General features: G+C 44.8%; 4 protein-coding genes and 1 long non-coding RNA gene across 11 annotated transcripts; 3 read left to right on the top strand and 2 right to left on the bottom strand.

Moving 5' to 3' along the window:
• The first annotated feature begins 22,278 nt into the window (after window positions 1–22,278).
• On the top strand, window positions 22,279–48,521 carry FIGNL2 (fidgetin like 2). The gene is made up of 2 exons (XM_032348259.1): window positions 22,279–22,548; window positions 46,439–48,521. The coding sequence occupies exon 2, from the start codon at window positions 46,450–46,452 to the stop codon at window positions 48,424–48,426; it is 1,977 nt and encodes a 658-aa protein (XP_032204150.1). The 5' UTR covers window positions 22,279–22,548; window positions 46,439–46,449; the 3' UTR covers window positions 48,427–48,521.
• LOC116593782 lies at window positions 31,289–47,271 on the bottom strand. Its single transcript, XR_004286957.1, has 6 exons — window positions 47,211–47,271; window positions 42,374–42,496; window positions 36,682–36,779; window positions 33,966–34,488; window positions 33,473–33,581; window positions 31,289–32,119 (listed from the first exon to the last, which is right to left on the bottom strand). It is a non-coding gene; the product is annotated as an uncharacterized LOC116593782 (long non-coding RNA).
• Window positions 48,522–53,702: 5,181 nt separating the features above from the next.
• LOC116593556 (transmembrane and death domain protein 1-like) lies at window positions 53,703–54,719 on the top strand. The gene is made up of 2 exons (XM_032347850.1): window positions 53,703–54,243; window positions 54,325–54,719. Exons 1-2 carry the CDS (start codon window positions 53,703–53,705, stop codon window positions 54,717–54,719), a joined length of 936 nt encoding a protein of 311 aa, XP_032203741.1.
• A 2,625-nt stretch (window positions 54,720–57,344) lies between these two features.
• On the bottom strand, window positions 57,345–235,054 carry SCN8A (sodium voltage-gated channel alpha subunit 8). Of its 7 annotated transcripts, none has more exons than XM_032348255.1 (27): window positions 234,326–234,430; window positions 176,952–177,281; window positions 151,143–151,261; window positions 148,803–148,892; window positions 148,048–148,176; window positions 146,411–146,502; window positions 136,196–136,417; window positions 135,055–135,118; window positions 132,433–132,574; window positions 130,708–130,914; window positions 129,572–129,865; window positions 119,502–119,864; window positions 107,376–107,508; window positions 101,469–101,707; window positions 94,790–94,963; window positions 92,399–92,755; window positions 88,538–89,008; window positions 87,901–88,018; window positions 87,210–87,364; window positions 83,754–83,927; window positions 78,382–78,504; window positions 72,233–72,517; window positions 70,285–70,338; window positions 69,640–69,777; window positions 68,523–68,627; window positions 65,854–66,124; window positions 57,365–62,208 (listed from the first exon to the last, which is right to left on the bottom strand). In XM_032348255.1, exons 2-27 carry the CDS (start codon window positions 177,225–177,227, stop codon window positions 61,061–61,063), a joined length of 5,943 nt encoding a protein of 1,980 aa, XP_032204146.1. In that variant the 5' UTR covers window positions 177,228–177,281; window positions 234,326–234,430; the 3' UTR covers window positions 57,365–61,060. The 7 variants fall into 7 exon arrangements, with proteins under 7 accessions (XP_032204149.1, XP_032204146.1, XP_032204143.1 ...); XM_032348252.1 differs by lacking the exon at window positions 146,411–146,502 and adding an exon at window positions 146,161–146,252; XM_032348254.1 differs by lacking the exons at window positions 146,411–146,502; window positions 234,326–234,430 and adding exons at window positions 146,161–146,252; window positions 234,989–235,054 and having other exon boundaries at window positions 61,061–62,208.
• On the top strand, window positions 233,550–234,871 carry LOC116593555 (translation initiation factor IF-2-like). Its single transcript, XM_032347849.1, has 2 exons — window positions 233,550–233,566; window positions 233,683–234,871. The coding sequence occupies exon 2, from the start codon at window positions 233,870–233,872 to the stop codon at window positions 234,869–234,871; it is 1,002 nt and encodes a 333-aa protein (XP_032203740.1). The 5' UTR covers window positions 233,550–233,566; window positions 233,683–233,869.
• Window positions 235,055–255,768: the final 20,714 nt, after the last annotated feature.

Raw genomic sequence — 255,768 nt, 5'->3', positions numbered from 1 at the left:
TGGACCTGCCAGGGCTCCTCCTATCTGCACTAGAGGCCCAATAGAAAGGTGGGCCAAGCCTTACCACTGTCTTTTACAGATGAAGAAACTGAGGCTCAGAGGCGGAGGGAGTCTCGAGTCTCTTCTTCATTCTCTCCATCTTTCACTCATGCATTTATTTTCCCTCTCTTACCCTTCCCCTGGCCTTTCCCTCACTCAGGCATTCACCCAACAAACACCCATTGAGTACAAACTCCTAGCCAGCCCACATACAGAGAACAACTGGTAGACCTGGTCCACCCTGAAGGGGCACACAGCAGGGGACTGACTCAGAGGAGTATGGCTCTATGCCCAGCTTCTCAGGCCAGCAGCCAGCACCCTTTCCCTACTCCCTTCCTTCAGCAGCCTGGTGCAGCTGATGAATCGTTTTCATGAGCATTTTAAAATTTAATCCCAGTGACAGCACAGGCAGCAAGGTGTTATATAAGCCTTCCCAAGCATTCTGCTACTGTGGCCCCAAGCGGGCAAGTGGTTGCCCAAGATCACCCCCTGGAGGGTGGCAGAATACTGGACTCAGGCCCTCACTTCTGCACCACCGCTGCACCCGTGCCGGCCATGGGGATCCAGGGCAGGAGCACGTGCTGTGGTCCTACACTTCTTCTTCAACCCACTTGCCCAAACTAGCCCTTTGTCCCCCTTCCCCACCTCCCATGCTAATCTTCCCTAATGTTCTGTCATGATCTGGGCCACCTTCCCGCAATGGGCTCACCTCTATACTTACTCAGTTCACCCATCTGTTGTCCATTGATAATCAACTCAGTGCTTATGATGCCTGCAATTGTTTGCTGAATGACCACACATTCTTGTGTGTTTCCTCGTATGTCTCTGCTTATAAACTGAAGATATTAGGACCTATTTCATTGTACAAATTAAATCAGTTAAGCCAAGTAAAGCTCTCAGAGTACCGCCTGGCACGTGGTACATGCTCAGTTTAGTCTTGGCTGCTAAGTTTATGGATACTGGAAACCACAGGCCTGCCCATACATGAGACATTTGGGTGAAACACAGGTGAATACAGGGGTTTGCAGCTGGCTTCTCCCAGAAAATGGCCCCCTTAAAAGTGATCACATAGACAAGTAGCAAATTTACTCCCCAGGGACTCCCACATTCCTTAACTGCATGAGGTATGTTGAGCACCTCCTAGGTCTGTGCCAGGCATTGTGCTAGCAGAGAACAAGAGAGACACCGGCATTCATCAAGCTGGCATCCTGGGAAGTGAAACAGACCATAAACTAAAGTGAATAAAGATGATAATTACAGAAAGCCTTTAAGTCCTGAAGAAATAGACATGGTTAAGTGACACAGTAGATAGGCAATTGGGTGTGAGGCTGTTGTAGTATTGGGGTTAGGATTGATGGGGAGGTGACATCCCTAGGAAGGATCCAGGCAGAGTGTTCTAGGCAAAGGGAAACGGCAAGACCAAAACCGGAGGTGGGAAAAACTTGACAAGTTCAAGGAACAGAAAGGCAGCCAGTGGGAGTGGCATCTGGACAGAAGGGAGAATGATCTAGGAGAGGTCAGCACAGGCAGGGGCCAGGGTAAGAAAGCGGGGCCTTCCTCCAGGAGAAGCCATGCAAAGTTTTAAGTTTTAAACAGGGACTGACATGTTCTCATTTTGGTGTTTTTTTTGTTTTGTTTTTGTTCTTTTTTTTTTTTCCCCCTGATTGGTATTTTTAATAGTCCCCATGGATGCTGTGTGAATTGATTATCCAGGAGCCAGGAGAGCAAACAGGAACCTTTGCAGTTGTACAAGGACGGAAGAGGGGCTTGGACGCTGGAGGGGTTTGGGGAACAGGGGCTGATCCAAGATATCTTAGAGACAGAAGGGAGAAACTTTGCTAGTGGATTGGACAACAGGATCAGGATGGGAGAAGATTTCAGGAAAAAGGAACCCGGGAAGCTCAATTAGTAGAACTGTCTCTGTCCTGAGCCATAAGAGTCCTCCTGCTCACTCTGGCCGTGCCCCTGAGGTACAGAAGCCAATTTTAGCCATTTGCTCTCCTGGATCTACTCAGCCTTCAATCAGGGGCAGTCCAGACTTGCTCATTCGGGCTCTTTGTGGGAAAAGGTGCTCCTTGCTTTCCCTCCAGAAAAAACAGCCCCTGCCAAAGCACAAGACTTGGACTTCAGATCCCTTGTAACCCCTTCACCCAGCCCTTGTTTAGGTCGCAACCTGCACAACCGGACAACTCCGCTCTCCCCAGCCTGGACCACCCGCCCAACCTGAAAATCCTCGAAGCTCTGAGACAGGCAGGCGCTGGGCTTGTTGGGACACGGGCCTGAAAACACTCCGGGGTCCGGAACGGGAAGGTGGAGCTTCGCCTTTCCTGCGGGAATCTCCCAGCCCTGTTCCCGGGGGAAGGAAGTCCCCTCCCGGGCCGGCGCCCCCGCCCCGCCTCTGCCCGCTAGCTGGCCGCGGCCGCCGCCCCTCCCACCCGGGAAAGCGCACGCAGCGGGTCTTCCGGCCTCGGGCTACGGGCGGGGGAGGGTCCGAGCCGTAATTGCTGCCATCTGCTCCCTCCCCTTTCCCTTCCCCCCACATGGGGGAGGGGCCGAGGCGCGACGCGCGCACCCGGATCCGGGGGTGGGAGGTCCGAGTACCCCGCGAGCACCCCACGACGTGGGGATGAGTGCTGGGGGTTCCGAGAGCGCGCCCACCGCCTCTCTTTGGCAGGGGCTGAGGGGCCCCACGCAGGAGGCACACCGCTTAGGTAGACCCCGAATCCCAGCGTTCGGGTTCTGCCCTCGCCGGGTAGGGACTCCCGAAGCTTCCTGGGCGCCCGCGACGTTCGCACCGGTCGGTGGTTAACTCCGGCGTTGGGACATTGACGCATCGATCTTTGTCTGACCAGGACGGCTGTGACCGTGGGCGGGAAGCGGGGGGACCCAAGGCCGGAGCCCAGAACCCCGCGGGCCGAGGCGGGGCGCCAGGGCCCAGAACGTAGCCCTCAGACACAAGGGTCCGGGCTGAAATTCCTTCCAGTTACTACTCACTCGGGGGATCTCTGGTATGTTCCTTCGAGCCTGACAGTCCTCAGAGTTTACTTCCTTGTCCGTAAAAACAGGATCCCCAGGCCTTACATCTCAGGTGATTCCACTGAGGGCCAGTTGCTAGTCCTGGGGAGATTGGCCCTGGGCAGGGGCACTGGGCCTGGCCTGGTGGAGCCCCTGGGGCAGGGGGAGTGGGCTCTGTGGAAGGTGTTGTGGCAGCTGGGAACCCGGAAAAGGCAGGAAGGAGGGTGAGGAGGGACAGGGACAGGAGGCCAGGGAACAGATGAGGGAGCGGCCCCACTGATTTCAAGTCCATCTCCCAGGGTCTCTGCAACTTCAGCCTCTGGAAGTGAAGATGGTGTGTGTTTGATCTCTACCCAACACTGATGGCAGCTTTGGGGGTACTGGGGGTACTCACAGGGCTGAGGAGAGTAGTACCCCACTGCCTGGGTGCCCTTGCCCACTTACCTGAACACTTACACATCTTCACTCAAACACACACACACACAAGGGTCTAAACAATCCCCCAAGTGCAGAAACATATGTATCCCGAGTGACGTGAGTGATGTGAGGCCTCCTTCCTGCCAGGGCCACAAGACCTCACCTAATGTCCCCAAATGCCTGCTGCCTTCCCCTCCTCCAGCCTTGCCAACTCTAACAAACTTGTGTTAGCCACCAAGGCCAGCTCCAGAGGGGCTGAGATGCAACTCCTCCAACCGACAGCCATTCCCACTACCAACATGATGGCCCATTCCTCATCCAGGAGAGACCCAGGGATGCCCAGCACCTCACTTCCAGCCACGGTGAGGCTCTCCCTCCAGGGTTGGGATGCGGCATGAGACATTTTGGAATCACTGGAACCACCAGGCAACCTTTGGGAGGGGTCAGGACGAAGCTACAGAGTCAGTGGCTTCTGGGGTGGGGCTTGAAGGAGCAACAGAGGTTCACCAGGGATGGAAGAGATGCCGTATTCTGGGCCAAAGGGAGACCATGTGCAGAGACTTGGGATGTGAGGGGAGCCTGGGTGGCTCAGTGGGTTAAGCCGCTGCCTTTGGCTCAGGTCATGATCTCAGGGTCTTGGGATCAAGCCTAGCTTTGGGCTTTCTGCTCGGCGGGGAGCCTGCTTCCCCCTCTCTCTCTGCCTGCCTTTCTACCTCTTTGTGATCTCACTCTTTCTCTCTGTCAAATAAAGAAATAAAATCTTTAAAAATTAAAAAAAAAAAAAAAGACTTGGTGTGTGAACGTCTGGGATGTGTCTAGGGAAGAGTGAGAAGTTTGGCGGGCTTGGACCAAGAGTACACTGTCATTGGACCAACGGCGGGAGGAGTTGACTGGGATAGGAGGGACGGGGTGTGTAGGGTGGCTGAAATGACACAGACCCTAGGCCAAGGGATTTAGACCTGGGTTGGTTGTAGCAAGTTGAAGTATTTGCACCTAGAGAGACAGACAGGAACATAAATGGCTAGAAGGAGTGAAGCTGAGAGGAAATGAGGTAAAAGGGTCAGTGCCAGTCCCGTGATAAAAAGGCCATTCACTCATCCAGTGGGGGGACTAAGTGCACATGGAAGCCCCAGAGACCCCCTCTGAAGGCCGAAGGGGTTACTGTCATGCTGCCAAGTGAGCTTCGTGTTGTCAGATATTTTCAAGAAAAATTAGAAATGTCGATTTTTATGTGCTGCCTCTAGGTTTTTAAATGTTGACAATTAAAACAACAACTCTAAAACGGGGTGCCTGTCTGGCTCAGTGGGTAGAACATGTGACTCTTGGTCTCGGGGTTGTAAGTTCAAACCCCACATTGGGTGTAGAGATTGCTAAAAACTCTAAAACGGTGTGTGTGTCCAAAATACACATAATGAATATCTGGGCAACTGCTGCAGAGTTGCTGGAAAGCTACTGGAAGTTTCCTCAGGAGGGTAATGATCCAAATCCTAGGCGGGGGTGTTCTCATGCCCACTCAGGGGGGCAGTATGGAGGAATGGACTGGTAAATGGGACAGTTGCAAGTGTCTGGACCAAAGGGGCTGAGGCCTGAACACAGGTGGCTGACCCGGAGAGGAGGAAGGCTCCCAGACACAGTGTAGGGGTCTTTGGGAATTAGCCCTTCCTTGGGTGGGGGGGGGAACGACAGGGTTAAGGGCTTAAATCTCCTATCCTGCTGTCCCCTTTAAGAGATTGCAAAACAGGGGCGCCTGGGTGGCTCAATGGGTTAAAGCCTCTGCCTTCTTTCAGGTCATTATCTCAGGGTCCCGGGATCTAGCCCCCACATCGGGGCTCTCTGCTCAGCAGGGAGCCTGCTTCCCCCTTCCCTCTCTGCCTGCCTCTCTGCCTACTTGTGATCTCTGTCAAATAAATAAATCTTAAAAAAAAAAAAGAGAGAGATTGCAGAAACATCATCTAGTGGGTGGGAAGGTCTATTTGGAGTGGGATGCACTCCCACTCCCCAAGGTTGTGGGCCACCCCAAGGTCTAGGTAAGACATTCCAAACAGCCTGAAGAGGGAGGAGCCAAGTTGGGGGAGGGGCTCAGGAATCTGCCTGGCCTTCAGGAAGACCCCAGCCAGCCCTAATGGGAACCACACGTGGGGTGAGCTGGAATCCTGGATTGCCTGTGACGTTTGGCTTTGGAATTGGACACTTGGCTCAGGTCACTTCTGACCGCTGAAGTCTGAGGCCCCCCAGCCCAGCTCCCCTCCTAATTGCTGCCAGACACAATCTGCCCTGTACCCAGCTCTGGGGCCAGCCTGGGTCCCCCATCTCTTGCTAGGAGAGCATCTCAGCTCTGAAAGAGTAGGGCTTTTCAGACAAGAATTCTATAACACTTGACACTCTCAGTTCAGACCAAAAAATCCCTTCCAGTGGGGCTCAGTGTGTTAAAGCCTCTCCCTTCAGCTCGGGTCGTGATCTCGGGGGTCCTAGGATCAAGCCCCGCATCCGGCTCTCTGCTTAGTGGGGAGCCTGCTTCTCTCTCACTCTCTGCCTGCCTCTCTGCCTACTTGTGATCTCTGTCTGTCAAATAAATAAATAAAATATTTAAAAAAAGAAAAGAAATCCCTTCCAGTATCTCCCTAGACATGACCCCCTGAAATTCACACTGCTCCTAGAGCCCTGAGCTGCTTCTGGCTTTGCAGAATCTGGCACCCTAGGCCTCTGTCCTTCCAGGGCAATATCTGTAAGGTGCTCTGTGGCTTTGACAGTCTGAGCCTCCTCCATACCCTGTGGGTTAATTTCCGGCAGCCCCTCAGGCACCAGGAGCAGGGAGCAGATCAGAGGGCAAGGGAAGAGTCCCAGGAACAGGTGGTTTGCTCCTGAAGATTTGCTGTAAAAACAGGAGGGGAACAGGTCTCTCCTAACATATTTCCTGGTGTCTCCCTTCCTTTAAACAGCCCCAGCTCAGGGGCGGAGCTGTGTTACAGGATGTCTCAATACAATTTGGAGGGTCCAGTCCTCATCTGAGTGTCTTGCTCCAGTCTCCAGGACATGGCTGTCTTCACACCTGCCAAACCCTCTTCATATGATCTGGCAGCTATAGTGTGTATTAAGGCGGGGTGGGGGTGGGGGGTGGGGGGGTTGTGTTTTTCCTGCTTAAGTACCAGACACTGTCAGTGGCCTCCTCCAGGCCCTCAAGCCCAGCCCCCTCCTCCTGGGTACCCTTCTTGAGAACTTCCAGGCAGCCTGCTCAGCATCAGGCCAGGGGCCCAGCAGCTTGGACAGACTGCATTCCTGGGGGAAGGGGAGAGGAGAAGAGGGCTGTGCAGAATCCCCCTCCTCCCTCCCAGCACAGACCCCACGCTGCCCAGCCTGAAACTCTCTCAAACCAGCTGAAGATTACCAGTGTAATGCCAGCAAAGCCCCTGGCAAAGACCAGGCCAGGGACCTAGGGGCCTCTCTTGGGGATGAAACCATCTCTGCCTTGGAGCTCTTCCACTCCAGCATCGATTAGCAGCCCACGTGGGTCGCTGGTAAGAGGTCTGTGGAGCCAGGCCACCAGGCGCGAAGGGGATGCAGGCCAGAGGACTAGGGCAGCCCTGGTCATAATTTAGCACCATAGGCCTGCAGGGCAGCTCAATCTCCCTAGAGACGGCTCAGGGACTTCCAGAGAGAAATCAGGCCCAACAGAATGGAAATCAGGCAGCAGTTGCTGGAGTGTCGAGGAAGAGCCAAGGGCGAGGGTGCTCCGCTGAAGCTGGGGGTTCAGGTAGTCCCTCCAACCCGATCCACCTCCATCCCCCAGTCGGGTTTCGGGAAGCTCTCCCAATGAATATTTAATAGCTCAGCGCTAGGCCTGATTGAATTTTAATGCGGGCGACCCGAGCCCGGAGCCCGAGTCCAGGCAATTAGTCGGGAGCCATTAACGCTGACGGAGCTGATTTATGGGCGGGACCAGGCCCTGTGCGGGGGAGCCCAGGCCTCCGGCGGCACCGGATTGGGCGGCCGGAGTTTCCCGCGTCAGCCAATCCCTATGGCTGTCTCGGCCTGTTTTGCATCTTTTTTGCATAGCACTCCCGGCGGGGAAACAAGGGCGGCGGCCCTTGAAGAAAACCGGCTGGGAGGGGGCCCGGCTGAGACCTGCGTCTGCGCTTGGCCCTCCTCTGGGCCTGACCGGGCGTTTATGGCTAGGAAAATCTACGTTTTGCCCATGGGATTCCAACTGGCATTCCAGCTATTCAAAGGACATTCTCCCAAATCCTTGTAGAGCCCAGTTCCAAAGGTGGAGGAGAGGACGAGAGGCTAGGGCCGACCTGGGAACTCTGGGCAAAGTTGCTGGGTCCCAGGACCTAGCAAGGGGTTCTACCTCGGCGGTTAATCCAGACGGGAGCCTTACTGAGCCCTTACTGGGTGCGGGGCGCGGGGGATTGCATGCAAACCACGGCTCCACACCCCCCACCTCCCCACTTGGCCTCTCAGAGGGGTTTCTGGACTGATGGGGATGGGGGTTGCAGGTTTCAGGGTGCTGCCTTATGCCTCCGAGGGCTGGGAACGACTCCAAGGAGCTCTTGGAGGACATGGCCCCCCTCCCCTCCCTGCCCCTCATTCCCCTGACCTGTGTGAATGAGCTGGGACTCAGCCTGGAGTGCTCTATTGAACTATGCCCGACCCCTTAAATCGTAGGTCAAGGATTTAGCTGGCCTGTCTGCTGCCTCTCTGGCAGGTGGCCGCCTCCTCACCAGCCCCCACCGCTTTCACAGCGCTCGTCCACTAGAGATGTGGTGGAGAGCTGGCATCCTTCCCTTACTGGGCAAGCATCCCCAAGGGTCTAGGCCTTATCTGAGCTGGAGTGGTCTTTATTGAGGGATGGGCAAAGGAAGGGAGTGACTAGAGCTCTGGGCTAAGAGGCAGCCCCTACAGGGAGGCTCCTGGAAGGGTTGGCGGGGAAAGGGGAGGCATTAGTCAAGGAAGGCTTCCTGGAAGAGGGAGGTCAGTAGGGACTGGAAGGAAGGGAGGGACAGGGTCAAAGAAAAGAAGAGGAAATCCCTGCTGGGGAACGCCCTGTTGGAGGCAGGAGAAAGTGAAGTGTGTGCTCAAAACTCTCCATACACTTCAGCTATGGTTAGTACTGTAGTATTTCAGCCTGAGCTGCCTGCCTGGGCATGGTGAAAATTATTAGCACTACTTAATGGACACCTACTATATGCCAGCATTTGCTAAGCTCATTAAATATATTGTTTCATTTAATCTTTATAGCAACCTAATGAGATAAGTATTCCCAGACTTCCCATTTCACAGATGAGAACACTGAGGCTCAGAGAGAGGCAGTAACTTGCCCAAGATCACACAGCTAGTTGGTGGCAGACCCCTGTGTTCTGGTCCACCACTCCATGCTGCTCACAGACACCTGAGACTCAGCTTACACTCTTCTTTTCGCTCTCCAGATCTCCCCCTCCTCCCATGTTCTTATCTCTCTTTACCAGCATCTTCCTGGCATTAAGAATACAGTCTGCTCATAATCTCTGCCAAACACCCAGGCCTGAGTCCTTGGTGTCATCAATCATTTACAGTCTCAAGATCTGTTTCCTAAAGGTGTCTGAATTCTGGTCCTTCCTCTTCCCAGACCTGTGCTTGGTTCAGACCAGGTGAGGTAAGATAGGAACCTTACCGAGCCCTCGCTATATGCCTGGCACTCTGCTCTGAGCTTTCCTGAGTGTTCCTTAATTAATCCTCACCAGAAGCCTGAGAGTTGCTAGGGTGCTCATTTTAACAAATTGGGGTAGGGAAGTCAAGGAAGGTGGGGAGAAACCCTCAGCTGTACAGGGCTATCATCATAGTGGGGCAGGGAGCAAACCCCACCAGATCAAGCTGAGCTTCAATGCCTCATGCTCTTTTCTGCTGTTCCTTGAAGCCCACAGTTTCCCCGGGCTGGATCTGTGCCCTGACCTCTGTGTGCCTTTCCCTGCTTTTAATGAGAGGGACTGGACTTCAAGTTATAGAAGACCCGACTTTAAAATGCCCTTGGGGCACCTGGGTGGCTCAGTGGGTTGAGCCTCTGCCTTTGGCTCAGGTCATGATCTCAGGATCCTGGGATCGAGCCCCTCATCGGGCTGTGCTCAGTGGAAAGCCTGCTTCCCCGCTTCCTCTGCCTACCTTTCTGCCTATTTGTGATCTCTCTCTGTGTCAAATAAATAATAAAATAATAATAATAATAATAATAATAATAAAAGAATTCTCTAAAATGCCCTAAACAGTAAGGACAATTGTTTATTACATTGCCAAACAAGAAGTCCCAAGGTGAGGCTGTTGATAATTCAGTAACTCAACAGTGTTATCAAAGACCTAGGTTCCTTCCTTCCTGTTCGTTTTTTCTTCCTTTCTTTCCTTCTTTTATCAATTTTATTGAAATACAATTTCCATGTGGTAGAATGCACATTTTTTTTAAACATTTTTATTTATTTATTTGACAGAGAGAGATCACAAGTAGGTAGAGAGGCAGGCAGAGAGAGAGGGGAAAGCAGGCTCCCCGCTGAGCAGAGAGCCCGATGTGGGGCTCGAACCCAGGACCTTGGGACCATGACCTGAGCCGAAGGCAGAGGCTTTAACCCACTGAGCCACCCAGGCATCCCAGAATGCACATATTTTAAAGGTACAGTTTGATGAGTTTTGATGAACAAATACCTGGTAGCCACCATTCCAGTCAAGATAGAGAACACTGGCTTCATGCCAGAAAGTTCTCTAGTGTCTGTATATGGTCAATCCCTTCATTGCCTCTTACCCCTGCCAAAGGTATATCCACTCTTCTGATTTCTGCCTCCATAGATCAGTTTTGCCTGTTTGGACCTTCCTGTGTATGGAATTGTATTGTAAGTACTCTTCTGTGTATGGCTTCTTTGCTTCAGACAATGTTTTTGAAATTCACCCATTTCGTTGTCTATATCAATAGTTGATTTATGTTGCAGAAGTAGAATTCCACTCTGTGAGTATTCCACTATATTGCTTTCTCTTTTCTCTGACATCCTTATCATGTTGATTTTTGTCCTTGTACCCTGACTTCTCTTAAAGTCACAAGATGGCTGCTGCAGTTCCAGATGTCACATGCAGTCAGCAGCATTCAGTGGCCAGGAAAAACTTTTTTCTTCTTCAGCCTCTGAAAAATCATTCCAGAAGTCTCCCCACAAAAATCCCCTCGTGTGGCATAGGTCAGAATCGTATCACATGTCCATCCTTAAACCAAATACTGGCAGAGGGAATGAATTGCCACAAGTGTCTAAGACTAATCAAGATTTGCCCCTGGGGGCGCCTGGGTGGCTCAGCGTGTTAAAGCCTCTGCCTTCAGCCCAGGTCATGATCCCAGGGTCCTGGGATCGAACCCCGCATCGGGCTCTCTACTCAGTGCAGAGCCTGCTTCTCTCTCTCTCTCTCTCTCTCTCTTTCTGCCTGCCTCTCTGCCTACTTGTGTTCTCTGTCAAATAAATAAATAAAATCTTAAAAAAAAAAAAAAAGATTTGCCCCTGGGGTTGGGGAGGGGCTCAGCTTCCCCTGATGACCAGGGCAGTCTGGTCCCTGAGCAAAATCAGGATTCTGTTAGCAAGAAAGGAGGGCAATAGTTCTTGGTAAATAACTAATACTTGCAGTTCCATGTGCTTCTTTCTTGTTAACAGAATTTGGATTTTCTTCAGGATCCACCTCTCAAGGAATATAGCCATGTGCCTACCCCAGAAGCAAATCCTACATCAATGTACACTAATCCTAGTAATCCTGTCCCCACTGACCAGGAGTTGGTTTAAGCATGAAGACTGGAAGACTCTGACTGTGGCCGCCTTACATCATTCTCCTCTCTTCTTCCGTAGTAATAAAGAGTCGAATCTTATTTAGGATGACAAAGTACCTGGCTAAAAAATGTTTTTAGCTTTTCATGCAGCTAAATGTGGCCATGTGACCAACTTCTGACCAATAAGATGTGAATAGAAATGTTCTGTGGAACATCTGAGAAGGTTGCCTAAAGGAGCTGGTGCTGCTGAGGAACAAACTTTCATTCTTCTGCTGTTGTCCCTTCTGGTCTACAATATAGATCTGATGGCTGGAACTCCAGCAGCCCTTTTGGAACATGAGGCAAATCTGAGAATAAAATCTCACGAGATGGGTGGCGCCTGAGTTCTTGGTGACACTGAAACTATGGAGCCAGCACAATAGCACTGCCAGTCTTCAGACTTGATATATGAGAAAGAATAAACGTAAACCTTGGGGTTTTTAAAAATATGTATGTATGTATTTAAAAGAGAGAGAGAGAAGAGGGAAGGGCAGAGGGAGAGAAAGAATCTCAAGTAGACTCCTTGCTGAGCATGGATCCTCATGTGGAGCTCAATCTCATGACCATCAGATCATGACCTGAGCCAAAATCAAGAGTTGGACACTTAACCAACTGAGCCACCCCAACTTCGATCTTACTTAAATTGCTCTGAGTTTTGGTAACATCTGCAACTGAACCTAGTCCTGACTATCACGGGTAGTAATGATTTCAGGTCAATGAGACAAGAGAGGAGATCATCTGGATGTCTCTGCGAAAGGTTCCTTTGTTCTTAAAAGGAGACACCGGAGAGAAATAGTTGGGCCCACATGTTTTGATTGGAATTGTATCAGCCATTTTGTGGTTTGAAGGGAACCATCCCAGGACACAATATATGCTGAAGGTGTTAGATGTGAAGATGGAAGGAACGTGGGTCCCTGAAGAAGGTGTTGAGTCTCGGAATTAATTACCTCCAGAGCCCCATTTCTCATTATTATGTAAAATAACATATGAGCAATTCTAAGATGCACATTTGGTCACATTTTAATATTTCTTTTTTTTTTTAAAGATTTTATTTATTTATTTGACACAGAAAGAGAGATCACAAGCAGGCAGAGAGGCAGGCAGAGAGAGAGGAGGAAGCAGGCTCCCCAAGGAGCAGAGAGCCCGATGTGGGGCTAGATCCCAGGACCCTGAGATCATGACCTGAGCTGAAGGCAGAGGCTTAACCCACTGAGCCACCCAGGTGCCCACATTTTAATATTTCTAAAGTCATTGTACATCTTACAATCAATAGCATTTTCATCTGTTTTCAGTCAGACAGCAGTTGCTCTTAGCTACCCTTCCTGAGCAGGTGCAAATTGTGGTGACTTTCTTGGTGTCCTGACAGGACAGTGACAACCCTATGATGTTTTAGTTCATGCCCCTGAATACTGCGTGATACCTAGAAACTTTCATCGGCTATCTGACAAGATCATCCACCAGCAACAAATACTTCCAGAAGGGACGCCAGTGGTTAAGGAGGAAATCCCAGAGGTCAGTAGTAGATGTGGTAGTCAACCTCCAAAATGGCGCCCAAGGGTCCTCACCTCACTCTAGTCGTACTCTTGTGTAGTCTCTCCCCACTGTTGTTCTGGGTGGGTCTTTATGAACAGTAGCAAAGGGCAGAAATCATGCCATGTCTCTTCTGAGATTAGGTTATAAAAAGACTGTGACTTCTGTCTTGAATGTTTGATTGTGCTCTCTTGGATCTTCTGTTGTCAGGGAGGCCCGCTGCCCTGTCATGACAGGCGGCCTATGGAGAGGCTGATGTGGTGAAGAACTGAGGTATCCAGCCAACACTCAGGTAGGAACCGAGATCTGCCAATAGCCAGGTGAGTGAGACTGGAGGTGGATCCTCTACCCTCAAGTGGCTGCAGTTCCTCCAGATCCCACACAGCTTGAGAGCTCTCTCAGGAGAGACCCTGAGCCAGAGTGTCCTGGCCGAACCATTCCCGGATTCCTAACCCACAGACACCATAAGATGATAAATGTTGGGATGCCTGGGTGGCTCAGTCAGTTAAGCTGCTGCCTTCGGCTCAGGTCATGATCCCAGCATCCTGTGATCAAGTCCCTTATTGGGCTCCTTGCTCGGCAGGGAGCCTGCTTTTCCCTCTGCCTCTGCCTGCCTGGGAGCACACACACTCTCTCTCTCTCTGATAAATAAATAATTAAAAAAAAAAAAAAGATAAATGTTTGTGGCTTTAAGCTGCTAAGATTTGGGGGTAATTTTCTTTTCTTTTCTTTTTCTTTGTTTCTTTCTTTTTTTTTTTTTTTTAACACAGCAAGAGGTAGAGCAGTTTTAAAGAAATGTTGTATCACTAATGCTTGTGATGGCCCAGAAGATGAGTCTATGTGGAAAAACACAAACACCGAGAGCTCAATGACAAAAAGTAAGTCTGAGAATCAGTCTCTGAGTGTGATAAAGTGTAAAGAAAACCTAACCAACTTATTTCACCCATGTTTTCCTTGTTATGTATGTGCAAGAGTAATTTATTAAAAAAAAAAAAGTCTGCTTCGGGGGCACATGTGTGGCTCCTTTGTTAAGCATCTGTCTTCAGCTCAGAACATGATCTCAGGGTCCTGGGATCCAGCCCCACATCGGTCTCTCTGCTCAGCGAGGAGCCTGTTTCTTCCTTTCCCTCTCCCCTCCCCCGCTCATGTTTCTTTTGCCCTCTCTCTCTCTCAAATACATAAATAAACAAAATCTTAAAAAAATATATACTTCGATGGAAGTCTAAAAGAGCTTTCTAGGGGGCGCCTGGGTGGCTCAGTGGTTAAAGCCTCTGCCTTCGGCTCAGGTCATGATCTCAGGGTCCTGGGATCAAGCCCTGCATGGGCTTTCTGCTCAGCAGGGAACCTGCTTCCCTCTCTCTACCTGCTTCTCTGCCTACTTGTGATCTCTGTCTGTCAAATAAATAAATAAAATCTTTAAAAGAGCTTTCTATGTAAATATAAAATAAAATTTCAAAGTGATAAGAACTCCTGTGTTTAATTGGCAGTTTTTTCTTTCTAACCATATATAAAGTAACAGCACTTGTTAACATCAGTGTCCTCTAAACCGGATGAAATAGGATCATGCATTTTCCTTATTGTATGAGCCATCCGGAGGTGAGTTTTCTGGTACTTGTAGCAGAGGATTTGGATTCAGCACAGCGTAGGACTAGGGTTGAGGAGGGAGCGGGGGAGGTGAAAACAAGCCCATGAGCGACAGCCAGAGGAGGCTGAGCCAGGGTTTGGGGCAAACAGCTCAAAAGCACATACAGGAAACCCGTATTGTTTACTGTTTAAGTGTGTTAGTCCTAAAGCTCCAGTGGGTGAGGAAGAGCCTGGAATCCAGTGTCACCGGGCACTTAGCACTTGCAGGCGACACTGGAAATGCCCACATTTCCCAAACAAATATGAAGAAATATGATCTGACACGGGGGTTTTCCTGTATTTTACATTTGATTTGCCCCCAGAAGTCTTTACAGTTTTGCAGCTTTGGGGCTCCTATTGGGGGAAGTGGAAATAGGCAAGAGGGATACTTCCTTCTGGAAACAGTTGGACTCCTCGTCTTCCAGAAGCGTGGCCAATTGTTGGGCAAATGTCCAGGGGTCAAAATCAGACTGGACATGAGATTTAGACTGGGTTGGGGATCCATCTGGCATTAGAATGCAGCCTGAGTCATGATTCCTACACCTGAACAAATCAGCCGCTTGTCTCATGAGCCTCTTCTCATCCTTCCTCAAGACAGCACCATGAGGGAGTGGGCATCCATCATAGACCCTCTTTACAGACAGGAAAGCTGAGGCGGGATGTTCAGTTCACAGGGTAAAAAAACGGATCTGAATTTGAACTCAGGCAATCTGGCTTCAAGGCTGGTGCTCGTCTTAGCCACTGCATTATGGCATTTTAGATCTGTGGGGAATCTGGCAACCATGGAAGTCCAAGCCCCTGATTTTACAGCTGAGGAAACGGGCCTACAGAGAGAGCGGGACATGCCCAAGAGCCACAGGGAAGGGGTGGTGGGGCAAGCCTCAGCCTGTTTGTGGATCCCAGTTGGTAAAAGGAGGGGGTGGGGCTGTAGGCATAGAAGTACTGCCCTCCCACCCCGCCCCCAATACAAAGTGCCCCTTCTTTCCATTTTGGGAACGGGTACAACTTGTTGGGGGGGCTGGAAGGGAGGATTCGGAAAACCACCGGCCTTCTTCATTCTCGAGATTCCCGAGGCAGCCATTGTCTGAGGAAGGAATGTATGTCCAGGAGCCCAGAGGGGGGGCGGGGCCCCTTTCCGGACCCCAGACAAGCCTGCTTTGTGCTCTCCACCCAGGGCCCCTCCGGGGGCCCATCACCAGCCAGGCCTTCTGAGCATTTTTCAGGGCTTCCAGGCCAGGTCACTAAGGAACTAAGCTACTGGAAAAGGTGTGGGCCTTGTGAGATGCACTTTCGCCAGTCTGGGAGGGCTGCCTGGAGGAGGTGTGAGAGCACCACCCAGAGGCCTGGGCTAGTGGCTCCTCAAAGTTAAAAAAATATGCATTCCCAGCCTCCCATTACTAGGAATTATCCCAACCAGACGTGCACAAAGGTGGATGTTCCAAGTTGGTTCATCAAGCTTTTATTGATGAAAAAAAAATTCTGACAACAAAAGAAACTTGTTAAATTAATTCTTGCATGTTCACATGATGGAATATTAAGGAGTCATTAAAAATTATATAGTATGGGGGTGCCCCGGGTGGCTCAGTGGATTAATCCTCTGCCTTGGGCTCAGGTCATGATCTCAGGGTCCTCGGATCCAGCCCGGCATGGGGCTCTCTGCTCAGCAGGGAGCCCAGTTCCCCCTCTCTCTGCCTGCCTCTGTCTACTTGTGATCTCTCTGTCAAATAGATAAATAAAATCTTTAAAAAGTAAGTAAGTAAGTAAATAAATAAATAAATAATTATATGGTATGGGGGCACCCGGCTGGCTCAGTCAGTGGAATGCACCTCTGGGGATTGTAAGGTTGAGCTCCACATTGTGTGGAGAGATTACTTAAAATAAAATCTAAGGGACACCTGGGTGGCTCAGTTGGTTAAGCCTCTACTAGGGTCCTGGGATCCAGCCCTCCATTGGACTTCCTGCTCAGTGGGGAGTTTGCTTCTCCCTCTCTCTCTTCCTGCTGCTTCCCCTGCTTGTACTCTCTCTGTCAGATAAATTTGTAAAATCTTAAAAAATAATAAAAAAGTAAAAAAAAACTTTAAAAATTATGCAGAATAAATGCATTTATAGATGGGAACAGATATTCAAAATATTTGTAAATTGAGAAAAGCAGATTACAAAATGTGTAGAGATCTCTATATATTGATATCTAGGATAATATATAGATAATATCTATATATCGATATCTAGGATATATCGATATCTAGGATAATAATAAAATGTGGGTTGTGGGATTAAGGGTATTTGATTTAAAAAAAATTTTTTTTGGTTTGTGCTTATCCATATGTTTTTGTTTTTTGTAAAAAGGTGTTTTACTTGCATAACAAAAGAGAGAGTGTGTGTGTGTACCTTGACTGCCCCCTGCTCTGGGCTGGGGGTTCTCCACCAGAGAGGTTTCTCCAACATGGCCCCGCCCCAGGAGTGGAGGCAGAGACAGCTGTTGACACTTCAGACTGAGCCTTGGGCACCAGACAGGCCACGTGTGAGCCTAATGATAACAGCGACTGCTCACTTGGCATGGCACAAAGTGCTTCCCCACACACTATTTTCTATGAATCCTCCCATAGCCCTCTCAGGTCACACCTGATGTTACCCCCACACGCAGGTGAGGAGACAGTCTCCAGAAGGTTCTGTGGCCTCCCTAGGGGCAGCCGCAGGGAAGTGGGGACTCAGACCAAAGTCTCTGATCTTCCATCACTTCACCCCCACCCCCACCCCCTCCCACTCCTGCCCATCACAGCACCCTGCATTTGTTTGTCCACCTGTCCTTCTCCCCCACTGACTGTCAGTTTGTCTAGGAGGCAAGGTGGGGGGGCTGTCATGCGAGTCTCTATTCCCAGAACTTAGCCTACTGAGGCATCGGTCCCCGCTGTTGAATGAATGGATCATGGACTTCCAAACCCGCAGCGCCGCTGAAGCAGGTCATCCGCAGTCCCGTCCTTGGCAACCGGTGTCTATTCATACTTGCGTTCTCTATATTTATTTCCCTTTGGTTCTCGGATATTAGCAAAGCCTTTTGGAAAATGGCTGACAGCAAGAGCGGTCGTGGGAACAGCTCTCCGTCTGGATCTGAACCAAAACTTGAAAAAGGCAGAAACACTCCCACTCCCCGAGGCAAAGACCAGGAACGAGGCAGCCAGGCTGCAGGCCAGCCATACAGAGGAGCGGCCCTTGGTTAGCTCTTCTCCCTGCACGGGGACAGGAGGAGCAGTTTCTATCCAGGACCAATGCTTGGAAAGGATGGGGTTCCACACACAGAACCATGTTAAGCACACACCATCCCACAACCCAGACCCGTAGAAGAAGAGGGTTCAAGTGTGGGCTGTGGGCCAATCAGGGAAGGCATCCTGGAGGAGAGAATAGGGAGGCTGGTTTAGGAAGGGGAGGAGGCCAGGGCAGAGGGGAGAAAAGCAGGGGACATGCCTGGGCAGTTGGGCGCTGGATGATTTAAGTACAACCAGATGTGCTAGGAGTCTCCTGTCAGGCCCAGCCCCAGTGAGGGCAGAGTGGGGGTGGGGAGACCTCTGAGCCACTTGGAGTTCCACTTCTCCTTTCTGCCCTGGGTGTGTGAGCTTTAGGGAAAGGAGAAGCCCAGTGGGATTCCAGGGGAGCTGGCATCTGAAAAGTGAGGTGGTCAGGCTTGGATGTAGTCTTCTGCCTCTTCACAGGGTATAGGAAGGGAAGGATTCCTCTAGGGAACAGGGTATTGGACTCTAACACCTGGAACCTAGGAAAAAGGATTAGGAGAGCTCTGGGATAGGAGCTCTCAGCTCTGCTGGGAGTGGGGGATAGCTAGGGAAGGCTTTACAGAAGGCCCATCTGAGTTGGGTTCTGAAGGATGAATAGGAGCTTCCAGAGAGATGAGGGGGAAAAGATACTCTACGGAGAAAGGCTTGGGTATTAAACTGGTATGGATGCTTTGTGAGAGGTTCTGTGGTGCTGTATTATAAAGATACATGGGGAAGATGACAGTTCATTTTGGGGGGCTGGCCCAAAGGCTGTGCTCCAGGGTGGGGTCTGGTGGATGTGTTTCTGCTCACAGACCAAACGGTAGAGCCAGATAGTAGAGCCAGAAGGTAGGCACCAGGGTCCCCAAGACTTGGGCCCCTAAGAGGAGGGAGGGGACTGATGGCCAGCCCCAGCCCCTCCTGCCAAATCGTGTGGTCTGGCACAGAGTCACATCTGCCCCGAAGGACACTTTTTCTAGTTCTCACAGAGGCCCTTCCCTAAGAGCTGCTGGCCTGGGGCACCTGGCTGGCTCAGTCCATACAGCATGTGAATCTTAATCTCAGGGTCATGGATTCAAGCCCCACATTGGGTGTAGAGATTACTAAAGAAAGAAAAAAGGGCTGCTGGTTGGGGTGGGGGTGGAGAGAATTGGCCCCAGACAGCCTGCAGCTCACTAGGAAGGCAAAGGTGGTGTGAGCGCACAGTCAGAGAGTTGGGGGGCGGTGGGCTTGAGCAGGGTTGGGGAGGCACTGGGAGCTGGGCCTTACGGGCCAAAGAACCAGCAGGAGAAGAGCGAGGGCCCCCATTTGTGGGGGGAGAAGCCTGAGCCCAGGCGAGCAGGCAGTGCAGCAGGAGCCCCGAGCTGGGTGTGGTGTCTCTAGGGGCACCCCAATCCCTCAGCCCCGGGAGGCGCGTTTCCTTCCTTTCCTGCTTCTTAATGACTCCTGAGTGGCTGATCCAGAGGACCACAAAGAGAGCTCTCCCCGCCCTTTCCTCTTCCTCTCTTCCTTTTTTTCCTCCCTTCCTCCCTCCCACCCCCATCCTTCCCCCATCCTTCCCCCATCCTTCCCCGGGGCCCTTTTCTTTCCTTCCTCCTCACCCCACCTGCTCCTCCTTCCCTCCCTCCCAGCCGTCCACATCTTCCCTCTGACTCTCCTCTCTCTCTCTCTCTCTGAAACTCTTCATGCTGGTTCTCCCGGGGCCAGCTGGGTGAGTTGGGCCCGGGAGAACCAACCCGGGAGAAAAGAAAAAAACTCTTGGGTGAGTTTTCTTCTTTTCAGAAAGGCCTTATTGCAAGTCTCTGGATCAGGAAGATTGCACAGGTACCCAGGCCCCTGCGCCCACAGGCGCCGCCCTCACACAGGCCCAAAACGCAGCACCTGCCTTCCCTGAGAGTAGGATCGGGGGTGGGAGTCGCCACCTTGGACGCCAGATGAGCTGAAGGACTGGGAAAGAATGGAGGGCCCTCTGCAGAAGCCAAGCATTACTGCCATCATCCCCACTGTTATTATCCCATCCACCACTGGGCACTTGACCTACCCTTGGGCGGATCACAAGACTAGTCTGACTCCAGGGCACTCTCAAGGTCCAGATCCCTTGACTAGAGCCAGCCAGGAGAGGGGTGAGCAGGGAGTCCTCAGAGAACAGATCCGTAGCGCCCTGCCCGGGAGGGCAGAGGGAGAGACAGGAGAAGGGTCATTTGCTAGGATTGAGTATTTGTCAGCCCAGGAGGCTGGATGATACATTAAGAGGACTTTAATGAGCTCAGGAGGGGCGTCACACTTCATTGCCTGAGCACTGGCTCGGGATGGGGGGCAGCAGGGTGAAGAGGCCAGCCGCACCCCACCTGCTTACTAAACCCCTTCATGGGACCCATGCTAGTTTGTCCATCAGAAATAACTCAGCATGGGGTGCCTGGGTGGCTCAGTGGGTTAAAGCCTCTGCCTTCAGTTTCAGGTCATGATCCCAGGGTCCTGGGATTGAGCCCCGCATTGGGCTCTCTGCTCAGCGGGGAGCCTGCTTCCTCCTCTCTCTGCCTGCCTCTCTGCCTATTTGTGATCTGTCTGTCAAATAAATAAAATCTTAAAAAAAAAAAAAAAAAAGAAATAACTTAGCGCCTCCAAGATGCAGAGCCTTCTCTCTTGCTCCTGGAGGCCAGCAAAGGCCTTCTCATCATGCTGGCCTGTCCTACTGTCTTACTGGGAAGGCCTTCCTGAGGTCTAACCTTGTCCTTCTACCAGCACGGGAGGGGCCTCGGGGTTGAGGGAGAACTGGACCCTTGCTCCATGGGAGTACATTATCAGTTCCTTCCTCCAGCCTCACTCCTGTCATTCACCTCCACCCTGGAGCCTGGGAGAATGGCCTCCAGTGACACCCAGCCACCATGCCCTGGCAATGCCAGGCTTGGCCTTCTGGAGCCAGTCCTGTTGGTTGAGGTCACTGAGTTCCTGTGGACATTGGCATCTCTCTTAACTCTTGCCTCTGACCCTTGGGGAGCAGGACAGGTGGGGTGGAAAGAGTACAGTGGCTTCTAGATCCAGTTTGGCTATGTGACTCCAAGGATGTCACTTCTCTAGGCCTCAGATACCCCATCAGTAAAGAAATACCCAACGAGTTCCCTCTACCTCTGTTATCCGGAGAGGGTCCCTTCAGCAAGGAGTATCAGCCCTCCGATGGTAGTCGCTGTGGCTCTACCAGCTAGTGGTCCCTAGCATAGTGAGCCTGGACATATCTGTCCTCTCTGCCAGGATGTGGCCTTGGGGGTGTGAAGTGCAGAGGAAGAGAGGATGGGGGGGGGCAGGGTGGTGGAGAAGATCTTACTCTTGCTGAGTTTCAGAGCCTGCTCGGGTGCTAGTCTTGCCTCCACAGGTGGGACAATCTGGGTACTCAACGTCCCCTCCAGGAAATGTGCCTGGACCCCTCCCCGAAGCCCCATCTCCTACAACCTCTTTGGGCAAAGCGGGTTCTGCCATGGGTTGCTGGCCCCGAGGGCTTCCTTTCGCACCTGGATCATTGTGGAATCCCGGAGCCTGGGTGTCTGATAGGATTCTGTCTACCCTTGGGCTGGGAGCTCCCCTGGGACAGGGATGTGCCTTTGAGACTCTCTCAGGTGTCTCCAGCGTCTACTCCAAAGCTCGGTGCGGGTTGACACTCAATATGTTTGGATTGAATGGGCCAATCAATGAACCTTTGGATGCCTTTGGATGCCTCTCAGTCTACCATGGGTCTGGAATTCATTTCTCCATCCTCGCCTTCCACCATTCATCCTGTTTTGCCCGATGTGAATATCTCCTTCTTGGGGAAGCCCTCCAGCAAAGCCCCCCCTTTTAGAACTGGCACCCCACCCTCCGCTGTCCAAGTCCAGGGCTTCACTAGGGCCACAGGACTCTTGGAGTGGCATTGGTGGAGAGGTGGACTTGCTCTGCTATGTGTGTCCCACTCTGTATCCAGGGCTGCCCGCAATCCAGTCTCTTAACGTGGTAGGAGCTCAGCGCACCTGGGTGTGGGGCGGGAGGATGAGGCCATGAGCAACAAGGCTTTATTTAGTAAAGCCTAGGCTGCACTGGGCGAATGGGTCTAGGGCGGCAAGCAGACGGGACGCACCGGGCAGGGCCCACTACTTTCCCCTTTGCCCTTCGACCCAGGAAGCCTCTCATACCCAGCGGACACGCTCGGACGCCCCCGTCAGTCCCGGCCTCCCCCCTGGGCAGAGCGCTCCCCCACCCTTACCCGCTTGCCGGGCCTCCACCCCCACCCCAACTTCCCGCTCGACGGCCCGGGAGAGGCCCCGGCGCTCCGGAGAGTGGCGCAAGGACACCATCCACACCAAGGGTCATTTGCTCTTTTCTCCCCCTCTGTGGCTAATTTATTTTAGAGCTAGGGGAGGGAGGGGGCGGGGCCAAGCCGGGAGGGTTGAGAGGAGGGGACCCGCGAGCCCAGGGGAGGTGGGGGCGGGGCGGGGGCGAGGTGGGGGAGGGCGGGGAAGGAGCCCGGGGTGGAGAGGGCCAGAGAAGGGGCGGGAGTTGGGGGGAAGGGAGGGGCAGTAGGGGAGGAGCAGGGAAAGGGGAGGGGAGCAAAGGCCTGCGAGGGAGGGCGCTGGGGGCGGGCGAGGGGAGGCGGGGGTGGGGGTGGGGGTCCTGCCTGCGGGGGGAGCCGGGGCGGCCCCTTGTCCGGCCACCCCCACTGCCCAGTCCCGCTCCCGGCCGCGGCGGCCGCAGCAGCCGCAGCAGTAGCGGCTCCAGGATGGTGAGCGCCGCTGGCCCCCAACTCTGGCCTGTCGCCCCCGGCCCGCGCCCGGGTCCCGGGGCCGGACGCCCCCACAGGCCGCGCACACTCACCTAGGACCCGGCCGGGATGCGGAGGTACGGGGCCGCGGGCCCGGGCGGGGGCAGGCACGGGAGCGCGCGGGCGGGCCGGGGTCAGGGGGTGGTGACCGTTCGGTCGGGGTGTCCGGAGCTTTGTCCGCGGGCGCGGGGCAGTGCGAGGGCCGGAGAGGGCGGGGGCTGCGGGGCGCGGGGTTCAACTAGGCGGGGGTCGAAGGGCAAGGCCAGCCGGAGACCCGGGCGGGTGCGTGGGAGCCGAGGGTCACTTCCCGGGGGGAGGGGGACGGCGGACAAGGAGATCTCGTCTCCGCCGCCGACGGGCACCCTCTTCTACGCCCGCTTTGGTGCGCAGGTTGCAGCAATAGCTAGCGGCCGACTCTGGGGGGAGCCTGCGGGATTGGGGGGTGGGGAGCTGGGATCTGCGGGTTCGGGTCCCCGAAGGATCCAGTGTCCGGAGCCCGAGGGCCGGCCCGCAGGCCCCTCCCACTCCGTCAGGTCTTTGTCCAGCGGCCCCTGTGTGTGTGGGAGGGGGTGGGGGCTGGGTTCCTGGCCCGGAGATTCCCCAGCATCGTGACGGGGCAGTGACAGGAGACCGAGGCCACTTCGGGCCCAGCGCCCCTAACGCCCACCCCCTTCCTTTCTTCTCTTCTCGCCCGGGAGAGCGTAGCCCCACCTCAGAGTCAGGGCGTTGCAAGAAGCTGCACTTACCTTCGCCCGTGGGCCACAGGCTACAAGGGAGACCCTCGGAGCTCTCCGCTCTCTAGAGAGCTCCCCTTAAACTTGCCCACTCCCAGAGCCCTCTCGGTCTACGCAGAGATTCCCTTGGTAGGAACCCGCTCTGTCGAGGGTCCTCCGCTGAAGGGTGGGCGCACAGTAGGAGTTTAGCAAAGGTGGGCCCCCTTCCCCGGCGCCTGCGGTCCCCGAGCCGCTCCTGGGCAGAGGAGGCCTGGGAAGGGTCTGCGCGGGGAGAGCGCGAGCGGCCTGGAGCCTGCGACCAGCGGCGGCCCGGAGCGCAGGGGTGGGTGGACGGGTGGGTGGGCTGTTAAAGGGACGGTCACTAAATCAGGATTAGGCCGTGGGGCTGTCAGGCTGCCTGGCCCTGTCTCCATGGATACCTAATTTGGAGGAGAATAGAGGACGGAAGAATGTTTGTGTTGTGGTCCGCACGGGCTGCCGCGGCTGAGCGGGCTCTTGCCCCGGGCCAGGCAGCGGGGAGCCGGGTTCAGGTTCCAGGCCCACTCTGGGCGTCTGCCGGGGGGGGGGGTGGGGTGGGGGTGTACTTCTCCGTTCTCGGGGTCCAGAGCCTTCCCCGTGCAGTCTTTGGAGTGGGCCGGATGGTGCCACCGTCCAAAGACCCCTGACCTGCCCTGGGAGCCCCTGCCTGAACCTCCTGTGCACCCTCCTGGAAACGGCCGCGCTGAGGTTCCTTAGAGCCCCCCATCCCCGGACCTCCTGGCCGGGAGCAGCTGCCGTTCTCCGCCGAGCCTTGGCTTCGGAGCACCCACTCCCTGGGCAGCTAGCGGCTGCAGCGCGGCCGGGACCCAGCAGCGGTGCGCAGACCCCGCGGCGGCGGAGCGGCGGACAGGGGGCGGGGCACGACTTCCTGGGGTGGGCGAGAAAGGGGCGGGGCTTGCCGGCAGGCTGCGCTGGACGCGGTGACAGGCCTCGTAAATCCCCCTTTCCCATATTTAACACCATTTCATTTATTTCCACTCGAATCTGTTGGTGTCCGCAGCAGCAACTCCAGCGAGGAGGGACCCTCGCCCTGGCTGTAATGCCTTCTGGGGGGAAGTCCTCTTGGGCCAAAGGGAATTTAGCTGTGTAGGGCGGTGGACTTGTTTCATGTGAGTCCCAGATAACCCGAATTCCTCAAGGGGACCTCCGTCTCCCCAGGAGAAGAAGTGGGGGCTGAGAGGCACAGGGCCTCTGAGGCCCTGCGGAATTCTCTGGCCGTGGTCTAAGAGTGGTCTGGGCTGAGGATCACGGGGATGGACAATTCCAGTACACAGACTGGTGGTGGGTTAGGGAGAGGGACCGGACCAGACCGGAATGTGTTGTTCCAAGAGCCCTCTCCTGCCTTCCTCCTGGTCATCCATGGCCACAGCTCTTTTAGGGAGCAAGGCTCCCTTCCCCTCGCTGCCTGGGCTGTAGCTTTGTTGCTGAGATCTCCGACTCCACGCAATTTCACGCCTCTCTGCCTTTGCTCTTGCTGTCCCCTCAGCCAAATGCCTTCCCCATTGTCCCTGTCTTTCCACCACCTCATTCTTCAAGGCCCAGCTCGGATGCCATACTTCCTCCGTGTGGCCTCCCCAGAGCCCCCGGCTCCTGCACTTGCTGCTCCCGCCATGTTCTCCTAGTCCTGCACCTGTGCCTCCTTCGGCCTTTGTGGCTGAGTCCACGCTAGGCTTTTCCTCCGGGAGGACAGGGATGGAGCCTATCCTTCCCTACACCCTGCCCACCCTGGGCCCGGGACGGAGCATGGCACCTTCTGGGTGCCCCAGGAATATTTGTTGGCTGAATGTGAGGGGGTCGGTCAGGACTGCCAGCAAAGCATGGAATTCGGCCTCTTTCAGGCAGGTAGCTGCTGCACTCCTGGGTGGGTGGAGACCCCTGGGCGGGTCTCCTCCTCCTCATTACTGACCCTCCCCCACCCCCACCCCCCCAAGTTGGGAAGGACTTTGCCCCTTCCTTTCCCCACAGACCAGCATTCTTTCCCGGCCATTATCATCCTGTTAAACAGAGAGGCCAGTCAGGATCCATATGGATCACATTAACAATTGCTTATTATCTGGGCCTGGACTGCCCCCCTCTCCACCCCCAGCTCCTACTGCTGTGGTTGTTGGACCCTTAGGAGCCCAGCCTCCCCGCCTCTCCCTCCCTCTTTCACTGGTTGTCCTGGGAGGGCAGGGGACAGGCTGGTCTCTCGCACCCTTCCTGTGCCTTTTAGTAGAACTTAGCTTCTTCTTGGCTTGGCTGGCAGTTAACCACTCCTTTCTCCAATTTAATGAAAACCAGGTTCCCCGCAGACGTGTGGCTCAGGGAGGTTCGAGAGCTGCAGCAGGGAGAGGTGGACCTAAGATCTGGGCGCACCTGTGGTCCACAGCACTGACGCCCCCACCTTCCAGTGGACCGACGCTGTGTGCAGGGGCGAGCCACACTAGGCTGACCACTGGGTGTTCTGGGGTCTTTGGCCATCTGAGCCTTGGGCTGGCCCTGCTCCCAGGAGAGACCTTGCAAGGCACAAATTGCAAAGAATCGAGAAAGCTGAGAGTTTCCTGGAGCAGCAGCTGGGGAGGCCTTGAAGGATGGGGAGTGGGTTTCTGTTTAAACATATATAGCCCAAAAGCATTAGGGATGGAAGGGGGCTTCCAGATTGCCCATAACTTCTGATTTACAGGCTCCGCAGAGGGGCTGATGAAAGCCTTTCCCCGAACGATGCCTTCCATCAATTGACCCCAGCCTTTGCACTCTGCCTTTGAGGGTTCTTGGGCCCCCTGAAGCCCACTGGGACCCTGCATCCAGAAGCCCTTGTCCCAGTCCAGGTCCCTTCTCATGCGCAAAGGGCTGAGGCGGGGGCTGGGAGCCCTGGACTCCGGACTCCACCCTCAACGCCATCTCCGTGGCCTTATTCCTGGAAGGGGGATAGCCCAGCCTGAGCCAGGGGACCTGGGGTGGCCATTGAGGTGCTGGGCCAGTCTTCAACTGGGAGGGGTTCACACTGCCTGGGTTGGGGTGAGGGCTGGTCTTCTCATTTCTGAGTGCGTTGCTTGGGGAGAAGATGTTCAGGGATTTTGTTTTGTTTTAGAGGCTACTTGTCCCCAGGAACAAGGTTGAGTGGCAAGGAAGTGTAGCTCTTTTCTGAGCATTTTCATAAGTATCTTGAATCCTGGAGAATACTTAAGTAGCACGTATTAAACACTGTATATCTCACTGGGGAGGTGGGACTAAGAATGGTGCCCAAGTATGTGTGATCGTGGTCATTAAATGAAGCAATAGCTCGGGGCTGGGAGCCCCAAGTTCCAGGCTGGAATGACTGACTCTGTGCTGTGAGGACTGGTCAGAAATGCGGGTGACAAGGCTCCAGGCTGTGATCGCTGTTGAAGCTGGCATTTCACCACTTGTCCCACCAAAGAGAGGGGAATGCATGGGAGCTACCCAGGGGCCTTGCTCTCTTTTCCTTTCCTACTGAGGCGTGGGCAGTGTCAGACTTTGCAGTCCATCTTGGGCCCTGAAGGTGGGGTGGAGGGTTCTCAGGGAATGGGAGAACTGGGCTGTAGGCATGGGCCAGCCTCCATAGCTCCATAGGGCTGTGATCCGAAACCCATTTTATTTTATTAGTTTTTAATTAAAGCATTTTTTGAAGATTTTTTTAATTGGAGAGAGAGAGATAGCAGGAGTGGGGGGGGGGACAGAGGTCAGAGGGAGCAGCAGAACCCCCGCAGAGCGGGGATCCCGATGTGGGGCTCCATCCCAGGACCCCAAGATCGTGATCTGAGCTGAAATCAGATGTTTAACCCACTGAGCCACACAGGTGCCCCAGTTTTTAATTAAAAAAAATTTTTTTAAGTCAGCTCTATGCCCAACGTGGGTCTGAAACTCACGACCCGAGGATTGAGAGAGTCACATGCTCTACTGACTGAGCCGACCCCTTTTAATAATGACCAGCCCTGGCCCCACCCTAGGGGCCAAGCCCTGGGCTGCAATGAACACACACTAATTAGGTATAATTGCCTTGGACAAGTCACTCTGTTTGGGTCTCAGTTTCTCATCTGTAAGATGGGGATAAGAACTAGAGAGTTTGTAGGAGACAGAGGTCCTGGTCTGAAATAGCGTGTCTCTTTGTCTCTGAAGTACATGCCTGCCTATGGTGACCGTCTCAGTAACTCAGAACCCGGGGACTCTGGAGAACCACCTCCCATGTGGGAGCAAGAAGAAGAAAAGGGCAAATGTGTGAGAAAGTTCTGGGCCATTTCTGAAGCTCCTTCCAAAGCAGAGTCAGGGCAGAGAGCAGGGCTCAGGAGGTAGGCAAGAGGAGAGCCAGTCTGGTGACCTCAGGAATCTGGGAGGTGGAAGCCTGAACAACCCTTAGATTCCCATGTGGCCAGGGAGGCCCAGAGCACGCAGCACCTCGCACGGAGTGTGGCGTGTGCACGGCACACTTGGCAAGGCCCTGCGCCGGGCCCTGGGGGTGCCCTCCGGGTAGCTGTCCATCCAGCAGGCACGATTTTCTGACTGGGGCTGACCTTCCATGAGCTAATGAGACCGCTGGGCACCAGAGATGAGGCAGAAGGGGACACTGGATGCTCTCAGAACTGCTTTCCTTGTACTCTGTGTAGATGGGGGCCTGTAACAGCGGAGCGACCTGCTCAGGGCTGGAGACACGGGACTCGGGGACAGCAGGGCCCTGGCATCACTGGTGGGGTCTCAAGGGGACTGTGTTCTCCTAGGGGAGGCTGTTCAGAGATGACCAGAGACCCCGGTTCAGTGGGAATTAGGAGGAAGCTGGGCAAGTCACCCCCCTGCTGCTGACTGGCCTGTTGGGCTCTTGGATGCTCAAGAGTCTGCAGTGACTGGTTCTTCTTTCTAGGTCAGTGGGGAAAGAAAACTGGGGGGATTCAGGTTACGCTGAAGAAAGACACTGGGGGAGAGGGGGGAGAAAGGTGGCTGATCAATACTGTATCCCCCACCCCCACTCCCTGCCGCATACATCATGTGGTTCCACCTCTCCCCAGTCTGCCTGTTTCTTTTGGGGCAAAGGGGCTCCCTGGAAACACTGACCGTGGAAGGAAGTCACCCCTTCCACCCAGCTCAGCAAGCAGCATTCCTTAGCGGCCTGACCCTCATTCTTCCTTTCTCATATGGACGTGTCCCATGTGTGGTGGCCATTTCTAGGTCACATCTTCCATCCTGGAGCCCTCTTCAGGCTGGAGTTTTATCTATCTATCTATCTATCTATCTAAAGATTTTATTTATTTCTTTGAGAGAGAGAGAATGTGCACGCGTGAGCATGAATTGCGGGGAGGGGGGAGAGAGGGAGAGGTAGGCTTCCCGCTGAGCAGGGAGCCTGATGCGGGACTTGATCCGGGGACCCTGAGATCATGACCCGAGCTGAAGGCAGACGCTTAATGGACCGAGCCACCCAGGAGCCCCCAGGCTGGAGTTTTAGGATGTGGGCCCCTTGTTGGAAATGATGGAGGCACCTCAGTGGGATGGGGAAGGCAGCTGGAGGATGGGGGTGGGGTGACCAGGAGTTCCATTGGGTTTGCAGTGCCAATTAGACACGCACATGGGGATGATCCAGAAAACCTGCAGAGAGGAGGGAGGAGCCCCTCAGCTTGCCGGGAGTGCCCCTCTCAGGAGATACAGCGTCTCATGCTGATCGTCTCTACTGATGGGGAGCTCATCACTTCCAGAGACAACCCACACGTTCAGACAGCTGCTGACATGCAGCCAAACATTCTTCATGGAGGGGTCACCTCTTTTGAGGAGGATGGTGAGGCAGAGCTGCACAGCATGCCCCCTGACATTCAGATATTTGGAGATAGGGGTTCTCAAAAGTCTTTCCTGCGTGAACGCTCCCCCTGCCCCTCCCCGGCTGCCCTGCTCCTCCTCTCTGATCACTCAGCGGGCTTGGCTGCTGGGGGACCGTAGGCAGGGGAGTCGGGCCTGCAAGGATGCCTTTGGTCCTGTGAGAATCACTTTGGAATGTGCTAACTCTGGGGTCTATGGCTGAGTTGGGGGGCATTGAAGGAAGAGGGCTAAAGGGAACGGAAGGTTGATGAGGATGGTAGGTATCAACAAACACCTCCATTTTCTTAGTTGTTAAATGGGAACAATAACATTTGCTTCTGACCTGAGGGGCCCAAGAGCAGCTGGAACCAGAAAGCCCTGGTGGGTGTCATCGTGCACTAGCTCCGTGACTGGTATCCTCTTCTAGAACATGGGAATAACAGATGTACCCACTTCTTAGGGTTGTTGTGGGGCTTCACTGAACTAATGTGTGGAAACCCCTGAGAAAGGTGCTTGGCGCTTGTGCTGGGATCCCATCCAGGAGCAGAGAGACAGAAGGAATTGTCATGGTAGTTTGGTGTTTGCCTAGCTCCCTCTGCCCAGTCTCTCTTTCTCTCTCTGTTCCTGTGGCCCTACAGGTGTGGGGGGCCACCCCCTTGAGGACGGCCCTGCCCACTCACGCCCAGGTAGACCGGCCAGGCTGCATAGTTGGAGTTACTCAGCTCAGCACCCCCAGGGCTGGGAAGAGCGTAGGTGGGGGCAGGGGCGGCCACAGGGGAAGCCTGGGTGGGCTGCCTGAGCCTGCTTCCCCCAGCCTCTGTCTCCCACCCGCCCACCCCCATGCACAGGGAGGAGGGCATATTTGGGGCCAAGAAACATGGGATCACCCAGTCTTTAAAGCTTAAACTTTTTGAAGGTCACATGTCTCCCAAACTGACCCAAGTCAACCTTAGATCTTACACCTGGCTGTGGGGAGGGGTGGTTGGGCTGGAGAGGAGGTTCTGTCTAGTCTTTTGGGCTGAGGCCTGTGGTCCATGACCCCTGAGGGGTTGATGGTGAAGCTGTATTCCAGTGTTCTTAATTTATTTTGTAGCCTCATATATTTTTTTAAATTTCATTTTCGCCTCCAGCTTTATTGAAGTATGATTGACAAGTAAGTAGTTCCATATATTTTTATCTTAGGCACTGAAAGAGTAGTTTTGAACAGACCACAGGTTTACTAGACTATAAAAGGGGCCTACAACTGGGGCGCCTGGCTGGCTCAGCCAGTAGAGCTTGCAACACTTGATCTTGGGGTCATGATTTCAAGCCCCATGTTGGGCATAGAGCTTACTTAATAAAAATCCTTTTTAAAGGGGCCTGTGATTGAATACTGCTCAAGAGCCCTGACCTCATCCTCTATCCCACACCCACACAGGGCCCAATTCCCAGGGGGGAGGAGCCCCAGATACAGCCCCATAGGGATACAGGTTCTGGGAGGGTCTCATCCAGCCCAGGCGCCACGGCCTCCTCCACAGAGCACAGGCTTGATGCGTCAGAGTGTCCACACATCGAGGCCCCCAAGCCTTGTGCGTGCATCGCTGACACTGTCTCCATACTGTGGGGATAAGCCGGGTGCCTCAGAGAGGGCTTGACTCTGGCTAGGGGAAAGTGCAGGGTTCAATTGCAAATTGTTGTGCTTAAGCAAATAATCTTTATTTTTTAAATCTTACTTCATTTTTAAAAATATTTTTTTTATTTATTTGACAGAGAGAGAGACTGCCAGAGAGAGAGAGAGAGAACACAAGCAAGGGGAGTGGCAGAGGGAGAAGCAGGCTTCCCCTGAGCAGGGAGCGGATGCAGAGCTGGATCCTAGAACCCTGGGACCACAACCCAATCCAAAGACAGACGCTTAACAACTGAGCCACCCAGGTGCCCCAAAGCAAATAATCTTTAAAAGGAAGAATTATTTAGGGGCACCTGGATGGCTTAATTGGTTAAGCATCTGCCTTTGGCTCAGGTCACCATCTCTGGGTCTTGGGGTTGAGCCCCACTTCGGTTCCCTGCTCAGTGGGGAGCCTGCTTCTCCCTCTCCTTCTGCCCTTCCCCCCTGCTCATGCTATCTCTCCCAAATAGATAAAGTCTTTTATTTAGTTTTAATTTATTTTTTAAAAATATTTTATTTATTTATTTGAGAGAAAGAGAGAGCGTGAACAAGCCCGATGAGGGCTCAATCCTGGGACTCCAGGATCATGACCTGAGCCAAAGGCAGATGCTTAACTGACCGAGCCACCCTGGAGCCCCTAGATAAAATCTTTTAAAAAAAGAAAAGAAATAGAGTTATCTGAAACAGGTACTTAACTATAGAAACTTCAAAGGCCCTACTCTTCCCACTGCCATTGTACCAGAGAAGGTTTTCTGGGTAGAGGCCTTTGGGAGGGAGAGGACAGGGTAGGCAGGGAGCAGATAGGCTGCTGGAACTGTCCTGCAAAGACCCAGGGGCAGGGGTTTCTGAGCAGGGAGGGAGGGAGTGAGAAGCCCGGTTTAACGGGTGGTATCAACTCTAAATAAGGTCTTTGAGTGACAGGATGGAGGTGCAGAGGACTTGCTAGAGGAACCCAGCAAGGAGCCAGCAACAGCAGCAGAGTGATTTAAGAGTGTGGGAGCACCCCAGCTGCAGAACTGGGGGAGAGGGTGTTCTGGAGCCAGAAGGAAGAAAGGCCTGAAAGTGTGAAGGTGTATTGCCCAGAGAATGGACTGGTAAGGTCGGAGGGGCGAGAGGGGGCTGGAAGGGCAGGGCCTGGGGCTGGGAGGAAGGACAAACGGGTCCATGTCTGGTGCTAGGCTGGGGGTTTGGCGTGCACTCTGAAGTCAGTAGAGGGTTGAGTCTGTTTCAGATGGAAGGAACCCCCTGGGCAGCCATGCAGAAGGAAGTTTAGAAGGAGAGGGCAGGGAGTCCAAACGTGGGGGCCAGCCGTGGTGGAGTCCAAACGTGGGGGCCAGCCAGCCGTGTGTCATTTCAAACAGGGTCCGGGGGACTCCGTTGCCAGATAGATGGGAGGCGACTGTGAGGGGCAGAGCGGTATGGGAACCCCAGGGTTTCCAGCTGGATGAATGGATTCTGGAGGGAGAAGGCAGAGATGTTTTCTCTTGGTGTGTCAAGTCTGAGGTCTTGGTGGGTATCTATGAGGCCCTAAGGAATCTCACCCAGATTCTTCAATCTCCCCCTAAGAGACTTAGGGGTCATGAAAAGTGTGGCTCAGGTTGAAGTTGTGTCTGGTGTAGGGGGCTCTCAGGAGGGACCTGAAGAGCCAGGTGACCTTGCCTGGGGCAGTTTCTAAGTGGTGGCTGTGGGGTAGGGGTAGGGGGTAGGGGGTAGGGGGCAGGGCCCTGGGGTTCCTCCCTCTATGGGCCAAAGCTGCCCCAGGACACAGGTCAGAGGGGCCCAGGTCAGGCTTGGATGGCGTGGGAAGCTGTGGTGGTTTCAGTGATGGTGAGCTCAGTTCCCCAGAGCTGCTGCAGACCCCCTGGAAGGTCAGGCAGGGCCAGGACGACGGGGTGCTCTCCACTCTGGGCACAGCTGGCAGCTCAGGACTTGCACTGCTGTCCTCGGACTCCCTTAAGCTCACTGGGTTGTTTTGGGTCCCAGAGAGCATCTCTCCCTCACCCCACTCTTCCCAGCCTGAAGCGTCTAGCCAGCCCTCTTAAGAGCCAAGTCAGAGCATGCCCTAGGGTCCTGCCCCAGCCCCTTGCCCCCTTCTAGCAAGTCTTAAAAGTCCCACCTCAGGCCAGCCCAGTGAGGGAGATGCTGGGTGGGCTCCCCCAAACCCCCCATGCCACTTTCACACCAGAGGGACAATGATGGACCCTTGTCCCACATCACAGAGAGGGACTCCCTCCTGCACCATGGGAGCCACAGGGGGAGGCGGGACTGTGACCTCCAGACGGCAAACCTCCTGGGCTTGCTAGGGTGGGTGCAGAGTCCCTGCCCCAGGTCAATCTCTCAGGCTGGCTTTCAGACACCTGCCCCACTCAAGGTGCTCGTGGGTCCAGGCTGCATCCCAGGGTCCCTGGGAGCAGCCATGAAGGTGAGGGAGGGTGAGGAAGAGAAGGAGTGTGTCCTGGTTGTGGAGCCCACTGGTGGGGCCGAAGAACGTCATGGAGACCTAGCCCTGGCCGGGTGTGCAGTGACCTCTGGGAGATAGCCTGACCTTCAGAAGCCCCTGGAAAGTGGGGGATAGGGCGACCCCTCCCTCCCTTTCTCCAGTCCACTGTGCCCAGGAGTTGAAGTCCATACCTAATGACTCCAAGGTGGCTCGAATTGTGAGAAGAGGGCAAGGCAGAGTGGGCTGCCCTGCCCTCACCTTGATCCCCTGCCCTAAAGCCTCGCCCCGAAATGTGTGGAACACGTGTACCTCCCCAGCACAGCTCATCTCAGTCACGCAGGAGGCGGGAGCCAGTCAACCTTGCTCACCTTCCCAAGGGGTGAGTGGCTGATGGCCTGGCAACTTCCAGAGGCGCGTGGTTTAAAAGAGGACATCTGTGAACCAGAATGGTCTTCGGGTGCTGAAATTCCAGGCAGCCTTAACGAAGTGAAGCGAACACAGTTTAGGGAGGTGAAGACAAATTGTGTTTCTTTCTGGGGAAGAGGCAAAGGGTAGCCATAGGCTAGTTCTCTCTACTTGATGTCCCCAGGGAGATGGGTTACCCCCCTCCCCACCCCCATGCTGTGTTCCCAGCCTAGGAGAGGGGAGGGAGGAGGTGGTGGTAGGAAGGGCTCCCAGCCTGCCCCAGGGGCTACAGACAGCATCAAGAAGTAGGGCCAAGAGGAAACATGGAGGGGCTGCTGGAAAGAAGGGGGTGGGGAGGAGAGCCTCAGAGCTGGAAAAGTGATTAGCAGCTCTGAGGAAACCGGAGCCAGCCCTGGCAGCCCCGAGGGCAGCACAGGAGAAGAAGCTGTTACTCACAGAGGGCAGACCAAGATGGCCGTCTGACCAGCCACCTCCCCCAAAGGCCGCCAGATCACAGCAAGGACAGGCAGGTCCGCAGGCCCAGGAGATGGATGCCCCCCTCGAGGAGATTGGGACTGAAGCTCCAGGCTCCCCAGGACCTTCTGCAAGAGTGGGGGCAGCCCAGCAGCACCCCCCCCCAACCTCCTGGGGTAGTAGATGCGCTGTTTGATCAGTGAGTGTGTAAATTGGGATTTTATGGATCGCTTATTCACTGCTGGAGCTGGGGCCCCCAAATTCCTCTGTGCCCCAGAATGCTTAATCTACTCCTGAGCTTTCCCCTGGGAGGGGAGGGAGGTAAGCTCCCCACAGGCCCCCATCCCTCCTGCTGTGTCTCCTCCCAAGGCCCCAGGCTTTGTCATTGCGGGCTGAGCGGTTCAAATGTGCTAATACACTCCCTGGGGGCCCCTGGCCAGTGGGACTTACCCTTCGGTGCTGTGATTGGTCAGAGAGACCATGCGAGGGGGGGTCATGGCAGCAGCTGGGGGAGAGAGAGAGAGAGAGAGAGAGAGAGTGTGTGTGTGTGTGTGTACGTATGTGTACACGCGCGCGCTCGCACGCCTGTTTGAGGGGAGAGGGCTGGTGGGGGGGTGTCCATCCTGCTCAGACCACTGGGCAGAGACAAAGGATCTTCATCTAGCCTGGGCAGAGGATTAAGTCCAGAACAAGCTACCTGTCAGGCTAGTTGGGGAGCCCACCTGTCCATCTTTACATCCTCTTATTACTTCTTGACATGGTGGGGACTTACTCCGCGTGTTCTGAATGGCTGGATGGATGAGTGACCACATGAATGACTGCATTTTTAACTGGGGCCACGCCTGCTGGAATAATCCAGCACCTACAGACTCCTGAACCTCCCCCTAAGATTCCTGAGTATCCTCCCCCTTCCCTGAAATTTGCTCTAGGCCTGGCCTGGCAGACACAGGCCGGACATGAGGGACTGGCCAGGCCTCGGGGGACACAGCTGTGACCCCCAGATTCTGTTGCCATTTGAGAGTGCTTTCACTGTGGTCACGTTTCCTGCAGCCGGCCCCCATCTGTCCTTGGGATTTGGTGAGGATGAGGATGGTGGGGGTGGGGGAGGGGTGTTGAGCAGCTGAGCGGGGGTTGGGGGGTGGGAAGGAAGTGCAGCCCCGCAGGGCCAGATGACAGACTGTCCTGTCCTACCATCCTCTTCTTTTCAGCCTGCCCCTCCTCTCCTGCCTTGAGGTTGAGGGCTGTGGGCCAGGCTGGGCTGGTGGGGAGGGGGTGGTCCAACTAGTCTACAGAAGCTGGAGCCCTGCCTGGCGAGAAAACTTCCTAGGAGCCCTAAGGAAAGGACTCTTGAGTCCCAGCAAAGTTTACCTGGAGACCCTTCTAGCTGCAGTGGGAGGCACCCTGGCAGAATGGAGCCCTGGCTGGGGTTAGAGCAGCTCTGTCCAATAGAACTTTCTGTGATGTTGGGAATGTTCCATGTCTGCGCTGTTCCAAACCGCAGCCACCACCACATGGGTCTGTGGGGCACTTAAAGGGTGGCAGGTGCCCTGGAGAAACCGAACTTTTAATCTAACTTTCATAATACATTTTTATTTTTAGTAATTGGGAAATAATAATAAATGATTTACATTTTAAAATCATTTGTACATTTTAATGAACTTGAATTTGAATAGCCACCTGTGGCTAGCGGCTATGATGTGGACAGCCCTGGACTCCAGGCTCTGTTCAGGCCCTGAAGCCAAGCTCTTGGGTGCAGATCCCTTTGTGGCTGAGTGAGCCTTGGGGAGGGCTCCTTCGGGCATGAGAGGCTCTCTCTCCCCAACCTGCCAGGCCTCCACAGTCCCAGAGTGGATATCGTGCAGTTAGGGAATCGTCTGCTCCTATGCATGGACCTTAAGAGGTCCTGGGACACGAGGGGGCCAAATCAACAGACCGCCCGACAGATCAGCAGCCCAGGATGGGAAAGGAGTGGCTGTATAGAGCTCTATACTTTGAGGCATCTTCAGAACTTCCTTGGGGGTGTCAGTCCTAGAAGGCTTCCTGAAAGAGGAAGCTGTGGGGCAATCTTGAGCTGGCCCTGAGCAATGAGCCAGGAATGGATGGAAAGGCTGTGCCTGGAAGCCCCATGTTTGGTGCCCAGGCACCTTGGCCAAAGCTGGGGTACGAAGGGTCGGCAGGATGGGCTGAAGAGTCCCAGTTTCCCCTCTTACTAGCTGTTATAAACTTGAGAGAATCACTCCCCCTCTCTGAGCCTCCATTTTATCTTCTGTAAAATGGGGAGAATATGCTTGTCTGGCAGGGAAGATGTGAGGGTGAAACCAAATGATAGCCCGTGGAAGTTCTCTGCAAACACGAGAAGGCTGGGAGAAAGGCATGGGTTATATCTTCAAGGGTGCTGGGCCCCTGGACTGGCCTCTCCAGAAGACAACAGATGGTCACAGCTTGTCTGTGGCCCTGACCGCGGACATAGGCAGGGATTTCTGCACTCTCCCCTCCCCCCAGTGCGTGTGCACACACACACACACACACACACACACACACAGCCCAGATGGGGGCTGCTTAGCCAGCCCTCCCCACCCCCCCAGGCTGACCTCCTCCTGTTTGGCATTTGACATATGAGGAGTCCTGGGGCCAGAGCATGCCCCCCACACACCTCCCACCCCAGAGAGGGGCCAGACTGGCGGGGAGGCCTCACTACCTCCAGGAAGCAGGATCCCAAGGGTCCTAATCTCTTTGCCATGTGTCCGGTGGCCTTTGATGGGAATTCCAGCGCCCCTTTTGTCCTCTCCCAGAGGCCTAACAAGGGGAAGAAAGAAGTAGGGGGATTAAAAAAAAAAAAAAAAAAGGCCAGGTGGGGGTCCCTGGGGGCTGGGCTGGGTGCCCTTCAAGTCCAGCCAGATCAAGGCTCGATGGTTTCTGCTGGTGTTCACAAACACAAACTGCCCCTCCAGACACCCTTCCCCATGCACTCCTGAGGGAACCCCCGGCTCTGCCTCTTGCCACCCCCACTATCTCATGTGGGCTCACATTTAGTCACCCTTTTTTTATTTGGACACAGAGGCAATTTCCAGCCTCTTGGCCCCTCTGTCGGCCCAAACATCCATCCATCTGTTCTATAGTCTATTAGAAGTTTACTGTGTGCCAGGCACTGTCCTAGGTGCTTGGAATAGGACGGGGAGCAAAACCAGAGGATGGAAGAGGAGGAAACAGGCAACTTTTAAACCTTTGTTTCCCGGACCTCATGGAACTTTCTAGAGTTGGTACTAGACAGTAAAGCAACCCGTACACAGATGATGGTGAGTGCTCCAGAGAGCTACAGGTGGAGGGGCCAGTGCGTGGTGAAGTGCCAAGTGCCGTGTGAACAGAGCCCTGAGGCTGTGAGTGTGGACTGGTGGGGCAAAGTGTGTGGCCACTGTGGGGAGGGAGCCCACCTGCTATGCTAGAGTAAGAGGCCCCTGTGGCCTGAGGGGGGGATGCAGGCAAAAATAAGTGTTTAATAGACTGTAGAATGGCAAGAGAGCTATGGGGAAGCAGATCATTAGGACCTGGTGTGCCACTGTGAGGATGCTGGCTTTTTTTTTTTTAAATGTATTTATTTGTATTTATTTATTTAAGTCATCTCTATACCCAGCGTGGGGCTCAAACTTACCACCCCGAGACTTACCACCCCAAGATCAAGAATCTCATGCTCCACTGACTGAGCCAGCCAGGCTCCTGGGATCTTGGCTTTATTTTATTTTATTTTTTTTTAAGATTTTATTTATTTTATGAGAGAGAGAGAGAGCGAGTGAGCACATGTGTACGAGAGGGGGTATGGTCAGCAGGAGAGGAAGAGGGAGAACCTCAAGCAGACTCTGCTGATCCTTGGATCCTTGGATACTGGGATCACAGGGCTGGATCCCAGTACCCTGAGATTATGACCTGAGCCAAAATCAAGAGTTGGTTGCCTGACCGGCTGAGCCAATCCAGGTGCCCCAGGACATTGGCTTTTACTCTGAGAACAGAGAGTGGGAGACAAGGGTGGAAATGGGAGGTGGGACAGGAGGCTGCTGTAAGCATCCAGCTAAGAGACAGTTGCATTCTGGATAGATTTTGAAGTCAGGGCCAGCCTGATTTGCTGGCAAGAGGTATGAGGTTCCAAGAGTTTCTGGCCTGAGCAACAAGGAAGAATGAAGCTGCCATTTCCTGAGATGCAGAAGATGGGGGTGGGGGGCGGGGGGTGGATCAGGATTGAGTGAGGAAGTCAGAGGTTTGATTTTGGGGCATGTCATTATACCAATTAAATATTCCGGTGGAGGGGCGCCTTGGTGGCTCAGTCTTTGGGCGTCTGCCTTCTGCTCAGGTCATGATCCCAGGGTCCTGGGATCGAGCCCTGCATCAGGCTCCCTGCTCGGTGGGAAGCCTGCTTCTCCTCCCTCTCCCACTCCCCCCCCCGCTTGTGTTCCCTCTCTTGCTGTGTCTCTCTTTGTCGAATAAATAAATGAAATCTTTAAAATAAGTAAGCATATATATATATATATATATATATATATATATTTGGATGGAGATGTTGGGAAGAGGTTGAATGTGCCAGTGGGAAGTGCAGGGGAGACTTCCAGGCTGGAGAATCATGTTTAGGAGTCCTCAGTGTTACGGACGGTCGCCAGTCAAGGGTGCAAGACTGGATGGAATTAATGTGGAGAGAAGGCTCCGCCGGCTCTCCAAGTTGGGGAGGGTTGGTGGTAAAGGGAGCTGTACTGGAGCTTTACTCTCCAGTAAAGGGAGCTGAGGAGGAGGGGGCAGTGGGCTGCCCACTAAAGAAGTTTCAGGGAGTGTGATGGGCTGAGGCACTGACCACCGGTTTAATGAGGAGACCGCGCACGCAGGCACCTGCATTTCTGGGTGTGAGAGCCTGGTGGGAGGTGGTGCAAGAGAGGGCTGACGGGGGAAAACTAGAAATAGGAGCACAGGCAACTTTACACCTGCTTCGGTTTTGTTCTGGCAATAGGAAGCAGAGAGCTATGGGATGTAGCTGGAGGGGGATCAAGAGATTAGTGTGAGCTTTTGGCCCCCCCTGGAATGGGAGAAATATCAGCACGTTTGTGTGGTGAGAAGGATCACCAGCAGGAGAACGGGCCATGCAGAAAAGGGGAGAGTGAAGGGAACCCTGGCCTGGAGCATTGAAAGGGGATGGAGTCAGCAGTGAGGAGGAGGAAAGTCCTCCGTACTTGCTGCCAAGATGGACCTTGTCCAGTTCACCCAAGAGAGCAAAGGGTTCTCAGGACTGGAGTGGCCAGGGAGGTGGCATGGACGAGGCAGGCCCCGCATGGCCCTGAAGGATGGGAGAGGGCTGGTTGGCAGAGGGAAGGCATTTCTGATGGGCGGAACTGTGCGAGCAACCCTCTGGAGGCCAGAGTGAGCAGAGCTGGGGTTTTTTTTTTCTCCTAGATTTCTTCAGGCCCTGTGGATGGAGAGGAAATCCGGCTTGCACTAAGGGGTCGGAGGGATCAGGGAAGTCTGTGATGTTTGCAGATAGTAAACAGAGAGGACAAGCAACTTGCCCTGAGACACGAAGGGAATCGCCCCAACAGGAACACCCGTCTGTCCTGACCATTGCCACTCCTCCAGCCCATGGCATGCACCCCAGTCCTTAACTTCTCTTTCTTTTCTTTCCTTTTCTAGTAGGCTCCACGCCCAGTGTGGGGGCAGTGCAGGGCTTCAGCCCACGACCCTGAGATCAAGACCTGAGCCCAGATCAAGAGTCAGACGCTCAACTGACTGAGCCATCCAGCTGCCCCCAGTCCTCCTCTTTTCCATGGCCCTTCCCTCACTCTTGCCAGCTACAAGTTCCTTACCACTCTCCAGTCTAGGATTGAGTCTGGGGACAGGGAGGGAGAGTTCAGATCTTAAGAGCTGTTCCCAGCTCCCCAGTTTACATCGTTGTCTGACCACAGCCTGTGGAGGCAGGAAAAGCACCTGCCAGAGGGAGGAGGCCCCTTTGCATCCTGAATCTCCTCCCTCAGACTTAGTGCTGTGGTCTGTAAATCTACTTACGTGGGAGCTTGTGGGCAGTGAGGAGGGCTGAGCTGGATATGCCAGTGCTCCCTGCTCAGCTTGGGTCCTCCTCACTCCTCCTCACTGGCCTCAAGGCTCCGGGCCCTCCAGCCTCGGACACGCATTTTAGGTGCTGCGGTGATCCCCCCGCCCAGATGCAACCTCCCCTGACTCTGAATTGCCAGAATTCCTTCTTTCCTTTTCTCTTTTCCTCCCTCCCTCCTGCTTGTACCTTCTGTCTCCTGTTTGAGGATAGAACCCCCAAGGATGGGTCTCAGTCTGATCCAGTTCCGTGTCACTAACCGCAGTCAGGCACATCAGTGTCCTGAGAGGGTCTGCTGGCTGCTGGGCAACAAGACAGCGCCCCCGCAGAGAATGGCATCTCGCCACAGGAAATCTTGCAGCCACCCCTCTGGCCTCCGGCTCATTCCCTAAACATTTATTGAGCCCTGCTCATGCTAAGCTCTGTGCCAGGTCCCAGGGGGTCCCCCTGGCAGGGTTCTGGGGGTCCAGCCGTGTTGGGGTCTGCTCTCTGGCCTACGCTAGGACAGAGCCTGCTGTGTGGTGGATGCAAGGCTATAGCAGGGGACTAGTCCTCAGCTCCTCTCCACACCCCTCCCTCTCCTCTCCTCTCCCAGTAACGGGTTGGCACGAGGGGGCAGGGCCCACTCTACGGGGTTGGTGGGGTGGGGGGGAGTGGACAGCCCTGTTCGAGTTCTGCCAGGCGGCCAGAGACCCTCAGGGCACCAGTTGTGAGCAGCAGACAAAAAGCCTGGGACAAAAGGGCTGTGGGAGCGGTGGTGAATAGATTAATGAGATTTCCATAGGCGGCCGACAATGGGATTCTCCACTCTGGCCCCTTTGTCCCTGGCTGAGATAAAGGAGCTTGCCCAGGAGGGCGGCCTTGCCCCTTCTCCACTCAGGTCTGCAGCCACCATGCAGTTGCCCCTCCCCTGTGCTGCCCCCAGCCCTGGGCGTGGGTAATGGCATTCAGAATCTGAGAATTTCTGTAAGAAGGAGTATTCGGGACCTCCTTAAGGAGTTGGAGGCTGGTGCTGGCCCTGCATGCTTGGGATCCCCTCCCTCTGCATCTTGTATAAAATTGATTGTAAAGGGTCCCTAGAGAGAGAAGTTGGCTGTCCACCACCTGAATCCACTGACCTTTGACTCCTGAAGAAACTGAGGCTTGGACAGGTTAGGTGTCTTGCTTGCAGTCAGTGTGACTGCAGAGGGGGACTCTGGAGCAGGGATGGAGGAAGAGTGTCTACAGGCCTGTGTGAGGGGAAAACATCCTCCCCACCTGCTTTCCCCCATCCTCACACTCCACGGCCACATGCCCCACTTCTGACAGCACATGTGGGGGTTTCCACAGGTCAACCAGCTCTGTCCTACCAATCTGGGGTCCAGCTGGGAGTCCTACCAATCGAACTCAGTATCTGCCCGCAGGTAGCATCAGATCCCACAGGGTAAGGGCTCAGTCCCACAAAACTGCCCCAGTGCACATGCTGATCAACGGTCCAGACTGTCTCGCCTGTGCTTCTGATTGATGGCTAAAACCCCATCACCCCGTCCCTGGGTTTGATTAATTTGTCAGAGGGGCTCACAGAGCTCAAGAAACCAGTTTACTTACTAGATCACCAGGTTATTCTAAAAGGGTGCAACTCGGGAATGGCCAGATGGAAAAGATGCACACGGCAAGGTGTGTGGAGCTTCTGGGCCCTTCAGCATGTCCACGTGTTCGCCAACCCCAGAGTTCTCCAAACCCTGTCCTTTTGGGGTTTTATGGAGGCTTCATTACATAACTATGATTGATTAAGTCACTGGGTATTGGTGATTGAGTTCAACCTCTACCCCTCTCCCTTGGGTGTGGAGGGGTGTGGGGTATGACCGAAAATTCCAACCCTTTAGTCAAGGCTGGCTCCTCTGGCAACCAGCCTCCATCCTTAGATTATAGGGGTTTTTCCAAAAATCACCACATTATCATAAGCTCAGGTGCAGTGGAAAGGGCTTGTTGTAAATAACCCACCCACTTCACCTTTGTGGTTGCAAAGCAATTTCAGGAACTGAGGACAAGAGACCATAGGGAAAGATGCCCCCATTGCTCTTGACATTTTAAGGGTTTGGGGAGCTGTGAGCCAGGAAGAGCGAACAAAGACTAAATGTGTTTCTTACAAATCACACTCTCCTAGCCTGTGTCAGGCCCAGTGCACCGAGTGTCCTGGGCACTGCCGACAGGGACGGAAACAGGTGCGCCGAGTGTTTTGGGCATTTGTGAAGACAGATCACTTCTGTCATCCATCCTGGAAGACTTCCTAAAAACAAGGGGCGGAGTGTTGTTTAAGGGATCCTTTACTCACCCTTCCATCCAGTAACTTGCCATTACTATTCATCACCTGTGAGCTCGAAGGCTGTGCTCTATGCATGGAGTCAAGTGGAGTTCCAGCCTCCTACACGTGGGAGGGCCCTTGGCTTTCATGGGTCTGCAGAGAAAGAGCTTCATCAGGACCCTGACTTTGCTTCCCAAACAGTGCAGCTGCAGAGAATTGTTTTTCCTCCAGGGTCCTCCCCAGACCCAGGGAAAGTCGCAGGCTTAAGTAAAGACCAGTCTGGGGGCCTTGCCTCGCCCTCCTTAGCTGATGCGGGCACTGGAGTGTGGCCTATAAAGTGGGGAGGAGGCCCCCTCCGGGTGCAGGAGGCTGAATGGCAGGAGCTTGTGGGCCATAAGTGACTTGGGGATGTGGGCAGGGAGACAGCATGGTTTTCCCCTGTCCTCGCCTGCCCTAGATCTGCATGTCTGAAAGGGAGAGAAGGCAAGGCCGTGGTGGGCATGGGTGTGTCAAGAGGCACCCAGCTGAGGCAGCACCGCAAGCTTGAGACGAGCGTGTATATGTTCATGCACACGCACACATGCATGCATGTGGCCTGCAGCTGCGCACATCTGCACAGTGCGTGTTCCCAGCAGTGGGGGCTTGCGGCAGCTGTGTCCTCAGGTTCATGTAGGCCCACATCCTCAGCCTATGTGCAGGTCAGGCAACCTCTCCTGCAAACTTCTGTCCTCTCCTTTTCCTTGGGTTGGTTGCTTGAGCCTCCTCCTGTGGCAGCTTGGTTGTGGCCAGACCTTTGTTCTTTCCCTTGGAAGGGGTGAGAGGAAGTCTCCAGATGCGGTCTATGTGACAAGTTCAGTAGAACTTGCTGACCTGGTCCCCCGCTCCCCAGTGAATGGTCTAAAGGACCTCTAGCAGAAGCCATGGGAAGAAGGTGCAGAGAGATGGGCTCATAGCTAGTGGGGGGGACTAGGAGGGTCTAGCAGGTCTTTTCGGAGGTGGGAAAGAATTGAGCTTGCTGTGGGGAGGGAAGTGGGACATAATAGGGGGTTGGAATAGTTAATGGATGGGGCAAGGTTCCAGCCTGGACTGGACTGGGGTCAAGGGCTTGGGTGGATGGCCCCTCAGGTGTACTGGGCTGCAAAGGAGATACAGATAAGGGTGAAAACTGAAGGCCAGAAGTGAGGGAGCTGTGCCCCTGGCTAAAATGGACAGCGAATAACCTGGAATGGAAGGGCCAGTATCTGAGGGATGGAGGGGAGACCGAGTGGGCAGCATGAGCTTCCAAGGACAGGGTCCCTCGAGGGAGTGGCTGGGAGCTGCCTGAAAGGGGCTAATCCTGGAGTAGTAGAGCAGGCCTGAGGTTGGGCTGTGTGTTTGGAGAGAGCCCGGTGGCCATAGCAGGAGCTGAGTGCTAGGATCAGGGAGGATACCACGTGACAGAGATGAGGGGGAGCAGAGGGTCTGGCAGGGGCTGAGGAAGTATGTGGGTAAGTCCAGATCCAGAGCTTTCTTTGTGTCCTTCTGGGAGGGGTCATGCTTTTTTCCCCAGCGCGCTAGGGGGGGGAAGTATGATCAAGGTCAAATCTCTCTTCTCCATATTAAGGAGCCAAAGCACAGATAATAGTAAATAGAAAAAAACAAAACAGGTTTGGGGTCCATGCCACAACACAGTATTTGCATTTGTAGAACTTTTTTTTTTTAGATTTATTTGCGAGAGAGAGAATGAGTACCAGGTGGGGGAGAGGGAGAGCGAATCTCAAGCCGACTGCCATTGAGTGTAGAGAGCAACGTGGGGCCTAGTCTCAGGACCCTGAGATCATGACCCAAGCCGAAATCAAGAATCAGGTGCTCCGCATCTGTAGAACTCTGATGTTACCTCACAGAACCCGGCAAACTAGGACCACTTGTGGTTTCCGAAGTCCTGGGAAATTAACCCCCAGTGACTCTAGGTAATGCCTTTGTTCTTTGGAGACCCCCCTCACCATGAGCTGGAGAGCTGCATACCCGCCCTCCACAGACCTCACACTCGGTCTCTTGTCTCTGCTCTGAACCTCTTGCCCCTGCTGGCCAGGATTACCTCTCAGATGGAGATAAAACCTCAAAGAACCCTACTTCCCTTTTTAGCTTTAGTGTCTATGTGGCTCATGCCCTCCTTAGGGCAGTGGGGATGAGAATACAGTTTTATATTCAAAGAGTATCCCCTCCTACTGGCAGCAGGTCACAGCCATAGGAGGTGTGAGGTCAACAGAGGTGGTGCTGTCAACAAGCTGCTGCAAGTGAGGACAACTGTGGAGAACGCCAGAAGCCACTTGATCTGCCTCTTCTGCCACTCCCCCATACACACCCACTTCCAAGGCTCCAGTGACCCAGCATTTCTTAGCACTCCCGCGAGGCTCGCAATGTATGGTCATGCAGGTTGCACACTGAACATGAGCCCTTCTAAAGGGGGACAATTTACCCCACGGATGCGATAGATTTGAAGATTTATTATGACAGTTTTCCAGAAGGTGGCAGTAAAGGGTCTTGAAGGAATAGAGAGGGCGTGGGAGCTAGCACAGCCCTGGCTTTCTGAATGGCCTGCGTGGGAACCTGCTGGCTGGCCCCCGCCCAACTTGGCCCCTCACCTTTCAAGGTCTGGTAAAGACACCACCTCCCTGCTGAGTTCTTCTCTAGCAGATGGGGCACATTTCCCTGAGCTCCAGAGCCTCTGGCACACCCTTCTATGTTACCACCTCACAAACGATGTTGTCTGCCTGTCCCTTCCACCTGTCTAAACCATCGTATTGCCTTTCAGTCTTACTATTCGCTTAATAAAATTTGAAGAAAGAATATTAATCCTGTGAGTTTAACGTATCTTACCAAAAGCTTAGGTTTGAGAAATAATCATTTGCAAAAACCCTCTCTGGCATGCCATGGGCCCATTTAGTCTTTGAGATTTAATCCTCAGAGCGGGCCAGCCCATCCATGTGCCTGCAAAAGTGTTGTTCCCCAAAACCTGAATCCCTTTTACCAGCGTTTGGCACATGCCTTGGCTGGTGCTCAAGGCTAGTGTAAGAAACTTCTGTGGAATATTTCTGCCATGTTTCTGGCATGGCTGTCTTAAGAGGTCATGGTTCATTACATCTCACAGGCCTGCTTTCCGAAGTCTATAGAAAAAAGTTCCAAGATTTCTACGCCAGGAACATTTTGCTTCTTTTGAGTAGGGTGGTGTTTTTTATTCTGGGAAGTGAGTTATGTGGTTACTGGGAAGCTCACAAACAAATCTGTGACCCACTTTCTACTCACTTTTCCCCATCTTCTCCGGAATAGGATTTGTCTCTTCTAAATCGCGGTTCTGTATTGTGGTGAAACACATCTGGGGCACACAGCCAGCATGTGCAGATGGGGGTCTGGAACCCAGGTACTCTGACTTCACCAGGCAGAGACTGAAAGGAACTAGGTGGACCGAAGTGAATGCTTCTGGGTCAGTCCCTGGAGTTTCCCAGGGACCACCAGGCACTGCCCCCACACACTGGAGTCTCTGACTTGAGGCCTAAAGGAGCCCCTGGAATCTTGGGGAGGGCTGCAGGGAATAGTTCAGGTAGGACTACCAAACTCCAGGGCCATTTATCTTTCTGCAAACCTAGTATCTCTAATGCCTAGCACAGGGTGGATGTGTAGCAAACAAGTCTTACTGAAGGAGCTCCACCTGCGTTTGACTATTTCTGGGGGCAGGGTGCCTCACTCATCGTGGACCCCTTAACTACATTAGGTCTGAAAGCAGGGACCAGGTATTGTAGAGGGCAGGGCTTGTGTGGCTGGGACAAAATCATCACTGAATTGCCTCTTGAGGTGAAGTCAGGGTCAAACATATCGTTTCCAGACTTTTCTAAGGAAAGTATTTTCACACAGTTTTAATCCTGGATGTGCCCTCCAAGGCAAGTACTGTGTTAGTGGTGCCTGCAGAGGGGAGGCCCTGGAGGGTGGCACGGGGTGGTGGATGGTGGAAACCGGCGTGGGTCAAGCTGCCATCTAAGCTGCCTGGGGCTGGCGGCTGGTGGGCTCTGAAAGGCCCTGCACGACCCCTCTAGCCGCTTCTCCCCGTCTCGCCCACAGCTCTGTTGAAGATGCACTGGACACCGGAACACGCCCAGCCCCTCAACCAGTGGCCAGAGCAGCACCTGGATGTCTCCTCCACTACCCCGTCGCCAGCCCACAAGTTGGAGCTGCCCCCGGGAGGTCGCCAGCGCTGCCACTATGCTTGGGCACACGACGACATCTCTGCCCTCACAGCCTCCAACCTCCTCAAGCGCTATGCAGAGAAGTACTCAGGGGTCCTGGACTCACCCTACGAGCGCCCCGCGCTGGGCGGCTATGGCGACGCCGCCTTCCTCAACGGCGCCAAGGGGGACCCCGAGCCCTGGCCAGGGCCGGAACCACCCTACCCCTTGGCCTCCCTCCACGAGGGCCTCCCGGGAACCAAGTCCGGTAGCGGGGGCGGCTCCGGGGGCCTCGGGGGCTCCCCGGTTTTAGCCGGGAACCTGCCTGAACCCCTCTACGCCGGCAACGCGTGCGGAGGCCCGTCGGTGGCGCCCGAGTACGGGGCGGGCTACGGCGGGGGGTACCTGGCCCCTGGCTACTGCGCGCAGACCGGCACCGCGCTGCCCCCGCCGCCCCCCGCTGCGCTCCTGCAGCCTCCGCCTCCGCCGGGCTACGGCCCCTCGGGGCCTCTGTACAACTACCCCGCGGGGGGCTACGCGGCGCAGCCAGGCTACGGGGCCCTCCCGCCGCCGCCTGCCCCGCCGTCGGCCCCCTACCTGACCTCCGGCCTGGCGGCGCCCACGCCCCTGCCCGCGCCCGCGCCCGCACCGCCCCGGCCAGCGCCCACCTCCTACGGCTTCCAGGCTGCCGAGGCCGGGGTGTCGCTGAAGCGCAAGGCGGCCGACGAGGGCGCGGAGGGCCGCTACCGCAAGTACATCTACGAGCCCGCCAAGGCCCCGGCGGCCGACGGCGCCTCCTACCCCAACACGGACAACGGCGAGTGTCGGGGCAACGGGTTCCGGCCGAAGCCTCCGGGGGCCGCGGAGGAGGCCTCGGGCAAGTACGGTGGCGGCGTCCCCCTGAAGGTCCTGGGTTCCCCCGTCTACGGCCCGCAACTCGAGCCCTTTGAAAAGTTCCCGGAGCGCGCCCCGGCGCCGGCTCCCCGCGGGGGCTTCGCGGTGCCGTCGGGAGAGCCCCCTAAAGGCTTGGACCCGGGGGCCCTGGAGCTGGTGACGAGCAAGATGCTAGACTGCGGGCCCCCGGTGCAGTGGGCAGACGTGGCGGGCCAGGGCACGCTCAAGGCAGCGCTGGAGGAGGAGTTGGTGTGGCCCCTCCTCAGGCCGCCCGCCTACCCCGGCAGCCCGCGCCCGCCGCGGACCGTGCTGCTCTTCGGGCCGCGGGGTGCCGGCAAGGCGCTGCTGGGCCGCTGTCTAGCCACACAGTTGGGTGCCACGCTCTTGCGCCTGCGCGGAACTACGCTGGCCGCGCCGGGCGCCGCCGAGGGCGCGCACCTCCTCCAGGCCGCCTTCGCGGCTGCGCGCTGCCGCCCGCCCTCTGTGCTTCTCATCAGCGAGCTGGAGGCGCTGCTCCAGGCTCGCGACGACGGCGTCGCTGCTGCTGCAGGCGCGCTGCAGGCGCCGCTCCTGGCTTGTCTGGACGGCGGCTGCGGCGCAGGGGCCGACGGCGTGCTGGTCGTGGGCACCACCTCGCGGCCCGCGGCTCTGGACGAGGCCACCCGGCGGCGCTTCGCTCTCCGCTTCTACGTGGCGCTGCCCGACGGGCCTGCCCGCGGGCAGATCCTGCAGCGGGCGCTGGTCCAGCATGGCTGCGCGCTGAACGAGCGGGAGCTCGCGGCCCTGGTGCAGGGCACCCAGGGCTTCTCCGGGGGCGAGCTGGGGCAGCTGTGCCAGCAGGCAGCGGCCGGGGCGGGCCTCCCCGGGCTGCAGCGGCCCCTCTCCTACAAGGACTTGGAGGCAGCGCTCGCCAAGGTGGGCCCTAGGGCCTCCCCCAAGGACCTGGACTCGTACGTGGAATGGGACAAAATGTACGGCTCCGGACACTGACGGCGCGCCCGGAGGCCGCGGGAGCAACCGCCCCTCTCTCCCCGCCCCTCCGGTCGGGAGCTTGTCTTTAGCCAAACCGGGCTGGGAGGGGGCCGGAGTGATGAAAGTGGGCTGGGGGATGGGAGGGGCTGCTGGTGGATTTTTTTTTTTTTTTTCCGTGGGAAGGAAAATGATTCTGCTAGGCAGATAGATGCCATATGCGCTGTGTACTCAGGTTTTTCCTATTTATTGTGGACGGGAAACTCGCCATCTCCGCCCAGCCGACGGGCAGACCCGGGATGGGCTGGCACCCGGGGCCTAAGGAACTCCTGCGCCCTCGCCACAATCCTTTTGTCTCCTCGCTCTCTTAGTGGCTCCCTCCTTCCCCATCTTTCTCTGCATTAGCGTAGTTTTCTCTCTCCGTGGTTTTGTCACTGACCTCCGCATATGCTGGCCCTGTTTCTCTTTTACTCCTCCTTCCCCTGTCTCTCCATCTATCACCCTCTGTGCTTCTGTCCCTCCCTTGTTTTCCAGCCTCTGTTTCTCTTGGTCCCTCTCATTCAAAAGAAAGTAGTGTTCCTTTGCAGGAGATCTGGAAGTCCAGGGGCTGAGGTGGAGAGGGTACGGAGTTCCCTCCCACCCCAATATCACTCACCCAGCTGTATCCTTGGGTCTTAGGGGGTAGGGCAAGCAAAAGAAAAAAGAAAAAAAAAACACCCAAAGAAGGGTTTTTGTTTGTTTTTGAGGGGGAAATCCCAGAAATGTAGCTTGTTTAATATTTTAGGCCTCTTATTTTTGTAAGATGTGTAGAATTTGCTGTTTGTTGTTTTGTTTTGACAACTCAGGAAGAAACTGACCTCAGAAAGAATGTTAGACTTTGGCTGCTCTCCTGTGTGTTCCCTGCCCCCCGACCCCTCCCCAGGGAGCAAATTCTCCCAGGAGACTCAGAAAGTGAGGTGGGGAAGAGGAGAGGAAGACTCAGAGCCACACTGAAACCCCTGCTCTTCCTGGGACAGAAGCGGAATGTATTTCTAGGGCTTCCTCCCCAGGTCCAAGGTTGTAGCCAGAGGTGTTGGGGAGTGGGTTGTGGGAGTTGAGAAGAGGTAGGTCCTGCTGCTCTCCCCCCTGAGCCTCATCCCCCAGCTTAGTGTTAGCTGTTTAGTGTTATCCAGAGGGATGCCCCTTGCCCCCTTTCCTGCCCCAGGAAAGAGAGGGCCCAGATGGGAGGGTGACCTAGGCAGGAAGTCCCCAGAGAGCTTCTCTCACCTGGACTTTCACAGGGAGAGGTCGTCTATAACTTACATTAGGAGGATTCCCTTGGGAGAGAAGACAGTGTGGCCACAAGTCTGGCGGGGCACAAAACTGACTACAGGCTCCGCTTCCCCGTGTGTTGGGAGGCTCCAAGGAGGAGTGAGCACGGTTTAGAAGAAGGTGCCTCTCCCATTATCCTAGGGTCCTAGGTTGGGAGCTTCAGGGGCTGTGAGAGTATGAAGGAGATGGGTAGACTGTTTTTCCCTGAAGTGGGGGATTTATTTTCAGTCCCACCCAAACTTTCCACTGGAAGCCAGGCTTGGGGACCCTTCCTTGTGAGAATAATACTCCTCTCCTTCCCAGCAACTTTCCCTTGACAGGGCTTTGGTTTGTCTTCCTCCCCCTCAGGGAGCCCATTTCACAGCTCTGACCTTTGCTCCAAAGTAGGATGCAAGCCCTCACCTTACCTCTTCTCTCTCTCCCCCAGGACCCCCTCCCCCATTCCCTTATGGCTCCTACAGTCTCTGTACCATTTCCCACTCCCAGCTGGAAGGGTGTCCATGGGGGACATTTCAGGTGCCAAGATGCTGAGGGCCTGTGCTGCGCTAGGAGTGCTAACAGGAAAGCTGCTCTGTTTTTCCCTCCTTTTCATCCTTTGTCTTTTGGGGCCTCCTCTCCTCCGAGCTGGCTGGCTGCAGGGCTTTGGTGCCTCTACACTGCTGTGAAGGGCCATTTGGAGGGAGCAGGGCATGAGGAAGTTCTCTCAGGTGTGTGTACGTTTATGGGGGGTGGTGGAGGGCATGGGGAAGTGGGGTTGGGATCCCAGCCTTCCCTTCAAGAGGCAGGCAGCTGGGGGCCAAGGGAGGAGCTCCCTGAGACCCAGGGCCCCCACTGCCGCCTCTACTGGCCTTGGGGAACTTTGCACAAGGAGACGGCCCCCAGTCTACTAGCACCTACCTCATGGGCACTGGGGTGGGTTTGGGGGGGAGGGGGGTAAGGGCAGGTCCAGCTCTGGCAATGTTGAGGGGGCATACCAAAGAATCCAGGGGCAGGCATTGGGGGAGGGTGGGCGGACTTGGCAAGCTGGCCCTCCTTATCCTCTACCCACACTGGGGTTGGGGTCCTCTCCCCCAGCTGTAACCATTTCTACCTCATTTTGCTGCGTGTTGTACATGGACGTATTTATCTCCTGTCTGACGATGCTCTGCAGTTGTGGTCTGTCTACCTCAGAAGAGACTGTATTTTAAAAGAAAGTATTACACAGTATTAAAGCGATGACATGTGGCTTCCAGAGGATTTCTTGGGGGCAGCAGGATGTGGGGAGCCCTCTGGGGAAATGTCTGGGCGTCCAGCTGTGCCATGGGTGTGGCCCTGTGGGTGTTTCTAGTCCTTTGGCAGAACAGCACTGCGGGACCCCTGGTACTCATTCTGGCTCAGCCAGGACCTACCAGGGATTGGGCACAGAAGCTACCAGGTGAGAAGCACCAGAGTAGGGGAGGCCCTCCTACAAGCTCCCAGAGGCTCAGACTTCTATCTCCAGAGTCCCCAAGTAAAGGGGAAAGAAGGGCTCACATGTTTGTTGAATGAGTGAATGGATGAGGAAATGAATGCTTGGAGAAAAGGGGGCCTGAAGAGGATGGTGCACTCAGAGTGTGGACAGCAGCCCTTGCTGGCTAGAGCTAAGATTAGACTTAGAGTCCTGGAGGGAGGGAGGGAGGGGGGCAAAGCACAGGGCATGGAGATAGCTAAGCTCCAGTCTTCAGGGGTGCGTGGGATATTTTGTCCATCACCATCTGCCTATTCCCAAACTATCATTGCCAGTGCATCATAAACCAAGAGTCTAAGAACTAAGAAGGAAGAGCTTGTTGAAAAAGCTGTATGTAGGGGCTCCTGGGTGGCTCAGTGGGTTAAGCCTCTGCCTTCAGCTCGTGTCCTGATCTCGGGGTCCAGGGATCAAGCTCTGCTCAGCAGGGAGCCTGCTTCCCCTTCTCTCTCTGCCTGCTGCTCTGCCTGCTTGTGATCTCTGTTTAGAAAAGAAAAGAAAGAAAGCTGTATGGAGATAGCTGTGAGAGGTGTGGATCCACAACCTCCTGAGGTCTTTGAATGCTCTAAGCAAAATTACCCAGGACCAGCATGCTTGGAGAGCAGCGCTTGTGCAGGCAGGCTCAGGGCTGAGGCATGCCCTGGGCTTTCAGGAGGCAAAGAAAGCCCAAGCGGGGAGAGCCTGCAAAGCAGACAGTTCCCCTGTGGCAGAAAGAATTGTGTGCCTGCACATGGGGGCCCCCAGGCATTGCCTGGGACTCAGCACCGACAGCCCTCTTGGCCATTGGAGGTCTAGACCTCCCTCACACTCTAGTTGGTTTATTCTGCATCTATTCTTTGCAGACTCTGTGTAGCACTGAAGATTTGGCAATGGTTAAGCACAGCCACTGTTCAAGGGGAGAAGAGCTCAAAAATGGATCATTCTAAAATAAGTGGATGAAGCAGCTTGGGGAGGGGCCCTATAAAAATTTTATATTCTCACGTCCAGTATAGGATTTGGTACATGGAAGACACTAAAATACTAGATAAGTCCTTCAATTAATCAATTTCCAGAGAAATGTCCCAATGGAGTATGCACAGGCTGTTTTGTAACAGAAAACCAAAACAGGCTATCACAAGGATGCCCAGAAGAGCCCCTGCCTCCTAGTGGCGGAGGGGGTGGTGTATCAGAAAAACTTCCTGGGGGGCGCCTGGGTGGTTCAGTGGGTTAAGCCTCTGCCTTCGGCTCAGGTCATGATCTCAGGGTCCTGGGATTGAGCCCCACATCAGGATCTCTGCTCAGCAGGGAGCCTGCTTCCCCCTCTCTCTCTGCCTGCCTCTCTGCCTACTTGTGATATCTCTCTGTCAAATAAATAAAGAAAATCTTAAAAAAAAAAAAAAAGAAAAAAAGAAAAGAAAAACTTTCTGGGCAGGAAGCCAGGGGGTGTGGGGGACGGGGAGCAGCCAAACAGAGCTCCAGAGGTTGGAAAGCACCATGGGTGATTTGTTACAGGAGCATAAAGTGAGGGTGGGAGGAAGTGAGGCTGGAGGAGTCACTGGGACTTCATCATGGCACCCTGAGGACAACCCCCGCGCCCCCCGCAGTGAGGATCTGAGACTCTGAAAGTCATGTGTGTGTTGGGAGGAAAGGAGGTCAGTAGCCTGTGGACAGGGACTGATTTGCAAGTTAAGAATGCACACATGGATCCAACAAATCTTTACTGAACACCTACTTTGCACTAGTTGCTACAGGGACAGCAAGCAGATGGACCTGACAGTCAAATGGAGGAGACAGCAAAAAGGCAGAGCTGCACTGTAATGTAGGAGTAGATAAAGGGGATACCTCATGGTGAGGCGGGAAGGGTGTGTATTGTAGTCTAGTAGGGCTTCCCAGCAGGGACTTGTCAGCTGAGGAGTGACCAAGGCCAAGATCCACCGGAGAGCCAGAAGGGATCTTGCTGAGGGAAGGAAACAAGGTTAGGGAGTGGGGACTTGAGGAGTCTCCCTAATCCAGACAAGAGAAGGTGAAGGTTTGGAGGCACGGTGGGAGGATGGGAATAGATGATTCTAGAAATATTTGGTATTTAGTAGATATCCAGAGAATTTGGGATTGGGTATCGGATGATGGTGAGCTGGAGGCTGAGGGGCGGTGAATGGATTAGTAGAGATGGGGGAGACCGGTAACTTGAGGCATTAGTGGGCTTGCCAGGCCACAGGCCTAGGGCAGGCGTTCTAACGCAAGGGCTCAAGATCCCAGCCTCGTGGGGGACTGGGTGTGCCCCACCACTGGGTGTTAGGAAACTCTCACTCCTAATTCCCTTCAGTTCCCAGTTTCCGGGTGCTGGGAGATCCCATGTGTGGGTCGCCCCCCTCGCCCCCAGTCCCAGCCTGTGGAAGCCGCCCTCTCCCCAAGCCCCGTCCTCCTCCGCCCCTGCCTCGGGTACGAGGCACCCCTCCCCCACCCGTGGGCGTTCGGAGCTCCTCCCACCATAGTGGGTGCTGCGCGGTCACAGCCCGCGACGGTGATGGCGATGGCGGCGCGGGCTCAGGCCCGGGCCCTGGCGCTGGTGCTCTGGGGCTGGGCCCTGGCCCCGGCGGGAGCCCTGGACGCCATGGGCCCCCACGAGGCCGTCCGTCTGGCCGAGCTGCTGACCCCGGAGGAGTGCGACCATTTCCAGTCGCTCCTGAAGGCGCCGGAGCCGGACGTCGAGGGCGAACTGGCCCGGCTCTCTGAGGACCGGCTGGCCCGCCCTGAGACGCCGGCGTCCACGTCCGCGCCGCGCGGCCGGCTCTGGCGGCAGCGGCGGGCTGCGGCCGAGCCCGCGGAGGTGTCGGACGGCTGCCGGGAGGGGCTGGCGGCCTGGCTGGCGGCCAAGGCCACCACCCTGTCTTGGGACCGCGTGGCCCGGGCTCTGCGGCGCAGCGGCCGCCCGGACGTGGCCCGGGAGCTGGGCAAGAATCTCCACCAGCAGGCGACGCTGCAGCTGCGCAAGTTCGGCCAGCGCTACGTGCGGCTGCCCGCCGTCCCCGGTCTCGGCCCCGGCCTCGGCCCCGGCCCCGGCCCCGGCCCCGGCCCCCGCCCCCGCCCCGGCCCCCGCCCCGGCCCCGGCCCCCGCCCCGGCCCCCGCCCCGCCGCTGCGCCCCCAGCCCCGCGCCCCCGCCGCGCCTCGTTCCCCGAACCCGACTGGGACGGGCTGCAGCTGATCTTGGAGCGTCTGCCGCAGGCGCCCTACGAGCGCAGCCCCGCCGGCTGGGTCGGGCCGCTGGCGCTCGGCCTCCTCACCGGCTTCGTGGGGGCGCTGGGCACCGGGGTGCTGCTCATCTTGCTCACGCTGTGGCTCACGGGCGGCGACGGCCCCGGCCCCGGCCCCGGCCCCGGCCCGCAGTCGGGCCCCCGTCCTCCCCGGCGCAGGCCCGCCCAGGCGCTTGGCTCGGCGGAATCGAGGCCGCTCCTGTCTGCCGAGCGGCTCCAGCCACCGCCGACGAGGGCCTGGGCCGCGCGCCGGCCGGGTCCCCCCTCGCCTCAGTGTCCCCGGCTGTGAGACGGGAGCGCTGCCCTGGCAGAGAGCCGCCTTCGCCCTGTTATAAACATTACCAAATCCGCAAAGGAGGGAGCAAGCGTTGGTTTGTTGGAAATAGCCGCATCGTCAGCGGGGCTGCCCGGGGAGAGGAGGGTCTCGGTGCCCGTGTCCCCCCGGTGTGGGAGGCGGGCCGTCCCGTTTGCCAGCTGTACTGCCTTCTTCTCTCACGGGGATTCTTGCACCGACAGCTACCACTTAGTGAGAGCTGACCGTCCGCCAGGCCCCGTGCGAAGCAGTTACCTACATGATTTGACACACTTCAGAACCCAAGAAAAGCAGGTGTGCTCCCTGTGACACGTAAAGAAAACGGGCCACAGCTAGTTAGTGGCATATCAGGGTTTTGAATCCAGAGCGGCCTGAGGCTAAAGTTGAACTCCAAAGGGTATGATCTGTGACCTAAGGGAGCCGGACAAGATGTGGAGTTTCTGCTTACTGGGATGCCCGGCTGGAGTTGCATGTGTCCCCCACTTTTAGGGGCTGCCGCCTCCAAGCTGCTCTCCCTACTCAGACAAGACCTCCTAAATGGAGGAGACAGTAAGACCTACCATACCTGGAGGCCCAAACGTTTCCCACCCTCCTGAGTGGCTGGGGCTCTGCCAGCCCATATGAGGAACTGAGGATGGGTGAGTCCTCAGACTCCGTCCCCTGTCTCAGGGGAAGGCAAAGAGGATAGCTGTGGGGTCTTGCTGGGTGGGAGAGCCTGACTCCCCCCGTCCACCCCCAGCCGAGGGTCTTTGGTGTGAGAACAATGACAGAATGACAGGCCAGTCCAAGAGGAGAGTTGAAAACAAGATTGACGTAACCCTTTATTGCAAATTCTAAAGTAAAAAGATGTACAGTACAAAGTAAAATTGAAATTTCAGACTATAAACTTCCAATCCACTTATGCATTCTCATTTCTCAAGCATTTCTGCCATTTCCGCGTAAACGGAACAGGGAACAAGTCGAGGGGGTGAGGGAAGGAGGAGATACAGCAAGGGAACAAAATTGTCTAGAATAATCACAAACCCCAGAAGCAAGTGAAAGGAAAGACATTTTCTCGACCTGCTGTCCTGGTGATGAGAAGCGGGGGTGGTTGGAGCAGTGCAGTTTAAAATGGCTCTCAGAATAGCAGCATTTATGGTACCATTTCATCTTTCTTAAGTCCAAATAATACTTTGCCCTTCCCTAGTGCCTTTGCCTCTGTATCTCAAAACACTTTACAAAACATTTAGTTAAAGCCTCACAACACCCCTGTGAGGTAGGTCAGTATTATTATCCCCATTTTACAGATGAGGAAACTGAGGCACAGAGAGGTTAAGTGACTTGCCCAAGGCCACACAGCGAGCCAGTGGTTGAGCTGGGGATGGAACACAGGAGTTCTGTCCCTTTTCTGGAACCACTGGACCACGCTCCCCTTTACCTATATACATTCTTCACACACACACACCACACGTGCACACCCGCCCACCCCACCCCACTTAGCCTCTATGTACAGCAAACAGCAGTGGGGGGCAGGGGCAGGGGGTGCCTCAGGAGCATTTTCATGGAGGAAATCTTGGTAATCTTGGAAAGGAACTCCAAGAAAGCACAGAGCTGAGCCACAGTGCAGACTTCTGTGCACACCTTGGGCCCCTCCCGACCCAGACTTCCTCTTCTCTCCTGATGTCCCCCTGGCTGGCTAGTTGCAGCCGATTCTTTAGGGGGTGGGGGTACCTGAAAATGAACGAAGCTTTTTGCAAAACTTTGGGCAACATCTGAGAAAAGAAAGGGGCATCATTACAGAAGATGCCCAGGACTCAAGTCACAAAGTCATAACCCATGGCAATCTCACCTCCACAGCAGGCCTGGAGGCTGGGGCCGAGGGGAGGAGGATGGGGACTGACCTACCAGCCATCTCTCTCCAGAGTGGAGCTACTGGAGCGGACTAGAGTGGGCACTTCAAAATCCTCCTGAGAGTGTTCCTGGACGGGGAGACATGGCCTAGAGTGGGATGTCCCCAAAGCAGGGCAGGGTGAGGGAGGGGAGCGGTACTCCTCTTCCCTGCACAAATGTGAACGAGACCAGCCGTAGTCTGCTGGTGTATGTGTTGGGGTGATGGAGGGCAGGGCCCAGCATTAGCTAGCAGAGTGGAGACTACTGGGCATCATGCTTGCCCAAGCTTTGGGGCATTAGGATAGGGTTTTTTTGTTGTTGTTTTTTGTTTTTTTATTTTAACATACTGGTGAAAAAGGCAGAAGTGAGGCCAGTACGGCTGGGTTGGCTGACGTCATCTCTGGGGGCTCTGCCAGGTGGACTGGTGAAGAAGGGGTTTCGTGGGCCTGGAAGCACTGGCCCGGGAGGGGGAAGAACGCTACATGCAATGGGTAAGTGCTGGGTGGGGAGAATCTGCAAAGGCGGGAGGGGGTGGGTGGGACCTTGCTCTTCTCTCCAATCTTTACTTCTCAGCCAGAACTTTTCTCCCTTCTGTTCCCCTCCTTTCCCCAAATGTGCTAAGGTCCCGATTCCCAGACCCCTCCCAGGACTCAAGAATTGGGATAGTCAAGCAACAAACGGACACCAAGACAGGCTTCCCTTGTACAGCAAAAAGGGTCATTTTTATTTTGTTTCCTTTTGGCTTATAGTAGTGATGTACTTTTTTTTTTTTTTTTTTTTTTTTTTTTAAATCATGTCTCATTTAGAGCAGTGTTGGCCTCCATGCATTCACTAATACACTAATCTTCACTAGTGGTCTTTTACAAGTTTACACTGGTTGCGGCGGAAAAGAAAAGAACTTTGGGCACTGTCATTCTGGGGGCTGTGACTGGGCGCGACTGCTTATTTCTCCCCAGTCAACTTCTGACGCCAAAAGTGGTTCATTTAGAGAAGTGGGAGTAGGTCATGTTGACTCAGGACGTTTTCGCTGCTCTCACCCTCTGCTTTAAACTATGGAGTCTCCTCAGCCTACAGCAACAAGGAGGTTAAGGGAAGAAGAGGGGAAAGTGTTTTTCACACACAAACCAGCAACGGTGTCAGCTGCTGCTCAGTGGCTTTGGCTCTGCATTTTAAGTTAACAGCCTCGCACATGTCTTTTTGCTTTTTGTCCTTTTTTTAAAGGTGGATTGTGGAGTATAAATACTGCACCAAGGACCTGGCTACAAAAAATAAATATTTATATTATATTTATATATCTATATATATATATGTGCAGTGATACTGTGGCTGCGGCTGCTTTTGATTGGCTTCGTTAATATTTGGCAAAGCGTTGCCACTTACCCACTCAGTGAAGGCGCACGGAAACGTCACCGACTCAGTTCAGTGCCTGTTAACTGCGGGTGTAAACTGCTGGTGATGGTGTCATTTACTACCAAAGAAGTGTGGAGCAGGGCGGGTGAGTGAGAGAGTAAGCGAGCGAGTGGGTGGAGGGGCGGTGGGTGAGGAAAAAGAAGGTAGGAAAAGTTAAAAAAAAAAAAAAGTTGAAACATCAGATAGAGTGGGGGGGGCTTCTTCCCTACGAAGCTGGCTGATGGGTGTCAGATACCAAGGCCCATTTGTGTGTTACTGAGGAGATAGCTGCTGAGGGTCTGGGGGGAGGGAAAAGGTCAGATCTTAGAAAAAATCTCATTAATATGCTCTAGTAGCTTAATGACATCACTAGCATGAGCGCTTGGGGGGTACCGAGCGGGATCTTATAGCTCTGTTGCCCATCCCAAGACCTAAGAACAATTATGAAGTTTAGCCAAATCTTGCATAGAAGTGGTTAGAATTTATTGCACATTGGAACAAAAATATATATATTTTTTGTTGTTTTGGAAAAGACCATTAGCAATAAAAAATTTTTTGTCTGTCTGTCTGGTTTGGGGATGTACATTGGCTGACAGCATCTAAGATCTAAGAAGAAAGAAAAGTATAAAAAATAAAAATAAACATGACAATGGCATAAGCCAGAAGCCATTTCCTATTTGATAAGTTAATAATTTGTATTTACAAAAAGGCATGCCAATAAAATAAAATGATATATTACAGTATTTATAATTCTCTTAAAAAGAAGAGCCACACATGTCAGCTTCTGTTTTGTGCTGTTTACGATGTAGCCTGTACATATTACCATACATTCGTCCTAGCAGTTAGCAGGGTCACTGAGAGAAATGCTTTTCCAGCCTGGTGTCGGGGGATAGTACAAAAGTCCTACGGAGGAGGCCGCAGAAGCAGGCTGACGAGAGTCAGGCAGAGTTTCTAACGGTCCGACAAGAGAGAAAGCTCTGCTTTGGCTTGCTGTGGTTTGTTCTATGCAAAACTAGTCAAGTGGTTGGTACAATCACACCAGAGTGCTTCTACAGCAAGGCAGATGGACGTGTCTGATTACAGGATGCTTTCAGTCCCCCTCGGTTTTATGGTTCGGGAAGAATTGGTTTTGATTTGGTTCGCTTGCTCAAGTCTCCTCGTTCTCTGTGAGGACTTCCTGACATTCAAGTGCAGCCTCGTGGCTGTGAGTGCTAGTCATCAGAGGAGAGACCCCTGGACTAAAAACTGTCTTCCCTAAAGCGGGAGATGGAACGGAAGACACTGTGTTCCCCGCAAAGCCACCCTCCAAGGACAATGGGCAGGTCGCTAAGCAGATGGCACAACTGTGGAGAGGGAACTGTGCGGGGGCCGGCGTGAGAGGGTTGGGGGAAAGCTGGGACGTCTAAAGAATTCACATTAAATCGCTGTCTCATGAGAATCAGTGCAATAAAGAAACCAAGTGGGCTTGGTTCAGAGGCGGCTCCATCTCTCCCTCAGGTCCCACCAGTGACTATTCTATAATGCACGGAAGAAACCACCGCCACAGCCCCCAGGGCTGCTGCCCTCACCCAGCTCTGTAGGTAAGGAAAGCCCCGCTTGGTGCAAAAATGAGATGGAGGCAAGAGGAACCATGCAGTGTGTGAGCTCGCGACAAGCCCTCTGTAGAGTGGGGAGGCCCGTCGGGAAGATCTGCACGCCTCTCCAGCGGGACCCGAGCCCGGAGAAAGCCACAGTGCAGAAGGACAGGACACTGAATGAAGTGAGCACCCCAACCCCCATGAAAGTTTTTCAGTTCCCCAAATTGCCCCCTAGAGATAAGGTGCCACTTTGAGTAGCAATTTTATCTCTGCCCCAAGTAAGTGTCAGTTCTCCAGTATGAAGGCTAAACAATCATCATAAATATTGCAATACAAATGAACTTTTTTTTTTTGGATTTTTTTGTTTTTAGCCCTAGGATTTGGTTTTACAGTGACATTATTAATACAAGCCATTCGAGATCAAAGTTTCCCCATGGAGGGACACAGAGCAGCATTTAAATAGTTCATCTTTCAAAATGTGCAACAATGGCTGTATGTTAGAGACGTCTGTTAAACATACACACACAACGGATCCGTCTGCTTGTTGGACTGGGTTATTTTTTTGGTGGTTGTGGTCAATTGGTCGCTTATGTTTCCCTACCCAGAAGGTGTATGAAAGACTTCTAAGAATTCATAAGGATTTGCAGCGGGTATGGAACTCTTACCATTTTTTTTTTTTCCTCCAAATACAGTGAACGGTGCAGGGCTGGGTCCCGTCTGAAGGCTGACCCAGTGCAGGGGACAGGATTAGTAGTGTCCTGTGGTGTATGGTTCTCATGCATGACTTCTGATCACGGCATGCCATCATGCAAATCATTTCTACGCATTGAACGAGCACAATGTTTGGAATTGGCCTGAGCAAGTCCTCCTCAGCCTGAAGAAACCTGATTGTTTCCCCCACCCATCTCCAAACCACGTGAAGCCCATGTGGAGAAGATGCGGTTTATGTCAAAGAAACTGACAGTTGAATGCCATGGGCTAGATGTGAGTGTGCGTGTGTGTGTCTGTGTGTCTGTGTGTGTGTTTTCTTTTTGCTGCTTAGCTTAACTAATGTAAGAATGCAAATACAGTTTGCATGAACAAACAAACTTTTAAAGTGATGCTTTCTGCTTCTGAGAATCACCAAAATGAAAAAATAAAATCCCTTTGGCTGCAACGGAAATCTGCTGGTCCCGGCAGCCTCTCCTCTGGTTTTTGTATCCTGTTGGTTTTGTCCTAAGTTGCATTGACTGATGTGGAACATGCAGTAATCACCTGCCCAAGCGTTAGAAAATCTGTGAGTCCGGGGAGCAGGGTCCTTGGCCCTTGGCAGGTCACTGCTCAAGATGCAACCGTGTTACATGGTAAGCAGACTACGTTTGGTATAGATCTTCAGTTCAAGTGTCTCCACAGCTGTTCTGCATTGAAAAGATTCAGGAAGTTTGTAAACAATCTTTCACTTGCAAGTTTTACATCTGTACAATATTTAATTTTTGCTTTCCTCTAACACTTGGATTCTCTGACCTCTTTTTGTCTTCTGGCCCTTTCCCTTCTCCCTTCCTCCGCCCGTTGCTGTTTTTCCTTCTCAGGTTTAGTTACGCTGTCGTAGGACGGGAGGGAGGCTGTGGATGGGGTGCTCTCCTTTTTCTCCCGGTGTGTGCCTCCATTCTCCAGCTTATTGGAAGTGGTCTTTTTGCAAATGAAACCCCGCCTTGCTAAATGTCCCCGGTAGGCGCGCTGCAGGACCACGGCCGACACCTCCTCCTGCTTGCGTCTCAGTGTGGTCGTGATGGGCTCGTAAGACACTTTGGAAGGATTGGACGCCACGAACCGCTCCTCCATCTGCTGCCGGAGGATGTCCAACTCCCCGCTATCTCCCAGGACCCGCTTGGTGAAGGCAAAAAGGATGTCCAAGCAGTGGATGCGGTCCCCGCTGACCATGGGCAGGTCCATGGCAATGAGCTCGATGGTGTTGGGCTTGGGCACTCGGAGAGGGTGCTCCAAGGCATCTGCAAAGTCTGCCAGCTTACAGTACTCGATGAACTGGGTGGCATCGGGGTCAAACTTCTCCCAGATCTCGTAGAAGGTCTCAAAGTCATCCTCACTCAGAGGGTCGGCACTTTCCTCTGTGGCTACACTGAAGTTCTCCAAGATGATGGCAATATACATGTTCACAACAATCAGGAAGGAGATGATGATGTAGCTTACAAAGAAGAAGATGCCCACGGAGGGGTTCCCGCAGTCACCCTTGAAGCCACTCCCTGGGTGTTCCTTATCCAAACTGCAGTCAGGGGGGCGGTTCAGAATGGGCAGCAGCAGGCCGTCCCAGCCAGCCGAGGTTGTAATCTGAAACAGGCAGATCATGCTATTGCCAAAGGTCTCAAAGTTGAACATGTCATCGATGCCAGCCTCGTGCTTTACATACGCGAAATTGGACATCCCAAAGATGGAAAAGATGAACATGACCAGGAAGAGCAGAAGGCCAATGTTGAACAGAGCAGGCAAGGACATCATTAAGGCAAAGAGCAGGGTCCGAATCCCTTTGGCACCTTTGATCAGACGCAAGATGCGCCCGATACGGGCCAATCGGATGACTCGGAATAGGGTTGGGGAAACAAAGTATTTCTCAATTATATCAGCCAGGAACATTCCTAAGAAGAGGACAGAAGAAGAAATGTTACTGAGACTGGAGACCCCTTTCTCTTAGGTCACCTGGCCCTGGAGCCCTTGTGTCCAAAGGGCTTCACAGAATGAGCGCCTTACCATTCAATTGGGACTCTCATGATGAAAAAAGAAAATCACCTGTTTCAAATGTATGCAAAAGCAGAGGAAACAATAACATAGACATCTATGCACTTCACATCCAGATTGAATAGACGCAAGTAATTTTACCAAATTTGCTTCCTCTCTTCAACCACGGTCCTGCAGATGGTGGAGTATCATGCCACTTTCTTCACAATTTCACTACAGAAGAATCCACGCTATCATAGTTAGATCGATAGCATCCTAGTATCCTACTATGTTGAAAGAATTGTACTGTATCTTTTTAGAACTTTCTAGAAGGCAAGGTATTTCGATCTCTAACTTAATTTCAGGACTTTGCATTATGCTTGTGAGATTGATCTCTGGTATTACACTAATTCTGGATTATTCATTTTTATGGTTGAACAGTATTCCATCTCATGAACATGTCCTCATTTATCTGTTTTCCTACTCAGGAACAATTAGTTTTTTTCTCAGTTTTGTGCATGTGTGATTTTCTGAGGTGTTACTGATTCCCCTCCGAAATGCTAACAGATTTCCACATCCGCACACAGTGAATGGGAGGGCTTGGCACCACCCAGGACCTCATGCCCCTAGGCTGTGGTGTCTTGGTTATTCTGCTATGCCACGAATTTTCAAAATATCTTCTTCCCGGCTCTGAAAAGACATTTTTTGTTTCTTATTGTCCCGTGTCCCTACCCTGCCAAAGCAGCCAAGAAAACTAGAGGGGATCTCTCAGGAATGGCTTTTCACTCAGAGCTTCTAGATTTTGTGTTTAAAGCCATAAATCAGAAACAGCATCAGCAGAGAAAAACGTCAAGGCATAGTAAGTAGGATATAAAAGGGGAGGGTGACTATGTAAACCCAGAGGGCCTTTTTCTGTTTACACTTATCTGGGGGTCCACCTCAGCCAGACCACTTGCCTTGAACACTGCGGAGCAATCATGGGAGCCCAGTGAAGGGCCACGGAAGGGAGAGGGTATGCCAAGGTTGCAACTGAAGGGAAGGCAATGACGTGCCCTCTTCCTTCAGCGCCTGCTCCTGCTGCTGAGGCCCCGATGAGACAACACGAGCTTCTACGGACAGGAAGGATTTACTCTGAATAAGGAAATATCTTTCAACCCTAAGGGTTCACAAATACTGGGATAATGAACTGCAGAATACTGGGCAAACCCCTTATTTGAGTTCCTCCCCACCTTTTCTTTTCTTAAAAAGATTTATTTAGTTTAGAAAGAGAGAGACTCTCAAGCAGACTCCCCACTGAGCATGGAGCCTGCTGCAGGGCTTGACTCGGGGCTCCATCCCACAAACCAGAGATGGTGACCTGAGTCGAGATCAAGAGTTAGATGCTTAGCTGACTGAGCCACCCAGGCGCCCCACTGAGCTTTTGAAGCTAGGATAAACATCTTCTGTTTTCTGTTTGTTTGTTTCCCTCCTCCTCTAAGTCTCAAACAGGTGTCTAACTGGAGACATATCAGAGTAACGGGCGCCACTTTGGACTTACACTCCCCCATGCATTCCTTCATAAAGGTGCCTTTGTGATTAGTCAAACTCTTTATGCGTGATTCTTTTTCAACACAGGACAAAAATCTTAACTTTAGCAAGGGACAAGATGCAGTAAGTTCAGAGAGGAGGCCGGACAGCCTCTTGGAGCATCTTCTAGAGTTAGAATTCCATGGAGTAATTGAGCTCTCAAGAAAATGTCTACCTCAGCCAGCACCCAAGATGAATTCTCAGCTCTCTTCTTTTTGCATCTCAAGTCAGTCATAACCAGTGACTGTAAGAAGTCAGGATGTATCTGGACTACTGCATTCTGGTAGGCAAGTAAGGCTTCAGGGAGAAGGTGCTAGAGTAAGGTTCTGTCTGATGAACAGGTGCTTGTCTCCAGAGAAAAGGGGAGAAAGATGGGGAGACAGCACTCCAGGGAGCAGAAACACCATTTAAGGGGTCCTCTAGGAGGTCCCAGGGCTAGTTACCCTAACTTCCCTTAATTTAAAAGGATGACTTCTATACTTTTGTTTCTGAACAAATGAATGCTATTTAATAAAAACCCTAATCACCAAAAGTAAAATTATTCTTCCCTTTGTTTTTCAGTACCATCTGAGAATAGGGGACATGGTTTGGTTTGTGGGTTTTCCTACTCAAAGACGGGTGGGCAGGAAACATTGAAGAACAGTGGACAGGGCAACATTGTCCAAAGTGTGTTTTGTGGGAGCTCAGGAGTGTGGATTTGAGGCCAGGGCTGGACTTGAACCCTCACTCACTCGCTCACAAGCCTCATGTCTTGGTCACTGCTCTGTGCCTCAGTTTCTTGTACTTAGAAGGTTGTTGTGAGGACTATAGGAATTATAACAAGCAAAGCACTTAGAACGGTGACCAGCACATAGTATGTTTCATTAAAACATGAGATACCATTAGTATTATTTGAAAAAAGGGTGCTGTGATCAAAATAAAGGTAGGATGGTATATTCAACCATTCTTTACTGTAGGATTTCCAAGACCCTTCTATAGGCCACTGTGCTCTGGGAGTCTCCAAAGGGAGATTCCATGTGTAGTGCTGCCCAGAGTAATTTAATCGTGGAGTTCTTTTCTTGGGGGGAGATGTATGAGAATAGTGCTCCATGTATCAGCACACTTTTTGATGTGCTACTCCAGCAGAAAGAACAAGAAAACCAGAAACTAGCACAGGCCAAGGGGAAGGCCAGCTGCTTTCAGTCGCCCCTGGTCACCCCCTTGCTCAGCCAGCCTGGCCACCAGCTCTGGGGCTGGTTCCCTCGGGCCTCAGGCATTCTTCCTCTGCCAGCCTACGTCAGTTAAACCTACCTGGAACTGAGCCAGTGTTTTACCATTGAGATGCCTTTTAGGAAGTCCAGGAAATAAGTTTTGGGAGGCCAATCAATAGGTCAGCATTTTGTCTGCCTGCCAGAGTATCAACCCTCCCATGCCTCTAGGTTGAAGCAAAATGTTACACAGTTGCTGTTAAGATCCAACCCGAGTTCCGCCTCTGCCACCTCCCAGCTGGGTGACCTTGGACACACAGAAGATTAAAAAACAGCCTGCTTCCTGGGCTGTCATAAGCATCAAATGAGATCATGCCAGTGAAGAACCATGCCGGTGCACAGTAAAACGAGCCCTGCTGTCCCCACCAGAATGTTCTCAGACTACTTTCATTAGTATCCAAACCAACAATCTCTTACCATTCCTTTTTCCACATTACATTGCAACTTCAGCCAGGGTTCTTTTAACTTTCCCTGTTAACTTTAAACACCTCGAAAGCAAGAGCCAAATCTCTATCATTTTCCCCCTTTAACCAGGGAATTTCTAATCCAAGACAACTATGAACACTCACTAGAAACCCACTGACCACGTGACCTACTGGGCGGGTCCATGAGATGACTTAGAGATGCACGTGGGCCTCTGCCATGAGAGGCCCGGGCCTGCACTTGACACCCATGGAACCGGCCGCTCACCCAGGAGTCCCGTGCTCGAGGCCAGGCAGGCGCCCTGCGTCTTCCCCTGCTGGTCCCACTTACCCACAATGGAGAGGATGACTACCACGAAGTCAAAGATGTTCCAGCCAATGGTGAAGTAGTAGTGCCTCAAGGCAAACATTTTGAGCACACACTCACAGGTGAAGAAGATGACAAAGACCAGGTTAATCCAGTAGAGAATGTTTTCCATCTGCTTGCTCTGCGTATCTGTCTCCACCATCATGGTCACCATGTTAAGGCAGATGAGCATCATGATAACGATATCAAAGGCTTGTTGAGTGACAAAGTCAAAGATGATGCCTTGGATTTTGTTCTAGGGGCGGGAGGGGAAGGAAAGACATGAGAACATTTATGAGAGCCTCCCACAATGGACCATGGAAGCTGCCCTCACCTGTCTTTTCTGCACCCCTGGCCAGCTCTTTGCTGCTGCTCTGGCAGGGTGTCAGGAGCAGGGGCAGACCCCGATAATACCCAGTATTCTCTTCCCAAGCCTTTCTAACGCTGCCCCTATTCTCTTTTGTGTCTATGCCATCACACGCTTCTGGAGGGCTTCCCGCCTTGCCAACTGCCCCTGTTCAGCCTCATTTGCTGGCCATGTCTGCCCTGACCTTGTCTCTTTTCTCTCTACACTGTCTCCCCAGAAGAGCTCACCTATTCCTACTGTGTACATGGTGTCTGTGTCCTTCAGTTTCTTAAGTTCTTTCCTCTGAATTGCTATGTTGCTTTCTCAGCAAGCATCTCTTCCTTGTTGACTCACAAGCATCTCCAACCTGACAAATCGTCCTCCTGCCTCTCACCCAACCCGCTCGTCTCCCATCTCTATCACCCACCCAGTCTCCAAACCAGACCCTTAAGGGTCACCCTTGTCACTTTCCTCTCCCTCGTCCCCCCCACCGCATACACTGCAGGTCCGACAGATTTTTCTGAATTCATCCACTTCATCCCGCTTCTGTTGGCCCCACACTAGCCCAAGCACCACCATCTTCTATCTGGACTTCTGGGAGAGTCTCCCAGCTGGTGTCCTGCCACCTCTCTCGCCTGCCTCCAGTCTCCAGAGAAGCAAGTGTGATTATTTAAAGACATAAATGGATCCTATCTTGCTTCTACTTAAAACCTTTCAACAGTTTCTCATTGGGCTTGCAACAAAGTTCATATTGCTAGCCTGATTTAGAGATGCCTCGCACAGTTCTAATCTGGCTCACCTCATGTCCCTTCCTCTAGCCGGTCACCACCTGGCTACACGGATGCTTTCTGCTCTTACAGCCAGCACTCCTGGCTCCTTCTCATCTACCCAAGGAGACTCTTCCTAGTGGGGCTTTCTCGGACTACTTTACGGAAGTGGATCCCCTATCCCAAGCTCCCTGTTCTCTGTCAGGCCTGCCGGTTGTTTTTTCTCACAACACTACAGGTTGTATAGTGGGGGTTTGATTGTTTATTACCTAAATCTCCCCTGTATTAAAAACAACCTTGACAACAGGGTCTGAATTGTGTCCGTCACTTTGGGCCTAGTGCCTGGAACTTAGTAGGAGACATCTAACTATTTGTTGAATGAGTGCTGATCACTCTTTATTAATGTCTCCTGCCATAGGACATTTTTATTTTTTAGAGCTGAAGAAAATACAGAAAATACATGTAGGTTCCTGAATGCAAAGGACTGAAGAGAGCTTCAGAAATGTTAACATTCTCCATTCTCAGTCTCATTTCCATCACAAAATGGAAGCTCTAACATCAAAGAAATACCAAAAACATTCTCTTTCTTAAGATCTCTGAATTTTTTTTTTTTTTTTTTCTTTAAAAACCTAGGAACTCAAGCTGGTGCTTACTTTGAGGATCACTTTCACTTACTGGTTTCCCAACTGTTCGGCGGGGCCTGAGGGCTTCCTTCCCCTCAGAAGTTGCGGGGGTGGGGGGCGCCGGTATGCCAGGCCCAGAGGGTGGCACTAAGTATGGAAAATGCTTAGGGACTCCCACCCTTGGTTCAAAGTAGCTCTACTTTTATTTCTACAAATTAGACTGCCAGGTGAGCTTTGAAGAGTTGTGCTGTTTTTAAATAAAAAGGTACTTTAAATGAAAGTTACAGAAGATGGAACTTCGAGCCTGGGGGTGGTGTCCCACTCTGCTGGGTACGTGGCTTCAGAAGCAGAGCATGTCCTCTGCCGTTAGAGGGCAGGCACCAACCAATGGGCAAAGCAAGATCCTAGTACCCAAATCTGTTTGACAAAAGGTTCAGTTCAAGACTGAAAATCAGGACATTACACTCCTAGTTTCACCCTCTTCTTCTCCCACAAATAGTCAGGGTACTATCTTGTCTCGCAAAGACTTACTTGCTGGGCAGAGAGCTGAGAAGATAGTGGTCACATCCTATCTTGCAGTGGGAGAAAGAGACCAGCTTTCATTTTCACTTTCCTTTGTCAATTTTTAGCAGTCTTTTAAAACAACTTTTTTCCATTGCCAGAGCCTATGTGATTATAACAGGCTGATTCTCTGCTGCAACCCAGGGAAGTCTCAGAGGAAAGGTCAAGCACAAATATAAAAGCCATCCCCTACCGTAGTCCCTGTTCTGCTGTCTTCCCCAGATCCTCTGAATGGGGTGGCTGGGAGAGGATCAGAGGACACAGGCAGCCCGTCATTTACCCCTTTCTTTACTTGGCAATAATCCTACCAGTGTATTTGCCATTTGGGGTCTCACTCTGCCTTCAGCCTGCACTCACCAGGGGGCGGGGAATGGGTTTCTGCGGTTTCTTTGAGCCCAGCTTTTTCATGGCATTATAGTACTTCTTCTGTTCTTCTGTCATGAAGATGTCCTGACCTCCAAAGTAAAGGAAGAAAGAAGAGAACAAGCAATTACAATAGGCTCTCACGCACTGTGGTTTGGACCTAAGATTCAACCTTAAGAGCTGAGGGGGGCCTGACCCTCTGACCTTTCCAGAGGTCAGTTAAGTTAATAGTTGGCCCATAATGAGGTAAGACCTAGGACAACTATTCTAATTCAAAGAAACACCAGCCTTCATCCTCAGCTTGAAATTCCTGAGGTCCACCAGCGGCTAGGCACGAAGGAAATGGACTGCCCCACTGTGGACCCTCAGGGAAGGGCACACTTGAGAGCTGTGATGCTGAAGATAGTTGAATCTTCCTGGTTCACACATTTTTTGGGGACCTGCTTTCCATAACAGAAGTCTAAAGAAGAACATTTTAAAACGAAAGGATTTTCAGGTCCTAGTTATAGGCCCATTTATTTCCAACATTAAAAATTCAGAAATCCTGGTATAAGAAAACAACACGGGGAGGTCCTTGACACAGATATGACTTCTACAATGGATGACGAGAGTGAGTGCTTCAGTTTGTTTAGGAAAAATTGTTAACCACCTGGAACAAGGCAGGAAGTGAACTTTCCAAGGATGGTCTCTCAAATCCCAGTTTGCTAGTGGTGCCCAGAGATTCCCATCAGTCATGAAACTTTCTACTTCTTGCTACAGTTATTCAGATGCTGCTGTCCTTTTCACCCCTATCACTAGGCCCTCTCTGATCTGCCTCCCCCCGGCGGGAAGCCACACCCAGCAAAGACCTCAAGAACTGCTAGTACATTAGGTATTAGGACATTGTTAGTTTGGCCTAGGAAACGTGGTAAAGCACACTCTGTGCAATCCAGGCCCCACCCCCCCGCCCCTGAAAGAGTTGATGGCACTAATGTATAGTGGGGCCACGGCCACAGGGAGGTGATAATAAGGATTTTAGAGAAAGAAAGGCATTTTCTTTCTAGAGATAGGGACAGAGTGTCTCTCATCTGCGTTGAGCTCTGGCCGCTGGCAGTGAGGGGAGGAAACCTATCTTTTTCTTTTGTTGATTGAAGTTATCAATGATGACACCAATGAACAGGTTCAGGGTGAAGAAGGAGCCGAAGATGATGAAGATGACAAAGTAGATGTACATGTAGATGTTGTCCTCATACTTAGGCTGCTCGTCGGGCTGTCAAAAAGGATCGGAGAGGAAAGAAGAGAATCAGCTCCTGGGAGGTGAGGGTGGGGGTGGGATGAGGTGGGCGATCTGACATGCCCTTACCACCAGCCATAACCACCCACTGGAGCTGTTGCACAAGCTGGGCAGAGGGAGCGCTACTTTCTGTCTGTTCGGGTCATCCTCCAGGCCAGCAGGCCCCGCCCTGCCGCGACTATGCAAACGGAGAGTAGAGACTTTGGTGGAGACTATGCAAATGACGAGGCCAGGGGGAGGGGACATAGGGCAGCTAGGAGCCACTCTTGGGTCAGCAGGAAGAAGAGATGGCTCCTCTGGGGCCAGGTCAAAACCAACAGCCTGATCATCCCGAGCTGGTGTAAAAACATGATGACTGAGAGAAGGAAACTGACCTATAATCAATCAAACCAGCAATACGCGTCCTAACCCGTTCTTTCGCTGCCATGCTGCTTGCTTTCTAGCCTTCTCTCAAAGTTGTGGTTTTGCCAGGTGTATCCTTACCTTTCGGGAATCTACAGCTGCATACATGATGTCCATCCAGCCTTTGAAGGTTGCCTGGCAAACAGAGTCAGTCATTAGACTGTGCCTATTGGGGGCAGGGGGTGGGAGTCTAGGCAGGGGTCACAGAGGCCAGGCTCAGGTTGGTTGTGAACACAGGACTGAGTTTGGGTGTGGTCTCATTTGGACCTAGAATTTTCTGTTAGTTAACACAGGTCCCAAGGGGGCTTTGTCTAAGTCCCTGGAAATAACATCAAAGTTTGGCAGAGAAACATGTTGACAATGGTAGCTGGATCAATACTTTCATAAAAGATCTTTAAAACGGGCCCGAGAAGATTGCCCAATGCTCGGGCGAACTTGTATTTATGAACGAGTGCCAGGAATCTACTGAGGCTACCGAGAACATAACCAACCACCCACGAGTCATTTTTTACCATGGTGTTAAATAAGCTATGGGGGTCTGAAAATTTCTAAGTTGCAGTTAAAAAAAAAAAAACAAAAAAAACCAAAACCAAAAACACAAGGCCACAAGGCCACAAAGCCAGAACTTTCCCCATCCTAGGATTGCCTACAGTAATGGCAATCCTGCCTTCATCCCAGACAGCCCTTCCTAACTGCACTGTCTTTCCATCTACTAAACCTCTGATTTTGGAAACAAATAGTGGTTAGCAATTCAGTGTTCTCCGTTTTCTTTTTGTCCCATTTGTTTTATTTATTCAACCAGATTCAAAGTTTTTTTAGGGCACGGGTGGTTCTTTATATGTCAGGTGGCCCTAGTAGTGCCAACACACAGCACCTTGTGTGAGGTGGGGACTCTGTGAATACAGTGTCTAACTGGCTGATTGACGTGTATTGGTCTCCTGGAGGTGCTCCAAATCAGATTTAATTTGCGGGTCCCGTTTCTCCAACTGGGATAAAACAACAAAAGACTCTGGAGTAGGATAAAACTCATTCTATCAACTTTGTCATCTACTAGCTAACAGTGCTAGCTAACAGTAAGTGCTTCCTATCTGTAAGGTCAAGTTGAGAGCTTCACCTACATTATGGCATTCAGTCCTCCCAAGGACTATATGATGCAGGCACGGTTGTATTAGTAACAAAAATACATATAGCAAAATACCATTAATCAAGCACTGCTGTGTGCCAGGCATTGTTCTAAGAAATTTTAAAAAATTATTAGGGCTCCTCTTAGCAACAGTGCAAAGTATTATCACCAACATTTAACAGATGAAGAAACAGACGTGGGGAAGTTGAGTCATTTGTCCAAGGTTACATATGCAATAAACATCGCAGTACGGCTCAAACCTACATCTGACTCCAAAGCCTAAGAGCTTTCATTGCATCCTACTGTCTTGTCAAACATTCCAAAAAATTGGTGAGAGTCAAAGATAAAACTAGACATGATGGTATGCTACATAATTAAAATAAATCCTTTCTTAATGTGACAAGTTAATTTGAGAACTTTCTCTGGGTTGGGCTGACATGAGTGGCAGCATCCTAGCACTGCCATATTGTTCTCTTTAGTTAACTTAGTGTGGTTGTTATATAGGATTATTCTGCTAAATCAGAATTCCCATTCTGTTGGTGTGGTTGGTGTCTATGCACTTACCTTCTTCTCCCCACCCCCGTTCTCTTTAAATACATACTTTGCCCTGGAGAGAGACGGTGATCTCTCTGCAACTTTTTTACACTGCAGGAATCAATTTGTTGCTGAGCAGAACTCTGTCCTGAGCATTGGGAGAGATTCCCCCCGACCCCCCTTGAGTGAGGTCTTGGAGAATTCAGGAATTCTCAGGAAAGGTGTCTCCCTGGAACTGGATTGGGAAAGGACATTGTTCTCTGTGGCCCATAAGGAGTAACCCTGATTCTGGAGATAGGAATGAGAAGGAACCAAACGTGATTCCGCCAGCTGTCGGAATTCCCCAGGACTGGCAAAAACGGCAACACTTACCACTTGAAGAAGTGCCAGGTAGCCCGCACCGACGTTGTCAAAGTTGATCTTCACATTCTTCCACCTGATTTCTGTGTTGTTCCCCTCCATGAGCTTTTCGCACTCAGTTTTATTGTTGACATCTTCAATTTCAAATCGGATTTCAGAGGTCTCATTAAAGCAGTAGTGGTACTTCCCCGCAAACAGGTTAACTCCCATGATGCTGAAAATCAGCCAGAAGATGAGACACACCAGCAGCACATTCATGATGGAGGGGATGGCGCCCACCAAGGCATTCACCACCACCTGCATTGGAAGGGGGAGGTTGCTGAGTGTTGGGAGGAAGTACGGGCAAGCATAGTCTTTTGATTTCCAGGAGGGGAATGATACTGCGTGGCTTGTTTTGACTATAAAAACGTTATGCCCCCTTTGGAATTACAGTAGCTGGATGGATCCACAAGTAGGACCAGCATTTTCTAAATCTCTAAAGAATATTTTGAGGAATACTAGTAAATTCCTTAATATTTATTTCATCTAACACGAATTTCCCTGCCCCAGTTGACCTAGGTCTTCTCCCCGCCAGGCTCCAACCTGGGACTGAAAAAATTATTTAGTCTTGTCTCCCTCCTTGCCAGCTCATAAAACATAACCCCCGTGGGGGAAATCTGATTTCAAGCTCACCAGTTGCCTATCAACAGACATTCCCCCCTCTGCAAAACAAGGTAGGATTGTTCAAAATCACAGAGAACTACCCTTTGGGGTTAGCAGGGAATCAGTCAATGGTACACAAAGTCTCTTTTATGCAAGGCCAGTTATCTTATTTCAGGCAATAGCTGAGCATGCATATTTTGCAGGCTCAAGAGAAAAAAAAAAAAAAAAAGCTATATTCCCTCTACCAAACAGAATAAAATAAAATTTGAACAGACGTATTTTTCACTCAAGGTTCATTATTCTTCTTCAGCCTTTTTTTTTTTTCCCCCTCTCTTCTGACTTTGTAGGCTTCTGAATGTAAGAGTTGTCCCCGTTTGGCTAATGCTGACTGATGTCAATCCAGGGCTGGACTCTACTCTTCACAATGTATTAGGAATAGGAATGCCTTATGTTTTCTGGAAAGTTCTGGGTTATATCACTGGTCTTGAAACCCCCAAACCGGCATATTGTTAAAAATCACTGACTGTAGGTAAGCTTGGGAATGGGAAAAAAAAAAAGCAAAGGGAAAAATTCAGGAATCAAACTTTCTGGGTTGTTTTTAATTTCAATTTTGATTCACACTATAGGTGAGAGTAGCTAGATAACACTTCTACTGTGACGGCGATTTTCCGTAGAGGAGTTCAAAGGGCTTACAAAAATAGCATTTGGGGACGCGGTGGCAGGATTGGCACAGAAAATGAGGCTGGTGTTCATTCTGCCCTGATCCTCACTTGCTGTTGTCTTAAGTGGGACTGCTAAGGCCCAGAAAGGTAACCCTATAACGTGGGAAGACTGTGTCTTCCTTTCTCTAATATCCTAGGAAAATTAACATGGAGTTAAAAATAAAAACCATGGGTATAAATGCAGCTTTCTAATGTTTTGTTAGAGGAGGTGAGAAGTATCACCATGCTGCGGCATCAGTTTTTCAGTGTGGAGAAGAGGCAGGACACACACACACTGCCAATATGCATAGCGTCAAAAGGGCCCACAGGGCTGTGCTGTGGGAGGAACGCCAGGGGGCGGCTCTGGGCTCTGTTTGAGCCCGACTTGGGCTCGCGTTTTCCTTATCTTCTGTTCTGGCCTTACACTGCAATATCACTGGCGGGAAAACGGGGTTGAGAAGAGCTGTTCTGTCCTATATAGAGAAGGCAATGATATTCTGCGAAGGAGTCATTCTTTAGATTAAAATATTAGTTTTGTGTTTCCCCAATTTATATATGAAGGCCTTTAGATTGAGAGGTAGTTATTTCTTAATTCTTAGACCAAGAAATCTCTTCTAGATTTAATAGCTGTCTTTGGTGTAAATGATTATCCTTCAACTGTTCATTACTTTGATGGAGGAAAGCCGGAATACCTGAAATCTGGAAAATCCTCCATGTTATTTTGGAGAATGGTTAATTGATTGATTGATTGATTGACTGATGTTACCAAATGTGTCCAGTGATCAGATTTGAATTTTACCTCCTCATTCTACAGTTGCTCACCCTTTGGTGGAGCACCAGAAAGCAATGAAATGTGCAAAAGAACAGGCAAAAGGAGGATGATCCACAAATGGAATAATCATTTCTCTGACAATAAGAGAGTAGATTACCAAGATTCAAAAGATCAAGTCTATGTGACAGTATTTTGCAGCAGAGCTTAGGGGAGAGATCATGACCTTCTATTAGACCATCTAAGTGTGCAATGGGGAAGCAGGCCCCAAAAGATCTGAAACCTAGAAATGTTTCTTTTTATCTCAGTTCAGTTCCTCCTCTGGGAACTCTTCTGATTATTTTAGTCCAGTATAACCTGTCCTGGATAGGGTTACATGTTACAGTTGAATATGGGGTAATATTTATAGCAGGGAAGAATAATTAGCTAATTAACTAAGTGACCTCTTCCTACTTTTATACGTGTAGAGCTGATCGAAAGAATCAATACATGAAAGTATTCACGGGCCTTGTTCTCTGATATGTAGAACATGAAAATCCAATGTCCTTATATGATGTAAATGCACTTCTGATTAATTATAATCAAAGAAAAACTTCTTAGCCTAGCTTTATGAACAGAACAGTAAACAGCTCATGAAATTTACTAATAATTCTTCCTGGCTATAGATACTAGTTAATAATGTGAAAATTGTGAAACAGTGAAAATTGTTTAATTGTGCTCCATATATAATCATCATTGGGCTGACATTCTCAGCAACCAAAGGGCAAAAAACCGTGCTTTCTTGAACTCTCACACCATAGGTAGTGCAAATGGTAATTCAAGTTTCCACAGGCAATCAGTTCATGAATTGGTCCCTAATAACTCTCAAGTTATTCTACATTGCTTTTAGTTATGATAAAATTCATTGTTCAAAATTAGGTATAGAAATATTACTCAAAGCTTGGGTCTAGCAATCTACAAAATTATTTTTTTCAATGGACATTTATACTTAATGATTGCTTCAAATCACTTAGCTGATGGAAAAATTCCAATGGATATGAATTCTTAGAGCATTGTCTTCTCATAAGGTCTAGAACACTACTGTTCATTAAATGCTATAAAATCTGTCAAATAGCTTTTAATATCTGGCAGAGGGAACATGGCTTTAATGGACAACTATGTACTGACAATCAACAAAAAGGCATGCATGTTTCATAGCATTATATACCCTCAAAAATTTAAAAGCACAGCGAAATCTTTAAATGAAGATTACTATGGAGGAGAGAAAAGCAAAGAACTACATTAAGTGTTCCTTTGCCAATAATTGCATGAGTGCTTCAATTTTCCAGTGTTTGGTTTGAGGAAGGAGAGGAAGAACGGAAGTCAGTGTCCCAGGACAGGCTAGGGCTGGATGTTCCCTCCCAAACGGAGGTCTGAGCCTACCACTGGAGCAGCACAGTGACAGTCGAGCCTGCCTGCATTGATGGTCTTCAGTTTGTGAAGGGTTCCTAGCTAGTGTTTTTCTAAGGGTAAGCGCTGGGTGTTGGTGTACATAAGAATCCAAACCACAAAATGGAAAACATATGGGCCCGGAGAAAAGTAACCTTGAAATAAAATGTATGTACCTAATGCTGTTTATCGCCGGGAAGCTGACTGTTAGCTCAGGCGGATTCAATCTTTCCTTCCAGCAGCTACGCTTTCAGGGAGGGGCTGGGAAGCAGCTGCACAGGGTCCTTAGCCCTCTCCTCTGCCCAGCCAGGAGCGGTCAGTGCTGTCAGCTGACCAGAGACAACCAAACCAAGGGCCACTCCTCTACCAGACCTTCCCTTCCTGAACACTCATTGTTCCAAATCCTGGCTTTTGGTTCAAACTGGTTTTCCCTTATGTTATTTTTGTTGGAAAAAACCTCGATGTAGAGGTTTCACTTCCTCATGCTTTTTCAAGGAAAAGTTTATGCCTCTCTGCTCTGATCACCTCTTCTGGGCCTCTGGGTCCCTGAGCTACTTGCAGGTTGGCAACCAGAAGTTTTGGGGAATGGAATTGGTGAGCCCAAGGGAAGGTGGGGAAAGGGGGTAGGGCTGGAGGGAAGAGGTGTGGCCACCCTAAGGGCCCCTGAGTCCAGGGGAGGCAAATAACCCCGGCATGAACAAATCAGCCCCGGCTGGTTACCAAGGACGACTTCCGCCAAGGGCAGGGACTGGCAGGAACAAGACTCCCGGTGGAGAAATGTAGAGCAAGTGTCAGCTGGGCGTTTTTTCTTGGGCTTTCTTCAGGTACTACCAGTCTGGCTTTAGGAGGTTTGGGATCACCCCCGAGGGGTGGGGAGGAGCACAGGCTATGGAGGTGGCTACAGTGTGCCCAGTACTGTCTCCACCAGCCTTCTTCTACTCCTCAGCTTCAGTCACCAACATAGGTGATCAATGCTCTAAACAGAACTGATAGGATTTAGGAAAAAAGTTTCACTACCCCTTTCTGAAAAAGGGAGAGCACGGTAATCCCATGCCTAATGACTGAGAGCGCAGAGTCGTCTGTGGGATACTCTCTCTCCTTCAGTCTAGCTTGTGCCTTACAGTGACCTCCCTGCACTTATTCCAACATCTCTCTGATCTCTGGGAGAAAGAGTTAGACTCCCAAGTTTTTCTTTGTTTTTTTAAATTGAAAGCAGTCTGTGCTGCCGTGGACCTGACTTTCCTGCAGATGGTTTCACGCGGGTTGCAGAAAGCTGATATGCAGTAAACCGAACCGTGACTGTGCTACAGCAGAGATGCAACTGGTGGCGAAAAGCATTTGTCTCAAGAAACTAACAAAACACAATTCCCGAGGTGCAGTGAAGTTTTCACCTTCCTGTCCAACTGGGGGTTGTTTGTGGAACAGTGCCCAGGGACCACAGATGAGGAATGGATGAAGCAGCACTGTCCTGGTACCTAGTTCCTCCACTCAGTCTTGCTTCCTGGGGGCCACTGTAACCATTTAATTTTCATTCCTACATTCTGATGTTTGCACATTTAAAAACATATCCTCGGTTTGCTCTCCTGCATGTATTCAACATCTGAATGGAAATGAGTTTTCTTGGTCTCGTTAAGTATAACAGACCTCTCTGTTACCACGGGACAACTATTACCACTAAAAGACAGTTGCCCACTTGATTTTAGGAAATTGACTTTTTAGCATGTGTGTGTGTGCACATGCACATGCACACACATGCACTTTTTTTTTTTTTTAACCAACAGAGACAGCAAAAGGGCACCAAAAGAGGGAGCCTTGTGTTTCTAAGTTGGCAGGGTGACAGCACCTTGCCCTGTTTGGATCTGGGTGGAGTATCACCAAAGCAGGAATAGCAGGTGTCAGGAAATTTCAGAACTAGTGGAGAAGTCATCTGGCGTCATACCTGATTGTTATTTTGCGGTGTCAGGATAGGGGACCATATAGCGTGGGCAGAGGGGTAGGGGGTGAGGAGGAAAGCTTTGCTATCAGACAGAGGCTGCCAGTCCTTATGGGACTGGGCTGAGAACAACAAGGTGCAATAAGAGGAATCAGAATAGAAAGAAAAGCATTTCTTTTCCCAGGGCCATGCCAAATTCTGCTCCGTTCCCAATTCCAGGCCTGCCGTCATGTCTTCTAGCCCCTTCTCTGCTGCGTTCTCAGTGACGGCACGGCCACAGCCCCCACCTGGCCGATACCCTACCCGGCACTAGCCCTGCCTGCGGTCTCTGCTTTTCAGTGGGGCCGCGGGTTACAATTCCCCTTCTTTGCACCTGGTGATTCTCCCTATTAAATCAACAGCCCAGAAAGCCGCCCCGAGTGCTACAGGTAAGCCAGGCCAAATGAGAATAGCCAGCGTTAACATGTTCTGCGATGGCACGCTGTTGGGGCGGGGCCCATATTAATGTGATGAGGCAGCTTGATGCGATCCCCTCGCACGGGGCAGGTGCGGGGAGAGAGTGGAGGATCAAATCAGCAGCTGCATCACAGATCGTGTCTGAATGATCTTCCCACCATGTGATCAGTTCTAGCATGCGTAAACAGTTTCCATCGGCATGCAGAAGGATCAGCTGCTCTTAGTATCTTACCCTCATCCCTTCAAATCGTGATAAGGCTCTTAAGGGTCTCAAAGCTCTTAGGGTCCTAAGGGACTTTATGGCACCTAGTTCCGAGTAGCCCAGGGCATTAGCTATAAGGCTGACTAAAGAGACCTACACGGAAACAGAAGAGAAAAACAAAAACAAAAAAGGAAACAAAACAAAACAAAGAAAAACAAGAAAAGAGGTTCCAGAGTGTTAGAATAAAGCCCCTAGCACTGATTACACAGATTGGGCCCCCCAGGGAGAGAGAGAGTGGGTAACACCAGCTGCCTACTTCAACTTGGACTCAAACGACCTGAAAGGAAAGGAGGTTGAGAGGCAGAAGAAAAAACACAAGGGGGAGGAGAAAATCGAGAGGAGGCGGTAGAACATACATAAGGTTGGCAAAGGGAAGAGGCTGAAGGGAGAGGGGGAATGAGGACGTTCCAGTGGAAGGAGAGGAGCCTGAACAGATGACAAAAACCTTACCCTCGCCCTTTACAGCCTCTGCAGCTCCCAGAAGTTGCCATTAAATTAAGCCAGACAAATTTAATGGTACCTATGGAAAAGAATACAGATAAATACACACACTCCACACAAGCCGCCCCCTCCTCAGCTCATTCACCATGGATTTCCAACAGGGACAAGCTCTCTTGCTCCTGGTTGACAAGAAACCATTTGCCGGAGAACGCGATGAGTTACTACGTCAACAAAGGAAATGTATCCAGTAAGCGCCACAGCTGGCTTTGCCGTTCCCAAGAAGGCAAGAACCAAAGGAAGCAATTTCTAGACAGTTTTGGCTCCACGAGAACCCCCTTAAGCAAGTCTTCCGTCTCTCACTTTCAACTATAATAATCCTTCCGTCTCTGAACTACAACCAGACGCCTTCATAAGAACTTGGGTGGGCCTGAAAACTGAACCTGTACTTCTCCTTATCAACCCCATTCTTTCTCTCCAGAAACAGCTCAGAATGAACTGGCCTCAGGTCTGTTCTTTCCTGGACCACCTACTCTCATCGTTAGAAAAACAGCTGGAAGGATAAACTTAGAGCAATTTTAAAAATTGTACTCACAGATAAGGACACTGAGCCCCCTACACAAGACTCTGCCGGGTGTCACACTGGCAGTTCTGGAGCCAGAAATAGAGACCCTGGAAACTCCTGGTTTCCAGGCCAGAGCTCCTTATTCCACAGAGAGGTCACATCCCCGACTGGCAGGTAAAACGACAATATCCCAAGAGACGGTTATCGGTATCAGAACAATCCGGAGTTGACTGTATCACCCTGCTGGGGAGAAGCCTGAAGGTCTCCAGGCCTGGAGTCATGATGGTTAAATGCCTTCCTGCTCTTCCAGAGCCAAACTCACTTTGTCCTACCAGAGCTCTCAGAGCAGTTCCCATGTGGTCCCTTAACACCGGATGCCAACTATATCTGGGGCTGCCTGGGCCCGACCTGAGAGGCCTGACCGGAGTTCCCACCAAGGGAACTACCTTTAGCCAATCGAATCCTGGTAGTCTGGGCTCTGGGTTTCTTGGAGCAGTCTTTGCCGTGTACTGCACCACAAATTCTGGGATAGGTTAGGATATTCCCATAGGTCATTCTTAAGTTCCCTCTACTAGAAAGTGATGGTTACAGATCTGCTTGGCCTACATTGATATTTTAAAGCAAATTTAGAGGAGAAAAATGGAAACAATCTACAACTCAGTTTCACTTGCTGTTTTTTATCTCTAGCTGAGGGCTTTAATTCTTTGAGTCTGTGTCTCAGAACTGTACGAAACATTTTAAAAAATAAGTTCTTTTCTTTTTATAATGAAGCAGGAGGACTGGCAGGAGGCAGAAGTGGAATGTCTGTGACCTAGTGAGAGAAAGGGATGAGCATGCTCAAGGATTTCAATTTTTTTTCAAGGATTTCAATTTTTAAAAGGGGTGCATGGACTCAAAATCCATCAGTGAAGATATCTTCCCTAGAGTCCTAGGCAGTCTTCCTAGATCTGGAATTAAAGCCTGCCCGATTTACTCCTGTTCTTTGAGGGGTACATGCTTCAGAGTTCATTTTTTGTCTAAAACAAGGGTCTCAAAAGCTTTCTGTGGAAACAGTAGCACCAACCAATCATTTCCCCTCCCTTTATCATTCTCAGTTAAGACTCTAGATGGAGGTGTGTTTTGCCTATGATTGCCAAGTACAGTCAACTCTTAACCCCAAATAATCTACAATTGCCAGATTCTTGGTGAGACCTTAATAGGCATATCTGAAGGTGAGCTTTCCCATCTTCACCAAGTGCCTGAGATCAAATACCCCTGAGTCAACCTTACCCTGAGAAACTATGCCAAGTAAAGACGGCCAAACACTAAGCTTTGAGGGGCGATGGCATGCACAATAGGCCCCGCACGTGGCAGGGACACTCCAGCTCTTCAGGGCAGTGGGTTAGTCTGATTACAAAGAGGCCTGGGGTGGGAAGAAGGATGAAGGTGCAGATGCTGCTCCCTGGCTTGGCTCTAAATGGTGCTGAGATACCATGCTGCTCAGCTGATCAATCTAGCCAAGATCTCCCAAGACAGGGTCAGCAAGGAGCCTATGTGGGCTAGTGCTTAGCAGCTGAGGGTGCTCTGATAATCCTGAGTCCCCATGCTAAACCTTCACCGGAGGTAACCAGCTCATTGCTGAAAGTATACTTCAAGGAAAGAATCAAACCTGGAAAAAAGAAAGGAGTTGAGGGGAAGTAAAAATTCAGGGTATCAATGGCTACAGGAATAGAGAAAAAAGGGAGACACTAGGTGACTTTTTCCAAATGATGTGAACATTTTCAAATGGAGAATGTTTGTCATAGTCTGAATTCAGGATGTGTGGTCTCTGAAAGTTCCCGTCCCTGGAACTGATATGCTGGTTAACCTCTTGATATAAGGGGATAAATTTCCCTGGGGGAAAGTTGACAAAACTCTTCTACAGGACAATGTCTCCACTGCAGCCAAGGACCTGAGCAAAATGAAACATTGTCTCTGTTTGGGAATTACATGGCTTGTAACCAAAGAGAATTAACCTTGGAGGTTGTCGGGATTATCCACTTGATTGTTAAAAAATCTTCTTAGCAGCTTTAAGGGATAACACAGAGGAAGGAGAATCCATTAGGGAAACAAACATGGTGACGAATAACAGATTCAGACATCTAGTCACTGGGGAATGAGATAGAAAGAAGAGCTTCTCTCAGAGGTGGAGCTAGAGTGGGACCTAAAATTTACACCCACTGGATGTCCCAGAATGCCAAGGGCACATGACAGCAAAAAACTCGGATGGTTCCAGCTGTGCAGGTGCATGTGAGCCTTCTTCCCCATTCACAACTCAGGAGTGGCTGGCGGTGCAGCCAAGGGACAGACTGGGGCCTCTTACCCCTTAGCGCATGCTGCTTTATACGGCGATTGTTTGCATACATGTCTCAGCCTTGCAGGCCCTTAGAGAGAAGTGTCCACGTCTTCTACTCTCTGTATCCCTCACAACTCCTGGCGGGAGCTTGGGTGCTCAGTAAACATCTGATACTAAATGCACTGTTGTGTCCAAGAGAAGCCAGTGAATGGGAGGGTCCCAGGAGAGCCCTGTTCCCAGAATGCTGGAGCCAGGCCCAGCAAGGGTGGAGCCAACCCCGAGGAGTCCTGCAAACTGGTGTGAGTGCCTAAGGAGCTGGGGTCATACCTGCATGCCCCTCATGGCTCACTGCAGCTTCGGGGATAGCTCTACACACAGAATGGTGTTTGACTTCTATTTGTTGACTAATAACCGGTACTGAGGAGTTCTGAGGAACCACTGTCAGGACTCATGGCAATGTAAGAATCCAGCAATGCCCTCAAGCTGAGGAGGTTATGGATAAATGCTTGCTCTGTGTCTGTCTCATATTTTCTGTTTCTCTGCCACCTAGTATAAAAGGGAATGAAAATGTTTGCTAAATAAATGCTAATGTGCACAACCCTCAATGCTTTTATCAGCTTATTTGGGTACCAGGGGGTCCTCTTCTGTGAAAGAGAGTGGGCTCAGTGTCCCTTTATTCTCTGGGCCATACCCCAAGCCCACTCCTTCATTCTTAGAGCTCGAGCCTTCCATCTGTGGGAGGTGGAGCCCTTCCATCAGAAGGCACTAGTGGCGGCTGCTGACAGGAGTGCTGAAATCTGCCAGGACGGCCTCCGGTTGCCGCCTTCTGGGGCAGTACCTGTTTGGCTCACTTTAAGGGCAGGGGATGACTTCCTCACCTCATCTGGGCATCTCCCTAAAGGCCGGGTTTCTGAAAAGGGAATGCAAATAGGAGCAGAGTGACATCCCCTGGAAGGAGTCATCATTAACCATGGAAGTCAGAAGTCACAGACATTTACAGGAACAGGAATGTGTTCTAGAGCAGAGATCACTGGTGCGGAGTGCTGGGCTCCCATTATCTGACAGAGGCGTCCATGCTGTTCCATTCCGGATCCTAGAGGCATGCTCTAGATGGTTTACTATACGGCTGAGGAAACCTGCATTCTATATGTACCCAACCAGCCTCCAAACACTCCGCTTGCTTGGCACTTAGCGCTCAGCTCAGCAGGAAGTGAATTCTCCACTGGCCCTGGTCCTGAAATTCCCATTCACCCTTTCTTTCGAATGCTGATTTGGCTAGAAGAAAAGAGCTTTAGTGATTACACAGAATAAGAAGCATTCATCACAGTTAGAAAAGCCAACAAGGAACAAGGGCTTGTGGGGTGAGAAACGATCAGAGAAGATGCAGCTTCCACCCTGAAAAATAAGACAGTAGGTGATGGCCGGCAAGCCTTGGAAATGGTCTTGGTACCTGGAGGAGAAAAGGATTCTCGTGTGATCACCACTGTGGAAATGGCAGTGTGTGGGAAGGGGTGTGGATTTCAGTGTGAACACCACTGCTTCTGGACAGGCGGACTCGTTCGGAGGAGTCTGGTGCGAAGCCTTGAGATGATGGAAGTATCCATAGGAATGGTCAGCAGAGAGAGCTTTACCGAGATCCCCCCCACACCTGTACCCCTCCTCATCCTCACCCCTCCCCTGGCACCAGAAAGAGGGCACCCTGCTGGCACAGGGCAAGAACTGTTTGTTCCCAGCCTAATAACAAGGGGTGTTGGCACCAACGATTCCACTTCCCGCTCCTAATCTCTGACTCTTCCAAGCCAAACCACCAGAGCCCAGAGCTGGTTGGTTAACCCTGGGGGGACTTCAGAGTTCCCTCGCCTAAAGTTAAGCTCTGAGTGCTCTGACAGGAGCTTTCCCCCAAACTACACCTAGATCTTGTCCGACATCCTGGGTGCCCAGGCAACTCTGGCCATTAGAGGAAGGAACATCCCTGCTTTTGTTTCCCTAAGAGAAGGGGTGGGAAGTAGAAAGCAGGACACGTACAGCCACAATGAGGAAGTCCAGCCAGCACCAGGCATTGGTGAAGAACTTGACGAAGCCGTAGGCTGTCCACTTGAGCAACATCTCCAGGATGAAGATATAGGTGAAGACTTTGTCGGCGTATTCCAGGATGGTACGGATGGTCTTTCTCTGCTCGATGTAAATGTCCTCGAAGGCCTGGAAGAGAAGCAGTGGCTGCCCAAGGTGCCTGAAGGGAGGCAAGCAGCTTGGGAAGGCCCCCACCCCTCGGCAGCTCCTCCCCCTGCGGCTGGCCTATGCTGGGCTTCCTGCCTCTCTCATCCCCCCACCCCCCGCCACAAGTGACTTCTTAAAAAATGTTTTACTGAGATACAATCCACAGCATATGATGCCGCTATTTCAAGTGTACAGTTCGAAAGCTTTCAGTACATTCGGACTTGTATATCCATCACACAATCAAGTTTAGAGTGTCTCCATCCACCCCCAAAAGAAACCCCACACCTTCTAGCTGCCACCCTCTGGCCTCCTTGCATCCCATGAGTTCCAGGCAACCACTATGCTATTTCCTCTCTTCCAATCTGCCCATTCTGGATATTTCATATAAAGGCAATCAGACGATACGTGGTCCCTGGTGACTGGCTTCTCTCCCTGAGCACAGAGGTTTCCAAGTTCATCCATGCTGCAGCCCGCATCAGTGTTGTGTTTCTCTTGACCGATGAAGAAGACTCCAATGTGGTTGCTGTATGGCAGTCTGTCTACCTTCCTCACTGACGGACAACTTTCTGGCTATTGTGAATGGCGCTGCTACGGACATTCGTGCATCTGTTTTATGTGGACATGTCTTCCTTTCTCTGGGGTATAATGTCTAGGAGGGGACCGGCCAGCTCACGTGGTGACTGTAGGATTCAGTTTTTGAGGCCCCGTCAACCAGCGCTCCAGCGTGGTGGCACCGTTCTACATGTCCTCTGGCAGAGTCTGAGGGTTCTAGCTTCTCCGTGTCCTTGCTGACACTCTATATGCTTATATGATAAAATCTTTTCTCCCTGCAGCCCCTGATGCTACAGATATGGGGGAGGGTCACAGGACTGGGAGACACTCAGGTGAAGAAAATCTTAGTCCAACTTTCTCTCTCTGGAATTCCTGAATGAAGTGACTTCCTAACACGAAGGTAGAACATTCCCATGACTCGGGTGGAGGGCTGTGGAGGGAGAGCAGGGAGTCCTGCAACGTGAGAGAAAACTACAGGGGGATCAAAAGTCCTGTGTCCTACAATGGGAGGTCCTGCTCTGGACTGTTCCAGAAGGAAGGACAGAATCGGGCTGCTGCAGATACACTTCCAACAAGGAGGCACATCACATACTCCAGTTCCATCACTGGGCAGCTGGGAGAGGTCATGGTCCATCGTTCTTCTCAGGGGTCTTTTGTACAAATAACCCCCCCTCTGCTCAGTGAACTACTCAACAGCTTCCATGTCAAGTTTCCCCTTACCTCTCTTTGCAGAGATTCATTCTGTCACCCAATACGTGTGAGATGCCCGACTGAGCTTCCGGTAACTGGCAGCTCTATCCACCACTCCCACCCAAAGTCCCTTCATATCCCCACTCTCTGCTTCTCTCAGACATTTTAGCTGTGGCTTCACTTCGCTTTTTTTTTTTTTTTTTTGAAAGAGAGAGCGTGAGCTGGGAGAGGGGGTGAGGGGCAGAAGGAGAGAGAGAGAATCTCAGGCAGACTCCTGCTGAGTCCAAAGCGGGGCTTGATCCCACAACACTGAGATTATGACCTGAGCTGAAATCAAGAGTCGGGCGCTTAACTGACTGAGCCAGCCAGGCACCCCTTCACTTTGCTCTTCTTGGGTCTCATGCCTCCTAACTGCACAGGGTCTTCAAGTACCGAGCCAAGTGCCCCATTTTATTCATCTACAATAAAGAGAAACTATCAAAGGTGAGCAGCAAAGAAGGTTCAGAACTTCTGTTTCACTGCTGCTTTTCTGCTTTTCTTTTTTTCTGGCAATGAGAAAGAGAAGAGTCAGAAGATGAGGTGTGTTCCTTAATTCTGGGTTTCTGTTTACAAGATTGGAGGAAGAGTGATGATAACAGTCACAAAATACCTTTCTCCTGGCTCTGGCCTGAGTCTGGCCCTCCCTTTTCCCGTGGGCAGAGATCGTCCTGTTATACGGGGACCTGCACAGCCCCTCAGCCAGCACTGAGGGAGGCCTATGGAGGCAGTAAAGGCCCAGGACAGGCAGGACAGTGTGACTAACCCCTCTCCTCACCCAGATCCAGGCTGCCAAGCCATCTGGCCTCCTGCATTTGTCCTGCCACATGCCTGCATAATCCCCCCACCTCTGGCCCCCCACTCCCCACGGGCTCTTCTTTGCCACCTACTGCCTCCATTTTAGCTTCTCTTCTCTTCTTCTCCTACGGGATCTTTTTTTTTCTTTTTTAAAGATTTTATTTATTTACTTGACAGAGAGAGATCACAGGTAGGCAGAGAGGCAGACAGAGAGGGGGAAGCAGGCTTGCTGCTGAGCAGAGAGCCCGATGCAGGGCTCGATCCCAGGACCTTGAGATCATGACCTGAGCAGGAGGCAGAGGCTTAACACACTGAGCCACCCAGGCGCCCTTCCTACAGGATCTTTAACACTAAATTTAACATTCTCTTGCTATTTTCTGCACCCAAATTAGGCTTTGCTTCTATCCCTACATGAATGTGCCTGCCTTTTTTGAAAGCATTTCAAAATTCTGCATTCTTCAGCTTTCCCTTAACTCAAGCAAGGAGAATATGCCATGTCTCTAAGTGCCTACTATCCTCAAATCTATCCAACTGGGGAACAACTCCCTCACTCCTGACCCTGTCCAGGTCTCCTCAGTTATAAGCCAGCTAAAATAAAAGCAAAAGCCCAGATAATGAACTCCCACAGGGGAGGAGCCTGCATGTCCAGTGCCCCCTGAGCCTCACCGATCAATGAGAAGCACTTCCAACTCTGTGAATATGAACAGCCTTTACACCAGAGACCTGGCTCTTTAAGTATCTGCTAATGCCATGAGTTCTCCCAACCAGTCAGAGTGTGAGGGGAGATGGGGTAGGGGAAGCCAACCTCTCTCCCATCTGGGGCAAGTGAAAAGTAAAGAACAAGATATTTGGGATACTAGGTGAAGAAGGGAAGATCATTTGAGGAAGTTGCTTAGAACGGGGTAAACTAAGCAGTGAAGATAATTTGTGCTCTCATCCTGATAGAAAGGGGGTCTTAGATGTGAGAGGTGTCATACTGAGTGTAAAGAAGATCAGTATGTGGATAAGTGGATTCTAATCCTAAAAGCTCAAAACATCAGGCCAAAGCACTCTGGCAGATCATCATGCTTGGGGCCACAGCCATCGGTGCTCTCAGAGGCACTGGGCTTGCGCCCCACCTGGACCCTCCCCCAGCTCCTACAAAGCCTTTCCCAGCCCATCCCTCCCCGTCCTCTCCCTGGGACTCACCAGGGCACCACTGCTGAGCAGAATCATGAAAATGATGAAGGTCTCAAACCAGTTGTGCTCCACAATGAGGAAACAGGTCTTCCTCAGGATCCACCAAGACTTGCCAAGCCCTTCTTCGATGTTGACCTGGCAGCACTTGAATCGCTGGACACAACCTGGCACCAGCAGGAGAGGCAGGTCAAAGCAGGAGCGGGCCCCACCCAGACATGACCCCTCCTCGGCCTCCTGACCCCAGCAGCCGCTGTCCCACCACACAGCCAGGAGCACAGGGGCTGAATCAGAAGGCCTGCCTCAGCCACGGAGGGTGCCAGGGCTAGGGCTACACTGCAACACTACTGGGACAGGGCCCTCTGGAATTGGGAAGATGTCCTCCAAAGAAGCAGTGAGAGGGAGGAGAAAAGGGGAGTAGGAGGCAGACACAGCCACAGCAAGCCACAATAGGCCTTGCTATCGGAAGTTTTGGGCTGATGCCAAGAGAAAACAGACAAAGAAATGTTTGCAAATAGAAACTCGCTCTAGGTAGGAACCAAACATGCGAAACAATATCAACTGGCTTCTAGAGGAGGAGGTGGGGAACAGAGCTCTTAAGGACGGCCACGGAGCCCCCACGCGGAGCCAACGACTGGCCCCGGCAGAAATCTGCAAGCAGTGCCAGGGCCATGGCCCCTCCCCTGTCTTTGCCCCTTTGCACCTTCTGTGAAGCAGGCATCTGGGTCCAAGTACTCCTCGGGCTGCTCCACTGGGACTTCTTCTACTTCGGGTTTGATATCGATGGTGCTTCCTTCAGAGGAGCTAGTGTCATCCAGTTTCTAGAGTGGCAAAGAAAAGGGAGTTTAACCAGCTCTGCGTGACACTTCCCCTCCACGCTCTACCTTGGACACTGATGAAGGACCAGACAGGACTCTCTGCAATTCTTACTACCAGCTCATCACCATCCGCTTGCAGAGGGGCAAACAATTACCAGAGGGCCCTCAAAACTTCTGTCGGGACTGCTCACAGATGAGGGGTCCACCTGAAACGGAAGGTGGCTATTGGTGGGTCTCAGCGCTGCGGCTCAGACAGATTACTGGCAGGGAAGTACTGGAGGGTTTGCTCCAGCCTCTGACTGAGATGAGCCGGCAGTGACGGAGACAGATCTAGGAACATCTCAGGAAACTAGGTCACCCAGAGGAGGTCTAGAATGACAATGGGTCTTAGGGTTGGATCTCAAACCTGGCTGGCTATTCCCCAAGCTCCCTACCCAGCCCACAGCTGAACCAGTCCCGGGAACTGCCAGGGCCACTTGTTCCCACACAGAATCAGGGCTGGGTTCTAGACTGGGACCTTACATCTTTGCTGCCTTCAGGATCCGACTCGCTGCTAACATCCTCTGTGTTGAGGTTCTCAAAATCAGACTCGCCTACAGCAATGGGCACCCGCACGGTCAAGTTGGGATTGTTGATGAAGGACATGTGGTCCTCGTCGATGATATACTTCTCCACGCTGCTGCCAATGCCACTGGTCGTGCCGTTGCCGTTCTTCTGGAAGTCACCGTTCCGGTGGATGTCTGCACCGGTGTGGTTGGCAATGCAGTTGGCCTTCTTTTCATAGAGCTCATCCAGCGGCTTCACTTCATCGGCCTCACGCTGCTTAAAGTGGGCCTGCATGAAGGCGTGCACTTTCAGTTTGGCCCAGGCCACCCCCTTCTTGATCCGGATGACCGAGATTTGTAGGTTGTTCATTTCTCCATCGTCGTCCGTGGCTGCCAGATTGTCTGCACTGAAGGAGCTCAGAAGCAAGGCCAGAAACAGGTTCAGCACCTGTACCAGTGGCATTAGGAGAAAGGACAGTGAATGTAGACAGTATGACGTGAAGTCAGCCATTAAACTAGGATTAAAACTGGAAGCCCACAGATTCATGTGACAGGCACAAGAGTTTCTATCGTGTTTGGTTTGACAGTGCTCATGTCACTAAGTGGGCATTAAAAAAATTTTTTTTATTGAAGTATAATTAACATATAATGTTATATTAACTTCAGGTGTACAATACTCAATAATTTTACACATTGCTCAGTTCTCATCACAATAAGCATTCTCTTAATCCTCTTTATCTCTTCCACCCATCCTCCCCCTCTCCTCTGGTACACATCAGTTTGTTCTCCGTATTTAAGAGTCTGGGTTGTTGTTGTTTTGGGGTTTTTTTGGTCTCTTTTTTTCTTTGCTCATTTGTTTGTTTCTTATAGTCCACATGAGTGGAAACATGCTATTTGCTTTCTCTGACTTATTTCACTTAGCATTATACCCCCTAGGTCCAGCCATGTTGTTGCCAATGGCAAGATTTCATTCTTTTTTATGGCTGAGTAATATTCCACTGTATACAGATACACCCATCTCTTTATCCATTTATCTATGGATGGATACTTGGTGTGGTTCCATATCCTGGCTAGTATAAACAATGTTGCAATAAACATAGGGGTGCGTATGTCTTTCCTAATCAGTGTTTTTGTTTTCTTTGGGTAAACACCTGGTAACGAAATTACTGGATCATATAGTAGTTCTATTTTTAATTTTTTGGGGAACTTCCATATTGTTTTCTACCAAGTGGGAACTTTGTTTGGTTTTGGTTGTAATATACGGTTAATATGTCTTTTCTTGGTTCTCTTATAGTTTTACAAACATATATAGGTACCCACAAATATATTGCTTTTCTTACAATCAGAAAAAGCAAAAACTGTATCCATTTTGGGAAAAAAAATCTTCCCAAACAGAAAATAAAGATGGACACAGCTTATTGGGAGGATTTAAGAAGAAACAGATGCCATGTATTCACGGGCAGGGGAAGTGTTGGAAATCCACATGAAAAAAACAACTGGGCTTGGAGAGCCATGCTTTCCTACAACAAATCAAGAAAGTAGAACTGAAATACAGTTCATGTCATCTTAAGAATTAATTTCCTTTGTTTTCCTAACATTTATAAAATAAAGTAGTTTAACAAGACAGTGATTGTGACTGTTGTGTCCTGTTGTATATCTAAATGTCCAGCCAAGCTTTATTTAAATAAAGCCAGGCTTTATTTATTTATGTTTTAATAGTCTATTTTACCACATTGGACATTAAGATTAATTAATTTATTTTTATTAAGACTTACTTTACAAATTGGGAGAGGTGTTCACTTCTTGATTTACACATGGCCCTTACTTTGTCACACTTCTGAAGAAGAGCAAGCAATACATTTTAGGTGGAGATCATAGTATGGGTAGAGTGGGGGAAATGGAAACAATAAATGCTCTATATGTATGCAAATTATTTGGGCCATTTGTAGAATTATAAAGGAGTATGGTTGGTAAAATGAGGGTGAGTTGGAAGGGGCTTTGAAGGCCAGGCTGAGGAATTTGAATTTTATTTAACTGGATTCACTACTGGTCTTTGAGTAGAGGAGTAACAGATGATAGAGATTTGAGAAAATCATTCCTACCAGCTACATACAGTTAGAGCTGTCGCTTGCACGAGTTAATAAGGGTCTGGACTAGGCTACTGTAATCTCAAACCTTAGCATGCCTGAAAATCTGGGGAGAGGTTGCATGAAAAAAATACGTATTGCCTTGGCCTCACCTTTAAGGTTCTGATTCAGAAGATCTGGTATAGGGCCTGGGACCGCCTGTTTTAATGAGTGAAAATTGGGTGGCTGTGATTTTCAGACCACATTTACAGAAATACTGGATAGGTTACAGGCATGGAAAGGATGGGGAAGATCTTAGAAATACTATTAATTAAGGTGTATGAAAGGCATCAGACTGTTTACTGGGAAGGGAGAGAAGAGAGTCAGAAGAGACTTCTAGTCACAGATTCCTAAAGACTAGGTGGGCAGAAGGACTGAGCAAAGGGGAGCCTGGAAAGGTGTTACCAGAAGCAGAAGTAATGTCATGTGCTCAGGTATCTGTAGAGTAACGGGGAGAGGACGCAGAGACAAGTGAGAAGAGGAGGATGGAGAACGGATGGGAAGGCCAGGGCTGGGAAATGTGGATGCCACTATGTACCAGGAGGCAGAGCTGCATTCACTGAAGAAGTGGGAAGTCTAGCGGGAGTAGGACAAGGGAAGGGTGATCAGAAATGGAGAAAGGAAGGGATTACAGAAACATCACAGTGTCCATTTTTACAGATCATAGGAAAGAATAGGGTGGCACGGCTGGTCCAGAGGCTGGTGAGCAGGAACCCCCTCCTGGCATGCTTCTCTGGCACAAAAAGGAGGAGAACTTCTCTGGATGAGCTGACAGGGGGTCCTCTGGGTTTGCCTTCTTCCAGCCCCCCTTGCTCTAGACTGGCAAGTTGGATTGGGCCTGATCTGAAAGATAAGTACTTCTTAAACTTTAGTGTGCATGTCAATCACCGGGGGTCCAGTTAAAAATGCAGATTCTGATTTAGTAGTTCTGGGGGGAGGCCTAAGGTTCTAACATACTCTAAAGTGATCTCATTGCTGCTAGTCCTCTGACCACATTTTGAGAAACATGACGTCAAAATCTCTGTTGGTGAATATTCTACATACAGAGGCAGAAGACAGCAGGCAGACAGGTCAGAGTACAGCAAAAAAGTGATTTACCATTTATACAAGTTAGATAAAACCCTCCATCGGTTTTGATCAGTGGTTCTCAATGGAGGGCAATTTTGCCTCCTAGGGGACAGTTGGCAATGCCTGGAGACATTTCTGTTATCACAACTTAGGGAAGGTGGGGGGTGGTTACTGGCCAGTAAAAGGTAGAGGTCAGGAAAGCTGCTAAACATCCTACAACACATTTGTAGGACATTTCTACAACAAAAAATTATCTAACCCAAAGTGCCAACAGTGTCGAAGTTGAGAAGTTCTGAATTTAAATGAATTTTTCTGTAGTAAAAAGAGCATAGATTTTGTAGTACAGGATCTAATACAAGCCCTGACATTTATTAGTTGCCTGACTTCAGGAAGGTCACTTAACTTTGCTGAGGTTTGTTTCCATAGCTATGAAAAAGGGGTGACAGATTGTGGGGCTTATGACTCAGCAGGCCTCTGTAAAGAGCAGTTTCCTTTCCTTCATTTGTACCTTAGGGTTCTTGAGCCAAGAAAGAATAAAAACTAGCACAGGCATGAACACTAGTAGGACCAGGACCATTGGGCTTCTGGGTCAAGGGTATGATGTTTTGGGCAAAGAATGAGAAGTTGTACAAGTTAGTACTAACCACCAAGTTGCCAATAACCATGACCATCATGAAGACGATGAGGCACATGGCCTGGCCTGCCACTTCCATGCAGTCCCACATGGTCTCGATCCACTCCCCGCACAATACTCGAAAGACAATGAGGAAGGAATGAAAAAAGTCATTCATGTGCCAGCGAGGGAGTTCACAGTCCTGGTTGATCTTGCAGACACACTCTTTGTAGCTCTTTCCAAAGAGTTGCATCCCCACCACAGCAAAGATGAAGACAATAATGGCCAGCACCAGGGTCAGGTTGCCCAGGGCACCCACTGAATTTCCAATAATCTTGATCAGCATGTTCAGGGTGGGCCAGGATTTGGCCAATTTGAAGACTCGGAGCTAAGGGGGAAAAAATTGAAACAAAAATCAAATGATACTCAATCCATTATCTTCCGCATGGCTAAAATAAAAACATACAAAATTAGTGAGATGAGCTTAAATTTACTGAGCGACCTTGGGAAATTCCCAGGACTTTCTAACTATCTTAGACTAAAATGGGAGAATGTAAGGCACAGACAGGCAAAATGGATTAATTTCACAGTACATGAAAAACTTAAACTAGGAACCAAGATTATTGCCTCTAGCCCCCTGTATTAGTCTGAGTCAAACTGCTTTTTATGTTTTATTTTTAAATTTTAATTTTTTTTTAAGTAGGCTCCATGCCTAGTGCAAAGCCCAGCAGGGGGTTTGAACTCACGCCCCTGAGATCAAGACCTGACTGAGATCAATAGTTGGACGCTTAACCAACTAAGCCACACTGGCATCCCTCAATCCACTTTTTAAGAACCCATACATGAATATATCCTTTTGCTATTGATTTTTCCTTGACATCTCAAAGAACATATGAAGGAAAATGTTGAGTTGTAATGAAGCAAAAGATCAGGATGGCAAGGAAAGTGAAAAATAAATCATCTGTCTCTTTAAAAAAATCATGTAAAAATTCTAAGTATCTCTCTTTTTGCTTGCCAGTAAATAATCAATAGCTGATATGAAACTGTGGAATATGCTTGGTATAATTTGGAGGAAAAGCACAAAGCCCTAGTAGGTGCAGTTCCATGTATATCAAACATCTTACGAGGAGGGCCTATAGTGATATTAATTCAGAGGACAAACTTGAGTTATGAGATTTCTATATTCTGTAATAAATGATTTATAAGGTCTCAGCAAATAGTCTAGAATTATAATGCATATAATTCATTATCTAGAAATAATAATGATGAGGTCATCTTCAGATCTTATAAGTTAATGACTAACACAGGACATAATAGGAATTTTGGTAGAAGGCAACAGCACAGAGTGGAACATTTTTTTCCTATTAAAAGCTTGAGTCTTATCTGAGAGTTTAAGATTTACCAGGTGTTTCTCTGTATGAATATCTGGATCATTCATATTTTTTCCCTTCCTGACCGGTTCTTAAAATTATTAGGAATACTAGTGCTCAGGCTTCCATCTCTTACTCCTTCATCCCATCTTCCAGATAGTAAGAACGATTTTCAAAAAGTCTACTGTGGCCTGGATCCTAAGACTAGTAAAGATCCCAAGACTAGTAAACAGAGGTTCCAGAAACTTGCCAGATGGACTGAGACTGAGTGAGACCTCTGCTTTACAAATAATTCAATTTTATTCCAATTCTCTTTTTTCAACATGCTGAATATCCTGATGAAAAAAACCAAAATCCTTTCAGTTATAAGTGCTAAGGTATTTTTCCCGATGAGGAGAGAAAAACCTAAGCCAGTTCTGATGCTTTGAGTGGGATATCCCCAAAGTAACTCAAGCTTCTCAAGGGACTTAATCAGGACAGAGCTTATGCCTGTGTTTATGGGAAGCTATTTTGAGGGTATCATTAACTGTTTCAAAGTCATTTTAATAATTTTAACATTAGTTTTCTCAGGCACATTATAAAATCCTTCTCAGCTAATGTTATGGGGAAAAAAAGCCAATGTTTAACAGTTAATTTCAATATCATTTTAAAAAATACTGTTTTGTTCCTGTTTTCTGGAAGGGGTCATCATGATGGAAGAAATGAGAGACCTCTTTGAACAAGGAGAAAATCCACTTTAGCTTTACTAGCAAATTCATTAGACCTCAAAATAGCCCTTAGGAATTCTTTTTCATCTTTTAGATTAACCATTATTTTCTGAGGAACTTCCTAAAATTGACCTCTGTTGACTAACATTAAAAACTAACTTCTATATTGGGCATTTAGCAGAAAATTTTTTTCAAGATTTTAGTATCTAAGCCAATAAATTGCCAACAGAAATTGTGAGTAGAATATAGTTAAGGATTTTTTAAATCATCAAATTAACTTATGCAAAACTTTTTAGTAGCTGCAAGATAGGAAATGTAAAAAGAAATTGGAGAAATATGGAATACCAATCGGAAAGATCGCAGCACCGAAAGCCCCTCCACGTCTGCTAGACCCAGTTCCATTAAACTGAGGGAGACAATAAATCCGTCAAAAATGTTCCAACCTTCTTGGAAATAATAGTAGGGATCCATGGCTATGAGCTTCAGGAACATTTCTGCTGTGAAAATTCCAGTGAAAACCTAAAGAGGGGAAGGCAGGGGGTAAGAAAAAGAAATAAGAGAAAGAGAATGCCTTTATCATTATCTTTGGATAGAATATGTCCAAGAAGCCACAAGAGCTAGCCTTCTTAAACTGTGCATCTGAGGACATCAGCACTTAGATGTCCCATGACTACTCCACATGGGGCAGGAGAGCCTTGTTGCCTCTTGATTCAAGTACTCAGTCCCAATGTTCTCATCTTTGTTGCCAGAAACACCTAATTCACATTGCTCAAGAATGCATTTAACAAGCTATTTTAAGCAATAGGAAGACCACACAGGGACAGACTCCTTCTAAAGGGTCAGCAGCCATTTTGAATGTTTATGTTTGGGGTGTTTGCCTAAAAAAAACCAAAACCAAAAACCAAAAACACCCTCCATTCAACTGTAATTCTCTTTAAAAAATACAGCATTATTCCTGATTTGATATTATGTGTCTTTTTTTTTAGATTTTATTTATTTATTCAATAGAGACAGCAAGAAAGGGAATATACAAGCAGAGGGAGTGGGAGAGGGAGAAGTAGACTCCCCACTGAGCAGGGAGCCCAATGTGGGGCTCGATCCCAGGACCCTGGGATCATGACCTGAGCCAAAGGCAGACGCTTAACAACTGAGCCACCCAGGCCTCCCAATGTTATGTGTCTTATCGAAGGCTGACATACGCTGTCGTGTTTCTTATTTTGAGTTGTAAAAGCAACAGAACACTGCTAAAAGTGTGCAAAATACAGGAAAAAAGTATAGTCTCATCATCTCATACAACTATCATTTTTTCTATATTCCCTTTCTGGTTTTTTTCAAATGCATATATATTTTGACAGAGTTGTAAAATCATAGAGTACATAATATCTTGGGTCTTTTTACTTATCATAACTCAATCCATGTTTCTGCATAGTCTTCTGAATTCCCATTTGTATTGCTTGTATAAAATTCTACTGAGTATGTCAAGAACTTTCTTTTCTTTTTATTAAAAATATATTTATTTTAGAGAAAGAGAGAGTGTGAGCTGCGGGAGGGAGATAAAGAGAGAGAGAGAATTTCAAACAGATTCCCCACTGAGTGAGGAGTCCATCTGGGTAAGAGAATGACTTCTCCCCAGTGTCATAAGACTCCTAACTTTTCTACCTTTCAGAGCACCCCATGTCTCCCAATGCCTCCTGTATCCCACAGGACTTGGTAACATAATGTACTATAAGAAAGTAAAATCCCACAAATGCCAGGTTTGACAAGACCCTCATCCTAAGCGAACCACATAACATCAGACTCTTACTGAGTAACATCAGATTCTTACTAAATATTATGATTTTAGAGGAAGGCTTCATATGTAACGGGTTTTAAACTCATAATAAAATTATAGCTTGCAACTACCTGGTTACCAAGTTTACAAAGGAAGCAGTTTAAAGAAAACTTTGAAGATATGGTCTGAGGACAGAACTGGAAGTAGTCAAAAATATTTAGATTACAGATGCTGTTGGGAAAGAGACCCAGTTAATGTATAGGAATGATAAAACAGAACGGTGTGACAGAAATAAAAATGGATATAAGGGCTGAAAGGTTTTGTGTCTGCGTACTTTTTCACAGCCCCCCATTTTCCTAAACTGAAGATGCAGTATTCTAGAACTGAAAGAAAATAATCCCTAGAGAGATCCAATTAAGCAAAATCAAAGTTCACAGTGCCTGCTACGCATCTACACACGGAACATCACTGTGAGGGCAGCTAAGCAAATCCTGATAGCCATTTTCCCTCAGCATAAACCCAGGGAACGTTTCTCTCTACAGAAATGTCAGCCTGCTTGCTGCACACTAAGTAAAGACTGGATTTGCTGTCCCACTGGTTCTGATGGACACACAGGAAATGCTCAGTCATAAGCACTGGCTAACTGACCATGGAATATTTACACTGTGGGAACTCTGGTTCCTAAAAGAAAATCAACGATGGCAGAGTTACTGTTGCTTTTCAGTGGGATGCATGGCACCCAGATGCCGGGTAGAAATGCCTGTGACAGAGGTCAGCAACCATGTTCTTTCATCATACAGTGATTGCCATCTTTGGGGTTTGCTGGTATGAAAGAACACTTTTTTTACAAATGGAAAAGTGTAGGTTTAAGGCTATCCCTATGATGCCATTCTAATTTGCGCTGTGGTAATTTGCCTCTTGAGGAGGAGAAAAAATAAGAATGATAAGAATTATAATTATAATCACAGAATTATAAACAGCATATCAACCAACAGCTGTACATAAAAGTCAACTTGCGAGTGTCCTCAAATATTCACCTAGGAATTTATGCTCTCATGTAGCATTTCTCAAAGAAACTGGGACTGGGGTGTCAGGGCCTGAGAAGTGTGGGGAGAGGGTCCACAGGGAGGACACTGGTGTGGATGCTGGGGGTCTAGCATAGGAAGCCAGAGCCTGAAAAGGGTGAGGAGGACAATCACCCAGCAAGAGGTAACAGTGCTTTTTTTTTTTTCTTTTTTTAAAAGATTTTATTTATTTATTTGACAAGCAGAGATTACAGTAGGCAGAGAGGCAGGCAGAGAGAGAGAGGAGGAAGCAGGCTCCCTGCTGAGCAGAGAGCCCGATGCAGGGCTCGATCCCAGGACCCTGAGATCATGACCTGAGCCGAAGGCAGGGCTTAACTCACTGAGCCACCCAGGTGCCCCGTAACAGTGCTTTTTGATCAAATAAATAAACTAGAAATAGAGGCAACCAGGTTTCTTCGTCATAGGAGTTACAACTATAGAAACGGAGATACCAGAATGAACCCGGTAATGTTGGACTAGGATAAACAGCCAGCTTCATACTGAGAGGGCCCAGTCATTAACATTGCTCCAATAGATCTTGACTTCTAATTATTATTTCCACTACAACAACGAGGGCTCCTTAAGAAATGGCTGGTCCAGGCCTGAGATGGGAAAAATACAAAATTAGGCTGGACTATTCTATGATACTGGATAAAAGGTAATGAGGATATGTTGACAGGACCCAGAAACCAGCTTGAAGGAACGCCCAGTGGCCAAATCAGGAATGGTTTAAACATTTAGATGATAATGGATTATAACCCACCAGATAAAACTAAAAGCCATGAGTCTACATTGACATAAATAAATGAATAAATCCAAAGTTTAATGAAGAGAAGTAAATTAAGATAATTTCAAAACATCTTCACAAATACTTACTAATTAAAATGGAATTATAAATGGAAAAGAGTAACTTTACAGGAGAGAAGCCTGGCAGACACCTCCTTCATCAACTGACCGAGTCCCATCAATTTGGGACAAATGGAAACCATGCCATCTGGTAGGTGCAAGGAGAAGTCAGCCTCACTTTTGTGACATTCCCACCAAATGTGTAAGCTGAGTCTAGTCAGGAGGAAGCATCAGACAAACTGAACTTGAGGGAATTCTATAAAATAACTGGCCTGCAGTCTCCCCTAGTCTCAAGGTCAAGAAATTGATGTAAGACTGAGAAAGTCCGCCACGCTGAAGAAGACTGAAAAGACAGGACAACCGAATGCCACAGGAGACTGGAACAGCATCCTTTTGCTACAGAGGACATGACTGGGATTTCTGGCAGAACCTGAAGGGGCCCGAGAACGCAGTGGTTGTGAGGTGCATGGGAATTTCCTGAGTGTGGTGGCCGTACTGCGGTTTTGCATGAGAACGTACTTGTTCATTAAGCACACGTGCAGAAGGCTCAGAGGCTGTGTCAGCAGCTTACTCTCCAGAACACCATCTTAGACCGTACCTGAAACCTTTCTCCAAGATTGAGATTGCTTAAAACAAAACAAAACACCTTTTAAACTCACTATTGTGTTCAAATGGTTGCAAAAAAAGGCAAGAAAAGAATCCTTACATTTATCTCCTGAATAACACAAAAGGTGTAGAAGTCACATAGCCAAACTGGGCTTCCATTTCCTTTATGGAACATGAGGGATGGATAAAATTATCTTTAAGGTTCTTCCTCGTATTAACGTTTTTCCTTGTGGGAGGACTGAGGAGGCAGCAAACTTTACAGCAAACTATTCTCCTCTCCCACCAGAAACCTCCATCTATATATCTATGGACAAACACAGCTCAGGTCACCGTCCCAGCTGTGGGAAGTCCTTAGGTTTCCAGCTGTGAGACAGGCTGTTCCCTATTTCACAAGCTGGTCAATCTCACTCTTTTCCATCTTTTTCTCAGATTCATTCAAAGACTCGCTCTAGATGTCCAAGCCTTTGGGAGCTCTTCTCTGCTTGTTAGATGGGTTGCTGCCTGGTTCATGAATCATTTAATAAAGCCCGTTAGATTTTTTTTAAAAAATGTCCAAGTTACTGAATTACACTAATACGGTTCCTATGATTTGTAGAGTGCTTTTTACTATTCCAAAAACTTCTCTATAGGTTCTCATTTTGTCCTCCCAAATACTGATGACATGGTATTACCCTTGTTTTATAGATGCAAACATTTGTGGTTAGAAATGAGTAGCATATTTTAAGTTAGTATGTTCAAAACAGAACTCTTGATTTTGAACCTCAAACCTATTCCTTCTTTAGTCATCCTTTTTCCCTCTTAGCTACCAAACTTCCAAATCTAGGTACCATTCTTCATTTCTTTCCCTTCATGCTCACCTCGAATCTACTGGCCAGTCCAAAGTGTCCTGAAACATTCACTGTTTTCCATCCCCACTACTAATTGCATGCTTTCTTTATAATCACTTGAAAATTCTTGCCCCCAGAGTGTTTTCCCATTTTAGAACTCGGTTTTGGTTGACTTGCTTCAAAAAGTCCCTGAATATTATTAGTTGCTGACCTTCCCTTCTCTCCTCTTTCTTCTTGATGATTCTGAGCAAAGTCTTCTGAATGTTCAGAACTCTAATTTAGCTGTGACCCTAAGTCTCTACAGATTTTTAAGAAAGGGAAAAATGGTGTTATCTGCTGGTCTGGTCTGAGGGCAATTCTGCTGGTGGTAGGTGAAAAGACCTCTCAAATTCCCTTCAAAATCAAGGACTGGCTTTGCAAAAAGCAAGTAAAAGTAAAGACTTTGAGAAAAACAAAACATCTCAGGGAAAATACCACCACCTCCACCATGAACAACAACAAAATTATCAAGCTATATTTTTCATTACTTAAGTCTTGGCTAATAAGATAAAGCTCATATCTGTATCATCTTGTTGATTCTTTCAAAATGTTGCGCGGTGGCCAAGTTTCTGGTCTGCGAGTGACACAGCCCACTATCAGGTACCCTTCAGAGTCAGCAGATTTCCTGGACAGCCTACAAGAGTGTCCCATTTCAAGATGACCCATATTTTCATCAGGTGGCACACGAGCATTTATAACAAAGCAGTGAGCCTGAAGCATGTCACTAACTCCGACGTGCAGAGTAGAAAGACCACAGAATTATCTCGGATGTGTACCAGGGAACGTGATAGGCTACAAGAACTAACCAGATAAATGATCTCTCCTTTGCCATGTGTGTTTTCATAATCAAAACTCAAAATGATATTATAACACTCTAATAGTATGTTAGGGCTTAATGTAAATACTCTTTGCGTCAGACACACGTGTGTGTGTGTGTGTGTGTGTGTGTGTGTGTGTGTGTGTATACAGAGAGAGGGAGGGAGGGAGAAGGAGAACATCAGGCAGGGATCATACTCAAAAGGTAACAAACCACTAGATTTGACTTGCTCATGGTGAAACTCCCAAGGAATAACGAAGCACAGATGACCCAGAAGATTCTTTCCAACTAGATCTTTCCCATCTACCAAAATTCAATCAACTCCTGATTTTTGGACTAAAGAAATAAAACAGATCACAAATCACAACTATTTGACTTCAGAATACACTGTGCCACCTATTAAAAACAAAACAAAGCACCTCATTCTTATCTTCTAAATAATATAATAAGTTAAATATATGACTTCAGCTAACATTAAAATAAATTTGGCACAGATCAACTAACGGTAGAAACTGGATGAGAGCCCAGAAGTTGGATGGGAGGGGGAAGCCAGCCTAGAATTAAGTTTCCCACAGATAGGCCCCATATGGATAATTAAGATATGACAGTGCAGGCAAATTTATAGTTCTGTTTAATGCACTAAAAGAGCTCCCCTATTTTGTGGTGGTTGTTACTGAAGGTGAAAGGGGAAGTGATGCTGGAGTAATGCAGGAATCAATGTGAGAAACAGAATGAGAAAGAAAATCCAGAAGTCCTTGGCTCAGGTTGCTGAAAGCAACCCACTGCACCATGCCTCCCATTCTGTCACCATGGCTGGTTTTCTGCCAATAGCTCCTAAATGACGTCTTCAAAGTTCTGCAGAAAGAGGGAACAGCCAAGGGATCACAACAGTGAGCAGAAGCGGCTGGGGCTACGCCATATGTGGAAGCATTTGTCTTCCAATTAACTCTTACTTTCTTTGCAACTAAACTCCAGCTTCCAGTATCGGAAAAAAGATGTCCTACAGGCAAAACATGTTCGGATCATAAAATCCGGAGACAGTGTTCCATCTTACCAGATTTCCTACAGCCAAGACGTGCTCAAACTGTGGTGTCATGGGATGGTGCTCCATGGCCATAAATAGGGTATTCAGGACAATGCAGATGGTGATGGCCAAGTCCACAAAAGGGTCCATAACAATCAAATTCACAATCTCTTTCAGTTTTATCCAGTAGGGGTGACACTCCCAGATGAGGAAAGTATTGGCAAATTTATACCAGCACGGCGGGCACTTTCTTTGAGACTCTTCCAGCTCTGTAGTGAGTAAAGAACAAACACGGTGAGAAAACAAAGGGGGCTGCTCTTCACCCTCTGCTGGGTCATTATCACTTCCATTCAGCACAAGAAGAAAGGTGGTCCGAGTGCTGACCTTCCTGAGTGTGTAGTCACCGCCCCCCACCCTGTTTTCTTTCTCACGAAGGGAAAGAGGAAGCAGGGGCAGTCGCAGGTCAGTTCCCTGTTAACAATGATCTGGTTAGGGCGCCTGGGTGGCTCAGGGGGTTAAAGCCTCTGCTTTCGGCTCAGGTCATGATCTCAGGGTCCTGGGATCGAGGCCCGCATCGGGCTCTCTGCTCAGCAGGGAGCCTGCTTTCTCCTCTCTCTGCCTGCCTCTCTGCCTACTTGTGATCTCTGTCTGTCAAATAAATAAATAAAAATCTTAAAAAACAAACAAACAAACAAAAAAAACAATGATCTGGTTATAAACTGGGGTTTGATATGTCTGTTTTGGGAGCCCAGTGTCATGGTTAGGAGCTTGGCCTCTGGAGTCTGACTTCCCGGTCTGACTGGGTTCAGCACTCAAAACTGTGTGATCTCAGGCAAGTTGCTGGGTCCTCTATGCTTCTTTGCGTCATCTGAAATGACACTTCCTTTATAGGCTGGAGGGCTAAACGAGTCCTGTAATCCTCATGCACTGACTGAGGAGTTAGCGAGGTGGTGAAGCAGCCCAGACAGCGCCTGACACGCGGCAGGTCCTTGGTAAACGGTAAGTCTTAGATTATACATCGTATCCCTAAATCATTATCAGAGAAGCAGCTGCAAGCACAGACTCTGAAGCCAGATGTACCTGGCCGCTCAGACATTGCTGGGCAGGGGAACCCGGGCACCGTTCTTCAGTCAGAGAGAACTGAATGCGCTAAGACAGAAAGCACCTCAGAGCACCCTGGCCTACAGTAAAGGTCACAGAAGCGTCTGCTCTTAGCATTCATTCTCTGGGCAGCCCAGGCAGCGTGGGTGGCCGGCTACCCTGTGCAGGGCGTCTCTTCCGGTCCCAAAGAAGTGCAAGTCAGTGAGCTCACAACTCACAGCTGAGGTGGGCACGGGACTCCCACTCCTCTCCCTACCCCTCCTCTTTCTCATCTCCCCTCTCTTCCCTTCTTGAGACATTTTCGTCCTCCTTCCTCCCTTCCCTCCCTTGGTCTTTCTCTTCTTTCCTTTTTCTTATCTTCTTTCAGTCTGGCTCTCTCGCTTTTAGAAACAGAACTGGTTAGTTTCCAACAAGATCTTACGTGATCCCCAACACACTAAACAGATAAGCCAGGAACTGCTATAGTAGAGGCAGGAAGAGGAGCCCCAGTCTGGCGGACTTCCTTTTTCCCTGAGGCACTTCCCTAGAATCCTGGACATAGACTGAATATCACTGGACCAAGATGATCTCAGGGTCACTCACAAAACAAAGATGAAAAAGGACCCTTAGACACTAAAGCCAGAGAACCATTTAGCGGGCAAACATAACAGCCCAGGCACTAGACCACAGGCAACAAAGCCCTTCTCAAGTAAAGTATGAGTTATAATAGCCTGAATTACAAAAGTCCAAGGTCCTTGATCTCCAAGGATGTTCTTTAAGAGATGGAGATTTGAAAACCTGTCAGCATGATAATCCTTAGAGGAAAGGTCTTGGTTCCATGGGGTTGAATATAACTGCATCTATCCCACACCCCAACCCAATTCTGCTGACAAAATCAAATCATTCAAGGAATTAGAAAAAAGTTTCCCAGCGTTTCACCAAGAACAAGATGGCTGCCTTAAATTAGTCTACTTTCCCTTTTTCCAACCAGCTGGATGGTGCCCATGGTGATGGCTTTAATTTAGATGGGGTGCTTTGGTTGGGCTTTTGATTGGCTCCCTGGTTGCTAAGAAAATGGTTGCCTTGGTTTTTCAGATTTAAGGGCCACAGTAAGCGCCACGTGGGAGTCTGCGTGGGAAAGGAAGTCTGTGAAGAAAATTTGCTTTGGCTTCTTCCTCATAGAACTCCCTCCCTTCCCAAGGTAAATTTAGTTTTCTAACCAAAAAAAGAAAATGAAAAGGTTCTCTTATTTCCATAAATTCTTACAGTACATATTTGGAAATTTGGTTCCGTTCCTTTTTTTAATCTCCTCCCTTCTCCAAATGTCTATTCACTGGCACGTGGAGGTTAAAGCAGCGACTGTTCACGTCTCTGACAGTAGACACAATTGCAGTGTTGTATGGTGCACTAGGTTCTAAGTCTCTGCCAGATATTGAAGAGGGGTTTCCCTACCCTATGGGTCACCAAGAAGGTTCCTACAGGGATACTGGGGATCTTACCCACATTTTCTCAGGTAAGATCTCAGGATAATCTTTCGGGTTCCACAAACAATAAGACAACATGGAGCTTTAGGAGCTAGAAAGGATCAGTTAGGTGACAACAGATATTTATAAGGTGACTCACAACTTGATATAAACTGTTATTGACCCCACATGCCTGAAGCAGCTAAGAATTTTGTCTGAGGAAAAATATTTCCAAAGAAATATCCAAAGGTTAATGGGGTTCCCCTTACTTTGCTCCTGGACATTCTCAGAGAGGTTACTGTAGTCTCAATCTCAGGGGTGCTGGGGATTCTTTTCAGAGAGGGCCTCACAGTTCCGCCAAGATGGTGGTGTTAGTTAGACCATGAGGTTCTGAAGGCAGGGCTTCTCTCAGTTCAATTCAACTGCTTTGAAACAACTACAGTGTGAGAGGTCCTGGAAACATGCTGATGAACAAAGTCCCCACCCTCACAGAGCTTACAGCCACACCACAAGAGATACACAGCAGGTAAGTAATAGTGCTGACTGACACTTGGGGCTGGTCAGTTGAACACAAGAGTGAGTCAACAAATTGTGGCAGCCAACAGCTCTGGCCAGTCATCTCTCTGAGGCAGTTTTTGAACCTGTTTTACTTGAGAACCATCACTTCTTCATTCTTACTTTACCAACTCCCTCCTCTTCTCCCATAGCTTCACTGCTCAGAGAAGTGAGACTATAGTAGTCTGCTTACACTCTACCCCCAGTCCTCTGAACTAGCCCCAAGCTGATGGCTCTGCTGACTGAATTCTGCTGAGTTCATTGGATCCAGGTGATCATGTCTGCAATGGGATGGGGGGGGGGACACACTACGGGCAGTATTTTCTCCTTATTTACACGCTTCTGGAATTCTCCACTGTGCTCTCTAAGAGATCAGGTAAGTAGAAGCCTGCTTCTTTGGTTTGGTAATCCAAAGATTAAAATTATGTCAGAGTTTCCTAACAGAAGGTCTGAGAAGCAGGAACAATTATTTATTCAATGCTGGCTTTTCATGTTGTAGCAATCACTGAATACAGGGACCAGCAGTTAAATAGGAAAGGATCTTTCTTAATGTCCTTTAATTCCCTCTCACATTATTCAGCTCCAGCCATTCATTGTTCTTTGCTTACAGCAGTTCTGTCTCATCAGCTTTAACAAAGGGAGTGGAATACTAGGGGAGGGGATAGGGGAATGTCTGCGCAGTGAAAGGCTATGTGAACATTAGGACTTAGAAAAGGGAGAAAAAAGAGGAATGGCTTCCTACTCAGGAACACAACTATGACTGTCTCTCTCTCCCCTGAGCTGCCCCTATGTCTGTTTTTTTTATCATATATGCGCTGGTGGGTGGAGGGTAGAGAATGAGGAGGGCAGAACAGAAGAGAAAGAAGGGCACAGGGAAAAGAGGAAGGGAGAAGAAAAAGACCAAGCTACCCCTCCATTGGTTTCTACCAGCTCAGTAGAGGAATGGAAGCACCAAGGCCTTCAAAGGGAAGCCCGCAGCATGGACGCCCCCACCATTCCAAGCACGGCAAGGGTCAGTCTAACAAACATTTCTGGTGCATTTACTTTTACTATACCCTGTGCTGGGCCCCTTGAGTAATCAACTGAGTTAACTGTGGTCTTGCGTCAACAGTTCATCCATTCTGATGTCGGTGCCAGTCATAAAATATGCCTGTTGGAGGTGCAACTTTCTCTTTCTTTTGTCTTTCTCAACTTCCACAGATATCCAGAGAAATCCTGTTCTTGTCTCCAAGTGAAGAATAAAATTAGCCAAGGTTCTTAAGCTAGTGCTTCTTAGCTTGAAATTCTTATGCTCTGCAGTTATCTCAAAGTATAAACTACAAAGCTTAGAGATATTTTCTCAGACGATGACCTCGATGAAAATTAGAGGAAAACAGGAATAAATGTTCAGGCAGCTGAAACAGTTAACTCAAATTCTTCCTACTTGATACATTCTTAAGATTAGTCTAGGTATAGTTTAAAACACTGCTCACAGGTGGTAATGTAAATGTGATCTAGGGGACTCCTTTCTGAGGATTCTCCCTTTATCACAGACAACCCCACTGAATGAATGAACACACACTCTCTCTCACCTTCTCTCTCTCTCAGAGTAGAAGTGGTATTGGGCTCAAATGACTTAAAAAATAACTTGTCCCAAGGACATCAGGATAGTTTTGAATCTCCTTAGCTCAGGAACTTATTGCTGGGTTAGCCCGGGGCCTCTGAACTCTGAAGAAAAGCAATCCAAGGTCTTGAGAATATTCTGGGACAGCCTGGCTAAACCAGTGTGAATCAAAACAAGGAGATTCATGCAGAATCAAACAGCACCTCATGAGAGAAAGCCCAGTCACTGAATCTACCTCAAGAGACAGCAAGAGGAGCCTGCGGTACAGACCACAGGTGGACAGACAGCTGATACTCGCTGGGGGACTGTGGTTTCGTGGAAAACCCTGATGCTGCACAGCGTGCCAGGCTGTGTCGTGCAGGGGGGTACCCAACACCAAGCACCAGCATCGATAGCAACACTGGTGCAGGTGCACTGTGATTGCACAGTGGCTGTTCTCCCGTGGCACAGAGCGCTGAAATAAGAGGGGCTTCGGCTTACCTCTCACACATCAAACGTATTTATGGATATGTGGGGGTGTTTGATGAGAGGCAGAACTAGGTGCCTTCTAAATGCACAGTACATTAGTCCTTCAGGGAAAACCAAGAGGGTCCCAGGTAGCTAACCAGGAAAAGAGGAAGGTGTGTTGTTGGGCAGAGGGCATGGAGGGATGCCATCATTTCTTTTTCTTTTATTTTTTTTAAAAGATTTTATTTATTTATTTGACAGAGAGAGATCACAAGTAGGCAGAGAGGCAGGCAGAGAGGCAGGCAGAGAGAGAGAGAGGAGGAAGCAGGCTCCCCACTGAGCAGAGAACCCCATGCAGGGCTCGATCCCAGGATCCCGAGATCATGACCCGAGCCGAAGGCAAAGGCTTCAATCCACTGAGCCACCCAGGCGCCCCGATACCATCATTTCTTATCTTCACAGCTCCTCAGTCTATAGCCTTTATGCCTCCCCTCACCCCACTGGCTCCTCATGACCATTATGGTGTTCTTGAGATCTTCTAGCTTACTCCTGACCGTCATTTCCTTCGTAATTCTTACTTATCTGTGTATAATGCTGGTAGAAGCTCTGAAGTCCTTATTTGATTATCTGCATGCAGATTTGGGATGTTTGTTCCTAAAGCCCGTAGACTCTATTCCTAAGGTTCAGAGTTAATTTTTGCAAAACTCAGGCCAATGGACAGGGATTATATTTATCACACACACTACATTTGAGATTTTGGTGGCTTAAACCGACATCAAGGGCACATACCTTCTACTAGTGTATTTGTAACGACACTCAGTATACTGTTGATTCTGTCCTTCCGCCCATAGGAGGCCAGTTGGTCCATGGAAACTAAGAGAGATCCAGGGCCTTTCTTCTTAATTTCCACCTCAGTTGTAGCCTGGAAAAAAATAGTGAATCGGGTGAGTAAAGTCTTACAAACATTAAAGCTGGGCCTTACTGGACAGATGGTCCAGAGTGTGAGCAGAAACAGATGCTCTTCCTGATACCTTTTACTCTGCTCCTACACTCCTATTCACCTCAAAAAGTAGGAGAAAACATGACTATGGATCATCCTAGCTCTAAAAATGACAAGACCAGGTGAAGTCTGTACAAATCTACAATGAACCAAAGAATCTGGCTAGGACCCAAGCACCTCATCTGGTTAATTCATAGCATGGAACAGAAAGACAGATCTCCAGGGCCAACAACATCCAAAGCAGAACCTGAATTCTCCTGTCTCAGTCTCGTATCCATAGCATCTGGCTAGAATTGGACTACACAGTAAAATAAGTAGAATTTACCTCCATTCGACATTTCATTAAGGGCCAAGTCCCTGATCACACTGAGACACCATTGCTCTCTCAAACTGTTGCTTCCAAATATCAGACCTGGGCCCAACTGAATGTTAGCAAGCTGAAGTTCTACCCTAATTCTCCTCCAAGGCACTATAAAGAAGTATGGTAAGGGTCTCACTATTTTATATCTATGTTTATTTTGTCCTGATAAAACTTTACTTTATAAGTTAACCTGAGATATTCAAATTCCCACACAAAAAGGGCAGAAAACACCATCAGACTGTTACACAAAATATTTGTTACATGCTCTACCGTGGGAGATTACAGCACAGTGTTTCTTACTGACCCTTGCTTGTGCTCTTTGTGCCAACCTGAATATACTACGTTAGATTAACCTTCAGGCAGTGGCTTAAAAGCTAGCTTTCCAGTTACCACACCAATCACTGTAACATGTCATCCACGTAATGCTGGCTGTCCCTTCCACTGTGAAGATAAGAGGGCAGAGACAGTCACCATCTCTCAGAGCACAGGGAAGATACATGCCTGTAGGAAGCTAGAGAAGTAGGTCTGATCAGTACCAGAATGACTCTAGCTGTTTTGAAAAGTCTCTAGAGAGCTCCATCAGAAAGGCTTTCTGCCCTTAGGTATGACTAGATTTTAAGAACTTTACAGAAGAAAGTTTCTGGCGGATTATAATTTATCTTATTACAGTGTTTCATCAAACTGTTTCACTGATTCAGACATTTGGTTTACCTTAGGGTTTGGTTTTGTTTTGTCTGGCAGAGCTACAGAAGAAATGGAAAAGAAAAAGAACTGATTTCCTTGGGAATTCTTGGTTGTATTACTATACAAACACCTGAATATGTAACAATGATGAAATGACCTGTTCCTCAAGTCCAATAAGATCTATTTCTTTGATATCAAAGCCACTTTTTGGTGCAATTGCCAGCCTGGTATTCATAACACCTAATAAATCAGATTAGACGACTCCATTTTAACAATGAAAATCATCTAAAAATGAAGGCAGAAAGGTTTCACAGAGTAGATACTCTTGTTTCTGGCATTTATTCCTTCTAGATTTTTACTGAGCTGCTCTTTGTAGTACATGGTAGATAATTTTCATAATGCTGACTCCCAGGTACTGTAAGATCTGATGGACTGGTTGATTCATCAAGAAAAGATGAAACTGCATTTAAAACTGCTTTGGATCTAAGTATATCTTATCGTTTTCTGGACTTGCTGGATGTGACAAGATGTGAATTCTTCAGACTTCAATAACATTAACCTTAAAGTTAATAAAAATGTTGTCTCAAGGACATAGTCAAATCATTAGATTAATATTTAGTGGTATCTATATGAGAGCTATAATAATTTTTAGGTTGGATTTAAAAACTCCACATAAAGAAAAGTTTATTTCCAAACTTAATATTAAGATGGAAGAATTATTACTTATATCTTTCTATATAAAATTAAAATAAACTGTAGCAGGGATATGTGGAGACAACTTCTATAATGTTAAAATTGTTCCAGAGTAAGGCATGTTACAGAACATACCTTCAGTTTCAGAAAATAAAGAAATGAAAGAAGACACCAAGAAAAAGAAATTTCAAAGACCATACTTAAGGAACTTCAGAGGGTAAAAAGAGAAAGTCATTATGTCACCTTTTTACATAGGCAAGAGCATTTACCACAGATCCAAATAACTGATTCCACTGAAAAATCTTATGGTAATAATAAGATACTCAGAAAAATTCCCTTAAATTTGTAAATTAAACAAGAGACTTCTAAAAATCCATGGATCAAAAATGAAATCACAACGGAAATTAGAAAATACTTTGGGGATAATGGAAACAATACTTTACAATTTATGGGATCCAGCTAACACAGTGGTTTGAGAAAATTTTACAGTGCTAAATGCTTATATTAGAATATAAAAAGATATTCAATCAGTGCTCTGAGCTTTCACCTTGAGAAATTAGAGAAAGATCAACTTAAAGTGCAGTTAAGTAGATGAAAGGAAATAATAAAAATAAGAATGGAGATTAATTAGTAAGTGCACAAACCACAGACAATCAAAAAGGGCAAATGTTTTTTAAAAACAGATTATTTAAATTGATACTTCCCTAGCAAGACTGATCAAGAAAAAAAGAGAGAAAACGTAAATGATAATTTTCAGGAAAAGGAATGGGAACATTATTACAAATCCTGCAGGCATTATTAGGATAATAAGAATATACTGTAATTTTAAGTCGAACCATTGTAAGATGGAAATCTTCTGTGCAATATTTATATCAAAGTATAAGATAAATATGATAATAAATAAACCCCCAAATCTAAGTGGTTTAAACTAAAAAAAAAAAAAAAACCCAACTTCATGTCATTTCACCTTGTATGAAATGTACAAACTTACCAAAACACAACTTATCAAAACTGATAGAAGAAATAGAAAATCTAAATAGCTCACATTAGAAACTGCAATTGAAAAAACCTTACAATAAAGAGAAATATAGGGCCACCAGGGTAGCTCAATGGGTTAAGCCTCTGCCTCTAGCTCAGGTCATGATCTTGGGGTCCTGGGACTGAGCCCCGCATCAGGCTCTCTGCTCAGCAGGGAGCCTGCTTCCCCCCCCCCTCTCTCTGCCTTCCTCTCTGCCTACTTGTGATTTCTCTCTTTGTCAAATAAATAAATAAAATCTTTAAAAAAAAAAAAGAGAGAGAGAGAGAGAGAAATATAGGTGCAGATGGCTCTACCAGTGAATTCTATCAAGCATATACAGAAGAAATAATACCAACACCAATATTAACATCAATTCCTTCAGAAAATAGAGGAGATGGCCTACTTTTCAACCTGTTTTATAAAGTTAACACGACCTGATATTAAACCTGCCAAAAACACCACATGAAAAGACAATTAGTGGCCCATATCCCTCATGAACAATGATGTGAAATCCTTAAGAAAACATAAGCAAATATTTACAAAGATAATACATCATGACCAACAGAGTTTATATCAGGAAAGATAGTTGCACATTAGGAAAAAAGTCAATATCATTCATCTCTTTAACAGAATAAAGGAAAAAAGTGATCTGATTTTCTCACAGATGCAGAAAAAGAACATTTAATAAAATTAAACACCTCTGCATAATAAAATTTTTTAGTAAGCCAGGAATAGAATGCAGCAGCTTCAATCTGATAAAGAATATCTATGAAAATCTAAAGCTAACATTATTCTTCTTGATGAAACATTAAATCTTATTCCTCTAATAATGGAAACAAGAAAGTATGTCTGCTTTTATCATTTCTATGCAATTTTCTATCTCAAGTGCTAGCTAGTACAATAAAGCAAGAAAAATAAATAAAAGGCATAAAGGTGCAGTTGCTGTTATACACAGAAAGTATTATTGTACATGTAGAAAACCTTATGGAATCAGAAAAAAAAGACATAATAGAATCAATATGTTAATTCATCAGGATAATGAGATACAAAAAAATCTGATTCACAAAAATCAACTGCATTCCTATATTCTGGCAACAAAAAATAGTTGAAAATAAAAAATTGTAAAATTATACCTTTTTAGAACAGTATCAAAAAACACAAATACCAAGGAATAAAACTAATGAAAGATGGGTAAGATGTTCACTACAAAGTATACAACTTCGCTGAGAGAAACTTGAGAAGACTTTAATAAATGAGAACTATACCACATTCACAGATTGAAAGACTCAATATAATTAAGATGTCCATTATCTCCAAGCTGACCCATAGATTCAGTGCAATCACTATAAGAATTCTAGGCTTTTCTGAAAAAAAATGACAGAAAATGCTTCTAAAATTCATAAGGACACACAAAGGATCTAGAATAGGTAAATAATCTTTTCAAAAACATTTGATAGCAAATTAATCTCTTAAGAAATTATTTGATAATCTTTAAAATATTTTTTTGTTTGGAGGACTTACGCTATCTCATTTCAAGACTATAAAGTTACAGTAATTAAACAAGTGTAGTATTGGTATAAGCACAAAGAGACCAAAGGAACAGAAGAGAATCCAGAAACAGACCCACACATGAACATCAATTGACTTTTGACCAAGGTGCCAAGTCAATTTAATGGAGAGAGGAAAGTCTTTTTAACAAACGATACTGAAAAACTAGATATTCATCCAAGTCAACTCCTATCTAATTTCATACACACAAATTGAGTTGAATCAGAGATCTGAATATAAAACCCAGAACTGTAAAATTTACAAAAGGAAAATAACTTCACAATTTTGGGTACTGACAAAGATTACTTGGACAGGATGCAAAAAACAACAAAAAAGGAAAAATTTGATACACTGGATTTCATCAAAATTAAAAATTTATGTTTCTGATAAGGAACTTATAACATATAAAAAATAAATCAATAATGGGCAAAAGATTTAATTAAGCGACTAATAAAAGATCTGTGAAAAGCCAATAAACACACAAAAAGATGCTTATCATCATTAATCAGCAGGGAAATGCAAATTCAAAGCACAGTAAGATACAGTTAATGCCCACTAAGATGCTAAAACCAGACTAACATCACCAAATGTTGCCTAGGATGTGGAGCAACTGGAACTTTAATACACTGTTGCTTGGAGTATTAAAATAAATGGTATATGTACTTTGGAGAGCTATGTGGCAGTTTCTTATAAAGTTGAACATACCTTTACCGTATGACCCAGGAATTTCTTTCTGAGATAACTACCCAATATTGGGAAGAACCTGAATGTTCCTCAGTAGGAAAGTAGACTAACATATGAGAGTGTATTTATGCAATGAAGTACTCATCAATACTCATCAATAACAAGGAATGAACTATTGAAAGAACATCTCAAACGTGTATCAGATGTGTACACATCTCAGATGTGTATCTCAAACACATCTTGTTGAGTGAAAGAAGCCGCATAAGAAATATATATTGTATGAGTGCTTGAAAATGAAGGAAAACAAATCTATGGTGTTACATGTCAGAAGAGGTTGCTCAGAGAGGTGAGGGTATTGAGTAGGAAAGGGTATTTTCTGGGAGTCTTGTTGTACAAAGGGGTGTCGGAGACAATTCTCGGCAGGTGGGACGGCTCGTGCTCCACCGTCCTTGTACCCACATCTTTGGTAACTCTTTGGTGATGGTTACCTAAGGTTTTACTGCAATATTGATTATGCAGAATTCCTTTGAAACAGAATATGGAATACAGAGTGTGTATATAATACAAAAAAGATGTTATCTGTGGTATGGAAATAAATGAAGATCTGTCAAATGGGAAAAGCAATTTATTCTGAGCTGGATGTACAGAGTTAGACACCATCACGTGTACTTTGCCAGAGACTCAAAGGCAGGCAGAGTGGGAAAGCTTTAGAATGGAATAAGGGAGACTTCAGGTGTGCCTTGATTTCAAGCTGGCTTGCACAGGGAAGCTGTAGGTGGGCATCCTAGGTGATTGATTAGGGATGCCTATTTGGCTTTCTCTGGTGGTCCTAAGTTGAAAGCAGAAACAAAGCTTTAGAAGTCTCTTAGCAAACAAGTCCTGACCGTTTGGGGCTGACTGTTAAAGAAGTTACTGTTTAACTTACTGGACTGTCGCTAGAGACAGCAATCTGGCTTCCTGCAAGCGTGACTGATAGCTGGCTGGCTGCCTGGCTTGTTTATCATTGATAAGGGGGTTGGTTTCTTGGGCAGGTTGTGGGGGAAAGTCCTGTTTTCATATACGGTCTGCTCATTGTCAGTATTCATCAGATCTGAGCAATTCATGGAGAGACAGGGAGCAAACATACATTCCTCACTGTTAACCGCCTAGGATGATATAAACTAAAATTGCCTATGAAGAACATTACTTAAAAGTGCTAAGCACTAACTGAGGACTAAGATAGCAGTATCCAGAGAAAAATAAATCTGTCCTTAAAAAGTCTAGTCTGTTAAAACCAGGGTGTACAGGAATCCAAGACGGATGTAGTTCCTGAAATCTTTCTTTCGTAGGTGAAGTTGTGGAAGCTGGCTCTGAAAGCCCAGGCTATTGTTTCTTTCTTTTCAATTTTTACAACACTGAGATGAAATGCACATAACATTTAAAATTCCCATTTCAAAGTGTGCAATTCAGTGGCTTGTAGTATATTTACAGCATATTCCAGGATATTTCCATCATACCAAAGAAAAACACAGTACCGGTTAGCAGCCCATCCTTACTCCCACCTCTACCCAGCCCCTTGCAACCAACAATCTGTTTTCTGTCTTTACAGATTTCCCTCTCTATGTGTTTCATAGAAATGGAATCAGATATTATGTGGCCTTTTGTGCCTGGCTTCTCTTGCTGGGCATCACGCTTTCAAGATTTATTCATGCTGTAGCACATAGCAATACCTCATTCCCTTTTATGGCTGAATAATATTACATAAGAGGGATGTGTCACATTTTATTTATCCATCCCTCAGTTGATGGGCATTTGGGTTGTTTCCATTTCTTGGCTCTCATGAATAATGATCGTATGAATATTCATGTACAAGTTTTTATGTGAACACCTGTTTTCAGTTCTACCTAGGAGTAGAATTGCTGGATCATATGGTAACTCTGTGTTTAATTTTTTGAGCAACTGCTACTGTTCTCCAAAGTGGCTGTCCCTTTTTGCATTCCCCTTCCGGGTGGTTGGTTGTTGCTTTTTTACCATGGATTCTAGCTAACTGGAGGGAAGGAATGCTGGAGTAAACTCTCCCATGTCCAGCAGCTGCAGAGGCGGATTTCCAGAATCCGCTTGGGAGGTGTGTCTCTGCTCTTGGCTCAGCTACTTACCACCTGGGAGGGAGGGACGCTGAGACCCAAGAGCCAGAGGGAAGCTCACATCCTCTTTCCCTTCCCTCTTCAGGTCATTTTTTAATTCCTGTAAGTGGAGGTGTTTATTTCTTTTGTTTGTTTTGTTTTACTTTGTTGGCGAGGAAAGAGAAGAATTAACAACGTTTTAAAGGCAGGAGTTTCTGCCTTTTTAGAATTCCGGCCCTAAGGAGATTTCATGTAAAACTATCAGTAACAGGGGAAGCCACAGAGAACCTTAATTGCACTCTTTTAAAGTTAAACTCAGTGCAAATTTGTTCCGTTTCTCTCAACCCAAATGCAAAGTTTATTAGGACATTTAGCCCTTGACTTCCAGCTTCCTGAATTGTAGCTGTCCTTCTCAGAGAGGTGTCCTACGACACCTGTAGATGGAAGATTTTGCCCACATTTCTATAGATCTGCCCACGGAAGGCAACTAAATTGCTTTCCAATGGAGATGCATGAATGGAAATTTATCAGGCAGGCACCTTTCTTGGAACTAAAATGAGAGCATTTTAGAAGTAGCTTTAGAACCTAGCCATTTATCTCCTGTTTAAGCCTTCCTCAAATTTTTGTAGTAATCTGCTTTAAAACAATTGCCCAATAATTGCTTCTTCTCAAAGGTTCTTTAGGATTTTAGAGGAATGCAACCCTTGTCAAGTCAAGCAATTCAGGAGAAATCCTAATGTCTACTTCTCAGGGCTAAGAAGGCCAAAAAAGTATAGGGAAATAAATGGAAACTGGCCTTCTGAACACCAAGAGTGGGCCAAATAACATGCTCCACAGTTTATAAATGTTATTACATTTCATCTTTGCAACAGCCCTATAGCACAGGTCCTTTTGTTTCTTTTTTGCAGATAAGGAAATGGGCTTAGAGTGGTGATGTTAATTTCTCAGGATCACATCAGTAAATAAACCTGGGCTTCAGAGTTGGTGTGGGGCACTGGTTACTGGCCAGGGCTCTGGAGTCAGACTGCCTGGGTTCAAGCCCTGAGCCTACCACATATTGTGTGATGTTGGACAAGTCATTTTATTTCTCTAAGCCTTGGTTTCCTCCTCAGTGAAATGCACACAAGAGTAGGCTCTATCGGCTGTGAGCATTAGATGAGATAGTGCATGTGTATTTGCAAGCTAGCACAACATGATTTCTGAGTTACTTGGGATTTCTGGATTTGTCAGCAGCACCTGCTTTCTCTATGAGTTATGAGATTCTCACCTGCTTTTCCAGCTTAGGGATGAAGAGATGGGAATGTCCCCTCACCCTCTGCTTCAGCAAAAAGCAAAAGTGAAAATTCCCAAACTACTGAAAAATAATCACCAATCATAACTGAATAATTAATAAACAGGTGAAATCGTTTCTGATGAAACTCTAATGAGTGATACCCAGATATCTTTTTTTCCCACAGAGAATATTATATATATTTTTTCTTTCTTTTTTTTTAAGATTCATTTATTTGAGAGAGAGAGAGCATGTGTGCACAAGCAGAGAGAGGGGCAGAGGGAGTGGGAGAGAAGCAGAGTCCCTGCTGAGCGTGGAGCCCAATGTGGGTCTCGATCTCAGGACCCTTCAATCATGACCTGAACCGAAATCAAGAGTCAGATGCTTAATCGACTGAGCCACTCAGGCGCCCTGAGAATATTACATTCCTTGAGTGTGAGGAAAAAATACGGATGTGGCATAGCCTAAGCATCAGTCCTGAGTGAGACCAGCTTGAGGGCCTCAGCAGCTCCTATGCAACCCCACAAAGCATGAGCATACCATGGAAGCACTCTAGTGGTTCAGGTAAAGGCAAGTTAATCCACTAGGGACTCATCCCAAATGTCTGGACAGTGAGAACCGCTCCATCCTGACCTATAGTGGTATTCGCCGCTCCTCTGGCCTGGGCTGCATATAACAGGAATCTATTGCCTCCCTCTAAGATAAATGATACAAATTTTTCCCATTTCCCAAAGAAGCTAATATTCAAGCAGTCAGGAAGTTCTCTTTGACAGTGGGAAGACCTTGGTTCAAGCTCCATTTCCACAAGTCACTAAGGCTCTGAACCTTACCTGTTAATAGGATAAAACCACCTACTGAACACAACGGTTATAAGAAATTAAATGCATATAAAGTGCTGAGCGTAACTATAGCAAGAACCCAATATATGGTGGCTATAATTATTATGCCCATTGTAGAAAATTGAAAACAGAAAAGTGTGAGGAAGAGAAAAAGTCACCTATAATGTCCCCTCCCAAAGGCAACTACTGTCAACTTCAAGTCAGTCATCCTTTCTCTGTAGGCGGTCTTTCCATAGATCTGATATCATACCAAACCCTATACACAAGCTCTATGCAGTCTTCTTTGTTTTGTTTTGTCTTTTTGGCCTATTACTATAACTTAGGTAGATTGTCACACCATTAGTACCTAAGAAGTGCTTCTTTATGGCTTCTAATGAAATAGCTTTTCCTAGTTATGCATGCTTTGGGAATGAAACAGTCCTGCCTACCTCATTTCCTGCCACTCTGGGATCTGCTCTCCTGGCCTTGGGAATCCTCAAATCTGTCACCATCATCGCTTGGGACCACTGGAATGAATCCCCTACGTCTTTATAGGGTGTCGAGTGTGCAGGCCCCCCAAAACCCAAAGACAGCACTCCGCAGGCTACAATGTGAGGCGGTGCAGACAGCCATCTGCTCAACTGCCTCGCAAATTTTCCCCCCACACATTATAACAGAAGCTGCAAAAAAACCCAAAACAAAACCAATGAGCAAACGTGCTCATCTGCCTTTAGCTGAAGTTCAATCTCTTCCTTTCTGGATACCTTTTCTAATACCTTCTTTTCAAAGAAAAAGCAAGATGTATTATTTGGCCAAAGTATTTAAAAAGCCGGCCAGAATATCAAATTTTAATTTGGTTCTTAATATTTGAGTTGCCCAAACTGTACTGTCCATGCTGACCCATCCCTCATTCTCTACTGAAAATTTCTTGCTTTTTCAGAGAATATTAACTAATTATGGAGCCTAAAAATTTACCTCTAGATATAGAATTAGGGACTATCCAGAATTATATTTAAAGAAAAGATAATCATCTGTAACATCTATTTTGGTCAACTATCTGGTTTTGGGGGGGATTCTGGAACTACTGTTTGTTGTTATTATTATTGTTCCTATTATATTAAAGAAACAGTTTTCCAGAAGAAAAATGGCCACATGACTAAACAAAGAAGGCATTAAAATTCACTGAAAAAGAGAAGACTGATTTTTCCCTAAGACTCTGGCTCTATCAACAATGAGCTGTGGGGGCCTCAAGGAGCCCAACTCCTCTGAGCCCTACTTCCCCATCTAGAAACAGGAATAATGCCCTCCACTTGGTCAGCCTTACAGAAAATTTTGATTCAGAGCAAATTAAATAACGAACGTAGAAGTAATTTGTAGCTTGTAAAGAGCTAAACAAACGTGTGTGTGTGAGGGGGGGTATTTTGCTATTAAATAAAAAGGCAGGAGAGAAAAGACCATGTCAAACACATCCTAAGTGCCTTTGAGTTTGTATCTGTCAACAACTGTCCTGAAATGTTACAAACAGATCACTGGGAGTAATTCCAGCCTTGACTGTCCAGTTCTCCTCCACGCATGCATCATGCTAATTAGAGGATAGGCTGTCTCCGTGCTGTGTTAGAGGAAACTGAAGTGTTAGAACAAAACGGACTGGCATGCTGTCTCAAGGAGCTTATGCCAGCTAAGGAAGGACTGAAGGAAGTTAGGGAGTTAGAGGTACGGAGGATTAGGATCACTGAGGTTATAAGAATTTGAAATTAGAAAAAAAAGGTATAAACAGCTTAGAATTTAAAGAAATGTGAAGAGATGGCTTTTCCCAAAGAGGGGAGCCATTAGCCAACCCCCTAGACAAGTGATTTTATGAAGCTATTATATGCAGCTCCTCCAGAGCCTGACATTTGATTACATTTAAAATTCATCTTTCGCTTCCCTTTTCCTTCCTCCCCCATACACCATGTGTTCTTGCCCCAACCTCCCACTTTTCCCTCCTTTGATTTATTTCCATTTCAATCCCTTTTGAACGTCTAGCTCCAGTTCTGCACTGGCTTCCCTAACCTCTCCTTCCCTGGCTTTCCTTGATGCACACCTCCCGCTCGCCACACCAGGCATCCACCTTCCTCTTTGGAAAAATCACACCTCCTTCTTACAGAGGAGACTCGGAAAATTATTCTGAGCTATATTGTTGTTGTTGTTTTTTAACAGAAAGATCAGAGCTTTAAATTCCAGGCTGTTTCCCTATGGGGACAGGAGGTGGGAGGGAGAGAAGCAATGGTAGTTCCAAACCGGCTCAGACTTGTCATTGGTGGTGGCAATTCTCATTCCATCATGGCAGGATCCGCTGGCCAGAGGCATTCAGTGAGAGCAGGTGAGGAGAGGGAAACAGTAGGCTGCTAAAGACTTGCAAAGATGGGGAGAAAGAAAAGGAGGTAAAAGAAAGCAAGGAGCTGATGGGGTAGGGCAATAGAAACGAGGGAGAAGGAGGCGCGGGTGGACAGAGCAGGGATTAAAGTGAATGGGAAAAGGAGGGGCGGAAGAGAGAAACAGAAACAGAGCAGGAGGGAGAGGACAGAAGCGGGCGGCGCTGGTGGGGACAGAGACTTGAGAGTGGGGGAGGGAGCGTGGGAGCCAGAGGCCGGCCGGAGAGAAGAGAGGAGGGCGCGGGAGAGACTGCCATGCCTAGCCTCGGTCTATGCGTTTACTTCCTTACACTGTCGTCGGTAGCTGCCTTATCTATTTTCACCTCTGGCAGGAGCCGCCCGCCGATGTGCGAGCCGGGGCCGCCGATGAGGGACACCACGCCGTTGCAGTCGACCGTGCTGTTGCGCTTGACGCTGCGCCGCAGGCTGGGGAAGATGCGCGACGAGCGGCTGCCCTGGCTGTAGCCGCTGTAACCGCTGTAGCTGCTGCGGCGCTCGCGGGCCCGGATCGGGATGAAGAGCGAGTCCCGGCGGCCTTCGCTCTCCTCCACCGTGCTGTGCTCGTCGTCCGCGAACTCGTTCTCCGAGCCCGGGTCGCGGAAGCGCCCGGGCCCCCTGAAGCTGAAGATGCTGCTTTTGCTGTTGTGCCGGGAGAGGAACGGGGAGCCCGGGATGCTGAGCAGGGACTGCAGGGCAGGGAGACAGAAAAAAACACAGAGACAGGCGTGAGACGGGAAGCGCACCCCGCACAGGCTGAGCCGAGGCTGTTGGCCTCCCCAACCTGCCTTAGCCTTGCATTCCTGCTATCAGAACACAAGTGTTCCCAGAAAGCACTTCTGGATGTTGCGTTCCTAGTACGACTCAACACCCGTAAGCGCTCGCTTCTTGCCCCATCGCCTTGTGATGCGTAGGTCTTCCAACAGCTAACCATACAAAATTTCTACTCACTGTTCACCCATGCATTGCAACGATGCTTTTATCTCGAGCTCCATGTAGAGTCTAATGCACCAGGAAACACATGCTGTGTCTACTTCCCATTACTATGAGCTCGTTTACTCAAGAGAGCCTCCATGCCACACTTGGCAAAAAGGAGAGAATGTGAAAGTGCTCAGTCGCTCACTATTCTCTCAATGAGTACATGCCCTGACCGTAAGTCCTAGGCCAACGGAGGCCTTGGAGTATTTTTTTGTTCAGTTGACTATTATGTATGTTCCCTCTGACTCCATTTTAAAGTCAACATTTTTTTCATCAAAAGTTAATTAAAAAAAAAAAACTTTGAGAGAGAGAGAGTGCAGAGCAAGAGAGAGAGAGAGGGAGCATGATGGAAGGGGGGTTGAAGGAGAGGGTAAAGCAGACTCCCCAGTGAGCAGGGAGCCCAGTGTGGGCTCCATCCCAGGACCTGGGATAATGACCTGAGCCAAAGGCTGATGCTTAATGGACAAAGCCACCCAGGTGCCCCCATCAAAAGTTTAATTATTTTTAAATTATAAAATTCCCAGCACTATTTATTTATGTACATTTCACAAGCAGTGTGGAGCCCAACTCGGGGCTTGAACTCACAACCCTGAGATCAAGACGTGAGCTGAGATCAAGAGTCGGTGCTTAATCAACTGAGACACCCAGGTTCTCCCTACACTGACATTTTATTTATTTTTTAATTATTATTATTATAAGAGAGAGGGTGAGAGAGCACAAGCAGGATGAGAAGAGAACACGGAGCCTGATGTGGGGCTTGATCTCAATCCCTGGACTCCAGGATCATGACTTGAACAGAAGGTAGATGCTCAACTGACCGAGCCACCCAGGGGCCCCTGCACTGACATTTTAAAATAAAACTTTTATTTATCACTCACAAATTTCTCCTCATTTCTTTTTCTCTTTCAACCCATACTTCCAATTCCACATTCCCTAGAGAATTGTATGCTAATGTACATTTTTATGCTTTACTATATTTTATTGATCACCTTTGATCAACAATTTTCTTCAACAAAAAATTATAAATAAACAGTACTTAAAATTTAAAAAAAATTTTCTGTGACCATGAGTCTCTTAGAATTTAAAAAAAAATTCTCTCAGATTTATTTTTTAATTATAATTCTTATTAATAAAATTGATCAAGATATATATAGATGTTATACATTTTATAAGTAATTACTAAGCTTAAAAGAAAATTTTATTAAAATGTGTCTCTTAATGAGTTCTTTTCCAATTGGTGTTTTTGGTGATGAAATATTTGTAGACAGTATTATTATTAGAATCAAAAATGGCTCAACATCAGTTCTCCCTTCTCTATCTAATATAGATTTTAAGTGCTGAGAAACTCTATTCACATAAATAGTATCTTGGAACAGAAGAATTTGGTTATAGTAATGTCACTCAATTCTTCAATCTCCTTTCAAATGATATACCAGATTCACATAATAAGCTATCAGCAAAATTTATCCTAATGATCTACTGGCTGACAATCATATTGGGTAGTCTTTCAACTTTATTGAAAGCAAAGAACTGCAAACCACCCAATCTGCCAAATGATTTGTTACCTATTTGTTAGAAGTATTCCATTTCTTGATTTCTGAGGATGCCAAAAAGTCTTCATTTTTATTTACTAAAAAAATATGGGTTAGTCTTAAAGAGGTTATTCTTTTACTTAGAGGAACCTTATTTAACCCAAAAGAAATGGTTGGAATAATCAAAATATCATTCATTTTAATACATCACTGCCACTGTAAATTTTTTTCCAACATTAATTTTTTAATAAAATAATTTTATCTTACTACATGCTTTAAAGATATTTTCACCAAAACCTTAAAGCTAAAGATTTGGCTCATTTTATTTACAAAAATGTCTACCATATGATACAGGTTAGCAAAGCCAGTTCTCATTGTCAAAGCAATTGGCCAAATCAGACTTCTTTTAATTGAGAAATTATGAACTTATTTTTCTTTTTTAATAAATATACTAATACGTATCCAAGTGACATCTACCCCACTCCTGATTTTAAAATCCCCAAAGGCCCTAATTATAAGAGAGGTAAATTTGGAAAGCCTTACAATGGATTTAAATTTCCTGGGTTTAAGAAAACTTAAAGACACTAATGTTTTCTTTTTTTTTTTTTAAGATTTTATTTATTTATTTGACAGAGAGAGAGAGATCACAAGTAGGCAGAAAGACAGGCAGAGGGAGAGGGGGAAGTAGGCTCCCTGCTGAGCAGAGAGCCCGATATGGGGCTCGATCCCAGCACCCTGAGATCATGACCTGAGCTAAAGGCAGAGGCTTAACCCACTGAGCAACCCAGGTGCCCCGACACTAATGTTTCCAATTGTCCCTTGACTGGCATCCCCTAAATTTTTATACCTCAGGGCAATGTGCTATGCCAAAGGCAAAACCCTGCTATTGTACCTATTTTGTTCTAATGAGAAATGGTAAGGTGATCGACAAAGAGACAGCTACCTTTGGAAGAGTTTATTACTTACAGCTCTCAAAAGAAGGTGGCATGCCATGCCATGCCAAGCAGGGCCTCATGGGGAGGTACTAGGGATAGGAGGCAAAAGGAGCAGGGAAAAAGCATGGTTCAGAGCCTGCATGATGGTTTCCTCAGAAGGAATGGCTGAGGCAGAGTAGGCATATCTGACAAGTTTAGGATCAGGTGGTTTGAGTAATTTCAGCAGGCTCTGGTCTATAGAAGTGGTCCTAGCTGTCCAATACCTGACCCTCAGAGTGACTGAGGGCAGAGGAAACACTGGTTTTGTGTGTCTTTTTTTGTGTGTATGTGACAACTTAATAAATAAATAAATTAATTAATTTTAAAAAAGATTTTATTTATGTATTTGACAGACAGAGATCACAAATAGACAGAGAGGCAGGCAGAGAGAGAGAGGAAGGGAAGCAGACTCCCTGCTGAGCAGAGAGCCCAATGTGGGGCTCGATCCCAGGACCCTGAGACCATGACCTGAGCCGAAGGCAGAGGCTTAACCCACTGAGCCACCCAGGTGCCCCATGGTTTTGCGTGTCTTGATGTGTGAGCATTAGATAAAGCTGGGGCTGAGGGCTTGGATTGGTTGATTTGTATATGAAAGGAACACTTTCAGACAAGTTGTTCACTGTCTAGGAATTAAGTTTGCACTGGGAGGAGCAGTCTCTCCCTAGTTAGCAAGGCTCCTAAAATGTCAAAGCATCATAATACACAGAAAATTAAAACAATGATTAAGACAATAAGATCCCTTGGGGCACCTGGGTGGCTCAGGTCATGATCTCCAGGTCCTGTGACTGAGCCCCAAGTCAGGCTCCCAGCTCAGCGAGGAGTCTGCTTCTCCCTCTCCCTCTGCCTCTACCCCATTCGTGCTCTTTCTGTCTCTCTCTCTTACAAATGAATAAATAAAATCTTTAAAAAAAAATACAGTAAGATCCCAAGATTGGATGGCGGGGTAGGGGGATAGGAAATATCTTTGAGCTTCTACCCATGTGTTCAGTTCAGTGTAAGGTTCTGAGGTTCTGTGTTAGATGTTAGTAACAGTGCCTTGGGCTTTTGTATCTCCCTTGCAGGGCTCACTAGGGAGAAATATGGTCAGGACAAGACAAGACTCAGGAACTCTTGGGTGCCTTTGCTAAATCCCATGAGCACACTTAATATCATCAATCATTGTCCTAAAAATGTCCTTCAAGATCCTCCCAGCTTTGACTGTAACTAACTTCTTCCATTTTATCTTTCACTCTTTCCCTACAGAGACCCAATCACCGAGCCACACTGCCTGCGGGTCTGTATGCTCTGCACTTCCCACTGTGGAACTCCTCACCACTGTCCATGGTCCAGCTCTTCAGCTTCTTCCTCTGTAAACCTCCTCTACCCTTCCACAGCCCCAGCCTCTATTTCAGAGTCCCTGCACTCTACTTTTAACTACAGTTCTTTATATACCTGCTTTTAGCTCCCCTTTTAAACCAACTACAGGCTCTTTAAGGACACACTGTCTGATTCATCTTTTTATCTCCTGGAGGGCTTTGTATATCGTAGGTGCAGTGTTCAATTTCATGAACATGTATTTAGATTATATGCTGTAAACTGGCCACCCACACCTGGGCATTACTCCACACCTGCACTAGGTCATTGCCTCACTTTTCATAGTTCACTTCCCTGGATTTTGCATTAAGCCAATGCTGGCTGCTGACACTACACAGTACATTAGGTCTCCACATTAGGAAAGAGGTTTCATTTACTTGACAAATGATCATTAAATACCTAGTGTGTACTAAGTGATGTAGACACGGTCATAAAGAAGACATACAGCACGGTTCCCGCCTTCTTGCATCTTGCAGCCTAGTCAGAAATATATACTATATGAGATCTATTCCTAACTGATAGGAAAGTGATAAGTAAGATAATGATCAATTCAGTGACCTACAAATGCATAGAAATCAGGATCCTGAGACAATAATGCTAAAAGAAAATAATCTATTATTCTTTAATCCCCTGTTCCATTCTTGGCGAAAGGGTTGCCTGTGATAAGTGTGGGCGGGGAAAAAAGAATTTGTTGCACCTCTCCTTGGACCCAGCATTCAATCCTGCTCTAGTCTATTCTCCAAGGAAATACATCCTGAAGATAGCCACCCCAGCCTCTCCTCAGTCTCACCATGCCTGGGCTGGAGGGTTTCAGTGATGACTCAGGACCCTGGGCTCTACTAGCTCCTGGGATCCAGGCTATAAATGCATGGACCTTAGCCATTCACCCATCAGGAGCTTCTGGTCCTTTTCTTTTTTTTTTTTTTTTTAAGATTTTTATTTATTTATTTATTTTATTATTTTTTCAAAGATTTTATTTGTTTATTTGACAGACAGAGATTACAAGTAGACAGAGAGGCAGGCAGAGAGAGAGAGAGAGAGGGAAGCAGGCTCCCTGCTGAGCAGAGAGCCCGATGCGGGACTCGATCCCAGGACCCTGGGATCATGACCTGAGCCGAAGGCAGCGGCTTAACCCACTGAGCCACCCAGGTGCCCCAGCTTCTGGTCCTTTTCAAGCAGGCACATCACAGCTCACTAGATATACTACCCAAGGTCCAGGCATTTGCTTAGGAGAATAGCTTGGGGGTGTTCTTGATTTGAGGAGGTGGCCCTCCTATTTTCCCACTGAAAAACTAACTGAGGATTTTAGGGCACCCATGTCAGCCATCTGTTGGGACAAGGCTTAACAGTGACGGGATGACTAGGATGCAATAAATTAGTGATTTAAATGTTCCCTGTCATGTCATATTTCACTTTTTCTTCACTTCACTTTTTCTTCCCCAAACAGCAGTTATTCTCTAAGTGTGGTCTAGGGACTCCTGGGGGTCCTGTGATCCTTTTAAGGGGGCTCAAAAGGTCAAAACTATTTCACAATAATACTAAAATGATATCTGCCTTTCTCACTTTAATTTTCTCATAAGTATAGAGTGGACTCTGAGAGCCTGACAGTTTCACAGTATTTAGACTTTTCTGATGAGCTGGTCATGATAATAATTTATGCAATTTTTTAATACTGTGTGTCAGTACTTGGAAGATCTGTGTAACTCAGTGAACCAGTATTTCCCAGATGATCAATGCAGGATACTACAAATCATTCATGAGTTAAAGATCTATGGTGCTAACACAGCAAAGGATTTTTATTTATTTATTTTTAAAAGATTGACTCCTTTTAGAGAGAGTGAACAAGCAAGAAAATATAAGGGGAAGGCAGAGAGGGGGAGCGAGCAAGAGAGAGAGTCTTGAGTAGACTTCGTGCTGAACTGGACACAGGGCTCGAGCCCATGACCCTGAGATCACAACCTGAGGTGAAACCAAACTTTGGACGGTCAATCGACCACACCACCCAGGTGCCCCAAGGTCCTCAATTTTTGAGGATAGCAAGGGGTCCTAAGATCAAAAAACTTGAAAAAAATTAAAATACTATGGAAAACTGAAAATACTTACTTTTCATGAACTTTCCTAAGCCCTAAAACCATAGTAGTAATTTTATGGAGAACTGAATAGGAGATGGGGGAGGCAGATGACTTAAGGGGCTCTCTGAGGATATGGACATAAGGAAATGGACATACACTTGAACAGGCCATGGGAAATGGAAGCCACGTTCGCTGGTGAGCCAACAAGAGATAGTCATGTACGTGTGGAGGTGATTGGGGAGGGGTGTACATGTGGAGGTGACTGGGGAGGGGTGGCTACAAACTATAGTGTTCAGGAGTACAAGCTCTACGGTCTAAAGGACCTCGTTCAAATCCGGACTCTAACATCTACTAGCCACACGACCTTAGATGAGTTAGTTAATCTCTCTGGGCCTCAGTTTCCTCATTCTTCCAGATAAAACCAGAGAAATGGCAGAAGAGTCCTGGGACAAAGAATATGACTTCCATGTGGGGTTTCTCAGCAAGTCTTGGCAGACAGCCATGGCCTCTAGGAATCTACAGATTTTTTCAGATGGAGAAATGAGAGGAAGTGAACATTTTCATGCAAAGCAGGACATTTCAGAGGCCCAGTTTTATTTTTTGAGCTAGGGAGCAATCAGTGCAACTCTGTGCTAAACCCTATAGATTAATCAGAGACCATTCAATAACTGCGCTAAGGTATTCATTAACTAGCTCAGTGATGGCTCTCAAGACAAGGGTTGGATGACAACAAAGCTGAATCACACTTTTCCCCAACAGAGGCTGAATTATGAGAAAGGTGAGGTGAAGGTGAGACGGAGTACTGGTTCTAGGCCACAAAGAAGTCCCAGAAGGGGTGAAATCAGATTTATAAAACTCCCCCCTTCATTTGTCCAACAAATATCTGAATGCTAGCCATATGCAGGCCCTGCCTTGAGCACTTTGTCTAAGAGAGGAAGAATGCGAGTCTAAGCAGAGTAAAGAGCAACATATAAGGTATGTATAAAACATAATGGAAAGATAAAATGGTAATGTCCAACGAAGTGTGGAATGGGGGAGACTGGGAAGGTTTTCTGAGAGAAGGATGTGAAGAGTGAATATGGTGGTTTGGCGTGGACATTGAGAGAGAGAGAAAAGTAGGGCAACTTAGAGAGGGGCTTTCTGGAGCAAAACTGAGGGTAGGAAACAAACCTCGTATATGAGAAGCATCTAGCAGTTCATTCTGGTGTAAGTGCAGGGTGCCTGACAGGGCGCGGTGACTGGGTCTGAGGAGGCCAGGAGAGGCTGGTCCTTCATCAGTAGACAGAGTGAATCTGATTAGGTAATTCCCTCTCCCATTCTTCGTGATAACTATTCTACACTGTCAATATTTTCTTTAAACCTCCTACTCAATCTCTCACTCCCTTCCCGTATTACTGTACACTAGATCCTGTCCAGTGTCATCTTCCTCAAATTCCTACCTCCTACCTACAAACTTATCCACACCCACCCTCCCCTATAATCCTGACATCTGGGGACGAGGGGCCCCTTTCCTGTTAAAGACTACATCTATTTTTACATCTGCTAAGCCTGTGCTCCATTTCTTTTCTGTACTACTCCATTTTCTACCTCTACTTCCCCTTTCTGGGCTCCCCACCTAGATTATAAAAATAATTTCCCCCATATTCTTTAAAGAAGTCTGTATGAGAAGTCTACACTCACTGTCTTCACTTCCCATTCCACTTCCATATGGTATCCATCCTTCTCCTGGACTGAAATGTGTCTTTAAAGTTCTCAAGGACTTATATTGCCAAATCGAGTACATATTTCCAATTCTGAGCTCATGACGCATTTTTGTTAAATTTCAATCCACCGATCACTCCCCTGCTTTTCCAACCTTTGTGCTCTCTGGGCTTCACTGAACTGGTTCTCAGCACTTCTAATGACCTCTAATGACCATTCATTTGTTTTCCTGCATGAGCTTCATCTCCAATGCCCATGGATATCCGTGGTTGTGCCCCTAGCCCACCATTCCTTTCTTTGCCTCCTACAACCTCTTTGAGTATCTCATCAAGTCTAACAGTTCCAACCACCATCTCTCACCTCAGGACCTCTTACAGAAGCCATCATTTGCCTATGTGTGTGTCTAAAAGACCACTCTACTTGTGATTCGAGCTTGGGGTGTCCACACTGGAAGTTACTTTCTTCCAAATCTGGAATGTCTTTCTTCTGTCCTCCTGCTCCCTCACCAACACACGCATATATTACCTGACTAATTCCCATTTAGTTGTGTTAGATCTGTGCTCTCTAAAATACTCCAGCCTAGGGCAATTATGGAACAATATGGAACCATCGATGCTATTACAGAAATAAATTTCAGTGGCCACTCCACTACAGCGATGGTGTTTGAACCCCCATGAATCTCTAGGACCCATCACAATCCCCAGTGCATGGCAGGCACTCCATGAGTTCTTGGGGGTAAATAATGAGAGCTCTGTTTTACTAAGAAGCGCTCTGTCAACGGTATAAAAAACATGAAGGAGAAGGAGAAAGATCAGAAGAAACAAACATGCAGTGGCTAACTGCAGTAGAATGAAAAATACAAAGGTCTCAACTAAGATAGGAATAATAGGATAGAAGGAAGGGGATGACGTGAGAGATTCTGCTGTGATAAAGTGAACAGGACTAGCAGAGAATGAACTGGGAAGTGAGAGATACCAGGGAGAGGTACAACGAAGCATCTCTTGGAAATAAGAAGAGACACTGGGTACACTACCATAAAACTGATAACTGTAATCTACTCTATACCTTACAAACTTTCTAGCATTTCCTTAAAATGGGGAATTAAATGGACTAAGAACTGGATTTCGGTGGTGTTCTTTGAAATCCAAAAACAGGTGTTATGTGGTGATATTTATAGTAACAGAATGCTCAGTAATTATCCATAAGTCCTCTCCTCTCTCTTCCTCTTGGTTTCCCCATTTATCAAAGTTGGCTACAACTGGAGGCTTTAATCCACCATAGGCTAATTTATCAGCATGACACCATATACCTAGAATAATTAATTACTAGAATTTGCCACACTCAAATAAGGTGACCTAAAGAGTTTCAGGACTCTTTTTTTTTAACCTACAATTATATGCAGTTCTTTTTTTTTTCTTTTTTTTTTTTTAATATGCAGTTCTTAAGCGGAGATGTTTGAAAGCTAAATTCTGCTGTTCTGAGCTTTAAGGAGAAAGGTGTTTCCTGAAGTTTTAGAATGGAAGGCCCACTGGAGTGACATGGATCTTCTGGCTGAAATAAGTCTGCCAAAGGCAATCACGTGGTCCAAGGGCCAGACTTGGGGAGGGGCAGCCTTGGAGCGAGGACCATCCTAACACGCCTGTAACACCTACTTCTGTGGAGAGGTAGGCCAGAGAATGCAGGGAAGGGGCTCGAAAATGAAGAGCCAATGGTGAATATGAGAATCAAGTAAGATTAGGAAAAGCAGAATTTCTTAGGCTTATTTGATCCCATGCAAAGAGTTTACCTGATTCATGATGGAAAATTTCCTCCCTATTCTGTTGTCTGGCAGCCGAAAGCCTTTCCTCCTCATACCATCTTCTGACTCTGACTTAAACACCTTCTCAGGATCCCCCTTTTCCTCTCCTTCAGAGAGTTCCTTCTGCTTCCTCTTCTTCCTCCTGTTACGCCTTTCTTTGGCACTCTTGGAACTGAGTTTTGATATTTCAGAGGAGCTGCGAGGAGAGCCTGCCCCTTCTTCACCTTCTTCCTCGATGGCATCTTCTGAGACAGTGCCTGCAGAGGTGGCCATGGCAGCGGCCTAGGGGAGGAGCCACAGTGACAGGCCAGTCAGAAGCAGTTCACTGGAGCCTCCCACCCCCACCCCAAGCCAAGCAACTAGTGTAGATCATTTCCTTTCCCACAGATGGGGGAAACAGAGGGAAGGAGGAAGGCAAAGCAGCCTGCAGAGGAGACTATGGCCAGGATCTGCCGTCTCCATTTTCTCACTAATCTGTGTTGTGGCACGTGGTCTTAGGCAATCAGAGCAGAAACCAGTGATGAGAACTCTGGGATTTATTCTCTTGAGTTTCTCACACAAGAATTTAGCTGCATTCTTGGTACCACAAGATTTCTTCTGGGCAACTCTGAAGATGAATGCTGTGAAACTATATTATACATTACAGGCCCAACAGTATAAAAACACTTGTATATCTGGATAAGGATCAGACAGCAAAGTGTTAGGGTGGTGGGATCACTAGTCTGTTTTTCAAATCTTACGTTACCATTTTACATGTGTCTTCTTTTCAAGTACAACCAATACTTTCATGACTGCAGAGAATCTCTAAAGGAGATACTAATGATTTCCTCAACAAAAAGGCTGTGCTTACATGAGACACTATATTCCCTGCTCTGGCCACTTGTCGTCGCCCAGCCACCAGAGCAGTGAACACTAGAGATTATATTAACAAACAATTGGGCCACTAAGACAAATGGAGTAACTGGACCAACCATCTGCAAGTTGTTACTTGGGTTTTTTTAATCAGATTAATGACTTCTATTTGACCATATGCCTAAAAAAGATCAACTAGAATGACAGTCAGATGGAGCCTTAGTCACCGTGATCTGGCAGGAAGTTACTGTAGCAAAGAACTGATCCCCAACCTGTGCCTCTTCCTGTTGCTTCTTAAGTTGCTCCAACATTGCTTTGAATTCAGCCTCTTTCTGCTCTGCCTCCTCCAGTGTTGCCTGATTCTGCTCTTCATAAGCCATGGCCACCACAGCCAAGATCAAGTTCACGAGATAGAAAGAACCCACAAAAATGACCAAGACGAAGAATATCATGTATGTTTTCCCAGCTGCTCGTAAGGTCTGTAAAGACAGAAACAATTTTCTGAGTCATGTGCATCCAGTGAAGCAGGCTGAAAACCACTCGTGGGATAATATAATGATCCTCTGCAGGGGCACCGTTGCGTTTTGAGAACAGTCCTTTACTGCATGGTGTGCCTTCATGCTGCAGAGCACTTAGCGTCCCAATGGCCAAATGGCTTTGTCTGTCCTCAACTCAGAGTAAATGTCATTAGTACCTCCCATTCATTGTGACAGAAAATATTATCTTCATTTCCAAATACTCCCAATATACTCCTTTCATGGAAAAATACTTGATTCCTTTTTTTTAAAGGAAAAAATGCTCTGAGCTAAGAATTATATTTGACTTTGTTAGTTGGTTCTAAAACAAGTATAAAGAAAAGAATACAGGACTTCAGCTCATTTATCTACGGGTCCTCAAAGAGCTTTTATAGACAAATTCCATCTTAGGAATCATGTCCAAGTCACAAAAAGTCCCATCTTGAGTGACATCCTTCCTTATCCTTCTGTAATAGGGTGGATTTTTAAAGAGGCATAAAGAACAGTAGAGAAAAAGAAGATCCTAGGACTATCCCCTTCACTAGTAGTGAGCAAACAGACATCAAAGAACACTTGGGTTTTAGGTTATGTGTACATGACCCACTATTACTTAGTTTTCAGTGTTATTCTTTTAATCAAAATATTTAATGGAACTTAGCATCGACCACAAATATTTCAAGAAAAAGACTGGAACCTAAGAGAACTCAAGGCTATCCAACAGAAAGCAAGGATTCCTTATGGGTTCTGAATATTAGAAGCTTCCCTTCAAGAGGTCCTTCATGCCTAAGCGAGACATGTTTCTCATTCTCAAACTGGCATCACCAAAAGACAGAGTCAAATAGAAAACAATGAATTATCATGGAATTTCTAAGCTGGATGACCCTTGGCAATCACCTAGACTTACTTCTCCATCACCACAGCAAATTTAAATGACTTGCTACAATCACCAAGATAGCCCAACAGAATGGTAGACCTTTCTTTTTTTTAATCTGTTACAACCTACCTGAACTAGTTCAGATGTGTTACAGATCTCACAAATGTTGATACGTTGAGATCCTTGTGGATAGAAATCTCATCTTTATTATGTCTAGTATAGTGCCTTGTACAGTATGTTTAATTGATATTCCTTAAAAAGATGCCCTCAGCCAAAAATCTGAGAAGAAAAATACTGCAGGTGGTCTGTTGGAACAATAGGAAGTAAACAGAGATAGCAGATTCCCAGACCAGGCAAAAGGCTGTCAAGGCTGTGAACCTCTATGGCCATATGTGACTGGTTACTCAAGAAACCGGGACAGGAGCTGGGAGAATTCACTTAATTTTGTAAACTGGCTGACTCTGAGAAATGACATCCTGCCATCCTATATAATATCTTCACTGAAGGTCTCTTACACAGAATGTCTCCAAACCCACAAACCCTCATGCGAATTCCGTCACCAAAGAAATAAAAGGCAGCACTCAAAAGAAGAGTTGTTTACTACTTACCAACTGATACAAGTTTTCCCAGTAGTCCTGGGTCATAAGGCGAAATAATGCTAAGAAGGCCCAGCTGAAAGTGTCAAAGCTTGTGTAACCGTAGTTGGGGTTCCTTCCTGCTTTCATACACTGGTATCCCTCTGGGCATTGCCTGAGAAAAGAAAGGACGTTCAGGGCTTTTCAATATAATTCCACCCAATCATCAAATTTAAGTCATCTCCAGCACTGTGGAGATAATAAGTAACCATCTAGAAAGTCAGAGAAGGAAGGAAGGAAGGAAATGGAAGGGAAGGAAGGAAAAGAAAAGGAAAAGGAAAGGAAAGGGAAGGAAGGAAGGAAGGAAAAGGAAGGAAGAAAGGAAGGAAAAGAAAAAAAGAAAAAAGGATGTAGTCAGGTCAACTTTTTTATTTTTATTTTTTTAAAGATTTTATTTATTTGCCAGAGGGAGAGAGAGAGAGCACAAGCAGGGGGAGTGACAGGGAGAGTGAGAGCAGGCTCCCTACCAAGCAAGGAGCCAGATGCTGGACTTGATCCCATGACCCCGAGATCAAGACCTGAGCCAAAGGCAGACACTCAGCTGCATAAGCCACTGAGGCATTCCTAGTCAGGTCAATTAAAAAAAAAAAAAAAAAAAAAAAGACGTTCTGAAAAGACCCTAGGATCAGAATCACTGGGCATGCCTCCTAAAAATGCTGATTCCTATGCCCTACTCAGACCCAGGAATAAAAGCTCTGGACATGGAAGTCACGAATCTGCATTTTAAAGAGGCATGCCAGGTGATGTTTATGCATGCCAAAATTTGAGAATCACTGTCCTACATTCACATCAATGTGCAATTCAACCAAATTCATCTTAGCTAAGACCTCAAATGACAGGAACTTCTGGCCAGCTGGAAGTTCCTCTTAATCATATCTGTTTTCTTAATAGTCAACCTTAATGACAACCTAAGTCATACTGGGGACTTCAGTGACTTTGGTTTTATCAGTTCTCCTGCTTTTAGACTCACCTGGTATTTATTTTAATGTAATTTCTAGTCTCTACTTTGATAGAGAAATTAAACAGAATTCTAGTTGTCGTACTCATCTTAAAACACTAATTTCTACAGGGGGACCTGGGTGGCTCAGTGAGTTAAAGCCTCTGTCTTCGGCTCAGGTCATGATTTCAGGGTCCTGGGATCAAGCCCCGCATTGGGCTCTCTGCTCAGCGGGGAGCCTGCTTCCTCCTCTCTCTCTGCCTGCCTCTCTGCCTACTTGTGATCTAACCACTAATTCCTAGAGGACCAATATACTCTGGATAAAGTGACACCCTTACATTTATACAATTTTCTGTTCACAAAGCACTTTCATGTATGTTATCTAATTGGATCATTACAATAACCCTTTGAAGAAGTGAGAACAAGACATATTAAATCCATTTTATAGATGAAGAAACTGAGGCTCACCTAAGTTGAAAGGCCTCCCAAAAGTCTCAGAGCTAAAGGTAGCAGAATCAAGAGTTACATTATGTTGCTATAAACTTGTGTTCATAGCAGCATTATTCACAATAACTAAGATATGGCAGTAACTTGAGTGCCTGTTGACAGATGAATAGATAAACAAATGTGGCATATACAGACAATGGAATGTCATTCTGCCTTAAAAGGAAGGAAATTCTGATATATGCTGTCACATAGTAAACCATGAGGACATCATGCGAAGTGGAAGAGGCCAGTCACAAAAAGACGATTCCTGCATGATCCACTTACAAGACACACTTAGAGCAATCAAAATCAGAGACAGAAACTGGAATGGAGGTCACTAGGGGACTGCGAGGGGAAGGGAAAATGGGAAGTTAGTGTTTAATGGGTACAGCGCCAGTTTGGGAAGATGGAAAGTGCTGTGGATGGATGGTGGTAACGGTTCTACAACACTGAACAGGACACTTAAAAATGGTTGTAAGACTAAATCTTATGCTCTACATATTTTACCACAATTTCTTAAAAATGGGGAAAAAAAGAGACACCTGGGTGTCTCAGTTGTTTAAGCGGCTGCCTTCAGCTCAGGTCATGACCCCAAGGTCTGGGGATCTAGCCCCACTTCTGGTCCATGCTCAGCGGGGAGCCTGCTTCATCCCCCTCCTCCTGCTTGTGGGCACACACACTCTCTCTCACAATCAAATAAATAAATAAATAAATAAATAAATAAATAAATAAATAAAATATTTTTTAAAAATGGAAAAATATATTATGTTGCTATTCTGTCCCCTTCCCATGCCATCAGGCCTGGTATGTTTTGGGTCCTCCTTGCTACTAATCCATCATGAAGACAGTTTCCGTACTTCATATTTTATTAATCATGTTATAATCAGAATGAGGGGAGTCTACAAGAGACAAGCAAGGTATCTGGTGTTATAGCTTCTATCCTCAGCCTTTCACATTTTTTATTTTGGCTTGAAACTATAGGCACATTCACCTACTTGAGAAATGCCAAATTTGGATGGACAAATATGAAATAAGAAGAAAATCTGAGCCAACCAATATGTCAGACCCAGTTAGGATCTACTACATGAGCACAAAGAAAAGTGAAAATACTCCCCATTTTCATCTGACACATTATTTTAAAGGAGAAGAATATAATTAGGCGAGCTACTTACCCAGCATCAGAACTGTTCCCGCAGAGCAAAGGTTCCAGCATGCCAGGAACTGTGTAAAAATTTGCTAGAAAAGTTTGAAGAGCAAGAAATAAATAAGGCAGATTTAACTGAATGAGAGAATAAGGTTACACTGTTCCTAACTAGCCCCGGCAGAAACAGTCATTGATTTTAGCTCATATAAATCTTTCCTGACAGAGTAAGACCTGTTAAGAATTCTTTCCCATTAATCATTTTCTTATATATACTTACAAATGAAAAATGCTCCCACACAGCTGTAATGCAATGTCTTTTCACAGACCCTTGACCTCCACTCGTATTTCAAATCTATATGCTAGTTTCTGGTACTTCAGTCTAAGGGATCTGAAAGGGAGTTTTCTGAACACTTTACTCCTCTATACAACCTTAGCCTTCTATCCTTAAAACTTCTCTTTACCAAAGATAAGCTAAAACCCTCACTGACCACATTACATTGTCCTGTATTAATTAGAAGGCACGTTTCCTTTTCCTATATGTGTTCCTGAAATTACCTTTGCAACACTTTCCTATGGCTACTTAACTGCCTTCAGTTCCTCCAGGGTGATGAGTAGTGATATTGCTAACTCTTCCCCATTATTCTTTGGAAGTACTACCATACCAAACGCTCCTTACTGCAGACTCAAGTGCTGTGGTTCCTGAAATGAAATTATTAAAACTCCTTCAATATAAGGGGCTCAAATGGTTACTTAGAGATTACCTGATGTCCCACACCAGACTAACTGCTAAGGTCTTAGTAATATGAAGAGAGATTATGAGGCATATTCTGAACCATCTGAGGTAACCCAACTACAAGGTATTTTTATCAAACTCTTAAGCAAAAGGTATTTTTATCAAACTCCTAAGCCTGATTTTGAAAACAAAAGTTTAGGTGCGTGTGAAAAAGTTACAAAGTTCCATGTTGTGTTTTAAAGGAAGAGAAAAAGCCCAGAGAGCGCTTCTGAACGCAATCCTACCCCAAGAACAGGGAATAACTTCCTCAGGCTGCTTCAGTAGCCCAGGATTCCTTTCTGGCCCCAACGACTTTTCAAAGCCCAGTGATGGCTTCAGACCATGTAAATTAGAGACAGACTTGTCTTTTGCCCCTTGCAGAGAAGGGGCCACCTACTTTTATTGTTGATATATTCTTCCCAATCAAAGCCTTTGGTGCCATTTTCCAGATAGCTCTCGTTGAAGTTTATGGGCCACACAACACACTTGTTTCGCAGATTGCCCATGAACAGCTGCAGTCCAATCAAAGCAAAAACACTCAGGCAGAACACTGTCAGAATCATCACATCTGACAGCTTCTTCACTGACTGGATTAGGGCACCCACAATGGTCTTCAGACCTGAGAAGATAGAAGCCCCAGAATCAGAGTCACCTCAGAACCCTCCCCACCTCCCCCAGCCTCCCTCTTAGCTACTGGCTTCTACTCCTCCCTATAGCACCACCCTTGAACCATGGCCACTCTCTCTCTTATGCCATGGGAATAACAATGGGTCAGCAATATTATAATTTTTTTCCAGAAATATTAATTCTTAGTCAATAATTTCTAAGAAGAAAAAGAAATTCCTTTTCCAGCGTGTGGCTCTTTTCCTCTGGGAAGTACCCTCCTGAGCCTGACTGCTGCTTAGCTCCTCAAAGGAGACAAGCTCTTACTTCCCTCTGAGGGTTCAGACATGCTCTTCCCTTTGCCTGGAATGCTTCCTTCCATTCCCCTGTCCTACCTGTCTATCTCTTCCTCATTCTTCAGGCTCAGCTGAATAATATAGGAATTCCCTCAGAAAGCCTTTTCTGACTTTCAATTCTTCTCCCTCCCCCATTATTATTAATAATTTAATAGCAGCTTATACTTCCCTCTACAGCATTTATCAATCTTATAATTAATAATTTATGTCTGTCTCATTCACAACTGTTATCTAGACTGTCTAACTCATGGCGGGTACTCAGTAAATATTCACTGAATAAACAAACGGGAAGATTAGGGTGAGGAAATTTCTTGGTTGGGCAGAGAACTACTGGAAAGCTTAAAAGCCAAGTGGTGAGAAAATACAGTAAATATTTTCCCAGGAGTTCTGGAAATACCAATGTGTTGAAAAGGTTAATTATTATCAACCTAGTATTTACAGTTTGTCTTTCCATTTATAAATACACCTTCTCTGGACCACATGTATGTCCTGCTCTCTACTACTGGCCTTTTTTCCGTCCTAGATTGAAAGCAAAATTAAAAAACTATCTAACCTACTTGAATTTGAGACTTAAGTATGAGCCACCAGTTAAAATTTGAACCTGTGTGTAGCTTTCTTAATTGCAATGGCGGCATCAGTGATAGGAGACACAGGAAAACACAGTGGTGGGTTCATGATGTTTGGGTCAAAACAGATTCTGTGTGAAGCTCTCCTGGGCATGTCCAGACATCAGGCTGTCCACAGGAAAAAGGCAACAAAGCACTGAGCACTCCAGGGAAGACCGTGTACCAGGATAGATGGGAGGCAGACACGGTGCCCTGACACACAGACCTCAAGAGTGATCTCAACCCTCAGCTACCTCTGAAGGGAGGAATATTTGACTAAAATTCAAGAGAAATCCTAATCTTGGCTCTGAAGTGTAAAGTCAGCTGTATAATTACTACTCTTAACTAAGTTAGACTACTTACTAGTATGACCAAAACAATATACCTAACCTCTTGGAATCTTAGTTTTTTCGTCTTTAAAATGGGAATAATTATAGTTGAATAGCATAACCTGATTCTTTTCTCCTTGTAAGACTGTGCAGGGGCACCTGGGTGGCTCAGTCGGCTCAGGTCATGATCTCAGTGAGGTCCTGGGATTGAGCCCCATGGCAGGCATCCCTACTCAGCAGGGAGTCTGCTTCTCCCTCTCCCTGTACCCCTCCCCACTGATCATGGTCTTTTTCTCTCTTTCTTAAAATAAAATTGTAAAGAAAAGGGGTGGGGGGAAAGGCTGTTCAAAAAGAGCACCAGACAGGAAATCAGAAAGTAGGAATTCTGGTCCTGGCTCAGTCACCAGATATGACCCATGGCATATCAGAACAAATTCAAGGTCCCACCTCATTTTCTTATATACAGAATGTGGACAAACACAGGAGTATGTGGCAGTGGGCAGTAGAGGAAACGATGAAGAATCTTCTTTAAAAGTCTTTCAAAACAGGGCAGAGATATTTATTTCTTCAAGATTAAGCAGCTAAAATTTCAATCTTATTCCGAAGGCCTGAGAGCTGTATCACAGTCACACAGATAAGTAAGAAGATACTGGTGGGGGTGCCTGGGTGGCTCAAAGTGGGTTAAGCCGCTGCCTTCAGCTCAGGTCATGTTATCAGGGTCCTGGGATTGAGTCCCGCATCGGGCTCTCTGCTCAGTAGGGAGCCTGTTTCCCTCTCTCTGCCTGCCTCTCTGCCTACTTGTGATCTCTCTCTCTGCCAAATAAATAAATAAAATCTTAAAAAAAAAAAAAAAAAGAAGATACTGGTGGTATGAAACAGAAAGCAACTAAAAAGAAGTACATGTTGTTCCAGTATTATGGGCCTTATTTTTATAAGTTGCTGAGGAATAGAAAAGTCCTTCACTGTATTTGGTTTGGTTGAGGTGGGTCTATACTAGGTCAATAATTCAATTCTAGGTTCCTAAAATTACACAGCTCTGTTTTCAAAGCCAAAGCATGATTAAAAAAAAAAAAAAAAAGTTGAATAGGTCACTAAAGAATGGTTGTAGTTTCTTTTCCTGGATTTCTTTAAGGAGAGCTTATATCTCCCCTGAAGGGTTCAGACAATCACTGATCTGAACACTTGATGATTGTTCAAGGCCATTTCCATTTCCATTTTAAATGAATGGAAAAAGGAGCTGTAAGCTGTCGTTTGTATTAGGAACAAGAGTGTAATACTACAAAACAGTCAAACCAATGCATTTGTGATATCAATCAATCAAATTTTAAAAAAAACATACAATTTTAGCATGAGTCTCATCTGATTTTCCTGCGCTGGGAACTCTCTAGACCGTTCAAAGACCATGTATGTAACAGGAAATTTCAGGCCATGAGGCTCAAATTATCCCCTTTTACAAAGCTGGGACCCTAGCAGCCTTACTTGCAGGAAGTGACCATCTGTTAGTAGGTTCCAGATGTCAGGGTGGACATCTGACCTAAATCCTCATCCTTTTCCTCCGGGAACTTAGAACGGGAACAAAAGATAGTCCAGTAGTCTTTACAAGTGGAAGGAACGATAACATGTAAATTTGGGAAATAAGTTGTAGCCCTATTCTGTCATTATATTAGGATGTCTGAGAAGTAAAGCCAGTTAGTAAGCTAAGAGATAGAAAAAGGAAATCGATACATGGAGACAGAAAACATGAAGAAAAAATACTTCCTGGTATCTGGAGCTTTCCGGTTCTGCATTCTGGTTTCCCTGGCTTCCAGAGCCTAAAAACATTCCAGCCCTTCATGTATCCTTTCACTCGCCACCAAAGATGATCGACTAATGCACCAACCATACATGGCACTCATCATTTTCCTGGGGATAAACCTTAATGCTCTCAATCAGCGGGTTTAAAATCTTTTCTCCATAAACCAGAAGATATTGCTGAAGAAATCTGTAAACATGAGTCAAGAAGGCTAAAAAAAAAAAAACCCAAAAAGAAACCAAAAACCCAAAACACTTGAAGTGTTTTCTTCTGAAGTCTGAGGTTTAGATCAACGTGTTGGTGAGAGCTTTTCAACTCTAAGAAGTTTAAGGTAAAAACTCAAGTTGGAAATGGTATTCAGCTGCTTTTACTTCACAGGGGCTCAGAGAAACATATCTTAACTAAGCAAGAATAACCACTAAATAATACTAACTATGGCCATCTAAAAATTTACTCTCCAAGACTTTTATCCAGGTCCCACAGGAAGAAAGGTGGTGTGGCATAATGTTAGCATGCCGAGGTAGACACACAATTACACAGCAATGTTAAATGTAAATGGTCACTGGGTCATCTGGCCTTCACCAAGACTCTTCTTCCTTCCGTTAGGGTTGATGATTGTCAAGGACCATATTTGCAGACATCAACACCAGGTTATGGAGATGGGGCTATCAGTGCATTTCTTTCTCCCCCTCCCCACAGTTTTATTGAGAAATAATTGATATACATCACTGTAGATGTTTATGGCATACATCATAATTGTTTGACTTACATATACTGTGAAATGATTATCACCATAGGGTTAGCTAACATCCACCTTCTCAAATAGATACAATAAAAAGAGGACAAAAAGAAAAAAAAATATTTCCTTATGATAAGAACTCTTAGGAATTACTCTGTTAACAACTTTCCCATGTATCATGCAGTGATGTTAGCTATCGTTATCATGTTGTCCACTATATCCCCAGCACTTTCTTATACCTGGAAGTCTGGTAACTTTAGACCAACTTCCTCCAACTCCCCCCCCACCCCACTCTGCCTCAGGGATCCACAAGTCCGATCTCTTTTTCTATGAGTTTGTTTGTTTTTAGATTCCATATTTCAGTGAGATCATATAGAATTTATTTGTCTTTCTCTGTCCAACTCATTTTACTGAGCACAGTGCCTTCAAGGTCCATCCATGTTATCAAAAATGGTAGGATTTCCTCATTTTTTTCGTACCTGAACAATATTCCATTGTGTATCTCTCCCACAATTTTGTCTGTTCATCCATCAATGGACACCTAGATTGCTTCCATGTCTTGGCTATTGTAAATAATGCTGTTATGAACATGGGGTGCAGATATCTTTTCTGAGTTAGTGTTTTCTTTTCCTTTGGATATATTCCCAGAAGTAGAATTGCTGGATCATATGGTAGTTCTAATTTTAATTTCTGAGGTTCCTTCATACTGCTTCCCATAGTGGCTGCACCAATTTACTAAACCTGACAGCGTGCAAGGGCTCCATTTTCTCCGCATCCATGCCAGCGTTTGCTGTCGCGTCTCTTTGATGATGGCCATTCTAACTTATGTGAGCTGATATCTCATTATGGTTTTAATTTGCATTTCTCTAATGACTAGTAATGTTGAGCATCTTTTCATGTACCTGATGGTCTTTCATATAATGCCTTTCTTGAGCTCAGCCTCTACAGTCTTGCCAGCAGTGACTGACACGCACTAGTAAATGCAGCCAGGCAAAAGTGCTCCCTGTTAGCACCAACACAGGTCAATAAAGTGTGAAGCTGCTGGTGGAATTCCTGACCTGATGTGTACAAGAATGGAAAATGCCACTGTTCTGGCTGTGAGGAGAAGTTGCCTTGCTTCTTCTACTGGCTCACACCACCACACACCAGAATAAGCAAGATACTGACTGGAAGCTGATTATCCCAAACAGAGCAGAATGCTCCTTCAAACAACTCCTACACAACAGAGTGTGCAACAGAAGCCACATGGGGGCAAATTGGACAGCAAGAACTCTTGGAAAAGGCTAACATTAACTAGCATGGGATGAGTCTGAGCAGAAGCAGTTAATACATTTACTACAGATCAAGAAAAGACAGCTGGACCCAACGTACAGAAATGTCAGCTACCAGAGAGGAAGTCGGGACACTTGAGGAATTTTGAGAAGCAGTGAAGCTGCTACATCCAAATGCATCTGAACCCCTGTCCCCTTTCACGACATCCAACCCCTTGGACAAATGAACAAAGCCTGCTTATGTGCCAAGTCCGGAGAAATCAGCCATGCATCCCGGGATCACAATCTTCCACAGCGGTGATGCAAGATCATAAATAAAGTAAATTTATATTTCCTAGCTTGTGGCTCAGGTTGAGAAATCTGTCTGGTTTGAAGCCACATGAGCTAATTCTACAAAATTAACATTGGAACGGGTCTCAAGAGCAGTAACCAGCAGTTCTCACCCCAGGGGGGAAAAGTTCCCCAATTTCCAAAGTCTGGCTTTGTCGAGACAAGCCCTAGGGTAAAGTTGTGCCAGGTCAATTTTCCTGCTGCAGGTTCAAGCTTCACAATGATATTCTTGAGGGTTCTTTAGATCAAGAATAATTTGGGAGAGATCTGGAGGCAGTAGATTTATTTCCAAGACCAAATTTGCATCACAAAGTTTGAACAAAACTTAAACTAGCTCCCAAAGGTGGGTCAGTGGGAGCCTGTGAGACTCCAGTGTTTTCCCATTTAGGACCATTGTGTTCAACTTCAGTTATCTTCTCTGAGAAGCAATGGGAAAAGGAGAAATACAAGAAGCACTGGATTAATAACTAGAATATTATAAAGGAAACAAGGAGTCTATAGTATGAAAACACTTTTTTATCCCCTTCACTGTGCAGCAGAAATTGCCATCTTAATAATGCATGTGTCTAAAGAAAATGCTTCCTTTGTGAATACCAGCGTGGGAAGAAGAAGGACCCAACCTTTTTCCTGCTTCTTACCTGATACCACAGGTAAGGAGAGAAAGTAACAGAAATGAAAGCACAGAAATTTAAAAAAAAATCAAAGAGAAAAATAATAAAAAATTATAACTCTAAAGAAAGCAAAATGATATTAAACTAGTGTTGGCAAATAGAAATGCAGTGCTTTTGGGGAGTCACTGAAACGATGATAGAAATGAGAAGCAACTGGCAAGTAAGGCTGTTCCAACTGGTTTTATTTACACCACTAAATGCTACTCAATAGGAAAAACTCAAGATTCCTGCTTTGAGATTTCCATGCTTTCTCTGGGTATGTCAGTCCTGTGGCACATGATTAAAACACGTAGAAGATCAAACTTCTGACAAAGTCACTCAGAAGCTCATTTTTATGCCCAGGCCCCAAATGAATATAAAGCAAAACAAAGTTTTTGTTTATTTTCTTGTTTGAAGATTTTATTTATTTATTTGAGAGAGAGGGAGAGAAAGAGAGAGAGACGGCGGTGGGGGGAGATGAACAAAGGGAGAGGGACAAGCAGACTCCGTGCTGAACACAGAGCCTGATGCAGGGCTCCATTCCCACTGCCCAAAGACCATGACCTGAGCTGAAACCAAGAGTTGGACCATGAACCGACTGAGCCACCTAGGCGCCCTGAAAACAAAGTTTTAAGACATGAATTTCTACACAGAATACTTCAATGTCGAGTTGAATCCAGCAAATTCTGGACCAAAGAAAATGTAGAAAGGGTCTTTTCCTGTAACTACATTTGCATGCACAGTTCTTCAAGCCAAGGCCTCAGAAGCAAAAAGGACACCATGTGTGATATGTATCTAGGTCTCCACTCAGCAAATAAAAAGGGTCAGAATGTGGGTTTGGTCTTTTCTCAGGCACTAGAAAGCTCTAAATCAAAGCATCCCTTATCCAAAAGGCTGGAGCTAACCAGTGCACTGCATTACCCCACCTTCTAGGAGTCCTGACCTCACTGACACATTTAGACTATCTACCAAAAGTTCTAAGAGGGACGGCAGGTGAGTGGGTGAGCTATCCAGGAAGGCAGAACTCTCGTGAAGGGAGCTGAAGGCTTTGTGGGATCTTGCAGACCTCATGTCAGTTATGTGGTTGCCCTTGCTTCTGTTCCTGGCAGCTTTCACAAAAGCCTACAATCAAACTGGGGACAGGAAAAGGTAAAGAGAGCCCCAGTCCCACTGAACTGACCCATGAGAAAACTTGGCGTGCACAACAATGACTTTCACTAAGAGGGGACTAAGGCCTGGCTCTACAGTAGAGTCAGAATGACTGAGATTTCCAGTCAAGGGATGGCACCAGGTCTAGTGACTCATGCAATGGTGCTCCCATCTTGAAAGGAGAGCTGGTTAACAGGCAGGTAGGAACAGGGCCACAGTCTTCTATAAGTAGAATGGGGAGGGAAAGGACTTGGCATGAAAAGTCACACTTTAATTCAAATACCAATTACACCACTCACAGACAGATCTATTACTGGCTTTATTAGCCATTAGAGTTATTTTGCATCCCAGCTAACTTCGCAAAGCCAGCTCGAGTGGGGGTGCTTCTAGAAACAGGAATCTGGAATCTATTTCAAATTGTGAAGTGGAGGTCTAAGGCTTGATACAAACCTTTTCTTTGGGTTTAGCTTTCTTCTTTATAATAATAATTGCTACACAAAAATCACTGATAGAGCACCACTCTGTGTTTACAAATAGATTTTGCAGATAGACAGATAGACAGGTTAATAATAAGGATAAGTAGTCTGATCCCGGTCAAGAGTTACCTTGCAGAAGTGCTGTGGTCAGAAGCTATCCGTACAGCAGAGACAGAAGCTAAAAGCTAGACCAGAGATAGCATCTGCTGCCCTAGTTAGTGAACAGAACGCAGCTTTCCAATTTAATTCTGGAAGAGAAGTTTTCAGATCACAAGAACATAAAGAGACAGATGCCTTGCAGAGTACATTGGGGGAAGTGAGCAGAAAACATGGGATCATATTTAAAAGAGGCCAGAGAAGAAAGAGAGCCGAGGGAAAATGAAAATACAGATTTGGTGCTCCAGATGCCTGAAGAAATAAGGCAAGTCCTGCCTAAGGGTTAAACCACCATCAGTGAGCTGCGTGACGCTGCCTGGAGAATGAGCTTCATTTTTTTTGTCAAACGGATTTAAAATGGCTAGGAACTGAACCTTGGTAAGTCAGGGTTGTAGTTTTTTTGCCAAGAATGTACTCCAGCTGATGCCCAGCCTCTAGCTGACAGGGAGAAAGCTCCCACTGCTAACTAGAAAAGAACTCATTTTTAGTAGGGCCTGAATTTACTGGCCCACTTCATGCCTAGATTTGTAAATGGAGAAACTGAGGTTTACCTTTCTTGAGGTTCTCAGAAAGCCACATTCCAAGCCAGTTCTCTCCAGGACTCTATCTTTAGGCTTCCCTCTCTCTGTCTCTGATATTTAGATAAAGTTGAAAAGGGGGAAAGAGGAATATTTCTGAGTCGGCCGCCAGAAAAGCCATGTGATGCCAGGAACAGGATGCCTCTGCTCTTCATGTCCCTGTTTCTATAAGAGTGCAGTGGGAGGCCTGGTCCCTTGGGTGTCTTCCCTGAAAGCCCCTGAATGGAACCAGAGACCAGCCAGCAACTGCACACTCTTGATTTCTGCCATGTTACTGCCCGTGTATCTCAGGCTAGCAAGACTAGCTCAAATATCTTCCCTTCCAAATTTCAAGACCAGCCTTTGGAAAAAATAGTTAAGTACTACCTGGTAGTAAGGATTTAAATTAAATTAAGGATCTTAATGTGGGATCCATAGGTGGGGTTCAGTGGAGTCTGGGAACTTTCCCCTGCTTCTCGAAAGGACTTAAAACTTTCAAAAGGTTAAGAAGCACTTGGCTAGTTCAACCAGGACCAAAAAGAAAAAGGCAAAAATTATGAAACCACTGTCAGTTAACTACTTCACAGCCACCCACTGATTGATTCCTTTTCCTTCTCAAGTTTCTGTCCTTGTTGTTTGCCCATACATTCAGACGTATGTATGTTATCTTACCTTTCACTGTTTTTAACAGCATCTGCACAAGCTTTCATTGGGATTTATGTTTGAGAATGGCCTCTGAATACATACATAGTAGATGTCTACTGGTTCTTACTCCAGTGAAACAGACAGCAATAGGATGTGATAGTGATTACTAAAGTTGTTCACTAACTCCAAGGCTCTTCAATTTGGCTCTAAAACTGGACTAGTTAACAGGGTAGGTGTCTTCTGTGGTTAAATAAGTCCATTAACACAGTTACAATGAAAGTATATAGTTCATTGAATAACATCCCATCAGCAAACCATGCGACAGGAAGCCTAGAAACCACAAGCAATGGGATGATGGTGAATGTTAAATATACTGTAATTCCATGAGGCCAGGAAGCAAATGATCAATGTTTAAAGAGACAGCTAGCTCTGTGACAATTTTTTCAGATACTGGAGGATCCAAGTGATTTTTCAGCACGTGCTTTCTCAAAGCATGGATGGAATGGGGGCTGCATGCCTGGCCAGCGCTGCCATCGCAAGGACCTGAGGACCAAAGGGCCATTCCAGAGAACGTCTCCCAGGAAGAACATGCGGAATGCAAGGCCATATCAAGTGTGCTGACACCAGTTTAGAATGTGGTGGACACAATGAATGGAGGGCAAAGAGGCGATGAGGCAGTCCATTGTGTGTGTAAATTTTCTCACCTGGAATTACAGAGATAGTTTTCAAAGCTCGGAGAACCCTGAATGTTCTCAGCGCTGAGACATTGCCCAGGTCCACAAACTCTGTCACATATCTGTAGTAAGGGAGGTCACACACAGACACAAATGACAAACACAGACACGAACACAAACACCGAAGGAAAAAAAAACAAAACCACAACAAAACAAAAAGTACAATACGTCACGTCAGGGCCCTAACCCAACACCTAACACCAACCCCGGGCCATCTTACCTGGGATTACCGAAATAGTTTTCAAAGCCCTCAGTACCCTGAAAGTGCGTAGAGCTGAAACATTGCCTAGGTTTACAAACTCTGTTATATACCTGCAGAATCAAACCAAAGTTAACTTGTAATGGTACCACTGGGCGAGGGTTTGACAATGGGGGGGAAGAAAGGGTCTTATACACAAGCTATGATTTCATTCTTTTTGTTGTTGAAAAAGAAAATTTCCAAATATAAACACTTAAAGAACACATTTCTTTTTTCAGTTGGGCAAGGAGAATTCAAAAGAATATTTGAAAGAACTGACACAACCAGGAGGTTCTGAGGGCTTACTCTCTTAATCAGCATCGTGCTGTGTGGATCCCAATCAGAATGACTATTCTTGGTCCATTCATTATTTTTAGCAAAAAGGCAGGCCAGGATGTATCAAAGGCTATGTCCCCAAGCTTTGTGAATAATTTCTTAGAAAAAAGGAGGCAAATTTCTGTAGCTGAAGCCCCAGAAAAACAAATTTACATCAAGTAGCTCCCTAGTTGACTATGGCAAAAGTGCCATAATGTCTACATATATGACTTATCGAAGAGTTGCACGCATATCTTTGCAGTCACACCCTCAGATGAAGTGCCTGTGACATACAAGAGCAGGGCTCAGGATCATGGGATCAAAGAAAATAGTGTGTTAAGTGCCCATTTTATCACCAGCTCTGTGCCCAGCAAGGACACTTAAATTTTAAATGAACACCAGTGTGCATTCATAATGTTGGAAAGCTGGAAATTGCCTTAATATAACAGAAAGTCAAAGTTTCAGTTTCAAATATTCAATGCATAGCATTCACTCATTCACATTTTATAGCTGAAACCCATCTTTCTGACACTCAGACCTGTATATAAACAGATGCACTCACTCTCTTACACATCTGCGTGCACACACACAATCTATGCAACGCCCTTACTCCCCACCAAGAGAGTGGTGCTTCCACACCTGAAATATACCACAGAGTGCTTCCACACCTGAAAATACAAATAGTTATATCTTCTCTAACTCTTCAACCATCAGTTACATTTCCCAAAGAGATACAGGTATACAAACATGCAGCTAGCACACTAATGTGGGGTCATACTGCCCTCTCAGAATAATTTGAACTTCTGGTCAGTACTTACTTCCTTAGGAAGGGACCAGTTTGGATACCTTGGCTCATGTTTTTAACTTTAAAATGTGCTCTCAAGTCTGCAACATCTGGACCAGCCTCATGAAATTACATGCGATATAACCTATCCAAGAAACTGATTTTCAGGTTAAGGTTAACACCTAAAAAATTTCAAATCTTCACCAAGGCCCCATGGTGATAAGCAGGCAAACCTTGATTAGTGTTATAAGGGGGGAGAAAATATGAGAGCATGTCAATGGAAAATCACTTGCTACTTTCTTTCCTTGCTGTAAAACCTTGGCTTTCCTTCTCCCATGGAAACATGCTGTCATTGTCCTCACAAGCAAGAATCACAGGCATAAAGCCTGCTTGGCCTTAAATGGTTGTCCATTAGTTCCTCTTATAACTGGCCATAAACACACTTACAGACACAACCAGGAATACAGCCACACATACACAATCACACCCAGAACAGCAGTAAAGTAAGCAGACAACTTACGCCATCATGATGACACTGAAATCCAACCAGTTCCACGGATCCCGTAAAAAGGTAAAGCCATCTATGCAGAAACCTCTCGCAATGATTTTCACTAGTGATTCAAATGTATAAATCCCTGTGAATGTGTACCTGTCAAAGAAATGGAGAGTTTGAGGTAATTTCCAAACAGACAGAAACTTTAAATGAATCCTTGAAGGTAACGGTGCCTGAAATGTGGCTTCAACTAGTAGAGACAAAACGGAACGGGTACAGCCAATGCAGCAGAAAGGAAGGAAGGAAGAGAAAGGGATGCTTTGAAGGAAACTTAAGAAACACAAAACCAAGAACTCTGGAATGCTGTACCGGGTGCCATCTAGTAGGATCATTTTGAACCAGGTGAGGAGGCCCCAGAGCTATTTTTAACTTAAGACAAGTTAAAACAAAAAAAAATAGGAAACCTCATGTTGGAGAAGGCAGTCATGAGGGACTAACTGAGGGCACAAGATGGCGCTGGGGCAGCCAAGTCAAAGGCATGGCCAGCACACGTAAGGGTGGAGGTGAAGGGCAGTAACTTCCAGAATGTACTTTCTCTTTCTAGAGTTGACTTCTAAGGATATTTCCTAAATTCCACATGGATCCTCACCCTTCTCTGTGAAGTAAAGAGTGGGGGAAAAAAACAATTTTTTTCCTTGATGGATAAACTGTGCAAAGCAAGATTTGGTGTGTAAAAATCTTTAAAACAAGCAAGCAGACAAATAAATAAATGAGCTACTTACTCCACATTCTTCGACCATTCAGGAGGGTTACTAAAAGTCATGAATACACAGTTGGTCAAAATAGTGCACATAATGATCATGCTAAATACTGTAGAAAAGAGTCAAGGGAGAATATACAAAATCTGGCCTATTTTCTTCCTCAGAAAGCAAACACATTTCACATTGGGTATCATGAGAATTAAGTCAGTAACCTGAAAGGAGACAAAGCACAGAGGACAAGGAAACGGCGAGGTGATAATGAAAGCCACCATGAATACAGAATGCCGCCATATGTATCCACACCTGACCAGAGAACTGTGGGTGGACACAGCAGGAGAGCCACTCTCTTTCTTTCAAAGGGCTGTCACTGCTCTACTCCTTTTGGATAAATTATCTCCCCCCACCCCTTCCCTCTTCAGCCTCAGCTATGGAATAAGCCTCTAAATCCCAGTGTACAAAGTAACCAGAAATCTACCGGTCTACCAGATGCCCAAATCATAAGGTGAAAAAAACACATTAAATTGAATCTATATTATTCAGTACTCATTTACTGTTAAGTTAATTATCTTGTCTTGCATAACTAGTTATTTGGAAACCTACATGCAATTAATGGTTAACTTTTTTTTTTTTTTAAATTGAAGTATAGTTGGCACACACTGTTATGTTGGTTTCAGGGGTAGAACACAATGGTTCGCTTTTGCTCCTAAGTCCCCAAAGGGCTGAACTGTCCTTAGAGGGCAAGGCAACAGCCGCTATGTGTGGCATTTGAACAGTTTGGGAAACCAGTCACGACCTGTTGGGTGAGGATTTCAAGGACATATGCACCACCATACTAAGAATTAGATAATGGGGAAGATGCGTCTGATCATGCTGAAAGTGCTCAGGAATGTTTATGGAGAGCAAACCATTTTGTTGCTTTTTCCATTCCATCCAAGATTGTTCTCAACCCTTTCTGTTTCTGTCTACTGAGAAAAAAATAAACTCCTTTAGGTCAGTATGTGAGTTACTCAAACTCAAAAAACTGTCACTTTAACAAGCACAGAAACCATATCCCATTTGTTGCTAACTCTCTCTCTTGCTAACAGCTTCTACCATCCTCACTCTACTAATGGAGTTTTTAAAAGAAAAAATACTTCTTACAGCTGGATTTTTTCTTCATTACAGCTCAACTTTTCTTCCAGGAATAACACAATCCAGTTAGAAGAGAAAAAGATGCTGCCTTCTGATCCAACAAAAGGGGAATAAGTCCACTGTGAATTATTTATTCCTTGTAAACCTTTAAGTTTCAGAACTATGTTTCTTGTAAACCACAGATTTCGGAACTGGGCTGCTAAATTCTTAGAGTCAATAAAATGCGCCAACAGCTTAGCCAACGAATTTACTAAGTTCCAATCGCCACTTTCCTCATCCCAATTGGAGAATACAATATCCTTCAGAGCATGGGACTAAGTACTGACAAACTAAACTCCAACCATTAAATATAAAGTCACTATGCAAAGGTGCTAAACTCATCACATAATTTTTCATCTGTCATATACTCTTCTATATTAATAAGATATAAAAGTCAGGCCACATGAGAAAATGAGCATTTTCTGCTGAAGAGGGGGAAAATGCGAGTAGAGACTCATATTAGGCTTGCAATCTGGATCTAAACCTCTATACGAAGGGGCCATTTAATGTGAGAAACTGTCTCTGGCACTTTCCATACTCACTGCTCAAGAAATCAGAAATATTCAAGGCAGATTTCTAAAGCATTCATTGAACTCTTTATACTCAAGAAGTGGCCTTCCAAAAAATTCTAGCATTGAACTTGTGTTAAAGAACTGAATCGGGGCACCTGGGTGGCTCAGTGGGTTAAAGCTTCTGCCTTCGGCTCAGGTCATGATCCCAGGGTCCTGGGATCGAGCCCCACATCGGGCTCTCTGCTTTGCAGGGAGCCTGCTTCCTTCTCTCTCTCTCTCTCTGCCTGCCTCTCTGCCTACTTGTGATCTCTGTCAAATAAATAAATAAAATCTTTAAAAAAAACAAATAACTGAATCGTTTGCCTCAGGATGAAATGACTGAACTCTGAGCACTTTAAAGAGTAAGACTTCAGTTACAGGTTAGTGTCTTGATTTGCCTCTTCTCGTGATACCAACAAAATTCCGGACTCCCGTGATATCATTCTAGGAAAAGAGAGTTGGCTGAAGCTTAGTCCAGGATCTGGCAGAAGGTCACGCAAACTGCTGGCTCCAACACTACTGTCAACGACACTGATAAGATACTTAATATACAATTCAATTGTCAAAGCTCAGAAACATATTCTATATACCAGCGACCATGCAAATGCTGCACTCAGCCCACATTTGTAGAAAAGGATATGAATGTATCAAAATTTTAATAGCTATTCTTCTTATCAGGTTAAAAGGACTTAAAATATACAAGGCAGGCGTGGCACTAAATCTGAAGAGAGTTTTCCCTCTGTTTAATACTACAAAGGTCTGTGGAGAAAGAAAAAGAGAAATTATTAAAGCATGGGAATTAGTCACCACACACAATAACATTTTTCTAGGCAAGAAATAAATAAACTTAAATGTATTTATAATTTTGATTTCCCAAGCTGGTTTCTAAGGCAAGAAACCTTAAGACACTGTGTCTTTCTTTCCCTCCCATCCCTCCCCTGACCTGCTCCCAGATTATAGACATAACACATAATGTGTACTATCTTAGCAATTTTATGTACTTCTATAAATTTCTTTCTTTCTTTCAGAAACATATTTGAATTATACTTAAGCTGTACTCTGCCAGCTGGACAAGATATTGAAGTCCATTAGCTTGGGGTTCATTCACCCAACAACTGTTTTCTACATCCCTACTGTGTTCCAGGCAATGTTCTAGGTGCTTGAAAAACAGCAGTGAACAAGGCTACCATGGTGCAGGAAGCTTATATTCTAATGGGGAAGAAAGACAACAGATTAAAAAAAAAAGCATAACAAATAAGTAAATGATATACAATGTGGTAAGAGCTATGGAAAAAGAGGAAGATGAGGGAAGAGGAGACAGAGAATACTTGGGTCAGGGGACATGTGAATGGGGAGGTGACTCATTCTGAAGGAGGTTGTCCATGGAGCAAAGACTCGAAGTAAGTGAGAAGAGCTCTCCATTCCACTGGTGCTTACCTACGGAGTCTACTCTCTCTGGATCTCAAAAGCCTCCATGACCAAACAGCCTTGACGAAATCATTCAACTGTATTTCCCAACGTGAATCTTCCTGTCTTGCCATGTTATACTAAGTCATAACTGGCCTTTGCTCACATGAGCAATGTGAGCCTTTAAAGGCCAGTTATGACTACCCACAATGCCACTACCCACAATGCCTTTTCTTGTCTCATGAATTCAATTCAAAGTACTTCTGAGCATCGATTCTGTGCTAAACTCTGGGTTACAAAATTGGATAAAACTGTACATTTAGGAAAGGCATATATGTGAACTAGTAATTATGATGCAGGGTAAATACAAAGTTCAGTACGAAAAATATGCATACTGTATGAGAGGCAGCAGGAGGGGGAGTTTTTTCTCCCCTTGGGTAAAGAATGGAAGGGAGGAGAGTGAGTTAGAAGATATTCATGAAGGAAGGGAACTGATATTTGGAAGGGATTTCAAAGATACAAAGGGAAGGGCTGGCAGGGAAAGGGAATAGAATAGAATGTAGAGAAGCCCAGTAGCACATAACTGTGGGCCATTCTCAGGGAACTGATAGGTAATTTGGTGTTGATGGAAAAGAAAGAGAGAAGGGGTGCAGCAGACTACGAAGCTGGAGAGGCAGGGGCCTTACGAGACTGAGCTACTAAGGAGACAAGGCCAGTGGCAAGTACACAGCACTGGCAACTCATTGTGTGGATGAAAGAGCAAATTGTCAAATGTTAGCCATTCTAAGTAGGCTTTAAAAAATAGGGCACCTGGGTGGCTCAGTGGGTTAAGCCTCTGCCTTTGGTTCAGGTCATGATCTCAGGGTCCTGGGATGGAGCCCCGTATTGGGCTCTCTGCTCAGTGGGGAGCCTGCTTCCCCCCACCCCTCTGCCTGCCTCTGCCTATTTGTGACCTATTTATTTGTCAAATAAATAAATAAATAAATAAAATCTTTAAAGAAAAAAAATATATATATACCAAGCAATACATGCTTGTAATTTTATATAAGGCACAGAAGACTTAAGTTCTATCTCATTACCCAAAGATAACCTTTGCTGTTATATCTTTTTTTGTACATCTTTTCTGAACTTTTCTGTGTAAATACAAGCATACAGATACAGCCTTAAAAAGACTTACTTTCTCTCTCAGATGGGATTGTACTATAAATAATCTTCTGCACCTTGCATTAAAAAATGAACCCCCACAAAGAAAAGCCCAGGACCAGATGGCTTCACTGATGAATTCTACCAAATGTTTAAAGAATTAACACCAATCCTTTGCAAATTCTTCCAAGAAACAGAAGAGGACACACTGCCCAACTCATTCTGTAAGGTTGGTATTGACTTGATACAAAATCAGACAAAGACATCACAAAAAAAATCAAAACTGTAATATCCCTTTTGAATACAGACACAAAAGTCTCAACAAAATACCAGCAAACTGAATCCAGCAGCATATAAAAAGGATTATACACCATGATCAAGAAATACAAAGATGGTTTAATATGTAAAAATCAATCAATATAATGCAACATACTAATAAAATTAAGACAATAACCACTAGACCACCTCAACAGATGCAGAAAAAGCATTCAACAAAGTCCAATACTCTTTTATAATAAAAACACCCAACAAACTAGAAAGAGAAGGGAACTTCCTTAACCTGATGAAGAGCATATAGCTAATATCACATTTAATGATAAAACTGAAAGTTTTCCCTCTAAAATTAGGAATAAGACAAGGATGTCCCTCTCACTACTTCTATTCAACACTGTACTGAATGTTCCAGGCAAGGCAAATAAGCAAGTAAAACTATTTCTGTGTGCAGATGAAATGATCCTGTATATGGAAAACTCTATGGAATACACACTCACAAAGCTATTAGAGCTCATAAACAAGTTCAGCACAGTTTCAAGATACAAGATCAATATATAAAAATCATTAGTATTTCTATACACTAGCAATAAGCAATTCAAAAATTAGGAAATTAAGAGAACAACTCCATTTACAAGAGCATCCAAAAGAACAAAATACCTAGGAATAAATGTAAGAAACGAAGTATAAAACTTGTACACTGAAAACTACAAAACATCATCAACAGAAATCAAAGAAGACCTAAACCAGTGAAAACCATTTCATGCCCAGGTATTAGATGTAATATTGTTAAGATGGCAATACTCCCCAAACAAATCCACAAATTCAAGGCAATGTCAATCAAAATCTCAACTGCTTTTGGGGGCAGAAATTAACAAGTTGAGAAATTATGCTCAAGTCATACAGAAATGCAAGGGAACCAAAAGAGCAAAACAATTTTGAAAATTAAGAATAAATTTGAGGACTCACACTTCCCTGTTTCAAAGCTTACTAGAAAGCTATAGTAATCAAGACTGTGGTACTAGCATAAAGATAGCCATATCTATCAATAGAACAGAACTGAGAATTCAGAAATAAACCCATACAACTACACAAATTGATTTTTGACAGAAGTGCCAAGACAATTCAAAGGGGGAAAGAGTAGCCTAGCCTTCAATCATTGGTGCTGGGAAAACTGGACAACCACATCCAAAAGAATGAATATGGACCTCTATCTCACACCTTATACAAAAATTAACTCAAAATGGATCAAAGATCTAAATGTAAGAGCTAAAATGATAAAACACTTTGACAAAAAACATAAGCGTAAATCTTCACATCTTTGGATTTGGCAGTGGTATCATACTTGTGACACCTTAAAGCACAAACAACCAAATTAAAAAGAGATAAATTAGACTTCATCAAAATTCAAAATTTTGTGCAACAAATGACAGTATCAAGAAAGTTAAGAGAACCCCACAGAATGGGAAAAATATTTGCAAATTGTGAATCTAAGAATGGTCTAGCTGCCAGACTAGAAAAGCATTCTCAGAACTCAACAGTAAAAAGACAAATAATTCAATTTTAAAGTAGACATTTCTACAAAGCAGCCAGACAAATTAGTGGCACATGAAAAGATGTCCAACATCATTTGTCATTAAGGAAATGCAAATAAAACCACAATGAGACAGTACTTCACACCTACCAGGATGATCGTAATGGAAAAAAAAAAAGAACATGGAAAAGAACAAGTGCTGGCAATGATGTAGAGAAGCTGGAACACTCACATATTACTGGCAGACGTAAAATGGTGCAGCCAGTTTGGAAAACAGTTTGGCAGTTCTTCAAAAGTTAAGCACAGAGTCACCATATGACCCAGCAATTCCACTCCCAGGTATGTACATACCCAGGAGAACTGAAAACAGGTATTCACACAAAAACTCATACACAAAGGTTTATTAAAGCATTATTCAAAATGGTACAAAAGCAGAAATGACCTGTAATGTCCATTGGTGATGGGTGAATAAACAAAATGTGGTCTATCCATATCATGGGATATTATTCAGTCTTTAAAAGTAATGAGATTCATTTATATGTTACAACACAGATGAACCTTCAAGGCATCATGGTAAGTGAAATAAGACAGACACAAAGGGACCGATATAAAGTTCTACTTCTATGAGGAACCTGGAATAGGCAGATTCATAGAGATGGAAAGTAGAATGGAGTTTACCAAGTGCTGGAGGAGGAGATATGGAAAGACTGTCTGATGCATATAAGTTTCCCTTTGGGAAGATGAAAAAGCTCTGGAAATGGATAATGGTGATGGTTGTACAAGATGATGGATATATTTAGTATCACTGAATTGTACACTTAAAAATGGTTAAAATGGTAAATTTTATGTTACTTATATTTTGCCACAATAAAAATATAAACATTATTATCTGAAGAGTGCTCAGTAAGGTGTTATTGACAAATTTATAAAAATCAGCTTTATTCCAAGTCAAATAATAGAATTAAGAAAAGTAATAGCCAAAGGTGGTTTCCTAACCCATTTTGCTAACCCATTTTGAACTTCAAAATGATTGGAGGAACTTTTTGAAAACTAAAGACATCTGGCCCTAGAAAAAAAGGAAAGAAAGAAAGAAAATGATGGATTATTCATGTCACAACATGGGTGAACCATGAAAATCTTGAAAAGAATTCATACACAAAAGGACTTTATTTACATGAAATGTCTAGAATAGGCAGATCTATGGCGGAAAGTTGGTTAGATGTTGCGTAGGGCTGGATGGAGAAGGGAATGGGGAGTCACTGTTAAGGGGCATCTCTGGGGAGACAAGAATGTTCCAGAATTAGATAGTGGTGACGACTGAACAACATGTGAACAAAACACCAATGAACTGCACACTTTGAAATGGTGAACTAACTTGTGAATGATACCTCAGTAAAAAACAAACACCACAGCAACAGAACAAAAAAATAAACTGTTTAAGAAGTATAAGACATATAGAAAGGCCTAAAGAACAATACCACCAACATCCATATACCCATCAGTAGCTGAAGAGACTAAGGCCTTACCAATGTTGCTCCTTCCTTCACGCTCTCCAAACACATCCCTCCTTCCCACAGAGGAAGCATGATTTTGAAACTGGTCTTGAGGTCCCACTTTTTAATGAAATATTCCCAATTACTCTGAGCTCTCCCTTTTCTGAACTCCTATTTATAGTTGGACTCCTTCTGCCTTTCATTCCATTCTAAATCTTTTTATTTAACCCTCCCACTGCCCCAACCAGTTACCCCAAAACTAGGTTTTACACTCTCAGAGGGCAGGAGTCAATCTCACATTTCTTCCCACAGTTCCAATAACCCAAACCCATGCCACGTACTTCCAATAAACAGCTGCCAAAAATCCTTTCCTCTCATCGTCTAGTCTTTCCTAATCTGGCAGTCACGCCTTTCTCTCCCAGTAGGAAAGCAGTGTTGGTGTTATGCCATATATATTCTGGAAATGCTCAATTCACCATCCCTAGTGTTCGAGACTGCACTGTGATAATGTTCTTCCTGTTACCAGAGGGTACTGGCTCTGGTGGAACGTGCTGCAGGAAAGCCGAATCCTAAAAGCAAGAGGAAGCAGTAGACCTAGGGTTAAGCTGAAGCAGGTCAGAGGCCAGGTCTTCCATACTTTGGTTACCCAAAGAAACAAAGACACCGGGACTTTCCAGAAACTCCCTCTCTGAAGTACTTGTACGCCTCTGGGTTTCTATAGCAACTCCCTCTATGAAAATGCCAAGCCTTTTAAATAACCTCCTCATTCAGCCTCCTAATATTCCCATGAAGTATGGGTAGGGGAGGGATTATTCTCCTGTATGCATTTTACAAAAGCTCAGGAGAGGGACACCACCCAGCAAAGGTCACGCAGCAAAGGTCACGCAGCAAAGAGCAGTATATTATGCCAAGTTTAGAGCCTCTTTACAGCTTCTCCTGTGCCAGATTGAGAGGCTGATTAGTGGCAATGTGGCAGAGAATGAGACTGGTATGGGGGATGGATTCCCTGGTGAATGAGAAATTTGAGCCCCTGGGGCACACGACATAAAAGCCTAAGCAGCAATGAAAGAAGCACTGGCCCATGTCCCAGGATCTAAAAACTACCAGGCCAGGTCTTTACAAAATCACCCACCTGCTTTAGAGGAAGACAGGGAACAGGACTTTTAAAAGTAGCGTACTCTGCACCCTCCATTTCTCTGATCTTTGAGTTTGATCATGGAAAAATCATGGAAAGATGGGTCTAGAGGTCCACTGAGGGTACCTCCTACTGCGGAGTCAGCATCTGCACATGAACAACTATCTGCTAACTGCTTAATGAACAAATGCTTGTGTGTCTGAGTTGAGGGACTAGGAGAAGAGGCAAAAGAAAAAGAAGACATGAAGGAACGGAAACTGTTAGTCTTGGTTGAAGAAAAGCCAGGAGGCAGCTAGGATTCTGAATTAGTAAGTGAGGAGTTGGCAAGGAAAGTAGGGATTTTGGTGAATTTTAAAACTATGGTTTCATAGGTATAAAGGCTTTATTAAGAATATTTTATATGTGGGGCACCGGGGTGGCTCAGTGGGTTAAAGCCTCTGCCTTCAGCTCAGGTCCTGGTCTCAGGGTCCTGGGATCAAGCCCCGCATCGGGTTCTCTGCTCAGCGGGGAGCTTGCTTCCTCCTCTCTCTCTGCCTGCCTCTCTGACTACTTGTGATCTCTATTAAATAAATAAATAAAATCTTAAAAAAACCCCAAAAAACAATATTTTATGTGGGGCACGTAGGTGGCACCGGTTAAGCAGCTGCCTTTGGCCCAGGGGCCCTTGGATCAAGTCCTATCAGGCTCCCTTCTCAGTGGGGAGCCTGCTTCTCCCTTTCCCTCTGTTGCTCCCCCTACTTGTGCTCTCTCTCTGTCAAAAAGTAAGTAAATTTTAAAAGAAGGAAAAAAAGGAATGTTTTACGTTTTATGTGTGAAGTAGAAATTTCATAATTAATTTAGGTATTAAATACTGTGCATAAAGTAAAAATAGTTTATCAGCACTCTTTCTAAATACTTCCATCCTAGGTCTTCATCAAGTATAAAAAGAAGATATCTTTTTTCCACTCAAAGAGAAATAAACACATGGTCCACACAAAACCACCTCCAGTGAAGATGAATCCTCCATACTTCTAGTAGCCGGCTGTATTACAATAAAACATACTTTATTGTTAAAATAACTAGTATATATGCTTAATGTATATGCAGTTTTAAACAAATGCATCTTTTTTAAAAAAAGATTTTAGTTATTTATTTGTGGGTGGGTAGCATGAGAAGGCGGGTAGCAGAGGGAGAAGCAGGCTCCCCACTGGGCAGGGAGCCCGATGCAGGACTCAGCTCCAGGACCCCGGGATCATGACCTGAGCCAAATGCAGACGTTTAACAGACTGAGCCACCCAAGTGCCCCCTTTCATAACTGCATCTTTAGCATAAAACAAGGTGGTGTGTAGACTAAGACAAGTACTCGAAGCTTAGGAATCTCCCTTTCAACACTGGCATTTGCAGTGCTCATGTGACAAACAGCCTCATGTATATCAGGAGAGAGCAAATCTCTTTCATAAAGAGCCACACAGTAAACATTGCAGGCTCTGTGGGCTGCACAGTCAACTCAAGCCTGCCACTGTGGGGCAAGGTAACCACAGACAACATATAAACAAGTAAGAGTGTCTGTGTTCCAATAAACTTTATTTATGGACAAGGAAATTGAAGTTTCATGTAATTTTCACACATCACAAAATATTATTCTTCCTTTGACATTTCTGTAGTCATTTAAAAGTATAAAAACCCTTTGAACCCATGGGCCATACAACAACAAATGGCAGAGATGATCCGACCCACGGGGCACAGCTGGGTGAACCCTGTCACACACTAACACCAGTTCTGTACCTAGGCCCAACTGGCTACATAGGAGTTAATCACAGCAAAGAAGAAGTAAAACTCTCACTCTTTGTGGAAAATACGATACTTTATGTGGAAAACCCAAAAGACTCCACCCAAAAATTGCTAGAACTCATATAGGAATTCAGTAAAGTGTCAGGATATAAAATTAATGCAAAGAAATCAGTTGCATTTCTATACACCAACGGCAAGACAGAAGAAAGAGAAATTAAGGAGCTGATCCCATTTACAACTGCACCCAAAACAGTAAGATACCTAGAAAGAAAACTAACCAAAGAGACAAAGACTCTATACTCAGAAAACTATAAAGTACTCATGAAAGAAATTAAGGAAGACACAAAGAAATGGAAAAACATTCCACCTCATGGACTGGAAGAAAAAATATTGTGAAAATGTCTATGCTACCTAAAGTAATCTACACATTTAACACAATCCCTATCAAAATACCATCAATTTTTTTTTTCAAAGAAATGGAACAAATAATCCTAAAATTTATATGGAACCAGAAAAGACCCCCTAATAGCCAGAGGAATGTTGAAAAAGAAAACCAAAGTTGTCGGCATCTCAATTCCAGACTTCAAGCTCTATTACAAAGCTGTAATCATCAAGACAGTATGGTCTTGGCACAAAAACAGACATATAGATTGAAGGAACAGAATAGAGAGCCCAGAAATGGACTCTCAACTCTAGGGTCCACTAATCTTTGACAAAGCAGGAAAGAATATCCAATGGAAAAAAGACAGTTCTTCAACAAATGGTGTTGGAAAAATTGGACAGCCACATGCAGAAGAATGAAACTGGACCATTTCCTTATACCACACACAAAAATAGACTCAAAAATGGATGAAAGACCTCAATGTGAGACAGGAATCCACCAAAATCCTTGAGGAGAACACAGGCCCTCTTCGACCTCAGCTGCAGCAACTTCTTCCTAGAAACATCGCCAAAGGCAAGGGAAGCAAGGGCAAAAATGAACTATTGGGACTTTATCAAGATCAAAATCTTCTGCACAACAAAGGAAACAGTCAACAAAACCAAAAGACTACTGACAGAATGGGAGAAGATATTTGCAGAGGACATATCAGATGAAGAGCTAGTATCCAAAATCTATAAAGAACTTATCAAACTCAACACCCAAAGAACAAATAATCCAATGAAGAAATGGGCAGAGGACATGAACAGACATTTCTGCAAAGAAGACATCCAGATGGCCAACAGACACATGAAAAAGTGCTCCACATCACTCAGCATCAGGGAAACACAAATCAAAACCACAGTGAGATACCACCTCACACCAGTCAGAAAGGTTAAAATTAACAAGTCAGGAAATGACAGATGCTGGCAAGGATGTGGAGAAAGGGGAACCCTCCCACACTATTGGTGGGAATGCAAGCTGGTGCAGCCACTCTGGAAAACTGTATGGAAGTTTCTCAAAAAGTTGAAAATAGAGCTACCCTACGACCCTATCACACTACTGGGTATTTACCCTAAAGATACAAACCTAGTGATCTGACGTGGCATGTGCACCCAAGTGTTTACAGCAGCAATGTCCACAATAGCCAAACTATGGAAAGAACCTCGATGTCCATCAACAAATGAATGGGTAAAGAAGATGTGATACACACACACACACACACACACACACACACACACACACACAATGGAATACTATGCAGCCATCAAAAGAAATGAAATCTTGCCATTTGCAACAACATGGATGGAGCTAGAGGGTATTAAGCTAAGTGAAATAAGTCAATCAGGAAAAGATAGTTACCATATGATCTTTCTAATATAAGGAATTTGAGAAGCAGGGCGGGGCGTCGTAGGGGGCAGGGAGAGAAAAAATGAAACAAAATGGGATTGGGAGGGAGACAAACCATAAGAGACTCTTAATCTCACAAAACAAACTGAGGGGGACGGGGGGGGGGGGGGGGGGGATAGGGAGAGGGTGGTAGGGTTATGGACATTGGGGAGGGTAGTGCTATGATGAGTGCTGTGAATTGTGTAAGCCTGATGATTCACAGACCTGTACCCCAGGGGCAAATAATACATTATATGTTAATTAAAAAAAAAAAAAAAAAAGGAAATGCAGATTAACAAGGCCCACCACAGAGGTTTGGGATTCAATAAGCTGCAGAGGAATCTTGCTCACCAGGATCTGGGAACCACCAAGTCATCTTCCAGGTCAATAAAAGGAGGGGTGGCTCCAAAACACCTGTCTTCAAACACTTAGGTTCTCCTGCTTTACCGGCCTCTACCTAGCTGTACAGCTTGGGTGAGTCCCCGCTTCTCTCTGGATCTAATTTTCCTCATCTGTAAAATGATGGCATGCCCCGGCCTTTTCCTGCTCTGAGATCTGTGATTCTGTGACTTGGAGAATATGCAGAAGTATCTAAGAGGAAGTGCAACAAAGCAGCAAGCCATACTTTTGAGGAGAAAGTCTATTATTATTTACTCTTTCACATTACATGTTGGTAGAACTCTCCTGAATTTTGCTCTTTCATGCGATACTCTGTCAAAGCCCAGGGTCAAGAGCTGTGATACTACCCTGAAAACTATACTTATATGTGGGCGGGGGGCAGCACGGAGCAGTCCCAGGGCAACCCCAACTCCACGCCCCATTCTTGGCAGACCAGTGAATAGGAGAGAGAAAACAAATTGAGATGACTGGTGATGGGCTGACTTAAAAAATATATATATTTAAAGCATTTTAAGGCCATATGCACAACTAATAAAATCTTAGTAATCATCATTAAACTGCTGATAAGAATCTAGAAAAGGAGTTTAGTTCCTTGTTCAACACTGGATTCTTCAAAGTCCGGGAAGAATCAATGGGAAGGACAGCAAGCTTTGGATTCTTACAAGAATACTTCTTAAGCAATAATCACTTGGTGTCCATGAAGTCCAATAATATTTTACCTAATCTGTCTTAAATTAGATCTTTGCAAAGTAAATGAGTTAAAAGGGAAACTGAAATTGAATTGTGGTTTACTGTCCAAGGGGAAATATCAGTTTATAATAACAGCCACTGAATGCATTTGAGCATAAGGCCCATTAAGAGCAGTGGAATAGCCCTTAACGAGTTATGGCACGGAGTATTAATAAATATGTCATGCCGGCATAAAATGAACCTTCTGAAAAGCACAGGCTTTTCATTTCTAATTAGCAGTGTGGGGCTTGGAGCCCAAGATGGAGGAGCTTTGCCACTGCTAATTCAGAGTAAGATGTATTCTGTTCCGGGTCTACCAAGAGGGGGAGGGACGTTGTGCACAGCCAGGGACAAGCTCATTCGCACACACACCGAACAAATCCTAGCATACTGCAAATGCAGTCCAGAAATGCACGCTCATACCCAAGTACTACAGTGCGGCCAGGATCATGGCATTTTGTTACCCTCAGCCCAACCTAGGATCAGAGTAATTTTTTTAATCCTACAAAAAGTACAGATTAAAATAATTAAGCGTGCACAAATATGAAAGGATGTTACAGCGAAAAGTACTCAGTGCAGGGGTGGAATATATCACAGACCAGAAAGCCTCTCAGAGAAGGGTGCAGTCCCCAGCCCCTGGTTTACTGTGGGACACACGGCCCAGGAGAGTGGCTCTCCCCTCCACTGAGTTCTCCCTCCCCTGTGAGGTCATCAGCTCCCTCAGGGCAAAGGTAACCTGCAGGTACCCAGTGACTTCTGGCTACAGTGCGCAGCCAGGGGCCCAGGGATTACGCCGATCTACAACAGGGCAGCTGGGAACCAATGTCCTTTGAGTCTAGCTAGCTACAGCTGTTACTGACACTGACATATGACTACCTCCCCAGGTATGCTTCCTGGATCTTAACTGTTTCAATCTCTAGAGAGGACTGACCCTCTCGTTTTTAGCTGAATTCTCTAGCCTTAAGTTCTTGTCTGCCTCAACCTTATATATATACCTTCTTTTCCCAGACCTATGTATCTCTTCTGAACCAGGCAACTGGCCAATTGGACTTGTAATAGTTCTTAGCTCCTTCCTGCCTAACTATAAATTGTGAGTTCTGGTGACTACTACTGGGGCAAATCATCTCTGCCTCTTGTTTCAGAGTGTGCGTGCACAGGCTTCCACCCAATAATGATCTAAGAACAGCTGACGTGAGGGCAGCTACCACAAAGACAGCAGCAGCAGCCCACAGTCCACTTACCAACAGCAATCTGGCGCTCACTCCCAAGGAACTAGCCATAAAGCCAACGGAGCAGGCAACAAATCAAGGTCCCTTCAAAGTTCCCGTCTTTAGTAAAGCAAAATCTAATGTCAAATCTACTTTGGACTAGGAAGCTGTTGGGAAATAAATGACCTGTGCTGTTGAAATGACTCCACCATGCTGAAAAGGGCCCAGACACTTTTCTTAATGTGCATCTGCTTAGTGGGTCCCTCGGGTGAAATCACGATTATAGTCCCATGTGCTTCTGGAAAGGCTCCAGCAAAGGCACAACTGGCCTGAATTTCTTCAGTACATGTGTCCTGGTACTAAGCTGCCTTTTTAAGAATACTGATCTAAAGCAGGACATGAAATATGGACAATTTTTTTCCCTTTAGGCTATATTTGCATTTGAACTATGAATATTTTATTTTATTTAAAAAATTTTTTTGAAGATTTTATTTATTTGACAGAAACACAGAGAGAGAGGGAACACAAGCAGAGGGGCTGGGAGAGGAAGAAGCTTCCTGCCGAGCAGGGAGCCCAATGTGGGGCTTGATCCCAGCACTCTGAGATCATGACCTGAGCCGAAGACAGAGGCTTAATGACCAAGCCACCCAGACACCCCTTTATTTTAATTTTAATTTTTTTAAGTAGGCTCCACAAACATGGGACTTGAACTCATAACCCTGAGATCAAGACCTGAGCCGAGATCAAGAGTTGGACGCTTAACTGCCTGAGCCACCCAAGTAGTCCAAACTAAGAATATTTAGAGCCATCATCCTCCAACTCTCTATTCCACTACACTGAGGATGGAGCAAGAGAGACCTCTAAATCCCATGTTTATGTTTTTATTGCTTTTGGTCATTGACAATTGTACCTGTGAGCCTATCTGAGGAATAATAATGAACATTAAGTACTTACTCTGCAGCAGGCAGCCTACTAGGGTGCCCATGTAGTATCTATCTCACAGCAACCACTCCGTGAAGTAGGAAGGTACTATAATACGGATTATTAAATCGAGGTGGAAAATCAGGTAGCTTTCCCAAGACCACAAAATTATTTATTAAGTGGCAAAACTTAGAATTGAACAGAGGTGGTCCAACTCCAAAGCCTATGCTCTTAATCATCATAAGACAACTTAAAAAAAGCTTCAAAAAAATCGAACTCCTCTCTTTACAGACAAGAAACCAAGCACAGACACCTCTGCTCACACTGACACCACAGGGCTGAGAATTCCTAGGGCCCAGTTCTCCTGGCATCTGGTCCTGAATGCTTTTACCACACCTGGTCCCTGGTCCAATCTTGAGGCAATGAAGGAATCTCTCTTACTTAATACCTGTAATTCTGGCAAGAGGAAAACCTCTGCATAGGCCTCCTAGCAGCTGGTTATGGTTACAGTCTTTTCCCCAAGTTAAGCCGGATGAAGGTAATGCTTCTGATTTGGTTTGATCTTGTAACCTCATGCCCTCCAACCCAGATCTGGAGCAGCTGACATGCTTCCTGCCCACACCCTTGTCACAGGAAGCCAACCCCAGCAGAAGAGTAGCGCTGGGCACCTGCTTCAGCGCAGAGCCAGCAGGATGCTGCTCCCTAGAGGCCAGGCAGGTCTGAACCTCCTCCTCGGCCCCTCTTCCTCGCCACCCTTCAGTGTGAATTTGCCTTTGATCTCCTTCCCCTTTGCCCTCTTAGGATACACAGACTGCAGCTGCTCTAGGGGAAAGCAAAACACATGTTCATTACGTAAAGCATGTTAGCCCCTCTAGTCTCTCTATTCATATTCCAGGAGAGTCTATATTCTTGCTCTCCTCTCTCTTAGCAGCAGTGTGGTTTCCATGGAGGCTCGGAGGCCACAAAGACTTGGATTTAAGACACAGCTCCAGTGCTTAGTAGTGTCATGATCTTTGTCCACTTGTTTGGGTTGTTAAGACGCAGTTTTCTTACTGATAAAAGAGGGATAATGACTAATAGTACCTACTTGACCAGGTTCTGAGATTTAATGAAGAGTCACCAAAAGTCCTCACTACCGTGCCTAGCACAGAACAAACCCCCAAAGGACGTGGTGAGGCTGCTGCGCGGCGGTCACACAGACCACAGCTGCTCCTGCCCTCTGGCTGCCAACATGGGGTGGCCACAGGGAGACCCCGAGGGCTACCATTCACGTTAGTTAGTACTCACACACTTGGCACAAGTCAGTAGGATAAGCCAGACCAAGTATCCAGTCACTAGGAGACACCCTTATGGCTGCACTGGCTCAAGACGGGCCCCAGATCTTATGTCAGACCTGAGAACTCTGAAAGTGGGAGAAAATAAACACGGCTCAGTATGCATACCCTGGGATCCAATCTGACCCCCCATATTAGGCTCCTGTCTTGGCAAACCACACTCCATGCTCTTGTCAAAACTACACTCACTGCTGGAAACAGTTCAGGCCTTCCCATGCCTCTCTGCCTTTGCATGCACCAGTCTTTCTACCTGAATTATTCTTTCTTCTCTTTTCCAACAGTTGAATTTTTAAACCATATTTTAATACTTTAAGGTCCAGCTCAACTATCACCTCCTCTCTGCAGGTGCCCCATTCAACTCTCTCGAACAGAATTATCCTTCCTTCCTGTGTGTCTCCACTTGGCACTTAATTCAATTAGAGCAGTTAACGTAGTGTTGTCATTTTCGTGTACACGTCTGTATCTCTCATTGGACTCTGAGATCTCTAAGGGCAAGGCTATGGTTTCCAGCTGCTGTTTCTCAGCTTAGCAAGCAGAGTGCATAATACGATGGCCATCTGGTACAAGGTGGAGAATTCCAACACGCATACTGAATATGTGAATTAATCTCAGACAGGAGGAATTGACCATACAACTATACAACTAACCTAGAACTATATGCAACTTGCCACTAGGTGTCTAATTGACCTTTTCCACCCTTTAGCTCATCCACCCATAAGAATGATTTGCTGTAGTTTGAAAAGTCTTCTCAAATTTTCTGTGTCTCAGGTCGCATGCTAAAGATACAGCCTGAAACAAATACATTAAAAAACGAAACAAAAAACCCAAAACACCATATCCTAACTTCATATTGAGGCCATGTAGAATGCTAGAAAATTATCTAAAAGTGATAGAAGAAAACAAAACAAAAAATCAGTCTGCAGCATACGCTACAGAGACAGCATGGTATGGCAGAAAGACCATGAATATTAAATCACACATCGCTGTGCCTGGAACCTGACTCTACCACACACTCGCTCAGGGAATCTGAGCAATTAAGATTTCTGAGCCACAATATTTTCTTACTTATAAAAATATGCAACCTTCTACTGACAACTCCCTAATATTGGTAACCCTTAAGGACTGCAGCAAATTGGGGAGTCAATAATGATATCTAGAATTTGGGTGGTGTCAACCACGAAAGTAGCAGATGAAAGAAGGAGGTCTGGGGGAGAAATGAGTTCAATGTTGAACGCACTGAGTTGACTGGAAACCCAGTTAGAGAGGCCTGGCAAGGTACAGGCTGGAGAGACAGATTCAAGAGGACTGAGAACGGGTGACATCACCCAGGGAGAGTGTGCCAAATGGGAGAAACGCGGGTATGGAACCTGGGAGAACACCAGCACTTAAGGGAGAGCTGCTGGAAATGGAAGAGAAGGAAAGATATAAGGAGCACTACACCAAGGAGAGAAGAGCTGCAAGAATTAGGGAGTAATCAACAGTATCAAATCCAGCGGAGAAGTCTGGTGGGTTAAGAAGTAAAACAGTACCTGATAAATTTGGCAATTTGACATCACAGAGGATCTTATCTTGAGAATGTCAGTGGAGAGGTAAGGATGCTGAGTTAGGCTGCAAGGATGGGGAAGAGGGTCGAAGGCAGGTTGTCCTGATGAGTGAAGGCTACTCTTTACCAGTCTGAACGACAGTAGAAGAGAGGTTAGGCTAGCTGGTGATGTGAGCTCAAGTGAGGGCTCGTAGAATGGTAGAGGCTTTGGGAGTGCTTATAGGCTGAGGGGAAGGAAACAGGATGAGAAGGGAAAGACTGACAGACCAGAAAAGTGAGAGGAAAACTGAGAGAGTGAGGTTCTGGAGAAGGTTGGAAGGCATGGGTGGGGTCAAAGGCACAGGGAGAGGGACTGGTCTTGAACAGTAGACAGGGGACCTCATCTGCTAAAACTGGAGAGATTTTTTTATTCAAACTTGCTCCCACAGGCCAAACTTTGTAACCTCAACAAAGTGTCTGGAATATTCCTAGAGTCAATACTCTACTGACCAGAGTCTGTATCAAAAGGTCTACTGCTAGATTCAGAGTTGGCAGAAATGGTCATACAATGGGGCAATCCTAATCTTTAACTGTGTCAGACAGGGTTGATTAAATGTAAAGAACAATATGTAAAGTACTGACAACTCACATGAATTTGTAAACAATTAGAGAAGTATTCCTCTTTATAATGATGCCATAGGCTTATTCTCTATGACTAAGAAAGGATTTAAAATATGGTTAATTACTATCAGAAGATGATCAATATCATTGTGGCATTGTGGTCTTGAGAGGTCCTCCACTATTTCCAATGGCCATTATTAACTAACCCATTCAACAGGTCAATTTTTGTTAAAATAAAAATATTTCACAATCCTGTAGAAGCCATCAGAGACTAACTAAACAATCAGAGACCTAAAACTGTCAATCAGTGTGGCTGAGGTGGTCAGCTCATTCTAGCTCATTCAATCTCACACACATTCTAGAATTCAGGTGAAGGTGTATCTTCTACACGAACATGGCTCAGAGCTTTGGAACTGCAACTTTGTACTTGTGCAAGGAGTTGGGAAGACCTGAGGGATTTTTCTGGAGCAAATGCTGGGTTCATCTGCAGGTGGCCCTGTGACTCACACTGACGCTGAAAGGTACTGGACTCCTGCCTATGCAGAAATCGAAGACTGGCAAAGTCTCTCAACAGAGTGATGATTCTGGTTTTTAAGTAACTCAGAATATCTGCATTATGGGTCCTTTTAAATATTATACTTGAGTGCTTGCTAAAGGCCTATTTAAGACACTGAGTACTTAAGAAAGCACGTAGCCTTTGATTCTTCTGTATTCTCTGCGTTTAGTCTCTTACCAAGGTATAGCACCGCAACCTCTCAAGTACCTGGGCCATATTATCTTTAAGGCTCATACCATTATCTGTAATGATTTATTTCTTTACTTGTTTATTATCTGCCCCCCCAACGAAAACTAAGTTCTAAGAATAGCAGAAAAGGCTTGTCTGGTTTGTTCCCGAGGGCATGGAACAGAGCCTGGGCATACAGAAAACGCTCAATAACAATTTATCAAATTTTCAAATGAATGACTGAATGCTCGACTCTGTCCTTAACCTTCCACAATCAATCACACAATCCTATCAGTTTATCTCCGTAACAGCTCTTGACTTCATCGACTGCCCTTACTTTTCACTTCCACTATCATAATTTGGACCCTCATCCCCTCATAGCTGGTCTCTGTCCCTCTGGTCCATCCTACAGACCACATTCACATCCCTAAAGCACTGCTTCAATCACATATCTGCACTCCCCAACACCTCCAGCAGTTCTCTGCTGTTTATCGAGTAAAGACCAAACTCGATTGTCCTGTACCGAGTCCTTTGTGATCCTGCTCCAGCCCTCCCTCCCAGGCCTCATTTCCTAAGACTCCTCACTCATTTCCCCACATTCCACGCAAATCAGACTACTCAGCATGTTCTTCCATTGTCCAACACCCTTGTCCCTGAGCCTTTGCTTGCATTGTTCTTTCTGCCTAGAATGTTTCAGTCGATCCCTCTTTTCTAAATTCTGAAGCCTGATTCAAAGACTACTCTTACTATGAATTATGTAAGGCCCTTTCTGGGGCTCCATTGTCAAATATTGTCTCATACTATGCACTGCCATGTTATAAGCTACTTAAGGATAAAGAGCGGACTTTATTAATCTTTGTTTCTCCAAAAGAACTGAACAGATCCCCTGCCCCACAGTGCCTCACATACAGGAAGCACTCAAAATGTATTTTTGTTGAATAAATGGGTCATGTTTTATATGAGGCAGCCCAATTTGGTGTATATTCTAATGTCCATTTCTCTCATTTCCTTTACAAGTCAGTTAATACAGAGCGGGTAAAACAACTCACACAGCCCAGAAGGAAGCAAAACACTTAATAAAAGTAGACACGACAGGACAACTTATAATATTCAGGAAATAACATCCTTCGTATAATACACACATGATACCAATAAACGAAGAAGAGATTCAAGCACTAGGTGGAGGCTATTAACCCATGGCTTTTGATAGTCTTTTCCAAATCTAATTTTCTACAAGAGGAGAGATAAGACTGGTAGCACTTAACAACAGCCGTTCAGCCCTATGAAAATATCTAAAAGGTCAGGAAAACTATTTACTGATCTACTTCCTCTGTCCCTCAAGGAAACTAATTCTCTGGGAAAGGAAAAGATATACTGGGAATCAGTCTCTTTTCCCTCCAGAGTTCAATTCATTTTGGTCAATGGGAAAATTTTTATTAGAAAAAATATCATAGTGTCACCTTCCATGTTCAAAGCACCCAGAAAAGTATATGGCGTTTCCACATGCATAATCTCCTAAGATTAATTTAATCAACAGACATGCATTGAGGGCTCGCTGTAGGGCAGGCACTGCGCCAGCTGATGACCACACAAGAGGATGAACAATGAACAGAAAAATATACGGCAGGTGTTGCTAAGCTATGGAGAAAAATAGAGCAGGGCTAGAGCAATAGGCTGCTTTGTTTTACATAGGCTAGTCAGGAAATGATCTTCCCAACAACCTGGCAAAATAGGTGGGATATTAGCTATTAGCATAATCTTAATTTCCTAGATTAGGGAAACTGACAGCCTGAATGGTTTAAGTAACATGCTCGAGATTGCTTGCAGTAGACGGGGACAGGATCAGAAACCAGATTTCTCAACACTTGGTCTATTGCTAAGGTTTTAATGCTCAACTAAATTCCTTCCCCCCTAGAGAATGATGCTTGGAGAGTAGAAAAGCACCTCATACATGCGCATCCTTAACCCATCACCTGCTTGCCTCCCACTAGCACACAAACATTTGCCTCACTTTGATTTAGAGGATAAAATAAAAGAAACACTATTTTTAAAAATATTATTGCAAAATGGCTTTTTGTAAAAATAAAGTTTTGAAATATGTAGTTTTTATTTAGAACAAAAAGGAGCATCCAGGCTTATCGTGCAAAAGCAGGAAATGCAACACCTCTCATTAGCAATACTTCAAATCACACCTAATGAACATAAACTCTCCTTTAACAGTCTGTCTCTGCTCTGCACACCTGTTGAAGAGTGTGTGAAAATAGATTCAGCAAAGGATTTTCTCCCAGGAATGCATGGGACTGCGTGCATGCATGCATGTGTGTGTGTGTGTGTGTGTGTGTGTGTGCACGTGTGCATGTATGTAAGGAAAAAAGTAAAAACGTTGCTGGGAACAGGATGTCCTGCTATAGCTAACGTGAATTAAATCTAAAAACCACTTCTTAGTAAAAGTTGGGCTGAAAATCTTAATGTATCATAGAAATCCAGAAGGAGAAGGGATTAGGTCTGGTATAGAGAATCAAGTCAGGCTCTAAGAAAGAAGAGGCCCTAGGGTCTGGATGAATGGTGGAGTGTCCAAAGGTGAAGTTAAAGGACAGTACATTCTAAGAGGAGGAATTGGAGTCCAGGAGGCAGGGGACACTCGGGAAACAGGAAAGCAGGTTGCCATAACTGAAATATGCTATGTGATAGACATATGGGTGAAATAGAATTAGAAGGATATAGATAAAGGTCCGACTCTTATCTTGCATATATTATAGGTGAGGAAATTGAAGCCCAGAGGAATTTGAGTGATTTGGTCAAGGGCAAACAAGGAGCAAAGGAAGAACTAAAACGGAAGTGTTTATATTGCCAGTTAGGTGCTCTTTTCACTATCACATTCTGTCAGTAGGCTGGGGAACTGGGACAAGTGGGAAATCATGCTCCCAACAAAAGTAAAAATATGGGGGCGCCTGGGTGGCTCAGTCGGTTAAGTGTCCGACTCCTGATTCCAATTCAGGCATGATCAGGGTCACGAGATTCAGCTGCCCTTGTTCCTCTCCCTATGCCCCCGCCTCTTCTTCTCTAAAAAGAAAAAAAAAAAAAGAGAGAGAGAGAGAGAAGTAAAAGTATGTAGGGAGGTTAAGTAAACTGTCTTCAGATTACATGTCCAGCTGAAGAGTTGCAGGAGTACTGACACTGAGCCCAAGTCTCTGGAATGGCTTCTCCCATGCTGCTCGACAACTCAGCTCCTTCACTTCCAAAGATAAAATACTGGAGCTAATACAGACACCATCCTTTCCTTCAGAAGTCCTGTGCTTCTTAGGACCCATCCTTAAAAGAGTTATTAAACCATAGGGATTATCAGGAATGTGAATGAAAAAGCAGGTTCTTCTTCCTATCTCTAAATTTGTCTGCCTAGCTTCAGAAGAACTGAGCCAGTGAAGCTGAGAATCGATTAATAAAGTATTAGGAGCGCCTGGGTGGCTCAGTGGGTTAAAGCCTCTGCCTTCGGCTCAGGTCATGATCCCAGGGCCCTGGGATGGAGCCCTGCATCGGGCTCTCTGCTCAGCGGGGAGCTTGCTTTTCTCTCTCTCTCTGCCTGCCTCTCTGCCTACTTGTGATCTCTGTCAAATAAATAATAAAAATAAAATATTAGAAAAGTGGAGAACCAGAAATGTAACAAACTTGAGTTAGGAGGCATTGGTTTGAGCCCTGGCTCCATCACGAACACTGCTGTTGGTTTTTTGGGGGTGGGGGCTGGAAGGGGAAGAAGGGCTATACATTTTTTAAAAACATTTTATTTATTTATTTGTCAGAGAGAGAAAGAGCACAAGCTGGGGAGGGGCAGAGTGAGAGGGAGAAGCAGACTTCCAGCTGGGCAGGGAGTCTGATGTAGGACTTGATCCCAGGGCCCTGAGATCATGACCTGAGCCTATGGCAGATGCTCCATGGACTGAGCCACCCAGGTACCCCTAATGGTGGCTTTTGACAAGTACCTCCCCTCATTAAATTTATAAAAGGAGGAAGTTGAATTACCTGATGTCTAAGGATATAATATTCTAATTTTCTATGATTCTAGGTAGATTCCAATTTGCAGGAAAAGAGAAATGAAGACCTGAAAGTAAACTGAACTTTCGGAAACCACATGTAATTTCTTAATGCAATAGGCACATGCTCTATTTAAAGGCACATCAGTCCATCCCATAATTGAGATTTTTGTTCATAAGACTTTCTTATAAGAGGATATACCCATGGAACAAAATGGACACATAGATCAATCACCAATTTAAGAAGTGGGAAAAGAAGTACGAGCCAACTCTGAAGGCCTTTTCAAGCTAATCCATAGACTTTCCTAAAAGATAGTTATCAGGAATATATGTGGCCATTTGAAATTGGACAAGTTATTATTGAGAACTGGAGAGACAGAAAGACACTCCTTCAAGTAATAGAAAGTCCTTGATTTGCTTTATTAAAAAAGCTGAGGGGCACCTGGGTGGCTCAGTCATTAAGCGTCTGCCTTTAGCTCGGGTCATGATCCTAGGGTCCTGGGATCGAGCCCCACATCAGGCTCCCTGCCTGGCGGGAAGCCTGCTTCTCCCTCTCCCACTCCCCCTGCTTGTGTTCCCTTCTCACTGTGTCTCTCTCTGTCAAATACATAAATAAAATCTTTAAAAAACAACAACAAAAAAAAGCTTAGAAGGGGGAGAAGTAAGTTGAGAATTCACACGGATAAAATGTAAGATTTCCTAGCTTCAGAGAAGGGAAAAGAAATAACAAAATTAAGACTTCAATGGGCTTATGAAAATAGCAGAAAGAAAAACCAAGAACAAAGGTATTCAGAAGAGTTCAAGTTCCTTAGAATACTTATTTGTTTTTGCAAAAAAAAAAAAAAAATGTATATGTATATTTATACATATAAATAAACTCTGGAAGACCCTCCTAACAGTGGTTACCTGTTCAGGGAGGCAGGAAGTTCCTTAGCAGATGCGGGAGAGCTGTAAAGGGGAGACTTTTTACTGATTATCTTCAATTGAGTGTTTAACCATGTAGGTACATGACTTATTTTTATTTAACATAAGTAAGTAAGTAAATAAACATCCCCTAAATTCAATTATTTGCAAGAAACAATTGAAATACAAGAAAGCCAAAGAAAGGAGACATTAGAATAAAGTACCAAGAGACAAAGAAAATGTAGCACTGGGAGGACGGAGGAAATCCAAAGAGAGGAAAACCTAGACTGTTCTTTGAGGACCTGTTGGGAGTGAAATGCAACATGGACAAGACTGCCGCATGGACCTCAAGAAGTTTATGACAGCTCAAACCAGTCCCAGCTGGCACAAGAGTATCTTGAAATGACGACACACAGGTTTATGTTCCTGTGTCCCAGGAGAGTGTGAAATCCACAGTGGAATAAAACCAGAACTGTACTAATAGGGAAGGAGTTTTCTTTCACCCTCTACAATAGAGGGAAGGAAATGAGAAACCAGTTTCAGTGAGAGCCATAAAAATGACTAATTCAGTAGAAAATGAGACCTATAAGGAAAAGATAAAGAAATCCACTTGTATCATTTAGCAAAGAAATTCTATTTTGCAAGAATTATTTAAGGCAGTCCCCACGAAAAACAAACGCAAGGAAATGTCCCCTTAAAGTCATTTCTACTCTCAATATTTTTGATTTGTGGGTTAATTCCCAGTGTGCTTCCTTGTAGAGGAGACCTTGCTAATTTGGCCTAGAGAAAGGCAGAGTTAGTAAGAAGTATTAGTAATGCCAGTGAAGATTTGCAGATAAACTTGAGCAAGCATAATATTAATCAACTAAAAAAATCCCTTGCTTTGGGGTGCTTCACTGGCTTAGTGGGTGGAGCATGTGATTCTTGATTTTGGGATTGGAAGTTTGAGCCCCATGTTGGGTGCTGAGATTACTTAAAAATAAAATCTTTTAAAAAATCCCTTGATTAACAGCATAATTAATACTTCTCAAGTGCTACTAATGTTCTTTCTTGTCATGAGTGTTAGTGTGTCTGCTTTATAATAACCATTAATCTATGCATTTATGTTTTATGAATTTTTCGCATGGTGGTATGTTTCACAATAAAAAAAAAATTAGAAAAAAAAAATACAATTAAAGTTCTCCTTTCTGCAAACTATTTACTCTTATGATGAGGCCAAACGCTAAAGTCAGCCCGTCTATCATGAAGAGCCAGTCGGTAATGGAGCTCCATCAACATCTATCCTATGCAAGGGATGATACCTATCAGGGCCAGAGACCTACCCTGTCTGAAGACTCACTCCGGTTCCAGGGCCACTGACACCTGGGGTGTTGGAGGAGAGAAGGGGCTATCTATGGGGCAGCAACCAGGAGAAAAGGCACGCAACAGAAAACTGGCTCTGACAACCAACAGCTCTATGTATTCTTCCTACATTAGGTCAAGTTTAAGAAAGGGAGACTTAATTTGCATTTGAGTCAGAAAAATAAACAGTTCAAATAAAACCAAAGAGGTTTTAGCTACCTGAAAGGTCAGGGTCCAAGGGGCTTTACTTACCTTCTTATTGCTGTAAGAGTTTCTGAAAAAGTTGTACCATTGGCCAATTCACCTAAAGAGGCACAACTTAAGCCCTGTGATTTTTCACTGCTTTGTACCTCTTCTAAGATCATGGATATAAGGGTAGGAAAGAACAAGGAAACATTTCTAAAAATATTTCAGAATTTTACAATGAATGAAATTTTTGTCTAAAAATAGCCGAAGATTCCATGTTCCCTCATTCACTAATCCAGAATGTTACAGCCTACCCCATCCCTCCCCCATCTACCCCACTTGGCAAAGGCTCAGATTACAAAGTCGGATTTGAAAAAAGGGAAGAAAAAATGAGGAAATTAATGAAAGTTTATGAAAACTACTCAGTTCCAGAACTTGATGTGTGAAAAAGTCCTTAAAAATTCTGTCCAACTTCTCAGTTCTAGATGAGAAAATTTAGGCCCAGAGAGGTAGCATAGCTTGCTAACAGACATAAACTAGTTTTGATAAGTTTTTTTCTTTATTTACAACTTTCTTTTCCTATAATCTATTTGTGGTAGCTTGAACAATACACATACAACAAAAGAGAAATACAGATAATAAATGTGGTGAATTATGGTAGAGTCAGGAGTTTTTACTTCTGGTCTACTGTTATTTCTATCATATCATGCTTGTTTCTGAAACTTTCTGCATTTCTCAGTGGAAGATAAAGATTACTCTTGCTACTTTGTTTTCTATTATGGTGCTGTCCTGAGCTGCAACAGAAGTGAGTGAAGGACTATTTCGTGTAGACAACGTCTTAACTATTTTTACCATCATGAACCAAAAATGACTCCACAATTATAGCGAGGTCAAGAGAGCTACTGGTCTCATCTTACTTCTGTCCCATTATTAAGCCAAGAAACTAAAATTTCTTCCAAATTATAAGACTGAAGGACAAGTTAGGGAAAGTTTATGAGGCAGTTTTGTTAATAAAGACAGTTCAGGTAAGCTCTGTATTTATGAATATGTAATTACACAAAGCCTTTTCTCCCCTCACCTATCAATCTAATTCTTTAAATGACATTTATCAAATGAGGGATCCCTAAAATGGTATCTGATGTCATTCCTCAGTATGCAATGGCTCGTTAGTTGGCTGGTGGATTAACTAGGGGGCTTTGCTTCTCCACCTGTTGCCTTGTTTCAAAAGATAATCATGAGAAAGAAACCCACAGTTTGGTCAAATATTTGTTAAGGGAGCCTGAAATTCTTGGCCAAATGAAGACTAGTGTTTATTTGTTTATTCACTTTGCTTCTTACTGGTAGGAATAACAGAATGGACTCTAATGTAAGAATGAGTGGTGGCTCAACCCAGACAACTGAGTAACAAGGCCAAACACCGGCTCTCTTCACTGGCCCAGTCTGGTTCACCTTATTCTGCTCCTATCTCCAACAGCTATGATCTAATGTCACCACGGGACAGAGAAAGTTTGGACAGAGTACACATCCCTCATTTCCTTTATAGGAACAATAGGCTTTGCTGATATTGTAATAGTTACAGCATCTTTACAGTTAAAGATAGAATTTGGAATGTGTGTGGGAGAGATTCTACCTGGCTATATCATCTTTCACTATGCCGGCTTTTTTGGACTCTATTAAAACAGTCCCACTGCATTTATGTTCTCTTTTGTTTTGTTTTAATCTGTTTTCATCTTCTTCTGATCTGGCCTGGAGCCAAACACAGAAGTCTTATTAACAGAGTTGAGCAGTGTTAAGACCCACGAATGACCCTGAGCAGCAATTAAACTGAAAAAAATAAACCCCGTTAACCAGAACTGAAATAAAAGGTTAGCTACTTATCCAAACTTGGGCAAAAGGACAGCTCTTTCTCCCAGTCTCCCCTAAGCCTGTTAGGACAGGGGGTCTGAAGCTGGGTCGCCGCCTCCTCCAACTCACTTTCTGCGTCAAATAGTATGGGTCAAAGTCCTCCAGGGGAACCGCAACCAGGCCTTGTGGGATGTCCCCATAGATGAAAGGCAGGCTCTTCCCTGCCTCCAGGTCACTGTTTGGCTTGGGCTTGCTGTCCTCATCGTCTTCGCGATGGCTGCCCTCGGCCTTCGGCGGTTTCTTGAGCTTGCTCTCGGCAATGCGCCTCTCGATGTTTGCCAGTGACTCGGGGGTGAAAGGCTTGAAACTGTCAGGGCCTGGTGGTGCAAGCAGCCGCGCTGCCATCTTCTCATCCTGCAGCAGCTTCGTTAGTTGTGCTGCGGCCGGGACAGGTCAGCTCTGGAAGAAACGGCAACACAGACATCAGTAATCAATCGCTGCTCTGAAAAGAGGCCAGACCAAACCATCTCACTCCCGACCTTTATTCACAATGTCCGCAACACACAGCTTCTTCCATGACTCGGTTATTTTTCTCTCTAGAAAATCTGTGGCGTGAGCAGGCTAGGTGAGGCTCATAACTGCCCCTCCAGGACTGGCTAGCCAGGAAGATCCCAAGATGGGAGTTTCCTGAGCTGCTAGTTTTTCTTCTTGACTTAGATGCCACTCACTGTTTGCACCCGCATATGACTACAGAGTTACATTCCATTCCCTTGTGGAACTCCTATTCTAATAAGGCATATTTAACATTACCGAGGGGCACATGTTAGCTTGGGGAGCCTTATATGCTCAAGGCACCTTCCTTTCCTGGTACTCTAGTCCCTAAAGAAATACTCTTCCTTCCAAATACAACGCAAGGGCAAACTGTCACTCTTTTCCAATGTCAGTTTCTGAAAACACTAAACCCTTCAGAACTTTAAGGTTTGCACAAAATGTAGATCAAAGAGCTGCCATCTACTTTGGCTCTTCCATTTCAAGTTATTTTTCAATTCATCAAGATGTGTAAAGTCCATCTGGTATGAGAGTCCAGAAGTACCTCTTCAATGACCGAGATCCTGCCAGGGACAACTGGGGGTGGGGCGGGGGAACCAAATGGCAGAGGACGCTCGGAGAACTTCTGAACACAGCACTGCAGCGCCTGCCGCGGGGCAAAGGATGGCAGAAAGGCCTGTGTGCAGCCCAGATGGGCTCAAACCAGGAAGGACACAGGTGAGGAGAGAACAACAAACCAAACGTCCCTTCTAAAAGGAAAAATGAGGGGCCCCTGGGTGGCTCAGTGGGTTAAAGTCTCTGCCCTTGGCTCAGGTCATGATCCCAGGGTCCTGGGATCAAGCCCTGAAATTGGGCTCTCTGCTCAGTGAAGGGCCTGCTTCCTCCTCTCTCTCTCTCTGCCTGCCTCTCAGCCTATTTGTGATCTCTGTCTGTCAAATAAATAAATAAAATCTTTTTTAAAAATGAAAATAAAAATAAAAAAATAAAAGGAAAAATGAGGTAGGGCTGTACTAGGCCCCATGATCTCTAAGCATGGGATTTGAAAAGTGCATTTGCATGTTTAAACAGAGTCCTGGGTTATTTAAAACACACCTTAGAGGCACTGGGGTGGCTCAGTAGGTTTAGAGTCCAACTCTTGACTTCAGCTCAAATCAGGATCTCAGGGTCCTGAGATTGAGCCCCACCCCATTGGGCTCAACACGGAGTCTGCTTGAGATTCTCTTTCTCCCTCTCTTCCTCTGCCTCTCCCCAGGCTCACACACACACATACACTCTCTCTCTCTTTCTGAATAAATAAATAAATAAATAAATAAGTAAAATCTTTAAACCAAACCATGCCAAACACACCTTGAAATAGAGGAATTCCTAACATCAAAAACAAAGTGTTTATTGCCTATCACAAAAGCACCTGAGCAGGGGAGTCTTACCAGGAAAGCTTCAAGACTTTACCAGCATTTCATCTGGTGCTCATGGTGCTGCTTTTGCCGTTCTGTGAGCTCCACAAAGACAATCTGGGAAATTTTTTTAAAAGGCTAAAGACTGTTCTTTCCCTCCTACTTAGCCCTCAGGGTCCACTTCAAGGCAAGTATCCATAAAACTCAAGGCTCCTCAAGAGAACAGTAGTAGAGTTAACTCTAAATAATTTGAGAGTGAAATACCCAAGGGCTCCTTCCATAAACACACCCGCAGAGATCCCAGATTTCTCTAGTGGTGGTGATTGAAAAGTGTTGCAAAGGCAGTGTGTAGTGTCTCTATGTGGGCTGGTCAGCTCACTCCCTCACCGCGTGGGGCTAATGAGGCCAGAACCACAAGTCTTCCCCAACAAAGACCAGAGAGCTCCATGCTGCACCAGAAAAAAACCCCAATGTTCCCCAGACCATAGGGTCCAAGAAATCATTTTCATGTATGAAGCACAGAATTTCTGAGATGCAAGGGATTTTACAGACACAGTCCATTTCTTCTTTTAGATTAGGAAACTTGGGGTCCTAAGAGATTGGACAATTTGCCCAAGGTCACAGGGCCAGGATAAAAACCACAGCCAAAGTGCTTTTGACTCTCCATCTCATACTTCTTTTATTGTGACCAGTGCCAGTCACCCACCCTCCTGTCCTGCTCTAACCCCCAGTACTCCCAGCAGGAACAATCTGGATCATCAGGTAAATCACAGGGAAATGCCACTGGTTTTGCTGATCTAAGACTTTATTCACAACGTCTTCCTCAAGCTAGAAATCCTTTTCTCTCATTCCTTTCCTCCTCTGTATCCCTGAATTATCTCCAGTAAATGCCTACTCTTCTACACCACCTTCCCACCAGCTGCAGCCTTTCCCCCTTGTGAACTCCTATAAGCTTTACCAGGATCTTAGCTGATACTTATCCACCACTTACTATGTTTCAGGCACTGGTCCAAGCACCTTGCTTCTATTAACTCACTTAATCTCCAGGACAACATATGAGGTAGGTATCATTATTCTTCCCTTTTCAGAGATGAGGAAACAGATACCTAATACAGCCTACTCAAAGCTACACAGCTAGAAAATGACAAACCAGGATTTAAAACAACCTATTTGCACTTGTTGTGTCTTTTGGTCATGGTCGAATTGCACCCTGTAAGTTCCCAGAGGGCAAGAGTGGTGCCTTGAACTCCTTCTGCATCCCTTTCACACAAGATAGGATTATGCCTGAAACCCATAATTTCTTCAAATACCTGGGACCTCTTGGTTCTCACAGTCACACTCATTCTCGAACCTGGGTCATCCTCAGTTGCTATCTAGAGGACAAAGAATACTGCAAGAGTTGCTGCCACATGGAAGCAACGCAAGTGTCCATCGGAAGGTGAATGGATATAAAAGCGAAAATAAATGTGAATAAAATGTAAAAGAGAAAGAAAGAAAGAAAGATGAATGGATAAAGTTTGTGGTATGTGTGCATGCACAAACACACACACACACACACACACAGGAATATTACTCAGCCATAAAAAAGAATGACATCTTGTGTGCCTGGGTGGCTCAGAGGGTTAAAGCCTCTGCCTTCGGCTCAGGTCATGATCCTGGGGTCCTGGGGTTGAGCTCCACAATGGGCTCTCTGCTTACCAGGGAGCCTGCTTCCTCCTCTCTCTCTGCCTTCCTCTCTGCCTACGTGTGATCTCTGTCAAATAAATGGATGAAATCTTAAAAAAAAAAAAAAAAAAAAAAAGACATCTTGCCATTTGCAACCACACAGAGAGACCTAGAAGGCTTAATGCTAAGTGAGGTAAGTCAGACAGAAAAAGACAAAAACCATATGATTTCACTTATATGTAGACTCTAAAACAAACAAACAGCAGAAATAGACCATAAACACAGAAAACAAACTGATGGTTGGCAAGGCGGGGCAGCACTGGGGTGATGGGCAAAGTAGATGACAGGGAGGGGGAGATGCAGGCTTCCAGTTGTGGAAAGAATACATCACAGGAATGAAAGGCACAGCACAGGGAATATGGTCAATGGTACAGTCATAGAGTTCATGGTGACAGATGGTAGCTACACTCGTGGTGAGCATAGATTAGACTTGTCCAGTGACTATGCTATACACCCGAAACTAATGTAACATTGTGTGTCAGCTACACTCCCAACTGAAAAAATGAATATACTGCAAGAGGAAGTGACTGGAGATGCTGACAATGCCTGGGTCTGACTGGACACCCCAGCATTCTTCATAGGCTGTCCAAGGCTAAGTTCTCTGCCTTTGCTTCCAGATCCTGTTTCCTCCTGCCCTCCCCAAGACCATGGTCCCTCAATGATCCCAGCTTTCCCTCACATTCCCAATCTTTACTTTTCCTTTCCTATTTCTTCATCTTTTCCCTTTTTTTTTTTTAAAGATTTTATTTATTTATTTGACAGAGAGACATCACAAATAGGCAGAGAGGCAGGCAGAGAGAGAGAGAGAGAGGAGGAAGCAGGCTCCCTGCTGAGCAGAGAGCCCGATGCGGGACTCGATCCCAGGACCCTGAGATCATGACCTGAGCCGAAGGCAGCGGCTTAACCAACTGAGCCACCCAGGCGCCCACATCTTTTCCCTTTATATATCCCACCCCACTCTCTCTCTCCATGTGGCTTAAGATTCTCATTCTATTCCACATTGTCCTGGTCCTATCCACAACTACAGTCTTTTCTTCTCTAAGGGCTGGTCCTCAGCAATCTTTCTGTCACCCTCTTTCTTTCAGTGAGCTCATCTACTCAGCATAATCTGTCCCTGGGTGATTTTCAGATTTTGTTCACCAGCCCTAATTGTTCTCCTGAGTCTCACAACTGGCTGTCACCACTTCAAAATTAAACATGTAAAACCACTCATCTCTATATTTCCCAAACTGATTCTTTCTCCTGGATTTCTCAATTCTGTTATTAGAGCCATCATTTTTCCAGCCATCTAGCAATGACTCTCAGTCATCTTTGCCCTGTCATTCTTTGCTGTGCTGCCCAACCAGTGACGAGCCTTACTGACCCTTCTTTCTTCTGAGTTTCCTCTTTCAACAGTATCACCTGCATTCTGGTCCTGCTAGAACAGCCTTCACTTGTAGACCAGTCCTCAGACCACCAGACACATCTCTGCTTCCATGATGTCATTTCCCTCCCTCAAACTTATCAGAGTTATAGGACACAGTCCAAATTTTGGCCACTCTACTGCCATTCAAGGTCTTCTACAACCTTACACTTCTCAAACATTCTCTTCTGTTCTTCCCTGCAAGAACATCTACTCTGGTGACTGTTTATTGTTCTGATTTTCTAGGCTTTTTTTTTTTTTAAGGTAGAACATAATAAAGTATACAGATCTCAAGTGCACAGATTGGTTATTTTGTACAAACAGATATACCTGTGTACCAGCACCCAGATTAAGTTATAGAAGATTTATTCTAGAAGCCAGACAGCTCTCTGGAGCTCCCTTGTCAATAACCACCACCATCACCAGTAACCTACCAAGGGCTAGCCTGCCATCTATCTCCATAGATTAGTTTGGCAGGTTCCTGAACTTCATATAAGTAGAACATCAAATACTCTTCAAGGTCTAGCTTCTTTCACTCAACATTCTTTCTCTGAAATTTATCTCTATTGTGTTTGTACAAGTAGTTCAGTCTTTTTATTGCTGGGCAGTTTATGTAGGAATCCAGCACGGTTTATCCATTTTACCTTGATAGACATCGAGGTTGTTTGTTGTTTTAGGCCATTATGGACAAAAGCTTAGCAGCTTAGCTAAGGGTCCTTAGCAGGACATTTTTGCACATGTCTTCTGCTGGCATCTATGTGTTCATTTCTTTTTTTTTTTTTTTAAGGTTTTATTTATTTATTTGACAGAAAGAGATCATAAGTAGGCAGAGAGGGCGGCGGGGAGGGGGGGTGGTAAGCAGGCTCCCTGCTGAGCAGAGAGCTTCATGTGGGGCTTGATACCAGGACCCTGGGATCATAACCTGAGCTGAAAGCAGAGGCTTTAACCCACTGAGCCACCCAGGCACCCCTATGTGTTCATTTCTATTCAGGTAGAAACAGGAGTGGAATGCTGGGGTTAAATGAGGGCGTGTGTTAGTCTTGCTTTGATAATACCTCCAGAAACGTTAAGAGACGTTCAGTTGCTCTGTATCTTCACCAGACTTCAAAATGACAGGTTTCTTTATTTCACCCTTTCTAGTGGGTATATATACAGGTACTGCACAGGTTTTAAAAAATAATAATTTATTGAGGTGAAATTTATATAACCTAAAATGAACTATTTGAGAGTGAACCAACCAATGGCGACTGGTACACTCATAATGTAGTGCAATTACCATGTCTGTTTAGTTCCAAAACATTTCCACCACTCCAGAGTAAAACCCTTTACCCATTAATCAGTTTCTCTTCATTCCTCTTCCTGTCCTGGCAGCCATCAGTCTGTGTTCTGTCTCTCTTGATCTATTCCGGATATTCATACAAATGGAATCTTAAAATAAGTAATCTTTTGGGTCTGCCTTCTTTCACTTAGCATAATGTTTTTGTTTTTAGTTTCTATTTTTTTTTTTAAAGATTCATTTATTTGAGAGCAAGAGAGAGAGAGAAAGATCGAGGAAGAGCAGGGGGGAGGGAGAGAGGGAGAAGCAGACTCCCCACTGAACAGGGAGCCCAAAGGGGGGCTCGATCCCAGGACCCTGAGATCCTGACCCGAGCTGAAGGCAGATGTTCAAGAGCATGTTTAATTTTTTGAGGAAATGCCAAACTTTCTGCACAGTGGCTGAGCCATTTTGCATTCTCACCAACAATGTAATAAGGATCCAATGTCTCTATATCCTAGCCAACGTTTATTTTCCTTTTAAATTTTTAATTTTTTTTTTTTATTACGGTAGCACAGCCATCCTAGTGGGCGTGTGTGATGTCTCGTCATGGGTTTTGGTTTGCATTTCTCCAATGACAGGTTGATCAATTTTCCCTGTTTGCTGGTTTACTGGAGTTTTAACTGGCTTTTTTTCTGAGGGTATTGAGCACCTTTTCACATGCTTACTGACTATTTAGATACCCTCCTTTGTGAAACTCTAGTTTAAGTCTTTGGTCACTTTTTTCTATTGGGCACCTGTATTATTGATTTTTGGGAGTTCTTTGGATATTTTCCATACAAGTCATCTGTCAGATATATCTCAAATGTTTTTCTCCTTTTTACTTTCCTAGTGGTATCTTTTGATCAAAAGTAGTTCTTAATTTTGCTAAAATCTAAACTAACCATCTTCTCTTTCATGTTTTCTTTGTTCTGAGAAATCTTTGCTTATCCCAAGGTCATGTAGCTGTTAGTCTTTTTTTTTTTTTCTTTTAAAAGCTTCGTTGTTTTACCTTTCTTATTTAGATTTCAAATAATTTGGAACTGATTTTTGTATATATAAGATAGAAGTCTAGGTTATTTTTCTTCTTTTTTTCCTACATGGATATCTAATTGCCCAGGTATCACTCAATAAAAAGGCTGGTCACTGTTATTCTCATTGACTTCTAAATATACTTTCATTTTCTTATTTTAAATCTCCTGAAGTCTTTCTTTCCTTTTCATCTAAGTTCTATTCATCCATTTAAACCAGCTTAAATTCTTCTTCTGAGGAAACTGTCTTGCAAAAAGTAAAAAATAAACTTTTTAGATCTAGAAGGAACTTGGAGACCATCTAGTCCAACTTTCCTTGCTTTACAGATAAGAGAAGTTTCCAGTAAGCAAGAAAGGCTGAGTTATCTAACTGCTAATTAGTGGTACATGTAGAGATAGGGCACAAGTCTCTTGGCCTCCAACAAAATGCTCTTCTCACCATATCACACAGCCTCTTAGGCAATGCACCTTGCCCATCACAGCAACCCAGTCTCAGCTTTCTTCTGGTGCAGTGCTAAGATGAAACACCCAACCCTGATGACGAAGGAACAATAAAAGTGACTTCTCACCCTAGCAGTTCTGAAAGAGACTGAACTGGACTCAAAGTTGGGGGAAAGAGATTTTTAGGATTCCCTTCTCTTGATGATCCAGGAGGATTAAGGACTTAAACTACTAGCTGTGGCCTGTACCCACAACTAGAAATGAATCTAAATTAAGGGGAGAGGAGTAGAAGAGGGAAGGAAAACTGGCTTTGGAGTAGTTATAACAGAGACGAAGGAAGAGAAGTCACCCAGGAGGAGCTGTTAGCAGAAATATTATAGGCAAGGGTACTCAAGAAAAATGTTATGAGGAGGGTCAATAGCAAGCAGTATTAAAAACTTGTCTCTAGGGGCGCCTGGGTGGCTCAGTGGGTTAAAGCCTCTGCCTGCAGCTCAGGTCATGATCTCAGGGTCCTGGGATCGAGTCCCGCATCGGGCTCTCTGCTCTGCAGAGAAGAGAGCCTGCTTCCTCCACCTCTCTCTCTCTCTGCCTGCCTCTCTGCCTACTTGTGATCTCTGTCTGTCAAATAAATAAATAAAATCTTTAAAAAAAAAAAAAACTTGTCTCTAACTTGAAAAAAAGGAAACAAAGTTGGGGTACCTATATTTTATGATAGCAATGATTACTACAAAGATACAGTCACCCACCAGGGTGGTACTGATGAAGGAGAAAAGCAGGAAAATGTTCACCTGTAGCCCAGAAGTGTCCACAAGGCTGACTTACAGCCTGTATAGTTTCATTAAGGATCAAATATGTGCTGGTTGTTACATTCTTAAAGGGTCTCATGACTGCCTATAAATCTTACCAATAGTTAATATCGAACTGAATGATAAGCACCAGAGAAATCTTGTGAGAGTAGTTTTATGAGTAGAAATTCAAAGAAGACATTTATGATCTAATATTCCCTGCACGACCCCACCGCCTTGAGCACTCAGCATATTAACGACCATTTTATCCAGGAGAAGTGCAGCTCATTCCACAGGTCCTGTCCCTACATAAATAAACTAAGCTGCACCATACAACATCTCAAGAATTCTTTCTAGGCTGTTGCAGTCCACGATTCCGTAACAGTACTGGCATAAAGGCAGACATATAGACCAACGAAATAGAGAGCCCAGAAACAAACCCTCATATATATGATCAAGTGATTTTCAACAAGAGTGAAAAGACCATTTAGTGAGGAAGAGGACAGGTTTTTCAACAAATGGTGCTGGAAAAACTAGATAACTACACGCAGAAGAGTGAAGTTGGACACCTATTTTACACCATGCACAAAAATTAACTCAAAATGGACCAAATATCTAAGTAAGAGCTAACCTTATAAACCTCTTTAGAAGAAAATGTAAAGGGAAATCTTCATTACAGTGGATCTAGCAAGGATTTTTTGCATATGGTACCAAAAGCACAGCAACAACAGAACAGATATACTGGGCTTCATCAAAGGAAAACCTCTGTGCCTCAAAGGGTACTATCAAGAGAGTGAAAGGGCAACCCACAGAATGGAAGAATGTATTTGCAAATCATATATCTCATGAAAGATTAATACTCAGACTACATTTTTAAAAATCCTACAACTCAACAACAAAAAACAAACAACCTAATTAAAAAATGGACAGTGGGGGTGCCTGGGTGGCTCAGTTGGTTAAGCGTCTGCCTCCAGCTCAGGTCATGATCCCAGGGTCCTGGGGTCGAGCCACACATCGGGCTCCCTGCTTAGTGGGGAGCCTGCTTTTCCCTCTCCTACTCCCCCTGTTTGTGCGCGCTTTCTCACTGTCAAATAGATAAATAAAATCTTAAAAAAAAAAATGGACTGAGGTGTTGGGGGGTGGCACCTGGGTGGGGCAGTCAGTTGAACATCTAACTCTTGGTTTCTCCTCAGGCTGTGATCTCAAGGTCATGAGATCAAGCCCAAGTCTGAATTGAGCCCCGTGTCTGGCTCCACACTCAGTACAGAGTCTGCTTAAGATTCTCACTGCCGGGGTACCTGGGTGGCTCAGTGGGTTAAGCCTCTGCCTTCGGCTCAGGTCATGATCTCAGGGTTCTGGGATCGAGCCCCGCATCAGGCTCTCTGCTCAGCAGGGAGCCTGCTTCCTCCTCTCTCTCTGCCTGCCTCTCTGCCTACTTGTGATTTCTGTCTGTCAAATAAATAAATAAACTCCTTAAAAAAAAAAAAAAGATTCTCACTGCCTCAGGGATGCCTGGGTGGCTCAGTGGGTTAAGCATCTGCCTTCAGTTCAGGTCATGATCCCAGGGTCCTGAGATTGAGCGCCACATCAGGCTCCCTGCTCAGCAGGGAGTCTGCTTCTCCCTCTATCTCTCTCTCCATTCATGCTCTGTCTCTGTCTCTGTCTCTCTCTCTCTCTCTCAAATAAATAAATAAAATCTTTGGGGGAAAAAAAGATTCTCACTGCCTCTCTCTCGGCACCCCCTAACCCCCAGCACTCCCTCTGAAATAAATAAAATCCTTCAAAAAAATTGCCAGAGGACTTGAATAGATATTTCTGCAAAGGAGACAGATAGAGGGCCAATAACCACAGAAAAGGTGCTCAACATCATTAATCATTAGGGAAATGCAAATCAAAACCACAATGAGATCAACTTCACACTCATCAGAGTGGTTAATATAAAACAAAACAAAACAAAATAACAAGTATTGACAAAGGATGTGGGAAAACTGGAACCCTTATATTGCTTAGATATAAAATTAGACATAAAATTACCACAAGATTCAGCAATTCCACTTTTAGACATATACCCAGAGGAACTGAAAGCAGGAACTCAAACAAGTATTTGTACACTCATGGTCACAGCAGTAGTATTCATAATAGCCAAAAGCTGGAAGCAACCCAAATGTCCATGGATAGATGATGAATGGATAAACAAGATGTGCTATATCCATACAATGGAATATTATTCAGCCTTAAAAAGTGAGAAAATTCTGGGAGTGCCTGGGCGGCTCAGGTCATGATCTCAGGGTCCTGGGATAGAGCTGCAAGTTGGGCTTCCTTCTCAGTGGGGAGTCTGCTTCTCCCTCTGCCCCTCCCCCTCCCCCCTGCTCGTCCTCTCTCTCAAATAAATAAATACAAAAAATCTTTTATTTTTAATTTTTTATTTTTCTAAAAGATTTTATTTATTTGACAGAGAGAGACATAGCCCGAGAGGGAACACAAGCAAGGAAGCAACAGAGGGAGAGGGAAAAGGAGAAGAAGGCCTCCTGCCGAGAAGGGAGCCTGATGCAGGACTCAATACCAGGACCCTGGGATCATGATCTGAGCTGAAGGTAGACCTTTAACCAACTGAGCCACCCAGGCATCCACATGAAATCTTTTTAAAAAAGGACAGGGGCACCTGGGTGGCTCAGTGAGTTAAAGCCTCTGCCTTTGGCTCAAGTCATGGTCCCAGGGTCCTGGGATCGAGCCCTGCATGGGGCTATTTGCTCAGCAGGGAGCCTGTTTCCCTCTCTCTCCCTGTCTGCCTCTCTGCCTACTTGTGATCTCTCTCTGTCAAATAAATAAATAAAATCTTTAAAAAAATTTTTTTTTAATTTTAAAGGACAAATACTGTATGATTCCACTTACATGAGAGACGTATAGTAAAATACACAGAGACAAAAAGTAGAATAGTGAATTACTGGGGGTTAGGGGGAGACAGCAATGTGGGTACAGAATTTCAGTTAGGGATGATGAAAACGTTATGCAGGTGGACAGTGGTGATGGATGTCCAACAATGTGAATGTACTTAACACTAATGAATTGTACATTTAAGATGGTAAATTTTGTATTATGTGAATTTCACCACAATTAAAAAAAAATACAGGGCACATGGGTGACTCAGTGGGTTAAACCTCTGCCTTTGGCTCAGATCATGATCCCAGGGTCTTGGGATGGAGCCCCAGAATCGGGGTCTCTACTCAGTGGGGAGCCTGCTTCCTCCTCTCTCTGCCTGCCTCTCTGCCTACTTGTGATCTCTCTCTCTCCCTCTGTCAAATAAATAAAATCTTAAAAAAAAAAAAGCAATTGATACATTTACTGTGTTCCCTACTATATGCCAGAAACTATATTGATGATCAAGGTAGCTCCCTGCCTTCAGGGACCTTTAAAGTCTTCTGGGGGTGGCAGACAAGTAAACAGGCAAAGTACAGTATGATAAATCCAATAAAGTAAAATAAGCTTTTATAGATATGTACAAGCAGGACACCTAATCTAATCTGCAGAGATCAAGGAAGGCTTTCTGGAGAAAGTGACACCTCAGGTAAGCCTGAAGGATGGCCAGTGGAGGGGGGGTTGGCAGGAAAATGGATAGAGCTTTGCAAGAAGTAGGAACAGTACATACAAAAGAGACCACAGACAAGGGAGATCAAGCCACTTGGGTACTGTAAACAGTTCAGTATAAGCAGACTTCAGAAAATTAACAGATAAGCCACATCAGGAAGGCAAAGGCGTTATCATGGGAAGGAGTTTGGATTTTATCCTGAAGGCAATAAGGAGATATTGAAGGTCTTTAAATAGGGAATGACATGATCGAAGTTGTATTTCAGAAAGATTATTCCAGCTACAGTATACAGAATGAGGGGGGAATGGGGAGCTGGGCTGGGGGAGGAACAAGATCAGATGAAGAAGACTAGGTAGAAGACTGTTGTAGCCATTCAAGTGACAGATTATGACAGCCTGAACTGGGCAGCAGCAAGTAGGGAGGATATACTGAGCAGTCCTGTTGACTAACTGAAGTGGGAAGTAAAGCAGAGGAAAACCAAGAGGCCCAGATTTGTGTCATGGGCACATGGATGGAAGGTAAGTAAAATTCCCTGAGAGAATAAGAGGTGATGCACAGTTTGGGGGTTAAGATGACTTCACATTTAAATATGTTGAGTCTGAGTTGCTTTGGTACATCCAAATGGACACAGGAAATAGGCGGTAGATATGTGGTTCTGAAGTTCAAGGGAAAAGACAACCACGAGAACAAAAAGAAGAGAATAAGTCTGGTGGAGAACTGCAGCTAGCCCCTGAGAACCGGCAGCCAGCTCTCTGCTTGCTGCTACACAGCTCATTTGGAATCAGCCAGAGGAGCAGCCCTGCACTGGGAGGAAGGTGGGCGGCTCTTATCACCAAAGAGAAAAATGCAGCCAGATGGATGGAGTTTACACTGTCCCCACTTGCTAGGCCCCTCCTTCCTCAAGTGACAACTAGATGCTAGGCTGCCAATTTTCTTTGTCACTTACAGATTTCATTTTGGGAAATCATATAACAGTTCTAGAAATTGAAATAAAAACAATTTTGTCAAACCTTAATTTTACTCATTTGAAACATAAAAAATTGCAGTCCTAACCCTCTCTTGATAACATCAAAATCTGGCTCTCGCTGCTACCAGATTTTATGGCCCATCCTCACCCTGGTGACTGTCAGCATCCGTCTTGCCTGAGAGCTGCCCTGTGCATTCTTCTGGCTTTCCACCCCAGGAGGCCACTGTGAGGCTTCTTCTTCCTAAGCTTCACACACATCAAACTTGCCCAAAGCTGATCTGTTTTCACTTCTGATTCTCAATAACTGGTCTCTTCCTAATCCCTTTGAGACAGTCACTCTTCAATGATTTACATCTGTGTCTTTCTGCAGATACTTTTCGAAGGGTCTATTTATGGACTATTTTGAAAGTGGTCTAAAATGGATATAAACATAAGATTGACCATGATAAGTAAGTCAGTCTACCAAGAGGGGCTGATGAAGCGCTTAACACTTTTTGAGTACATGAATGTTTTGATATAAAAAGGCATTTAAATGAAGTCAAAACCAATGATTATAATGAATATAAATGGTTCCAAAAGTTTCTCTGGGCAGGTCCCATCAGGCTAAAATGAAGACAGAATTCTACTTTTTCTATATATCCACACAACCATACAGCCTACTCTTCTGTCTCAAGACATGGCCCAGTCAAGAGGCCCTTAGACTTCCATCTCCCTGGCCCTGCAGATAGTACAAGTCAAAACTGTCCTCTATTTTATCGCTTAACCCCTATCACCAATTTTCTTTCTTTTCTTTTTTTTTTTTTTTCAAATTTAACTGGCTTTCTGTGTTCCTTTTTTTCTTCCACAAGGTACACCTCCTAAATGCTTGTAGACTATGGTTGTTGCCCCACATCTACTGTCATTCTCTTCACTAGTCTCCTGATTCAAGTTACAGTGCAGTTTTTTCTGGTTCACTGCATTATAATTGCAATTTGTGATCTGTGGTTCTCCACTTCTGCTTCAATCCCAACATGCACCGTAGATTTTAACCCCCATTTCCTATGCTTTCCTTCCAGTCATATTGAGACTCTCCTCTCTCCCCTATTTCGTCCTTCCTCCCCTCCCCAGTGGTCTAAAGAGGGAATAAATGTTTTATTTTCCACTAGACTGTTTGTTTGCCAAGAAATGAAAACACCGACACAGGTTAAGCATCTAGAAAAGAAATGTCACTGAACAGGTGTTCCTATGTCTAAAGAAGACCAAAACATTTGGAAAGTTGCATTTTGCTCCAGGTATCTTGGGTTTCCAGTACAACTCCAGAGCCCAGGTAAGAAACTCACTGTACACATTCTCCCATCAGTGTTTATTGGGCATGGTAGGAACAGGAAAAATCCTTCCATATGAAGGAATATGGTTGGGGGTATAGGGAGAAAGCAGTTGTACATATAAAAAGGCCATTATATTTTTATTATGTTATTGTTATATAACTGAGGAAAAGAAATCAACACATCTCATAGTTTGTGTTGTTCTTTTCCTTTCCAATTGGACATAGTCAATCAGCTTAAGTATTCCAAATATCTGATTTGCGTTAGATTCACTCCTTCTAACCAAAAATCTAATGGTTTTAAGCTTTGCCTCTACTGTATAATGACTATCAGACCTACTAAAACAACAAAGAAAGTACAGAGGTTAATACAGTGTCTAACAAGTAGAAAGTACATAGTAAATATCAGTTAAGACCACCTGTACCATCAGTTTAATTTTTTTCATTTCGTTCAGTCTTCTAAAATAAATAAAAATCCAAAACAATGTCTGAAAATCTTGCTGAACAAAGATGAAATCATTATGGAAATAAATTTTTGGTGTGCAGTCAGTGACACGAAATACTAAGCATAAACATTCATTTTTTCAGTTGATATAAAAAAAATCCAAATGTGGATATAAAAGGTAGCGAAGGAGTATCAATATATCATGAGTACAAAAGACAAAGGCAGACCACTGTGGGCAAGATACTCTCTACTACTTTATAGACTATTCGCAGCCAGAGGCATGCCTGCCACCTTCAGCTGTGGAGTAAAGATGACTGACCCTCAGCAGAGAGATGGTGGCAATACCTGCTGGACTTACAATGTCTTCCACAAATGAGGATGATAGTAAGGGACTATGATAACATTAGCATCACCGGGTTGTATTATTTTTGTCTGCATATACTTTTTTCATATAGTAGAGAATTTAGAAGTTAATGCACAATATTTCACAGCTGGCTTTATATTTGCCATCTTCAAAAATATGGCATTTGAGTATAGTAAGAGTTATGAGGTTGCTACTCTCCAAGACTGGTAAGACTCTAGCCCATACACTTCCATACAGCTGGACAATTTCCAATCATAACAGTTTTGGACAGCTGACGTTACCTTTGCTCGAGAGTTTTTTTTTTTTTAATTTTAATTTTTTTTAATTATGACATCAGATCAAGACCTCTACCACACCCCCCAAAAGAGAAACAATCCTAGACCAAGACCAAGAAATATATATAGTCACTAATGATTTAATTCGGATATCATCACTGACCAGCTGTATGGCCTTTAATAATTCAATTCACCTACCCAAGCCTTGGTCTTACTTATAAAAGTGGGGAGGTGAGTGAAATCATTTCTAGAGCTAGCTCTGCAGTTTGTCAGCTAATTAATTGACCTTGGGCAAATTACATAATTTTAAGGAGCCTCCATTTCCTCATTTAAGGGTTAAGTGAGATAATGCATGTGAAGTAGGTTTCAATAAATAAATAATGATAATCATAATACTATCAATATTAATAACATATAATAACATGGAACATTTACTACATGTGCTAGGCATAGTGCTAAAAACTTTTACATAATCTTTTTGATCCTTCCAACAACTCTGTGAGGTATGTATTATCACTATTATACATTATTTATGAGAAAACTGAAACAGAGAGGTTAAGTAACTTGCCCGAGATTAGACTGAGATTCAAACCCAAGCTGTTTGGCTCTAGGGTCTGTGTTCTTAACCATTTCACTATACTACTTCTTATGAGCCCTCTTTTCCCTTCTCTGCACCCCTTCAAAGATCCCTTTCAGCTCTATGATTCCATAAACATAAATTAATTAGCTGCCCTGGACTCTGACAAGCTAAGCAATGTTGGCTTCTCTGCCAGAATTACTGAGGTTCTAAACATATAAGCTTAAATCAGAAAGAACTATGTGTTGGAAAAAGAAATGAACACAGAGGCTCAAAAGAGGCCTAGTGTTATTCCGTTGGCCCCTACCACAACCATGACTGAGAATTCACCCATTCAGTACGCACTTCTTGCTTGTCTACTATGTGGAACTGGAAAGCTTAGAACTTAGAAGACTGATAATCACAACACATTCTAAGTCACTGTCTGTCAATCTTGTAAAGGAGATTCTTGCATTGAATGGTAGAAAGACGGATTCAAATTTTAAAGCTTTTTATTTTCAATCAGTGGAAATCTTTTTCAAACAAAATGCTGGATGAAATGTCGATAATACAGATAAAAGTAACTTTGCTCTAATTGAAGCAGGGCCCAATATCCACCTCACTCCTCTCAGATCACCCCTGAAGACATCCCTGCGGAGTATCTGGATGGCCTCAAAACTAGTACACAAGATAATGATTGGTCTCTTTCAACTCCAGAATTCAATGGACAGTTCCTAGAACAATGGATCTGGGATTGCTCACTAATAAAGTTCACTTGATATAGACATAAAACAGTATAGGAAAGTGCTTATGTGCCTGTCTGCAAAGCTCGTACAGTAGCTATAAAGATTAGGATAATATATATTGCCAGGCACTTCATAAACATTACCTTTAATCCTCACAACTCATAAGGCAGGTACTGACAGCTTCATTTTACAAGTGAAGAAAGAGAGATGCAAAGAAAAAATAGGAATTCCCATGGTCACACAGGAAGTAGCCTCCATCCAAAGCCCACATGCCTTCCCTGGTACCATGATGTGCTGACAGTGACTAAGGTCAAGCATGGCCTACTCCAAAGAACTCCACAGATCAGAGGAAGACTTTTAATGAAAACTGACAGATTGCATGGAGTTTTGCTATGGAGGCAACACACGGGTCACTTCACAGGTCAAAAAAGGTGATACCCAAACTGGGTCACACTGTATGGCATTCAAACAGCATGGAACGTGCTTAAGCATAAGAACATACTTATGGGTTTTGCTCTTCACTTGCTCAATCCATCACTAGTAGCTGGCAGGTTAGACCCACTACACGGTCACCAGAAGATAGTAAATTGACCAAACTCAGAGGCATCACTCACACATCTATGAGGCTGTCGGTGGGGAGGGACAGGTCACTCAAGCAGCCACTGTACTGTGCACTCAGATTGGTGACTACAAGCAGGGAGAAGCACACAATGGGATGGCCATGGGGATAATAAAATCATCTTCCTCACACAGGGTTACAGCAAAGAACAGATGAGAAAATATGTCAGGAGCTCTTGAAGTGTCATACACATGAAAATACAGTAATACACTGCAGCCTGCTGTAAATTCTCAGGAAATCATAGCAGCAAACAATCCGGTGTGGTCAGCCATGATTAAAAACAGGATAGATCTTTCCTGAACAAGATTTCAGACTTGCCAGGAGTCTTGGGAGACTGAGCTGACAGTGACAGATTCTGCAAACAGTTGCTGAGGCTACAAATGAATACAGCCTCATATTTGCACAGCACTCTACCATTTACGGAGAGCTTTCTCCTGCTTTACCTCATCTCATCCCCACTGGTGAGGGGATCAAAGTGCAACCACTGATACATCCAGCTTCACAGAAAAGGTGTCTGGGGTCAGAGAGGTTAACTGCCTTGCCAGAGACCCGGGGACAAAATATTAAATGGTTTCCCATCTGAGGAGGGAGAATTTCTTTCCTGTTGAGACCAACCATCTTCCTCATGCTGAACAGAACAATGAGTAAGAAGGGAAAGGGGAAAGTGCCACATGGTCATACCGATAATGGCGGTGATGATAAGAGGCCAGGAAGGCAAACTGTGGGAATGCAGCTGATGCTGAAGATGGCTTTCCGTGGGGCTGGGATGTTAGGGCACCGAAAGAAAAGGAGAAAGAAAGGAAAAAAGGAGATAGGACAAGGATGATACAGAGTGCCTAAAGAATACCTTTTAGCAGGCCTAGTGGACTAATGCCCAATACATCCTGCTACTCTCTTTAGAATCATCGGGTAAACATTTGCTTTACTCATGAAGTCTTTTGGAATTTTTGGAATTTGGGTATTTTGCATGTGTTTTATTTCTGTGATGGTGCTGTTGCGTGCTTCTGTTTTTATGGGGCCTTACGGCAAATGCAAGGAAGCTTACAAAAGCAGGCAGTTACATCTGAGTGCCATGGGCAAGGGGCTGGGTGCGGTCCGGCATTCGGTGTTTCTGCCTTCTACCCCAGCACTTTTCCCCCAGAGATAACATATCGCCATGAAGCACTGTGCATGTGATGTGGACAAGGGCTTTTCAGAAGCATCCATGAACATTGTCAGCTATGCCTGCATGGGAACATCACCTCCAAATACAAAGCACCGCAAGAAGCATCCCAGTACTGCTAGGGACGCTTTCCCAAGCACTTTCCAACTGGCCCTTCACACCCAGCCTCTTGACGGGCCCACAGGAGTTAAGTGACTTGCTTGGGGTCACAAAGATAGAAAGTAGCAGAGTCAGTGTGGCTCTTCGTCCAGTGTGTTTTTTTGTAGTGTGACGTTCTCCGTCAAAAAAAGAATGTTATAATGGAACAAACACAATGGTAGCAAGATGAGAAATAGATTTCTAATCGCATTTGTAATGTATTAATCTTATACTCTTTCCTAAGATGTCCAAAGTTCTCTATCAACTTAGGAAAGGTGGGACTAGCAAATATCCTGTAGGAAACATTAAAACAGAAAACTCTTCATGCCTGTTATGGTACCCTAACTATTGTTAACCCGATGACAAATGAATTTGACTAATCCTCAGAGCTGGAACAACCCATGCAAAGCTCAGGGACAGTACAGTAATTCTAAACTGTAGACACAACTAGAAATTGAAATGAAATTTAACTTAGATGGCCATGGCTTCCTTCTGCTCAAAAATCTTCAGACTCTCCACTGCTTTTTGATTAAAATTTCAAATCTTTAAATGAGCACTCAGGGCCCTTTTCAGCCTATTAATAGCTATTCTCTGCTTGTAGCTTATGCTTCATGAAGCCGTCCCTCACTCCTACTGTACTTTTCCATTCCTACACCTTTGCTTGTGCCATTCCCTCTCCCTAGAAGGCTCTCCTGCCTAACCTTGCTTGGGACAGCCGTTCATATTCCCCCTCCTCAAAATACCTCTGCCCCCTCAGTACGTTATGTCAACTCCTAAAATACTATTTTAAATTGTGGTTTTATGTGTCTGTGCTTCATTTTCCCTAATTATAAGTGCTTCAAGGGCAAGGATCAAGCTTATTAATCATGGCATCCTTGCCTTGCGTTGTGCTTTGCCCACAAAAAGGAACACAGTAGGACATCAGATAAATGTTTGTCCCATAAATGAAAGAATGGTGCTTTTGTCTTACTGAAGACAAAAGCTATAGTAGAAAACAAATTGGCTCTAAAACCTCTTAAATAATGCCTCTAGCAGTTTGACATCTTCAATATTCAAGGTAACCAGGGATCAGATCAACTACAGAACTAAATTTCTGCTAATCACATTTCCACACAGCACGGTTTAAGATCTCCATGATAAAGGTTAAGTGATGATTTAGAAATATGACAACCCTTGTCAAAAAAACAGAGCATCCGGGATGCCTGGGTGGCTCAGTGGATTAAGCCTCTGCCTTCGGCTCAGGTCATGATCCCAGGGTCCTGGGATCGAGCCCCACATGGGGCTCTCTGCTCAGCAGGGACCTGCTTCTCCCTCTCTCTCTGCCTGCCTCTCTGCCTACTTGTGATCTCTGTCAAATAAATAAATAAATTTTTAGAACAAAAAAACAGAGTATCCACTTGGGCTAAAGTTAACATGCCTTCATTCAAATCCCCAGCCAGAAGATGGCGACTATTTGAATAGCTGGGCCCAGAAGTCTGGCTAACTTCTGATATTGATAGGAGCATGACAGGTTGAGGCATTCTGTAAAAACCGTGTGAAAAAATGAAAACTGAAGATAGTAGTTCCCTTGGAGAAAGGTAGTAAGTGATTAGGAGGAACCTTCTGGGCAGCTGGTTACACAGGTACATTCACCAAAACTTTATCAGAGTACTCACATGATTTCTGCATTTTCCTATATGCGTTGTATTTCAAGAAGATGTATTTATAAAATGAATACTGATGAAACAACTTATTAAGAAATCAGACCATTTAAAGCCAGATTTAAAAATAACATTTGAAATCAGATAAGAGGAAGGAGCAACCAATTTAACAATTTTTTTATTATTAATTATGTCAGTCCTGGGTGTACTTTCTTCATTTCCCTGCTTCTTCATTTGTTATTTCTAGTAAGGCATTGGCATTTAAAACTCTGGCTTTTCATTTCTCCACTGAAACATTCTACGGAGAATTCTGGGATTCTTATTATTCAACCTAATTACTTCTCTTGTACCTATACGCAGAAAACCCAGTTTAAAATTTTCCATCAGTTGGGTCAGTTTCTGGAAGGTCCCCTTCAGCTGTGACCTTTTCATCCATTTGTTCACTCAAGAATTATTTACAGCACTTTCTATGTGCCAGATACTGTGCTAGATACCAAGGAATGTTTCTATAATGAACAAAATGTCTGCATCCGATCTTGTGAAGCTTAAACTCCAGTGGAGACAGATGGATTACCAGCCAATTACCATGCAGGAACACCACAACATTAAGGCCGGTCCCATATCAGGTACCAGGGATTCATATAAATTAGGGGCAGATCAGTGTGGGATGGGGCGGAGGTAGGGTTTCCAATTAAAAGTAATATCTGAGCTGAGAAGAAAAGAAAGCTTGTTCTATGAACATGTGAAATGTAGGACGTTAAAGGTATAAGGCAAACAGAAAAGTTAAAATTAAGTTTATTTCCCTGCAGTTTGATCCAGTCTGTCTTCAACCCATGAGAATTTCTTCTAACTAGGAAGTGGTTAGCTTATTAACCATGCTGTCAGTCTTGGAAAAAATCATTATTCGTCTTACCATGATTTTATGTAATACTAAATAGCATCTTTCGGCTTTAAAAATCATAACAGTTTTTTCCCTCTAAACCTGATTCCTTAAAACAAAAATTTAAAGCAAAAAGAACAGTAAAGCACTCATCAAATTAAAGTGTTTGAAAATTATAGCCAGTTAAAGTAACTGTAAAATACTCTCAGGTCCAGATTGGAGAAAAAACCCCAAGCGGCTGTCAATACTATTTTACCGCCTTATTTTGATATCCTGTGACCTCTCTTTAAAAAATAACACTTATTGTTATTTTCCTGGTTATAAAAATAGTTATGTATTTCATTGCAGAACACTAGGAAAATATAAAAAAATAAAGATAATCTACGAGCCTAATACCCACAGAACTTCTGTTAAATAGTTCCACGTTCTTTCCTTTGCCTACAATTTTACAAAGCTGGGGTCATATTCTTTAAACGTTGCTATAGACTGAATACTTGTGCTGCCCCCGCCAAATACATATGTTGAATTACAAAAGACAGAGGCTCTCATAAAACAGACCCCAGAGGGCTCCCTTGTCCCTTCTACCATGAGAGGTCACAGCAAAAATTAGGCCTGTAGGAAAGGAAGGAGGCCCTTCCCTCCCACTAAATCTGCTGACACCTTGATCTTGGACTTGCAAGTCTCCATTACTGAGAAATTCATGTCTAATATCTATAAGCCACCTAGTCTATGGTATTTTTGTTACAGGAACCTAAATCGACTAAGACACACATTTTGAATCCTTTTTATTACAGTTGACTCATTTTATGAAATATTTCAGGTGTTAAAAAAACATACAGATAGTAATAGAACTTCCCATACAATTCCTCTCTACCCTCCTCAAATGGAACCATTATCCTGAATTAGGGGTTTCTTAAACTCTCCCACTTCTTGTATTATTTTATATTATTGCCATTTAAACAGTATATCCATTATAATTCAAAGACTGTTTCGCACGTTCTGAGAATTTGTATAAAAGCAAAATATTGATCATATCCTAAAACTTGCATTTTTCCACACCGCAGTATGGCTGACAGATTCCTTTTGACATAGCTCCCTAATTCATCCTTTTCATGGCTTCACAGTCATGTCTCCCTGTTTGACTACACCACAACGTATCCTCCTTCCTGTTGATGAACCTTTGTTTCCAATGATGGTGTGGTATTGTCAACAGTGCTACCAAAGACATTCTTGTCCAGGCCACCATGTGCTCAATGAGCAAGTTCCTCTTGGGTATACACCAGGAGCTCAAGTACTGTGTTCTAGAGCACAAGCATTTTTAACTTCTACCCTTGAATCTTTAACATTTTAAATAATAAAACTTACTGTAGTTCTTACTATAGTTATACAGGAATATCTTCACCCATGTACCCCTTCTCTACTTTGGGCCAGAGTACCAAAACTGAATAAAATCAAATGATTTTTTTTTTTAAGATTTTTTAAAATTTTATTTGACAGACAGAGATTATTACAAGCAGGCAGAGAGGCAGGCAGAGAGAGAGAGCGAGAGGAGGAAGCAGGCTCCCCGCCGAGCAGAGAGCCCGACTCGGGACTCGATCCCAGGACCCCGAGATCATGACCCGAGCCGAAGGCAGCGGCTCAACCCACTGAGCCACCCAGGTACCCATAAATCAAATGATTAAATCTGGAAGGCTAAGAGACAATGACCAGCAGGCAGGATCTACTCAGAAGCCTACATGCAGGGGCAGAGAAATGACTAGACAGTAATTACACCTGTCTTCCGTTTAATGTGCTCTAAAGGGACTGTTGAGGCATCCTTAACTCTCGCACAGCAGGAGAGCTCTCTTCAGACTACATTCTGTAGAAGAGATAGAGCACAATAGGAGAGAAAGACATATTCTGGGGTAATAAGAAACTGCTGGCAGGAATTCTGCAAAGCATCTTGGTGAAAGCAAACCTCTGTAGCCAAACAGTTGATGAAGATTCTTATTGAAAATCTGAACTCTGAGTGAACAGAGATAGACTAAGAAATTGATTTTTTTTAATGGCCATTCAAATACAAAACAATGGGGGAGATAGGTCAAAAAATAACACAGAACCTTGAAAATGACAGAAGAAGAGAGTCTAAATAGAGATTATTTCACTGGCCTCTACCTTCAAAGCATTTCTAATGACATGAATATGTGTCTATGGGCATGTATACACACACAGGTATAAATAGTTATGTCCTAGTTTGGAAAAACCCCTGGGGATTCTCATCCATCCCTTCCCTTGGCCATCTCTCGTCCCCCAGCACCCTCTCTCACAGCCTTAGAAAACAAGACGACTGATGCCACATGTAACACAAAACTTTACAGACCACTTCTACACTTCTACACCCTATTTGAGCCTCAAAATAACTTATTGGAGAAGGCAGCTCTTGCTATTATTCTCATTTTATAGATGAGAAATAAAACACGAAGCTCACAGACTGGGTTCACCTGGGTAGCTCAGTCCATTAAGCGTCTGACTCTGGATCTGCACTTGGGTCATGATCTTGCAGTCATCAGACTGAGCCCACGCGGGCCTCCACATTCAGTGTAGAGTCTCCTTGAGATTCTCTTTCCCTCTGCCTCTCCCCTCCCACATGTATGTGCATGCTTTCTCAAATAAAAAATACATATATAGGGGTGCCTGGATAGTTCAGTGGGTTAAGCCTCTGCCTTTGGCTCAGGTCATGATCTCAGGGTCCTGGGATCGAGCACGGCATCAGGCTCTCTGCTCAGCAGGGAGCCTACTTCCCCCTCTCTCTGCCTGCTGTTCTGCCTACTTGTGATCTCTCTCTCTCTGTGTCAAATAAATAAATAAAATTAAACAAAATACATATATACACATATGTTACATATACATATTTTTAAAGATATGCACACACATACACACAGATACATTTAAAAAAACCAAAAAGCTCACAGAGATAAAGCAATTTGCCCAAGGTCATAGTGAGGGGTGGGAAGGGGAGCTGTGCGAGCATTTGAGGAAAACAGAATAATGAACACAGGGGGAGGAAGGCAGGCCAACTACAGGGAGGTGAAACACTCTACACTGTGCCTTAGACAAAAAAGTTGGGGGTGGGGGTGAACAGGGTGCCTCTGGGCTCAACTGAATCCACCCTGATTTATTACATTCAAAAAAAAAGAGCACAAGCAAATAGTCTATTATTCGCTACATTTTTCTGTATGCTTAAAAAATAAAAGAATTCTTTCAGCAGAGTTTAGAGATGCCGCCATATCGAGGTTAGGATGCCAAGGAGGAGATAATACCTGAGGCGTTGGTGGGAAAGACCTGACTACTCCAAGGGTCAGAAGAAGTGAAAGGCATAATTCGGCCTGGGTGGATGGGACACATGAGAGCACAGCAGCGAGGGTGGACAGAGCCATGCGAATACTAGGCCTCCTGGGTGCCTGGGTGGCTCAGTGGGTTAAGCCGCTGCCTTTGGCTCAGGTCATGATCTCAGGGTCCTGGGATCAAGTCCCGCATCGGGTTCTCTGCTCAGCAGGGATCCTGCTTCCCTCTCTCTCTCTCTCTCTGCCTGCCTCTCTGTCTACTTGTGATCTCTCTCTGTGAAATAAATAAATAAAATCTTTAAAAAAAAAAAAAAATACTAGGCCTCCAGGGGAACTAGGGAGCCCCCAAAGAAACCAGCAATGCCTTACACTAGGTCAAGCTGATTTTGGTAAAGGGAAACCACACACCTTAGGCCTAATTTACTTGGTAAATTATTCTGAAGTAAGTCCCCCACTTAACAGAAAAAAATCGTTTGTGCTTTTTAAGACAGCTGATTGTACCCAAGCGCACCATGCAGTGAATACTACCGGAAAGAGGAATTACAGGTTTGAAAAAGAACAAAAACTAGGAATGCTGGGGCTCATCTCCCCAGGAAAAATTCCTCTTTATCTTAAAAGTGGAGGCTATGGCAAGTTACTTGAGCAAATGGGGAAAAAACTCAGCCAACCAGGGAGTCATGGGTTTGTGGACCATATTTCCTTATAATCTCTCTGGGAAAACCAGTTTAAAAAAAAAAAAATCCTGTTCTTATCTGTCTTCTTGGTTTTATTTCCCTGATCCTTCTATATTAACACTCGGGGTGGAGGGGGCAGGGGAGTGGGGAGAGGGATGTATCTTGCTGAAGGTGCATAGCTGGGCCAAGAATAGAACTCCAGCATCCTGTCTCTCGGCTCACTTCTGGACCATGCTACCTCAGGAAGGAACATTTGAAAATAGTAATTCTCTCCCACCTTGCAACCAAGCTGTGCACAAGCACATGATCGATGAATGAAGTTGGCTGAGTGACTCAGCACTGGGCTGGCTCTCCTGTGAGTCAGGCCCAGAATCCTGAGTGGTTGGAAGCACAATCTCTTTAAATAAGACTTTAAAACCAAGATCTTTACGACCCGAGATCACTGGAAGATTTCAGGGGCATTTTATTTTGTTTGAACAAGGATCAGGATGTCACCTCCTGCATCTCAGACATGAATCAGCTTGAGTAATTACATCACCCATAATTTACACAGATGTCTCTTTCCTTGTACATTCTAGGCTGCTTCAGGTAGTAGTCTTAGGGTCCAGAACCAGTTGAGGTAGAGGCAAGAGTATAGACAGGACAAGTGGCTGGACCACAGGAATCAGCTAAGAATTTAGGATCACATCTGCATCTCTTCCTCTTTAACGCAGAAAAAGACCACAAAGTAAGACCTTCTCTTATTCATCTGAAGGATAACAGCTATCCACACAGCTTTGGGGGCATATTGGTAAGATGCCCCAACCTGACCCTGTCAATAGCCGTTGGTTTTGACCACCTGCTCCCAGCAGGGAAGAAGCTAGCCTCTGAGCAATGACCCCTGTGACAGATGGCACAGCACAGACAGAAAAGGGCCAGCCAAAAATATTCCTTCCCACAGAGGGAGGGAGCCTGGGTGTTTAAAGGCAGGAGTCAAAAGAACAAAGCAATGAAATTCACCAAGTGTATCTAAAACTTGCCCTCAGGATATCAATAGTCTTTTGAATGACAAATGAATCAAAACCCTTGATGAAGGGACCTCAGGACCCTGGGCACAGCAAGCTGTCATTAGCAAGGTTTTGGAACAAATTATCTTAGAAAAAAGTGTGACAATGAGTTTAGTGAAGGACTCTCAAAGCCATTAAAAAACCGGAGCACTTCAGGCAACCTTATAGTCGACTCCAATGCCCAGAGATTCACTAGCCTTGAAGTAACACAAACAGTTTAGAGAATACTGATGACAAAACATTAGTCCCAGAATTGAGTTTAGTTAGCAGGGGAAAAAAACCATTAGCCCCAGCTTCGGTTTGATTACCAGTCCTATGCTGGGGAGACCGTAAAAGAAGCAAAAGGGTAACAGCTGCCATAAAAAAGGGTGAGGAAAGAAAGTGCCACTTATCACATGCTAATGCCCAGCACTGTCTGCCTTTACAGACAGCCACCGTAATTCTGTGAAAAAAAGCATTTCTTACCATTTTTAAATGAAAACACACACACACACACCCCACAGTAGCATTATTCACAGTAGCCAAAAAGTAGAAACGACTCAAGTGTCCATTGACAGATGAACGGATAAACAAAATGTGGCACATATATACAAAAGAATATTGTTGAGCCTTCGAAAGGAAATCCTGACCCAGGCTACACTGCTGAAGCTTGACAACACGATACAAGTGAGATAAGCCAGTCATGGTAGGACAAATACTCTAAGATACTTCTTATATCAGGGGCCTAGAGTAGTCCGAAGGTGGAATGTGTACCAGAGGCTGGAGGCAAGGAGGAATGGGAGTTTCATGGATACAGAGTGTCAGTCTGGGAAGATGAAAAAGTTCTGGAGATGGATAGTGGTCATGGTTGCACACCACTGTGAATGTACTTAATAGCACTGAACTATGCACTTTAAAATGGCTAAAGTGGTCCATTATATGTTACATATTTCATCACAATTTTTTAAAATGAAAAAAAAAATTAGGCATAGTTAGGTTAAAAAACTTGACAGGTCAAAACCAGTAAAGGGAGGAGACAAGATTCAAGCCAAGCTTAAAGCTTGTGATTTCCTCGGACACCCCTTCCTCCCCAACCACGGAGCTGTCCAGGGTTTTGGAAAAAGAGAAGAACAAGGAGAATGATCAGGAAGAGAACTCTGATGTTTTTGCTTGACCACAGGTCAGCTGCTGTAACAATTCATTAACATCGCTCTCCCTCACACTGGTCATGGGGTGGGGGGGGGGGGGGTGTCTTGGCTCAAACCTTGTCTCATCCCATTTTCATCTCTTAGCCCTCTCCCAAGCATGCACCCTGTTTAGGGAATGTCCTGCACATTCCAAGCTCACCAACATCGTACAGATTCAGATTCAGAATTCAGATTCAGATTCAGAAAAACCTCCCAACCCTAGAAAGCCACCTGAATTGGTAGGTAAGAGAATACTCCTACTTCAATTATGTAGGTCCTTTAACCAAGTCTCACTTGTTAAAAAAAATTTATGATGTAGAGTTTGCTTGCCAAAAAAAAAAAAAAAGTTAAATTACTAGAGTTCCGAGGCACCTTAATGTCACTCGGCCTGGCAGTTCCGTACTGGGGGAGAGAACATTCGGCAATGTCTGGAGACATTTTTGAGAGTCATAACTTGTGTGTGTGGGGGTACTGCTGGCATCTAGTGGTAGGCTGGGGATGCTGCTAAACATCCTGCAGGGCACAGAACAGCCCACCACAACAAAAAAGTATCCCTCTCAAAAATGTCAATAGTGGGGGCACCTGGGTGGCTCAGTGGGTTAAAGTCTCTCCTTTGGCTCGGGTCATGATCCCAGGGTCCTGGGATTGAGTCCTGAATCGGGCTCTCTGCTCAGCAGGGAGCCTGCTTCCCCCTCTCCCTCTGCCTGCCTCTCTGCCTACTTGTGATCTCTCTCTCTCTCTCTCTCTCTGTGTCAAATAAGTAAATAAAATCTTTAAAAAAAAATGTCAATAGTGGGGTGCCTGAGTGGTTTATTCAGTTTAGCATCCGACTCTTGATTTTGGCTCAGGTCATGATCTCAGGGTCCTGGCATCACACCCTGTGTTGGGCTCTGCACTCAGCAGGGGGTCCACTTGAAGATTCTCTCCCTCTGCTCTTTCCCCTACTTGTGCTCTCTCTCAAGTGAATAAGTCTTTAAAAAAAAAAAGTCAATAGTGCCAAGGCTGAGACACCCTAGTCACCCAACCACTCACATGACACTTGCACTTCCTTTATAGTTTCCAGGAGATGACAGCGTCTGCTACAATGCCTATGATGGACAGAGAACTGTGATCTGAGGCAGCCTACTTCACCTGTTGGCAAGTAAGTGTATTCCTCAAATTTGATGACAGTTTGCCTCTACAAGACTTCACCTATCAGTCTTCACCCTAATTCTGAGGTCAAACAATAGTCGAATCCATGTTCTACATAGCAGTTCTTCAAATTCAGAAGACGGTTACCTTATAAAAATAGCAGATGGACATTTATATAATCATCTATCTGTGCTTTTATGTTTAGGTTTAAGAGTCCTACACTGAAATTCTCGAGAGCAGGTAGCATGTTTACACTGTTTTGCCCAGACTGCCAGTAAAAATATCATCCAGACTAGTACTCAGTAGCATGTAACTTGTACTATAACTAGCTTGATGGTGAACATGAAGGAGATGAGTACCTGCCAGCTTGTTGTAAATGCCCAGATAAGAAAAGCACCTTTACTTTAGGGGAGATGCACCTTCTCTACTCCGCACAAACACAAGCCTGTTGATACCAATACTCAGCTCAGTTTTCCACTTCAAGTGGTCTCTACCAGCCACCTACAGCTGGAGGCCAGCATGCTGTCTCTGTCTCTCTCTCTCACACACACACACACTCACACACACACACACACCCCAGCTAGTGAGAATCCCTACACTGTAAGAATCATCTTCAGCCTCTAGAAGGAAAGTAACCCAAAGTTTGGTACATCTCCATAAAAGGCTACTAATTCCTGGCCTATCTGCTTAGCTGGGCTACAAAACTACTAGAAACTTCTGACACTCTACACAGATTATAGAATTAATGATATCAGCAGCCTAAGAGATTGGTCTGCAGAAGAAAGATGCTTTCTAAGCATTGAGTCTCAACCTTGCAGAGCTAGTCTATACAGTGACAAGGACTCACTTCTGAATAAAGTTGGAAGGTTGCTTGTTTGATTTTGATAAATGTATAGCCTCAGTAATAACTACAATTTAAAAATGATTCTGGGGCGCCTGGGTGGCTCAGTGGGTTAAGCCGCTGCCTTCCGCTCAGGTCATGATCTCAGGGTCCTGGGATCGAGTCCCGCATCAGGCTCTCTGCTCAGCAGGGAGCCTGCTTCCTTCTCTCTCTCTCTGTCTGCTTCTCAGTGTACTTGTAATTTCTCTCTGTCAAATAAATAAATAAAATCTTTAAAAAAAATAAAAATAAAAATAAAAATGATTCTAATACCTCATCAACTTGGCTTTTACTACAGTTCCAGCACTTCACTCACTCTCTAAAGTGCCATTCTCATTCCTCCTTGAAATCCTAATCAGGCTTACCTTTCTTCTTTCTTCCCAAGCGAAACCTACTGTGCCATTAAGCTAAACATCAGGTTCTCACTCAAACCTTCTATCAAGTCTTCTTTATTAACTCCATTCCATGATGACCTCTCCCAGTCTGTATACCAACTTCTCACTCACAAATATTCTGTTTTAGAATTAGTCCCCAAAGGTTTTACTTAGGTATGTTAAACTCTCAATATGTATTAATCAATCAGCAAATATTTACTGACTTCCTACTATGTACTCTTGGTTCTACAGGAGACAGAAAATATGTATCCTCTTTAGTTACTCTCCTTGAAGTGCCAATACTAACCCACTCAAAACCACAGCTAAGCTTAAGAAAGCACGGAATTACTAAGTTACAGTTAGAGAGGTTAAGTACTACCCAAGTTCAGACAATAGGTTCAAGGTCTCTTAGTTCTCATTCCTTAGAGTGAAATATCAGAAACAAAAGAAAAAAGGGATCGCTTCATTCGTTCTCTCAATATTTTCTGAGGCTTTTTATGCATGAGGTATTACAATATACCCCACATTTGTATTGCACAGTAAGTTCTATATTTATACCACACTTCATTGTTAACCACAATACAAGATCGGTAGAACACGTGGTAACCATCAACCCATTCTCTAAATGAGGAAATGGAAACTAGGCTTAGAAAGAGGAAGATAATCTGACCAAAATGTACATGTTAACAACAATACCAACACCAGAGCCAGTGTTCTGACTTCTAGCCCCCCGTTTCTAACTCTCTCCCCACAGCCCTTCTCCCTCCTCCTTCAGCCACACACACAACTGTGCCACCGCCCCTATTACTGCTTCTTAGACATAGCAGAGAAAGTCTAAACAACTATCTAATCAAAGTGTTGCATTTTTTATAAAAAATTAGGCTTCATGCCCAAAGTGGGGCTTGAACTCATAACCCTGAGATCAGGGGCTGCATCTTCTACTGACTGAGCCATCCAGGCACCCCCCACCCCCGCCAAGTTTTACATTTTTAAACTACCTGCTCTAGTGGAAAAAAAAATGTGCTCCATATTCTTAGAAGAAAACCTGTCACTCATATACCATTTCTTATATTTTTCATAAATGTGAAAACCTAAATCCATAATCTAAGCTCCTCTAAATCTAAATGTATGTCTAGAAAACAACTGGAGAGTTGGGGGAATGGGTAGAGGGAAATAGAAAACAAAGAGCAAAATGAGAGTATGTATTTTGGTCCTAAACATTAATGTTTGTAAGGGAAAGAAACCTACTCTATTTGGTTATGCACGTTCCATCCAAAAGATTAAACCCTGTATCTTCAGAGACTGGCAAGTGCCTGGCACATGGTAGATGTTCAGTAAATGATTATTGAATGAATGAATGAATCTGCTTTTTCCTGATATATCATGAGCTCCTTGAGGGCAAAGACCTCATTTCATGTATTTGTGTATTCCTGTTTCAAAGCAGGCAGTCAGTAATGCATTGAATTAAATTATTCAACCGGTAGGTACAAAGAGCTCTAGGCAGGAAGTCTGTGTTGGTATTCTGTGTTTTTCTATATTCTGTATTTCTCAGTTTGTCATCCATTAATCACAGGGCCAAACTAACAACCAGGGTCATTTATACCTTCCCTGCCATCCAGAGCCCACACTCTGAACTACATCCTTTATCAACTCACATACCAAGCCAATATTTCCCTTGCCCTAAATCAACCCAGGAACAGGTACCAGACAACTAGGAACAGCCCCAGACCCCCAACCCCACCAAAATGATTCACACTAGCTAATCCAATGCCATTTCCCCTGCCCCGCTTTGTGTTTCTCAGGGAAAACAGAAAAAGGGCTCTGGGCCTCATTTTCTCATTACTCCCTCCTCCTGACCAAATCCAGTGGAGGCACCCCTTCTCTTGGGGACTGTAAATAATAAACCCTTCTTTTGTTTGACAGAGAGAGAGAGAGTGATCAAAAGCAGGCAGAGAGAGAGGGAGAAGCAGGTTCCCTGCCTAGCAGAGATCCCGACGTAGGGCTTGATCCCAGGATCCTGAGATCATGACCTGAGCTGAAGGCAGAGGCTTAACCCACTGAGCCACCCAAGTGCCCCAATAAACCCTTCTTTTAACGGCATTTACCTCTCCGTGCTGTCAGTCTCCTTTACAGATTAGACTCAAACACAAATCAACTGGATACCATCATTACTATCACAACAAGACACAAAGAAGCAGAACCCAGCCTAATCCTAAATGCTGCCTTACATCACTGTTTATAAAAACTTACCCTATTAGATGACAAATCCCTTTGAAGACTTAAACAAGGTATCACCCACTCACCAAATTTAATGCTATATATGCAGCAGTCACTTGATATGCTGAAAGTTACACAGATAATTAGTTGACCTTTCTTTAGCCTCAATCTTATCAATTATTAATTACTCCTTCCCTTAAAAAATAATAATCCCCAAAATGGGTGATTAAACTCTAATGCTGTATGTTTTTGCAGTTTTCTATAAAGTTAAATATAAACTACAATATGACCCAGCAATCACACTTCTACATTGTTAGCCAAGTGAACTGAAAACTATGTTCACATGAAAAACTAAACAAATATTTATAGCTGTTTTATCTATAAAGGTCCAAAACTGGAAGCAACTAGGATGTCTTTCAACTGGTGAATGGAGAAACAAATTGTGGTATATCTGAAGAATGGAATATTAGTCAATGCCCAAAAAGAATGAGCTACTGGTCCATGGAACAATATGGATAAAACTTACACGCATTTTGCTGACTAAAAAACTACATACTGCAGGATTCCACTCATGTTAACACTCTGGAAAAGGCAAAACTATAGGTATGGAAACAGATTAGCGATGTCTAAAACAGACTGACAGGGACTCCTGGGTGGCTCAGTTGGTTAAGCCTCTGCCTTCAGCTCAGGCCATGATCCTGGGGTCCTGGAATCGAGTCCCACATCGGGCTCCCTGCTCAGCAGGGAGTCTGCTTCTCCCTCTCCCAGCTCCTGCTGCTTGTGCAAATAAGCAGACAAGTAAGCATTTATTTGTCTCTGACAGACAAATAAATACAATCTTAAAAAATTAAAACAGATTGACAGTGTGGTGGTAGGTGGCTGACTATGACAACGTGCATAGGGAAATTTTTAGGGTGATGGAACTATTCTATGTAGTACATGACTTTATATATTTGTCAAAACCCACAGAACTAAACCTTACAAACACTGAACGTTAGTGTATGCAATTTAAAAGACAATCAAAAGGATATCAGGGGATTCCAAGATAAAATGTATACTATGACAAATGAACCTAATATATTATAAATGCATGACATAAACTCACTGAAGGGGGTGGGGGAGAAAAGGAGCTGAGTTGTTACTTTGGAAAATGTTGTTTCAACCAAAAACTATAAGGCTGAAGATAAAAGAAACTGAACCTAAACACTGTATTTTAGTTGGGATATTTGTTGCTCATGGGAGTATGATTACTAACTGAGAACTTGCTTTACATGCAAGCAGGACCAAATAAAGAAGAAAATCTACCATCCACTGTGGTGGATAGTGAGAGGCAGGTTCCTCACTGTCAGAGGAGGAAATGCAGGCAAGTGAGGGGAAGGCTAGAATGAGCACGGTGGAACTGGATTAGAATCAGAGGTATCAGCATGAACCCTTCTTAACATGTACATACAGACGGACGGATTCAGGAATAAATGCAGATATGCATACATATGTGGGTTGGTATACATATGTGTAGTTCCTAGATCTATCCTCTGAGAGGACCTACTAGTGACACACACATCTAATGCTCAGAGCTTGGTTTCTCCAATGAAAAGAATCAGCGCTCCTTTCAAAGATGCTGATTCCAAAGTGAGGACGGAGAAAATACAAGACAGGCCTGGGACATCTTCTAGTTCCAGAAAGTAAGGAAGTGCTCAAGTAACAGAAGAATGACGGCATATCAAAGGCACACATGCCAATCTGGAATAGCCCCCCGTAGCCAAAACTGGAACAATGTGAGCAACCAAATAAACAGCAGGGTTACAACCCAAAATATGAAATAAATACATGAGTCCATACTGATATAAATTAACAACAACCACCAAAAACAAAAAAACAAACCCACAGGGAAGAAAGGAATAAATCTTCCTTTACACAAGAATTCCAAATAATATATGTAGATACTACTTCCTCTAGGGGATAGGCCTTAATCCTTTCCCTCCTCCCCGACCTGTGGGCCAGACTTAGTGACTTATTTCCAAAGACTAGAGTATGGCAGGGGGAAAAAGAGTCACTTTCCAGTGGAGAAACCTGGCAAACACTACCTTAACCAAATGACTACGGTTAACATCACCAGAGATAAGTCATGTTAATACCATACACTGCTGATGAGCTGTGATGACAAGGGTACTTCACCTTTCAGGTACACTTCCTCAAAACCCACAGCCTTAGTCTAATCATGAGAGACTCCAGACAAACCCAAACTGAGGGACAGTCTACAAAATACCTCACCAGTACTCCTCCAAACTGCCAGTATCATAAAAAAGGGAAAGTCTGAGAAACTGAGGAGACCAGAGAAGGCAAAGGAGACATGTTGGCTGAATGTGATGTGATATATTGGACTGGATCCTGTAAGAGAAAAAGGACATTAGTATAAAAACTGGTAAAATCCAAAGAAAGTCTGGAATTTCACAGTGAGGCACCAACCTTGGTTTCTTAGTTTTGACAATTATACTCGGTAACGGAAGGGGTTAACGTCAGGGCAAGCTGAGTGAACCATAGGCAGAACTCTCTGTATTATCTTTGCAACTTTCCTGTGAACCTAGAATTATTCTAAAATTAAAAATTTGATTTTTTAATAATCTAATGCTGGTTTAGGGTCAGATTAGTGAGAAAACTAATTGAAGTGTTATCTGCAAGATTCCTGTGTGACAGAAGAATAGGATCACATGGTTAGACACATCTGTTACAGAGAGCAAATACAGGGTGCTCGACCTACTACTATCCTGTAAGCTAAATCCACTGCAGTGATACTTCTATTGATGAAGACAATGCATCTCCATGGCACAGTCACAGTCAGATGCTTGTTGACCAGAAGCAGAATACCCAAACTACTGGATACACAGTCTTTCTTTAAGGAGGACTCCTTTCTTCTCTCGCAAGATTCCTGGGCTTCCCAAGCTTATATAGCAGAACTCTGGCCTCTCTTAAGACTCTCACCTTGTCTGGTCTGGACCCTGACCTGCCTTTAAGAGGCCCAGAGCTGTGGCTGAGATTCTGCCCCTTCCTTCTCACCGCTCTTGGCTCTGACATGGAACTGAAGATTGCTGAACCACCCCAGTATCTCTACTTGCAAATTAAATTATTCCAGAAGCATCATCATGTACATGAACTGAGAATAGCAATGTCCTAGCCTCTGGCCAAATGACAGCATAAGCTCTGCATAAGATAACAGAACTGATGAGTAACACCTGTCACTCATCCCTATTACCATTTGTTTTTTGAGGTTATCCTCAAGAAGTACTCCTAAATGAAACTTAGCACTACATTTTTAATGATTTAAAATTCTAAGAATTCATTGGCTGCCCTCTGGGAAAGATGTATACTGGCTCTGAACTCTAATCCAAATTCAGAAAACAGCATTCAAAAGGGAACTCCTTGCTCAGCGGGGAGTCTGCATCTCCCTTTCCTACCACTCCCCTTGCTTGTGCTCCCTCTCTGTCAAATAAATACATCTTTATAAAGAGAGAGAGAGAGGGAGGGAGAGAAAGGCTTGCATTTCCCTAATAGTAGTCTTTGGGACTTTATACCTGAGACCAAAAATCAGATCAATGAGGTACTTAAAAATTTTCATGTTTACTTGGCTTTAATTATATGGGAATCTGCATCAATTAATTTTAGTAAATCATAAAATTAGCTAGAACATTAATATTAAAAAAAAAGACTTTTTAAAGTGAATAGTGTTTTTTTCCAAGTCGAGGCCCTAATTATTAAGTAATAGAACTGGTTTGGGTGGCTCTTTATAGTCATTTTATTTTAACTTTTTATGTATTTAATCTCACATTGTCTGAAAAATGGGGATGAGCATGTATTAATTTTTTAAAGAAGTACAATGCAGTAGAAAACACAAAACAAAACAGTTATCTTGGGAGACCATGCACTTAATACAGTGAAGGAGTCATTTTATAAAACATTGAATATTTTCTTTGAGTTTGCCTTTTGAACCTGTTCCACATCAGTCAAATTTTTTTTTTTTTAAAGGCTCTCTAGTGAGGTGCCTGGGTGGCTCAGTCAGTTGTCTGCTTTCAGCTCAGGTCATGATCCCGGAGTCCTGAGATCTGGATTGAGCACCTCACTGGGCTCCCTGCTCAGTGGGAAGTCTGCTTCTCCCTCTGCCCCTCACCCTGCTCATGCTCTCTCTCTCTCAAGTAAATAAAATTCAATTTAAAAAAGGCTCTGTAGGATCAGACATCACTACAGGGCAGGATGGGAAGGAAAAATCGATGGTTCCTACAATGACTTGACTATAGCAAGTGTACTGAAGGATCCTAAGATATGGCTCTTACTGGGTAACATCAGTCTTTCCTCACATTGTGGTCTTATAAAGTAATACAACGGAGGAAAGACTGTTGAACTTTTTTATTGCTTAAATGCTATATTTTTTACTTTTTATCTTCATAAATTTCTGTGACCTTCTCTGCTTAGCATATAAAGCAAGTTAAGCAAGCATGGTTCTTGCCAACTATAAACTTATCATAGCTCTTTGGGTCTAGAAATACCCTTTTTTAAAAAAAGATTTTATTTATTTACTTGACAGAAAGAGTGAGAGTGCAGCAGAGAGAGAGAGAGAAACAGGCTCCCCACAGAGCAGGGAGCCCAATGTGGGTCTTGATCCCAGGACCCTGGGATCATGACCTGAGCCAAAGGCAGATGCTTAGCCAACTGAGTCACCCAGGTGCCCCAGAAAATGCAAGGCTTTCAAACAAACACCATAAACTATTAAAAAAAAAAACCCTCAATGATGACACTTTGGTCTCCACAATATTAACTTCATTTCCAAGATGGTTTCTTACATGAAAACTTTTTACATCACACATGCTGATCTAGGGATTAGAAAAAAATGACTATTGTATGTGTATGGCTTCTGTACCCCCATAAATATAGTAAATAAACACTGGCAGCTTTCTCCTGATCTCTCTATGGACAGACACAGGCATCGCTGTGTAGATGGAAATACATGATGGACAAAATGTTCCTCAGAAGAAAGGTTTAAATCCAAACCAAACTGTAAGAATTAGGGACTTACTGTCTAATCAACCAGGCATCAAGTCCCCTCGACTACTATATCCTTCCTTTTGGCTGTTTACTATAGCCATTTTACACTATTTTCTCCAGAGATTGTTAGCATGTTTCTTAATAGAATTAGAAGGTGGTGTAAAGAAGGTAAATGCCAACTAATGCACTTTCGGGATTTTTTTTTTTTTTTCCTCTATAATTTTGGTAAAATACTTGGCAGAAGCAGTTAAAATGGAGTAAGACCATTCCACCCTCTCACTCCCACTGAACTGCGCTAAAATTCATAGATAGAGCAACTCCATGCCTTATCTGATAACTGAAAAGTAACTGATCACCAGTGGACTGGGAAAAGAAACCAAAGCTCAAAATGCCATGAAATCAAGAGAGTTTTCCTTTTTTGTTCTTCTGGTATCTCCTGGACTGAACTCAAAGGCAGCCCAAATCCAGAATGGTATACCAGGTGCACACAGAAAGAGGGCCAAAAGAAGACCTCCATTTTTGGTGCATAAAAACAGGAAGGGAGCCCTTAAAGATCAAAAGAAATAGAGGAAATACCCTGATTTTGTGTGTCTCTTCTGTTCTCTCCTGCTTTATCCCGAAACAAAGGGAGCAGCAGTGGCAATGACAATAGCAGCCAAATAGGAAAACCTTTTCTCTGACCAGAGGAACTTCAATCCCAGGCAGAGCAGAGAGATTCTCAGGGAAATGTAGTCACCAGAAGTTCAAGGTAGAGTAGAAAGTTAAAGTCTGAGCTTTCTAGTGAGAGGAGCCGAAAGGAGAGTCTGGAAAGTCTGGGAGAACGACAGGAAGAGGAGGGAGCTCAGTAAGGCTATGTGTGAACTCCAGGGCTCATCCCCAAGCTGCACATGGCATGTCTCTGACCCTAAACACAAACAAAGGCTTTGACAACTGATCTATGGGGTGTACCACTGCCCAGGTCCGAGACTGGTCACTAGCTGGTACACATATGGAATAGACACAAATAGCATAACAAATACTTTGAAAACTGAACAGCTACTGAACCCCAGCCCATAGAAGACAGATAAGTACTTACAGCCTGAACCTAACTATATTGAATACCTGCTAGAACAAACAAGCAAATAGAAACAGTCTCTAGAGGGTTTACATAAGACCCAAAGTTTCACAACATGATATTCAAAATGTCCAGGATACAAATCCAAACTGATATACAAACAAACATAAAAATCTCAACATCCTAGGGCATGAGGGTGACTCAGTTGGTTAAGTCTGACTCTTGATTTTGGCTCAGATCATGATCTCAGGTAGTGAGATAGAGCCCTGCATTGGGTTGCCTGCTCAGCATGGAGTCTGCTTAAGATTTTCTCCCTCTGCCCACCAATCTCCCCCTACCCCATTCTCATTCTCTCTCTCTCTCTCAAAACAATATCTGAACATCTCACAAGGCAAAAGACAATCAACAGACACCAACCCCCAAATATAAGAATTATCAAAGACTGTAAAGCAGTTATTATAATCATGCTCCAAGAAATAAATGCAAACACTCTTTAAAAAATAATTTTTTAAATTTACTTATTTGACAGAGAGAGAGAGAGAGAGAGAGGGATCACAAGTAGGCAGAGAGGCAGGTAAAGAGAGAGGGGGAAGCAGCCTCCCCACTAAGCAGAGAGCCGAATGCGGAGCTAGATCCCAGGACCCTGAGATCATGACCTGAGCTGAAGGCAGAGGCTTTAACCCACTGAGCCACCCTGGTGTCCCAAATGCAAACACGCTTGAAGTAAATGGAAACATACATAATCTCAACAAAAGAAAAGAACACACATACACACATGTTCACACACAGAGGAGCCAAATGGAAAATTTTAAACTAGAAAATACAATAACAGAAATTTTAAAATTTGCTGGATGGGCTCAATAGTATAATTAAGATGACAGAAGAGTCAGTGAACTTGAACATGGATCCCACAAAAATTATCCAAGCTAACTAGAGAAAAAAAGATTGCAAAAACATTAAGAGAACCTCAAGGACCCACCAGACAATACAAAAGGCCTAATACTTATATCATCAAAGCCCATAAGGAAAGAAGAAAGTATGGTGCAGGGAAAATATTTGAAGAAACAATAGCCATGAACTTCCCAAATTTGGTAAGACATAAACTTCTACATTCAAGAAACTCAGTGCATGGCAAATAGAACAAACTCAAAGAGATTCTTGCCCGATGAAAACTAAAACAAAGAAAAAGTCTTGAAAACAGTCAGAAAAATGATGCTTTATCTATAGGGGAAATAATAATGTGAGTGATTGGATGTTCCATGGAGGGATAGAAGGCAATGGAACAAGATTTTTATGTGTTGGGAAAAAAAACAACAACTGTCAACCTAAAATTCTATATCCAGGGAAAATATCCTTCAAAAACGATGAGAAAATAAATTCTCAGATGAAGAATACGAAGAGACTTCATTATCAGCATACCTGCTCCCTCCAAAAAAAATGCTAATGGAAATTTTTGGGGAAGGGAAATGAAACTAAAGGGGAACTTAGAATTTCAGGAAAGGAGGAAGAGCAATAGAAATGGTAAATATCTGAGTAAGTATAAAAGCCATTTTCATTCCTCTTAGGTCTTCAAAATCTAAACGACGGTTGAAAGCAAAAATTGTAACAATGTCTGATGGTGTTTTCCATGAATGTAAATGTAATACATATGACAATTACAACATAAAAGCAAGAGGGAAAAGAGATAAATCTAATGATGCTTAAGTTTCTACATTCCACTTGAAGTAGTACATACCAATTCTAAGAAGACTGAATACTTAAGTATGTATATGGTAATCCCCAGTCAAAACTAAAACAACTATACAGAGGCAGTAAAAACCTCAACAGATAAATTAAAACAGAATACTAAAAAATATCCAAATAACCCAAAAGAAGGAAAGGGAAACAAACACAAAACAGAATGAGCAAACAAAAGAAATAACAAAATAGTAGACTTGAATTCAAAATAATAATTATGTTAAATGTAAATGGTCTAAACACATCAATTAGAAAAGAGATTGTCATAATGGACTTCAATTTACACACACACACGCACTAATGTTTAGTAGAAACCCATTAAACATGATATATGTAGGTTAAAAATAAAAGGATGATAATGCAATATGAATTGGATTATGGAACAGAAAAATCTGGTGAAATCCAAATAAAATTCTGTAGTTTACTTAATAGAGTACTATCCTAATGCTAATTTCTTAGTTTTGGTAAATGTACTAAGGTGTTAATATTAGGGAAAGCTAGGTGAAAGGCAAACTACTTTTGCAACTATTTTAATAATCTGAGACTATTTCAAAATTTAAAAAATGTTTAAGTAAAAGGGGGAAAATATATACATGAAAACATGAATCAACAGGAAACTGGAGTGGCTGGTATTAATATCAGACAAAGTGGACTTCAAACCAAGGAAAAGGTGTGATAGGTGTGAAAGGGCATTAAATAATGATAAAAGGGTCAGTTCATTGAAGGATATAACAATCCTAAATGTATATGCACTGAACAAGTAAAACTTGACAGAACTAAGGGAAAAAATGGACAAATCTACAATTACAGTTGGAGATTTCAATCTTCCTTTCTCAGTAATCAACTGAACAACTAAATAAAAAATAATCAAGGGGCGCCTGGGTGGCTCAGTGGGTTAAGCCTCTGCCTTCGGCTCAGGTCATGATTCCAGGGTCCTGGGATCGAGTCCCACATCAGGCTCTCTGCTCAGCAGGGAGCCTGCTTCCCTTCTCTCTCTCTCTGCCTGCCTCTCTGCCTACTTGTGATCTCTGTCTGTCAAATAAATAAATAAAATCTTAAAAAAAAATAATCAAGGATAACAAAACATAAATTGTAGATCTTAAATAGACACAATTCCTATTAGTCAATTACAACTCAAAACAGCTGCAAAAACTAAAAGGCAGAATATAATGTTGCAATTAAATAATAATTAAATCACATTTTTAGAAAGAAAAAGAGAGAAGGAAAAAAAATCAAGGATAAATCAAAGAACAAATGAACAGCACCATCAACCATTTGGATATAATTGACATCTACCGAACATTCTATGTAACAACAGCAGAATATATATTCTTTTCAAGTGCACATGGAACACTCAACAAGACAGACCATGTCTTGGGTGATAAAACAAACCTTAACAAATACAAACGTATTTGAAATCATATAAAGTATGTTCTCTGACCATAATGGAATTAAACTAGAAATCAATAAAATAAAGACTCTAGAATATTTCACAACAACACACTTCCAAATAATTCGTTGGTCAAAAAGGAAGTCTAAAAGAAAATAAAAATTTGACATATCGGGCGCCTGGGTGGCTCAGTGGGTTAAGCCACTGCCTTTGGCTTGGGTCATGATCTCAGGGTCCTGGGATCAAGTCCCGCATGGGGCTCTCTGCTCAGCGGGGGGCCTGCTTCCCTTCCTCTCTCTCTGCCTGCCTCTCTGCCTACTTGTGATCTCTCTCTGTCAAATAAATAAATAAAATCTTAAAAAAAAAAATTTGACATACCAAAATTTGTAATATATAGTCACAGCAGCACTTAGAGGAGAATTTATAGTCTAAAAATTTATATTAGAAAAGAAGGTCTCAAAAAAAAAAAAAGAAAAGAAAAGAAAAGAAGGTCTCAAACAGTCTATATTTCCACCTTAAAAAAAAAGTGAGAGAAAATTAACTCAAAGTACACAAAAGGAAGAAAATAAATATAAGAAAAACAATGTAAATAAAAAAACAATTTTAAAAAGACCCAGAAAAGCAAAAGAGAAAAATCAACAAAATTAAAAGATGGTTTTTTGAAAAGATGGATAAAATTGATAAGCCTCTACCTAAACAAATCAAAAAGAAAAGAATGAATACACAAATTATCGATATCAGGAATGAAAGAAGGGCTATCACTATAAACCCCCACACATTAAAAGGATAATAATGAAACAGTATATACTATGTACATAAATTTTACAACTTAGATAAAATGAACCAATTCCTTGAAAGCCACAAAGTCCCAAAACTCACCCAAAAAGAACATACAACCTGAGCTGTCCTATATCTAATAAAGAAATCTAATTTGCAGTTAAAAACCTTCATACAAAGAAAACCCTAGGCACAAATGCCTTCACTGGAGAATTCTACCAAATACTTAAAGAGAAGGAATTCTATATATTCTATTCTAAAAAATATTAAAGGAAACACTTTCTAACTTATTTTATAAGACCAGCATTATCCTAATACCAAAACTAAAGAAAGACAGCATAAGAAAAACACAAAACTACAGGGGTGCCTTGGGTGGCTCAGTGGTTAAGCAGTGGACCCTTGGTTTTGGTTCAGGTTGTGATCTCATGGGTCATAAGATCAAGCCCCATGTTGGGCTCCATGCTCAGTGGGGAATCTGCTTGAAGATTCTCTCCATCTTCTCCTCCCCCTCTCTCTCAGTGCCCTCTCTCTCTCAGATAAATAAATCTTAAAACACACACACACACACACAACTACAAACTGATAATATCCTCATGAACACGGACTTAAAATTCAACAAATTAGCAAATCAAATCCAACAACATGGAAACATAACACATCACAACCAAGTGGTGTTTACCCTAAGAATGCAAGGCTAGTTCAATATTTGAAAATCAATCAGTGTTATTTATTCTATTAATAGATTAAGAAGAAAAAAAATCCTATGATCATATCAATTGATACAGAAAAAGCATTTGACAAAATTCAATATCCATTCCTGAAAAAACCCTCAGCAAACCAGGAAAAGAAGAGAACTTAGCCTTATAAAGAACACCTACAAAAACTAATAGCTACCATCATACTTAGTGGCGAAAGACTGAATGCTTTTTTCCTAAGAACAGGAAGAAATATCCACTCTCATTTAATATCCTACTAGAAGTCTGTACAGTCTATAATAATGGTAGAAGAGAGAAAGAAATAAAAAGCACATACATTAGAAAGAAGAAATAAAGATGTCATTGTTCACAGATGACATAATTGTCTATATGAAAAGTCCCCAGGGCGCCTGGGTGGCTCAGTGAGTTAAGCCGCTGCCTTCTGCTCAGGTCATGATCTCAGGGTCCTGGGATTGAGTCCTGCATCGGGCTCTCTGCTCAGCGGGGAGTCTGCTTCCTCCTCTCTCTCTCTCTCTGCCTGCCTCTCTGCCTACTTGTGATCTCTCTCTGTCAAATAAATAAATAAAATCTTTAAAAAAAAAAAAAGAAAGAAAAGTCCCCAAAATCTATAAAAACATTCCTAGAACTAAGACGTGAGTTTAACAAGATTATAGGATACAAATTCAAAATAAAAAATTCATCATATTTTTATATCCTAAGAATGAATTAGAAATTGAAATCCAAAATAAAAACATTTATAATAGCTAAAAAAATAGGGAAAAAAATCTAACAAAACATATACAAACCTATACGCTGAAAACCATAAAATGTTGATGAAAGAAATAAAATATGACTTAAATAAATGAAGACATACATCACATTCATTGATTCAATACACCATGGAGTTAAGGTATCAACTCTCAAATTATCTACAGATTTAATGCGGTTCCAATCAAAATGCCAAGCAGGGGTTTTTGCAGATACATACAAGCTGATTCTGAAATTGATATGGAAAGACAAAAGGACTAGAATAGCCAAAACAATTTTGAAAAAAAGAAGAAGAAAGCTGAAAAGTTCACAATACACAATTTTCAATCTTGCTTTAAGCTACAGTAATCAAGACAGTGTGGTACTATAAAGGAACAGACACATGTATCAATGGAACAGAGCAGACTCTAGAAAAAGACCCATACAGATACAGCCAATTGAGTTTTGACAAGGGTACAAAACCAATTCAATGGAGAAAGGATTGCCTTTTCAATAGCAATGATGCTGGAACAACTGCACAACTAATCTGCAAAAAGTAAATAAATATGAATCTTGATCTAAACTTCAAACCTTATACAAAAATTAACTTACACGGATCATAGATCTAAATGTAAAATGTGAAGCTATAAAACTTTCAGAAGAAAACAAAGAACATCTTTGTGACCTTTGGCTCAACAAAGAATTCTATCTATGACATCAAAAACATGATCCATAAAAGAAACTGACAAATGAGACTTGAAAATTGTAGCTCTACAAAGGACAATATTAAAACAAGGAAAAGAGAAGTTACAAACTAGGAGAAGATATAACCAGGTAATTTATCTGATAAAAGACATATCTGCAATATGTGTACTTTGTGAAAACTCTCAAAACTCACAGTAAGAAAATAAATTTGGGTTCATGCAAAAACCTATACACAAATGTTTAGAGGAGTGCTATTCACAATTGCTTGAAATTGGACACATCTCAAATCAAATACCCTTCATCAAATGAGTGGATAAGCAAATTGTTACATAATCATACAGTAGAATACTACTTACAATTAAAAAAAGAACAAATTTTGATAAATACAACATGAACATCATGCTAACTGGAAGAAGCCAGTCCCAAAAGGCTATATACTCTAGCATGTTTCCATTTATATGATATTCTAAAACAGGCAAAACCCTAGGAATGGGGAACCAATCAGTGGTTGGCATGGATTATGCATTAGGGAGAATATGACTACAAAGGGACAGTAGTGGGGAGCCTTTTGAGGTGATGCAACTGTTCTGTACGCTGATTGCAATGGTGGTTGTATGAATTCACACATGTGTGAAAACTTACAGAACTGTACACCAAAATTTTTTCAATGGTGCCGTTTGTAAATTTTAAAAGTAACAGTAAGAAAAGTAACCAAAGCTGTTAAAAATGTTAAAAGGAAGAAAATATATATTTGCCATACGTTGAGCTAGAACTTCAAAAGCTTTTCAAATATTTTTTCAAATATTCTATTGGACTTATTCTTGTGAAAGAAACAGGACCCTATTTGGTGATAGTACCCTAATAGGAATATGTTTCCCAATAGGAAAAAAGACCCTATTCATCCCAGGGGCACTATGTACTGGCCCAAAGCCACAACCAGATTGCAGGCGTTCTGATGCCTAAACTTTGTCCATAAAAACATCTGATACCTTCATGTCCAAAATGGAGACTAGTGTCCATACTTTGAACTCTATAGATCCACACTGGATTTTTATAATACCCTCAAATGTCAGCAGTTTTCACAAATAAGGGTTCTTCCTGGGTTCTATGAGTGATGAGGAAAAAAAAAAACAAACAAACTGGAAAAGTCTTGACAATTCAACATCTAAAACAAAAGCAGTACCTAAAAGGAGCTGATGGGTCTATAATCCCAGCTAGAAATTGACACTGCTTTCTGGGGATGATTTTTTTCTTGAGATTTTGCAACAAATTGTACTGAGTAATAAATGTATGGCTCTTAAAAAGCAAGCCAACAAGGGCACCTGGGTGGCTCAGTGGGTTAAGCCTCTGCCTTCAGCTCAGGTCATGATCCCAGGATCCTGGGATGGAGCCTTGCATCAGGCTCTCTGCTCAGGAGGGAGCCTGCTTCCTCCTCTCTCTGCCTGGCTCTCTGCCTATTTGTGATCTCTGTCTGTAAAATAAATAAATAAATAAATCTTTTAAAAAAAAAAAAAAAAAGCCAACAAATCTCTCTCTGAGCAGTCCCCTGAGCAAAGACAGGGCTGTAGAGCAGCGCCCAAGCAGGAACCTGAGTCACAGCCTCTGGTATGTCTGCTGCACCTCAGCTCTGGGAAGCAGCACAGCAAGCCTGCTAAGGAGTGGGAGGTGAAAGTGGTGGCAACTCCCACGACCCACAAGGCACAAGAGAAGCCAGAAACTTACTAATGGTTGGGAAGGAGCATGTGGCAAGGAACAAGGCCTATCAGCCCCCAAGGGTCAGGCTGCATGCAATCGAATTAAAATTAAAGGTGGAAAATACTCAGATCTAATTAATAACATCTCTTCGATATCCAGTCATCACACAAAACACACTTACTTTCTTTGACCTATAAAACTTTTCAGCAGTTTCTAATGCCAGATCCCCAAATGATAGAAGTCTTACCCCTTCTGCACTTATGGCTGAAATTTTCTTATGAGTCAGAAAAAAAAAAAAAAAGTCTTCTAAGGTAGGTGAAGTACTCATATGGTTATTCTACCTTGTTTCCCCACTACACTTAATCACTCATTCTGTGTCCTTCTTTGGTCTTACACATCCTTCCCCCTCCTTTTCCAGAGATAAGGAAGAACTACTACAAATAGAAGGAAAGAGAAAAAAATCTCCGTATCTACCAAAATATTACTTGCTCTAGAACATCTAGATTAATAAAACAGATTGCCAGTGGCTCCTGGGTGGCTCAGTCAGTTAGGCATCTGCCTTTGGCTCCATGATCCCAGGGTCCTGGGATCGAGTCCCATGTTGGATTCCCTGCTCAGCAGGGAGTCTGCCTCTCTCTGTCTCACACTCTCTCTTTCTAATAAGCAAATAAAATACTTTAAAAAGTGAAACAGATTGCTGGCATTCAGTTAAGAGGTCTTTATAGACTTTCCTCATTCCAGACTACCCTAAGAATGTCTTCCCAGGGAGCTTTTGCTTAACTATTCTTAACCACAGTTACTTTGAGCATTCACACTAAAAAACAGGTACAAACTTATAATGTGATTGCACAGAGACTCTCCTAATGGGATTACCATAAGGATGCTTTGCATCCCTAAGTAGAGTGCTAAATTTACTAATATCTTGTACATGAACTCCGTCTGCTCTATTGGTTCCACACAAACCATGGGGACTTCTGCCAACTGTCTGAGTGCAAACTGTGGCAAATGTTAATGGAATTTGCAAGAACTCTGTAATTTTAGTGGTGAGAAAGAAAATATTAACAAATTAAATGAAAAATTTTATTGCATTAAATTAAATTGCTTTTTTCTTACATGTATTGTTAATTTGCTTGCGCATGCTCTGATGTTTCAATCACCCTTTTTTTTTCTTTTTCAAAGACCTTTACTGAATACAAAAGGCTAGAACAGAACCTGAGCAACCTGAGCATACTTTTTGCTCTAAATTACCACTGTATACTGAAGTTGCACATTAGGGCTCACTGACAACTGTCTGGTACCCCAGATATATCAAGGAAGTTGACACAAGTCAAGCCTGACATTTTGTATCCACAGCCCAAGATTCAATACCTGAAAGAAAAAGCAACAGCACTAGCTGATAGAGCCTCTTTCCCTCTGCTTTCAACTATTAGAATCCTCTCAGTTGTTACATTTAATTGAGCCTGCAATTTCAATGGTTTTCATGAAGCACACAGAACATAACCAAATGATCAAAGAAAGCAAGCCACTGAATTTCAGTAAGGACAAAACAGTCATCTACCAGGTCTATGAAAAGGTGCATAATACTTGTTTCTTTATATATGAAACTAAAGGTTAGTTGAGAATATCAAGGAAAATGACCACATGTTAAATGTCTACAAATGGACAGAATTTAACACTCCAAAATAAGAAACAAAAGGACAGAGATCGACAAAGTTTAAATAATCTTTATCAGTGAGCAAGCACAGAGAATAAAGAAGTGGGAACACTTAGGTTTCTCTTAAAGAAAACTTTAGAAGCTCAAGGGGCGGGGGGATAACTCTCTGCAAAGAAAGGATTAAAAATTAGAAATAGAGGTGCTGGGTTGGCTCAGTTAGAAGAGCACCTGACTCTTGATCTCGGGATCATGAATTTGAGCCCCACATTGGATGCAGAGATTACAAAAAAAATTTTTTTAAATTAAAAGATAGCTTGCTAATAACCAAGTTGGTCTGGACTAGACTGCCAACATATATTACAGCCTATACCCCCACCCATATGTTCTAAATAGAAGATTATATCTCTGAATTTTAAAATGGCAAAATAATCTTGAACTCCTCCTCCTCCCTTTTCCCATGTAGTCTTTCATCAAGTCCTACTGAGTCGTCCTATAAACTACTTCTTACATTAGGGAAATATTACTTACATACATGGGACACACATATTCAAAACTCTCTCTCTTTCCCCTCCTTTCCATCTTCATCACTACAATCCTGGTCCAAGCCCTTGTCACCACCCATCTAAGGCCAAACCAAACAGTCAATTAGCTGCACATTCATTATATGTTCTATTCTGTCCTATTACACATTGCTACCCAATCCTCCTGACACATTTTAGCACAGCTTTGATGATGTGTCATTCTGTGCTACCTCAAAAGTCCTCTATGTTCTCCATGGTCTCTAAGGATAAACACAGCTTTGAAAAATCATTAATGTTGGGCTACCTCTACCCTATCTTTCGCAGGCCTACCCGCTGGGGAAGGGGAGGTGGCATTCAACCACAGCCCAACTGAATCGCTCACTGCACTCCCAAAATACTTCATGCATTCTCACCTTCTTACTTTGACTCACACTGTCTTACCCAACCATTCTGTAAAGCTCAGTTCAAGTCATACTTCTTCCATCACCCTCTCATCATATCAGCTTAAAACTCTCTTTTCTAAATAAATAAATAATTAAAATTCTATACCATTTATATGAACTTAAACCCCTTACAGTTGTTGCCATGAGCCATTATGAACACCTCTTATTTAACATGTTGTGTTTATAATTTATTTCACCCAATAAAAACATTCCTGCAACATAAGGTCTATCTCTACAGTATCTTTCAACACCTGTCACAATGCCTCACCCTTAGTTGTTACTCATGAAAATTCTGTCGATTGGTATGGTCAGGATAGGTGATCTACAGTTCCCCACAGAAATCAAAGTGTCAATAGTTCTTGAGGCCATGTCTTTCTCTATACTTTTTCATATGTAATTCTCATATGGAAACCCTAAAAAACAACTTAGTTGGTAGGAAATGGGTGCTTTGGCCCAAATTAACTTTTTACCTTAAATAGGCCAAGAAATTTCACTAAGAAATATAAAACATAAGGGATTATCTGTATCATAAGGGGAAAATTAATCTAAGGTGATTTAAAAGGAGAGTTCAAATCCCAAAACTATTTTAATAGTTTTCTCTAAAAGACACTAGAAATAACTGGGTATGTGCCAGGAGAGAGAATGTGCACAGGTGCATATGTACACAAAAAAGAATACAAGAGAAGCTGGTAATGATAGTTGCCTTTATGGAGTGCATACTGACTAAGTGGGAGACAGTTATAAGAAGACTTAACCTTGAACCTTCTGATTTTTGAACAGCCTCTGTTAGCTACTCAATTGTAAAGTACATATTTTACAACATAGAATGAAAGAGATAGCTTCAACAGTGCCTTCTGAGTAAAATTTTTTATATTAAATGACTTAGAATATTTTTTTAAAAAGAGGAAACAAAATAATATTTAAGAATGTTACTAAATTTTTTAGTATAAAGCAAGAAAACACTCCCTAACTTTTCCAATGTAAGAATGGGATAAAGAACGCAATTGTAGCACAGTTCTAGCAGGCTAAAGATAAAATAACATTAAAAAAAAAAAAAAAGACAACTTTCCAAGGTTCCAAACCCCATCCAGAATATCAGGTCACAGAGAGGTTTCCAAAAGAGTCTGCAGAGGAGAGATAACTCCTTCTCTTAAAAAATGAGCAATTCCCCAAGTTCACGTCCAAACTCCCTTGTCCATTCAGAGCAGTCATTCCCATACTTTTCTCAAAGTCTGCTCCAATGATTCCTCACACTCCCAATACTTTCTTCATCAAAGCACAAATCTTTTTAAAAAATGCCTGTTTTCTCTAATGTCTCTTTCCTAGAAGCAAGGCATTTCACCTCTTCAGTCTTCGCCAAAATCTTAGGAAATCCAATTGAGAATTCTGAAGCAAGTGAGATTTCTGGGTATTCTGACTTCTGAGAAAGCTCTACCAGTCTCATTTGCAAACTGCTCAATTTTTCTCCACAATTTAATAATAATAAACAATTTTCTTTTCATTTAAAAGTGTTTTATTCAGCTTCTTGTTAAGACAAAAAAGACAGTAGTGAATATAAAGCAAAAGCCTAATGCATTATCCTTACTTGAAGAAGGGTTCCTCCTAAAACAAGAAACTAACCATGTCATATATGAAACTCTACTTATTTACAGGACAGTTGCTCAGTCAAATGAAGGAAAAATGCTATTTCACACTTGCTACCAGTGAATATTAAGCTTTTGGAAGTTTAGCCTTCAATTGTGAACTGCTGAAATAACAAGAGAATAAGAACAGCTGAAAAATGAATTGCCTTTTCATTGATAAAGTAGTAGTGATCTCTTCCTTTATCAGCCACTAACTAAAAACTTAAAGTAACATTTTAATTTGGATTTTTTTCCTTCCTAAGTTCATTCTGGTGGATATGCTAATCATCAGTTAAGTACCCAAAATGTAGGAAAAGGGAGGGAAATAAATGACGTATAATTCACAGCCTAGAGAATCCATTCCCTGGGTAAATACACTTCACTTAGATTTCTCTAACATCCGTACTCTCCAGGAACCCAAAGATTTTACAGCATAAAAACAGCACTAATCAACTGAACATGAAAAGAGCCTGTTAATATGTCTTCTGGGGGATTTCGGTGCTTTCCACTTCCAGGTCCCAGAACAAGCCCACTGAACATGGGAGGCCTCTCTGTACCACCAACAGTGACTATGAAAGTGCTTCAGACCCTCCCCCCCACTAACATTTCAGTCACCCTAACCCAATCAACACTTCCCAGGATCAAGAGAACTTGAGTACCAAACCTAGAGTACCTCTTCGACTCTCAGCCCCCGGCTTTTATTTTGTTCCCCTTTCCTCAATAGGGCACATCTCCAAATACCTAAGGGAAATCTTTATTATCCACTTCCACCTTTGCTGCTGTAGCCCAAGAGCCTCCCAGAACCTTTCTCTGCTGCACCCTGAATACCCCTCCCAGCACCAACCCCCAGTATACAGCCCTACACCAATTTCAGCCTTGCATAAGCAAAGAAGTCAGGTGGTAGAGGCCATAATTCCTCTACAGTCCTAAAGTCTATAACTTTCATTGGCAATATGGGAGTATTTATGAGTAACTATATGTATGTATTTATGTGCAAGAGAAATAAAGAAAGGTAAGCAGTGCAAGAGAAATAAAGAAAGGTAAGCAGACACGATGACCTTTAAAAAAGTACTCAGGAGAGCTGCGGAAACAAAACAGGTGTGTTACTTCAATAAGTAACACATCTTCAGTTCATTTTCCCTGCTTTCAAAATGCTATCCCTCAAAGGTACTTTTGCCCTCCCTCCCCCTATCCCAGAATCTTTAATTATGCCCACTCACTAAAACACATTTAGCTACCTAGGATCATGATAATTTCTTAAAACAAAGCCAAAATTGTTCACGTTACTTAGTTATATGAACGTCATGGGGAAAAAGTCTTTAATCATGGGTCAGCCAACCAACCTGGGTACCCATCTCCTCTCCATGACTTAATGGTCCTGTAGCCCTAGACAATGTGGTTAAGTTCTGGGACACTCAATTTTCTCAGCTGTAAAATAGGTAGAATAATATTTGCCTTACCTAATTCGAACAATCAATTGATAGAAAGATTTTAAAAGTTCTTTTTTAAAAAAATTTTTTTAGGGGCGCCAGGGTGGCTCCGTGGGTTAAAGCCTCTGCCTTCAGCTCAGGTCATGGATCAAGCCCCACATCAGACTCTCTGCTCAGCGGGGAGCCTGCTTCCCCCTCTCTCTCTGCCTGCCTCTCTGCCTACTTGTGATCTCTGTCAAATAAACAAATAAAATCTTTTAAAAAAATGTTTTTAGGGGCGCCTGGGTGGCTCAGTGGGTTAAGCCGCTGCCTTCGGCTCAGGTCATGATCTCAGGTTCCTGGGATCGAGTCCCGCATCGGGCTCTCTGCTCAGCAGGGAGCCTGCTTCCCTATCTCTCTCTCTCTGCCTGCCTCTCCATCTACTTGTGATTTCTCTCTGTCAAATAAATAAATAAATAAAATCTTTTTTAAAAAAATGTTTTTAAAATTTTTATTTATTTATTTATTTGTCAGAGAGAGAGATTGAGCAAGCACACACGTGGAATGGGGGGAGGACACAGACAGAGGGAGAAGCAGGCTCCCTGCTGAGCAAAGAGTCCAACTGGGATCATGACCTGAGCCAAAGGCAGATGCTTAACTAACTAAGCCACTCAGGCGTCCCAGGTTTTTAAAAGTTCTGATAAACAGACAAACATAGAATAATAATTACCAGAAGTAGATGGTCAGCTGTGAGATCTTACTATATGAGACCCATTCAAATAAATCAGTGCAAATATAATGGAAAAACCTAGAATGGTACTGAAGACAAAAGCAACTCCAAACTTGATAATCACTCATCATAATTAAGATATCCAGCTCAAGGAAGAATAAAGGGGAGCCTCAGTCTTTGGGTCCATTCTGCCTTCAGATCCCAGGCTATAGTTAAAAACAGTTCATGGCCTGCCAGCTAGCTGTCAGTGCGAGAGCATTTCTCTTGGGTAACATCCTACTACTCTAGGATAGTTTGGGAATGACTGAGGAATTACTTTGGTAACAATATTTGCCGTGGTGGAGATCAGCACTGCAATTGTATAATAAAACTTTTCTCCTAGGGCGCCTGGGTGGCTCAGTGGGTTAAAGCCTCTGCCTTCGGCTCAGGTCATAATCCCAGGGTCCTGGGATCGAGCCCCACATCGGACTCTCCGCTCAGCAGGTAGCCTGCTTCTCCCTCTCTCTCTGCCTGCTTCTCTGCCTGCTTGTGATCTCCGTCTGTCAAATAAATAAATAAAATCTTAAAAAATAATAATAAAATAAAGCTTTTCTCCTCTTAGATCAGCAATGCCCATCCAAATCAGGGTATCTGCAGATCCTATCCTCTATGCCAGACTGAAGATAAAGCAACTATCTGTCTTTCAGACTATCAAAATTTAATACAGCATGTCTATACTATAACAAATACGTGTATAAACACACACTAAGCTGCTAAATCCTTAGAGGGAAAAGAGCAAATATACATTGAGCTCTATGTGTCAGAAACCACAAGGTAACATCGATTTCTTTTAATCCCCACAAACACCCAAACATAGGAATTATTATTCTTATTTTTATAGATGAGAACACTGTAGCTCAAATACATTAATTTGCCCAAAGTCACGAACCTAATAAGTAGCAGAGTCAAGACATGAACTTAAGCCCATACTGCTGCTGCTGCTTCACAATGGTGTTAACTATGGCAACCTGCTAGTGTCTTCATTTCACCTTAATTCCAGACATGGTACTTAACTGTGTGTCCTGGCTGTGTTTCCACACATTCACAAAGAGACAGAGAAAAATTTCCCAGAAGACTTCCTGTTTGTCTCTCCTTTTCCTGCATTTACTTCCTATTCCTAAAAATTATTGTTTTAGGTTGAATTACCAGGTTAGACCTAAAAGCCTGTCATACCACATTTCAGCAATTAATATACACCTACAGTGTGACAGTTCTGTTTGCTTCCTTGTACACTTTAATAGCCATAGTTTCATTTAGGGACTTAAACACTAGATGGTTATATTTAATTTACCTTTTTTCAGAATCATTTTTAAATTTTCAAAAAAATTACCTTTAATGTGAAAGAATTCATTCTTAGAATTGGCCCGTAAAGTCTCTTGATTTAAATATAGCAAGATAACCAGGGGAATAAAGAAATCTTTCCTTAATCATCAAATCAACAAATATTCTCCCTCTGTACCTACTGTGTGTGAGGCATTGTTCTACGCACTAACATATTTTAAGTGGCAAGAACCAGCTTAGAAAATGATACCATGCTCAGAAACTCAGAATAATAGTATTTTTAAACCAAGGCTTTTAGACTCTTAAGTTCATAGTCTAAATACTATTATTCTGAATAACATTTGCAAGTGCTTCTTGCCCTCCTATAGGAAAAAAAAAAAGACTGAAAATATACAATAAAATACAATAAAACAACTATTTTGCTTAGGATAGTTAAAACTAAGGATGACTTTTTCCTGTTTTTTTTTAACATATATTAAAATTTTTCTGTAATAAGAATGTGTTATTTTCATAATTACAGGAACTAATCGCACTCTGGATAAACTTTGCATCTTTAACACTTTCTATATAATGTGGCGTTATTTTTTTTTGTCAGATATAATTGATGGGAATTATGTATTCATTAATTCATGCCTGTGCCTCTAGAACTTATTACATAACATCAGCACATTAAAGATAATTATTTTTCTCTCCATTCATGGAATGTTTTTCTTGCTTTAGGTGGATATGTCTTTATCTCTGAGTTCTTTTCAAGCAGATGGGGATTTCTTGTACAATTGCTACAGAATATCAATAGTCAATCTTTTCTTGGTAATTAGCACAAGAATGACATCTGGCCTTGATATAGCCCCAAACCATAGGTCTTTTAACATTATGTGTGTTATCTTTTCAATGACATTAAAGTCCTTTAATCACAGTGAACCCAAATGGAATGAGCTAACTTTATGTAGAAGGAAGTTCCCTACCAACGGAAGTACTCAAAGCAAAGATCTCCCATAATGGAACTTCTGTGCTAGGAGGTTGTAGAGCTGAATTTTATGGCCACCTTCCCTTTCTAGAATTTTAAAATAAATTTTTTGACAAGTCTACTCTAGTGATATAAAGGACTGCATACTGGTCTCTGTGTATCAAGTCCTTTTCTCAGCTCACTGTTCAAATCAACTCAGAGAAGATTTCCTTCTGAGCCAGCTTGACTTAGCAAGTTATCTGATTAATTCTTGTGGAGACCAAATTCCCATAATTATTAACTGAGCCTTGCTACTTGAAATTACCAAAATGTGCTAAAACAATGTAGTCAGCAAAATGTCACTGTATGTCTTATATATGGATCTGTTGCAGCCTGTAAAACACTGTCTCCATGAGGGACAGCCAAAATGAAGTTACGTGGGAGTAATAAAATATGATAACTAGGCCTGCAATCTCAAGAATAAACCCAGCTGCGCATGCACACACACATCTACAAGAAAGCCTGCTGATAATAAAAGCAAAGAAAAACCCAAATCGCGTCCAGCGTGTGCATACTTCATGGCAGGGCTGGTCCGGGAACTGTCCTTTAAGCACCACAGCAAGAAACCAGGGAACTGTCCTTTAAGCACCACAGCAAGAAACCAGGGAACTGTCCTTTAAGCACCACAGCAAGAAACCCTGGTGCAAGCCCCAACACGGGCACCCAAAGCTGGACCACGAGAAAAATTTGTTAACGCTCCTACAAAAAAAGCAACAAGCACTGTAAGGGGTTTGTTTTTAAGTATGCTATATTCTACTTCATAGTCCTTTATTAATTTAAAATAAAATCCTTTAAGTACTTTGATGAAAGTTGACAAAACCCCAAATGAAAACCAAAGGTATATTAAGTCTGCCTCTCAAACTGAATTCAAGAAACCAATAATTGGCCTGCACTATCAAGAACTGCTTTGCAATCTCCACCACCAGCCCTACCAAGAAACACAGCACATTTACACATACCCTAAATCAGATGTTGAAAACATAGAACATGCTCAGAGCCCTCTCCAGGGAGAGACTCGATTTCTAGGACAGATGATGCCTGCCGAATACCAAACCATCACTACCACCCCCCTCTCAAGCAATCAAATCCTCTTTCAGGGAGAACTGAAGGCCTTATGGGTCATGAGTTCCAAAGAAAAAAATGCTGCAGTATTTCAAGAACCGGGTTACAGGCAACGTGCTACAAAGCTTTCAGCAATTTAAGTCCGATTCCCCCCGAGATTCCTACCAGAATGGCACCGGATGCTAATGTTCTCCAGCCATTTGCATTACACATCAAAAAAAAAATTTTTTTTTCTTTGAGGGAAAAAAAAAGTCCCCCCACCTCCATTATCTTCTAATAATGCACGTGGAGGAAAGCAAAGTACAGAGAGACGGTGAAACGGTCTACCACACCCGAAATCTCCTATGGAAAGCTAAAACATCCCCCAGCCCTAACACACGGAGACGTCTCTGAAGGCTCTCCAGGTTTAAACTTGAGAAAATAGTTATAAAAAGCACTATTGCCCTTTGCTCCCAAAGCCCTCACCCACATTTCCTGCTTCCATTCTTGTTTCTCTGGTACCCACTAAATTTTCCTGGTGTGGTAGAGTTTGCTTCATATTAATTATTTCTCCCTCTCCCTGGATTAGCCAGATGCAACGCCAAGTTTCTCCCCCCTCCCCCAAACAGATGACATTCTTTTATTATGAATACCGATGCCGAGAATCTTGGAATCTCCCCATATAAAATGCATTCCCCCGTGTTTCAAAAACTGCAGTGTAAGTGAGGAAGAGGGCACAGGGTGGAGTAGTTGGAAGGAACGCATGGTTTGAAGAATCGTATTTATCAAACTGAAAAATGATTCCCACCCCACCCGACCTCTAAGCCGGGGCCTCTGAATGGGTCCGAAAGCCCCAGCTAACCCCCGGAAAGTTAACTGCCAAGTCTCCACCGGTGGTTGCCGCAGGCAGAGGGGATGGAGCTGAGCTCTGAGGAAAAATGCAGAGGCTTTGCGGTCCCCCAAGTACCAAGAGAACTAGAGAGGAGGGGTCTGTGGAGCTGGGCAGTCCTGTAAGCCAAACGCTAAGAAGCCCGGGGTGCTGCTGATCCTGGTAAGGTGGGGGAGGGAAGGGAGAAAGGAGCAGAGGAACAGGCTCTGCATCGGGTGGCGTAGGGATGGGGGTGGGGGAAGGGGGATATTCTGAAAGTGATGTACTCCCTAATGCAGGAATTCTAGCCTGCCGAGGAAGGTCCCGAGGGCCCCCAACACAGCCCCAGAGCACCCTGTCAGGAGGGGGACGGACATCCGAGTAAAGGACAGGGGTTGTCCTGGCTGCCCTAAGAACCCAGGAGCTCCTGGCTTCTGCAGTTGGTAACGATCTGGAGCCGGATGGGGGAGAAGAATGCAGTAAGACATGGGGGAGGGGGTAGAGCTGAGGGGCTGCTGTAGGACGATCCCATACAGCACTGCCCTTCCCAGTGCAACCCCGAGAGGGGCCCCGACTCTGTCCCGGCCCTTGGAGGTGGGGGGAGGGAGGCCGCACCACCGAAGGGGCGCCGAGGGCAGGCCACTGTCCCCCAATGCAGCCAAGAGACAAGAAGAGCGAGGGTGTATCGGGGTGGTGGCCGGTGGTCCTCAGCTCTCCTCAGGGACCCCTGGTAAACACAGTAGAAGGAAGCAAGACTTCCAAACACCTGTCCAAAACCGGGAGGACAGAAACCCAGCTCCGCGGCCCCTCGAGCCCCGCCGCGCACTCTGCGGCAAAGCCCCCGACCGGAGATGGGCGAGCCCCGCTCCGGGGTCCCGAGGCGAAAAGGGGAAGCCGGCGGGCGAGGAGCGGCGCCGGGGCGGGGGCTCCGGGGCGACTTACGGCAGCGGCGGCGAGGGAGGCAACGACTGCCCTAGCGCGGGGCCCGGGAGGCGCGGCCGGACTGCAGAGGCGCCGAGGCTGCGGCGGGCGGGACTGCGGTGGGCGCCATCTTGGAGCGCTCCCCGCGCCCGCCCCCCGCGCCGCCCGAGTCCTTGCATAATTGATGACTCGAGCCGGCCGCGCGCCGCCGCGCGCGCCCCCGCCGCCGGGCCCCCCGCCCGCTCCGCCCCCGCGCCGACCCCCGCCGCGCGCCCCCCGCCCGCCCCGGGCCCGCCCGCGCGCGCCGCCCGCGCCCTCCTGCCCGCCGGTGCTCGGCGGCCCACCTACCCCTGCAGGACGCGCCCGCTCGCCCGCAGCGCGCCGCGCCGCCCGCCCGCCCGCGCGCTCGCTGGCTCTCAGGCCGGAGTCCCCGCGCCGCCCGGACCGGATCCGGGGCGAGGGAGCAGGGCGCCGGCAGGGGGCGCCGCGCCGGAGCGCCTCGCGAGCGTCCCCGGGCCCGCCTCCCCGACGCCCCCGCGGAGCCGCGCGGGAGGGGCACCCGGCTGAGCGCCGGGACGCGGCCGCTGGACGGCAGCGGGCCGCCTGCCAGCTCCTGGAAGCCAAAGCCCGAAGGTGCTATGTGGGCCCGAACGCCCCGCGACCCCGGTGAATGCCAAGTCTCACCTGTCTCCCGAACGCCAGTTGCAGAGGAAATGCCCAGCAAAAGGGCAAGGCTCCGTTGTTGGGGTTCTGGCACCTACAAGCTCAGAGAACTCAATCTACATGATCTTTGGCCGACTGAAAAACACAAAACGCCGAAGTCTATCCACGGCAGCTGGAGCCCTGTGAGTCAGTGGACAGGGCCCTGGAAAGAGGAGAAGGGACACATCGCTTCCCTGACAGCCTCCGGTGCGAAGCTGGGCAAAGGCCACCTTAACCTGGCTGAAGCTCAGCGAGCCTGTATGCAAAGCAGGCGCGAACATTTGAACTGCTGACTCCACACTCTGTGAGGAGGAGGCAGGTAATGGATGTGAGAACTCCGCACTTCCTTGTGCTCCTGCAGCTCGGGTGTTCAGAGTTAAGAGCGAAACAGGAGGGTCAGGTGGCCACTTACCAACTGGGCAGCCTTGGAACCTGAACAACTCTCCAGACCTCAGTAAAAGACTTCCAGAGTCCCTCGGTAAAAAGGGAGCAACCATAGGTAGATCACAATGATCTATCTATGTGATCACATAGATCACAAAACCTGATCGCTTTGTGGTGAGGGCTGAAGAGAAGGCATTTCACACATTTACAACGCAACCTGGCGCACAGTATGCCTATCACTTAGTGTGCCCACTGCATGCATTTTTAAATAGCTTCATGGAGGCGTATTTGACATGCGATAAGCTATGCGTGTTTAGGGTGCACAATTTTGACGTCTGTGTACACGCGAGAAATTATCACCATCATCCACATAACCATCACCTCCAAAAGGTTCTCTCTGCCTCTTTGTAATCTTTCCATGTATCACTCTCCCACATTCCCTCTCCAGGCAACCACTAATCTTCTTTCTATTACTGTACATTAGTTTGCATTTTTCAGAATTTTAAATACATGGCATCATACAGTATGTCCTTTTTTTTTTTTTTTTTTGGTATGGCTACTTCCGCTCACATAACTCTGTTGAGATTATCCTGTTGTTGATGACTCAGTTGCCTGTGGATGGTTTGACTTTTTATTGCCGAGTAGTGTTCCTTATAGGAATATACCATTATAAGAATGTAAATATACTGTTTATCCAGTCACTTGTTGATAACATTTAGGTTATTTCCAGATTTGCCTATTAAAAATAAAGCTGATAGGAGTGTTTGTGTGTAAGTTTTTGTATGAATTTGCTTTGAATGCATATGCTTTTATTTCTCTTGGGTGTAAGTATCTAGGAATAAGAATGACTAAGTCTAATTGTAGGTGTGCATATTTAACGTATTAAGAAAGGGCCAACCTGCTTTCTGAAATGAATGTGCCATTTTATAGTCCTCCCAGCAACATAATAGACTTTCAGTTACTCCACATCTTTGGCAACACTACCTATGATCTGTCTTTTTTCTTTGAGCCATTTTAACAGGTGAGTAGTTGTATCTTACTGTGGTTTTGGCTGGCATTTTCCCTGTAACTAAGATATTGAGCATCTTTTCGTGGGCTTATTTGTTATAAGTAAATTGTCTTGGGTGAAATGTGTGTTCAAGTCCTTTGCCTATATTTAAAGTTGAGTTGTTAGTTTTGAACGGTGCTTATATAGTCTAAAATACAAGTCTTTCATCAGATATGTGATTTGTAAATATTGTCTCCCAGTCTGTGGATATGTTATTATTCTTTTAACAGTGTCTTTCAAAGAGCAGAAATTCTTAATTTTTATGAAGTCTGATTCATTATTTTCTCTTCTTCTGTGGATCATGTTTTTGTAGTCATACCTAAATGGTTTTTTTTTTCACATGGTTATCTAGTTGTTCCTGCACTATCTGGTTTCCCTTGCACCCTTGTTGAAAATCAATTATTCAGATATGTCAACGGTCTATTTCTGGCTTCTGTATTCTGTTTCATTGATCTATCTGTCTATTTGGACACTAATACCATACCGTCTTGATTATTTTAGCTTTATAATAAATCTTGAAGTCAGATAACATAAACCCCCAGATTTTGCTCTTCTTTTTTTTTTTAATATTGATTTTGTTATTTCAAATCCTTTGCATTGCCATATGAATTTTAGAATTAGCTTATCAAATTCTGCAAAACAGCCCCCTGGGATTTTGATCAAAACTGCATTGAATCTATGGATCAATTTGGGGAGAACTGGCATCATAACAACAACATATAGTATATCACTCCATTTATTTCAGTTCTCTTTAATTTCTCCCAATAATGTTTTGTAGTTTTCAGAACACAGGTCTTGCTCATCCTTCTGATATTTACTGCTAAATATTTCACATTTTTAGTGCTACTGAACAGTATTTTTATATTTTAATAACGAGTATTTTATATTTCAATATCTGATTGTTCCATAAGATTTTCTACAAAGACAATCATGTCATCTGCAAATAAACATGGTTTTATTTCTTCCCTTCCAATCTGAATCTCTTTTGATCCTTTTTCTTGCCTTGTTGCACTGGCTAGGACTTCTAGTGCAATGCTGAATAGAGGTAGAAAGAGGAAATGTCTTTGCTTTGTTCCTTATTTTAGGGGGAAGACATTCAACTTGAAGATATGATGTTAGCTGTAGATTTTTCCTAGATGTCCTTTATCATGTTGAGGAAGGTCTACCTATTCTCACTCTCCTGAGAGTTTTTATCAGGAATGGATATTGGACCTTGCAACCCTTTTCCTGCATATGGCTTTTCTCTTTAGTCTGTTAATATGGTAAATTACATCCACTGATTTTCATATGTTAAACCAACCTAGAATAATGTATTGATCATGGAGTATTATCTTTTTAATATATTGTTAGATTTGACTTACTAACACTTTGTTAAGAATTATTACATCTATGTTCATGAGGTGTATTGGTCAGTAGTTTTCTTGTAATGCTTTTTCTGGTTCTGTTATCAGGTCTGTAATGCTGACCTCATAGAAGGGTTAGGACGTATTCTCTCTTCCTTAATTTTCTAGAAGAGTTTGTGTAAAATTCCCATTATTTCTTCCTTAAATATTTGGTAGAATGTCTCAGTGAAATCATCTGGACCTGGAGTTTTCTTTGAGGGAAAGTTTTTATTTTTTCATTTCTTAAATTTGTATTTATTTTTTTTAAGTAAGCTCCACACCCAGTGCGGGGCTTGAACTCATGACCCCAAGATCAAGAGTCACATACTCTACTGAGTAAGCCAGCCAGCCACCCTAAAGGAAAGGTAAAGTATAAATTTAATTTCTTTAATAGCTGTAGGGATATTCTGATTTTTAATTTTTTTTTCAATGAACATAGGTAGTTGTATCTTTCAAGGAATTTCTATTTCATCTAAGTTGTTGAATTGCTAGGCATAATATTGTTCGTAATATTTGCATATTATTCTTTTACTACAGAATCTGTAATGACACGAACTCTCTCATTCCTGAGATTGGTAATTTGTGTCTTCTATTTCTCTCTCTTTTTCCTGATAAGCCCTGCTGTTAGTTTATCAGTTTAATTGGCCTTCTCAAAGAAGGATTTCTTGGGTTCATTCGTTTTTCTCTACTGATTTTTGATGTTCTGTTTCACTGATTTCTGACCTTTATTATTTCCTTTATTCTGCTTACTTTGTTTCATTTGCTCTTTTTCCCCTAGTTTCTCAATTGGAAGCTGAGGTCATTGATTTGAGACCTTCTTCTTTTCTAAAATTAGCATTTACTGCTATAAATTTCTCTGTAAGCACTGCCTTAGCTACATCCCACAAATTCTGATATGTTGGATTTTCATTATTATTCAGTTAAAGAAATTTTCTAATTTCCTCTTTGATTTTTTCTTTGCCTCATGGATTGTAAGTGTATTATTTAGTTTTCAAATATTTATGAATTTCTCAGATAACTTTCTGCTGTCAATTTCTAATTTTCTGCATTGTGGCCAGAGAACATGATTTGTATGACTTACGTCTTTTTAAATTTTTTGAGACTTGTTTTATGGCCCCAAAATATGATTTATCTTGGTAAATTTTCCATGTGCACTTGAGAAGAGTGTGTTCTTGCTGTTGGATGGAGCGCTCTGGAAATGTCAATTAGGTCAAGTTGATTGATAGTGATGTTTAAGTATTCTAAATATTTACTGATTTTTTTTTTCTGTTTGTTCTATTCTTTTTAAAAGAGGTATGTTGAAATATTTGAATATAATTGCAGGTTAGTCTGTTTCTTCTTGCCATCCTATCAGTGTTTACTTCATATTTTGAAGTTCTGTTATTAGGTACATCAGTGTTTGGGATTGTTATGTCTTCCTGATGAATTGACTCCTTTATCATTATGGAATGAACTTCTTTTTTCCCTGGTTATATTTTTGTCCTGAAATTTACTTTGTAAATTTTTGCTTTGTCTTTTTGTCTTTGTGGCATAGACTAGCATGGTATTTCTTTTTACAGTCTTTTAAGTTAGCCTATTTATTATATATCTTTATATTTAAAGTGGGTTTCTTTTAGGCAACATATAGTTGAGTGTTGGTCTTCCCAACTCCCTGCCCACCCCATCTAAATCTCTGTTTTTCAGTTGAGGTTGTTAGACTACTTATAGTTCATGTGGGCATTAATATGGTTGAGGTTAAATCTAACAATGTACTATTTCCTATTTGTTTCTTCTTCATTTTTTTCTATTTTCTGCTTTATTTTGACTAACTAGAATATATTTTATAATCATTTTTATCTATATTGCTGTTTATTAGCTGTAACTCTTTGTTGTGTTATTTTACCACTATATAAATTTAAGTATTTACCTTAACTTGGGTACTAAATTGAACTGTAAGTTCTCTGACTACCTGAACTTTGGATGCTTTGTACACAGTAGGTTTTCAACACATACTCACTTAAAGAATGAGCATTTGTTTCTTCTTGTGTTTTATCAACAGACATTTATGATTGCCTCCTGAGGGGTCTCCAGAAAACTGATCTAGAAGTTGGTTTTAATTGGAACAGGCCCTGTACTACATAAAGAGATGGAGCACTGATTTCCAATATGGTAACTAAACCAAAGTGATTATAAAGAGAAGGAAAGAAAGAAAAATTCACCCCCTCAAAAAATGGTTAAAGCTAGAATTATTAAAGCTTTATGGAGCATATCGTATAAGAAAGCCAATGTGTAAATACATTAGAAAAAGAAGTTTGAGGTCTCAGATTTTTAAAAAAATCTAATCCCATAACATAAAGAAATCCTTTGCTTATGAAAGATGTCTTGGTAAATAGTTTTTATCTTGCATTTTCCAAATCTCTAGTTGTTACAAGCAGGGTGCTTGTCTTCCTTATTGAAGATGCTTTTCCTGGAAATCAGACCCTTTGGGGCTATAATCAGACATCTCACTAACAGTGAGAGAGGACAGAGTTCTATATCCTTTCTCCAATATTTTAACAAATGGTGGAAAATAAACCTCTGGGATCAAGTAATAGAATCTGTTACTTTTAAACTCCAGTTTGTAGCTAAACTTACAAACTTTTCAAAATATGAGAGTATTTGCTGACTCCATGAGAATCTTTGAAGTCATCAAAAATGTCAAGGATTTCCTTTAACAACTAAGCTCATATCAGGAAAAAGCTCAATACATTGAGAAATGAGTTTCCATTTAGAAAGATGAAAGAGGGATTAGACTTGCCCAGTGTTGCTGCAGAGGGCAAAACCAAGACCAAGGTGGGAATTTCTAGGAGACAGATGCCAGGTCACAATGAGGAAAGATGTTCTTACAGAGCTGAGCAGCAACAAAACAGACCACCCCTGAGGAAAGGAGCTAAGGTGTTTTAAAGGAGATGTTGTAAGATCAGTTGTTCTGGACATTTTTAGGATCAGGGACTCCTTTGCAAATCTGAAGAGAAGTATGTATCATTCTTCTTCCCAGATAAATTTACAGACCCATCCACACAAGTGCACATATGCTAAGGCACAGTTCAGCTGTGAATCTCATCCTTGAATCCCAGCGTAAGAATGTCCAATGTACAGATGTTAAAATATGAAGTGGGACCATGCCCCTTCCCCTCTGAGAGCCTGTCATCCTCTGGTTCTATCCCCATCCTCACCACTACCTTTAGAGGTCATCTAGGGTTTCCTGATGGAAATCTAGCAGAAGTACTTTCCTTTGGAATGTTCTGCCCCACTTCTCCTTTTTACCTTTTGACCCAATAATAATTTACTTAATCTTCTATCTCTCGTTCCAGACATTACTGCTTCCTCTAAATTTACTGCTCCCTTCAATGGAAACAGGATTTAATTCCTTTGCTTGCTGTGATGCCAGCAGACTCCAGTCTGAAGATTTTATCTCTGAGATTACTCCTAATCTCCTCGCACAGTAGCAAGCCTTGTAGAAATATTGACGATGTGGAAGATATCACTCATTCTTCCTTTTCACTACAGCCAGTGTGAAATCCCTTGCCACAATGTGCTTCGTGTGTTAGTCTATGGACTTTTGGACTATGCTATTTCTCATTTACCTTACTTTTGGCTCATCCTACTTTTTGTTATAGCTTTGCAAATAATTTACCAATTAATTTGGTCAAATTGTATCTACAAGGGCATACATCATGCCTCAAGGTCAGCATCTGGAGACCCACTGATAACACTGCTGTGCATCTTACACAGTAAGCCTACTCTTTGATAGGCGTAGTTGAGAGTCAATTGTCAGAGTGGTCAGCCATAGTGGTCAGTCAGGAATTCAAATCTGAGCGTCACTGAGCCTTATAATCTTGGGCAAGTTAGGTAACTACTCTGTGTTGGTTTCTTTAACTGTTAAATGGATATCTCATTGGGTTGTTATGACAAGATTATATTAGTCAATGTACATACATACTTGAGAATGGTGCTAGCACCTACTAAGCACTCTGTAACTATTAGTTTTTTATCCATATGCTCAAGATCCCTATGCTTTACTTATCTCATTTCCAATAGATCCTAAATCCTGGGCTCCCTAATGCCTTTGACTTTATAACCTCCTTCCCACTGACATTGCCCTAATCATCTTTTGCCATTACTACAATGACAGGGATATTATTTATTTTAAAATTTTTTAATTTACTTATTTGAGAGAGAGTGAGAGATTAAGCATGAGTCGGGGGTCAGGACAGAGGGAGAGAGAAAAGCAAACTCCCCACTGAGCAGGGAGCCTGATGTGGGGCTCAATCCCAGGACCCTGAGATCATGACCTGAGCCAAAGGCAGATGCTACCAACTGAGCCACCCAGGTGTCCCTGGGATTATTAATGGACTGCTATTAATTTTGCTTCCCTCAATGCAAACTGGTACAGCTATTATGGGGAACAGTGTGGAGTTTCCTCAAAAAGTTAAAAATAGAGCTAGTCTAGGGACGCCTGGGTGGCTCAGTTGGTTGGACGACTGCCTTCGGCTCAGGTCATGATCCTGGAGTCCTGGGATCAAGTCCCGCATCGGACTCCCTGCTCCATGGGGAGTCTGCTTCTCTCTCTGACCTTCTCCTCGTTCATGCTCTCTCTCACTGTCTCTCTCTCAAGTAAATAAATAAAATCTTAAAAAAAAGAAATAGAGCTAGTCTATGATGCAGTAATCACACTACTGGGTATTTACCCAAAGAATACAAAAACACTACTTCAGAGGGACACATGCACCCTGTGTTTACTGCAACATTATTTACAACAGCCAAATTATGGAAGCAGCCCAAGTGTTCATTAAGAGATGAATGGATAAAGAAGATGTGGTGTATGTATGTATATGTAGGTATGTGTGTACGTATGTATGTATGTTCATATATATACAATGGAATATTATTCAGCCATGAAAATAATGACCTCTTGCCATTTGCAACAACAGGATGGAGCTAGAGAGTATAATGCTAAGTAAAATAAGTCAACCAGAGAAAGACAAATAGCATATGATGTCACACAGGTGCAATTTAAGAAAGAAAATAAATGAGCAAAGGAAAAAAGAGATAGAGAAAAACAAACCAAGAAATAGATTCTTAACCATAGAGAACAAACTGATGGTTACTAGAGGGGAGGCAGGTGGAGGGATGAATGAAATAGGTGTAGGGGATTAAGAGTACATTCGTGGTGATGAGCACTGAGTGATATGTGGAGTTGTTGAATCACTATATTGTACACCTGAAACTAAGAGAACACCATATGTTAAAATGAACTAGAATTAAAATAAAAAGCTTAATTAAAAAAAAGTTGTTTTTGCTTCCCTCTCCCAACCATGGGACCCTGCCATGTTCTAGAGTAAATAGAGCTTATTTCCCTGCCTCAGTAACTCTGGATGGGTCTGTGTGAGTTGCTTAGTTCAATAGAAAGTTAGCAGACACAATCCAGACAGAGGCTTTATGTGTGCCTGGGCACCATTTGGTTTGGTCTCTTGCACTGAGATCTACCATGAGAAGAGCATGTCCGCAAGCAGTCTCCAGTCTAGGGGTAATGTAGAATCACATGGGACAGAACTGGACCCCTGCTGCCTGGACCCTGGAATCCATCCCACCCCTGCTGAGATGCAGCCAACCTAGAGACCCTTGAGTCTTACTTTTGGAGTGGTTTGTTACACAACATTCATGCAACAGTAGCTGACTACTACAACAACCATACCTGTTCTATGCTTTATGACACTTTCTCTAACTTCCTCCCAAGTAAAAATCAATCATTTAGTATTATTTTTGTTAGAGGAGTAATCACAGTATATTACAGATAGACTTTATATAAGCAGTCCATCCTCCCAGCTATGATGGGCATTTCCAAAGACCAAGATGCTGCATTCCTGGCACTCCACTGGGCCTGGGTAAAGCTGAATGTGATGGACAAGACACCCTTTTGAAGTTCCTCTTCTCTGTTTCTAAGCATTTTATGGATAGTAATGCTCAGCAGATAATAAAAACTTCGTTCCTTTGTGGAAAATGTCCCCAAAAAGAAACTCCAGAGTCACCCTTGACTGCTGTCTTTCTTTCTTTTTTTTTTTTTAATATTTTATTTATTTATTTGACAGAGAGAGATCACAAGTAGGCAGAGAGGCAGTCAGAGAGAGGAGGAAGCAGACTCCCTGCTAACCAGAGAGCCCGATGTGGGGCTCGATCCCAGCACCCTGGGATCATGACCTGAGCCGAAGGCAGAGGCTAAATTTAACCCACTGAGCCACCCAGACACCCCTGACTGCTGTCTTTTTATCAACACTCACATATGACCCATCAGTAAATCCAGAGTCTGCCCTCTCTCACCACAGCTACCTTGGGTCCCGGCCACCACTCTGTCTTTCCTGACTTGTTTCAACAGACCCTTAGCTGACCTCCCTGCTTCTACCCTGGCCCCCCTCAGTCTTTCCTCAACCCAGCATTCAGAAGGATTGTTTTATTGTTTTGTTTTGTTTTGCTTTGTTTTGTTTTGTTTTATTTTATGTTTGAAAGAGAGAGAGCACACTTGGAGGTGGGGATGGACAGAGCTGGGAGGGAGAGACAGAATCTTAAGCAAACTCCACACCCAGCATGGAGGTGCACACAGGGCTCCATCACACCACCCTGAGATCATGACCTGAGCAGAAATCAAAAGTCAGCCACTTAACCGACTGAGCCACCTAGGCGCCCCAAAAGGATCTTTTTAAACAGAAGTTAGATCAAGTTATTCCACTCAAAACTCAAATAGCAGTTGAAGCCAAAATCTGTGAGTTACAAGGCCCTCCATGATTGGTCCTTATAACTGCTGACCTCATCACCCTCCATCTTCACTCCAACTGCACACACTGGCCTCACCCATTGCTCAAACACACCAGGCCCACTAAACACATAAATTGCACTTATTGATCCTTCTGCCTGGACCTCTCATCCTCCAGAGGGCCACTGGACACTCCAGTATTTCATTTAGGTAGGAACTTAATATCTCCTCCTCAAGGACACCTTCCCAGGCCATCTTATCCAAAATTTCAGCCCCAACACTTACTATTCCCTTCCCTGTTTTATTTTTCTCCTTAACATACACTGTTGTGTACCATCCTATGTATTTTATTGATTTACCTTGTTTATTTCCTGACTCTCACACTAAAACATAAACTCAGGGTGGGGGGCAAGGATTTTTGTCTACTCTGTTTACTGTTCCATCCTTGGCACCTAGGATAACACCTGTCAGGCACTCAAATGTGTTAAATGAATGACAAAAAGAAAACAGAAATGGGAAATAAATAAATAAATAAATAAATGATATTGGCACAGAGTTAGATAAATAGATCAGTGGAACAGAATGGAAATCCCAGAAGCAGACCCCATGTATACAAACCCTTGATGTATGACCACAGGAGACATTGCAGATCGATGGGGAAATAACAGACTTTTCAGAAAATGGCACTGGAACAATTGTGTAACCACATGGAAAATAATAGTCAGACCTCGATTTCCAGGGGAAACTAAAGCTCTAAATGTGTAAGCCAGAACTATAAAAGCTTTGTATATAATACTGGAAAATAACCTCATGACCTCAGGGAAAAGAAAGATTTCTTAAACAAGACACAAAAACCCACAACCTACACAGGAAAAGATAAATTCAGACCTGATCAAATTAAGAGCATCTATTTTCCAGAAGATACCATAAAGAAAGTAAAAAGATGAAGTGTTGAGTGTGAAAAACATCTGGAACATTTATAACCAACATGGGTCTGGGATTAAGAACTAATGTAATCCAGACTGAAACCACCATTAGAAACTGGACAAAAGACAGGTACATCACATCAGAATAAATCTAAATAGTCACTAAACACATAAAAGGGTGTTCCACCTTATAATAATCAAAAGCCCACATTAAAACCACAATGAAATGCCTACCAGATTGGCAGAAAGAAAAATAAGATGAGAAAACAGAAAAGACAATTTAAGTCTGACAAACACCAAGTACTGGCATAGCTGAGGAACAAAGGGGACTTTTATACACCAATGGCGGGCACAGAAATGGGTACAGACAGACACTTTGCAGAGCAGTATGGCATTAACCAGCCAGATTGAAGAGCATATTCCCTGTCCTAGCAAGCTTACTTCCAGCTGCATACCTTGGAGAAATACATCATCGTTGGCCACAGGAGACATTGGTAAGAATGTTCACAAAAGCAATGTTTGCAATAGTCAAATGTCATTCCTCTAGAAAGGACGGCTCTACACCCATGAACGTGAACTAACTAGAGCAGCAGGAAAAAATGCAGATGACTCGCACAGACATCGTGTCGGACACAGAAGCAAGACACAGAGTGGACAGAGCCGATTATGACCTCTGTATAGAGTTCAAAAACAATTCCACTTCGGGTGCCTGAATGGCTCAGTGGGTTAAGCCGCTGCCTTCGGCTCAGGTCATGATCTCAGGGTCCTGGGATCGAGTCCCACATCGGGCTCTCTGCTCAGCAGGGGGCCTGCTTCCCTTCCTCTCTCTCTCTGTGATCTCTTCCCTTCCTCTCTCCTACTGTGATCTCTCTCTGTCAAATAAATAAATAAAATCTTAAAAAAAAAAAAAAACAATTCCGCTACATTACATTTAGGGACCAGACATAGGTGGTAAAACTGTAAAGAAACACAAGATCTAGATTAGCATCAAGGTCAGGACACTGGCTTCATCTGAAGAGGAAGGAAGGAAATTGTCATTGGAAAGGGACAACTGGAAGGCAGTGTTCTGTTTCTTGACTTGAATGGCCTTTATAGATCTTCATTTCCTAATTTTTCTTAAAAAAACTCTCTGTTTTATGCCCTCTGCTGTATGTATGATGCATCATCTCACAATAAAATAAAATTATGAAAAAGTAGAAAAAGAGAAGGAAAGACAGCAGCTGGTAACACTAGAGACAGAAGCTGAAAGGTCTAGGAAAATGTAGTTCCGGCAATAAAATGGAAATATTGGATTACTTAAAAAGTGAGATGTCGGACTGCCTGGGTGGCTCAGTGTGTTAGAGCCTCTACTTTCGGCTCAGGTCATGATCCCAGGGTGGTGGGATCGAGCCCCTGCATCAGGCTCTCTGCTTGGCAGGGGGATGGGGGGGGGTGGGGGGTCTGCGGGTCTGCTTCCTCCTCTCTCTCTGCCTGCCTCTCTGCCTCCTTGTGATCTCTGTCTGTCAAATAAATAAAGTCTTTAAAAAAAAAGTGAGATGCCCTTGGCATAGCTCTGTGATATGGATGATCCCACCATAGGTATTGGGTAAAAAGAAGGAAAATTGATTTTGTGAAACTCTTTCACAAAGCATCTGTAGAAGGCGTTCAAAATTTTCAGTTATACTGTGAGAGGAAAACCGTATACTATAACAGGGTATTAACAAAGGTGCTAGACACTTCAGTTACAGATAACACTGTCATCTCACTGGCTAAACACAATAGACTTTCATTTTTCAAGTGCAGCCCAATGGGCAACAGCCAAAAAGAGAAATAAAGTAGGTTCCTGCCACCTAGTCATTCAAGAACTCCTTGGATGCCAACGTGCTGCCTGTAGACCCCACAGGAAGTTTTCATGGCTGGGCCTAGAAGTGGTCACATCCCTTTGGTCCACGTTCTGCTGTCCAGGATTTAATCGTATGGTCCCACATGCAAGGGGGGTTAGGAAGTAGAGTGCTTTGCCGGAAGCCTACTTCTCAGCAACAACTCCGCATTCTCGAAGGGGGCAGTGAGACTTCATTAACCAATTAGCCCTCGCTGCCATGGGGGCACTCATGATTTTAGTGATTTGTGAAGATTTCAGAGTATATATATATTTGAAGATCAAGATTCCATTGTACATCAACTATAGCATTATGATAGTACATTGTCTACACTATGAACTTCGTAACAATGAAGGCTGAGTCTTTTATTTAATCCTTTTAAAGATTTATTTATTAATTTTAAAAAGATAGAAGGGAGGGGTAGAAGCACAGGAAGAGAAAGTCTTAAGCAGACTCCGTATGGAGTGCTGAGCCCCATGTGGGGCTTGATCTCATGACTTTGAGAACATGACCCGACCTGAAACCAAGAGTCAGATGCTTAATTGACTGTGTCACCCAGACACCCCAAGACTGAGTCTTCTATTTTAACAGGTAAAAACACACGGAAAACTGATTAACCCCTCCTCATACTTTCTATAAAAGGTGGCATAGAATGCAAAGTGTTCTGTACCTTGCTTTGATTCACTTAACAGTATGTCTTGGAAATCTTACCATGTTCTTACAAAAAGAGCCTTCTCATTCTTTGTTATAGCTGCATAGTATTCTCCTATATGGATATTTTGTCATGTCCTTAACCAAGGACTGGTCCTATATTCCTAGTGCCTAGAATAGCACCTGATACATATAGAGGGCACTTTGTAAATATTTGGTAAATGAATACTTTTGCTGTCAAGAAGATCGTACTGTGATAAAGCATAGAAAAGGCCAAGAACATGAATTTAACATCATATATGATATATTAACCTGAAACTAACAGAGATAATCTATTTTAAGAGGCAATCATTCAGGCATTTAAGTGTAACATGATGTCTAAGAGCCCAAGTTCTGGAGCCAGACCACATGAGATGCAATCCCAGCTCCACCATTTTACTAGTTGTATGACTTTGGGCAAGTTATTTACTCTGGCTGTGCCTCTGTTTCTTCATCTTTAAATTAGGCTTACTACATGGGATAACGAATACGAAGCCCTCTGCACACCTCCTTGCATATCCCCTGCACTTGGTACAAGTTAGACATTATTATCAGGTGGGGCTAACTAAGGATGCCTTGTGGAGGTGTGCTTTGATGGGGACGGAGGGCGGGGCACAGATGGTTCCAAAGATCCCAACGGGAAGAAATACTAGGCACAGAGGTGTGGGGATGGGACCCACAAGGACTCTGTGGGCTATGTCAACAGATCTGTAGTTGGGGCACAATCTCCTGAGGAGTAATGAAAAGCTGAGATTGGTGAGAGGGAGGCTTTGATAGCAAATTGAAGTTTGTGCTCAATACCAGTGTCAGTCTGAGGGAGGACGGAGCAATGTCTCTGCTTCAGGAAAACAATTTTAACAAGCAGATGCTTCAGACAAGAGGAAGACCAGGGGCGCCCGGGTGGCTCAGTGGGTTAAGCCTCTGCCTTCAGCTCAGGTCATGATCCCAGGGTCCTGGGATCAAGCCCCGAGTTGAGCTCTCTGCTTGGTGGTGAGCCTGCTTCCCTCTCTCTCTGCCTGCCTCTCTGCCTACTTGTGATCTCTCTCTGTCAAATGAATAAATAAAATCTTAAAAAAAAAAAAAGAGGAAGACCAAAGGACGAGAAAAGAGTTAATTAACACTGTGCTCGGACTTGGTGCTGACTTTGGCACTTCACGAACTTGACCTTGTGCCATCCTCAACAACTCAACTCTGTGATGTAGGTATTATTAGCCCCTGCAGAGAAATAACTGGGCTTGAAGGGGCTAAGCATACTGTCCATGGCTGGAGAACAAGGAACTGGTAAAGTTAAATATAAACTTGAAATTGTCTGACTCCAAAGCAGAGGTGTGCCAGAGCTGACTCATAGAGGCTTGCTAAGTTACAATTTCAGGAAATGTGTGAGCATTTGTTAAACAGGGCCATTATTAAAAATTAAATGATGCAAACTTATAATTAAATAAATTATATTTAAAACAAAGTAACAAATACTCAAAATTCGTCACCTCCTAACTATTATCACTACCTTTCACTAGTGTCTATGCTCTGAAGGTTATTTACAATTCTCCCACCTGCAGCGTGGAAATCCCACATAATGTTGTGCTGCTCTGCATCTCTTCCCCTCTCCTCATTCAGGGAGGTCACATGGACAGCCTGACACTGGCCACAAGAGGAGCATTTACAAGACAGCAGCTGGCACACACTACACATCAGGACTCAGTTTATCATTTTGTTGATAGTCTAGACTGAAGAAGGTGGTGGGAACAGTTAATAATGTAGACAAAACCTAAAACTGTGTTGTGTCTAGGGGCACCTGGGGGGCTCGGTCAATTGGGCTTCTGGCTTCTGATCTCACCTCAGGTCACTATCTCGGGGTTGTGGGATTGAGTCCCCGTCAGCCTCCACACTCAGTGTGGAGTCCGCTTGGGATTCTCTCTCTCTCTCTCTGTCCCTACCCGCCCCCAAATAAATAAATAAATAAAATCTTCTTTAAAGAGCATTCTATGTCTATAGCTGTTACGTTTCTCACAATGCAAACACATCGAGGAAAGATTCAGCATCAGAAGATTGTTATTGATTCAACAAAGAAGTCACTTATGTCATTGACAGGTGAGTTCCAGCATATGTCTTTGCTGTTTCACTTTGCTCTTATTCATTAATGTAAACAAAAACACCGACCAACATACATGTCTTTGTCAATTACAACCACAGGTGGGCTCTGGATACAGAGTTAGGGGAAAATCCACAAAAGCATTCTGTGGGAATCAACGGGCTATTTGGCTGTACAGTAATTTATAACAGAGTGATATATATATATATATTTTTTAAAGATTTTATTTATTAATTTGACACAGAGAGACAGAGGGAGCAGAAGCAGAGGAGCAGGAGAGGGAGAAGCCTGCTCCCAGCTGAATAGGGAGCCTGATGAGGGGCTGAATTCCAGGACCCTGGGATCATGACCTGAGCCAAAGGCAGCTGCTTGGCAGACCGAGACACCCAGGTGCCCCCAGAGTGCTATATATTTAATATTATTTGCAAACCATGGGTTACACATCCTTTATATCAGCAAAATTTATGATAAATATATATATTTATGCACATTTTTCCAGAGTCAGTTGCTAAACATTTCCTAGCACTCCATTGCTCTAATTTATGATACCACCTTGCCTCCAAAGGGGAGAAGGAGACCAGCCATGCTCCTCCACATCAAGCTAATGAAGACCAGCCCCCATCAAGCATAGTATATTTATTTTAGGCAAACTCAGTTATTTTCTTTTGACCTCTTCTCTGATTTTCTCCTAGATCCTTGAAATACATCACTGCTTATTTTCAGCCCAAATTATGCAAGTATGTAAGACTTCCTCTATCTCTGTAAATAGTAATTTTCTGACTTTGCCTTTCCCTTCAACATACTGATTCATGAATTCTAAGATGCACATTTTTTCACATTTAATGTCCCTGAAATTAAGAAGCCTCTCATAGTCTCCGTTGGCCAGGCAGCAGCTGTGTCACTGCCTTCACATGTGTGAACTTGGCCATGGCTATCCCACTGCATCACAGCAGATGAGTTTAACTGATGTTTAAAATGTCTTTTCAAAGATTGCTCACTGAAACAAAAGGTTATTATAGTCTCAGGAAGTCAGAGAAACAAAGCAGTGGGGGCAGATTGGTAGCAATAAAGCAAAAATTTCACTCTGGAGGAATGGCCAAAATTCTCAATTCTCTTGTAAAGCCCAACCAAGAGTCTTATGGGACGTAAGAAAGGAAGAGACCCATAATTAGATGAAGTTGTGGTCCATTTTGTAGCTAAAACATATGCATACACAAATAAGGTAAACGAAGGAAAGAGAAGTATCAAATTCCTTGGAGTAAATGAAAGAAATCTCAAAGCAACGAGAAACTGTTGTGATGACCATTTCATGTGTCACCCAAGATCATTATTAAGGCATGGTTTGATATTAGCAGCTCTTTTCCCCATAAGTGGTTCATTAAAATAATGGTACATTTTAGAGTCAGTGGTATTTGAGATTTGCTGAAATTTGACTGCCAGCTTCATTGTCTTCCTTTAGCCACCATTTTTTAAAAGATTTTATTTTTAATATTTTTAATCTCTACACCCAGTGTAGGGCTCAAACTCACAACCCTGAGCTCAAGAGTTGCATGCTCTACTGACTGAGCCAGCCAGATGCTCCTCTTCTGTCCATCACTTTATATCAAATATCATACAATACTTTGCATGTACATCAAGGATCTTGTATGTTTTGGTGTTTTGCTACAGAAATGCAACAGCTACTCTAAAACCAAAGCAGGCCACTTCCACAGGCCTCCCTTCAGTCTTACTTCTGGTCTTTACTTCCCTATTTCCATGGAACATAATGACCAGCTTCTTTTATAAAAGAACGTTAGATTGATGTATGATACATATTTAAAAACTGCAAACATTACAAACATACAGGTCAATGCGTTATCAGTGAACACGGCCCAGATGAAGAAATAGAACATTAATAGCATCTTGGAAATCCTTCCCAGTGCCTCCTCCCCCAGTTACTATCCACTCCCCTTCCCCAGAGATAACCTGACAGCACAGATGAGTTTTTCCCGTTTTTAAAGTTTGTATAAATAGAATTGAGATAGTTTGTATTATTTTACTTTTGGTTTCTTTCACTCAACAACATCTTTGTGAAATTTATCAGTTATTGTGTATAGTTTAGCTCACTTGTCTTAGCAGCTGAGTGCTATTTTATTGCATGAATATACCATGATTTCTTCACCCTACTGCTGACAGACATTTGGGCTGTTTTCATTTTAGGGCTGTGATGGTTTGGTGTTTTTTGAAGCTCTTAAAGAAATGGAAATATCCTGGACATGTACCATTGGACAAATTTAAGGCGTCCAACATGTGAATGAGATACCTGTATTGTAATATGATTGCCATTATAGGGATAATTAGTATCTCTATCACTTATATAATGATCCTTTCTTTTTAGGGGTTGAAATCATTAAGTTCTAGTCTTTCAGCAAGTTTGATTATTTTTATTTATTTTTAAAATTATGTTCTGTTAGTCATCATACAGCACCTCATTAGTTTTTGATGTAGTGTTCCATGATTCATTGCTTGCATATAACACCCAGTGCTCCATGCAATACGTGCCCTCCTTAATACCCATCACTGGGCCAATCCATTACCCCCCCCAAACCCCTCAGTTTGTCTGTTGGAGTCCATAGTCTCTCATGGTTCATCTCCTTCTCTGATTTCCATCCCCCTTAATTTTTCCCTTCCTTCTCCTAATGTCCTCCATGTTATTCCCTATGCTCCACAAGTAAGTGAAACCATATGATAATTGACTTTTTCTGCTTGATTTAGTTAACTTAGCATAATCTCTTCCATTTCGTTCCGTTGATGCAAAAGTTGGGTATTCACCCTTTCTGATGGCCGAGTAGTATTCCATTGTGTATATGAACCACATCTTCTTTTTCCATTCATCTGTTGAAGGGCATCCCAGCTCTGTTCCACAGTTTGGCTATTATGGACATTGTTGCTATGAACATTGAGGTGCATATGGCCCTTCTTTTCACTACATTTGTATCTTTGGAGTAAATACCCAGTAGTGCAATTGTGGGGTCATAGGTTGGCTCTATGTTTAATTTTTTGAGGAAGCTCCACACTGTTTTCCAGAGTGGCTGCACCAGCTTACATTCCCATCAACAGTGTAAGAGGGTTCCCCTTTCTCCACATCCTCTCCAACACTTGCTGTTTCTTGTCTTGTTAATTTTTGCCATTCTAACTGATGTAAGGTGGTATCTCAATGTGGTTTTGATTTGAATTTCCCTGATGGCTAATGATGAGGAACATTTTTTTTAAAGATTTTATTTATTTATTTGACAGAGAGAAATCACAAGTAGATGGAGAGGCAGGCAGAGAGAGAGAGAGGGAAGCAGGCTCTCTGCTGAGCAGAGAACCCGATGCGGGACTCGATCCCAGGACTCTGAGATCATGACCTGAGCGGAAGGCAGCGGCTTAACCCACTGAGCCATCCAGGCACCCCAGGAACAATTTTTCATGTGTCTTTTAGCCATTTGTATGTCTTCTTTGGAGAGGTGTCTGTTCATGATGATTTTAATACAACAGTGTTGTCTCCTGAGCTATTTGGACTAGTGTTGCTATAAACATGTTCCAATGTGTGCTTTCATGTACATAGGAATGCATTTCTGTTTGGTGTATATCTAGAAGGGATGTAGTGGATCAGAGGGTGTTTGTGGTTCAATTCTAGTAGGAACTGCCAGATGCCTTTGATTTGTGACAGAGTGGTAGAACAAAAGCAAAAGGATGGTTTTTAAAATAACTGAAACTTTGTCCTTACTTTGTACCATACAGAAAACCCAATTCCAGGTGAATTTCAAATCTGAATGTAAATAAAAGAATGCTAAAGCTTCTACAAGATAATATAGGAAAATATGCAGAAAATAATATAGAAAACACTTCACTTTTTAAAGGCTTTCTGATCATTAATGCAACAAACACATTTTGCTTGATTCTTCCATTGAGTAAACTGCATGGAAACATGGAGAGTTAATGTTTTTCAAAAATACCAGGTAACCCTACATTTAACAGACTTCAGGGGATTATTCTGGTTGCTCTCCTCTTCTTCCTCCATATGTAAATGACTGAAACACTTCCCTGGCCTGACACTTTTTCCAGTCCTTACATTCATTGAATTGGATTCCCTTCCAGGGTATTTCCCAGCACCAGCAGACATCAGATGTTCCAGTGGAGACCCTGGTTAACATTTCTGTTTCCACGGCTGCTCTGTCAGGGGAAGAGGTCTACTCTTTGTTCTTGTCACAGTTGGATTGCAGTCTAGGACTGGAATGGTGGCCCCTAGAAGGACACCCAGGATCCAACCCAGTTCCTTCTATCTTAATGCTTGGCCCTTTGTACAGAGCCTCCTGGACCTCATGTTCCAAGATGGTGCATCACATCAACTACTTTGTGAGCAGCAGGATGGAGGAAGGGAACAGGAAAGTCTGCCCCCTCTCTTTAAGGGTACAACCTAAGAAATGCTCAGAACACTACTTCTCATAATAGCCCACACACCAGAGCTTTGTCATATGACGGTGTGAAACTGCAAGGGAGAATAAAAAGTTATCTTACGTCTGGAAGACCATGAGCCCTGGCAAAGAAGAAGGGAAGAACAGATGTTGGGGAGCAACTGGCACTTCCTGTCCTCCCTGCACCCCCATCCTGCGAGGCTCTGCCGAAATTCTACCACTTTTACAAAATTCCCCTGCAGCCTACTCTGCTTTTTAGAGAGCATGGCCCTCTGGGCCCTTTGCATCTCCCTCTCCCACTCCTCCTGCTTGTGTTCCCTCTTTCGTGGTCTCTCTGCCAAGTGAATACATAAAATCTTTAAAAAAAAAATAAGATAAAATATTATGGAGAGTATATGAAAAAGATACAAGAATCAGCTTTATGAGGTTTCTACAGGCAAAATCTGGGACATCAAAATTTTGAACATCAAAATACTCAAGGAGAGTTGTATATTATAGTCCCTTGAATAAAATAAAAATCCACAAGTCCATAGTGATGGGAAAAAAAAACAGATAAGCAGATAAATAAATATTGACTTATAAATATGGAGACTCCTTTTTTTTTTTTTTTTTTAAGAGAGAGAGCATGCACATTTGGGGGGTGAGGTATAGAGGGGGAGGGAGAGAGAAGATATTAAGCAGACTCCTGACTCAGCACAGGGCCTAACCCAGGCCTTGATCCCAAGATTCTGAGATCATGAAATCATGACCTGACCTGAATCCAAGACCTGATCCAAAACCAAGAGTTGGATACTCAAACCACTGAGCACCCCGGGCACCCCATAGAGACTCTGAACTATAGAGAACAAATTGCTGGTTACCAGGGTGGAGGAGGGGTGGGAATGGGTGAAGCAGATGGTGGGGATTAAGGAGAGTAGTTGCATGAGCACCAGGTGATGTGTGGAAGTGATGAATCACTGTATTGTACACCTCAGATAACACTGTATGTTCACTAACTGTAACTAAAATAAAAAGTTTTAAAAATACTCATTAATAAATATGGAAGGAATGAAGTTTTAAAAGTAACTCTCTTGCAACCATCATAGTAAGAATCAATTCAGGCAAGATTCATCAATGCATGTAAATTCAATGGGGATGGGTTTGATGAATGACTAATTATTTACATAGTCTCAAAAT

The sequence above is a fragment of the Mustela erminea genome, chromosome 6 (assembly GCF_009829155.1).
Source record: "Mustela erminea isolate mMusErm1 chromosome 6, mMusErm1.Pri, whole genome shotgun sequence".
In the NCBI taxonomy this organism is placed as follows: domain Eukaryota; kingdom Metazoa; phylum Chordata; class Mammalia; order Carnivora; family Mustelidae; genus Mustela; species Mustela erminea.
The sequence above is the reverse complement of the archived record's forward strand: the minus strand, read 5'-3'. Positions and strand labels throughout refer to the sequence as shown.

Coding starts and splice junctions, on each gene's coding strand:
- LOC116593556 (XM_032347850.1), top strand. CDS start 53,703: ATGGCGATGGCGGCGCGGGCTCAGGCCCGGGCCCTGGCGCTGGTGCTC. Junction 54,244..54,324: donor CGGCCCCGGCCCCGGCCCCG/GCCCCGGCCCCC, acceptor CTGCGCCCCCAG/CCCCGCGCCCCCGCCGCGCC.
- SCN8A (XM_032348254.1), bottom strand. CDS start 177,227: ATGGCAGCGCGGCTGCTTGCACCACCAGGCCCTGACAGTTTCAAGCCT. Junction 107,509..119,501: donor GCGGGCGGCTCCTGCCAGAG/GTGAAAATAGAT, acceptor ATTTTTTTCCAG/GCTACAACTGAGGTGGAAAT. Junction 101,708..107,375: donor TACAAATACACTAGTAGAAG/GTATGTGCCCTT, acceptor TACTCACTACAG/AGCTGGAAGAGTCTCAAAGA.
- LOC116593555 (XM_032347849.1), top strand. CDS start 233,870: ATGGGGGAGGGGGTAGAGCTGAGGGGCTGCTGTAGGACGATCCCATAC.
- FIGNL2 (XM_032348259.1), top strand. CDS start 46,450: ATGCACTGGACACCGGAACACGCCCAGCCCCTCAACCAGTGGCCAGAG.